At 38.7% G+C, this 288,358-nt stretch overlaps 2 protein-coding genes across 2 annotated transcripts; one reads left to right on the forward strand and one right to left on the reverse strand.

Moving 5' to 3' along the window:
• Positions 1–77,340: 77,340 nt before the first annotated feature.
• TBC1D32 (TBC1 domain family member 32) lies at positions 77,341–200,060 on the reverse strand. The gene is made up of 33 exons (XM_079779714.1): positions 199,871–200,060; positions 195,460–195,621; positions 191,764–191,941; positions 191,058–191,126; positions 188,007–188,132; positions 184,177–184,255; positions 183,929–184,032; positions 183,774–183,835; positions 182,709–182,853; positions 180,598–180,657; positions 172,926–173,016; positions 169,131–169,271; positions 166,537–166,629; positions 162,277–162,419; positions 159,361–159,488; positions 158,461–158,662; positions 157,679–157,761; positions 154,726–154,864; positions 149,578–149,665; positions 143,550–143,668; positions 140,133–140,249; positions 134,107–134,195; positions 123,818–123,940; positions 121,085–121,193; positions 119,938–120,031; positions 113,216–113,341; positions 112,201–112,284; positions 103,833–103,902; positions 101,327–101,442; positions 100,414–100,568; positions 94,160–94,300; positions 87,927–88,115; positions 77,341–79,519 (listed from the first exon to the last, which is right to left on the reverse strand). Exons 1-33 carry the CDS (start codon positions 200,023–200,025, stop codon positions 79,400–79,402), a joined length of 3,900 nt encoding a protein of 1,299 aa, XP_079635840.1. The 5' UTR covers positions 200,026–200,060; the 3' UTR covers positions 77,341–79,399.
• Positions 200,061–242,707: 42,647 nt separating this feature from the next.
• On the forward strand, positions 242,708–256,059 carry GJA1 (gap junction protein alpha 1). The gene is made up of 2 exons (XM_079781574.1): positions 242,708–242,907; positions 253,150–256,059. Exon 2 carries the CDS (start codon positions 253,166–253,168, stop codon positions 254,312–254,314), a length of 1,149 nt encoding a protein of 382 aa, XP_079637700.1. The 5' UTR covers positions 242,708–242,907; positions 253,150–253,165; the 3' UTR covers positions 254,315–256,059.
• The last annotated feature ends 32,299 nt before the right edge of the window (positions 256,060–288,358 follow it).

Here is a 288,358-nt window from a genome sequence, read left to right on the forward strand (position 1 = left end):
CCCTTCAGGGTGGGGGGTCCCACTGGGGTGCCTGGCCAGCCTGAGTGAGGGGCTGATGGCTATTTGCAGGCTGGCCATGCCCCCCAGTGACCTAAACTCCCAACCCCTCCTTTTTTTCTTTTCTTTTCTTTTTTTTTTTCAGTGCCTCCTTTAGTGGAGGCCAGGCCTGGCTGGAAGCAGGTATCTGGGATTTATTTATCTTCTATAATTGAAACTTTGTATCCTTGAGCAGAAGCCAGGGCAGGCCAGGGCGGGTGGGAAGCTTGGCTTCCTCCATCTCCAGGGGAAACCCAAGCCTCCTGCTCACTCCAGCCCCATGGCCACCCACCATGTTTGTTGGGTTAATTTGCATACTCGCTCTGATTGGCTGGTGGGCGTAGCAGAGGTATGGTCAATTTGCATGTTTCTCTTTTATTGGATAGGATTAGATACAAAAGGCCTTCTTTTGAAGATGGATTAGGTCAGCAGATCCCAAACTTGCTTGATTTATTTGAGGCACTAGCTTAACATATTTTCAAGCCGTTCTTGGAAATCAAAGGGAAAAAGAAGCTGTTGCATAGAAAATTTGACCTTATGAACCCTCCTTTATCCTTCCCTGTCCAAAGTCGAAAGTCAATTCCTCATCTGCCAGCCATACAAGACTCTCTCATGTCAAGACAGGCTACACAGTGGAATCACCATCAGGACCCTAAAATAGTGATGTCTCATCCCACCACAAAAGATTGACTTGATAGTTTTGAGGACAGGAGTAGGTATGGGCATTTTCAAAGCTCTCCAGCCAATTGAGAACCACTGAATAAGGGTGGGTCCAGAATAATCTAAAAGAAGAGTAATGATGATTCTACACTGGCTATCTAACAACACTAGAGTAGTCCATTAGTTTCTGCAGAGCTACAGTGACTAAGCAGGAAACATATACAAGCTCTGGAATGACACAGAATTGGGGTTTGAATCCCAGATCCACCAATTTTAACGTGATTTATTGCTACTTAAAAGACAACTTGCCACCCAGCATGCATAGTTCAGTGAACCAGGAGGTCACGGTTCGATTCCCGGTCAGGGCACATGCCTGGGTTTCAGGTTTAATCCCCAGGGGGCATACAAGAGCCAGCCATCATTGATGTTTTTCTCTCTCTCTCTCTCTCTCTCTCTCTCTCTCTCTCTCTCTCTCTCCCTTCCTCTCTGAAATCAATATATATATATATATATATATATCCATAAAGATGTAAAATGTATAATTTTAATCCTTAAACAATATATTTATTGATTCTCTACTATGTATCAAGCGCTCTTTTAAGTCCTTAAAATACATTAGTAAACAAACCAGATAGTCAATAACAACTTATTTTCATATATAATAGCATACATGACTAAAACAATTCTTAATACTCTGGGGAATTTTAACCATGATAAATCTGCAGCATGAGCCTAGGACTCAACTGCCTTGCAAAATTAAAGGAAAGAGAAAAAAAAGAAGACCAGCACCTGAAGCATAGTAACCTCCATCTTGGGTAAAAACTGTGTTTAAAATTTAACTCTGCTATTCTGGTTTCTGTAAACATTTGCTTGCTTAAATAATAGGGAAAAATAAGACTACTCCCCATTCCAGAGAGGCCATAAACTATACCGCAGACAGAGCTGTCAGTGCTGGCACCAGGCCAGGTCTTGGGATATGGTCTCACGGCCTGTCCCAGCACACAGGCCTTTTTCTCAGAAGGTCCAGAAGTCTCACTCCAAATTTGGGAAACAAAAAACTGAAAAACGCATATTTAGGAAAGACTTCTACCATATTGGGCCCCAGAATTTGAGAAGCAAGATTTCCTCTGGGCCCACTAGCACTAGCGAACAGGACTCCAAATAAATTTGGCTTATTGATTAAGGTGTCTTCTGATTTACAATATAACACACCAACTAGGAGGACCTAGAAGGCCAGCAATAAAGCCAACTCTAGAAAAAGAGAACAGAAAGAAATACTGATAGAGTGTTCATTTCAACATCTCGCTCACTCCTCCACACCTCAGTTTACCGCAACCCCCTCTTCTACTTCTACCCTCATCATTAACAAGAATAGTTTTACCATTTGGCCTTCTCAGTACCTCTTGAGACCCAGGGCCTCAGGTCTCACAACACCATCTACTGAGGTAAGACTTAGGACCTGTTTCCTTAACCACGAATAATCTGATCATTGGATCACTAACACTGCCTCTCCAATTAATTATTCACTGACAAATATGTTCTGAGAAGCTTCTTAGAAATCAGGCTCTGGGTTCTTGGCATAGAAGATACAACAATAAATAAGACATTATTCTCCCTTATAATATTTATATTCTAGAGAGAATATAGATAGATGATATAGAATATATATACACAAACACACACACATATATATATAGAGATAGATAGATAGATACTTTGTGTAGCATATATACATTATAAATGTGTATATATATATACTAATACACTATATACAATGTGTTTATATATATAAATGTGTGCGTGTGTAACAAGTCACAGGTAGATATCAGAATCAACTGTGTATTTTTTCAAAATACACTCATATATATTTTAATTCAGTAGATCTGCACAAATAAAATTTGGAAAGTAATTCTTATAGGTATATTGGATTTCAAATCATTGTACCAAAAAAAAAAAAAAAGAAAAAATTAGATTAAAATTAAGTGAAAAGCTTTCTCTTCCACCATCCCATCCCATCTCTGGGAAAAATGTTTAGCCTAACATTGCTGAAGTCAATAATGTGCAGGATCTGGTGTTTATTTTATGTTCCTTCATAACACAGACCTTCACTTAAAGAATGGTAATATTTTAAAGTACCTTTAATTGTTCACGGGAGAGCCCAATTTTCCCCAAATCATTCCTAATGCAAGAGCCTGTTCCATCAGAGAGCTATAGCTATTGTATCTCAAATCTGTAATGGTAAGTAACAAAATCTTCAATAGCTTCGCTAAATAGAATGTTTTTTAAGTAGGAACCAGTGTAGAGCCTGTACTATATTTTTCTTTCCGTTCACATTTTCAAGACTGGTGTTTGGCTCTGTTTATCTTTCCTGAAAGGTGTGAGGCCTCTATGCCCTGCTTCATTGTTGTTACTGCTTCACTAAAAGAAGCTGACAGGCAGGTCTTTCAATATTCCCTTCCATTAGCATGCACTCCAGAATGTTCAGGTTGTTTTCATTGTGATAGAAACGACATCACATTTGACCTGAGTTGTTCTCCCTATGGGTCAATGAAAAACTACAAGCCCTAGCCTGCTTCTTGTTCTCCTGGGTTGTACTTAATCACCATTAGGCTTATTAACTTATTAGAGGCCCAATGCACGAAATTCGAGTAAGAGTAGGCCTTCCTTCCCCCGGCTGCTGGCACCGGCTTCCCTCTGGCACCTGGACCTGGGCTTTCCTTGAAGCCCCGGTTTCATCCGGAAGGTCCTCAGAAGGACTACAGGTCTAATTAGCATATTACGCTTTTATTATTATAGATTTTTAGGTCAGTAGTAAGCAACATGGCATAGCACAACCAACCCCATACCCTAAATATTTTTTGTTTTCAGGGAAAATCTTGAATTTTAAAAGATATTTAGTGGATTAAAAGAGGGAAAGAATTAAATCAAGCAAGAGAGGAAGGAAGGAAGGAAGGAAGGAAGGAAGGAAGGAAGGAAGGAAGGAAGGAAGGAAGGAAGGAAGGAAGGAAGGGAAGAGAAAGGAGAAGAGAGAAGAAAAGAAAGGAAGACAAAAACGCTAAGATTTTTATTTAAAAGCAATGTGTATTATAATTCCCCTTGGTGAATTAGTTTTGTTTTGATCTTAAATATGTGATTAACAGAAGGTGACTTTAATAAATTTAGAAAAAAAAATCCTATCCTTGACAAGTTTTTTTCTATGAATTCAGTTTCTTTCTTTCTTAATTATACAAGAAATACATGATCTATATAAAATGTTCAATATTCACACAAGTGCCAAAACATGAAACTAATCTGCTACCTCCATCTCTCCTACTGTCAACAGTTCTTTCCCCTTGTTCTAATATAAACATGTGACACGAATACATGGCAATCCGTGAATGATTAGACATTGCAGTCAAGTAGGCTTGGGTTTAAATCCTGGCTCTTCCACCTCCCAGCTGTGTAATCTTGTGTGTATTAGAAAGCATTCATGACCTTAGTTTCCCCATCTGTGAAAAGAAATAATAATGATACCTTCTTGCAGGGTTACCAAAATAATTTAATTATCTAAGCCATTCAAATTCATGCAATAAATTAAGCTATTATTCTTTCCATTTTCTTCATTTTTTAAAATGTTCTTGATTTTTTACAATGAAATAATGCAATTTGTTGATATTTGCTATTTTTCATTTTAGTATTTATTTACTTAATTTTTAGTAGACTATTTTTTGGAGCAATTTTAAGTTCACAGCAAAATTGAGAGGAAGGTCCAGAGATTTCCCATTTACCCTCACTCTTATCCATTATCAACATTGTCCACCTGAATGTTACATTTGTTATAATTGATGAACCTGCATTGACACATTATCATCACCCAAAGACCATAGTTTACATTAGGGGTCACTCTTGGTATTGTATATTTTATGGTTTGGACAAATTTATAATGGCAAGTATATACCATTTTATACATAGTGGTTTCACTATTTAAAAAATTTTACTGCATACTAATATTCTAGAAATACATTTTATGTAAAAATAATATTTCTTGCTTATATTTACATTAATGCCAGCTGCAAAAATTTATGATATTCTGTTTTTTATTTACCTGTGTGTTTTGCTGACATAGGCCAACCTTCCTGTATATAAAGATATGGTCACTCTGCTAGAGTGTTCCAGCCCCAATATAGGCATATCAATCACACTCTTCTCATGAAAGAAACAGGGGAACATTACATAGAGTTGTGACAAAGTCTAACTATGGGACAAAAAAATGAGTACAAATAAATGTCCACAAAATATGCTCAATGCATATACTATAAATGGGCTGTAGAGACAGACCAAGTTGTTTCTGAATCCTAGCTTTGTCATTTTCACTGTAACCTTAGGCTATCATAACTATCTGCCTCAGTTTCCTTAACTATAAAATAAGATTTTAATACCAATCATTTTGGTTATTGAAACGGTAAGTGATGATATAGCATAAGCTCCTAATACAGTCTGTATATAGTAATTATGAATGTCTACTAGGTTAATAGAGGAAATGTAGACAGAGAATATAAATACATATAATATTGCAGAGTGAGAAAGGTAACAGGAATAACTATGACACTAGAATAGTCTTCTCTTGGAATAGATTACAGCAAGATAGCCTTAATCATTTACACAATCTCTGACCTGGTGTGGATGAGGGCAATGAGAAGCTCATGGTCACAATCATCCCTTTGGCTGCCTGCCAAAATGCCTCATATGTCACCATTAGAATTATTATATTCATGTTCTTACTAAAATGCAATGCTCATGGAAGGGGATATATCATAAGTTATTGTCAGTCTGCCTTTAAGAAAAATGATTAAAGATAGTTTAGAGCATGGGACTCTTGGTAAGGAAAATAGAAGGTGAGGGAACATGTGGTAGGGGAAATTATGTGAGTGTATGAGGGAGAGTGGAACTAAAAAGACAGATGAGGGAAATAATTATATCCAAGACTAAAGTGCAAACAGTCCAAAAGGCAAATTCCCTCTCTTTTATTTAAGAAAACAACATACAGGCCCAGCTGGCATGGTTCAGTGGTTGAGCATCAACCTATGAACCAGGAGGTCACAGTTCAAGTCCTGGTCAGGTCACATGCCCAGGTTGCAGGCTCAATCCCCAGTGGAAGGCATGCAGGAGGCAGCCAATCAATGATTCTCTCTCATCATTGATGTTTCTATCTCTCTCTCTCCCTCTCCCTTCCTCTCTGAAATCAATAAAAATAGATTTCAAAAAAATAAAGAAGGGCCAACTATATACCTATTTCTAAAAAAAAAAAAAAAAAAAAATTATATAAAGCAACCGTTATAAATACGCTATCCAGAACAGAATTATAACAACATCCATCACCCCATCATCAATGGTAAAAGGGGAAAAAAAATCTTAGAGACTACAGAGTGAGGTAACCTTGCAAATACAGTGGTCCCCTCTCATCTGCAGTTTTGTTTTCTGTGGTTTCAGTTACCCATGGTCAACAGCAGTTAGAAAACATTAAATGAAAAGTTCCAGATATTTTGAGAGAGAGATATCACATTCATGTAACTTTTACTATAGTATCTATACTAATAAAAGCCTAGGTGGCCCTTGCACCCTCATGTCATCACAGATGGCTGCCCCATGTCATCACAAGATGGTCGCCCTATGTCATCACAAGATGGCCACCACAAGATGGCCAGTAGGGGAGGGCAGTTGGGGGCCATTAGGCCAGCAGGGGAGGGCAGTTGAGGGTGATCAGTCCAGCAGAGGAGCAGTTAGGGGGTGATCAGGCTGGCATGCTGAGGCGGTTAGGGGCAATCAGGCAGGCAGGCAGGCGAGTGGTTAGGAGCCAGCACTCCCGGATTGTGAGAGGAATGTCTGACTGCCGGTTTAGGCCCGATCCCATATCAGGCCTAAACCGGCAGTCAGACATTCCCTGAGGTGTCCCAGATTGGAGAGGGTGCAGGCTGGGCTGAGGGACAACCCCCCACCCCCGTGCCCGAATTTCGTGCACCGGGCCTCTAGTGTTCTTATAATTGTTCTTTTTTATTATTAGTTACTAGGGGCCCGATGCATGAAATTCATGCAAGGGGCTTGGCCCTCACAGCCCCAGCTTCCTCCGGACGGTCGTTCTGCTGTTCGGTCTAATTAGCATGTTAGCTCTTTATTATGTGGGATTGTTGTTCAACCCTTACTATGCCTAATTTATAAATTAAACTTCATCATAGGTATTTTTGTATAGAAAACAAACAAACAGTGTGTGTATAGGGATCAGTACTATCCCCAGTTTCTAGCACTGGGAGTTTTGGAACATATCCACCATGGCTAAGGAAGGACTACTTATTGCCACAGCCACAGGCTCTCTGATTTATGGCAATGTTAAGAATTGGGGCTGTCTCCGTTCTGAAGCACTGCAACATGCTATAAAAGTACACTCTGAATCACAGGACATAAAACAGCATGTTGAGGGAGAGATATTCCAAGTCAAAAATAATGGCAATAAATCAGTGAATGTGACTATGTGGTTTTATTTTGTTAACTAAGTCTTGGCTACACTTTAGTGCACTCTGTGGAAACTAGAGCCGTGACAGTTATACGCAACTATATGGATTTCCCTTTCCAATAGTATTTTCAAGAATAATACACTATGCTGCACTCCAATATTAGAGAAGCAAGTGAATATTTTTAAGGGATATATACATATTTCTGTGATAAATTAACAAGAATTCATTCTTTTTTTAAGTTGCCTGTAGTTTACCTACAAATATATTAAGATATAAATAAGCCCTATTTTAATCATTAATGCTTAGTGGGTCCTGTAAGTTTGTGTGTGTCTGTTTTAATTTTGAATCCTCAAAAAGAAAAGCACAAATGTATTACAGGAAGTTCAGGGTTCATTTAGTCATCAAATCAATTAGATATGAATGCTGCTGCTTTCCTGAAAGAACATTCTGTAATGTCTTTTTTTTTTTTTTTTAATGCTCACCTGAGGATATTTTTTCTATTGATTTCCAGAGAGCGTGGAAGGAAAAGGGAGGAGGGGGAGAGAGAGAAACAGACATGAGAGAGGCACACCAATTGTGTGTTGTCTTCCACACGTGCCACCGCTGAGGCTGGGGAACCTGCAACAAAGGTACGTGCCCTTGACCAAGAATCGAACCCGTAACCCTTTGGTCTATGGGCCGATGCTCTAACCACTTAGCAAAGCTGGCCAGGGCACATTCTGTATGTCTTGATTAGAACTCAATCTCAAAATTAAATTAAATATTTTGTATTTCAGAATAGTTCGATAGGTTCAGTCTTAAACTATAAAGTTTAAGAAATATTTTTAAATGAGGATTTAACTCTACAACTTACTATAAACAACAATTACTATAAACAATTATATACCTTTTCAAGATATTTTCAAACAACATTTGTTAAACAAAAATTCCTGGTTCAATGTGCTGAATTAAAACAATTTTTCTCCATGTAGTTAGTAAATACCTTGCTTTTCTTTCTATTCTATCTTAAAAAATTGACATTTCCCATCTTTTTAAGAAAATAAAGGAAGAAAAACAAGATACATAACCAATGGACACAGACACCAGGGGGGTGAGGGCATGAGCGGGGGAAAGAGGGCAATGGGAGGATAAGGACACATATGTAATACCTTAATCAATAAAGAAAAAAAAAACAAGATACAGATCACGCTTGCATGAACTCTCCATGATACAGGTCCATCAACATGAATCAATCAGGAATCAATAGGAGGTGATAGAGCAGCCATGAGAGTCCTGCACTTTGCTAAGTACTAGAATATGGAAGCCATTCTAAGAATTAAGTCCAGAGATAAGCTAAAACTGTGTATTGTACATCCTAATCTGTATGCAGAATAACCTTTTAGTACTAAATCAAAAGGAGGCTCTGAACTGAAAATACACCAAATAAGTAAGCGTTTGTTCTATATACTGTAAAAGAATATTAAGTAGACCTCTGCTAGTCAGATTGAAAAACAAAGATTACTAAAATGAGCAAGGTTTCAATGTCCTCTCTCCAATGACTCAAGGTGACATAAATTATTGCACAAGTACAAAAGCTTCTTTGATCACATTACTGTGACAGATTATTTTGAAACCATTATAAGCAAGTAATTCATTAGTTTTTCAAAGCATGCCTTAGACTTTGAAGTTATATCTTACATCCCCAATTACAATTTGTTAGTATGGTCCTACTATTCAACATGTTATTTATAATATTTTATTTCAATCTTTTATCTTATGCTGGTAATAAGACATCAGTTCAATAAGATAGGTTTATAAGTTAATAAGTGGTTATTGTTGAAAATTACTTTACTAATAGCCTAACTCCGTAAAAGCATCAGTGATGGCCTAGGTACAATAACACTGGAATCATCACAAGGCAAATGAAAAAGAACAACTGGCTTAGGAAAACTATAAGATTTAAATTTAAACCTAAATTCTGAAACTTATTAGGAAGAGTGAATAGAGTAAGTGAATTACTTATCAGTAACAATTGGGGGAGGTCAGTCCTAATTGAATTTGCAAGAATAAAAAACAAAGGTGCAAGAATTCTGTATATTGTTTGAAAGAAACTATGTTAAGAGCATTTGGATATTTTTACTAAAGTTTTATTACCAAAGATAAATTTTAATAGTGTAAAGTTAAGTCTTGACTTGAATTCTTGACTTAATATATGGCCACATGGAAGTAGGCTGCAGGAATTGCTTCTGATAGGACCTGTATTTCCCCCCTGAAATATAATTAGATTGTATTGTCAGTTAAAATATCAAAGTTTTGTTAATATGAAGAAGATAACCTTGAATAATCACTTTTAATAGAAGTTATCAAATGTCATCTCTACCTCTGAAAAACCAAAATATGGGTTATGTAACATTTGAACCCTTATTATCTTTCTTCCCCAGCACAAAGAAGATAATGTCCATTCCCCCAGCCAAGACCGAGCTTTTCACAAGTGCCTATGTGTATTATTCTCTCCTACCTTCTGTAGGACTATCTTCATCAATTATTCTTTTCATTTCTGCATAATCCTTTCATTTGTTTTTTACTGCCTTTACTCATTTGAATTAGAAAATTCAACATGTTCTAGTTTCTCCAATGTAATTTAAAATATTTTTTCTATTTGCCCTCGCCAGCTTGGCTTGGTTAGAGCATCAGCCTGAGGATTGAGGGTCTCAGGTTCAATTCTGGTCAAGGACACATACCTTGGTTACAGGCTCCTCCCCAGCCCAGGCCCTGGTTGGGGTGTAGGCAGGAGGCAACCAATCAATGTGTTTCTCTCACATCAATATTTCTCTATCTCTCCCTCTTTCTTCCACTCTAAAAAAATAAAAAAATAAAAGGAAAAATATCCTTGGGTGGGGATTAAAAAAAATGTTTTCCCCTTCAGTTATAGTACCTTTTCACTCTCTTCTTTTTGTAGGCAGGTTTGAGTTTGGTGTTGAAAAAAAAATAAGGAACACATCCATCTAAAGATTTCTATTTTATTTATGAGTTCAGGAAGGAATGTCAGATTTTGAAAACAGTTGATAAGCTTGGAATAATCATCATAAACACAAAAGATGAGCTTACTAGAGATACATATTGAGGTTCTCAAGCTATTAGAGGAACCATTGCTGATATCAACCTTCTCATTCTAAGTATATATGTTGAGAAGTAGATGTCTTTGGTAAAGAAAAAAAATAAGATAAATGAAAACATTTCACTTAATAAAATTGTTAAATTTGACTATGAAAACTAACTCTTGAGCTTGTGATTTCAATAATTACCTTGAACCTGTTTTAATGTGTGCTTCCACATTGGAACATATTTAAATATAAACCAAACTTCTTTATCCAATCATCTATCAAAGGACACTATGAATGTTTCCTACTCTTGGCCACTATGAATAATGCTGCAATAAACATAGAGATACATTTATCTTTACAAATAAATGTTTCCAAATTTGGGGGGTACATACTCAAAATAGGGGTTGCTGTGTTACCTATATCCAATGAAATACTACTCAGCCATAAGAAAAGATGCAATACTGCCATTGGCGACAACATGAATGCATCTTGAGAATGTCATGCTAAACATGAAATTCAGAAAATGTCAAGAATCATATGATTTTACTCATATGTGGGATACAAAACTAAAAACAACAGATGAACAAACAAGAGAAACAAAAACTCATAGACACAAACAACAGTACTAGTATGGTGGTTGCCAGAGAGCAAGGGTGGTGGTGGTGTGGTAGTAAAGGGTAAAGGGGGTCAAGTATATGGTGATGGAAGGAGATTTGGCTTTGGGTGGTAAGCACAGATGATGTCTCATAGAATTGTACACCTGAAATCTATACAATTTTATTAATCAATGCCACCCCAACAAAAATCAACCAATTGGTCATTACTGATAAGCTTTTGAATTTCTGAATTTTAGTTCCATGTGAACATTTTAAATGTAAATTTTACTCTTGTGTAATTATGCATTTTAAATGTGTGACTTTATATTCAAAAAACAACAATACATTTTCGGGGTTGAGATGTGGTCTCACTTAAAGAGTGTTCATTGAAAAAAACAACAACAAAGAACGCAACAGTGGTAGACTGAGATTCAATGTAGAGGTACGAGAAAGATACAGAATGATTTGTTGAATCTACATTGAGCTATAATTCCCGATTTGGGTCTATTCCTAATATGAATTCAAGCCTTTATTTAGAGCCCATAAAATTCTTACATAATGCCTCATTTTTAGATAAGCTTACTAACATTTTTCTAGTTGGTTATAGTGCAAAATTTCTAGCTAAACCATCTGCAGAGACAAGATTTTCAGAGGAGTTGTTTCTGTAAGCCATCTCTACTTACTCACTTCCCATCACTCAAAGGACTACATACCTTCCACCTATACTATTTAAGCAACATAAAGACCAAATGGAGCATCTTTTACTTTACTCCATCAATGATTCAAAATCATGTCACTTTTTTTAGTTTCCTTCATTAATGGACCATAATATTCTTGCATAGGCTTGTATTTTACTTGGACTTGCTCCTCACGCTGGGCTTTCTTCTGTCCCTAAAACTTGCCAATGTTTCTTTCTGAGGTTCCTCATTTACCCCCATGGACATAGAAGCACACAGGCACTGTTGTCTTGCTCTGGTCAATACCCGTTCACCCTAAAGTTCTCAATTTTAATGTCACTTCTACATTGAGACCTTCTCTTACTCCACCGACATAAATCAAGTGTCCTTGTTTTACTCTCATAGCATGCGATACTTCTTTATAGAAATGATCACTATTTACAGTTGTGCTATAATTGTTTAATATCTACCCAAAATCCTACCCACTCAACATCCTTTAGAAAACTTTTGACCCCTGCAGATAGATGGTATATTCATTTTATTTAACACTACCATGTATACCCTGTGCTTTTCCCATAGTTCATGCCTAATAAATGGCAATACTTCCTGTCTAATTTAAAAATAGATTGGTGTTTATTGAGCCAAGGTTCTTTTACTATTCATATGACTCTTTGGTTACTGGTATAAGGTAAGTATTCTGGGGCTATTATTTCTTTCAAATGTGTAATTCCCAAAGCCTGAATGAGAAACAGTTTTCTTCTTGTGTGTCAATGTTCACTAACTAATGCTGGCTCTCTATAATGCTGTCTTGAGACAGACTCTGCAGCTAAGTTCAGCAGGAAAGAGTAATTCGACAGATAAATTATCTCTGCTAGAGGCAAAGGAGAAGTTGGTAGAGTATAGCTCTTGATTTTCACGTTTGATGTCCTTAGCCTACAAAAATTATATCACCCAGGGTATTAACTACATACCTAAGCTGAGTAATTATCTTATTTGAATTACTGTTCAGACTGAGTTCTAAGATCATCTAATTATTTTACTAGATTGAAAGAAAAAGAGGCATAAAATTTAACTAACAAGTTAGTCCAAACTCTTTTGTAGCCTGAATCCATTCAAAATGTCTCTTTGAGGAAATCAGTGGATGGACCCTACTTTGAATATCATATTACTAAATCAAGGCTCAGAAGATTTTAATGCCCTCTCTGGCTCCAGCTCTTAAGTATCCTAAACTCTCAAGTTTAATTTGTCCATATGGAAAATGAAGATTATTCAACTTTACATAAGTAACTATTAAATGAAACTATATAATATTTTAAGTTATACTTATTCAGATTTTTGTGAAAAAAAATTTATTTCTTAATAATGGCTTTCATCTTGTTGTGATGAAATAGTGAGTGGCAAAACATCAAAAGATGGTAACTTAGGTCAATTTCTAAAAATAACTACTTTGATTTAAAGAAGTAATGCATGTCAGGAACAAAAAAAGGATCCAACCTTGGATATAATTCCAGAAAAAAAATTTAATGGTCTTATTTAGAATTAATATCACTTGACTCTTAGGAATTAGAACTCAGCAATTCAGGTTTCATTATGTAAACACCTTTGGCATTTCATTTACTTTCTGAGCACAAACAGCTGGCAAGACAACAGAAGTACAAGATTATTTGAAAATTAGTTCTTGAGTTAATTCTTAAAATGGCTCTAGGACAGAGCAAATGTTCCAATTCATTGTGTGTTACTTGAAATTAGTATTTTTCTTCCTCATAAAAATATATAACAATTTTTAAGGTAAAATCTGTTTGGAGCCCAGTAAATAAACAACATCAAGAAAAACAAACACAAATATTATAGTTCATCTTACTCCCAGGTTATAATGCAGACGTTGTCATTAATAATATTTATGTCCCTTCCTTAATCTTACCTTCAATCAAGCATCCCACTTTCTGTTTCTAAGACTCTTTAATACTACAATTTCAATGACTTTTTAAAATACCCTCTGTGACCTACAATAAATTGATTATACAAGTTTCCATCACTCCCATTGCATTCATTATCCAGATTACATTCCATGCTTCTTCATTAAAATCCCTTGTATAAACTTTAAAGGCTTTTATTGTACCAAGCTAAATCTCAATTCTGGTCAAGTTCAGTTTACTGTCTACTCCATGCAGCGATGTCACCCTTAAATTTATGACCACAAACCTCAGGTGAGCCCTAGTGCAGTAATGAATGTATTACTACTTCCTATTTTCTCTTCTCAAACCTCTCCTACCTCTTTCATAATCCTCACTTCAGATCATGCCTTGCTTCCAGTTTTACTGAAACACACAAGCAATAAGAAGGGCCTACCTAAGCATTAACCATTCCTTATTGATCCAAGAGCTGCATCTCTCTGCTTATACTCACTTCTCATTGCAAGAACCATTTGTGCTCCTATCCTAAAGCCAACCTACTATGCACTCGATCACATCCCTTTTGCCAGAGGAATGCCATCTCATCGCTTTGGCAACTTTCCTCATTTTTCCCCAACATTTCTTTTTCGACTATATTTTTCTTATTCACAAATTTTATGCTTAGCATCTTAAAACAAAAGCAAAACAAAAATGCTTGACCCCCATATTCTTATCTAACTACAGCCCTTTATCTCTGCACACTTTTATGGCAAAACTTCTTAAAATATTTAACCGTCTTTGCTGCCTTCTTCAATTCTCTCTTGAATTTACTCCAATCAAGCTTTCACCTTACCACTCTACCAACAGCAATCTTCACAATGTCACCAAAGACTCATGCTGCTGAATTCAATAATCAATTTTCAGTCCTCTTATTACTTGATATAGCAGCAAAATTTGATATAACTGATGTCAGTAGCTACACTTCAGTCTTCTCTGCTGGCCCTCTCCAGCTCCCTAACATCTAAGCACTGGAGTATATATGAACTCAAGCCTATAAATGCACTCCCTACCTAATCTAGCATTGCATTTTTTAAAATATATTTTTATTAATTTCAGAGAGGAAGGGAAAGGGAGAGAGAGATAGAAACATCAATGATGAGAGAGAATCATTGATTGGCTGCCTCCTGCACGGCCCCCACAGGGGATCGAGCCTGCAACCCGGGCATGTGCCCTTGACTGGAATCAAACCTAGGACCCTTCAGTCCACAGGCTGACGCTCTATACACTGAGCCAAATCAGCTAGGGCTAGCATTGCATTTTTAAATTCCATCTATAAATTAATTTTTGAATGTTTAACTTCATTAGATAGCTCTACCTTAAACCCTAGACCTGTAGTTACAATTATCTGTTTGAAGATCTAATAAGCATCTCAAATTTTATAGGTCCAAAACCACATTCCCAGTATTCTCCCCAAAATTTGCTTCTCCTGACATTCTTCTACTTTTCTGTAGTAGCAACTCCAATCATTTGGTTGGTCAGAACAAAAACCTAGAATCATGTTTGAATCATTTTTTTTTCTTTCACATCAAATCAATCTATTAACTAATCCTGCTAGATTTTCATTTAAAACACCCCTTAATCTGCACACTTCTCATGACCTCCACTCCTGCCATGGTCAAGGCATTACCACCTCTGGCCTAAGCTAGTGGAAAAGCCATCAATATTGTTTCTCTGTCTTCTGCTACTATCCCCCTTGCTCACTGTGCTCCAGACACACTAGCTTCCTGAAGACTTTGAAACAGGACAGCCATGCTCCTGCTCAGTCTTTGCTCTTGCTATTCCCTCTGCCCAGATTGTTCTTCCTCCAATTATCCACTTGCCTCATTTCTACTTACTCCTTCAGATATTTTTTCAAATACCCCTTTTTGGTAAGGCCTTCCTTACTTAATACTATATCCCATCCCATCTCACTACATATCTTTAGTAGCAACTATATCATAATGACATATATGATATATATTTGATATATGAATTACTGTATTCTATATGGTAGGTCAGAGGTAAGCATTGTTTTTTAAAGTAGGATACATTAACTATTCAAAGCATCAGTCATTAATATAGTTCATTGCACTCCTTTGGCATCCTTTAATTTTCTTGTTGACCTGACAACCTAACTACATAGAAAAAAAATTTCTACTTTGTAAATATAATGAATATATTAATATATGATTAATAGAAAGATTGCATTAGCTTTAGAAGAAAAACAATAGGCCTAAGATGATTATAAAATCTGTTAATTTCCTTAAGTGTTTAATCACAGTCTAATTCACGTCACTCATCTTAAAATGAATATAAGCTTTAAAAGGAAAGCAATGATTTGTTTCTAAAATTTCTTATAATGGTGCATTGTTTTGAGCAAATTAATATGAAATTTGTACCAAGTAAAAGGTCCTAGTAGCAACAACACTATTTTTCAAAATGCCAGTGATGATTTTTAAAAGCAAATAAACAAAATAATTAAATGTACCAAAAATGCAAGGGTTCACTTGATTGAAGCCTTTAAGGCAACATTTGCAAGCCTAATCAGTAGTCTAAACTGGTACTCTCCAATTTTATCATTCATTACAACTACCTGAAGGGCTGGCTAAAGTGTAGATCTGAATCTCATCCCCAAGCTTTCGACTTAGTAAATCTGGGATGAGGCCTGATGATTTGCATTTTTATCAATTCTCCAAGTGATGTTAATTTAGAAAACACACTTTAAAAACAATTGGATTAAACTGTCATGCAGATTTACTGAAAGATAGACTCTTTTCAGATAAAATTGCCACTCTTTCTCCAGGCTTCAAGAAGGGAGATGGTATTCATTTTTGTTGTTGGTTGATGTTAGAATTTCCTTTTGTCCAGTATGGGATTCAGATCACCCTTCACTCCACCAAAACACCACCACCAAAACAAAGCAATTTCGGGGCCACATGGCTTTAGACCATCCTAGCAAATAAAGAGGTAACATGCAAATTGACCATCACGTCCTCACACAAGATGGCCGCCCCCATGTGGTCACAAGATGGCCGGCAGGGGAGGGCAGTTGGGGGCAACCAGGCCTGCAGGGGAGGGCAGTTAGGGGGGACCAGGCCTGCAGGGGAGGGCAGTTGGGGGTGAACAGGCCTGAAGGGGGGGCAGTTAGGGGGGACCAGGCCTGCAGGGGAGGGCAGTTGGGGGCAAACAGGCCTGCAAGGGAGGGCAGTTGGGAGTGACCGGGCTGGCAGGAAAGGGCAGTTGGGGTGACTGGGCCAGCAGGGAAAGGCAGTTGGGGGCGATTGGGCTGGCAGGGGAGGGAAGTTGGGGGCGATTGGGCTGGCAGGGGAGGGCAGTTGGGGGCAATCAGGCCAGCAAGGGGAGCAGTTAGGCATCGATCAGGCTGGCAGGGGAGTGGTTAGGGGGTAATCAGGCTGGCAGGCAGAAGTGGTTAGGGGCAATCAGGCCGGCAGGCAGATGAGCAGTTGGGAGCCAGCAGTCCCAGATTATGAGAGGGATGTCCAACTGCCAGTTTAGGCCCAATCCCCCGAGGGGTCCAGATTGGAGAGTGTGCCAGCTGGATACACGAGAGGCCCAGTGCACGAAATTTGTTCACTGGACACTCCTCCCCCTCCCCAGTGCACAAATTTCATGCACTGGGCCTCTCGTGTATCCAATAATATTGTGATGCATGAAGCTACATCTATATTCTATGGTCTTATATATATGACTCTCTACTATGTTATTTTGGGAAAAGGAAATCCAGAATAAAATGGACAGCGGTCCTCAACCTTTCGGACCTCATGGACCACCAGTTGGCAACCTCTGCTCTAGAGTATCACAGATAATTATGTCAGAACCAAAGCAATAGCACTTCAGAGAACACAATTCTGTGGTTTTATCCTTGACTAGAGGCCTGGTGCATGAAATTCATGCACTCAGGGCAGCTGGGGGGTCCCTCAGCCCAGCCTGAGCCCTCTTGCAGTCTGGGACCCCTTGGGAGATGTCCACCTGCTGGTTGGTGGACATCCCTCTCACAGTTCGGGGCTCTCACAGTCCAGGACCACTCGCTCCTTACTGCCCTGCCCGCCTGCTGTGGAGGTGGGAGAGGCCCCCACCATTGCCACTGCACTTGCCAGCTGTGAGCCCAGCTTCTGGCTGAGCTGCGCTCCCCCTGTGGGAGTGCACTGACCACCAGGGGGCAGCTCTGTGTTGAACACCTGCCCCCTGGTGGCCAGTGGTCATTCTGCCATTTGGTCAATTTGCATATTAGGGTTTTATTATATAGGATTTACTAAGTAGATATGCAGATGAATCTTAAAATACAATTGCCAACAGAAAGAAAAAAAATCCTTAACTTTTCACCATCACCTGTAATTTTCATTGACATGTTGCTATTAAAATATCTTCTGATTTAATATAGATCATTGTAAAACCATCTTTTCTCTTCAAACCTTTTTCAAGATTAAAGGGTTATGGCCCTAGCTGGTGTGGCTCAGTGGTTGAGCATTGACCTGTGAACCAGAAGGTCACAGTTTGATTCCTGATCAGGGCACATGCCCAGATTGCGGGCTCGGTCCCCGGTGGGGACGTGCAGGAGGCAGTGGATTAATGATTCTCTCTCATCATTGATGCTCCTATCTCTCCCTCCCTCTCACTTCCTCTCTGAAATCAATAAAAATATATTTTAAAAAAAGATTAAAGGGCTATGAACTGAGATTTCTTTTTAATTAGACTATGATGTATACTTCTGACTGGAAAGCAGTTAATGTGTTTGGTTCACTGTAAAGTACGGCCTGATTGAGAAAAATGAGATTCTGGCACACCCAAGGTTTCTCTCTTCCTTTTATTTACTGTCCTTGATAAGCAGGTAACTGAGAAGACAGCCCCTCACATGAGCACAGTACATCACAGATAGTTATCATGACCAAGCCTGCTGAAAAGGCAACATTTGTTTCCTCTATTGCTCTTAAGACTCCTAGTTTCAGCCGCTTCCTTTGCAGAGCTCCCATTCCCTTCAGTCTGTTAGTAGGTAATGCAACACGCACTGGTATTTCATTCCGCTACATTTGAATTTTAAAGGGAATGAACTCTAAGGCATTTTTATGTAAAATACTGATATCACTCATCTATAAATTTCACACACTAAAGTACCTTGCACAAACATGTACATATTAAGATTTTCGAAAATATGAAGTACTTTTTCATTGAAAATGTTGACACCAAATAGGAATATTAAAGCCACTGCAATACAGTCCCCTGAGATAGAGTGGCACACAATTATAAAGATGAAAGCCTTCATCTGGGCTCACAAAATTTTGGCAGATATATGTCTTCTATAATGGTTTAATTAATGAATTTAATTCTGAATCTATTTTTTTAATTAATGTCTTGGAGTGTTGTAGATTTTAGTGATTAAAGTCGAACTAGAAAAAATATAGTAAAAGCTCAGAACCAGAATTTGTGTGGAAATAAAAGACTGGATGCAGTCTAAGGTTTTTCTAACCATACAGAATTGCTTAGCATAGGATGTGCCAGAAGAACATCTACAGTTTTAAAAACTCAAAAGCTACCATGACTTTTCGTTATAAAAGAAAGGCTAACCTATATGAAAAAATTAAAAGTATTGATTTAACAACCCTGCCAAGGTAATCATGAGTTTGGCACACTTTATGTCTCTATGGCATGACATTAGAAATAAAATCCAAGGACCTAAATGAAGCATTTCAATGTGTGAAAGGTAATGAAAATTAAGATACTGAAATAGAGAATAAAATTGTATTTGATTTATATGAAAAGAAAAAGCTCTTGATCATTAGTTACTATCTAATAGTCTTCTCAGTTCCTCACTAATAAGTGAAAAATTAATTGCCCTAGGCAGTGAGCTCAATGGTTAGAACATCGGCCTGAGCAAGGAGGAAGGGTCTCAGGTTCCATTCCTAGTCAAGGGCTCATACCTGGGTTCTGGGTTTCCTCCCTGCTCTTGGTAGGGGCATGTGCAGGAGGCCATCAGTCTATGTGTCTCTTTCACATCAATGTTTCTCTCTTCCTCTCTCTCTCCCTCCCTCCCTTCCACTCGCTGAGAAAAATATCCGCAGGTGAGGATTCACAAACAAACAAAAAAGTAAAAAAATCTATGAACCTTGTGATAAATACCAATAATAAAATATGAGATGATTTAAAATAAATAAAAACAGACTAGGATTCTAATTGTATTTCATTTCTTTCACTGTTAAGGAATGAAATACAATTTCAAAAAATAAAAACCCTCTTTTTCTCACAAAAAGAAAACAGTTTACCTATCAGTGATTTCCCATTAATACTAGAAACTAAAATCTCTGCCATAATCTAATTGTACTTGTAAGACCCAACATGGCTGCTAATGAGATTCAGCAGCAGAAAGCAATAAGGCAAATGATTACTGGGGCTTCATTTATCCCTTTGTATTTGTACCTTTTTTATATTCTACTTTATTTTTTAAATTATTAACGATACTTTCATAATTATAGTATAACAAGATAACAGATGAGAATATAAATACAATGATAAGTAAAGATCAGAAATAACATGAAGTAGGATTAAATATGTAGGTATAGATGATGATATAGATCAGCAACTTTTAACTGTTGTACCACAAGAGGCACACTGGTGTACCACAAAAAATTTTTTTAAAACATGGAATACCTGACTATTTCATCAGGGGCACTGACCTCTTCCCCCTTATACTGTCAGATAAAAAATGACAACAGCCAACACAACAATAACCATCTGATGTGAATGAAGCAAAATTATACCTATTTTTTTTGTCAGATTATCAGAAAATATAATACATTTTTGGTGTCCTGCAGAATTGTAGTAATTAATTTATGTGTGCCATGAGAAGAAAAAAGTTAAAAATTACTGATATAGATAATGGTAGATATCCTATATAATAGAAGGGTAATATGCAAATAGACCAAACAAACGGCAGAACTTAACAACCAAAGTGTAATATGCTAATGATATGCAAAGGCTGCTCAACTGCTCACTATGACATGCACTGACCACCTGGGGGCAGACAGTCAACTAGTCAACCAGTCGCTATGATGTGCACTGACCACCAGGGGGCAGATGCTCCAACCAGTAGGTTAGCTTGCTGCTGGGGTCCAGCTGATCGGGACTGAGCAAGATGGGCTGGACACTCCCTGGAGCCCTCCTGCGGTCCCTCCCTCGCCCGCTTGTGCACCGGTAGGGTCCCTCAGCTTGGCCTGTGCCTTCTCACAATCCGGGACCCCTCGGGGGATGTTGAAGAGTTGGTTTCAGCTCGATCCCACAGGCCACTCCCTTTGGGAGGGCATCAGATGCAGGGCAGCAAGCCTCTCCCAATCAGGACTGATGGAGCGTGAGCCCATGGCAGGCACAGTGGGGCTGGGATGAGTGGGAGCGGCAGGTAGGAGCTGCAGGCAGCATTGGACTGTGGGTTTTGGCCCAATCCCTGCAGGCCACCCAGAGGGACCCCACCTGTGCATGAATTCATGCACCGGGCCTCTAATATAGATATAATAGAGATACAAATATAGATATTGATTATATATACCATAAACTTCTATGGTTACTATAAATTTGCCTCCAGGCTTAAATTTTTTAACTCAGGAAAGTCATATTTTCTAAAATTGTTAATCTTATAAAACCAATAATTATCAAATGTAAATTAAGATAGTTGAATTATAATAATTTCTCATTTGTTTCTAATATTCTTCATATTTCTCTATAGTCCTCCCCTAAAAATTTCTAGACTTTATATTTTGCAACTGGAAAACAAAGACTGAATTTTAACTCCTCTTATGTGTTATTAACATTGATTTGCATGGTAAAAATTACTTATATTTGACATATATAAAGAATTCTAATACATTATTTTCTGCATTTCTCTTATACCATCACCATTCATCTGCATTTCAACTTATCATTACTCCTGTGAGGAAATCACACACACACAAAAACTCTCCGTTTTGCATTATTAATAAGAACAATAAGCGTAAGATTAAGCATTTGCTGCTAATGGGGTCAGGAGTCATTGACTAGCAGAATAGCACTACTGCCTTTTCAGCTTTTATCTAAAGTACATGCTGGGCGCCTTTAACCAACCATTTAATCGCTTAAACTTTTAAATCTCATTTCTTCTTTTAAATCCTCTTTTCTTGTTTTGTTTGGTCGCCTAACCCTTGAAGTTCTCTTAGATAAGCTCTAAATTCAGTAGAAATAATCCCTATTGATTCTTGTGTGTCTCATAAAACTTAAGAGCAAGAAAGCAAACTCAGATCAAAAGCTGAAATAAATGTCACTGAACTAATAAAAACAATGAATGCATTTAATATTTAAGCCAACAGTAGATATTTAAGGCAGAAAGCATACATTCAATAATAGCAAACACTTCACACACTTTCTAAATACTCAGTTATTCCTTATTTAGCCCTACATGGTGATTGCTGTTATTATTCCCATTTTACAGGAATAATAACATTATTGTTATTATTATTATTATTATTATTATTATTAATAATAATGAGAGAACTGACGAGACGCACATTAAATAGTGTGTCCAAAGTCACACAGCTAGTGAGAAATGGAGGTGCCATTCTAACTCTAGCAGTCTGCTTCACTTTGTGCTTGAACCTCTAAATTGCATAACCTTTTGCTCACACCCTTTCCTAGCAATTTAACATTACAAATAAAGTATAATCTAGTTTAACTTGTCCTTCCAATGTGTAGAATATATTTAATACATCATTCTATTTCTTGTATTTGTAAAGAAAAGCCAAAAGAGAGAAATAGCAGATGAGTTATTTAACAGAGATGGCCCAGCCAGAGTGTGGCTCAGTGGTTGAGCATTGACCTATGAATCAGGAAGTCAGAGTTCAATTCCTAGTCAGGGTACATGCCTGTATTGTGGGCTGGATCCCCCGTGGGGGCATACAGGAGGCAGCCAATCAATGATTCTCTCTCATCATTGATGTTTCTATCTTTCTCTCCCTCTCCCTTCCTCTCTGAAATCAATAAAAATATATTTAAAAACAGAGATGATTAACCCCTAAATCAGTGATGGCGAACCTATGACACGCGTGTCAGCACTGACACGCGTAGCCATTTCTGATGACACGCGGCCGCATGCCGAGGATGAAACATTTGCTGCTCCTGAGGATGAAACATTTGCGACTAGAGTCTTGGAGTTAGTTTTTTCCTCAAAGTGACACACTACCCAAGTTATGCTCAGTTTTTTGGTGAAGTTTGACACACCAAGCTCAAAAGGTTGCCCATCACTGCCCTAAATAGATACACTCTTAAATCCCCAAGCTAGTTTGATAATCACCTGTTTGTGTAATTTTCTAGGTTCCCAAATATTTGTGACTTTTAGACATTTTGAAAATCAAGCTGTTAAATTTACCTTAACGTCTAATAAATGTTGGCTAAATATTCTAATATACCTAAATGTCAAATCATAAATTTCAGTGCACTTGACAAGAATACTATCTATTGCTTATTGCTTCTATGATTATGACTCAAATGATGGACAAAATGCATAGTGAATACTTTCAAACTGTAATAGTGCAAAGAAACAATGGGTTAGAATAAATAAAAAGTATAAAGTTGTTTCTATTCTTTCAATTTTGCCTATGAATAGGTGAGGATCCTGAGTTTGCATTTCTGGGTTCAGGCCAATACAATAAACTTTTATTGAGCACCTATTGTCTTTAAAACTCTGAGCTAGGTCCTGGGGAACAGGGAGCCATCTGCTTTCATGAAATTTAAAATCAACTAGAATGAATCAAATATGTACAGAATACAATGCAAACTGCTAAGAAAAGAAAAGAATAAAATGCTATTAAAATTTACATACATATAAAAATTGAGTTTAAACTTTATTCAGAACTGGGTCCTGATAATTAAATAGGGTTTTTTTGCTGTTGTTGTTTGTTTTTCATTTATTTCAGAGAGGAAGGGAGAGGGAGAGAGACATAGAAACATCAATGATGAGAGAGAGTCATTGATGGCTGCCTCCTGCACATCCCACACTGGGGATCGAGCCCATAACCTGAGCATGTGCCCTGACCAGGAATCGAACAGTGACCTCTTGATTCATAGGTCAATGCTCAACCACTGAGCCATGCCAGCCGGGCTGATAATTAAATAGATTTTATAGGTAGAAATGGGAGGAAGATTACTACTAATGGAAAAAAACATTAAGAGCAAGGACAAAGTGCCATAGAAGATCAGTGCAAGCTCTGAGAGTAGCAGCTACTGAGCAGTATGCAATGGCCCAAGAAGTAGAAGTGAAATAGCCACTTGGATTCAGATGATGGGAGCCTTGAATTTCAAGAAAGAATGTAAGTGGAAATCAAGAAGATTATGAAATCAGAGAATCCTATATAATAAATGGGTAATATGCAAATTAACCATCACTCCGTCACAAAGATGGCGGTGCCCATAGTCACAAGATGGTGGCACCCAATCCTCTCAGCCCCACCAGAGTCCCCCAGTCCGGGGGGTGGGAGGGTCGGCCACTGACAGCAGGCAGTGTGAGTGGCCTGGTGGAATGCCTCTGGGCTGTGGAGAGCCTCTGGGCAGCTGGCGCAGAGCGGCCAGGCCCCACAGAGAGCTACTGGCACACGGATTCTGCCAGAATTCCTGCGGCCCTGCGGGGGTCTCAGCATCTACTTCATGTGGCTTCTGCCAGGGTTTCCATGGCCCCACTTGCCCAGAGGCAGGGCATCGGGGCAGCACTCCAGGACTCGGGGCCATCCCACGGCATGCCGGCCAAGGGGGATGGGACTCTGGGACTCGGATCAGAGGGGCAGAGCCTGGAACTGTGGGAAGGAGCGCAGGCGCTGGCCCTGTGGGTAGGGGAATGGCCTTGGCCTAGCCTAGAGATTGCAGGAGGGGTAAACTCAGGCACAGGAATTACTAGAGTTATAAGCAGGGACACGGGCACAAGGGACAGATGTGGAGTCAGCAGAATGAGGGTGAACACCAATAGAGAGAAGGGGCCATGGAGTGGTGTAGGCCAGGACGTACCCAGAACGTGAGGGCACGCCTGATCCGTAGGGTGTAGCTTTCATGCTTTCAGAGGCATCACAAAGAAAGTCCTGCTAGAAGGAGGTTTGAACCCAGGCAGAGGGCAGGGGTGGGACCAAGTTACCACGCAGGCGCTCGAAACCGAGACCGTAAAGAGGCTCTGAGCAAAGCTGAGGTGCCCTTAGGGGGCATGGCCAGGGTGTGGCTTAAGGCATTGTTGGGCGGACGGGGCCGTAATGTGAATAAGCAAAATGACATGACCAGCGTGAGGAGTGTAGCCAAGATGGCCGCCCACATGAACCTCATCCCAGTAGCAAGTGCAGGGGTTTGTGTTCAGAGAATTTGGGTAAGGTCCCACAGCACAGGGGTGGAGGGAGGGGTCCCAGGTCTTTTGCAATATCATGCAATGGGCTAATAGTCCTATCTAATAAAAGAGTAATATGCAAATTAACCATCACTCCACTACACCCGCCAGCCAATCAGGAGCGAGTATGCAAATTAACCCAACCAAGATGGCTGCGGCCACGGAGAGAGCAGGAGGGAGGCTTGGGTTTCCCCGGCGATGGAGGAAGCCAAGCTTTCTGCACACCCTGGCTGGCCCAGGCCTCTGCTTAAGGCTACAAAGTTTCAATTATAGAAGATAAATAAATCCCAACAAAAGTGGCTGCCACCATGGAGCGAGCAGAAGGCTTAGCTCCACTCCAGGCTACAAAGTTTCAATTGTAGAAGATAAATAAATCTCAGATACCAGGGCCTCTGCTTGGGTAGCCGGGGGGCGTGGTCGGCCTGCAAACCACCACAGGCCTCTCGTCCAGGGGAACACTCACTCTGATCTGGGACACCCTTCAGGGCAAACCAGCTGACCCCACCCATGCACCAGGCCTCTATGCTATCTAATAAAAGAGTATATGCAGATTGACCATCACTCCAACACACAAGATGGCTGCCCCCATGTGGTCAAAGATCCTGCCCCCATGTGGACACAAGATGGTCACCATAAGATGGCCAGCAGGGGAGGGTAGTTGGGAGGGACCAGACCTGCAAGGGAGGGCCATTGGGGGCGATCAAGGCTGCAGGGGAGGGCAGTTAGGCATGACCAGGCCGGCAGAGGAGGGAAGTTGGGGGCAAACAGGCTGGCAGGGGAGCAGTTAGACATCAATCAGGCTGGCAGGGGAGTGGTTAGGGGGTGATCAGGCTGTCAGGCAGAAGTGGTTAGGGGCAATCAGGAAAGCAGACAGGCAAGCAGTTGGGAGCCAGCAGTCCTGGATTGTGAGAGGGATGACTGGAGAGGGTGCAGGCTGGGCTGAGGGACACCCCCCCGTGCATGAATTTTGTGCACCAGGCCTCTAGTCCTACCTAATAAAAGGGAAGTATGCAAATAACCATCACTCCACTACGCCCACGATTGGGCTGGCGGCAGGCTGGGGGCGGGACTTGGGGTTGCCAATTGGGCTGACAGGATGAGCGGGGGGTTGGGTGGGCGGGGACTCATGAGTCTCTGCCCCCCGTTCCTCCCGCAGGCCCCAATGGCCGGCACTGCGGGAGGACCAATGGAGCCAGTGGAAGGCGCCGGTGGTGGAACTCGGGGTGGCCGATTGCGTGGCTGCCAGCACCAGTTTTCCGCCAGCACCAGTTTTCTGCCAGCAGCAGTTTTCCTCTGGCCACCCGCCGATCGGAGCACCTCCCAATTGGAGTTCCTCTAGGGGTGGCCGATCACACTGGTGGGTGGTGCTCTGATCGGCGGGTGGCCAGAGGAAAATTGCTGCTGGCGGAAAACTGGTGCTGGCAGCCAGGTGAAGGAAGGTCTATTGCACGAAACTTCGTGCAACAGGCTTCTAGTAATATAATAAGATGGGATTTAAGAAACCTTCTTTTGCAGCAGTGAGCAAAACTGGAAGGGCTAAAGGCCAGAGACATGGGAAGGCCAATTAGGAAGTTATTGCACTTGTCCAAACTGTTGGAAATGAGGTTGTGGGTCCGGTCACTGATAATGTTTATAGAAAGGAGGAGATGGATGTAAGAGAAACTACAGAAGTAGCATAAACTTTTCTTGGCAATTTCTTAGACTTGGTTTCTGAGATAGAGAAAGGAAAATTAATTCTAAAATGCCATGTCTAGTCGAATATAAATATATATATATGAAGCCCCTATTAAACACAGCAAAAAATCATGGAGATGTTGTTAAGACAAGTTTGATTGTAAGCATGATCAATGTGAGATAGTTGGGTAAAATCTATGTAACATACCTATCAAGCTTTTATTAATTTTGAGTATGGTATTCAACGGAGAGCTATTGAGGGGATAGATGTATATTTGAGAGTTGTCTGAATATAAATGATAGTGAAATTATGGCAATAAATGACATGGCAGAGAAAAAGAAAAAAATAATAATAATATAGAAGAGGAAACCTGAGAATAGATTCTTGGAGATTATATATTCAGAAATAATAGGAAAGGAGAGTTAGGAAGGAAATGTCAAAAGGTTAGCACAGAACAATTACACAGAAGCCAAAGAATAAATTTTCATAAAAAATGATAATACAGTAGAAAAGAGTGAGAAATGAGAAGAAGTTATTTGATTTTATAACTAGGTGACCTTTTATATAGAAACGTGAGAAGAGTGATAGGGATAAAAGCTGTGTTTCCAGGTAGTGAACAGGCAGTGAGAAAGTGCAGATATGGAGTACAGATTTACAGAAGTAAAAGCACAGAGTAGGTTTTCAAGTTATTAAATGGCAAAATATACTGTTTAATTTGTTATATTATTTACTTTAATTACTTTGGTAGCCCAGCATGGGAACCCTAGACTATGTTTGTGGATGTCCCACTGTATAAATTTTGATGTGTGACATTAAAAGCTAGAAAGACAAGACACTCCCTTAAGCTACATCTATCAGCTGGAGCAAGAACACAGAAGTAGGGCTTATCCCTGCACACACTTCTGTCCACACCTTTGATTCTGGAGCAATTTGATTCTGCACACACTTTTGTCCACACCTTTGATTCACAGAGACAAGTGGGAAGAATGGGCAATTTCTTTCAGGATCAGCACTAGAAACATCTTATTTCTAGAAGCAGCAGAACTAAGTGCCAGCAACACAGCTGTTGACGGCGGTGGTGATAATGGCACTTCTCAAGCCATATCTGAAATATGATTTTAGCTGTAGACCTGGCTTCACAATCCACCTTGGTTTTCTTCCATTGTTGAGTTTGTTTCTCGAGGCTTCCAGACAATTTAGAGAGCTACTCAATATGCTTTAAATGCATGGTTCACCTGTTTAAATCAACTGGAATTAACTTCTGTTTGTTTGTTTTCTACAGCTAAGAATCCTGATTGACACAGGGGTATGACAAGAGATCAAGCTAACTAGAATTTTAGGCCTCTGGCTTGACAATATTTGAAATGTCTGACCACGGTAAGAAAGCAAGTGAAAAGAGTAAAGGGTTAATTTTATGGAGTAATGAAAGGTCAATGTGGACTTGAAAACTTGATGACAATGAAGAATGGGTTCATAGGAACAAGAGTGAGAGAGGTTACAGGAGCATTTAACAGTTCAATATAGCAGAAGCCAACAGGTGATATGGCTCCATGCTTTCTAGACAACTACATGGAATCAATTTGATCTTGCTACTAACTACACACTCTTAAGGAGTGGCTGCCATACTAACAGGAAACAGAGAGTCCATATTTGGGCATTAATTGATGCCACTGCCTTTCATCTAAGTCTTCAAACAGTTTCCTTAGTCTCTTCATTCCAGTACATCCTGTGGTTCTCCCTGGCTGACTTGATATCACCTTATTTACTTTAAATTCCTTTTAAATATTTATATCCAAGTTATACTTGCATACGGTAAAAACTGAAAAGGAAAATAAAAGCATATAATGAAAAACAACAGTTTCTGGCTCTAACTCTTCCCAGCTTAGTCTTGTTCCCCAGAGATAAATAGTACAAAATGACTGGGAAGGGAAATCTTCAAAAATACATACAAAATAGAATTACTATAAGTTTATATAACTCTGGAAACTTCAGAAAGTGTCAAAACAGGACTCCTGTGTTGGATGTGCTTGTTTGTGTGTGCATGCGCATTTGCGTATTTGTCTACTTATTTTTTGCATTTATTTGGTTTGGGAGTTTGTCTCTTTGACATAGACTGAATTCCTGGGCTTAGAGATAGAGACTGAAGAGTGGAAATAGCTGTATTGTAAGTAAACAAGGTGAAGCACAAATCAAAGTGTACAGTTACTCATATTTTATTTGCCTAAGTATCTAAGTGTTTTTAATTATAAGTGATGGGTCAATTTTTTTAAAAAAATAGCTATCTTCCCCAAAGAAAAACTTATGTTTAGTTGCAATGTATGCAAATTAATACTGCATCTAAATAATACTTTAGAATTTGAAAATCACAAACCACACAGTATGGCTCAGTGGTTGAGCGTATACCTATGAATCAGGAGGTCACAGTTTGACTCCTGGTCAAGGCACATGCCTGGATTGCAGGCTTGATCTCCAGTGTGGGGTGCGCACGAGGCAGCAGATCAATGATTCTCTCTCATCATAGATGTTTCTATCTCTCTTTCCCTCTCCCTTCCTCTCTGAAATCAATAAAAAACATATAATTTTTAAAATCACAAACCCAGCTAACTTCAACTACCTAGATTAGATAAAAATTTATTATCAGAATATTTGAAAATTTTAATAATGAATCTTAGGGTTAGGGCTGTAAAAATACTATAAAAAATATCTAGTTTATCAACCTTCCCAATGGAGAAACGTCTTTGAAATATTTCTAATTCAGGGCATCTAAATATCGGAAAATTCTAATTATTAAAAAGATCTACCTTATTTTCAGCTGATTTTCTTTCATAATGTTTTCTCTTTTGTCAAAGTTATCTTGTCTGCAATAACACAGCTTAAATAGCCTTCATTTTCCAAAACCTTAAACTATTGAATAAAACAATTATTTCTCCTAGGTAATATTCTCAGAAACTTTAATTACTTTTCATCTGAAGCCCAAAAACTGTCAGTCTCTCTTAAAATGTGGTGACCTGAATTGTACACAATATTCCAGGCCGTATATCATTGGTACAAACAGCTCACAGGCTCAGAATGTTCCGTTTCTAGCAATGCAGCCTCAGAAGGAAGCAACTTTCTCTGACAAATGTAGTGTCATACTGACCCTGTGGTGTCCACCGTCCTAAGTGTTTTTCCTATGGACTGCTCTCAAGCTGGGTCTCCCTTTACACCACCCCATTTGCATGAATTCTGTATGTATGACTTAAAGCGGGAAGTGGTGTTTTCACTGAGCATTCCCATTTAACAATGTTTTCAGCCATCATTCACTTGCTCATGCACAGCACAATCCAACAAATTATTTCAAAAACCGCAGAATATGTTATAGGCTTGCTTTAGGCTTGACATAATGAAGCTGCCAACAATTTTTCACTCAAGTGAAATAAATAGCTCTAACTAATAATTATGTATTTATTTAGTGTTATTATTCCTCAAGGCATTTTTCAATTATTGATTTACAACAGATCATGCGATACAGACAAAAAGAAGTTTTTGTTATGCTAGTACGTCCCACATGCGAAAATATACTAGCCTTACATTCATACAAAATCTTGAAAATCCTTCTAGGGAAAGCTGCTCCCCACTTGGGAGCAGGCGCAGATAACTGCTTTTGTGGTAGTTCTCCAGTCTGAGTTCTTCATACTTCCTACATTTATCTTTTCATGTTAAATGTTTTATCAACAACAAAAGTCTTTCTGCCAGGATCTTTCTTCGAATGGTCATCATTTCTCCTCATGCTTTCAGGATTTCCTTTGGGGAAATAACCAGGGCAGTTATAGGAATGACGGTTGGGTATAAGAAAATTTTAGCTTCTTTGACTTAGCTTCAAAAGACAAGGGAAACAAGATTATGCTGAGCGAAATAAGCCGGTCAGAGAAAGAGAAGTATCACATTATCTCGCTCATATGTGGAATTTAATGAACCAAATAACTAATGATCAAAAATAGTACCAGAGACATACATAGAAACATGAACAGACTGTTGAACCTCAGAGGGAAGGCAGGGGAGGGTGGGTGGGAAGAGATCAACCAATGAACTTGTATGCATATATGCATAGCCCATGGACAGACAATGGGGTGGTGAGGGTCTGGGGGGTGGGGCACAGGAGCGGGCTGGAAGAGGTTAATGGAGGGGGAAAGGAGGACCTATATAATACTTTCAACAATAAAGATTTTCTTTTAAAAAAAGACAAGGGAAACAATTATTGAGCCTCCTCCACTAGACTGAGATATTCCACACATATTGCATTTCAGTCTTTTAAGGTCTTATAAAAGCCATATTATTTTTGCTTTATAAATTTAAAAAATTAGCAGAAATGGAAAGCAGGGGTTAAGTATTATATTTAGCACAATATCTGAATGTAATTCAGCTAAGATTCAAAAGCAGATTTGTCTAATTCTATATTCATTCTCTCTCCTCTAAAAGAGCTTAGGTTAATGAGATTCATTATGCTTTTTAGGGAATTCAGAATTCTTTTAAGCACCCAAAAAAAATTGGCTCTCGACATAGAGAGATTCTGCAGGAACATTAGAACCCCAGTTCCATATATAGTAGAGCTTTAAATTCGAACACTATTTTAAGGAGCTTCTAGGTAAAGAAACAGACTGATTAGATTATTTCCTTGTCTATAGTAAAGTTGGACAATATTCACAAATTCAGTTCCATAGCCCACTAGTGAGAGTTTACAGACAATTAAGAGACCCCAGAAGACTTCACAGAATTCAGATGCAGTGGGATAGCGGAGTCGCATAAGGCATCTGCTGCACTGCCATCACTCGCTTATGAATGCGATGATCTCATTCCACCCACTTCTTCCAATTTCAAGATGAACATGTTACCCCTCCTACTCATCCTTTCATCTCCCAACTGTTTGAATTCCTTTGCAAAGATGAAGTAATACGGTGATAAATTTTATGTTGTCTTTTGCCTTTCCTGGATTCAAAAACAGCTCAGTCTGTTCAAAATTTCCATATCTTGAAAGAATGCATAACAAGGCTTTTGTGCGTCAATGGTATTCTTTTTTACAGATGGCTGGCTTGCTTACCAGCTGTAGTTTGATAGTTATTGCAGTTAGTTTACTTAGAAAATGAAAGCTTCACTCTGTAGCACAAGAGTATTTGACACATAGCTTCCAAATCCAATGCCCTTCTAATTACACTGGCATACTCGGACGACCGTGCCTGACCTTGCTCATAAATACCTGATTCAGAAGTGTAGGCACTAGCCTGGGTTTAAAAACCCCTTCAGAGCTCACGGTAATCAACAGACAAGTTAAGAATTCTACTTCTTCACAACGATAAGTGAGAGAGGAAGAGGACCATTTCACCCTTGGAATGGAGATCAGAACACCAAACCCTGATCGTTATCAGGAAGAGAAGAATATTTAACCTACCTTGTCGTTAATATACTTAGCTTGCATGCAAGGAGTACCAGGACCTTGGCTTCAAGAAGCCTCTAGTTACCAGGAACATGGTGAGAGGCAACTCGGTTGTTCTTTTACATCACATTGCTCAATTTTTGTTTCTGTCATTACTATGATAACAATAGAAATATGTATAATGTGTTGTCAGGACTGCTAATGACAGTGATGAAAAAAAAAATTGTCTAAAGTGAATGTCTGGAGGAATACCAAGAAAACCCCATGACTCAAAACCATTTTTCCAACCAGATGCTACACACTTAGAATGTCATTAATTTTGTGTTTCTTTCTTTGACCTGTATTTGTATTCTTAGGATTAACCACATGTTTAACATAAAGACTTTTCAGATTGCCTTTCTCTGAATGGGAGAAACCTAGAATGAACAATTTTATGTAATACTAACATGGAAATAAGTTTTTGTATAATTATAAGTGAAAAAAGATAAATTACATGTATATGTACATGTATGTTATGATCACAACTATTTAAGATAAAAACATAGAAGAATACTAGAAAGAAATACAACAAAATAGTAACAATCAGTTTTACTAGAAGTGTGGATTCTTATACTAGTATTTACTGGTTTTGTATTTTCTAAATTTATATATATACTAGAAGCCTGATGCACAAAATTCGTGCAAGGGGGCTCGGCCCTCGCAGCCCCAGCTTCATCCGGAAGGTCGTCCAGAAGGACATCCGGAAGGTTGTTCGGCTGTCTGGTCTAATTAGCATATTACACTTTTATTATTATAGATATGTGTGTGTGTGTATATATGTGTGTGTGTGTGTGTGTGTGTGTGTGTGTAGTAGTAGTAGTAGTAGTAGTAGTAATCCTCACCAAAGGATATTTTTTCAATCAATTTTCTCGAGAGAGTGGGAGGGAGGGAGGGAGAGGAAGGAAAAAGAGAGAGAGAAACATCCCTGTGAGAGAGAAACATCAATTGGTTGCCCTCTGCACACACCCTGACAGCCGGGATCAAACCTAGGTTTAGGTACACACCCTTGACCAGGAATTGAACCTGCCACCCTTCAGTTCCCAGGCCAACGCTCCAACCACTGAACACACTGGCCAGGGTTTATGTATATTTTTTAATTGAATTTTATTTTTTAAATATATTTTTATTAATTTCAGAGAGAAAGGAAGTGGGAGAGAGATAGAAACATCAATGATGAAAGAGAATCATCAACGGCTGCCCACTGTATGCCCCATACTGGGGATCGAGCCTGCAACCCGGTCATGTGCCCTGACTGGGAAGTGAACCATGGCCTCTTGGTTCATAGGTTGATATTCAACCACTGAGCCACGCCAGCTGGGCTTAACTAGAGTTTTTAAATGACAGTAAGCTCTGGAAAAAAAAGTTTAGTATGCATTTCACATTGCTCGAAAGGGTACAGAGAAAGACTGGCACTAAAAGCTGACTCCTATGCACTCTCACTGCTCCTCCTCCTGTAAATTGCCTGTCTGCCTCTCCAGCAGTTGCTAGCATCTAGGATGCCCTTCCACTTCACTTACAATTTAGTCTTCGATGTGTCGCCCTGACCTTGGTCAGTTCTCATGCTCTACATTCAGAGTTGTTTAGGGACTTCTCTGTAACTATCCCTATGTCTGCAAGTGCTTACTTTCTACATATCACTTTCACATCCCTCCCTATTCAGTTTTTGTCCTATCTGTATCTCCCTTTAATTCCTTTAAGAAGTCGCCTTTGCCCAGAAAAGGTATTTGAAATATCTTTGCACAAACATCAATGCACTCTTCTTTGAAAGATTTCTCTCCTGTGGGATGTATGTTCCCCATCCTGGACATTGATTTGTTCCCAGGTGGGAGAGATGGGCAAGCACCTTCCCACATCACTCACATCTTCCTGGGCATGTGTCTACATTGCCTTTGTCCAGTCCATTCCCGCAGCGATCAGCGGGAACAGACTTGGAGAAGGTTAAATGCAGCTTTTTGACAAAGCTGTATAAATGGTCTGCCTATATTAATTAGTCTTCCCTTTTTTCCTTTCCTGTTAAATAATAGCCAGGTTATTACTATGGCATCAATATGATGGTGAGACTGGGGGAAGATGCAGCTGGAGGGAGAAAACTTGGTTCCTTACTGTCCTTTGGAAACATAAAAAAATCTTTTGAAAGCTTCTTACTTTTTAAAAAACATATATTTTTTTATTGATTTCAGAGAGAAAGGGAGAGAGAGAGAGAGAGAGATGGAAACACCAATGATGAGAGAGAATCATTGATCGACTGCCTCCTGCACGCTCCACACGGGGGATCAAGCCCACAACCTGGGCATGTGACGGGGAAACAAACCGTGACCTCCTGGTTCATAGGTCAATGCTCATCCACTGACCCGCGCCAGCTGAGCAAGCTTCTTACTTTTTGGGTCACAACTATAAAATTTCTTATGTTTCTGCTGGACAGTAGGCTCAGGCTTAATTTATGTTATCCAGGAATTTCAGTGAACCTGGGAGACATACATAACAGATGCCACCTGCTCTTTAACATTAATGTGATTTGGAGGTTAAAAAAAAAACAGAAAGAGAGATAGACTCCATGTAGATCCACACACTATTTACATGCTAGCTGAATAGTGAAACCAGAGGAAAACTGTGGCGGTACAAGAAACACAAGGCTTTTCAGCAAGCTATGCTGAATTGGGTAGTTTAAAGCAGGAAAACTTCATATAACAAAAGGGGAAATAATATTAAAATACTTCCTTTATCTCCTTTAAAATGGAAGAGACAAAACAAATATCACACTTGTCTGTTCCTGAGAACAAGTATGATCTGTCAGGCTTCATGTATCAAAAGGAAATAATACAGAATCTACATTTAAAACAGGAGCCTCTTTCAAAGTACAACATGGTCATTTTGGTCTGTAATTTACATAAAGTATTTTCATCTTGTAGTAGGTATATTTGTTAATGTTAAAGTCATACCTCCAAAATATTTTTGAACTTAACATTTTTATCTATGAATAGAAATTATTATAAAGTGGAAATGGAAGTAGTTTACTTCTGAAAGTCAGCAAAATAGTTCCAGCCATCGGTTACAATAAATATGACACTTAATAGTTCCTGAAATAGGTTAATGGACAGAGAGAGACATAAGAGAATAAAATGTAGTGGAGAATTATTCTGTTTTCTCTTAACTTTCCTATGTTCACTTGCAAATTCATCATTCAGCTTAGAAAGGCAATAATGTGATGTGAAAGCAGTGGATGGACTTTGCCCAGAAGAGTTAAAGGAGCTCTCAGCTTCCCTGAACCAGCATCCTCAATAAAGCAGAGTGCTGCATGGCGCGGCCCCAGCTAACCTCACCGTCCTGCTACATCTGAGAAGACCAACACAAATCAGATGAGAAATTGAGATGCTGACCCCAAACTCCAGATGACAATGTCCGCTTTCAAATTCACAGTCTTTCTTAATACAACTCACCCTTGCTCTCCTAATTTTAATGAAATCTTAAAAGAAATATATATTATTCTGAAAATAAGATTTCTGGTTGCATTTGGCACTTTACACCCTTAAGGTTTCTGAAAATTGCTAAATAGATCAGCTGCTTTATGAGCTTTCAGGAGAGACGTGAGAAATCTTAAACCATGCCCAATATTTCTTTTGAATCATAACCATAGATTTTTCTTTCCTTTCTATTAACTCTAACTCTAGTAGTCCCTTGACTTAAACACCTGATTTAATGCCGAACAATGACTTCTTAAGAGGGCATGGTATCTGGAAATTTTATGGTATTCTATCATTAACAGACTTCTTTGATTTGTACTTTAAGGGTTTTAAGAAGTTTGCCTTACTTATAATATGACATCACTTTAAAAATATTTATTTATATTGAAGTATAAGTGACGTGCAATATTATATTATTTTCAAAATGTACAACATAATGATTTGACATTTGTATACATTGTGAAATAATCACAATAGGTTCTCTTACTATCTGTCACTATACGAAGCTTGCACAATATTTTTGCCTATATTCCCCATGATTACATACCAATGAGTTATTTATTTTATAACTGGAAGTTTGTACGAAATCTTAACCCTCCTCCCCCCCCCCCCCAAACCCCTCCTCTCTGGCAACTGCAAATCTGTTCACTGTATCTGAGTCTGGTTTTGTGTTGTTTTGCTTTTTGTTGTTGTTGTTGTTAATCCTCACCAGAGGATATTTTTTATTTTTCCATTGATTTTTAGGGAGAGTGGAAGAGAGAAACATTGATGTGAGAGGAACACATCAATTGGTTGCCTCCTTCACGAGCCCTGACAAACAGCGGTTCTCAGCCTGTGGGTGGTGACCCACAAGTTGAGAACCGCTAGGAGGGTCGCCTAAGATCATCAGAAAACACAGATATTTACATTACTATTCATTAACAGTAGCAAAATTACAGTTATGAAGTAGCAACAAAAATAATTTTATGGTTGGGGGTCACCACAACATGAGGAACTGTATTAAAGGGTCGCGGCATTAGAAAGGTTGAGAACCACTGTTCTATCCACTGAGAAAAATGGCTGGCTGTTAGTTTTGCTTTTAAGATTCCACATGTAAGTGAAATCATACAATATTTGTCTTTCTATATCTGACTTATTTCACTCAGTATGATACTCTCAAGTTTCACCTATGTCATCACAAATGTCAAGATTTCATTCATCTCTTTGTTTATATATATATATATAAATATCTTTTGTATCCATTCATCCATCAATGGATACCTGGGTTGTTTTCATATATTATCAATTGCAAATAATGCAGCAGTGAACATGGGCATGTGCATATATGTTTTTGAATTAGTGTTTTCATTTTCCTTGGATAAATACCCAGAAGTAAAACTCCTGGATCATATGGTAATCTTTCAATTTCTAAGTAACCTTCACACTGTTTTTCACAATGGCTGAACCAATTTACACTCCTACCAACAGTGTACACATGCTCCCTTTGCTCCACACCCTCACAGCACTTATTTCTGTCTCTTTGCTAGTAGTATTTTGACAGGTGTGAGATGATATGTCATGATGGTTTTGATTTGCATTTCCCTGATGATTAGTGATGTTAAGTGTCTTTTTATGTGCCTGCTGGCCATATGCCTTTCTTCCTTGAAGAAAAAAAAAAAAGTCTATTCAGATCCTCTGCCCGTTTTTTTAGTTGGATTTTTTGTTATTGAGTTGTACGCATTCCTTATAGATTTTGGATACTAACCTCTTGTCAGATATACTAATATAATTTTCAAATATCTTTTCCCATTCCTTAGGCTGCCTGTTTATTCACTTTGCAGGAGTTGTTTAGTTTGATGTCGTCCCATTGGCTTTTGTTGACTTTGCTTTTGGAGTCATATCCCCCACAATTTTTCCAAGACCATGGAAGGAGCTTACTGCCAATGTTTCTTCTAGCAGTCTTATGGTTTCAGGCTTTACAATCAAGTCTTTAACAGATTTTGAATTAGTTTTTTGCATATAGTGTAAAACTGTAGTCTGGTTTTATTTTTTTGCATGTTTCTGTTCAGTTTTCCCAATATCAACATTATTTATTGACAAGACTCTTTACCCCACTGTATGTTCTTTCCTTCTTTGTCAAATATTAATTGACTATATAGGCATGGGTTTATTTCTGGGACTCTTGTTCAGGGAGCTGCATTCCCCTGCGTCCATGTGCCTCACGTCCATGTGGGCCTCCACAATGGACGAATGGACTTTAACTGCCTTGGAGGTTGAACCACACCCACTGCAACATGGAATGGAAGCTCTGGACCTCTGGACACTGGCCTTGCTTTTGGCTTTACTGGTACCCCAGCTGCACCTTTTTCAGGACTGGCTTAAGGGGCATGAGGCATTGGAACCCGAAGAATGTAACTTCCTGTAAATAAAGCCCTTTTCCACATTCTCCCATTGGGGCATCTAAAAATTCTTATTTCAATGGTACCCCAAGGCCCTCAATCTCATTCCCACAAGCAAATTAGGAATTTGATTCTCTGGTAACAATACCATAAACACCCATATCCATGGTCAAGTAGGGGAAAATTGAAGGAAACAATATCAGGTGGGAAGGAAATGATTCACTAGACTTGCATTGTATACTTTCCCTACATGGGAGTGGGGCAGCAACCGCCAAAAAGAAGAAGGAAGTGAGCTTGCAGACTCCTTTGTTAAGTATGCTAATGATAGGTTTCTAGGCAAGTACTCTAGTGCTATTTCCTAGAAAGGCTTTATGGATAAAATGCTTGTAGCACCATGTACCTGTTCTGTCTAGGTTTGCCTGTGGAAAAATACAATTAAACAACTAATTATTTTTAAAAAATAAAACTAGAGTCTATGAATCAAGAGAAATAACATGTAAGCTATGTAATTATCATCCTATATAATAAAAGGCCAGGACCATAAGCGTAACGACCAGAACGTCTACTTGATCAGTCGCCATGAGGTGCATTGACCACCTCTAGGTCCCGCCCCTTGGCCCTGCAGGCTCCGAATGGGGAACCACAGCGAATGGGGGGTTGGTGATGGGGTGGGACTGGGGACTGTTGAGCACGGCGGGTGGTGGGTGGCAAGTGGCAGTGAGCGTCCAGTGGCGAGCAGCGGCAAACATCACGGGGCGGCGGCAGCAAACGTTGTGGAGCGTCGCGGGGCAGGGAGCATTGTGGAGCATAGCGGAGTGTTGGACATGGCCCTGATTGCAGGCTAGGCCTAGGGACCCTACTTGCGCACGATTTTATGCACTGGGCCTCTAGTCCTACATAATAAAATGGTAATATGTAAATTACCATCACTCCGCTATGCCCACGATTGGGCCAGCAGGAGGCGCAGGGGGCGGGACTCAGGGTGGCCGGGGTAGCTGATTGGGCCAGCAGGACGCTGAGCTCATGGCGCCACTGGCGCCGCGAGCTCAGTGTCTGTGCCATGGCTGCCGGAGGCTTTTGGAAGGCCTGGGGCACCGGCGGACAGTCAGCCAGGTCCCCCGCGATCAAAGGCCAAAGCGGGGGACCTGGCCGGCTGTCTGCTCCGGCGCAAGGCCTTTCGAAAGCCTCCGCAGCGCCGGAGGCTTTCGGAAGGCCTGGGGCACCGGCGGACAGCCAGCCCGCTGGTGCACCAGGTGCATGATTAAATCATGCACTGGGCCTCTAGTTACATATAAAATAGAGACATGTTATGATTGGAACAGTACCATTTGTGTATGTGATTTAGTGACACACATCACTTTGAGAGGCCATATGTTAAATCATAACCAGAGTGTTTAATGAAAAAGGACCTGGGGAGTGACATTGGCTTTGCCAGACCTTACCAGGCTTCACTATTCCTTGAAATTGCTTGTATCCTTGCAGTTATGAGTAAAGCTGATATAAGGTAAAATCTTTGACTCTCCTAAGTGTGATTTAATAACCAGATCTGTGTGTTATCTCATCAAGGGAAATAAGTCATGGCTGCCCTTTTTTTAATATATATCTATTGACTTCAGAGAGGAAGGGAGATGGAGAGAGAGTTAGAAACATAATTAAGAGAGAATCACTGATCGGCTGCCTCCAGCATGCCCCCTACTGGGGATCGAGCTTGCAACCAGGCATGTGCCAATGACCAGCATCAAACCCAGGACCCTTCAGTCTGCAGGCCAATGCTCTATCCACTGAGCCAAACCAGCTAGAGTATGGCTGCCCTTTGGGTCCTAAGACATTTCTGATCCTCGGTTATACATGTGAGTTGTTGACATGTTATGATCCTCAACATTCATCCAAAAGCTCTGAGATATCTGGACTTCAGCAGACCTTCGGCACCCTATTTCAAAAATCAAAATTCCCAATATCTTAATCTTCATGAACTAAAGCCTGAAAACATATATCCTTGCACTTTAACATCAATCCTACATTTGTTTAGGATTCTGGTTAAGCCAAGTTATTAAATTATGTTTGTTTTAAGCAGATATTCTAATTCAATTACTATAATAAAGCTGATAATAGGCATTCAAAACCTTTCTGCCTTTGTCAGTACCCTTCCAATGAAAGGACAGTTTTCTTCCCCTAGTATTTCTAACTTTATTTTAATATCAGACTTCTGTGCATTAATAACATTCTAACCGATAATTTCATATAATATTGTGAGCTTAGTAAATCGGCATTAGTCATTTTGAATGTTACTAGTCTACTGATACATGCAAATTTAGGTAATTATTCATAAAGCATTTCTTTTATTCCTAGACACGGTACTATGCTAAAACCTAGAATAAATATAAAATACAATCATGATTCTTTCTTGAGAGAGTGTTTAATATGCATAGAAAGTAAATCAGGTAACCAGATAATTAAAGTGAAATGTGACCAATGTTAGATTAAGTGTTGAGTGATATGGAAACACAGAGAAAGAATTGATGAGCTGGAAGGAGGAGTCAATAGATTCCTCTGAATACGTGACTATTGGTCTGAGTCCTGAAGACTCCATAGGAAGTCAGGCCATTATGTGCAGGAGGATGGAAAGGATATTTTGCTTAGAGGAAAGAGCAGGCATGCCAGCAATGCATGAATAATGATTGCTCAGAGACAGATAAGAGAGTGTATGGAATGACTGGAAGGCAAAAGATGTGCTGGCGTGCAATCAAACAGTCTGGTAAAATACCATTTTAGAAGCTATTGCTGTAGCTCTGACTTGAGATTTTGATGGGCTCAATTAAGCAGTGGCAAAGAATTTTATTAAAACATGATAAAAATAGGGGAGATTCAGTAGGTGTACTGAGTTGATATGAGTGAAAAATAAAGGGATAAAGAAGGAGGATTTGCAGGAGTAGGAGGCCTATAGGCCTTTGGGTTGAACCACTGGGGTGATGAGATTACAGGTGGAAAAGCAGGTGTGTTGAGAGGCAGGCAGAGACCATAATTTCAACCCGCTGAACTACTCCCAATTATCTGAGCAAACTATAACTTATATTCCAAATAGTTCACAGAGGTGTAGCACTTTACTGTTTATTTGTCTTTATTATATACCTTCCTCACATACCATCACCATTATTTCTTAGGCTTTCTTATTCCTCTAAACTTTAAGGTCCTCCAGGGCAGAAGCAATGCTCATTCCTTTAAACTATCACAAAATAAACATATGAGCATTAATATTTTCTGTTTTTAGTATTTTTATGCCTTTTATAAATATTAGTAGTACCAAATTTGATTAGCGTCAAATTAAGTTGAGTATCAATAGAAAAACCTGCATACATCTTAAGAATCAGATATAGGCATGGTTATTCACCATTGCCTGTAGACATTGTCAAATGTTTTCTTGTGTGTAAGCATACAGTTCAGTATACATGTGTGTAGATTGAATAGCCAGGATGAGAAATAACAGCAGTAGTAGTAATCCTCTGATGGTTCTTGGAGCACTCAAAACATTTGAAAAGACAATTAGTTATCATTGTTGTTGGCAAATGATGTCTGATTTTTTATAATTCTCATCAGCCAGTGAGTCAAGAATCAATGAATTTGCAATTTTCTTTCTTCTAGTTTGGTTGCTTTTTTGCTTTATTATTCCACCAGTGTAAAAATGTGTGTCCCTTTAGTTGGTTACCTTTCTTAGTTATCTCTCTAGGAGCATGCCCTTTTTCTTTACTAGGCAGTTTCTTTCAACTACTTTCCGAATTTTCCAATGAAGTATAAAAACCCCGTAGTGTGAGAAAACTTTGCCATTTCCACTGAGTTCATTTCAATAAACTCAAATTTTAAGATCAGTACCAAGGCCCACATGATACATCTTTTAGAACAAACTAATAATTATAAAAAAACATATCAACAGCTCACACATCACAAGCCTGGAGAATTATGAATGGGGCACTTTTCCTGAAATACTTATCCTTTGAATATGAGCTCTAATAACTGTGTTTGATTAATTTCCAACAGAAATGTCTACCGAAGCTGGAGTATTTTCCTACTACTATTTTCTCAGAAAGATTTCTGTGTTTTGAAACAATATACCCATTAACATTCATAGCTGCTGCTTCTTGTTGCTTTGTTTTTCTAGAAAAGAACTACTTTGGTGTTTGGTATTTAGACATTTTGTCAAAAGGATTATTCAGAAATTAAGTCAATGGATTCTGTATGCCGCTGCTCCCAACTCTCATCTGAGAGCTAACAGGGAGTCTGAGCAGGCTTCACTCACTCACAAGCGCCGTTATTACTGGGTACATTAAACTATATCACCCTTTAAATTCATTTTCAATCCAAAAGAAACAAACAAACCCTGGATTTTAATGTGTGGCATACACTTAATACCAGAGAATTTTCTTTTTAAAAAAATCACTCAAAACGTCAAAATTATAAATTGCTACAAGTTGCTTCATCCATGCTGTTTTGAAGCAACCAAGGACTCCAGGGCATACAAATGCTGGAAATTTCCATTATGAAGTCTGATGTGGTTTAAGCAGTTCCCCAGTGAAGCAGGATACTCAGGGTACTTAGAGGATTTTAATGTGATGTGATTTCCGGAGGAACTTCCAAATAATTAGAATTAACCCCAAGCCAAATGCAAATTCCCCAAGGCAGTTCTGTTTCATGGTGAGTCTCCCAGATTTGGACCTATCCAATCAGGGTACCAGTCTGGATGGTTGAAGGCCAGTGCCCATCAAGGATATCACTGTGATAAAATCAGGCTTCCCTCATTAATGGGTGACTCAAGGATGCTCTGAGAATGGAAAATCATGTTCTTGAAAAGCCTCTGCTTTTCCTCCTAGCAATGCCAGTCAGTGAGCATTAACTCATGGTTAGATAAGAAACCAGTAAATGGACAGATGATTTTCCTTATCTAGGATTAAGAAGGAAAATAAAATTTAAGGGCCTATAATATACTGGAAACCATGTAAAGCACTTTATTCAATGTTTCCAAGAATCCTAAAAGGAAGTTACCATTATTTCTATTCTTCATAGGAGGATTCCTAATCATAAAAGACAATATCCTAAATATATTAGCTACTTTATTTATATATTTTTTTATTTTCTAGTTTTGTGTTCATTTTGAAAATACTCTAAACAAAGAGAAATCCTTCAAAGGATTTGTTCATGTCACTCATCTATTTATGATATTTCACTGATTTTCATAAAAGGATGAAGACTACATCTTTAATATAATCCTGAGGCTCTCTGTACCATCTCTCCAGTCTCTCAATGGGCCACATTCCTTTCTTCCCTCTAATGTTCCAGATAAACATCTTTTCTCTAATGTTCCTTTTGCTTCCAGTTTTCCCAATATGATGACCCCTTCCTACCCTAGGGAGCATATGCTGTCCTATCCATTCAAGGAGATTTCTCCAATCCTCTCCACTCTCAATTCATCAAGCTACCTACTATTAATCCTATATAATAAAACCCTAATATGCAAATTGACAGAATGGCAGAATAACTGGTCGCTATGACACGCACTGACCACCAGGGGGAAGATGCTCAATGTAGGAGCTGCCCCCTGGTGGTCAGTGTGCTCCCACAGGGCAGTGCCACTTAGCCAGAAGCTGGTCTCACGGCTGGCGAGCGCAGCGGCGGTGGTGGGAGCCTTTCCCACCTCCACTGCAGGTGGGTGGTAAGGAGCAATGGGTCCCGGACTGCAAGAGTGTGCAAGCCAGGCTGAGAGACTCCCCCAAGTGCACAAATTTTGTGCACTGGGCCTCTAGTTCTTTAATAAATAGCATTTCCTTGGGGTAATTATATTCCTGTAAGACTACTGAAATATATATTTTGGTACTATGAGGGCACACATTAAATATTGTTATATGTTATATAATAAGGTACCCTCTTTATATTCCTTCAAAGTATCCTCTATTTAATCTCTAGAGTATGTATTACCATTTCAATTACTTAACTATTCTTAACCATCTACTTTTCATATCACCTACAAATGCAAGACCTAAAAGGCTATGAGCATACCCGCTTCTTTTACTGCTATACCCCCTTGACCTAGAACCGTACTTAACACATAGTAGGTGCTTAGTGAATTATTTGCTGAATGAATGAGTGAACCACTATTCTGCACAATGAGCTTCCTTATTTCACTTCAAAAAATCTTAGGTGAGTTTACTCTGAGTTAACATTTTCAAGGATTATTTTTTCAGTTTTATTCTTGCTCTTAAAAGTACATGGCTACCTTTCTATGAAATATGTGAATTCACAGGTTGTAACATGTTAAAACATCAAATAAGATAAAAGACTGTTGTTTTCACTCTTGAAGCCAAGGACTACATTTGCATTTGTATAGTTTATTATTATGTGATTTAACCTACACTCAACAAAACAACATTTTGTTTCTTGACACTCTCATTTAAAGTACTTTTGTTGGTTCTGATAAATGTGTACTTTGGAGAGCTTTAAAGGAAATTTGTAATTGAGTAAAAAGAAATCCATCTACCAAAAACATAGCCTGACATTCATTATACTACTAACACTTCATTAAATGTAAACACAAATGAAATAACACTTATTTGGGTATCTGTATAAAAGAAGAATAGTACGCGCTTAGTTTTGCAACTATCTTGTGTGACCCCTTTGCAGCCTGAAACACTGTTGACTGGTCCTTTTTTGAATTGCTCCTCTGGGTTTCTATGACACGAAGATTTTCCTTCTAATTGTCCTCCTTTCTCTCCTATTGTTCACCAACACTCCCTTTTCTAGTTTCTCTTGAACTATGTGTTCCCTAGGTAAGTATCTATTGAAAGGTCACTATGCTCTGGTGCTGACCTGCAATGATGCTGAAAACACAACGATAAGGAAGACAAATACCGTCTTTATCCTCAAGAGGCACAAACTTCCAGTTATAAGATAAACAAGTCATGAAGATGTAATGTACAGCATAAGTAATATAGATAATAATATTGTATCAACTTTGTATAGAACCGTGGTCAGCAAACTGCGGCTCGCGAGCCACATGCGGCTCTTTGGCCCCTCGAGTGTGGCTCTTCCACAAAATACCACGGCCTGGTCGAGTCTATTTTGAAAAAGTGGCGTTAGAAGAAGTTTAAGTTTTAAAAATTTGGCTCTCAAAAGAAATTTCAATCATTGTACTGTTGATATTTGGCTCTGTTGACTAATGAGTTTGCCGACCACTGATATAGAAGTAAATGATAACTAGATTTACTGTGGTGATCATTTTGACATGTATATAAATGTCAAATCACTATGTTTTAGCCTGAAAAATCCTATATAATAAAACCCTAATATGCAAATCGACCGAACGAAGGAATGACCAGTTTCTATGATGCACATTGACCACCAGGGGGCAGATGCTCAATGCAGGAGCTGCCCCCTGGTGGTCAGGGGGAGTGTCGCTCAGCCAGAAGCTGGGCTCATGGCTGGCGAGCACAGAGGCGGTGGTTGGAGAGGGCCTAAGCCAGCAGGCGGACATCCCCCGAGGGATCCCGAGCTGCGAGAGGGCACATGCTGGGCTGAGGGAAACTCCTCCCCCAGTGCACAAATGTTGTGCACCGGGCCTCTAGTAATATAATATTTGTCAATTCTACCACAATAAAAAAACAAACTGTTTTATTATATAAATCCATACTAAGTCTACCTTACTATAGCACAGGATGGGGCAAAAGTAAGTTTATACTTATTCATGTGGAAAATAATAGAATAATTAATAATAATACAAGAATAAACTCAGGTCTTCACAACTGTAAACCTCCTTTTCCCCCACCCTGTATAAAATCAAATCATTCTAATATAAATTCACAGTTTTAAAAATAATTATCAAAGGAAGTTACTATGCATTTAGGGAGGATCCAAGTTTCGTATAAATCTGATGAAATTTTACAACTTTAAATTGCCTGAGTTTATTAGGAAAACACTTGAAATCTTCTCTGTAACTCTGCTCTCATTTCTCCAGATCCCCTAAGAGCTGTCAGGTGCATCCTTGGAACTGCATTGCTTTTGTTTTCATCAGTTCACATATTCTTGACATTTCCCTATTGCTTGTCAAAATAATTAATATCTGGCATGGAAGAAATAGGTAGGCTGCATTTTAATATACACTTTTTGAGAGAAACATGGTTAAAGGAGTAGTCCATGAAAAGTGAGCTTTCTGTCTTTGACCTTCGTTGCATTGCAACACCTTTATGATCTGCTTTACAAATGATGGTCACAGCTGTCATCTCCAAACAGTTAACAGAGTTCATTTTCAAGAGAATATCTCACCAAAGTTTTGAAAAAGTTTGGATATTAATCAATTTAGGGTCCACTTCACAGTCATTGAAATAAATATAACACATATATTCTATGGGATAAGGCTGAAAGCTTATGAGAACTTGAAGAGCCTACCACTTTGAGTACCATATTTTCTGGCATATAAGATGACTTTTTAACCCAGGAAAATCTTCTATACGCCCAGTCATCTTATACGCCGGAAAATACGGTATATAATTTTTGCCTGTATATCAATAAACATATGTAAGCCAAATGTATATTCTTGCCAGCTATGAATAAGTCATTGACCACATTTCTGTGTGACCCTGGAGTGAAAAGCCCTGGTAAGCTAGCAGATAGAATTCTTTTCACAATCTACTCTAAAATATGCTTACTCACTTCCACAGGGTCTGACCACTACCTGGCATCTTGCAGCCTCCCCTCTGGATGCGAAGCATGTTTAGTATTACATCATTCTCCACAGAACACACCTGGCGTTCTTTAGGCCCTACTGCCTTTGCTTTTAGTCCAGGGCAGTGATTTGCAATCTTTTTCTTCTTGTGGTACACATAAACTAATGACTAAAATTCCGTGGCACACCAAAAAAATTTTTTTTTGCTGATCTGAAAGTAGGTATAATTTTGATTCTTTCACACCCAATGGCTATTGTTGTATTGGCTGTTATAATTTTTTTATTTGACAATCTCAGGGATAAGAGGTCAGTGCCCCTGACTAAATAGTCAGGTATTTCAGGTTTTAAAAATTCTTGCGACACACCAACTGATAACCACTGGTCTTATGGCTACAAACTTTTGTTCCTTAAGTCACTCTCTGGAGTTACTTAAATCAATGCGAAGTACACAGTCCCTTAAAGTGGGCAAATGTAACATTAATATACTAGAGGCCTGATGCACGAAGATTCGTGCAAGAATGGGCCTTCCTTCCCCTGGCTGCTGGCACCGCCTTCGCTCCAGCCGGAGCCACCTTTCCTCTGGCCCAGAGCTGCCTTTCCTCCTGCCTGGAGCTGTCTTTCTGCCTTCCCATGCTTCCCAGAGGCCCAGAGCTGCTGGGGTGGTGCAGAGGGTTAATTTGCATACTCACTCCTGATTGGCTGGTGGGCATCACGAAGGTATGGTCAATTTGCATCTTTCTCTTTTATTAGTGTAGATTATTCCAGGAACCAGACTTCAAAAGTTCTAATGAAATCACAAATATTTTGAAAAAAGAAAATATAGTTTTCCTCCCAATATGCTACTTTTCTTAAATTCAATTTTTTTACAAACTGAAAGTAATTAATCAAAAGGGTTGCAAAAAATCACACATGTTCTTAGAGCATTTCATAACAAATACTTTTCTCTATTGGAAGACTCAATGACATAAGGGCAATAAAGGTGTTTAATGGCTTTGAAAGGCTCCAAAATGTATGCAATCTATAAGACTTTTGCTTCAGAATTTCAGATAACCATAAAAAATGTATTTTTAAATACCTTGGTTTCCAAAATCCTTAAAAATATATTTTTTAAAAGAAGTAATTAGGTAGTACTCTTGGCAGTCCAGATCTGTCTCGTGCTTCAACAGTGTTTGGATGGAACAGGCCCAGGGACGCCCCTTCTTCCAGCCTCCGGCCACTCTCCGGCATCTTATCCAGTCACCGCCTTCAGAACCACCTCTGGGACCAGCCAACACACTGGTTGCTTTTCTGCCTTAATTTCTTATTGCTGAACAACCATGAGCTCCCAGATTCGTCAGAATTATTCCACCGAGGAGGAGGCTACGGTCAACAGCCTGGCCATCCTGCATTTGTGGGCCTCCTACACCTACCTCTCTCTGGGCTTCTATTCCACTGCGATGATGTGGCTCTCGAGGGCGTGGGCCACTGATTGCGTGAGTTAACGGAGAAGAAGCCGAGGGTGCTGAGAGTCTTTTAAACTTGCAAAAACAGCGAGGTGGCCTCATTCTCTCCAGGACATGCTGAAGCCTCCCCAAGAGGAGTGGGCAAAACTCAGGGCACCATGGAAGCCGCCCTGGCCTTGGAGAGGACCCTGAACCAGGCCCTTGTGGAGCTGCAGGCCCTGAGTTCTATCCACACAGACCCTCAGCTCTGGGACTTCCTGCAGAACCACTTCCGGAGTGAGGAGGTGAAACTCATCAAGAAGATGGGCGACACCTGACTCACCTCCACAGCCTGCAGGCCCCCAGGCTGGGCTGGATGAGGATCTCTTCAAAAGGCTCACCCTCAAGCCCGACTAGGAGCCTGTGGAGCCCAGAGGCCTTTGAGGGGTCCCTCTGCATCCCCCTGGTGCCTGGCTTTTGCCTGAGCCTCTCCCTGAAACTACTAGCCATTCTTTTAACCACCCTGAAGCCCTCTCACATGCATTGGACCAAATGAAACAATAAAGCTTTTTGAAGAAAAAAAAAAGAAAGAAAAGAAAAGAAGTAATTATTAGAGCTAAAAAATAAGTTTTGTGTAAGTGTCTATGAGAGTGTCTGGCACAGAGCAGGCTCAGGAAAATCAACATTCTCTTTCCTCATCCTTCTCTTACCAAAAGAATGTGGATAAAATTTTGTAATACACAAGCTTAGAGACTTTTCAGAGATGCTAAAAAAGCCTCTTCTAACAGCAGTTTTCATATCCTGGATATTTATTTGATTTTATTTTTACATATTACTGTTCTTTAAAATCCTTAATTGATATTATAAAAGCAATAGCATCAAAGCAGACAGTTTTATATGCTTTTATGAAAGTTTAAGGTAAACCAATGTAGAACTGAAATTACTTTTCTTTTGGAACTATTTGATTTCAAAATGCTACACAATATCCCAAATAATAAACTTCTGCCCTGTTGGTGCCTAAAAATCCTTTAACAGAAGGCAACTCTTTTATTCCACATTTATAGATTAGGCTTAAATATGCAAATGTAATTTGAAAAGAGTATTAATTTAACTTTAACTCACCTTGTTGTGTCGTAAATCAATGAGCGAGATACAAGACGCCTTAATGACCCAATTAATTAGGAGTCGTTTATTGCGCGTGGCCCAGAGGGAGGTCTCTTCCAAATCTCTGAGCCCCGTCACACAGGAAGTTTCTTATATTTATACCTTTTAAGCTTCTTTGTCTGCACATTTCACAAGGATCTCTGTGTGGATTATTGTTACAGACAGTTGTAACCTTGAATACATAATGAGTTAGTACTTGGCATAAGAATATGGGAATTATTATCAGTATTAGTCTATATTCATCTATTACATTGGATGGCTAGCTTGTAAGGTCAGACAGTCAAGTTTATCTTTTTCTATTATTTAAACTAAAAACAAAGTCACTTTATAGAAAAAAGAGACTGTTTTAAAGTGATAGTTTACAATGACAGAGTTTACAGGACTAGGGATTATCTAACAATAGCAGAGACTTTCAAACAGCAGTTTTTTATACAAGATGGAGGTTACTATGCTTCAACCTCAAAGTTCAAGAGGCTGATTTGCAAAAAGAGTGCTAGTAATCCCACTTCTGAGAATATATCCTAAGAATCCCGAAACACTAATTTGAAAGAATATATGCACCCCCATGTTCACTGCAGCGTTATTTACAATAGCCAAGATCTGAAAACAGCCCAAGTGTCCATCAGTAGATGAGTGGATAAAAAAAAACTGGGCTACATTTACACAATGGAATACTACCCGGGGTAAAAGGTCACCTTTTGCTACAGCATGGCTGAACCTGGAGATCATTATGCTAAGTGAAATAAGCAGTCAGAGGAAAACAAATACCGTATGATCTCACTTATATGTGGAATCTAGTGAACAAAATAAACTGAGGAACAAATTGGAAGCAGAGACATGGATTCATGGAACAGATTGACAGCTGTCAGAGGGTATGGGAGGAGGGGAGACCGGATGAAAGAAGATGAGGGAATTAGCCAAAAAAACATATGTACATAGTACCTAGATACAGACAAGTATGGTGATAGCCAGAGAAAAAGGAGGTGGGCAAAGGGGGGGGGGTGGGGGGAATAGAGAAAGAAAGAGACTTTGCTGCCGTGGGCGCACGAGGCAGTGTGCAGATGGTGTTTTATTGAGTCGTATACTACAGACCTGTATGGTTTTGCGAACCAATGTCACCCCAATTAATTCGACTAAAATCTAAATAAATAATGAAATAAATAAAACTAAAAACAAAGAGTGCTATGGGGTGAGGTGAGAAGGAAGGTGAGGAGCTGAAAGGGAAGTGAAATATCAAGGGCAAACTTTGCCTTTCACCAGCAGACTCCTCTGCTGCCTTTGTTTTCCTGTTTCTTTCTTTCCCTCTGTCGGTGTCAAGCACTCCTTTCCTTGGGAGGGTGCCAGCTGTGTGCGTATTTCCAGGATGGTGAAGGTCGAGAGGAACCAAGCTAGACATGCCCCCATGCAATCTTTCTAGGTGTTCTTGATTCAAGAATTGATCTAGTGGTGGGACTTAAAAGGTTAAAAGAAAAAGATCCATTTTCATTTCCATTGTGTTGTTTTCCTAGCAGTAAAATGATAGAAAATGATTCCTCCCGTCCTTTTTAAAAGAAGCCTTGCTACTATGGTAACATGTTAACATCTAGTCTTAATATATACAAGTCATGAAAAACTGAATTTATGGAGATTTTTCAGGGCTATAGTATACATTTTTTTTCAAACTTAAAAGTCAGTTGCTTTATATAATCCTCATTCACTCCCTTCCCCTTTAAAAGAAGACAAAAAAACATTAAATCTATTTCTGTGATTTACAAGGCATAGTTACTACTTTATTTTCTCTTTGAATTCTCTTGCCCTTCTAACCTTCTTGAGGTTTGCTGAAGGTCAAGCCATGTGGATATTTGCTTCCATTGATTAGAGTCCAATAACCAGTGGGCGGTAAAGCTGAGTGAAGTTCAGAAAATTGCAGGGCAGACACACAAGTCAGAGATGCAAGGTACAACGGATTTGTGGAACAGCATGGGCCTGTGTAATTTAACATGACCTTTTTGGTTTTCTATGAGCGAGTGTACCATTCAGTGACAATTAGGGGAATTTAGTATGAACTGTGTGAGGTTTATTGAGTCTGAAATTTTATATTGAATGGCTTGGCCTGATTTCCTAGCAGCTACAAAGTTTGCTATCAAGAGATATTTGGATTTTTGTTCCTAAAAAAAATTATCTAGAACCTAATCTCCTTCTCCTTTACTTTTTCTGCTCTTTTCCCCACTTCTAACACTTCTACCAGGGGAAGAGCGCACTTAAGAAATAATTTCCTGAAGATTAAAACTCCTTCAAAGACATCTTGGTATTTAACATTTATAATGAGAGAGTTCTTCCCTTTTGGTGCAAGAAAGATCACAGCTAAAAATAACTAAATATCAAAGGCTGTTAGAAAAAAAGAAGAGAAATGCGTACACATTTAGATTTTTTTTATTTTCTAAGAAGGTGGATCGTATATCTTGTTAATTTATGCCTGTAGGATAAAATTATTTATTATGAATCAAAATTTACCTTAACTATAATTAAAAGATCATTACCTTTTAGGGTTCTCTCTCTGTGAAGGGCCATTTTTCATTTGGCTAATGTCAACAGTCTTACTGTAGTTATTTTTCCTGTGTATATTCTCAAGCTCTTTGGTACTGTAATTCTTGAGTTCAGGGGAAAATATTTTACCATTTGAACTTTGTGTATGCTCAAGCATTAATTGCCATCATTTCCTATACTTTTATTTTGAAAATAAATCAGGATTCCCTAGAGACTACTTATTCCTTTCCAAAAAGTGTAAGATTAGGTACACAGAGTAACTCAGAGAAGAAGTCATTTGGCCACATTTATCACAAATGTCTCTCTTTTCTATTGTGCAATCGGAAAAAGTATGAGGCCGTGGTGTTGAACCATTCAAAGAAATACTGTGTTTAATGTATTAAGAAGTTTTGAAAAGTGGGAAATCATTTTTCCTTTTATTGATGCTTTTGGAATTAAAACCAAGAGAACTACAGTTGTGATATAAATCATGTTGGAAATGAAATTCTGTAAAATAAATTAATCTTTCAAGGTGTTCAAATAATGTTATAATTTATTGACAGTATGAAGTTAGCATATGCTAAAGAATTAGATAGACTCTCCAGCAATAAATTAAATGAGAGTTTGAATAATAGATCAGGATTTCATTAATGTTAACTGATCTTTATTATATTTTTATTTTTTTAAGTATATTTTATGGATTTTTTACAGAGAGGAAGGGAGAGGGAAAGAGAGTTAGAAACATCAATGAGAGAGAAACATCAATCAGCTGCCTCCAACACACCCCTACTGGGGATGTGCCCACAACCAAGGTACATGCCCTTGACCAGAATTGAACCTGGGACCCTTTAGTCTGCAAGCCGACCCTCTATCCGCTGAGCCAAACTGGTTAGGGCTATTTTTTATTTCTAATCCTCCTACCTAATAAAAGGGAAGTATGCAAATAACCATCACTCCGCTACGCCCACGATTGGGCCGGCGGCAGGCTGGGGGTGGGACTCAGGGTGGCCAATTGGGCTGACAGGAGGAGCCCCGCCCCCCGTTCCTCCTGCTGGCCCCAACGGCCGGCACTGCGGGAGGACCAATGGAGCCGGTGGAAGGCGCCGGTGGTGGAACTCGGGGTGGCCAATTGCGTGGCTGCCAGCACCAGTTTTCCGCCAGCAGCATTTTTCCTCTGGCCACCCGCCAATCAGAGCGCCTCCCGATCGGAGTTCCTCTCAGGGTGGCCGATCACGCTGGCTGGAGGCACTCTGATAGGCGGGTGGCCAGAGGAAAACTGCTGCTGGCGGAAAACTGGTGCCGGCAGCCAGGTGAAGGAAGGTCTATTGCACGAAACTTCGTGCAACGGGCTTCTAGTATTAAATAAAAGGATAGCAAAATACTTGGAATTCCAGTATTTTATTTTAGTTTAACCTTGCCATTAATAAATTAGGAACTAACCAGAATTTTGGATCTAGAAAAGTATAAAAAATTTTTCTCAGCAGAAACAAAAGTGTCCTTTTTCAAGGTCAAATTATTAGTATAGTCATTTCAATTGGTCACTCTAGTTACATTTTGTATGTTAAAATTTAAATGAAAAATATAATCTTGAGTTAGAAAAGTCTAGTAATAACTTTACAGACTGCATCTAAGTTTATACCTTTTTTAAAACCAATTTAAGTAAATTAAATGTAATTTTAAGTAACACAATGGAATACTACTCAGTTGTAAAAAATAAGGAAATCTAACCATTTGTGACACCATGGATGGACATGGAGAGTGTTAAGTGAAATAAGCCAGTCAGAGAAAGACAAATACCATATGATTTCACTCATATGTGGAGAAAGAAACTAACAAACAAAATAGAAACAGATTCACAGTTACAGAAAACAGACTGACAGCTGTCAGAGGGGAGTGGTAGGGGGCTGGGTAAAAAAGGTTAAGGGATTAAGCAAAACAAAAACAAAAACAAACAAAAAACAGCCTCATATGGTGATTACCAAAGGGAAAGGGGGATGGAGGTAGGTAGGAGAGGGTAAAAGGAGGTAAATGGTGAGGAAGGAGACTTGACTCAGGGTGATGAGACTAATCAACGTGACTGGGCACTTGCCTCCTACTGCATTCAGCTCCAGGAGGATGGAGGTGTCCATAGGGTACTACAGATATATGTAGACCACCCAGCTAATCCCAATAGTTAGAGGCAATGCATTTTAGCTTATAAAACACCCAATCTGAATCTAGATAAATAGTAGAGGTAAAAAAAAGCAATGTTTTCAAAGGGAAGATGGAAACAGACAGAGACATTAAAAATACACAAAGGCAGCCCTAGCCAGCTTGGCTCGGTGGATAGAGCGTCAGCCTGAGGACCGAAGGGACCCAGGTTCGATTCCAGCTGAGGGCACATGCCTGGGTTGCGGGCTTGATCCCCAGTGGGTGTGCAGGAGGCAGCCCATCAATGATTCTCTCTCATCATTGATGTTTCTATCGCTCTCTCCTTCTCCTTTCCTCTCTGAAATCAATAAAGAAATATATTTTAAAAAATACACAAAGGCAGAAAGATGAGGAATGAGTTTTTAAGAAAGTACAGTAGTTTGATTTTGCTGAAATTTAAATGGTAAAGCATTGAATGGTAGCACATTCAGCTAGAAAGGAAGACAGATCATGGAAAGCCTTTTAACAAAGTTTGGTTTTACCTTGTAGGCAATGAAAGGCTAATACATGGTTTTAAGCAAGGGAGTGAAAAAGTTTAGTGGTATGGTTTGGATACAATAAAATAAAACATATGTGAAGGTTTGAGGAAGGCATATGCAGAGTCAAGAAACCACAAAATGAATCATCTGAAGCAGTCCAGGCAAGAAAAAATGAGGGTCTGAACCACAACAGTGAAAAGAGGCAAGAAATGAGAGATCAATTAAACACATGCTTAGGAGGTAGAATTAGAAGAATTTAGCATGACAATCTAGTGGCTGTGGGAAACAAATATTGTAACTTTTGATTTTTTTTATCTTATAACATAAGAAATAGGCTTTCCTTACATTTAATATGTGGATTGATAGTACATGTAAATAAAACCTAAATTACCCTTTCTGCCTCCACTTTCTCATCCCCAACTCATTCATTAATCCTCTATAGTCTACCTTATTATCTCATCACTCTAATAAAATTACCATCGATAATGTCCTTTTCTCTGTTAACCTCATCTTGCTCAACTTCTCTGTGGTATTTGATTCTTCTCTCATTATAGACTCTCCTCTTGACTCATAATATGATTTCCGTTGGCTTTCCTCTTACTTACTAAGTTCTCTCAGTCCTATTTATTGCTTTATCTTTTGGCTAAAATATTGACCTCCCTGCCCTTCTCTCCCATTAATCCCTCCCCTACATACACCTCAATACAAACACTTTAAAGAGTTGATCACTGTCCTGAAGAATCCTATTAACCAGTTCATTGAACAATACTATACATAACACTGCCAACACATTTATAGAACTTGAAGTGACCAGATATAAATTACTATACAAAGCATTGTAGTACATCAAGAGTTTAAGAAAGCACATGATAGAAGATTCAGTTGTTAAGGTAATTCATTAAGGTAGAGCTCTCAGAGGAGCTGTGTTGAAGAAGGTCTCTCTCTGATCTGTTAACTTGGAAAAGATGATCATTTTCTCTCATTCTCACAGTGCTAAAGAAAACAAGTCAGCAAGCTGCTTCAGTAATCAATCCTGGGTGTTTAATGATCCTTCAGCTATTTTAATTCAGTCAACCATGAAATAATGAAAAATATATCTGGTTAAGTTCAAAGTCATAGGCTTTACCATCACTTTGTACATGATCCACATCATGACCAAGTAAATAAAATTTGCTCAGCTTTTATCAAATGCTGGAATAGATAGATTTGAAGATGGCTGAATATTCTTTTTATAAATGACTTCTTAATGTGCTCAAAACTATCCTATGAGTGGTTTTGCTTCTTTGTCTTCTCCAGGCCCCACAGTCCTAGTGTCATAACCACCAAGAGTTGGTGTCACACAGAGTTGGTTCAAATCCCTACATGACCTTTGGTTAGCAGAGCCGCCTTCTGTTTATTACTTGATCTAAGACTTCATTTCCTCTTAAGTATGTTACAAACAATTATGTATACACACAATAATTAGAATATTGTTGTGAGAATCAATGAGATGATTTGTGTGAAAAAGCCTGATCTAAAGAGAGTACTCACTAAATGTGACACCTTCCCTTTCTTTCATTTCCATTACAAATTGGGACTATTTTCTGTGTGTGTCTGTTTTACCTTTCATTTATACAGCAAATAAAAGTTAAAATCAGGTTGTTGTTTTTTATGTCCCCTGTTTTCCCCTCTTGCCCTACTCCACCCAGCCCTTGCCCTAACCTAGGCCTCCCACACTATTGTCTGTGTCCACGGATTATGCATATATGCATATAAATTCTTTGGCTAATCTCTTCCTGTCACTCTCACCCTCTTCCCTTCTGAGATCTGTCATTCTGTTCCATGCATCCATGCCTCTGGACCTATTTTGTTTGTCAGTTTATTTTGTTCATTAGATTCCACATATAAGTGAGATCACATATTTGTCTTTCTCTAACTGGCTTCCTTTATTTAGCACAGTGGTCGGCAAACTGCGGCTCGCAAGCCACATGCGGCTCGTGAGCCGCGGTTTGCCGCTCTGTTGACTAATGAGTTTGCCGACCACTGACTTAGCACAATCTCCAGGTCCATCCATGCTATTGCAAAAGATAAGAGCTCCTACTTTTTTACAGCTAATAATATTCCACTGTGTAAATGTACTATCACTTTTTTTTTCTGCTTTTTAAAGAAAATATGTTTTTATTGATTTCAGAAAGAGGAAGGGAGAGGGAGAGGATAGAAACATGAATGATGAGAGAAAATCTTTGATCAACTGCCTCTTGCATGGCTGCCAGTGGGGATCCAGCCCGAAACCCAGGCATGTGCCCTGACTGGGAATCGAATCATGACCTCTTGGTTCATGGGTTGACTCTCAATCACTGAGCCACCGGCCAGCCTACCAGGGCTTTTTTATCCACTCATCTACTGATGGGCACTTGAGCTGTTTCCAGATCTTAGGTATTGTAAATAACGCTGCTATAAACATAAGGGTGCATATAATCTTTCTGATTGGTGTTTCAAGATTCTTAGGATATAGTCCCAGAAGTGGAATCACTGGGTCAAATGGCAGTTTTATTTTTCATTTTTTGAGGAAACTCCATGCTGCTTTCCATAATGGTTGCACCAGTCTGCAGTCCCACCAGCAGTGTGCTAGGGGTCCCTTTTCTCCACATCCTCACCAGCACTTGTTGATATACTGATGCTAGCCATTCTGGCAGGTATGAAGTGATATCTCATTGTAGTTTTAATTTGCATCTCTCTGATCACTAGTGACATTAAGCAGTTTTTCATAAATCTATTGGCCATCTGTATGTCCTCTTTGGAGAAGTGTCTATACAGGTCCTTTGCCCATTTTTTATTGGATTTTCTTCCTGGTATTGAGTTGTATGAGTTCTTTTGCAAATTAACCCCTCTTCAGATGTATCATTGGTGAATAAGTACTCCCATACAGTGGATTCCCTTTTCATTTTGTTGGTGGCTTCTTTTGCTGTGCAGAAGCTCTTTAGTTTGATGTAGTCCAATTTGTTTATTTTTCTCCTTTGTTTCCCTTGCCCTAGGCAATATATTGGTGAAAATACTGCTATGTGAGATGTCTTTGATCTTACCGCCTATGTTTTCTTCTAGGATTTTTATTATTTCACGACTTACATTTAAATCTTTTATCCACTTTGAGTTTATTCTTGTGTATGGTGTAAGTTGGTGTAGTTTCATTTTCTTATTTTTTGCATGTACCTGTCCAATTTTCCCAGTACCAATTATTGAAGAGACTATCTTTACTCCATTGTATGCTCTTGCCTCCTTTGCCAAATATTAATTTATTATACTGGCATGCATAGATTTCTGGGGTCTCTGTTTTGTTCCATTGGCCTATATGTCTGTTCTTATGCCAGTACCAGGCTGTTTTGATTATAATGACTTTGTATTATAGTTTGATATTTGGTATTGTGACCACTCCAACTTTGTTCTTCTTTCTCAAGATTGCTGAGGGTATTTAGGGTCTTTTTTGGTTCCATATACATTTTTGGAATATTTGTTCTAGATCTGTAAAATATGCCATTGGTATTTTAATAGATTGTGTTGAATTTGTAGATTGCTTTTGTTAGTATGGATATGTTAATGATGTTAATATAACTTCCAATCCATGAACACAGTATATGCTTCCACTTATTTGTACCTTCCTCTATTTCCTTTTTCAATGTTCTATAGTTTTCTGAGAAAAGGTCTTTTACTTCCTTGGTTAAGGTTATTCCCTGCTATCTTTCTGTTCTTGTTGCAATGATAAATGGTATTTTTTAAATTTTATTTTATTTTTTTAGTTTCTCTTCGTGAGAGTTCATTAATGGTGTATAAAAATGCCATCAATTTCTGGATCTTAATTTTGTATCCTGCTACTTTGCCAAATTTATGTATTAAATCTAGCAGTTTTTGGTGGAGTCTTTAGGGTTTCTATGTACAACAGCATGTCATCTGCAAATAGTGACAGCTTTAATTTCTCCTTTCCTATTTGGATGCCTTTTATTTCTTCTTATCTAATTGCTGTGGCTAGGACTTCCAGTACGATGTTGAATAAGACTGGGAAAACAGCCCAGGCTGCTGTGGCTCGTTTGGTTTCCTGCTGCTTATTCCTATGTGCCAAAAGGTCGTTGGTTTGATTCCTATTCAGGGTACATGCCTGGGTTGCGGGCTCAATCCCCAGTAGAGTGTGTGCAGGAGGCAACCACTCAATGTTTCTCTCTCTCTCTCTCTCTCTCTCTCTCTCTCAAATCAATAAAAACATATTTTTTTTAAAAAAAAGAAGAGTGGTGAAAGTGGATATCCCTGCCTTTTTCCTGGTCTTAAGAAAAACACTTTTAGTTATTCTCATTAAGTATGATGTTGGCTGTAGGTTTGTCATATATAGCCTTTATTATGTTGAGGTATGATCCCTCTATTCCCACTTTGCTGAGAATTTTTATCATAAATGGGTGCTATATTTTGTCAAATGCCTTTTCTGTGTCTATTGATATGTTCATGTTATTTCTATCCTTTGTTTTGTTTATGTGATGTATCCCATTTATTTATTTGAAAATATTGTGCCAGCCTTGCATCCCTGGAATAAATCCCATTTGGTCATGGTATATGATCTTTTTAATGTATTGCTGGATCCAATTTGCTAATATTTTGTGGAGGATTCTAGCATATGTGTTCATGAGAAATATTGGCCTGTAATTTTCTTTCTTTGTAGTGTCTTTATCTGGTTTTGGAATTGTTTCCAAATTGTTGGCTTTATGAATGTACAGCAATATGCCTTACACCTCGCTTTAGCATACTGTGTTTGACATTCCCAAGAAAACTTAAATACATATATCTTCTGTTGAACACATTGTATGCTATCACTTTAAGACTTATGATAGAAATAATTATAAAGATATTGCCAATCTATCACTATGATGGCTCTGTACACTTTTCTGCTGCTTATTCTCTCCTATTTTATTTTTAAGGAATATTATATGGTTCTTTTACTATAGAGAAGGTAATGAAAATTAGAAACCCAGGTAGGAAAATGTGCAAGAAAAATTATACAAATGGGAATTGGGTGGACATTAAAATTTGGGGGAGGGGGAAATGTTATGGCAGTCCACATAAAAATACGGAAAAAACCTTCACAGATAAAATAGTTAAGTTACCGGAATATCTCTAACACCTAGTAAGAATAAGATGTTATGGGGAAGGCTTAAAATCAGTAGCCACTGAGGAGTTCTAAGGTAGACCAAGGTTAATTCAATGACAAAATGTAGTGCTTCTTGGGGAAAGAAATTAATGTACTTTTTTGTTCACTAAAAAATGGCTATATAGAATTCACTACAGAAATGGAGATGTCCATTTTTCCTAGGAGGAGAGAAATAAATGGATTTGTAGGAGATCAATATTGCTTGAAGAGCAGAAGAAACATTAACTTATAAAACCTAGTTCACTTGGGATTCTTTCTAAAGGTGAAGAGAGTGGCAAATGTTAGGGGAAATCTCTATAGGCTGTATTTCACATCTCCCTGTAAATTAGGATGGGACCTAATCTACAAAAAATTATATTAAAAATTATATTAAAAAGAACTTTAAAAATCATAATGAAGATAGTGTTACTTTTATTTGCAGAGTCTTCCAGAAATGTGCTAGAATTTTTTATCCCTCTGACTCATTTTATCTCACAGTTTTCAGTTATTGGCTCTAACTGGTATGGCTCCTTCAGCAATTCCTAAATTTTTAAAGTTAGGATTGCTTTGCATTTAAGATGCTTTGGCAAGGATTGTAATGAGAATTTTAAATCCATGCGAAATCTCTTGAAGTTTTAAATGAGGCCATCAAAGAGAACATACACCAGATGGAACCAGTGATTGATCCAAAGCCTGGAGTCTTGCTTTTAATTTTTTGTTTCCCAGCGAGGAGAAATTTTGCAAAATACCCTCTCTTCCTAGACTTAAAATAAAATGCATAGCTAAAAGAGAGGCACTATACTTTAGGTATGTGACAGGATGGAAAGGAGAAACTCTTGTGCCACATCCTGATCAAGAAACAGGGAGGCCACTCTAAAGAGAATGTGGAGGTGTCCAGTTGGGGTTCCTGTTTCGCTCTAGTGCTAGGTTCATTTTTCACTACTGTGTTTCAGCTCTACTCACTGATTGACTAAAACCACATAAAAACACTGTTACAGATTGAATTGTGTGCCCCAAAAGTCATCTGTTGAAGCCCATTTAATCTCCACGGTGATTATATTTGGAGACCAGTCCTTAAAGAAAGTAATTCAGGTTAAGTGAGTTCATAATGTGGGGCCCTCATCCAATTGGACTTGTCTCCTGGTAAGAAGAGAAAGAGACACCAGAAGAGACACCAGAGATCACTCTCTCTTCACAGGCACCCAGAGGAAAGGCCAGGTGAGGACACAGTGAGAAGTCAGCTATCTGCAAGCCAGGAAGAGGGGCATCACAGCAAACAAGCCTGCTGGCACTGTGATCTTGGGCTTCCTGCTATGATGGCCTGAGCATACTCATACAGAGCCTTTCAGCCAAAACCACACAGCCAAGCCTTCCCCAAATTCTTGATCCACAAGGATTGTGACCCTCGTTTGAAGTAAATAAATCTGGTGTGATTTGTTACACAACAATAGATTATTAGGAACTGGCCTTGAGGCACTGTATCAGGGTGTGTGCATAACTAATTATAAAACAAAGTGCTATATTGGTTATGTATCAAATTCTATGAGCTAGGAAGTAAGCAAAAGGAGGGCTGAAGGTTTTTGAACTGGAAATTTTAAAATATTAAGGAGCCCTCGCTGGTTTGGCTCATGGATAGAGTGTTGGCCCACAGACTGAAGGGTCCTGGGTTCAATTCTGGGCAAGGGCACATACCTTGTTTGCAGGCTCAATCACCAGCTTTGGTCAGCGCCCTTCCAGGAGGCAACCAATTGATGTGTCTCTCTCACATCGATGTTTCTCTCTCTCTCTCTCTGTCTCTCCCCCTCCCTTCCTCTCTCTCTAAAAATCAATGAAAAAAGTATCCTCAGTGAGCAATAACCACAACAAAAAAATTTCAATAATTGACAAATGGACACCTAGACTGACAAAAGCTTAGATGGGTTCAAACTAGGAGAAATTTGTCCTCCAAATTTCACAGGTTGAAGCTCTGATCACCCATGTGACTCTATTAGAAACAAAGCCATTAAAAACGTGAGTAAGGTTAAATGAGGTCGTAAAGGTGGAGCCCTGATCCACTAGAACTGATGCCATTATAGGAAGTAGAAGAGAAACCAGAGCATTGTCTCTGCCGAGTGAGGAGATGCTGAGAAGGCATTTGTCTGCAGGCCAGGAAGAGGACCCTCCACAGCATCTGCCCAAGCTGGCACCCGATCTCAGACTTACAGCTTCCGGAACTGTGAGAAAATACATTTCTTTCCTCGAAACCACCCATTCTATGGCATTTTATTATGGCAAACTGAGCTTACTAATACAGGTGACGTCACACTTTTTCAGGACTTAATTAGAATGGTAGATGTGGAGAAAAACAAAATTTGTGCAATTGTCTGAGCCACACATTAGTGTATGAGCAACCTTGAGGCAGGAGTTCTGTTCACTGCAGATCCCCAGCACATGGACCATGGCCTTTTTCTAAGCCATACTAACTACTACAGGAAGAGTAAAAGGAAGGCAAGAGGGGTGAAAAAACTGAACATTTTCAATGATATGAAAACTCATGCCCTCTAGTAGGATCTCTAAGAGAGCCCAGAGATAGGAACCTTCCAGAAAGAAAAGGTAGAAAAATGAGATTAAGTAATAAAATACTGCCAAAATGGAGAAAGCCTCTGTGAATTATGGAGTTAATAAAGTGTCAATAGTATCCAAAAGGCCGGTTTGATTTTTTGCATGTGCTTTCGGCCACTTATTCTCAAACCTTCGTTCCTACTCAGTATTTCTTCCTAATTATTCAGTGCTGGTATTGCTTCCCAGTCTCCAACAGCTCTTTCTCTGCTGACTTCAGAGTTACTCCATAGGCTTCCCTGCAGTCACTCTTCAATTCCTAAATGTTAATCCACGTCTAGTCTTGGACACTTTAAATGCAAAGAGTGTAAATAAATGCACCTCACGGAAGTCATTTTAAGAGTTTAAAACTTTTTAAAGGCCAACCACATCCAAAATAATCATTAATAGGAAAAAAAGCCATTAATTGTACATCAAAGAATTCAAAAGGCAATGCAAAGCAGGACGTGAAAGATAAGCAGAAGAAGTTCAAATCCATCCAACATCTTCAGTACATTTTCCTTTGTCTTTGCAATTGTAAGCATTCATCTGTAATAAATGGATTCTTTGGTGAACTTACTATACACCCAGTTTTCACCTGGCCTTTTTTACTGTGATCAAATACCAAGGTGGGAGATAGGTCAGGCCAACTCTGATGCCCATGGCTCTGCTCCTCTAATTCTATAATTCTAGGGCAGATTTGGACTTGCTAGTTTGAGTCTATAGGGTTTTATCAGGGGGGGGAATTGAACTGAAACTTCAATTTCCTTACAACTGAATATTATTCTGTAGTGGTTTCCTATTTTAATCTTATGCATAACTTGAGCAGTCATATTCCACAGTTTCCCCCAAAGGGAATTCCTTTTTTATTGAGATGGGACTATATTTCCAAATTTACTTTTTATAAATTTCCTACTGGATCTGTTATTAGATCTCTGCAGCAGTGGAACCTCTTGGAATGTGGATTATGTGTGAGGGACGCAAACTTACTTGCAATTATGACCCAATTTTAAATGTGTGGTAAGAATTGAGTTGAGCTCTGCTTGCAGCATAAACTGGCACATTGCAGTGTCTTAACCAGAAGCCACATAATGCTGTGGTAGAGATAAACCCAAAGAGAAACTAGGATTGAATCATGGGTAATGAGAGGTGAAGACATTATTTTCTAGCTAGAAGGCAAAATGCCTGTGTTAAGAGAGGTGACATCTATCTTATTGCCCTCCTTGACTACTTGTAGAGATAGGAGGACAGACCATCTGACAACTCATGCTCAAAACCAACGTCAAATACAACTGAACAGCCCAGGCTATAAATATTGACTGATTGGAATGAATGAAAGAGGTGTGTAATTGGATCAAGTGAAAAGATTTTTTTTCTTGCACAATTGGACTAGATGTACCTATCAAATAATTTTCCACAAATCACCCACTGAAATCAATACATTGCTTAGCAAGTTGCATGCTGTATCAACTGATTCAGATGTAGCATTTAGGGTTTTCTAATACAGAGAATGAAATACAGTATCACCTGATAGACGGAATGATGATCAATTCAACGTTTAGTCTCTGACAAATATTTAACATGGAACCTACTCATGTTCTTGGGGATTTTGAAAATAGAGTTGTCTTGAACTTTTGTTTACATCTCTAATGCAGCCATATTTTAGTTTCTGGAAGGAAATAGTTTCTAATGACTCCACATTGATTTAGTTTGTCTCTACAGTACTGACATGCTAATTTGACAGTGAATGATTCCTTTGGGAGTTAACGGCCCCAGACTTTGGTTAGCCTGGCTTCAACTGGACTTCTTACATTGCATTCAGTGTGTAGGTATTCCCGTATTTCTCTGCACCTGACAGGGCAATGCTGCTCACTCACACTACGTCTTCACTCCTCATCCCCTATTCTCTGACAACCTGTGAATAATGAGTGAGTCTTCACTGGGTGATTGCTTTGTAAAGAGAAATGAATAATTTATCTGATAATCATGCTCATCTATCAGACTATGCATTTTTCCCTAATAAGTGATTTTGCTATGTTTGCTTAAACCTTATGCTGAATTTTTCATGAGTTGGATGAGTGCTTTCCAGCATCTGTTTATAAAGTCAACTAACTTTTTTTTTTTCTTATGAAATGAAATCTTGGGAGATGAGTGCAGGATAACTGGGTTTTTGGAAAGATATGTTACCTTTCAGAATGGGGACTCTGCCTGAGTGATTTCACTGTTTTCAAATGTTTTGTGTAAATGATCACATGCTGTTCAACATATTGTGCATCATTTGCACACTTCTTGAAAAACCAATTTGTACTTAGTGCTTTGAAAGATGGGAATGTTGGGAGCTGAGTACTTATATTTAAGAGGGTACTCATTTAAAAAATCAATCAAGTATTTTCAATGAGTAACATCTGAAGGTCTGAACACTAAAATCCCCTACTTAAAAGTCAAGCTTCAAACCTTAAGAAACAAGCTAATATGTCTGAGAATATTAAAGGCATAAAAGCATATTTTATTCTCTGAGTGATTACTACTGAGGAAATGGAAGATTAAATAGGAGAAAATACAGGAGACAGAAATTTTAAATAATTATTTATAAAATAAGACACAACTTATACATTTCTAAGGAAGTGTTAATATTGTAAAAAATTATCTGCATAGTAATTTGCAGTGTCAAAAGTACCTTTAAATGATTATAATGTTTAATGTATTTTTAAATAATTGGAAGTTTATAATTTTAACCTATTTAAAAAATATTCAACCTAAAGTACATTTAACTTTTAGAAACTTAGTAGAAACAAGAAAAGATAAATGCTTTTGATGTATAATAATCATTTTGACTTCTTTCATTTAAAAAAAATATAGGCTCTTTGGTACTCAAGTAATTTTATTACAATTGAGTTTTTGACTAAAATGTGAAGATATAAAGAGAAGAGATCATATCTTATTTAAGTTTATATCACCAGTGCCCAGCAAAGTGTTTGGCACATATTAGGCATGTAACTAACTGTTGAATGCATGTTTGTCAATGGAAAATACATAGAAATCTATTTTTCCACTACCAAGAAAATAGTAAAAATGCTCACTTAAGAACTAGGTTGTAGCAAGGCTTAGTCCAAAATGGATTGGATTTAAGGAAAATGTGGGTCAAACTTAATGCAAATATTAATGGTCAGAACTTAAAATGAGACCCTTGCTCTTAGTAAAAACATTAGAGTTTAGCTTAGAAAATGATAACATATGAAATTTGTATAGTGTTGTATAATTTAGTAAACAAGTTCGTAGTATCTTATTTGCTCCTCCTTCCCAGGATTTAGATATTAATATTTAATTTTATTTACTCTATTTAATTGAAGGATAGCAGAGATACAGGAAAGTGCATAAAGAACTCTCATCTTAAGTGTACAGCATAATTTTTTACATATATATATGGGCTTGAGTAAATCACACCAACATGAAGATATAAAACATTTCCATAATCCTATAAGTTTTCCACTATTCTTCATCTATTATCATATATCAGTTCTGCCTCTTATTCTACTTTATACAGCTAGAATCATAAAATAAATGTCTTTGTGTATGACTACTATGTGTCAGTATAACATCTATAAATTTCATCCATGTTATAACATGTACCAGAGTTGGCAATTTTGCAATGCTGCATAGAGTCCATTACATAAATATACCAATGGAATATTTAGCTTTTCTCCTGTTAATGCTGTTTGCAGTTTTGTGTTATTTTTTATAAAACTGTGAAAATTTTGTATATATCTATTTGTTGACATATGTACTCACTTGTCTTTTATTGTAACTGGAAGTAACATTACTTGGCCATAGAAGATGCAAAACAGTTTTTTTTAAGTGGTTATTCAATTTTATACTCCTATCAGCAACAACATGTTTCATATCCTCCAGATTCTTGCCACTCTTCATATTGTCCTTTTAAATCTTAACCATCAGGTGAATATATAGTAAAATTTTATTGTAGATTATTCTCATTTTTAAAATGAGAAAACTAAATTTAGAGCAATTACATGGCTTCCTCATAATTTCATATATAGTAGAAGTTATGACCCCTTTCTTGGTCTCATGGGTCTATATTTATTTCTTTATTTTTTCTATTACACAATGCTCATGTTTTTCCTTTCTTCTCCCCTTTCCTTCTGTCTTTTCTTGTCTTTGTAATTTTGATTACAAACATGCAGAAAAGTAGAGAGGCATATAAGAAATATCCATATACCCAAAATTTAGATTTAACAATTATTTACACTTTGCCATATTTATGTCGTTTTGCTAAAAATTTAAAAATATATTATATTCACTATGACATTTCACCCTTAACTATTTCACTATGCACTTCTAAAATTGGTGCCAATTACATGCCATCATTAAACAAAAGAACCAGGAATACTTGTTTTTTTTAAAGTCTAAATATTATAGAACATGGCATAAACATTTCTTTATGTATGTATTTAACATTTATTAAAACTCTACAATGTGTTTAGACACTAGGTACAGTGCAAGATAGTGGATATACATCAAAATACCAAAAAATAAATACTTAAAAAATAAAAATACCCACAGAGGAAGTGCTCAACTAAGTGTGTGTGTGTGTGTGTGTGTGTGTGTGTGTGTGTGTATGTGTATATATATATATATATATATATATATATATATATATATATATGAAAAATGCAAGTGATATTGAGGGGGGGAAGTAAATTAAAGAACGTGTCTTGGTCTTTGGATTACTATTAACTACACAGTCTTTTTCACACATATAATTTCCATTCTCAGTAGAAATTGATTAACCTTTTACTTCTACTATGATTACTGATGGGTGGAACACCGGATGAAAGGAGTCTGCATTCATTCTGAATAGAAAGTCAAATGAAGCACACACACTGTCCTCAGAGTAAAACTACATGAGATTGTTCTTGTTGCTCCAATTAATATTTGAGTTTGTTTAAATATTCATGGCACGAGTAGAGCAAATATGTGCAATAAAAGTTTCTTGCATTTTTTTGGTATCTATTTCCCATAAAAGTTTGGGCCACTAAGTGTGTGGGCCCAGTACTACCAATATAGCACAGGGCTGACAGCTGGTTTGAAATTGCTGCCATTTTTAAACCCCCATGAGTCTTGAAACTATTGACTACCACTTATTACTGCTCAATGACTTTTGGGTTACTTAGAGTCGCCCAACCATTACCTTAAAAAGGGCAATAAAATCAAAGATTCCTACCTGCTGGAAATGTTTCTTCTGAACAGAAGAGGAGAATGAAAATGATTTCCTCTTGAGAAGGAATTGCTCATGGCCATTTGGACCTTCTCTTGATTACACATCTGCCAGCCAGCTCTGTAAATATCACCATCTCAGTTCCCTCAACATTTGCTCTAGAGGCTGTACCAGGCGCAGAACAAGGTCCAGCTTGCCAACCAGAGGAAGTGAGCGCTCAGCGGAAGGCCATGAAGAGAGTGGGCCCTTATCTGAGTTCACGTAATGCCAGTCAGATACATGTTGGAGATTATTTCCAGAGCTGGAGACAAGTCCAGAAAGCAATCATTTTGCTTATGAGAGTCACTGATTGTCTTTCGTGTTCAGTATGTTGGTGAAAATTATGGCTCTCTTGTTGGATCGGTTGGGGGATGGGGAGGGGAGAGAGGACAGGGTGTCAGAATATGATCTTCAGAGGAAATAAAAACAAACAAAAGTTTAGAAGTACAACTTCTACATCATAACTAAAATCCAAACAGTTAAAACACACCACTTCAGTCCTGCTGGTGTGGCTCAGTGGTAGTAGAACAGACGGACTAAATCAACTTCCTCAGAAGCAGAACCTGAGATGAGGATTCCCGTGCAAATGCTTCTTAGAAGAAGCTGGTAAAAAAAAAAAAAAAAAAAAAAAGCTGGAGAAGTAACAAGGATGTGGTATCAGGCAAAGTGTAGATTACAGATAGCTTCAGTCTGATCACTTAAAAGTTAAAAGTTACCACACCTGCTCAGCCAGCATGGCTCAGTGGATGAGCACTAACCTTTGAACCAGGAGGTCATGGTTCAATTCCTGGTCAGGGCACTTGCCCGGGTTGTGGGCTCCATCCCCAGTAGGGAGTGTGCAGGAGGCAGCCAATCAGTGATTCTCTCTCATCATTGATGTTTCTATCTCTATCTTCCTCTCCCTCTCTGAAATCAATAAAAATATATTTTAAAAATAAAATATAAATATAAAAGTTACCACACCTCACAAAATAGGACTAGAGGCATGGATACAAGGAACAGACTGACAGATCTCAGAGTGCAGGGTGATGGGGGGAAGGGGGGGCGTGGAGGGGGATTGGAAGAGATTAGCCAAAGAACATATATGCATATATGCATGACCCATGGACACAGACAACAATCTGGTGAAGGCAGGGAGAGGGGAGGGGGCACAACTCTAATAGTGTCAACATTGGGGCGGGGGGGGGAGATAAAAAGTTACCACACCTCTGAGTTCTCCTGACTTGAAAACAGGTAGCAGAAGCTTAATAATCACGTTTACCGGGAAGAAGAGAGAGGAAAGACACAATTTGTAGCTCTTCTGGCCCCCCACAGCCAATGGCCTCCAGTATCTAACAGCAGTCCTCTGAAAAAGAGCTGTGGGCACTTGCTGTTGGAAAAGAAAACCCACCAAATATGAGGGACTCTGAGAGGAACACTGACATTATTCACTTAAATCCACCTCTTGTTCCATTCAGATTCACTTGCATCTCACATTAAATTTACTTCATCCTGTTATGGATTAAATTACTTGTGATCAACCACTTAGTAATTTGCATAGAGTAAGATAAAGAATTGTTATTATAATAGGGAATTAGGGTAGCAAAGGAGTAGCTAGTAGAAAGCAAATAAAATTCTAAGTAATATAAGAATGCCAAAAAGAAAGCAAAACCACTACCCTCAAGGCTGAGATAGAGCCCCAAGGAAAAATCCTACTTAATGTAAATCCATGAGTATTTGGGAAAAGATAAGGGAGAATTAGACACATTTAGAAAACGTTAAAGTTATTGTTTTATTAAATGAAATATAAGGATTAATTTTTAAATAGGTGAGAAAGTAGAAAAACAAACAGGAAGACAAATTAAAATATGAGATTTAAAAATTGCAAGCATAATAATTATAAATTTACATTGATTTAAAGTTGTAAAGCTCTGTTGTCAAACTGTATTTAAAAAATCTGGCTACATGCTCATCACAAAAAATACATTTAAAACATAGAATATGCAAAGCTTGAAAGTTAAGGAATGGAAAAGTGTATATCAAACCAAATGATGTTTCTCTGCTGACATCAGATAAAACACTTTAAGTCTAAAAACTTCATTAGAGTCTCTAAATAACAGTAAAATATTTAATTCATCAAGAAGAGATGAAACTATTCTAGACATACAAGCATAAAATAAAATGAAATGCTACCAAGATATAAAAAACAAAGCCCGGCCAGTGTGGCTCAGCCTATGAACCAGGAGGTCAAGGTTGGATTCCCCGTCAAGGCACATGCCCAGGTTGGGGCTTGATCCCCAGTGTGGGGCATGCAGGAGCAGCCGATCAGTGGTTCTCTCTCATCATTGATGTTTCTCTCTCTCTCTCTCTCCCTTCATCTCTGAAATCAATCAAAATATATTTTAAAAATATATATACAAAGCAAAATTAAATTATAGAAAGAAACTAACAAATCTAGGTGATTTCAATATCGGTCTAAATCACTACTATGTCATCGAAGCTATATGAGGCAATTAAAAATACATTTATAAACTACTAACAAGCATAATTTTAGGTGTACCAGTTAATAATGCGGATTTTGTAATCAAAGAAAACACGATAATTTCAAGAGAAACATCAAAAGTGCTTTATTCAAAGTAATGTCCATCGCTAGCTACACATTTCCCCCATCTTTCAGGTAATCTGTGAATACCATCCCAATTGAACTTTTCTTGTTTTGAGGCAAACCATTCAGAGACCCAATTTCCCACTTCTTCGTACATTTTGAAGTGCTGCTCAGAAAGTGCGTGTGCCATTGATCAGAACAAGCGGTAATCTGAAGGAGCAAGGTCTGGTGAATATGGCAGATGGGTTATTGCTTCCTAGGCAAGATCTTTTAACGTGTCTTTAACTGGTTTTGAAGTGTGTGATGGTGCATCATCATGAAGCAAAATTACTTTGCCGTGTCTTCTGGCTCATTCTGGTCATTTTATGATCAAAGTGTGGTTCAGATTGACCTGGATGTTCTTTGTCTTTCACATCGAAATCATCACTTTTTAAGCATTTAAACCAGCATTCACAAGTATCTTGAGATGGAGCATGTTCACCATAAGCTTCCTGAAGTATACGATAACTTTCAGCAGCACTTTTCTTCAAAATAAAGTAATGAATTAAGACTTCCCGCAAATGCTCTTTTTTAGGCACGAAATTCGACATTTTTAAGCATACAAATATCTATGATGTTAACACCTTCAGCTAATTTAACATATGAAGTTTTGAAGCTTATTGTCAATACAACAAAATAGCATACATATCAACATATGTGTAACTCCATCTATTGAAAGAAAATTCGCATTAGTAACCGGTACACAGTATACACAAACACTCGTGCAGATTACATTCCTTAATGACAATTGAAATGAAAGTTAACCCTTTGCACTCGCTTGCTTTTTTCTTGATTCCTTTATTCTAATGCTAACCGTGTCGAGTCACACTCGATATCCGAGTGCAAAAGGTTAATAACAAAAAAGACAATTTTTAAAAAATCGTCATATACTTTAAAGATTATAAACACTTTTAAAGAACTAAGTAATCAAACTATCATAAATGTAAACTTTAAAATCCATAGAAGTAGCCCAACTGGTTTGGTTCAGTGGACAGAGCATCAGCCTGTGGACTGAAGAGTAGCAGTTCAATCCCATCAAAGGCACTTACCTTGGTTGCAGGCTCGATCTCCAACCCCAGTCGGGCACTTGCGGGAGGCAACCAATTGATGTGTCTCTCTCACATAGATGTTTCTTTCTCACTGTCTCTCCTCAGGTGAAGATTACAAAAACAAACAAACAAAAACCTTTAAAAATAAATAAATACAAATCCATAGAGATAAATGATAGTGAAATACTAACATACCAAATATTTAAAGATGCAGTGACAGCAGACCTGCAAGGAAAAATTTTAGCCATTTCATTTTAAATAAGATATTCTTAAAATTAATAAATTAAGTTCTTCACTTAGAACTTAATAAAATAAAAATAGAATAAATTTAAATAAAAAAGGAAAGAAATAATACAGCTAAAAGCAATTTTTTAAAAATAAAGACACAATGGGGATAATCAACAAAGTCAAAATTCAATTCTTTAGAAAGAGTAATATATACTAGACAACTTCTGGTAAATCTCATGAAAAAAGAGGAAAGAAGGCACAGACAAATAATATTTGAATGCAAAAGAAGACATAACTATGGAAACAAGAAAAAAACTAACTTTATGCCAATATAATTAAATACTTAATAAAATGGATATACTTTTTCTTTTTTTAATATATTTTTTCATTGATTTTAAAGAGGAAGAGAGAGAGAGAAACATCAATGATGAGAGGGAATCATTACTTGCCCGCCTCTTGCACGTTGGACCGAGCCCGCAACCCAGGCATTTGCTCTTGACCGGAATCGAACCTGGGACCCTTTGGTCCACAGGCCAATGCTCTAGCCACTGAGCCAGGGAAAAATAGATATATTTCTTAAAAATGTAACTTACCAACGTAGAAAAGAAATAATAGCCTAAGAAGTTCCATAAATGTTTTTTAAATTAAAAGTGTAGCTACAGTGGGCTGACCAGTTGAATAAACTCCCACCCCCACCTCTCCAAAAAATTTAAAGTAAAATAGCAAAGAAAAAAAAATCCAAACAATGCTACAACTAAATGGCATGTTAACACCACAAACTCCAAAATAAAACAAGACATGTGGTATCAGTGTGCCCAACAAGAAGCAAAGAACTTTGAGAAGCCCAGAAATTGAATTGTCAGCAGGCATTCTCCCCTAAAGCAGAGTCCTACTCAGTAGGCCGATCTGAGATATCTGTGACAGAGCTCATGGGTAAGAGGGAGGGGGACACAACAGTCAGGTGTTGCTGGGGCAATATGGGCCATAGGAACTTTTGAAACTAGGCAACCAAAGCTCTCTTTCAGGAAAAAACCCTACCAGAGAGGAGATTTTACACTGAATCTAAACTGAGCAAGACAAGGACAAAGTGGCTAAGAAAAGGGATGGTACAGATAAAAATCTGAAGGAAACTGCATCACAGAAAGGTCATATTTTTGACACTTCCGAACATGCACAGAAGAGGGAGCCCTAGAGCCATGAAGCTAGAAGTTTCTCCAGCCCACACTTTGCTACTGAGTTCAAGAAAATCAATTGTACTTCTACTTGAGTAACAGAAAAGGCAGTCCAATTCTGAACAAAGTTATCTAACAAAGCTTTGTAAAATTCTCCCTTTGAAGACTAAAAAAATATTTACTGAGCCAGGTATTTATTAAGTAGTAACAATTTATTGTAGTATAAGGTCAAATGACACATGACAAACTGAGATGACATGTTGTGTGGAGCTTATTAGAATCCACTGTTCTCAAGTCTTGGCAAAAATAAACACACATATATATAGATATGTACATATATATAAAATCTATAATACATATTATAGATTATATACATATAGGTTATATATATATATGTGTATATGCTACCATAATATACATAAAACTCAGAGATGTGGAATTTTTGCTTCGTGTTGTCTTATAGTTAAAATAAATTGCTGGGTTATTAAAATATCTTGAACCATTTAAGGACATTTTTAGTAATAGTAGAGAAGATCGAAGATGTTTGCACAGTGATAAATGACAACATAAACCCAGCTCTATTAAATTCAGGAGTTTGCTTCATTAATGTCAGTAATTATTTCAAGCATTGACTTCCCAGAGGAAAAGTGGTCTGTTTCACTACACTATAGTATGGGTCAAGAACCAGCAGGACCAAAGTTTGTAAACATTTTTTTTCAACCAGAGGAACACGAAGAGTTTGAGCAAGCTCTTTCTGAGTACAGATATAAGCTCAAACATAAAATAACGGGGACAAGAGAAATAGAGCTTTTTTTTTCTAATCTTACATCTCATTTTGCAGATTCACTGGCAGATAAGCTTCCCTAATTACTGACTTAGGGGCCGAGAACCTACACTAAATATGCTGCATCTACTCCTGTTCAAAATGGCCTCCTCGCTCCTGATAACTTTCTACATCCTTGGCTAAATAGATCAGGAACTTAATCTACCCTTATCTTATGTGCATGCATATTTTAGTCTCCCTGCTAATCCTGAGCCCAACTGAAAAGCCCTTCTATTTGCACACTCAAGAGCCTTTTCTGATCCCCGTTACAATTTTCCAGTGCGCAGTGGTTTTACATTCATTGAAGACAATCAAACTTGGGAATATTTTTTCATTGTACAAATAAATGATTCTAAGTATCAAAATGAAGAAAGTAGAATTAGGTTACGTTTGCTAAAAATTATCATATAGGATAATGTTTAAAATACATAACTGTGATCAAATTTAAGTTTGCTGATGAGATTGCCACCCTAATGGCTCTCTTTAGATGTCCTAGCCTTCATCTACAGAATCAAGACTTCCTCGATAGTACACATATCTGCTACTTAATTGATATTGTTGTAAACCACCCAGGTTATTAATTATCAGGGAAGGAGCAAAGGGAAAGCAAATATTATAGGAAGTCTGGGTGACACAGGGAAGGTATTTTCCTGTCAGTTACACCTGAGAACAGGACATGGCAAAGAGTAGGCATGACCGGCAAACCAGGAAGATTTGAGATACATAAGCGCCTAAACAAAGGAGTTCTCCCTCTTGGTTCTCGCTCCAGGTTGCAGGACCCCTTGCTCCTATATTCATTCAAACCCACACGGCCCACAGCCAAGTGGACTCCACTCAACGGACTGATGGACTGGAACTAGCCTGATGCTGTGCTGGACCCAACTCCACCATGGAACGGAAACTCTGGACACTAGCTTTGCTTCTAGCTCGGCTGAACCCCTAGCTGTGCCGCTTCCAGGACTGGTTTAAGGGAAATGGGACTTCAGAAATGCAGGGATGTCATTCCATGCAAATAAAGATCACTCATCCTCCCATATGAATCTTAGAAAATTCTTTTTCTCAAGGTATTATGAGGACCCAACCCCTCAATACTCAGTGGGAAAAGGGATCCCCCACTTCCACCAATAGCAAAATGGTATCTATTATGTCCACAGAACTGTTTGCTAGTTGGTAAAGATATCAATGAAGGATACAAAGAAACTTTCTTAATTGTAATTACTAGACAACATGCTTAGATTCTCAATAGGAAATCTAATAAAACACTATGAAATTAAGAACATGCCCATCTGCACACATCAAAAATTATTAAAAAGAGGGACAGGAATGGGGAAACTCAAAGAAGCAACTGGGTATTCAATACTATCCATACTAATAAAAAGCTAACATGCTAATGGTCGATACGCCGTAATGGGTAATGACCAGGTCATTAGCATATTAGCTGGGGTGTTGCTCCAGAGACAGGGCGGAAGCGGGGAGGCGCCCAGAGGAGGCGGGACCATCCCATGTCGGGGAGGGCAGGGGCGAGAGCCCATAGCGCCCCCCTCACCAGTCCTTCGCCACCCACCGCTGGCACTCTGAGTGCCCCGCGGCCCACCTGCCAGGGGAAGGAGCACAGCGCAGCAGGCGGGAGGCTTCCACGCTCTCCTCCTGTGCCATGATGGGGCGGAGCTGCCGTGTTGCTCTGGAGATGCGGGGGAAGTGGGGAGGCGCCCAGAGAAGGCAGGACCAGCCCGAGGTGACTGGAGGGACTGAGGGCGGGGCTTGAAGCGGCCAGAGAAGGCCAGAGGGTTTGGGGGCGGGGCCAGGCACACTGAGGCTCTGTGTGGACAGGTTCAGGTGTCAAGGCAGGGCTGCAGGTGGGCGGGCGGCGCCGCGCGATTTCGCGCGCTGGGCTCCTAGTATACAATAATAAACAACCATGTTATTTCAATCACTTAATGAAAATTGATTTCTTCCTCAGTTCACAGTCCAATGTAGGTTGGCAGATTTTGCTCTTCACAAATTCAAGCATCCAGGCTCCAGGGCACCAAGAAAGAGAAAACTCATAGAGAAGGCACACCTGCTATTTATGCTTTGGTTTGCTCATTAACACTGGTTAAGCTGATCAAACACCCTGCAGTATACGTAGCCCAGGAAGAGGAAACTGACCGGCGAACATCACCAATCTCTGCCATACCCATCATCCATTCCAATGAATACATTTTTCAAGTCAAAATAATTTCATGACATTAAACAAAATATTAATTTGAAATTTTTGCTTTGAGGGCAACTAAAAGAAAAATGTAGACAGTTATGGACACAATATGAAGCATTTTGTTTTCCATTTTCTGGTGATTTCCAATAAAACTATAGTTAATTATATTGGGTGTTGTAAAAGAAAAGATTATATTTTAGAGTTGCTCTATAAGAAACGAATTTTAGCATTTTTTAAAAAGGTTAAATAAAAATGTGCTATTCAATAAAAAATAGCAGATATATATCCTGATAACAGCAGTTCAACATTTAAATCCTGGATTAGATGATCAAACTTGAACAGCCAACATTTTAATAACTGTCTCCCCCAATGTATCTCAAATGCACTCTATTAGCAAACACGACAGTTCAATTATTTCCATGGTGCTTAGCATTTCATGATGGCCTATTGCCAATAGGAGATTATGGGGTGGGAAACATGCCAAAGAAGTTAAATGATTTTAAAGGCTAAAATATTGCTAGTGCTGAAAATTTAGGTTTATATGAAGCTAACGACCTTGACCCTGTTTAAACTCATCAGATAAGTAAATATATTGGCACCGACTTAAGTAATAACTCTCTTACTATCCTGCTAAAGACAAGCAGATGTTAATTTTGCTACAAAGAACATTAGTAAAATTCTATGTCACATAAAAGGAAATATTAATTTATCACTTGAAAATAGAAAACAATTTAAAAATGCACTGATAGCCCATGGTACATCAATCTGGTCTACATCACTAAATCTAGAATATTAAAAATTAATCCTTTAAAACAAAGAAAAATTGGAGAAACTACAAAAATATGTCTAACATTGGATTGTTCAGGACTTTTATTTCTTTTCTGTCATATTTAACTAGTAAGGAAAACATGAGAAAAATATAATCTGTTACTCCCACAAAAATCTGAATGAGGGAATAGAACCATAGGTAACCAAGTGCCTTATCCACAGTAGGAATTTAATTAAGGCATATTGAGTGACTAAACGAATAAATAATACAGTTGAAAGAGGATTGAATTTAAAGGTTCCAGACCATGCTAACACCAACTAGCCACACAATGGCAAATAGGTATAATTGATTGAATGCTTAGAAGAGCAAATTAGAGCACCCCATAATTTAATTATCATAAATTCAAGTAGAATTCTGTTGGGAAGTTAACATGAATTTATAAGTCTTACTCTACCTTCCCATATTCTTTGACATGAAAAGGCATAACTATAAAGATTAAATTTTTGAAAACAGATATTCCAAGTTTTACATATGTGCACTTAAATTTTCATAAATTTATATACATTGTATCATAAAAAAGTTTATTACAATTATGTACAATGTATGAGGTCCCTTCACAAATTAAAAATAAATTTGTCCTATATAAATTTATAATATAAATTAGACTTATCCTATATAATAAATAGGTAATATGCAAATTAAGTATCACACCATCACAAGATGGCTGCACTCACAGAGGAGGCAGGGATCCCGTAACACAAGATGGCTGTGCCCACAGCAGAGGCCGGGTTCCGTAAGGAGCCTTAACGAGCAATCAGCAGAGACCTGAGGCTGCGTGATGCTGGGCCGGGGCGGGGGGCCTGAGGATGTGCCCCCTGCCCCAGCACCGGGCCAGGGGACCTCAGGCCGTGCCCCCTCCCCTGGCGGTGTTTGATGGGGGACCTCAGGCCACACCCCCACCCAGCGGGGCTTGAAGGGGGACCTCAGGCTGCATCCCCTGCCCAGCAGGGCTTGACAGAGGACCTCAAGGCGCACTCCCCACCCTGGTGCTGGGCCTGGGGACCTCAGGCCACGCCCCCTACCCCAGCGCTGGGCCTGGGGACCTCAGGCTGCACCCCCCCCTGCCTGGAGGGGCTTGACAGGGGACCTGAGGCTGTACCCCCCACACACACACACCTGGCAGGGCTTTACGGGGGACCTGAGGCTGTGCCCCCTGCCTAGCAGGGCTTGATGGGTCTGGATCTTGCCCAATGGGGGTGGAGCCAGCCGGGTCTGGGTCTTGTGTGATTTCAACGCATGCGCAGTTGTGCGGGGATTTGACTCTGGGTCCCACAGTGCGCCTCAGACTCTGACAGGAGGAAGATTTTCATATACATTTTACTAATTTTCTTTCATCTCTGACACTTCTATTATAAAGGGCAAATAGCAATATTAAAATATTTCCTCTAATTAATTCCCTTTTAATGTGCATGAATTTTGTGCACCGGGCCACTAGTACTTTAAATAATTGAAAACAAAACTGAGAGGCAAGAGAGGACTGTATTTATTTCTATTCTAAAGCATATTCTTAAAATAAAAATAGGTGCAAAAATAATTCACAGTGTTAGCAATACAATAGCTAAGATGTTAATAGCATAGCTATCATTGGTATTTATTTACCAAATTGCTCATTGTTTATGTCACTGTTCATAAGATATTTATCAAATGAAAATCAAAGCTTTCTGGCTCCAGCTGAAGTCACTTTTCCAAAATGTAACTATCATTATCTAGATCTTACTTCAGTTTCCAGTAAAAATCACCAATATATATTACAAAATTAAGGTATAGTTTCTTCTCCACTTGCATTTCTAATTACCATGTAAGAAATGTTAAAAAGAAATAAAGCTGTAGGTTTCTTAGGACCAATAACAATACTCGGGAACAGAATGGAAGGGAATGGACCCATAAACATGTATTACAGGTTCTGTGGAACAGCTTTTCAAAATTAAGTTTGAAGTACACTACTAGTAAGCTTGGTGTTTTGGGTCACCTAGGACTCTCTTACTTATATCAGCCAGAGATAAAGTGAGCAATATGTCAAATTAACTTGCTCAATGTTCTTTTCTCTACTTTTTCAATGCCCTTTAGGAACACCATTACTGAGAAGCTACTGTTGGCATTTACAACATAAGACCTGATTTTGGAAGGTTGATATTGCAATAGCTTAAATACCACAAAATTGAAAACTGTACAGTACCAGATGTTTCAACATCCTAAAAGGAAATTGAGTTTGTGGGTGAGCCATTTTGGTTTGAAAAGGTAGGGGGGGAGCTTCAGAATGGTTTTAATGGTTGACTTAAAAACTTGTTGAAATTGCTGACTGAAAAATTAACAATTTAATATTTTTATGTATTATCTTTCATATATTAAATGTGACAGTTATAATATAAGAAAATAGACCCTAACATATTATATTAATCTCATTGAAACAGAGACTTCTATTTAAATAAGACATATTGTTGATAATTTAAAATAATTTAGAAATCTATTCTCCTTAATGTTTTCAATTCAGTACAAATCAAATCTATCACCAAGGAAAATGCATAACTAATGAGAGTGAAATGCTTATCAGTATGAAATAACTAATCTATCTTTTAAATGAACCATGTAGAGACTCCATTTCATATGGAAAATTATAAATTGATATAGGTATCAAAAGCAATTCCTAGAAAAACAATTATGTCTGGGGATGACATTTTTCCTACAACTTGCCATGGTAAATATCATTTGTTCCTCCACATGTCAAATAAGCAGTTGTGGTTTTGTCTATTTTCCTTAAATGTGCAGACAAAAAAAATAATAAAGAAAACAATTGTCTTTTCCTTGACTCTCTGGACTCTTTCTGGCTAGTAAAGCAATCATTTACAATATTGCTGTTTCTTTCCAAACTCGTTAAGAAAATATTTTAAACATCTGGTGAAACAGGATATGTAAGCAGGAAATACCTATGAAACATGAAGGGCCATAGGTTAGCTAGATCTGATTCTATAACAACCATACAAAAAAGCAATCTTATAAAAATGAATTCATTTCATATCAAAAATTGAGCAAATGCCTACTGGAATACATTATTATATTAATAAACTCTCAGTATTGATTTATAATATGTATATACACAAAGCATATGTTGTTATGAATACAGATAGGAAACAATAGTGTCCCTTCATTTCCTTTAAAATAAGTAAAACATAAAATTAAATTGTGTGTTTCATGATCTATGTGCTCTGCACTCTAATGTTCCGCATGTCTCTCAGCAACACTGGTCGGTAGTTTTGTTCCAAAATTTCCATGTACTCAAAGTAATCACTCACTCGAAACCCATGCAGTGCTTCTTCCTGTCAAAAAATGTAAAGCAAACAGTTCATTAGTTCAGATAAAGAGACACAATTTTAAGTTTATAAACTTTAAATAGTTGATGTATCACTTTTTTTCAGCTACAAACAAGGAATTTCATGTTGTTAGTAAATGTGTACTATTTTTTTATTTAGTAGGCTGTGTATGTATATGATAGCAAGAAATCATATACCTATAAAATAACGTTGTCTGTTTTCAAACCAAAAAATGCTATACAGCTAACCAAAAATAAAACAGACTCTTAGATAATGAAATCTTCCTAAGAGATAATGAAATCTTCCTAAGAGATAATGAAATCTTCCAAAGAAGACATACAGATGGCCAACAGATATATGGAAAGATGCTCGACTTCACTATTAGGAAAATGCAAATCAAAGCTACGAGATAACACCTCACAACTGTTAGAATGGCTATTATCAACAAGTCAAGTAATAGCCATTCAAGTGGTTGTGGAGAAAAGAATTTGCATTCACTGCTGATGGGAATGTAAACTGGTACAGCCACCATGGAAAACAGTCAGGAGCCTCCTCAAAAAATTAAAAATAGAGCTACCATATGACCCAGCCATCCCTCTTCCAGGTATCCATCAGAAAAACTTGAAAACATTTATCCACAAAGATATATGCACCCCTATGTTCATTGCAGCACTATTCAAAGTGGCCAAGACACGGAATTTACTCTACACTGAGATCACTTAACCAACATGTCCTTTGATGGATGAATGGATAAAGAAGATACGTTGCATACATACTATGGAATACTATTCAACCATAAGAAAAGATGAAATACTGCCATTTGTGACAACATGGATGGACCTTTAGAATTTTATGCTGAGCCAAATAAGTCAGTCAGAAAAAAGCTAAGAACCATATATCACTGATAAGTGGAATATAAAAATGAAACTCCTGGATACAGTATGGAGGTTACCAGAGGGAAGGGGGAGGGGGGTGTAGTAAAGAGTAAAGGGAGCCAAATACATGGTGATGGAAGATGATTTGACTTTGAGTGGTGGGTATACAATGCAATATACAGACCATATATAATAGAAATATATACTTGAAACCTATATAATCTTATTAACCAACTAGAGGCCCAGTGCATGAAGATTCATGCACTCGGGGGCGTCCCTCAGCCCAACCACCCTCTCACAATCCGGGACCCCTTGGGTAGGGTCCCTAGGCCTGGCCTGAGATCAGGGCCTATCGGGTCTTTCCTTCCCAGGTCTGCAGGAAGCTGGCCCCACCCCCGCCGCTGCCACTGCTTGCCATCTATGCAGCACTGCCTCCCCTCCCCTGCCACCGGTGACCTCCCTCTGCAGGCGACAGGCTGGGGTGCAATGGATTGGCTAGCCTGGGCCTCCCTCTTTCTTTGCTGGGGGGTGGGGCCAGCCATGCAAGGGGCTGTCTGCCTACCTGATTGCCCCTAACCGCTCGCCTACCTGCCTGATCACCCCTAACCACTGGTCTGCCTACCTGATCACCCCTACCGCTGGTCTGCCTACCTGATCTCCCCTAACCACTTGCCTGCCTATCTGATCACCCCTAACCACTGCTCTGCCTACATGATCACCCCTAACCCCTCTGCCTGCCTGATTGCCCCTAACCGCTTGCTTGGGGACGGGGCCAGCACTGACTTCCAGTTGGTCAGCCTCTGGTTGTCACAGGAGACCACCGCCAGTTGCCTGCCATCTGTTGCAGGCTCTCCGCTTTTGCCCAAGGCCGGAAAAGCCTCCTGTGGAGGCTTTTCCGGCCTTGGGCTCGGCCGCACCCCAGCATCCTGGCAACGGATCACAGGAGCCGACTGCCAGTTGCCTGCCATCCGTCGCACCCCAGCGTCGCCAATCGGCCACCCCGGCCACCCCGAGTCCCGCCCCCTGCGCCTCCGCTGGCCCAATCATGGGCGTAGCGGAGTGATGGTAATTTACATATTACTCTATTATTAGATAGGATGTCACCACTAAAAAGAAAAAAAGTAAGGTAAGTCACTTTCAGAAATTTTTAATCACCAGGAAGTGATATAAAAGTTTACCACAAAAGGTGTAGAATTGACTCTACACTGAGATCACTTAACAAAGAGTTTGCAATAATGTCAAATTTCACATAAGAAGCAACAAATGATATAATAACAGTCACGTAAGAGAAGGGGTTTTGTGAACACAGCTCTGCTCTTTACCCTTGGTAGACATGACCCTTTGTATGCTGTGTCTGACCTATAGTATGAAAAATAACCTTACGAGATCAAAGGGGTAGAAACACAAACAACCTACAAGTTATGTTTTTCTGGTGGGTCCCTCCTGAGATACTTGGTAAAATTAAAAATGCCTGGATATCGCCCCAGCTGGTTTGGTTCAGTGGAGAGAGCATCGGCCTGCGGACTGAAGGGTCCCGGGTTCAATTGCAGCCAAGGCCACATGCCAGAGTTATGGGCTCGATCTCCAGTGGGAGGCATGCAGGAGGCAGCCGATCAATGATTTTCTCTCATCATTGATGTTTCTATCTCTCTCTCCCTCTCCATTCCTCTCTGAAATCAATAAAAACATATTTCAAAAACAATGCCCGGATATCATATTTCAAAAAGTTTTGAATCCTGATTTTGGCATTCTGGATTCAAGCTCCAAAGTTGACATTTTTACATAGTCTAAAAGTTTCGAGCTACTTGAGAATTTGTACTGAAATCTAACAACTGAGGCCTCTGTCATGAAAATTGTGTCTTAAAACATCTGGGAGTGTCTAGATATCTGAGCTTTGATAAGCCCCCTAGTGATTCTTAGCATCAAGGAAGTTTAAATAGTGTGGTTTTGGATAGAATATGAGGTTCTTAAACATTTAGAATAGAGTATGTGGCTCTCAAAGATTTTTAATTCAGCTGAAAGGCATATGTAATGACTAGAGAGATGGTTCCATTTCGGCTGGGTACATGAAGAAACAGACCTTGATCAGATGCAATGTACATGAATATTCCTGAGGTAGAACTGAAGTCTATGTCAATGCCAGGTATTACTATGATATGTTATACTAAGACCTCTTGGGGCTAAAGGGAAGAAATGGGAACAAAAGTATATAGTCGAGCTTTTAACTCAGTAGAAAACCCAGTTTCTTTTGCTGTATTCTCTACACATCTCTTTCTTAAACAAGAACAAGAGAGGGATGGGAGAGGCATGGAAAAAGAATATAGAAACTCAAGTTATTTTTAAGAACCTGTAATGTGCCAGATAATGTTTAAAAGTACTTTTATACAGATATCATCTCATTTCATTCCTCAAAAACCTTATGTAATAGGTATTATTCCACATTCAATTATACAGATGAAGAAACTGAAGCATAGAAAAGTATAGCAACGTGCCCCGGGTTACACAGTTAGCAACAGAGCCAGAATTTTAATTCAGGTGACCTCAAGTGATATAAGGACGGTGCAGAAAACATCTGTAAACCACAGTTTACAAGATACTGAAGATGTTTTATCTATCCCCTCAGATAGTGAATGATTTGTAATATGTATACTTTTGTCTCTTAAAGCTTAGCCCTCCATTGGTTTTTCTCAGTCTGATCTCCCTATCTTAGCCTGCCAACATGTCCTGGAGCTACAGCTGCAATAGCAACACACAAAGAAAATCCCGCTTGACAACTAACTGATTGGAATGAAATTAATCTGATTTTTTCATAATTTTAAATTGATTTTGCCATAATATGCAAGATTTACTTGAAGCATTTTAATTAAGAATTTTGAGCCTTCACAGTCTAATATTCACTGCAAGGCAATCTTTTCTTGGCCTGGCATTTCAGTGACATTTGTCCCCAGGTTGAATTCACAAACTAAAATCAAAATCACTGCCAACCTACTGGCATGCTGAGAGGAATGCAATTAGGCCAGTCTGTATGTGTGTCTTCTGTGTGTACATGTGTATGAGAGAGAGACAGAGAGAGAGAGGTACTGCATTAACAACAACACAAACTTTAGATATTCAAGCTGGCTGAGGTATTTGAGAATACTTATTTTGTTGGAATGTATTTTTGTCTGGACTCTAGAATTTCTAAACCATCATCTGTCACAGGACCCCATGTCCAAGAACTACGTTCTTTTTAAAAATATATATCTTCTATTAATTTCGGAGAGGGAGAGGGAGAGAGAAACATCAATGATGAGAGAGAATCATTGCTTGGCTGCCTCCTGCATGCCCCACACTGGGGATGGAGCCTGCAACCTGGGGATGTGCCCTGACCGGGAATCGAACCGTGACCTCCTGGTTCATAAGTCGATGCTAACCTACTGAGCAACACCGGCCAGGAAGGACTATGTTCTTTAGCATGCCTTCAGAAGCTGTCATGTAGCTCAGCATTGACCTATTAATCACCATAGTGTGGGAATAAGCACTTAGCTGATGTATTATCCAACCCACATTTTTGTTGTCTACAACAATACTGTGAAAAAGGCAATACTTTACTGATATTAATTTATATTCATGGTATTTATATAATCTAATATTTAGTGGTTTAATCAAAAGAGAAAAAATATTTTTTTGTTTAGTTTTTGCTGTTGTTTTATTTTTTAGTAAACTTGGGCTGCCTATGAGTGTTCAGCAGCTTCTGGTATAAGAAATTCCAAGAAGTATTTGAAATATATTGACTGATCATGAAGAACTATTCAGTAGGCTAGTAAATATGCAGGCATTGCATCTAGACTCTCGATTACCTGGTATAAAATCTTGAACTGAAACCCAAATAAACACAAATAGGTTGATGTTTTCTTTATACTTCTAACATGTCACTTTCTGTCTATACATGAAACTTAAACCAGGAAAAGAAATTGCATAATTTCAATCTTCTGGAACCATTTCATTATCTGAAAACTAGAGGCCCAGTGCGCTCGAAATCATGCACAAGTAGCTCGCTTCTGCTTGCCTCAGCTTGCCGCCCCACCCATTGCTGCTTGTAGCTCGCTGCCCCGCCCTCTGCCGCTCATAGCTCTCTGCCGCTAGTAGCTCGCACCCTGCCCCACTCACCGCGAGAGCCACTGCTCATTTGGTCGTTTCTCGTTACAGCATCACGGCCACAGGCCTTTTATTAGTATAGATTACCAGAATAACTGATAATAGTGAAAAACATGTTTGTGTTTGTCAATATTTTGGAAATTAATTCAATTGGGCCTGATTATTTGAACTTATTTACAACAGTCAGATATTTGTCTTATCTACTTCACTTAATGACTAGAGGCCTGATACACGAAATTCATGCAAGGGGCTCAGGCCTTGCAGCCCCGGCTGCCTTGACTGGCCCTCGCAGCCCTGGACGGCCCTCGCAGCCCTGGACGGCCCTCGCAGCCCTGGACGGCCCTCGCAGCCCTGGACGGCCCTCGCAGCCCCTCATAGCCTCAGCTGGCCCTCGCAGCCCCTCATAGCCTCAGCTGGCCCTCGCAGCCCCGGCTTCATCTGGAAGGTCATCCGGAGGGACATCCAGAAGGTTGATCGGCTGTTCGGTCTAATTAGCATATTAGTTCTTTATTACATAGGATTCCATTTCCTTTTAAAAATTAGTTTATTATAAAAGTAGTATTGAGAGGACAGGTGAGGATGGAGGAGGTCAATGGGAGGAAAAGAGGGAGACATCTGTAATACTTTCAACAATAAAGATTAATATAAAAAATTTTACAAGAAATGTATGAGCCCATTCTTTAAAAATAAAAAGTCCACGTAAATACATACAAATATATATATAACAAGTAAAAGTCTCCTATTATACTTCAGTTTCTTTCCTCTCAGAAGCAAGTATTACTAAATATGTAGAGTCAAAAAACAACATGTAATTTAAAAGAATATTAGCATGGCTATGACAAGTACTAATGGAGAATTGTTAGGGTTTTTTGTTTTTTCTCCCTTAGTAATAGGTTGAGATTTTAGATCAGAAAGTGTAAAGCATAATTTCCAAGGTTTAATCCCTATGACTATAGTTAAAGGAGGAATTTTTGAATCATATAGCTATTCCTGACTTAAGGGAACTCCCAAGGGATATATAAAAAAATCACTTCATTAATCAAAATTTCATTATTGGTTAATATGTCAGTAAGTGAAAAATGGTGTACATAAGTTTATGTACTTTGCAAACAAGAAGGAAGGACTTAATAGAGTAGTTAAAGGGGTAGTAAATGCATATTTAAAGAAACTACACTGGAATTTATCTCACAAGAAAAATAACTGCCCACCAAAGAGATCAGTGAAGCTGAGACCTACCTGCTTGAAAAAAAAAAAAAAAAAGTAAAGTCAATATCCGACAGGCATTTTTTCTAATCCCTTAGATGACTGCAAACAGCAGGAGTAAGAAATAGGTTTGTTCCAGGACAAGTACTAACGATTAATTCTTTGCCAGTGTGTCCTTAATTTGGATTTAAACCAATTCAATTAAATTTTTTGTAATTTAAATATGACTTAGTTAGTAAAGATAATTTTCTCCTCTCATCTAAAAATTCTTTCATTTTAAATTGATAGCACTATGCGCAGAGAACAACAGAGTTTTGGGACTCATTTAATGAGGTCACCGTTTGCAAACTCTATTACAATTTTCCCGGCAGTAGTCAAGAAAGAGATAAAACTGCAATAATCACCATTAATCAGATTTAGAGATGATAAAATATAAAGACACACTTATGGCAGGAAGGAAGATAAGTGACAATCCTTTGAAAAATTTAGTAATGTTTGTTATTCAATGTGACTAAAACTAAGTTCATTCATCTTTCCCTTTATATTTATTTATATTTTTGTTTATTCTATCAACAAGTATTTATTGAGCACCCACTATGTATTAGGTACTGTTCCAGACATTGAAAATACATTAGTAAACAATATAGACAAAATCAAAGTTCTTGTGGAGCTTACTCATTTTACTGGGGATTGACAAAAATATATATAAAATAATTTCAGCTAGTTACAAACACTGTAGGAAAATTAAAGTAGGATAAGAGGATAGAAAATTAGGGAATACACAAATATGAGTTCGGGAAATTTTCACACTCTGAAGCCCCTATAACTGACTATGTAGCTGATGAAAATACTTCTTACTGAAAAGAAATTCACATTTCGTCCTCATCATAATTCCCTTTTGTTTAACCACCCCTGTAGTCCAATTACCTCTTACAGGTCCTTTTTTTCATTTTCTACCTTAGTTTTCCTCCTATATGTACAACCATTGTCTTGGTATACTTTTTCATTAAGAATGTTTCTAAGATCATAATTCTAGTGATATATGATAATTTGAGACTTTTTAATTTAGTACTTATGAAATAAACATACTTGATAGTTTGGCAATCAAATGATCAATGACAATTATTTACCGAAAATCATCATTAAATGGAAAAGAGCTCAGACAAATATGTAATGGTGAAGAATAAAAATAAAATTAATTTGCATAGACATTAGTCACTGACCTAGAAAAAACCTAGCAAATGATATATATTGGTTTTGGAGTATGTATGTCAACGTGTGTCTGTGGGATGATAAAGGTAATAGATGGAGGGAAACATACTTTAAATTCAAGGGAAGATTTTAACTTAAAACAAATAGAGTTGGACTGCCATCAAAAACTACACCCAGGAAATACATGATATTTACATATGTATTTCCTAAAGCCCAGAGCTTCAAAAGTCACATTATTGTGAATGAGAAAGTAAGCAACTATGTCTTGTTCTAAAATATCAACTTATACATGAAAATGACTTTTTTTAAAAAATATGTTTTATTGATTTTTCACAGAGAGGAAGAGAGAGGGATAGAGAGTTAGAAAAATCGATGATAGAGAAACATTGATCAGCTGCCTCTTGCACAACCCCTACTGGGGATGTGCCCACAACCAAGGTACATGCCCTTGACCGGAATCGAACCTGGGACCTTTCAGTCCTCAGGCCGACGCTCTATCCACTGAGCCAAACCGGTTTCGGCGAAAATGACTTTTTAAAAGAGTGTTATAAAATCTTTTATAAAAAATAGCTGGAAGTTTAGAAAAATATAGAATATGAAGGTATAAGAAATTATATCAAATGTTTTTTTTAAAAAGCATTAAACCTCTGTATTAACAAAGCAACTTGAACTTGAATTGACTAAGATATAGAAATATAAAACCAACATGCATTTTGGCATAGCACACTAGTTATGAAAGCAAAATTTTGGATCCAGACAGCTTAACTTCACATCCCAGGTCCATCACCACCTGTATAATTTGGGGAAATTTACTTAATTTGGTTCTTCAGTTTCCTCATTTCTAAAATGAGGATGGTAAGAGTACCTACCTCAAAAGGTTGTTTTAGGATTATATGAGAGTCTAGAAAAGTATCTGACATTGAGCATCCCATAAAAATTAGCTATTAACTCTTAACTATTTTCCCTTCAGATAGAAAGACACTTACTTTTAGGAAGACCTGCAGATCTTGAGTCTGAGTGTGCTGTAGAATGTCTTGTTGTAGATGTTTGAAGATAGCTATACAGATATACACTTGATAATCAGGACCCAGGAAAATACAAGTAGCAATATAATGGCAGATTTCTATCCAATCTAAATAATTCCAAAAACACTGAGTTATCCATTGCAGACAAATCTGGAAAAAAAGAAAGCAGTTCTTTAGAAAGTTTGTATGACCATATTTGACTTTCAAAAAGCAATAACCAATAACACACATAAAACCAATGAAGAGCTTAGCATTTAATCAAAATAGAAAGACATTCTGCACATAAGCCTACAAGTATGTTTCACCTATTCGCTTAGTGCATGAGAAAACTTTCATGGCCTTGGGACTCGGGACTTGGGGGCAACTGATGGTGTTCACACTGTACAAATGCCTATTGCTAAATGCCCTCTTTACTCATATCGTCCTCTTCTTATCCATAACACCAGTCTGCTCTCTACAGATAACAAATGCTGAGAGACTATATTAATTCAGAGGTGGAATTAATTTTTCAACCCTACCTATAATCACAGATGTATAATTATGCAGATAACAGATTGCTAAATGTTACATTAATGCAAATGGACTCTCGCTGAATCAGAAAACAATTTAAACCAAACAGAATTATATAACATAAAAACTGAAAGCTAATGAAGAGAATAATTAAAAAATGAGTCTTTCTAAAAAACCATTTCTCTTACTTTTTGAGTAATATTTGTTCGGATTATAAAAGAGATACATGTCTGTTGTGGACAAAGAGAAAAGTTTAAGAAAAAAATAATCACACAGAGATCAACATTGCTAACGTTTTGGTACATTAATGTTATGGATGGGATTGTGTATTCCCTTAAAAAGTATGTCCAAGTCCTAACCCCACTATCTATGAATGTGACATTATTTGGAATCAGGGTCTTAAAGAAGTAATCAAGATAAAATGAGGTCATAGGGTAAACCCTATTTCAATGTGACTGGCAACCATATAAAAAAAGGGAAATTTGGACAAAGGGACATACACAGAGAGAAGATGCTGGAAAGCCACACACAGAAAATGTCAGACTAGGACAGTGATGGGCAACCATTTGAGCTTGGTGTGTCCAACTTCGCCAAAAAACTGAGCATAACTCGGGTAGTGTGTCACTTTGAGGAAAAAACTAACTCCAAGACTCTAGTCGCAAATGTTTCATCCTCAGGAGCAGCAAACATTTCATCCTCGGCATGCGGCCGCGTGTCATCAGAAATGGCTACGCGTGTCAGTGCTGACACGCGTGTCATAGGTTCGCCATCACTGGACTAGGAGCTCCAGTGGCGCAATAGGTTAGCGCGCGGTACTTATAGGAAAATGTCAGACTAGAAGACAAATGACTGCCGTATCTGGAAGCCAAGAAACACCTAAGGCGACCAGGAGCTAGGAAGGAAGCACCGAACAGTCCTCCCCTGGTGTGTGCGGAGGGAACACAGCCTTGCCAGGACTTTGACTGTGATTTCCAGTCTCCGGATCTCTGGGGCAGTACATTCCTGTTGTTCTCAGCAGCCCCGTTTATAATACTTTGATACTGCAGTCTTGGGAAATTAAGACAATTGATTATTTTCCAATATTTTAGTTTTCACAATGATCAACAAATTACTACTGAGGAAAGAACCCAACTTCTCCTATAGTTTTATGTCTTAGAGAGAAGGGAGGGAGAAATGGGAACAGATAGGGTGGCGTATCTCAATTTATCGTAGATACAAAAGATACAGAGACATAAATTTTCTTTTGCTCTATCACTTTGTCCCTTTAAAAATAGTTTCTAAAATTTGTTTTATACCTCTGATTCGAATTTTTGGTACACTGATTCCGTTTTTAACTGCTCTTACATGTTATAATAGTTTACTAGGGCTGCCATAACGAAGTACCAGAGACTGGGTGATTTACACAACAGAAAATTATCTTCTTACAATTCTGGAGAAGTCCAAAATCAAGGTGTTGGCAGGGTTGGTCTCTTGAGGCCAATCTCTTTTGTTTTATAGATGGCAACTTTCTTTCAGGTCTTCCCTCTGTACATGTCTGCATCCAAATCTGCTATTCCTTTAAGGACACCACTCATACTGGGCAAGGGTGTACCCTAATGACCTCATTATAGTGTAATTACCAGTTTTAAAGACCTTATCTCTAAATAGTCACATGCTAAGGTACTGCGGGTTAAAACTTCAACATATGAATTTGGGGGGGATACAATTCAGCCCATACCAGATGGTATCAATGAATTTTTGTTTTCCATATATTATTACTCATGTCAGGCATTAAACTTCAAATTTCAGCCATTATGGGCATATCTTTTCATCTCATCTTCTGGTCATATTTTCTATTTTGTTATTGATAATGCCAACTATATATGGTCAAATATTTCTTTCTGTTTTTTATTGTAATTCTGTTCTCAGGTATAAATTTTTCCTTTATAAATATTAAGTTCCCTTCTATTATGCTCTAAAATCTTTTCATTGAGCTTACGAGTTAACTCAATATTGAATTAGAATATGTCTATAAATGTCTAATATTTGTCAATAGGCAGAATATAGTTAATTTTCTTTGGTCCCAACTTCACTGTCCACTTGACATTAATAGGATTCTTCTCCCAGACCTCGGCCAGGAGGGTAAGTTGGCATGCAGAGCTCATTACCAACTTTCACTGCCCACCAAATACCCACATAATGTGGCTCTACTGGACTGGGAAGAAAAATACCTCCTGCTCCTACATAGGTTAAAGCATTCAATGATTCTTTGACTAGAAGAGATACTTTCAATTCATTTAAAGCACTGTTGCCAGGGTTCTCTCTGTGTTCTTTGCTACAGTTACTAATGCCAATCAACTTATGAGTAGGCTTTGTTAATAAAAATGAGAATCTCTGGATGAAGGAAGGAGAAATAGCTGAAGAGTGGAAATTAATACAATAATCCCTGTAGCCAGAGAAAGCAGGTCTCATTCAGCTGTAAGTTTCAGGGATAACTTAGCAAGGAGACAAAGATGAAAAAGGTCACAGGTTTTGTCCATCTTTCTAGTTGGCCTTACTCTTCTACAGGCTGAATGGTGTGAAACTGCTGATCAGTAACTCTGTCTAACCTTTAAACCTACCAACTTTATATGTTCCAACAATAGATCCTAAGTTAAAATGTATGTAGAGAGGTATTTATCCATCTTCCTTTATCCAAATTGGTTAAAAGAAAGTCACCCCAGAATCTGCCATTAGTTCTTTATTATGTAGTTTCTAATGCCATTACAATTTTCTGGCATTTACATACATTCAAGCATTGTTTTATAGTAAACCAATGTTCTTTACACCTAATTACACTTTAAACATTTAAATAGCTTTTAGGTTCATAAGGAAGAAAAATCACTTGCAAAATATGTATAGAAATGTACCATATGTGGACAGAAATGTACCATATTTGGACAGATATTCAAGGATAAGAATCTGACAAGTAAAGATGGGGCACAGGGCACAAGTACCAGCATTAGCACATGAGGAGAGGCGAAGCCTGGAACACATCTTTAAGTAGGACTCTGAGCAAGGGGCATTCCCAGTCTTGACATTCTGCTTTTCATTTGTATAATTTTACATTTTTAGAAAGCACTGTCACAAAATATGAATTATAAAATAGTTTTCTATAATTCTTCTTTCATGGTGGTGGTGGTGGCAGAGATCCAGCAAAAGAGAAAAACCCAGAGGTTTTTCTAGAGTGTATCCTGAGGATTACCCATGTTAGCCCACTTGCTGACACAGCACAGTGCAATAATCAGTGATACGCCAAGTGATGTTCCGAAGGAATTACAAGAGATAAATCACTAAATATATGTTCTACTTAAGCCAGGAAAATTTAAAAAATTCAATGAGGACAGTTTTTAACAAAAGTAAAACTGGTCAAAAAGTTAATTAGAACATGTGATTTTCTGTTCATTTAAAAGGAAAGAATATATATTTTAATTTTTATTTCCTTTCCAACCTCAGTTACTTTTAAAAGAAACTCTTCAATAAATATATAATTCTAACTAGATTTTTTTATTCTAGTTGAGATTATTTTTACTCTACAGAACTGTTATTTTATTTAGCAACCTACCTACAAATCTTTCATTAATCAAGCAATCCCAACCCATTAGTTGTCTATAAATTAACAACTTGAAAAAGCACTGCTTCTAGTTAGATCAAAATGAATAAGCTTTTAAATCAGTGATGGCGAACCTATGACACGCGTGTCAGCACTGACACGCGTAGCCATTTCTGATGACACGCGGCCGCATGCCGAGGATGAAACATTTGCTGCTCCTGAGGATGAAACATTTGCGACTAGAGTCTTGGAGTTAGTTTTTTCCTCAAAGTGACACACTACCCGAGTTATGCTCAGTTTTTTGGTGAAGTTTGACACACCAAGCTCAAAAGGTTGCCCATCACTGTTTTAAATACAAAATTAATATCCAAATAATTACTTAACCACATACACCCACTTAGTTACTTAAAAGTAGTTTTCATGTTCTATCTTAGCAATAAAATGGCAAATACTTCAATAAAACAATGGCATATACTTTAAACATAAATTTATTAAAGTGGCTCACAAAGGGAACCATTAAAAAGGCATTTTTAAATTAGATAACTTAAGAAACATAATATTACTGCTGAGAAATAATGCTGTGGTTTGTATTAGATAAATCTGCTGGTTACACGTAAGCAGTTTCAAATTAATAAAAATATATCAAATTGATAAAAAGATGTCAAATTGATAAGCAGAATCCAAAATGACAGATACCAACCTGATACAGTGGGGCCTGAGGTATTGCAAATTTTTCCCACAGTCTTTGGTAGTCTATTTTTAAATTATAGGATATATGTTAGGAACCAGTGAATGATTGGAGGTATTAGACAATATGCATTGTATTAATCCAGATAAGCATGGCAAAAATAAATTCTCAAGAACCTGTTGCTCCCTGACTTGGATTTTTAAAAGAATTGAAAGAATGGATTATTGAGCTTATAGTAAATATTTAAGTAACTACTTTCAACCAGAATTAAACATTTTGTGATTCTAAATTCGCAGAAGTGTGTTAGGTACAGACACAGTTAAGAGCTAGAATTGGCAGAGGAAGAGTGTCGCTTTCCACTATATGCAATTCCTTGCTATATTTAGACTTCTCATTAATTTCAGGAAATTGAAAACTCAGCAGTTCTAGTAACCGGATAAAAGTAAATGTAAAAAAAAAATGACATAAGGGCTCTTCAAAATAAGTATAAAAGCACATGTCATTTTAAGAAAACTACCATCTAACTAAGAGGAAAGTGTTTCCAGTAGGACAAGTACAGGGGATGGAGGATAGTTTACTATGAAGAAATCTATACAATATCTCACACAAACAGGTCAAATAAGCTCCAAGATCAAGATATTCTTGCCCTAACCAGTTTGGCGCAGTGGATAGAGCGTCGGCCTGCAGAGTGAAGGGCCCCAGGTTTGATTCTGTTCAAGGGCATGTACCTTGGTTGCGGGCACATCCCCAGTAGGGGGTCTGCAGGAGGCAGCTGGTTGATGTTTCTAACTCTATCCCTCTCCCTTCCTCTCTGTAAAAAAAATCAATAAAATATATTATTTAAAAAAAGATATTTTTAACCATAAACATCTGCGGCTACTGACATGTGACCACATGTACAATTCCAGGCCCTAGAAAAGGCATTAAAACCTTTCTGATCCCAACAGCAAACACACAGCTCTAGGCTTTCTTGTTAGATAAGACACAATATCTCACATAACAGATACTCAGTGCTGATACCAATTACTGCCCTTAGTTACTTAATCCATAAATTAGCCTTCTGAAGAAGATATTGTTTCCATTAAAAAGCCTGCATGTCATAGACTTTCAGAATGTCTATACCTTTGAATAGCTGAATTTGAACTCCAATTCTGTGAATGGCTGGTACCTCCTATAAAGTAAACCTGTTATAATAAGTCCAAGGAGAAAAAGCCAGTTTGGGGATTTCAACACAAAGGCATAAATACTTACAAAAATAGTTTTATCAATTTAAACATATTTCCTATATCTGATGAGAATGTAATTTTCTTTTAATGTTTTTTGCTTATTTATTTATTGTCTCAAGTTTTACATATGTCTCCTTTTTCCCCTCTTGATACCCCCAAGCCATTGGAATTCAAGAAATGCTACTCCCTTATGGATTACCTGTGATGGTGCAAAACCAGACATGTGAAAGGCTGAAAACACAAGTGGCACCTCTGTCTTCAGCAGCATTTCAATATAGTGAGTGCTGCAAAAATATATGGGATGGATGCCAGATTCTATAGTGTCAACAGGTAGGTACCTCTGCATAAAAAAGAGAAATTGAGAATGAATGAGTATGCAGCTAATTTAAAATAATCAAACACCTAAATCTTTGCCTCTGAATTGCTACTTTAAAATTAATGTGGTAGCATAACAAATAATGCAAATATTATAGTTACATAAATTTAAAAGTCAGAATGTTAAACTCTGTAGAAAGCATAAATCTCAATAAAGACAATATGATATACTTTCCAATACACAGGAATGAAGTTGACACTTTGTAATTTTGGCAACTTCAATCCTTTGTGGAATGATGAAGGCAAGTGTTGTATGAAAGAATAAATAAGTAATGAGTTCAGGAGTAATAAATGCTTTACTTTTTTAATACCTAGGATGTTTCAATATACTTACTCTCCTTGGCTTTGGCCAATGATTCCATAGTGCTAAAAAGTTTTTGTTTGTCAGCTCTTAGAGGTATTTGCCTAATCCCCTTTTTCTAAGCTAATGTTAACCCAAATACAAACTTGTGTTACTAATAACTGAAATTGGTTACTCCATAAGAAATTTGTCTCTAAAACGGGGGGGTGGAGGGGAAATATATAATGCATTCACATCAAAGTTCTCAGAGCAAGTATTTTATAAATATGTTTTATACATATATTTATATGTATATTTGTATTTATTTATATGTCCATATACTATATATGTGTAGATACATAAACACAAATATTTACAAACTTGTATTTTTCAGCAATATCTTCATAAAGCTGGTTATTTTTTAAATTTAGCTGTTAGATACAATTTATTATCATGAATGTTCATAATGTTTTAATGTGTTAGTATTAATCCAACATTTAACCAAAACATCTTCTTTTAAAAACAAAGAATAAACTTGAAGAAAAATTCTTAGACCAGCAATTATATCTTACAGACTTATAATAAAAATTGATACTCAAATTAGATCTGAAGAATACATAATTAAGAAAGTTTCAGAAAGACATTTTATGTTCTTGCCTTTACTATGCAACTCTTATTTTTAAACCTTTTTAATGAAAGAATGTTAATACTTTTAAATTAAAACGAACCAAACTCACATAAAACAATTACATAAGAAGTCAAATAATTTATTAGTGGTTTTCCAGTTTTATCATTCATCATCATAAATTGTGATTTACCATTTCACGTGCAGAAATATATATTTGTAGGAAAATATATTTTGTAGAAAAATATATTTTATGATAGGCTCTCAGAAAGATACCTCACAGTACACACACATACACACACACTCACACACAAAGAACATTAACTCTCTATACTGATGACAAGACATACATAGCATATTAAATGGACTTCTTGTAGTCAATTGCAGATTAATGTCAAAAACTAACCTTCCTATTGAGTAAATAAAAATAATATGAACTACACAATGTGTTTCACTAATGAGTATTGACAGAGTAAAATTAATGAATATAATAAACATATATAAAAGCAAAAGTCAACTTATACATACATAACATTTTAATTTTCAATACAAACTTAGATAATACTTTCTGAATATCTGTATAACGAATTCGTGCATGGGTGGGGTCCCTCTGGTGGCCTGCAGGGATCGGGATGAAATCTGCAATCCAACGCCACCTGCAGCTCCTACCTGCCGCTCCCGCTCATTCCAGCCCCACTGTGCCTGCCACAGGCTCACATCCAATCAGTCCAGATCGGGAGAGGCTCACACTGCTGCAGCAGTGCTTGCCAGCCATGAGCCTTGCATCTGGCGCCCTCCCAAGGGGAGTGGCCTGTGCAACCGGGCTGAAACCGGCTCTCTGACATCGCCCGAGGGGTCCCAGATTGCGTCCCAGATTGTGAGAGGGCACAGGCCAGGCTGAGGGACCCCACCGGTGCACGATCAGGCAGGACACTGACCATGAGAGGGCTCCAGGGCGTGTCTGGCCCATCTCGCTAGGCCCCAATCGGCAGGACCCCAGCAGCAAGCTAACCTACCGGTCAGAGCATCTGCCCCCTCGTGGCCAGTGCACGTCAGAGCGAGCAGTTGAGCAACCTTAGCATATCATTAACATATTACACTTTGGTTGTTCAGTTGTTCTGCTGTTTGGTCTATTTGCATATTACCCTTTTATTATATAGGATTATTATATAGGATTGGAAGAAACTATGCCATACTTTTGGGTAACCAAAACAAGCTCCTAGCACCAAACCTTGCATAGAGTAGCTTCGCAACAAATTATTGCCTGAATGACAAGAAAATATTCTAATAATTGCACACAATTACAATAACTTAACTTATATTAATTTTATTAATTGCTCTATTAATTTCCATTTCATAACTTTAATTTATAGTAAATGGTGTTCATAAACCCAGATCAATGACAGCTCTGAGCCACACGGATACAACAAAGAGTACTCTGAATCATCAAATTATAAATTATGTTTGTTATCATTTAGTCTTTTGATGTGTTTTGCTTAGTCACAATTCTAGTCTAGAAGGATGGTAACTTTTTTTTTCCTCCATTTTTTTATTAAGGTATTATATGTGTACATATAGGCCATATGTTTGATTTCTTTGGATTGTTTTTATTGTAGTTTATTTCCAGTTTTATGCCACTGTGATCTGAGAAGATGCTTAATATGATTTATACTATGTCCCAACATATGGTCTATCTTTGAAAATGACCCATGTGCACTTGAGAAGAATGTATATTCTGTGGCTTTGGGGTGAAATGTTCTGAAGATGTCAATTAATTCCATCTGGTCTAGTGAGTCATTTAGGATTGATGTTTCTTTGCTGATTTTTTGTTTAGAGGATTTGTCCAATGGTGATAGTGGGGTATTAAAGTCTCCTACTTTGCTGTCAATCTCTCCCTTGATATCCTCCAGGAGTTTTTTTATGCATTTGGGTGCTCCTGTATTGGGTGCATATATGTTTACCAGAGTTATTTCTTCTTGTTGGATTGCTCCCTTTAGTATTATGAAGTGGCCTTCCTTATCTCTTGTTATGTCCTTCACTTTGAGATCTAATTTGTCAGATATAAGTATTGCTACCCCAGCTTTTTTTTTTTTTTTTTCATTTCCATTCTCCTGGAAAACCTTTTTTCATCCCTTCACCCTCAATCTGTGTGCGTCTTTTTTTGAGGTGGGTTTCTTGTAGACAGCAGATATATGGGTCTTGTTTTCTTATCTAATTCGTTACCCTATGTCTTTTGATTGGGGCATTTAATCCATTTACATTTAAAGTTATTATTGATAGGTACTTATTTGTCACCATTTTCATTCTTTACCCCTGTGTTCCTTCTTCGCTTCCTATTTCTTTTTGTTTTACAGCAGACCCTTTAGCATTTCTTGCATTGCTGGTTTGGTAGTAATAAATTCCCTTAGTCCTTTTTTGTCTGTGAAGCTCCTGATTTCACCTTCAATTTTGATTGATAGCCTTGCTGGGTACAGTATTCTTGGATTCCTTTGAATGACTTTGTATATTTCATTCCATTCCCTTCTGGCCTGATGAGTTTCTGTTGAGAAATCAGTTGCTAGCCTGATGGGGGTTCTTTTGTATGTAACTTTCTGTCTCTCTCTGGCCGCTTTTAAGATTCTTACTTTGTCGTTGGTGTTTGCCAATTTAATTATAATGTGCCTTGGCGTCGGTCTTTTGGGGTTAATTTTGCTTGGGACTCTGTGAGCTTCTTGGATTTGTGTGGGTTTTTTCTTCCCTATATCAGGGAAGTTCTCTGTCATTATTTCTTCAAACAGGTTTTCTATTCCTTGCTCAGTTTCCTCTCCTTCTGGAACCCCTATTATGTGGATGTTGTTTTGTTTCGTGTTGTCCCAAAGTTCCCTTAGGCTCTCCTCCTGCTTTTTAACTTTTTTTCTAGAAGCTGCTCTACTTGGGTATTTTTTCCCACCTTGTCTTCTAGCTCACTGATGCGGTCCTCTGCTTCTTCTAGTCTACTCTTGATGCTTTCTATTGAGTTCTTTACAGCAGCAATGTCATTTTTCATTTCTTCTTGGTTCTTCTTCATTTCCTCTAGATTCTTACTCATATTGTCAAATTTGTCTTCCATTCTTTTCAGCCACCTTAAGATCATTTCTCTGAATTCTTTCTCTGATAGGTTGCTGGCCTCTAATTCGTTTACTTCCTTTTCTGGTGATGTCTGCTTTTCTTTCATAAGCGGGTGTTTCTTTGTCTCCCCATGGTCTCTCTTCTTCAGATGTCTGGTTATGTAGTTCTCTCTCTCTAGTCTGATTCTAGTTTTTCTTCCTCCAGGCTGGAAGTTCTATTTCCAAGGGATGCAAGTTTGGCAGAGGCACAACACAATTCATCTGAATCATGGAGGCCTCCTCTTCCCTGGGCACACAGCCTCAGGTCAGCAGTCAGCGGGTCAGGTCCTCTGACCCGGCTCCTCCAGCACTCCCCTTTTCCCAGCCTGCCCCAACAGGCTTTCAGCCTCAATAGACTTCTGCTGTTCTCTCCGAAGGATGGTAACTTTTATTAAAGGTAACTCAAAATAAAATCCAGAACATCAGGTTAAGCAGAAGACATGTAGGATAACAATAGCATTTACTATATCATCTAAGCAACATATAAACTGACATACTCACTATGCTAAAATAGTGAAAAAATTATCGGTAAAACTATTGGCTTGAAATATACTAGAATGTGGCATAATATGAAACAAGGACTTTATAAAATAATTAACACTCAGTATTTTACTTTAGTGATTAAATATAGAAGGTATGTGCTTAAAAACAAAAAAGAAACATAGTAAGCAGTTTCTTAGTTGTTTTTTTCTTCCAGTATAGGTAGCTCTGATGAGTCATTTTATTCCTGACACTAAAGAAAAATCTAGTTCTGCCTGACCCGTGACACATGAGAAAATGGAATCTTCAAATATAAATACGATTTACAGTTACATGTAAACAGGGAAGGTGCTTTGACGCTGGTTTTCTTTCCTACAAATGATTGGTCACATGACTTACTATTGCTAATGACCTGCAAATGCGTTACAAGTGTTCCATGACGTACAATTTGCTGTAAAATTTAAATCTAAATATATAGGGGACAAAAGCAACACAACTTTGGAAACTGGAAAGAAGAAAGACTATAGGCCTTAAAAAGCTGAATCCTAAGTTAACAGTAGAGAAAGCTGAGAACCAACCCAATTTACCCTGGAGAATCCTCAAAAGCCTCAAAAAGGGATGGCCAGGAATCTCTGGAAGTGGGGATAAGGAGGAAGGGGCTAAAATGAGAAGGACTGGATGAACCTTTGAGCCATATGACCTCATGTTACCTGAACAGAAGTGTAAAATGTTATTTTCTGGAGAGGATAAAACAGACTGGCTATCTGGCTGAAAGGACACAAGACATCGTTAAGGACAGTGATACCATACCAAAAGGACAGGAATTGTACAAAAAATTCTTTTAAAAAATATATAAATGTGTATTTAAATTCTATTAGAATTTTTAACTCTAAACATCCTGTGTTGAATAAATATTATTTTGTGAGGAGTAACAGAAAACTGTGTGTGTGTGTGTGTGTGTGTGTGTGTGTGTGTGTGTGTGTGTGTATTACCATCCCTTGACCTTCCTGTTGAACAACACTAGTTCATTCGAGTATTACTTTAGCCTGATTTTTCATCAATGGAGTTTTGTGTTTATAGGAATATGAAATTCTTTAATTTATTATCCCTTTCATCTTTTTACTAGCAGAGAAGGCATATATGAATGTTACTTTTGTTATAATTATTATTTGGGATTAGGTATTCTTATAGAAAAAAACGAACTTCAACTTAATATTTTCTTATGCTGTAATTTCACTAAGAAATTCTTTCTCACAAAATAAAAAAATGTTCATTCAATAGTTTTCTTTTTATATATAAAATTCTATAATTTACTGACAAGTTTAATATTTAACAATACATCTATTACCATTAATCATTTATTCAGATACCAGTAGGTAAGACACCAAATATTTAAGAAAATGTCAAATCTGTATCTTCAAAGAGAATCAGTCAAAAGCATTCACACAAAAAAATGAATATAAATTAATACAGAGTTCTCTACAAAGAAAATAAGATCCCAATTAATTTAAATAGGATTTGCCTTAAAATTTAAAATGCTTCTTTAAAAACAGGCTAAAAAGTCTTACAGAAACTTGCAGTCTTGGCAACCAAAGGAAAGCAGAGGTCAGAAGCCTGGAGAACTGCTGAAGAAACTGGAATGTTTTCTCTTTGTCCCCCAACATTATCATGAACAAAGACGATACAAACCAGTCATGGCCAGCATAACTCCCCTGCAGGCAGATTACAAAGCACAGTTAAGGAACTGTTATAATAGTTTATGTTACAAAATGAAATATAAAAACTCCATAAATACTCTTTTCCAGGATCTCTATAAGGAAAGATATATTAATGATACTTAGTCCTCATTTTGTCTTGAATCAATTTATAAGATATTGATGTAAACTTAAATTTTATTAATAAAAATTACACATTAACTATTATAATGTACTCTTTTCTTTAATGTCCTGTGGAGGCCAATGGCACTAGCAACTGGAAGAAAAACCTTCTGCTTTGTAGAAAGACACTTCTTGAAGTGATGAACACAAGAGTACCATCTTTCTCTAGTTCAGGTTGTCTGCTAAATTACTAGCACAATCAAGTATTTTTAAAATCACACATTTTTAGATTCAGGCATGCAAATAGTTTGCATATATTTTTTCTTCAAGTCAAATCCTATTTCTGCAATAAAACCAATGCAAATAGGATATCATTTTTCTAGATTGCAATCTAATTTTAAATCTTTCTTATATATGTCTGAAAATTTATTCCATTAACTTCAATTATTCAGTTGCAGATTCAATGATAAGAATGAACTTAATCACTATTCAATTTAATAAAATTCACATCTAAAATACAGAATAAAATGCTATGAAGATATATCAGAACAAATAAATCACTAATATAGGTTAAAGTATTATTTTACTATAAAACATATCCCATCAAAAACTTAAGAAAAGTGTATGAATAAAGTTGAACTGTGAATCCACTCAAAAAGGATATGAAGAGAAGATTTCACATGAGCTTGCTGCTGTGTCAGGAATCTCTCACAGTTCTTTAACACCCATGTAAGATCACTTTCTGCACTATCTTTTAACAGGTTGAGGAACTTGCCATACCTACATTAAAAATCCACAAAACATACAAAAGGATAAAGGTCAGGCTCTGTATGGTAAATTCATTTATAGAAATCTATCAAAGTGGAGTCCTTTTAAAATCTTAAGGTTTTAAGTTTTCAAATTTCTACTTCTAGCATAGCTACTTAAGGAAAAAAATGACAATATACTAGTATGGTACCAATAATTATGATATATTTGGATTAGCAGTATTCATCTGATAAATACTGGTAACTTTAAAGGAAAATAAAACAATAATGAGAGAAAACATACATACCATAGATTTACAAGTAGAATATCAGTACTTTTTACCTGAACTTAATCTAAAACACAGAATATTGACAGAGTCAAATGTTAAATCTAAGAAGCAATTTTTGAGTTCATCTGTTCCAATGATTTTAAATGGGAGTGGCACTTCTCAGGGGGCCACTTTGGAAACTTATGGGGGCATTTTTTATTGTCATAGTGACTGGGGCACCAACGGTAGTCGGTGAGTGAGGGCCAGGAGGTTAGACATGGGACAGCATGAAAACAACGTGCAAATGCCCCGCCTGTTATTTTGCATGGATTAAAAAGATACTTATAATGCTCTGAAACTAATTGTTTTATATAAAATGTTTTCCTATATTTTTTACATATTCTGAATGTAACCGTGTGCAAATCAGGGAAAGCTAGTACTTTATTTGAAGCCTTTCTCAGCACTGTTCACCATTTTGGAAAGTCATTTTGCCAGTGGCAACTCTCTTGCAGGATTTGAAGCCCCAAAATAAAGCCTCTATTTGTAGCTGCCAGTCATGAAGATGAGTGCCAGCTATGTCTTATACTGTAGTTTTATACAAACATTTCATTATAAATCATTTTTCATTTATTTCTTACCAATAAGACGTTATAATAAATTTTAAAAATATGTGACTTATATTATCTATGGATTCCATTTCACAACAGAAATAGGGTATTTAAAATAAAAACAAGGTTGCAAAACTTAATCAATGTGTTATATGCCTTATGTAATAAAGGTGGGTGAGCTAGTATTAGTACCATAGTTTTCATTCTAAGGCTATAAATTTATAAAAAACACTCATTCTTTTTAACATCTTTCACATGTATCTTTCTAAAACTTGATTGTGATTCTGATCCTTCTGAACTAGACTATCAAGATTCCCATTTAAAAGCAAGAATGAGGGTGGAGGTGGTCAAAGACTCAGCCCTTAACTCCCAGACTGCTGTTTCGCTTGTCCATCTCCTTTGAAAATTACAATTTGAGTACAAAACGTCAAACTACTCTAATTGGTTTATTCATTTTAACTTCTGCATCTATCCTTAAGATACTTTTGTACTCATCACTTGATAAGCTAATCATATTTTAGAAATGGTATAATTGTGCTGCCAGTGTTCTGATTTTTACGATGTTATTTCTGGAAAAATACCTGATAGTCATAGAGGCTTAAATACACAGAAATTAAACTCTGAATAATAATGAATCATAACTGATTTACCTATAGAGGTAATTTCCAATATCCTAAGTGCCAATATCCTGAAAATAAAATTATCTTCTGAATGATAAATTCTTCATTTAAAATATACCAAAATAAAATATACTAAACAGTTGGTTGTTAAATTAAATACTATTGAACACATATCAGGTAGATAAAAAAATTCTAGATATACAAAAGGGAAGTATATTTCCCTGTAATATACCTGACAGTCACTTTTAAAAAAATCTTTATTGTTGAAAATATTATAGACTAGAGGCCCAGTGCATGATTGAATCATGCACGTGTAGGGTCCCCTACACGCTTTCGCTTTCAATCGCGGGGGAGCTGGGTGCCTGTCCGCTGGTGCACAGGCCTTTCAGAAGCCTCCAGCGCGGCGGAGGCTTCTGAAAGGCCTGGTGCCTGAGTGGACAGGCACCCAGCTCCCACACTTTTGCTTTTGATCTCAGGGGAGCTGGGTGCCTGTCCGCTGGTGCACCAGGCCTTTCAGAAGCCTCCGCCACGCTGGAGGCTTCTGAAAGGCCTGGTGCCTGAGCGGACAGGCACCCAGCTCCCCCACTTTTGATGGTCCGCAGCGGGACGTGAGCTCGCTGTCCCAGAGGCCCCTTCTGTGCCGCAGCACAGCCATGAGCTCAGTGTCCCGCCGGCCCAATCGGCCACCCTGGCCACCCCGAGTCCCCCCCCCCCCCGCGCCTCCTGGCCAATCGCGGGCATAGCGAAGGTACGGTCAATTTGCATATTTGTCTATTATTAGGTAGGATGTCCCCTTTTTTCTCACATTGACCCTTCACAGCCCACCCCTGCCCCCCACACCAGGCCTTCACCTCCCTAGTGTTTGTGTCCATGGGTTATGCAGATAGGCAAACAAGTTCTTTGGCTGATCTCTAACCACCCACCCACCTGACAGTCATTTTAATGCCAAGCTGCTGCACCAATGAAAGACTTTCGTTCTTCACATTTGCATCAGTAGCTAAAAACAATAGAAAATTGGGTTATACAAGTGTATAAAAGTCTGCATAATAATCACATTTTAATTGAAAATTGATGAAAGCAATATTTTTACATATTTTACTGTGAATTTTGAAAACACTGATGAATTTGTTGTTTTAAGAACTGTTAATTATATTTTCAAAGGAATTAACAGGAAAATTTTTACAAATAACTTTTCTCCTATAAAAGCATTTTTAAAAGCATATTAAATACAAAACAATCATAGTTTTGAATCAATCTATTTTCACTTGGTTCTCAGAACACAAAAGATATTAACCCCAAAACAGCCTAGAGTATTTCACTTTCATTAAGCAAACTATATATAACATTTTAAATTACAAATATATATATACACATATGTGTATATATATATACATGTGTGTATACATATGTGTGTATATCTGTATATACATATACATGTATATATATCCATTTACTTCTTAAAGATTTAGGCATGAGTGTCAGGAAGGAATAATCAGTATTCTACTTAAAATGTACAACAATGTATGAGGGTGGAGCGAACTAGTTTCTTCCTGCAGGCGAATTCTCTGTGAGGTAGGAATTGTGATCTTCTACCAAAAGTGAAGAAGGGGTTCCCTTTTCTTCACATTCTCACCAACACTTCTTGTTTCCTGATTTATGATGATAGGTGAAATAATCCAGTCAGAGAAAGACAAATACCATATAATTTCACTTATATGTGGAATGTAATTAACAAAATAAACTAACAAACAAAATAGAAACAGACTCATACAGAGAATAGACTGTCAGAGGGGAGGGAGGAGAGGAGCTGGGTGAAGAAGGTAAAGGGATTAAGAAAAAAACCCCACAAAACTCATAGATAACAGTATGGTGATTATCAGAGGAAAAGGGGGATGGGGGTAGAAGAGGGTAAAATGGGGATAAATGGGGATGAAAGGAGACTTGACTTGGGGTGGTGAATACACAATACAATATACAGATGTTGTATTATGAAACTGTATCCCTGAAACCTATATAATTTTATTAATGTCACCCCAATAAATTCAATTAAAAAAGAAAAAAAAAGCACCTGGAAAGATTTACCTATTAATAAAAGTACAAAGACATTTTAAAACGTGAAGGAGGGGTTGTTCAGATGGAGAACCATAAGAGAGGTTGAAAGTTTAGATTAGTCCTTGAGAACATTGGATGGCCAAGCTAACAATGAACACTAAAAAGCATCACCAGATAGCACTGAAGGTCTAGTTGAAACTTTCATTTTGGGCTGAAGAAATGGTAGTGTGCATATACACAAATATACAAGATTAAGGAAATTGTCTAAAATCACATATTATCTAGTGGTAGAGCGGACCAAAGACTACGTTTTCCAAATCTCATATCACAAATTTTCTTTCCCTCCCATTACATATTGGTGCACCGCATACTATCAATATAATCTGCTTAACTCATATACTCATTCATTCCTTGTAATAGACCTTTCTGATAAAGTAGGTGTAGCACACCAGGCTAGAAGCTATGGAGGATAAAAGATAAATAATACATCATGTTCTAAAGGAACTTTCCATGTAGTGTCAGAGATAAAATTTGTATATAGATAGCTCTAATTTTTTAAAGTGCTAAGAGGAATAAGAGTGGTACAGATAAAATGTTATGTGAATTCAGAAGAGGGAGAGATTAGGAAGGCAAGGCATTTAAATTGAACCTTAAAATATGGGTAGACTTGAAATCTATAGAGATAGGGAAGAACAAATCAAGCATCACTGTTATCAAACATCTACTCTTTGTACCAGCAATAATTCATCTGTTAGCACTCTTAGAGTTAAGGTAACCTACTTCTCCTAGTTTACCTAGGACTTTTCATGGTTTTAACACTGAAAGTCTCATGCCCAGGAATTCCTCACAGGACCAGGCAAACTAAACTAGTTGGCCATCTATCTACCTAGAGTGTTTTTTTTCTTGTTTTTTTTTTCATTTTTTTTTATTATTGTTTAAAGTATTACATATGTCTTCTTTTCCCCCGATTGACACCCCGCCCCCCGTGCCACTCCCGCCCCCCAGGACAAGCCCCCACTGCCTCAGTGTCAGTGGCCATTAGTTATGCTAATATGTATGCATCCCAGTCCTTTGGTTGATCTCTTACCTCTCCCCCCACCCACTCCTCACCCCCCATCTTCTTGCTGAGGTTGGATGGTCTGATCAGTGTTTCTTAGTCTTTGGATCTATTTTTGTTCACCAGTTTATGTTGTTCATTATATCCCACATATGAGTGAGATCATGTGATATTTATCTTTCTCTGACTGACTTATTTCGCTTAGCCTAATGCTCTCAAGGTCCATCCATGCTGTTGCAAATGGTAAAAGTTCCTTCTTTTTTATAGCAGTGTAGTATTCCATTGTATAGATGTACCACAGTTTTTTAATCCACTCATCTACTGATAGGCGCTTAGGCTGTTTCCAAATCTTAGCTATTATAAATTGTGCTGCTATGAACATAGGGGTAATATGTTCTTTCTGAATGGTATTTCTGGTTTCTTGGGATATATTCCCAGAAGTGGGATTACTGGGTTGAATGGGAGTCCCATTTTTAACTTTTTGCAGAATCTCCATACTGTTTTCCATAGTGGCTGTACCAGTCTGCATTCCCATAGAGCAGGGGTCCTCAAACTTTTTAAACAGGGGGCCAGTTCACTGTCCCTCAGACCTTTGGAGGGCCGGACTATAGTTTAAAAAAAACAAAAAAACTATGAACAAATTCCTATGCACACTGCTAAGTCGGCTGCGACAGGCAGCGGCGGCAAAAACACCCCGCGGGCCGGATAAATGTCCTTGGCAGGCCGCATGTGGCCCACGGGCCGTAGTTTGAGGACCCCTGCCATAGAGTATTTTTTTTTCTTAAAGAATAGATAGAGATAGACAGATAGATAGATGATAGTCAATTTCTAGATAAACTACATTTAGATTTTACTTATTTAGATCTGAACACTATCTTAGCAATATTGATAAACCTTGCCTATAATGACAATAGTTAAGCTATATTGTATTTAGCTTAGAATTCCTTGCTATTTATAACTCTTACTGTGCTAACAGATGTACCTTCTATGTCTAGGGGAGAATGATACCAGTTTTTCACTTCTAGCAACAGGTTAAGCAAGGGAGACTACCCAATATCTTCTCTTCAGATTTTTCAGACTGGATTGAAGTAGGGATTTCTCTCCTTATTAATCACAGGGCTATGAGGTGCCCTGGGTCTCCGGTAAGGGGAATAAATGCAACATACAAGGAGAGGGAGAGACAGAGGAAGGAGAAAGACTGCTGAGGACACCTTTACCTCATTTATAGGAAACAATAATTGTGCCTCATTTTCTGCTTAGACAAAAAAAGTTTGATTTTATTTTCCATCACTTGGTACCAAAACCATATATATCACAAATTATTTTCACTTTCACAAAATAAGGACCAATTTTTAAAACTATTAATCATCATTCATATGTTCACCATAATTTCAAATTCTTAGTCTTAACAACAGCATTTTTAAAATTCAGTGTAATTTAAACACAGCTTTTGCCAATGTCCACTACAATCCAATCAGGTGAAATTCATTTGGGTAATGATTAGGAAGTTCTTTTTGTTTCAGTACCTGAATCTGTTCCTGGTGATCCTATATTCTATAATTATATTTTAATTTCCCAAGTTTAAATAAATAAAACTTTAGTGCTATAGTGTTGGTGACATCAACTGATTTTGCAAAATTTAAATAGTTTCAATAAGATACACACGCCAACTTTATATATTCCTATAGTCATGGTATATTCCTACCTCCTATCAACTATCATAATGTGATACAGTAATATTCATTTCTATAAACTATTGCCAATACAGTTTTAAGTTAAATTAGATAACAGAATTCTAATACATATAAAATTGTATTTTTAAGCATGAAAAATATTTATCTTGATTAATATGCAGATCTGTGTGCTTGTAATAATACTAATGCTAAGTAGATGAATGGATAAATGAATGAAGAGACATCCAGTAAACAACAAAATAAATGGTGTTTTATATATCTAACTAGAAATAAGGTGGAGATAGAAATAGATGATTTAGACTTAAAAATATATTCTGCCCTAACCGGTTTGGCTCAGTGGATAGAGCGTCGGCCTGCGGACTGAAAGGTCCCAGTTCGATTCCGGTCAAGGGCATGTACCTTGGTTGCGGTCACATCCCAAGTAGGAGGTGTTCAGGAGGCAGCTGATCAATGTTTCTCTCTCATTGATGTTTCTAACTCTCTATCCCTCTCCCTTCCTCTCTGTAAAAAATCAATAAAATATATTTAAATATATATATATGTGTGTGTGTGTGTGTGTGTGTGTGTGTGTGTGTGTGTGTGTGTAATATATTCTGTATATTGAAATTAATTAACAAGTGGATACTATGACTCCCTAATCCCTGGAATCTATAAAAAGCTTAATGAAATAAGTTGTTGAAAAAATTCAACCAAACAATGACACCTATAGTGCCCTACTTAGCAATGTGTAATTCAATCTCAGCATTAATATTCAAGCAACTATTTGAAATAACCAGTCATTTTAATTATAAATATCATAGTCTCTGAACAAAATGAGTTGAAAAAATTTTACTTAATATTCACTGATATCACTCACTCTGGCCATGCATTCTGTTCTATTTTTTGGTTTGCAGAGCCAGAACAAAGAGTAGTGGTAGAAGAAATCAAATCTATTTTGCCTGGCACTTGGCTAATGGTATGGAAAAAAATAAATTTTCAGAAGAGTAAAGACTTTCTCGAAGATGAATTCATGGTTGAAGAAGCAGTGACTGCTTGACTGTTTACTGACTCTCCTGAAGCCCTGCTGTATCGGTTATAAAGTGAGAAAATCTCAATCACTCAAAGATATTAACCAGTCAGTATACTTCCTCCTAGATCCTTCCTTCCCCAAAGCAAGTCTGAAGATTCTGTTGCTTCTTTTTCAACATGTGATTGTATCTATCTATTTTATTCAATTTATAATGACTTAAAATCTCATTCCTGGTGACAAAGCTACTACTAATATATGAGTCTGTCTCCTAACGGGCACTTCTCTTTCCATGTCTTTAATTATGCAATTACCTTGGCCCCATAAGTCTTCTCCTCTCCTATCTCTTTCATCTGTAATAGGAGTACTAGTGCCATCCATCCTGCTCTATTATCACGTCCTCCTCTTATCTTCCAGTATAGTCAACAATGATCATCCTTTCCATTAAACACTATGGCACTCACAACAAAACCCTTAATTTGAAACAAAGTAGCCAGCTAAAAATGATCAGTTTTCCCTCATTTCTTCATTTTCTATCTTACCATATGCTGCCATTTACTTAATTCATCATTTTAGATGCATGCTCTATCTTCCTTCCTTGAGGAGAGGGATATTTATATTATATACCTACTTGCAATATTAGAACATACAAACATGCTCCATAAATGTAATAGAAAAGAGCATATTTGTTGAATGCCCCAAGAAAGTATAAAGGTCTTTAACTATATATATTAAGTTTAAAAATATTTTAGTAGTCAAAAGACAGAACTGCAACTTTTTAAATACTTTTTCAGTCTTTTGATTAACAACATAAAGAGAAAAGTAGTAACATTAAAATATTTACTACCTTAAAAGGACTACTTAATTTATCATCTCAAAGAAGCAATTATAGTAGCAGAAAATCCCCAACTTGTTCCAGGGAACTGAGCCAGCAAAATGTTAATGTCTGTTAAGATTTGGAAAGATACCTGTTTGGATTTACAACCTGCAAATGTGCAGAACTTTCTCTGTTTGTTCTTTCCTCTTTGTTCAAGGGGATAAACAGCCAAACTAATTTGATTTTTTTCAGATCTTAAAATTTTATAATAGATTGAAATCCCGAGGGAGCTAACAGATGGATGACTGTGTTATTCTAATTTCAGCTACCTTAGGGTTTAGCAAACTGTCATTTTTTAAAAGACAATCAATTTCTCATTTCCAGAAACATGAAAAAGCATTGAATATATCTATCCAGCATTTGCTTTGAAATATCCTTATATCAAAACATTTTTTTTTATTTAAAGTAAATAAAGTGAAATTTCATAATAGCAAACCATTGTTCCACCAGCCAAAAAACAAATGATAAAGGATGAGGATAGCTAAGGCCATGGGAAGAAAACAATACTACCATCAAAATTATCATATCATAATAAACACTCAACAGTTAACCAACAGGAAGCCACTTTCTTTTTGACTGTACGCTAAAATTCCAGTGGATAGTTGTTCAACTGGAGCCTTTAAAGAAATTTAAATTCACATTCAGGGTTTATCTGCCTAGATACTACATTAAAAAAAGACTACATGTGAGATCTCCCTCAGCATAATTTAGAAGTACAACAGAGGGCAGTAAATACATGTATACTGAGCAATCAGGTTGAATATTTGGATAGCACATACAACATAATGTTAATTTTAGATAATACAGAAAATATAATCCAAGAGAACAATGTGCCAAGTAAAGCTGTAGAAATTGGAGATTATTATGCTGCAGACTGGAAATCCCCACTCTTGACCATGCAAATCTCCATGATTACTACTGCTTACTGATTTCCTCTCTTACTCATAGACTTGGCCATTATTCCCTGTATTCTTGTCATGTACATTATTAGGTTCATTTATAAAGTTATAATTCTTTTCACAAATGCTTTTGTTCACAATTGTCTTCACAATTTCTGTTTTCTTTCCTATTTACCTCAATTTTCTTATTTTAAATGGAATGATTATGCCTACTTCATTCTTTTCTCAACATAGCAACCACAGTGATCTTTTAACAATGTAAATCAGAGCATGCCAATCCTATGTTTAAGACCCTGCAATAACTTTCAAAATCTCTCCTCTATGACTTCCACACAAACAATTCTTCGCTCTTATTTCTTTTTAGCCATACTAGTCCTCTGGTGTCACTTGCTGAAATTCTCTTTCCCTGAAAATACCCATATATCTTGCACCCACTTCTGCTGGTCTGAACACTATTTAATATTGTAATCCTCACCCTCAACTAGCACGCCCCAGCTCCCTGTCCTGCTGAAAAATTCTCATCTACCACCATACCATCTGACATACTGAATCTTTTACTTATTCATCATCTGTCTTCCTGCCAGAAGGTCAATTCTATTAGGGCAAGATTTGTTTCTCTCTTTTGTTCAATGCTGTGTCTGAATGCTTAGAGAAGTTCTATCACATAGCAAAGGACAATATCTATTTGTTGAATAAATGAATGTGTGTGTGGTGAGGGAGAGAAGAGGAAGTTGGCAGCTTAGTATTCCTGAAAAATAAATGTGAGGCATGGAGAGAAAGAGATAATACTAGAGAGGAACAAAGGGCAAGCCTAATTTGAGGCCTCGGGTATCATGGTAAGAGTCTTATACTTTATGCAGTGGTCAATGGTGAGCTTCCATGGGGGAGAGAATGAGTGGATCAGATCTGGGCTTCAAATATCATTCTGAAAGCAGCATAAAGAATACCTTTGAAAGAAAATCAGACTCCAATTAGAGACCCCAGGTGAAGAGGCTGTTGTAATACCCTAAACAGAAGTAATAGTGGCCTAACCTAAGATAAAATATAAGAGTAGAAATCAATATAAGTAGATGGAGTGGTGAGGGCCTGGGAGGGGGTGGGAGAGGACGGGAGCAGGCTGGAAGAGGTTAATGGGGGAAAAAGGAGCACCTATGTAATAATTTCAACAATAACGATTTAAGTGTGTGTGTGTGTGTGTGTGTGTGTGTGTGTGGATAAATTTGGGATAGATTAAGAACACAGAATTAAAATAGTTTGGTAATTGGGAGGAAAATATGGGCATAAGAGAGTTCATCATTCCTTGGTTTCTGGTTTAGATGGACAGTAGATGACTATAATACCAACCAAAATAGACAAGGTAAGAAGAGGATGTATATCAAAAGGTACGATGAGGCAAAGTCCCTATTGGACATTTAGAATTTGAGGGTCTCTGTAGCACATCCAGGTTTACCTATTAAGCAGTTGGAAATATGAAAATAAAGCTTACAGTAGGTCTGTAATATATATATATATATATATTTTTTTTTAAGTTAGAAAGTTATAAGGAAACTCAGACATTTACACAGAAGAGATTAAAAGATATATAGAATGTATATGAGAGATTTTTAGGATGAGAAACCTTGTGCATATCTGTAATCTAATTACACATCTCTATGAAATATCTATTGGCACACTAAATACTTTTCAAAATTCAAAATGTTTAATATGTACCTGTATATACTACGGAGGGGAAATAGCATTCCGATGGGCTTTCAGAGAGATGAAGCACGAATTTTTCAAGTAATTCTACTAAAGCTGTAATAAACAAGAGAATAATTAGAATATTAAAGAACACGAATAATACATGATAATGCATCTTTAAATAACAGACTGGTACATAAAAGTCATCTGAACATCTTTAGTTACGCCCTTAAGGGGGTCCAATTCAAAACACACAGCATTTTAATATTCTTAACAATGCTTCTGATATAAATTAAATTTTAATAGCTTCACTGAGAACCTATGAATGTAAAACTGGAAAAGAATCATCTGTTATCTTTAGATCCTCTAAGGATTACTTCAGAATGCTAAATGATTTCAATACAGAAAGAAAATTATCACTAATTAGACTACAATATCTTATCGTAATTATTCACGCACACAGAAAAAAATTATGTGAACTCCAAGTCCAAGATCAATGAATAGCTCACGTCCCTTTCAAAACCCGTGCATATTATTTGTTTTATATACTTTGCAACAGGTGGTATGTGTTCAAGGCAACCGAACCAAAAATAAGCTTGCCGGGGTAGGCAGCGCACAGGATTTGTAGCGCAGTGAAGCTCTTCAATTCCCTGAGATTCCGTTATCCATAACTCAAGAAAATTAATTTATGTCATGAAACCCTTCTTAACTTTAAAAACAAACTAACTCTAGGATATTACTATCCAAAGCAGTATGCTATGTGCTGGTGAAAGTGAGTAAAACCAGGCAAACCCTGGGCAAAGATAAAACAGTGTTTAAGTTTTGCTTACCAAGACCTCTTAGACAGTTTTCTAAAAAAGCTTAGTAATCTCAGACTTTAATTTTAGTTCTCCAGGGTCACAAGTTTTCAGAAATCAATGGACTTCTGGAATTAGTATTATGTATTCTAGACATGCTGGCACTAATCTTCAGGAAACACAGCTTCTGTTAATATAATTTTCATACCAAAAAAAAAACCCAAAAAAACAAAAATTAGTGCACTTACCACCTCCACTGATTATATCAGGTTTGGCCTTCATCATTTTGCAAAATTGTCTTCGGCAGTTTTCTATCCACTCAGTTTGTTTATCAGACATCTTGAAGTGTAATAAAATTTTGCCAAGATCATTGTCTAATAAGAAAGATAACACGTACTGGTATTATTATTATAAGACACGCTAGATACATTGAAAAATAAGTATTAATGTTAAGCATATAAAGATACAAATTCTATTTTTAAAACAAAATATATATGGCTTTCAAAGGAAAACATTTTTCTGTAATCACATATTATACTGTCAATTACTATTTACATTTATTAAAAACTCATAAAAATGGATTATTGATATATTCAAAGCTCATAAAATTGATTGACTTATAACCATAATTCCTGAGTATTCTTGTTTTTATACAACATGACACATTACTGAGTATTTGATTTAGTAAACAGTGTGGACCTTAAGATTTCACTAAACTGACATGAACGTTATATTCAAACTATTAAATATAGAATTACCATTTATTCCACTTCTAGGCATATACCATACTCTAGATCAATGAAAACATGCAGAAACTTGTACAGGACTGTCTATAGCAGCACTATTTATAATAGCTAAAAGGTGGAAACAGCCCAATTGTCCATCAGCAGACCAATGTGTAAACAAATTATATGATAGCTGTACAACAGAATATTATTTGACCAAAAAAGGCAAGTACTTATGCATGCTACAACATGGATGAACCTTGAAAACATTATGCCAAGGCAAATAAGCCAGTCACAAAGTATCACCTATTATATCATTCCATTCCTACAAAAGTCTAGACTAGAAAAAATCTCTCGAGACAGAATGTAGATTAGTGGTTGCTCAGGGCTGGGTGAGGAAAGGAGGAAAAAGAGGGTACTGGGTTTCTTTTTGAGGTGATAAAATGTTTTAACATTGTGGTGATAGCTGCACCTATCTGTGGATATACTAAAAACCATAAAACTACACACTTTAAATTGGTGATGTGTATGGTATGTTAATTGTGTGTGAATAAAGCTGTTTTTTAAAAGTACAAATTAAGACCCACATGGTTGATACAGAATATGTAGGATAACTACTTCAGAAACAGAAAAAACACGAGATGAAGTAAATGGCAAGGGAAATGAAATAATGGGGAAGTAATACATTTGTTTATATACGTGGCTCACATTAGCTGTCACTCTGTTTACTTCTTAGAAATCCCTAAGGAGGTAAACTTTCAAGAAGGGCCTCTGGAGGAATGTACGGGTGAAGAGTGACTTCTAAGGAGTTCTTAGCAACATCAGGAGTTCACTTGCATTAGGAGTTACTAATATGTTTGAGGCTTTCGATGAGCAGCCATTTGAATTTCTAAGATCAAAGAAAGGCAATCAACACCAAGTAGCCTGGCCTCCAGAGACTGTGAGCCAGTGCTAAGCTTCTGCTATTCTGCTGGGCCTGTTAGGAGTAATAGAAACATACAGGCACTGACACACACGACATAAATTACTCTCCACTTTGAAGATAAAGCCCCAGCTGAGTAAATATAAATCCAAATGGTTTCTAGATAAAGACAGTACAGTTGGCCCTCCGTCTCCACATATGTGGAGCTCACAGATATGAGGGCAGACTTGAGCATCTGCACATTTTGGTATCCCTGGGGGTCACGGAACCACTTCCCCGCAGATAACCAAAAACATCTGCGGTGAATTATAGAGGATACAGGGGTAACCTAAATTACAGATTATTTTATAATTCAGCCTGCGTACACATTATAAAGGTAATAAATAAAGTGAATGTAGGATGACAGAAAGGGAAGTAAAAGGGGCAAATGTCTCCTGTTATTGAGATAAGTCACCAATAACCAGAGCATGCTATCCAACCCCTCGAGCCATTTTTATTTCTCAGGATGGAAGCCCTGGATTTCCCTTCCTCCTGAGAGAAAGAAACCCCCAACTGAACACACCCAAGTGGAATGCAGTGGAGCAGACTGGCCGGTTAGGGTAGGGGTGTAACAACTCCTAGGAGAGCTAAGTTTAGCTTCGGAACACAAAAACGAAACAAAACAGACGGCTACCCATCTCACACTCTTCTGTTTCAAAGAGGAAAGGCGTTATGAGCCAATCTTCAGTAACTCACTTTAACACATGCTGACATGCCACCAATACTTGCTTAAACCATTGTACAACCCTCCTTTCTGCAGTCACCTTGCCTTTCTTCTGCACAGGTAACAATGTTACTGCACTAACACATTTCCTGTTATGTATCTAAACGCTCACTTAACAGAGAGATGGTACTCTGACAAGTTATTTCGACCATATGAAAAAAGAAATGTTTCATAGGTATAGGATGATTTTCATATGTTCACATGTTACATCATAGGCATATACATGTATATGTACATGTGTGTAGTTATACATGCATACACATATATGTACAAGTGTACATACAAAATATTAATCAGTAGCTTTCAAAGGGATTTTACATTTTAATGCGGTGACCCTAAAATGTACACAAAGAAAAATAACAACCAGATGATACCTCAAGATTCTTATTTACAGATGAAGATAAATCATCTAATAGCTAACACTGATGCCAATGAACTAACAAGAAGCAATTTAACAGATGAGGAGATGCTAACTGTAGGAAGGAGGGAAAATCTAGGAGCGGGGAGACAAATGAGAAAGATGTCACCAAAAATCACAACTGGAGTGATCTTTTTCCACAACAATGAAATGATATTGCAAATGACAACAAAAATAACACCTAACAGAATCAGTGAGTCATTAACTTCCAAATAAAAAAGCAAAATGAAATGTATATGAATACGTGCCTTTAAAACAGCAATTTGTGTCTTAAAATACTACTAGCCTAACCGTAATTTTTTAAAGTACACAATGTTTAACTTACTGCACTGTATTTAACCAGAGACATTACTTTCAAATTAGTTTTATACCTGTTATAAATGCATTTGGCCTCACTTTTCTCATTTAGTTCATACAGACATCATTACTGTATTCTCTTAAGTACAATGAAAAGCCAGACATGATTCTGATTTCCTCTCATTTTCTGCCATCCTACTATGAGTACAGGATCAGTGACACATCAGCAACATCAGAATGACATATGTTTTATTAATATTTAATTCAAAATGTTATATCTCTTCCTGAGGTGCCTCCTGGGTGGTCGACTGGGGCCTAGATCATTCTCTCCTGCTTAACAATAATCACAGTAGATGCAGGACCACTATTATTATGAGGAATTATTAGGTACTGCTGCTAAATTGAGAAAAAAAAAATGTCTCATGCAAACGTGTTTTAAGGACAAACAGAAAGACAATAGAAGTTACTGTCCAATACACTGGGGAAACATGGAATTAAAGAGGCTTCTAATTGACATAAAACAGAGCATATGACAGAAGAAAGTCACAAATTTGTTGACCATTATAGGCTACAGGGAAGCCATCGGAGGGTTTCAATTTGAGGAGCAACATGATCCAAAACACATCTCAACAGCATTACACTGGCTGCGGTGTTGAGAACACACTGAACACTTAGCAGGTTACTACAAGGGAGAGATGACTGGCAGAGGATGGGTGAAAGTGGCTTATTTCAGATGAGTAGAATCAAGAGCAAATGCTGACAGATTAGACGTAAGGTCTGAAGACAGAGAAGAGTCAAAGAATGCCTTCAGGTTTATTGTCTAAAGAACCTGAAACACAAACGTGCCATTCTGAAATGAGCAAGCACACCAAAGGAATATAGCTGGAGGGAGTATCAGTTTATCCCAGACTTAAGTTTGATATGCTTATTGATACCTAGCAGAGGTATCAAGGAGACAGTTAGATATGAGTACAAGGCTCAGGGTAGAGATAGGGGTTAGAAATACAAATCTGAGAGCAATCAGCATGGTGGACAGTATTTTAGTCATATGACTAGATGCGATCCTCCCAAGAGTAAAGCACTGCTTGAAAAAAAGACAACTGAGAAATGAGGCCTGGAGCACTCCGAAGTTTAGAGAGGTGAAAGATCCAACAAAGGAGGAAGCAGAATTTGCAAAAAAAAATGCAGGAGGAAAATTACATAATGTATGTTCCTGAAAGCCAAGGAAAGAAAGTGTTTCAAAAAAGAGGGAGGCACCAGAAGTGTTCAGTGACAATGCTAGGTCTAGTAGAACAAGGACTGAGGTCTGACCAGGAGATTTGATCATGGTGGAGTGATTGGCTGAGAGCCTGATTAGTTTTCAAGTGGCTTCAAGACAGAATGGAAAGAGAGTAGCTGGAGTACCAAGATTAGACAATTTCTGCAAGGAATTTTGCAGTAAAGGGAGAGAAATGGGACTGTAGTGTGGGGGGAAATAGGTTCAAATTAAGATATTTGAAATATGGAAGCATTAACCCCATTCTTATTGGCTTATGAAGAAGCTACAGTGAAGATTCTCCCTGGCTCTCTAAAGAATAATAATAATAAAAAGAGAGAACTGATAGGCGCAGTATTTTTTAGAAGAAAGAGAAAGGAATGCAGTGCACACAGGGAGAAGCCGGCTTCTGTACATAACGTAAGGAGTACATGAATAGTAATAAAAACCAAAATGGGCACAGATGCCGCTGAGTTCATATGGATCAGGAGCACGTGGAAACTTTTTTTGACTGTTTCTTTTTCATCAGTAAAATAGCAAACAAAGTTATCATCTGACAGCACAGACGGGGAAGTGGTGAAGAAGGTTTGATGACAGATGTGAAATAGTCCTCCAGGAGACGAGGTGAGTAAATGGACCTGGGCACATGGCATGACTGCCTGGGTGAACAACCGTTCTGCAGCTCTATTCTACCCCCCCCCCCCCCCCAGAGAAGTTGTTATTACTCCCTTTTCTAAATCACGTATAAGAGTCGAGCAGGGAGTAAAATTATACTCCTCTGAGCACTGATTTCCAGGAATTGATGACATGTTTTCCTATTCTAGGTAAGTGTCCATTTACTCTTGCTTTTTTATTTCTGTCTGGCTTGTTCAATTTAAAATAAGTCAATTATTTTTTTACCAAACTTTTGGGAAAAAAATTATCAAATGTGGTAGTCACTCAATAAACCTAATCATTAATTTATTGTTAAAACAAAACTGATAAGTAACTATTTGTTCCCAAGAGAAACTTAGCAGAGATCACCATGTTATATCATAATAAGGAAAAGAGATCAGGAGAGGAGTTGAGGCATTGAGAATGGACCAAGCCCCACACATCATCTTATCTTCAATGTCTAGGGAAGCACCTGATAATCAACGCTCCTAAAACATGTCAAATAAAAGGAGTGAGTGGAAGAATGATTGATGAAACCTAAAACAAGATGACAAAATATAAGGACTTATTAAAAAGACTAAAAGCAAGATTGAAAAACGAGAGTAACATTGAGAACAGTTTGGGTTCAGGAAAGATATGAGCCAAGTAGGAAAAGAGTTCAAATGATACTCTCTCAAGAGTCTCTTCTTGAAAAATATTTAATATCACTCCCACACCTCTGAAAGCAATAGATTAGGTCACACAAGAGGAAAACACAAGGACAAAATTTGTAAAGTGAGCTATAAAGACAAATATTAAAAACTTTGAAAGCTCCCTCATGTTCTTTCCCTAACCTCTAAGTAAATAGAAAAAAATAGAATTTTTGTTTCTATGTAATTGTGAAATATATAATGTATATCTCAAATTCTGGATAGAAATAAAAATAATGTATATTGATTTATGGCTTCTATTAATTCTTTTAAAGCAAATAAATGTAGGGAAAGGTAAATGGCATATAAAGTCTCACAAGGAAAAAAAAAAATCCTTATTTTTCAACAATCACGCCATAGAATCTAACCTATGTGAAATCAATCTTATATTATTTCTTTCCAATGTACGTTTGATGGCATTATAAAGGAATTCATGTTATTTAAGATTAAACTTCTCAAATTGATGAACAGTTTGTTTGTATATGTTTATATTTTATCTTATAATTCTCTAGTCTAAAAACTGTCTGAATTTTCATTGCTCTTATGAAAAAGTCTAAGCACCTGAACTTGAGCTACACTGGCCTTATGTCTGAGCTTAGCTTACCTGTCTCGTCTTATCTCTGGTGACTCTTACCCTCACATTACAAATCTCAGTAATTGACCTACTCCTAGTTCTTTGAATTTGCTCCTTTGAACCTCTCTGTCATTTTTTCTGTCAAAAATTATCTTCTATAAACCAGAAAACATATATTTATACTTTATTCCTTGCTTTAAACATAATTTTCTTATTGTCTATTTAACTCCCATCACACTATATTACCATCCAATTACCTGATTACTTGAATATAGTCTCTAAAAATTCATGAACTACTCTAAAGTGGTTATATGAGTTTTTATTTTATTACATTTATACAATTTATATACTTATATTTTAAGTCTTGATCACACAGATACTAAAAAATATTACTCTGTTGAATAAAGTTCTATATAAGTAGAATGAATTAATAAAAAATCACTAGTTACTTTTTTTAAACAAAAAAATGTTCTGATAAAAATTATTTGGCATCATACAAATGTTAATTTCATAAGAAACTTGAAAAAATGAAAATGTACAAAGAAATAGGTATCTATATCCACATTCACAAACAGAAGGAAAATAGTTTTAATCTCCCTTCTCAGTATTTTTCTTTTTTGAAATTATAACAAAAGCACTAAAATAACATGGCATTTGATAGCAAATATTTTACCTTGTTTTTGATCAGTATTTCTTGTACCTTCTGACAGATAGCAGTTTGGTAAAGGATATGATGAAAACATTGGCCAAGGATATGGATCATCACCCTAAAAATGAAGCAAGACAGATCACTTTCGAAAACAGTTTAAGATAGCATTGAATTTTAAGATTTTCTGAAATATTATTCATAGAAATTGGCTTTGTTTCATAAAAATTTTAGAGTTGTGGTCCAACTAATCAAAAGGTAATTGACATTACAATTCTATGCCCTAATGAATAATGACTAAAATGAAATATCATAGAAACAACATTAAATAAGCAATGAAGACAAATATATGGTAACTTGTCCTAGCAAGCAGGACTGAGAATGATGGCTTCAGTATTTCTGTCATGAAAGGAAAATTATGGTCTTCAACAGAAACCTGCATTTCCTGTGTTGCTCACAAAACTGTTTCTTTTGTACTGTCAATCGTTTCCACCTCATGTGTCCCACAGTGACAGCCAAAGTAAAATGTACTTAATTAACAATAACAATAAAAAATCCAGCCCTTGCCCTAGCCAGGTAGCTCAGATGGTTAGAGTGCCATCCCAATATGCCAAGGTTGTAAATTTAATTTCTGTTCAGAGCACATATAATAATCAACCAATGATTGCATAAATAAGTGGAACAACAAAAATTGATCCTTCCCTCCCTTCTTCCCTCCCACCTTCTTTCCCTCCCTCTCTTCCCCTCCCTCTCTCAAATAAATAAATAAAAATTTTTTAAAAACTTCAAGAGAAAACCAAACTATTAATATTGATAGAAAGAGAGGTACACAATATTGCCAATTAAATACAAAAGAATATAGATATTTAACAAAAATTAAGTGTTATGAAAGGGAAAGAAATCACAACTAAAAAATTCAAAGACACAAAAGGAAGATGACAACTTTTTAATAGCATAATACCTTACTCTGCAACACAAACTAGTACTCTTACTCTTTGCCATGAAAAATAGTACTTTTGTTTTAAAGTACTGTTTCATCCTCAAGTTTTTCTAGTAATAAAAGTTCACCTCTGTGATGTAGACATTTGATAGTTGCTGTTTAGTGTCATCTTAGTTGTCCATGTTGCTTCAAAATATGTCAGGCAAACATTTCCCCTTCCTCTTACCCACTCACCTTCTGTAGTATCCTCGGAGGCAAAATTCGTTCCATTGGTCCACCAATAAGGTTTATTCTAACAAGAACATGATTTCTCTCTACTGATAAGCCATCGATTATAAAATCTCTGAAAAATAAACATAGCAAGTTTGTTATCTAATGGAATATAATTTAGTTTTTAAATCAAGTCACTAGAATGTAAAGAAAAAAGGCAGATAAAATTCTATAGAAAATTCTGGAAAACAGATTATTTTTACATAGAAATAAAGATGGGCAAAAGTGGGTTATACTTGTGAGTACACAAAACACAGCTTATATTTGTATTATTATTTATTACTATATTACTTTCCATATGAACTGAAAAACTACTTTTGATCCACCCTATATATTCACTTTCTTTTTTTTTTCCTTTTTTACTGAGAATCATAGTTTGCTATTTTTCACATTGATGGCAGCCATGATATCCTTTCTCAAGTTCTTCATCTGCCTTAGTAATATTTGTCCTATTTTGACTGCCCTTGGCTGACCTTCAAAACTCATTTGTGGCTACAAATTTTGATGCTATGCTATCCTTACACTCTCACTCAATCCTTGAGGTTACTTCTAGGATGAGAAAGGGGAAATATTAACTTACACTACCATATTTAAACTAGAAGTCTAAGTATTGCTTTGTTTGGGTTCCATTTCACTGTATCTAGCAAAATAAACTAAGTCTGGAACATTTCTCCAAATTGATGACAGTAGATTTTCTTTTAATTTTATATGTATTTGACTATTTTTGTCGGGTCCTGGGGAATGATGTTGAATTGGTATTTTTGACTCTTAAAAGCATCCACCAAAATTTTTCTCTCTATTTATGAAAGCTATTAAGTAGCTAAAACATGCAACTGCGCAAAAATTCAAAAACCATAAAAGTTATGTTTTCTTCCAGTCTCTCAGATTCTCTAACCCCTACAGAGCTAACAATTCCTACAGTTTCTTTTTTGTCCTTGGAGGGTCTGTATAAAGACAAATATGTGTTTATGTATATATCCAAACATTTCTTTATATTTATTCAAATGATACCACTGTATGCAATGTTGGTGCCTTTCCTTTTTCACTTAACTTTATCTTGGAAATAATTCTTTATCAAAACATATATAGCTGCTCTGTTCTAGTATCTGCATACTATACAACTGTCCAAATGTGCCCTAAACGTTTAAACTCCCTGCTATGGATGGACATTAAAAAAATTTTTGTATGCTTTCATGACTATTCCAGAGTATCTTTGTATGTAGGCCATTGTGCTTGTTTGAATATATCTCTAAGATTATCGATGTATCCCTTTAAAAAAGCTAAACTCACGCTTTATCTTCTAGCTTTCTCTGCTAGAAAGCAAAGAATTGAGGGGGATATAATTGATATCAGGAAAGAAATGAGATTAATAAAAGAAAATTTCCTACAAATATTACTGCATTTAAAGAAATGGGATTAAAATATGTTATTTTCACAATGATTTTATTACATTTTTAGTCAAGGTTTCTGTAAGTTCTAGACCCAGGGCCTTAAATTCACAATCTGAATGTTGCTTTTAAGCAGCCTCCACACTTCCTGCAGCTGTCAATACTATCCTATGTCAAACCTAGAGTACCCAGGAATGTGCCTGGTCTTCTATAATTTTCTAAGAACTAGGTAGGATGGAGGCACACTTTTTTTGAAAATTACAGACCCAAAAATAATGCCAGCTATTGAATGTGCATTCAATAAATGTCAGCTAAATTGAGGTAATGGCAAGTGTGATATATTAATCACATTTGAGGGAAAAAAAACTTACTATTAATAGTAATAGGTAGAAAAATATACCAAGGGTCTAGCTGGTTTGGCTCAGTGGACAGAGCATCGATTCCAGTCAAGAGCATGTACCTTGGTTACAGGCTCAATCCCTGGCTCTGGTCAGGGTGTGTGCAGGAGGCAACCAATAAATGTGCCTCTCTCACATCAATGTTTCTCTCCCCCTCCCTTCCACTCTCTCTAAAAATCAATGGAAAAATATCCTCGGGTGAGGATTAGCAATAACAAAAAAAATCAAGATATGATCATAACCTCATTTTGTAATAATCAGTATTCATTGACTATGAACTAACATAACTAAGAGAATGGAGAAAAGAGTTCCTCTACAAGGGGCACAAAATAAAATGTCTTGTTGAATGGGTCATCTTCCACATGCAAATTGAATTTAAAAGTTATACAACTTCATGGAACCATTAAAAAAGTTAGCACTCATTGGGGGGGGAGGGGTTAGAGAGCAACCAAAGGACTTGTATGCATGCATATTAGCATAACCAATGGACACAGACACTGGGGCAGTAGGGGCTTGCCTGGCGTGGAAATGGCTTTTTTTGGGGGGGGGGGGGGGTGTAAATTAGGGAAAAAGAAGACATATGTAAAACTTTAGACAATAAAAATAATAAAATAAAAGATTTGCAACAATAAAATGTTAGCACTTAACTAATTTACAAACAAAAACCTAAGTTAAATAAAAACTCAGAAAGTAGTACTCTGCAAGCCACCTCCAAGAATATCTATCCCAATCTTTCTAACTGTGACATTTATGCTTTAATTGCTTTATTACTGTTATTTAAATCTGTTGAATTCAGATAGTCCAGAAACATTAAACAAACTATACAGAAAATCACTCTCATAACAGAGCATCTGTAAAGAAAACTGTTGTTATTATCATGCCATAACAGACTGTATTTCCTTTTATTTTACCTGTGGCTCTCAGAGGTCTCTGAGATATTTTCTTCTTGAGCGTTTAGTAAGATTTCAGACACTTGATACTGAGCCTCTAATAGAAGAAGGGTGTCTAGATTACAGCATACCACACTTAATAACCTATGTAAAGAGAAACAATAAAAAGTAGATTTTATAAAATATATCCTAAAGATTTAGACTTTCTTGGTGTCTTAAATATCTACTCATAAAATTACAAATTTTAAGGATCAAATAGTTATTTCAGATATATTCTAATTAATTTGAATAGCAATTGACTTAAAAAGTTTTTAAGTATTATGAAAGTATTATTTAAAAACCATGGGTAACTTCTTCTCAAGTTTTTTTAAAAATTTAAATCTGGAAATAGTAAGTTTATTTTTTCTTCTCAATTGCTAGTTAATTTAAAAGTTAATTAGCAAACATCAGCAAATTCATAAAAAACAGCAAATTGCCACCACTTCTTTCCCCACAATTAGTTATAAAAGAAATAACAGAATCATTTTGCTACCAATCCCGGAACTGTTTATTAGGTGAAATGTCAATGGATAACTTTATACTTTTCAGGTCAATCTGAGAACACCTAAATACACTGCTCTACCTTAACATTAAATAAAAGAGAGGTAAACAGAAATCATGTGGCTCCTATTGCCATACAAGAAGATGCGCCTGCACCATCCATGAAATACTCTTGCCAAGAAAACTGAACCTGAAACTAATCAATCCTAGGAGGATACTCAGACGGAAAACCGACCCCTCTTTTGCACCAGTGGTAATACAGCACAGCAGCAGGCAGATCCCCAGTTCTACTATAGTTCTTAGTAGTAGAAGGAATAAGGCAGAACCAGTAGTTACAGACAAACCAATTATTAATTACTGGCTATTGGCTATAGAGACAATTATTAATAAATAAAATTGACTTCCTCCATGGTAAGGTCAGCGGGGACAAACACATACAAATAAACTTGGGGTATATTGAAAAATGTCAGCTAACCGATAACACCCTAACTTCTCTTCAACATGGTTTAGGGAGAACCTAGAGACCTTTCTGTTTTCCTTTTTTTAAAATATGTTTTTCCTTATTTCAGAGAGAGGAATGGAGAGGGAGAGAGGGATAGAAACATCAGTGATGAGAGAGAGAATCATTGATTGGCGACCTCCTGCATGCCTCCTACGGGGGATCAAGCCCGCAATCCAGGCATGTGCCCTGAGACTAGGAATTAAAACATGACCTCCTGGTTCATGGGTCGATGCTCAACCACTGAGCCATGCCAGCTAGGCCCTTGCTCTTTTCTTTAGGCTACTAATTTAGTGAACATGTAATGAAAATGACCCTCAGTGTCCTCTAGCTTACGATTTGAAAGAAGGCGTCTATAGGCAACAAGCATGTCAAACTCAAAGGCTAAGATGGGCCAAATAAATGAGGCATGTGGCCCTCGGGCCACGAGTTTGACATGCTTGATCTAGAAGGACAATGAGATGATTCAAGATGATCTGGGAGAAATTCAGAAAGCAAAAAAATATCTGAGCTGAATTTTCCTCATTATAGAAGGAGTAAATCAAAACTTCAACAAATGATGTTAACACTTTTAAGATCTTACAAGTACTGGAAATAATGTAAAGCTTAGCAAATTTGATCCAGCAGTAAATTAAAAGAATAGCATATTGCAACCAAGTGCAGTTCATTCCAGGAAGGAGAGAATAGTTTAATATGAAAACGTTTCTTAATGTAATTCATGGCATCAATATGTAATAGAAAAGAACCACATAGTCATCTGACCACAGATGCTTAAAAGCTACTTGATTTAAGATTCAACATCCATTCTCTAGTCTCTGTCCTCCAAAAAATCCTAAGTAAATTAAAGAAAGGTTACTTCTCTGATTTACAAATCTATCTCAAGGCAAGAGCTAAAAGCATAAACAGGAAAAGCATTCCCACTAAGGTCATGAAGAAGGCAAAGTCGTCCATTATTACTTAACAGTGTGTTCTAAAAGTTTAAGCCAATGCAAAGAACATGAGAGAGAAAAAATAGAAAGGCATGCTTTCTGAAAGGAGATAATGATATCCATTACTAGAGGATGATAAAACTGTTTATTTGGAAACTACTTTGTCCATTACATAAAATTAAATTTACTTAATTTTAAGAAATATTGGATAAATACCTACTAAGTATCTACCACTGTTTTAAGTACATCACTGAACACACATGCACAAAAACCCAAGTCTGTATGGAATGCAAATACTAGAGGAGGGGCACAGACAATGAACAAAATAAAAAGTGAAAGCTAAAACAAAAACTAGAAAAGTGAATATAAAGTTCTAACAAGGGGGTGTGGATGAATACCTGCATGCAATTTTAAATAGGAGGGTTAGGAAAGTCCTCACCAAGGTGGCACTTCAGTGATGCCCTAAAGGGAATGAGGAAGCAAACCAGGAAGTGATCTGGGGAAAAAGGGTTCTAGGCACAGCAAGCAGCCTGAGCAAAGGACCTAAGGAGAGAGTACATCTGGCTTGTGTTAAGAACAGTAAGGGGGGCCACGTAGCTGAAGGGGAATAAATAACAAAGAAGTACGAGGAGGTGAGGCCAAAGTAATGTTAGGGGTCCAGATCACCCGGGACTCTGTACGGCCACTGTCAAGCTTTTCTTTGATGGCGTGAGAAACAGTGGAGTATGGCTTTATTCTATGAAATGAGTACACGATTGAGATGATCTGATTTGCATTTTACTAGGTTCACTCTGGCTGGGACAGAGGTAGAGAAACCAGTTTAAAACAAACAAACAAAAAAAGTGATAGCAATAATTTAGATGACATAGTGGTTTAACACCAGGTATTGTCAGTAGACGATCTGTTAATTAAAAGAATGGCTCTGTGATGAACCCCCACACTCCTGGTACTCATGCCCTTGTGAGGCTCCCTCCTCTTGAGTATACGCAGGACTTGTGACTTTCCTCTGGTCACAGTATGTTAAGGTGACAGGATGATGTGATCACATCTTCTGCTGGCTTTGAAGAAGCAAGCAGCCATGTTAAGAAAATGACACAGCAAGGACAACAGGTGGCTCCTAGGAGTTGAGGGCAGCCTTCGACTGACAACTGACAAGGACTTCTTAGCTCTGGGCAGAAAGAAAACGAGACCCTTAGTCCTAAAGCCATGAGGAAGTAATTACAACAATCTGTGAGTTTGGAATCAGATTCTTCCCTAATTATATATATGAATGAGAATTATGTAGGGTGACCAGTAACAAAAAATAATTTATTTATATCAGTAATAACCAATTAAAATATTACCATGGAGAAATATATTAAAACTAGAGGCCCTGTGCATGAAATTCATGCATGGGGGTGGGGGGGTGTCTTTCAGCCCAGCCTGCACCCTCTCCAATCTGGGACCCCTTGAGGGCAGTCAGACATCCCTCTCACAATCCAGGACTGCTGGCTCCCAACTGCTCGCCTGCCTGCCTTCCTGATTGCCCCTAACCGCTTCTGCCTGCCAGCCTGATCACCCCCTGACCACTCCCATGCCAGCCTGATTGATGTCTAACTGCTCCCCTGCCAGCCTGTTTGCCCCCAACTTCCCTCCTCTGCCACCTGGTCACCCCTAACTGCCCTCCCCTGCAGGGTTGATTGCCTCCAACTGCCCTCCCTTGCAGGCCTGGTCCCTCTCAACTGCCCTCCCTTGCAGGCCTGGTGCCTCCCAACTGTCCTCCTCTGCTGGCCATCTTGTGTCCAAATAGGGGCAGGATCTTTGACCACATGGGGGCAGCCATATTGTGTGTTGGAGTGATGGTCAATCTGCATATTACTCTTTTATTAGATAGGATAGAGGCCTGGTGCAGGGGTGGGGACCGGCTGGTTTGCCCTGAAGGGTGTCCCGGATCAGGTGGGGGTTCCCTTGGGGTGTGGGGTGGCCTGAGCAAGGGGCCTGTGGTGGTTTGCAGGCCAGCCATGCCCCCTGGCGACCCAAGCAGAGGCCCTGGTATCTGGAATTTATTTACCTTCTACAATTGAAACTTTGTAGCCTGGAGTGGAGGCCTGGGCCAGCCAGGGTGTATGAAAAGCTTTGCTTCTTCCATTGCCAGGGGCAACCTTAGCCTCCCGCTCTTTCCAGCTCCATGGCTGCTGCCATTTCTTTTTGGATTTGTTTACCTTCTATAATTGAAACTTTGTAACCTTGAGTGGAGGCTTAGGCTGGCAAGGGCAGGCAGAAAGCTTGGCTTCCTCCATTGCCTGGGAAACCCAAGCCTCCCTCCTGCTCTCTGTGGCTGTAGCCATCTTGGTTGGATTTATTTGCATACTCGCTCTGATTGGCTGGTGGGCGTGGTTGGTGGGCGTGGCTTGTGGGTGTAGCAGAGTGGTGGTTAATTTGCATATTACTCTTTTATTAGGTAGGGTAACAAAAAAGATAAAAGATAATAGAAATGCACAGGACCTATATAAAGAGAGCTACAATTTATCATTGGAGAATGTAAAAAAATTCAATAGAAAGACAGCACCTACCAGGATGACAATATTAAATATTATAAAGATATGCATTATTTTCCAATTCAGTTATGAATTTAAATGCACATTGTGTAATAACTTAAAAATGTAAGGTTTTTATAGAGATCAACAAAATACCTCCACTAATAACCTAAAATGAATCTTTAAAAGAGAATAATAAAATGAATAAAGATAGTGCCCTCCGCGGTCCCAGATCTGCCTCTTGCTTCAGCAGTATTTGGATGGAACAGAGACATCCCTTCTTCCAACCTCCAACCACCCTCCAGCGTCTTACTCAGTCACCACCTTCAGAACCACCTCCAGGACCAGCCAACACACCGTTGTTGTTTTTTCTACCTTAACTCCTTCTTGCTGAACAACCATGAGCTCCCAAATTCATCAATTATTCCACCGAAGTAGAGACTGCGGTATACCACCTGGCCAACCTGCATCTGAGGGCCTCCCACACCTGCCTCTCTCTGGGCTTTTATTTCCACCTCCACGATGTGGCTCTCAAGGGCATGGGCCACCTATTCCAAGAGTTGGCAGGGAAGCATGAGGGCTCTGAGCATCTCTTAAAGATGCAAAATATGAGGTACTTACCATATTCAAAATTGGGGAGACATAACATATTTAGTCTCACAATAGCTCTGTGGGAAAGGTAGAGTCACACTCCATTTCATATATGAGAAAACAGAGGGCTGGAGAGGTTAAGAATCTTGCCTAACATCACTCTGGCAATGTGGTTTCAGAATCCATGCTCTTAACCACTGGGTGATGCTATCACATATAGTAGGTCCTCGGGTGACCTCAGAGACCCGTCCCTATGGCAAGACGTAACGCGATTTTCGCCATAAATGGGAACCCACCTACATAAGCACATACATCACTCACATGGAGCACATACACAGCAGTAATGAAGTGACACAGTAACAAAAATTAAAAGAAAGATAACAACTCCTGACCTTTACTTGTGGTAAATAAATAATAAAAAAACATAAAGCACATATGTACATACGTCAAAATGACAGAACTTTTTTTTTATAAATAAATGGGAGATGGCGACATAACCACCAAACAACATATGTCGAGTCCAACATAACCCAAGGACTGCCTGTACTGGGGAATGTACAGCTACAAAAGACATAAGACCTCTATGGAAAGAACATTTTTTTATATATATATTTTATTGACTTTTTACAGAGAGGAAAGGAGAGGGACAGAGAGCTAGAAACATCGATGAGAGAGAAACATCAACCAGCTGCCTCCTGCACACCCCCTACCAGGGATGTGCCCGCAACCAATGTACATGCCCTTGACCGGAATCGAACCCGGGACCTTTCAGTCCGCAGACCGACGCTCTATCCACTGAGCCAAACCAGTTTCGGCTGGAAAGAACATTTTAATGACAGTAATTAAAGAACACAACTTAAATGGAGACATTTGCCATGTTTACAGATTGGAAAGCTCAGTATTATAAAAATGTCAATTCATTCACTATTGTTCTATAAATTCAATCCAAGTAAATTGAAATCCCAGTGGGCTAGTTTGTGTGAGAAGCTGATCCTAAAATGTATGTGGAAAGAAAAGGACTAAAAGTAGCCAAGATATTTTTGAAAACAAAGTGAAATAGAATTTCTCCCTCAGTTATTATAAATTATTACAGAGCTGTAGTAATTAAAATAAGGTGATATTTATACAAGGATATATAGAAAACAGAATATTCAGATTTTTGTAACACACTAAAGAATCATATATGTACGTATTGCAAAGAGATATGTAGCTAAGCTAATGTTCTATGTGTAGCAGAGTTGTTTATAATAGCCAAAACTGGAAAACCGGACATAACTCAAATGTATTATTAATAGCATAATACATAAACAAAACAGAGTATATTTATACCATGAAATATTATACAGCAATAAAAATAAATTCATTGAAATGTATACAACATTAATCTTAGAAAACATATGGCTACAGAGAAAAGGTCAAACATGACAGGATATATAGTCAATTGTACCAATAATATAAAGTTAAAAAAAACAAAATTAAAATATATTGTTCAGGAATACATAACTAGGTAATAAAAATATAAAGTAAATAAAAAATATAATGTAAATACCACAAAAGTCAAAATTGTGTTTATCACTGGGGACAAGGGAGGGAGTCATGATCAAACAAATGCATAGTGCTAGTTCTCTTTATTTACTTGGTTGGGATTAAGTGGACATTTATTTTACAACAAATTGTTAAGCTGTATGTTTATATTTTATGCAAGATTTACATTTTTAATATTTCATTTAAAAAAATTAAGTGTTATTAATTAGGGTAGGTAATGGGGAAAGATATATCACTATACCCATAAGAAGTATACATGTGTATTAAACCAATGAACAAATTCAGAATACTAATAAACAATGCATACTTGAATATTAGAATATGCATAAAGATTCTTGTAAGACCTGATAACAGCTAATGCCATTTAACATTAAATTATGCAATTGTATAATAAACAGATCTTAATGACTCATTAATTATACCAGTATATTTGTATAAGCTAGCAGTTAGTGTAAACCTGAAAAGAAAAGTAACTTTAAGATAATTTTATTTCTTTAGCCTAACCATAATATTAAGGCTAGGTTTACAAAGTGAACAGATTATTTTATATACACTAATCTAGAAAAAAATTATGTCTCGAAATTTACATATTACTGAGGCTTATAAGCAATAAATTGTAAAGTTCAATTTTTTTAGTTCCAAATCAAATTTCCCCAAGTTATGAAAAAAGATTCTGCTCCTTACTTCTCACATAAAGCAAGCTGTTTATATCAAGAAGTATTCTAAAGAAAGTAAACAATTATCTAAGGTGAATCCAAATTCATGGACAAACTAGATAAAATTTTAATGGTACATTTTTGTTCTTTTATGAACAGAGATAAAGTATTAAAAATAATTTAAACTACATTTATGTAAAGATATCAACAGTTACACAGGCAAATTTCAGAAGTATTTGTGTGTATGTGTATGTATATGTGTCTTTCTCAGGATACCGTTAAAAATAGATTAACTTTGCCCTGGACAGCATTGCTCAGTGGTTAGAGCATCAGCCCAAGAACTGAAGGGTCCCAAATCGATTTTGGTCAAGGCCATGTACATGGCTGCAGGTTCCCCACCCCAGTTGGGGTGCATGCAGGAGGCAACTGATTGACGTGACTCTCACATCGATGTTTCTCTCTCTCATCTCTCCCCTTACCCTCTCCCTTCCCCCTCTCTAAAATCAATAGAAGAAATACCCTCCAGTGAGGATTAATAAAAAAAGTAGATTAACTTTATCCCTGGCTGGATAGCTCAATTCATTAGCGCATCTTCTGGATGTGCCACGGTTGCAGGATTTTGTGCTAAACATTAAGACTCAAATTGCTCACTGCTCTTAAAAGATAATATATACATATTAACAATATAACATTAATATTAACTTAAACTGACCCTACAAATTTTATTATATAGTTATATGTTTTATAAATATTATCAAATATATATATACTAATTAAGAGCTTCTTATGCACTGCAAAAATGCTCCTAAGATGTTTCATTGTATAACCCCAAATAATTTACAAACATCCAATTTATCACTGTAGCACGACAGACAGCTGCACAAATTGTTGATGCTTCCCAGCAGACATCAATGTATCTTTGAATATGCACCAACAAGCATAACTAGCATAATCTAGAACAGTCCTGGGATAGATTGTTCTATTATCAATTGGTCAGGATGTGAGGTGCACCAGCTCACACCAGCCATGATGTGAGCCCTCTGTAGGTTCCCTGTCACTGCTGCCTGGAGGAGAGCCCACCGTGCCCTAAGTGAGCCATCATGCCAAGAGTTCTGCAGTTCAGCCTGAGGCCCTGATATTAACAGGAAGACACAGACATTGTTCTGCCTCAGATGCAAAGGGCGCCTCCCAATCTAGTCTGGAAATGGGCATTTTATATCACTGCAAAGCTAGATTTTGAAATACAACACATTGTATAATTTATCTATCTTCCCCCCCCCCCCCCTTTCCAACTCCTCACCCCTAGGTGATTTAAAAATTGCAAAGTCATGATGTAAAGGTCGATAATTCCTTATCTTTAAACCTTAGGACAAAGAATTTAGAATTTTTCAGCAACAAAATATAGTACATGTAGACTCTGGATCAATACCTCAGAATCAAGCACATTAATATTTCTTTGGGAAAAGATGTTTATATTCAAATCTGTCAGGTTAAATAGAAACGATGAAGTTTTACATCATTTCAGGTAAGATTAGGTACAGATAGAAAGATACATTATAAAAAAATAGTTTTTTAAAACTTTTTCTGAACTTCAGAATTTCAAATCAGAGATTATGGCACTTGAACCAGATAATGCCAGTAGACAGTCTGACTCCACAGTCCTCGTTACTACTATAATGCATGACTCAACTAATGGTATATGTATCAACAATGGGATGGCTAACTTTCTAGTGTAGGATAGCTTGACTCCATTTGGATATTATGAGAAAGCGCCCACTATGAAAATTAATGTATTTTATTCCAAGGAGCATTTCACTTCTTGGATTGCTTAGTACATGACTAAAATCCTATTGTTAGATTTTTTGCCAGAAGAATGATAAAAATACTATTCTATCAAAAAAAAATGCAGAAAAGGAAAGAAATTCATTCAATATATCAATAGCAAGAGGCCAAAAAGTATGTTCTATCATTACAAAACTCAGACACATACTTGTTATGCAAAAGGAGGTTCTACTGAATGGATTTTTACTAATATTCCTCATCACAGGTTGCTATATGATGTATCTGATGTCCTACACAGAAAGTTAAAATTTAATGTGAAATTCATTTAGAGATAAAGTGCACATAATCCAATGAATTATAACAGCTGCAGATTTTTTCCTATCTTCTTTGAACTATTAATGAATGGTTAAATGAAGTGCAGCTATTAATGAAAAGTTTCAGTACAAGATCTATAATATATATGTTTCAGTACAAGAACTATAATATATACTACTACCAGAGAATTCTCATTTTAGAAAAGTAATTGCTTTATTTCTTAGATAGAGCATTCTCCCTGACCCACTCCCTCATGCCCAAAAAATTTATTTTGCTAGTAGAAAGAAGAAAAAAATCACAAACCTAGGAAAATTTCTTTAATTCAGCTGCTTTTCAAGGTAGTAATTAGTAGTTAAGGAAGCAAGTTATATGTCTAAATATGACCAAAAGATTAAGAATTTATGCATATCTATAGTCCAAACAAACACTTCTACTCCCCCACTTATCCCAGCCATTTGAACATGCTAAATAACATCTTAAGAAACATACACTCAACCAGAAAGATTTAAAACTTGGGAAACTGAAATTACTAGTAAATAATATGATTAACATAAAAGAGCAGAATGTGGGCCTCAAGATAAATCAGATTTTTCTGAACCTTTTTCAATACTATATTATGGCAGAAGTCCAATCCAATACCAACCCAAGAAGCCCCAGTTAACTCCTGAGTAAACTGAAGAGTCTGCAAAATCTCTCTAGTGAATCTAACAAAAGTGGAAGACACTGTAATAATAGAGAACCTAAATGTGGACAATGGCCTTAATATAAAAACCTAATGGCTATAATTTACTTCATGTGTAATATTACAGGAAGATAAATTACCTTTAGATATGCTTTAAAGTAGTGTATTTTAAATATTTTTGGAAGTATATAGAACATACTTTTTGCATGCTTTTCCAACAATGAAATATTTCTCAAGTAAAACTTAGCACCTTACCTCAGGCCAAAGATGTGTGATTGTTCATAGTTGAATAAAGAACGGATCTTAGCTTCAGAATTCAAAATTATAAGTCTATCAATAATATCCTGAAAAAGAAAGCCTTTGAGTGAGACTGTGCTTGACTGAAACCATTTAAAGAAAATCAAATCAACAAATATTTATTTAGATTTGTGGTTCTCAAATTTGGCTTTACATTTTAATCACCTAGGGAGCTATTAAAAAAAAAAAATGCCCAAGTCTCATTCCTAAAGATTCTGAATTAACTGGTTTGGGTATAATCTGGACATTAAGATTTGTGAAAGTTCCTGAAATAAATTATCTAATGTTTAACCAAAGTGAAGAAATACTAATTTATATTCCACTAGAGGTCCAATGCACAAAATTCGTGCAAGAGTAGGACTTCCTTCCCACAGCTGCCGGCACCGTCTTCCCTCTTGTACCTGGGACCCGGGCTTCCCTCACAGCCCCAGCTTTGTCTGGAAGGTTGTCCGGAAGGATGTCCAGTCTAATTAGCATATTACACTTTTATTGTTATAGATTCTGGCTTATGAAACCAGTTAAATACTGATTAAACTGCTACAAATGTAAATTACTTTGAAAAACAAATATGAAATCTTCAAATGCGAAGCATGAACAGATTTGAATAGTTTTATCTAGTAATTATTTGAGATTTTCTTAATATATAATCTCTGTCTGTGTAAATCAGTGGTTTCCAACACTGTTTAAACATTGGAATCACCTAGGGAACCAGACGATAGATAGATAGATAGATAGATAGATAGATAGATAGATAGATAGATAGATATCCAGGCTCTATCTTAGAACAACTAAGTTGTTATCAGTTGGGGTATGATTTTGGCATTAAAATTCTTTTAAAAGCTCTCCAAGTTGTTGCAATGGGTAGCCAGGCATAAACATCACTGATGCACATGTAGGGAAAACCTGATGACCTTTGTGCCACCAATTGTCCCAAACATTGACAATTTCAGCCTACCACACAATTTTGAGCACTCTATAAAAGCCTTTCTTCCTATAATGCCCTCCTTTTGTATATATCTTTGGGTTCAGGCCTAATAAATTTATTCATAAACAAACACTTGTTTCTCAAATTGCTCATTTTCCTAACCAAGAAACTTGCTTCCCTCCAGTGTGTTTAAAATCAAGATAATTATGTGACCAAGAGGGCAAAGAAGGAAGGTTTTGCTAGGGAGTAAAGTCACATAATATATACTGATGTCTATGTGAGTGATAGAACAAATGTTATCAAATAAACTATAGGCCAGGGAATGAGTTTGTTAGGAGGATGTAATAGATAGTTCAAAATCACATTTAAAAAATACTGATCAAAACATAGTAAAAACCAGATTGTATGTAAACTTACCTAGTAAAAGTTTACACCTAACACTTAGGAATGCATTTACCATTCTACAGATATCTTGTAAAAAATGTGTAAGTAATATTAGCACAAGAACTTACAATCATCAAATATTAAATAAACCGCCTTAATAATCAAGAATAAAAAGATTGAGATCTTAAAATAATGTGTCATTACTGTCTGCTGCTTTAGCTGGACATTCCTTGTTTCAAACATTGTGAAAGAATACAATTCATTCATATCCCCAGCTTCATATTTATAGTCTCACTAGGGGCCCGGTGCACGAAATTCGTGCACGGGGGTCCCTCAGCCCAACCTGCACCCTCTACAATCCAGGAGCTCTCAGAGGATATCCTACTGATGGCTTAGGCCCACTCCCCATGGTTCTCTGCTCTCTTCGGGGCCTGGAGGTTTCCCTGCAGCCATGGAGATGAAGCCCCCATGCCCTGCTGTCGCTCTCTGCCTGCTGTCACCATGTGCCATGTGAAGGAAGCCCCAATGCCCTGCAGTGTGCTCTGTCTGCCCGGCCTAGGGGCTTCCCAGACATGGACACACTAAGGAAGCCCCCATGCCCTGTTGTCCAGGCTCTGTCTGCGGGACCTGGGGGTGTTCCCATCGCCACTGCCCACTAAGAAAGCCCCCAAGCCCTGTTGTCTGGGCTCCATCTGCCATGTCTGGGCACTTCCCTGCCATTGCCCCACTAAAGAAGCCGCTATGCCCGGCTTTGCAGGGCCTGGCGGCTTCCAGGCTGCCGAGATCAGGAAGCCACCATGCCCTGCTCTGGTGGCACTGGAGTCTTCCAGATAGCCACTGCGACCAACGGGAAGGCGCCAGGCCCCGCTCCTCGGCTGGCTCCGTGTGCGCAGGGCCCGGCGGCTTCCCGATTGCCGCAGAGACCAACGGGAAGGCGCCAGGCCCCGCTCCTCTGCAGGCTCCATGTGTGCAGGGCCTGGCGTCTTCCAGATCGCCGTGGCAACCATCGAGAAGACTCCAGGCCCTGCTCCTCTGACGGCTTCCATGTGCAGGGCCTGGCGGCTTCCCGCTGCCGCAGCACTAAGAAAGCAGCCATGCCCTGCTCTCAGTGCTCTGTTTGCTGGTGGGACAGGCCAGACACTCCAGCAGCGGGGCTGAGGGGACTGGGCGCCACCATCTTGTGGCTATGGGGGCCGCCATTTTGTCGTGGAGTGATGCCTAATTTGCATATTACTCTATTATTAGATAGGATTACTTGCCCCACTGCTTTCTCCCTCTCTTTACTAACTTCCCTACTCTGACAGCCCTGATTTAGCTCTGCTGACAGAGCCGCAGAGCTCTCCTTGACTTTGCCCAGGCACCTGGATGTTATCAAGTAAGTAGTTGTTGCAGTAGACACATGGAGAAACTTGTATGCTATGTAGTTCTTCAAACAGTATTTGTTCAAATAGGTACAGACTTTTAGTGCTTAATATTATAAAATTTAAGAAACGATCTACTATCACTTTTTTCCATAAAGTTCACAGAGTGATCTGGAATCGATCATGTATCACTAGCTTTCTTTTGCCTAAGACGAGGGAGACTGCCAATGAGTTCTGTGCATAGCAGTTTCTGAAAGGAATATTATAGATTTTATTCACAGGGTACTGGTACAAGTGACTGAAACTGGAATAGTCATATGATTACTAAATTCAGACTATTTAATAACTAATGATACCTAGTGACTCCAAAGTTCTAGCTCTGGATCTAAGTACTAGATACTGTAAGAATAAAGAAATACAGAATGTATTACCAACAAGCTAATGGAAGAATAGATTACAGCCATCTATCAGTGACAATGCATTTTCAGAAAACAAATGCTACAGTAAATAATTTCTTCTTCAAAGGGGATTGCATTGATGGATCACCACTTAGGGAACAGAACGCAACTCCCGGGAAGCCTGCCTTATGGAGAACTTCAGTTTCTAAGCACTGCAGCACGTGTCAGGGAGGCAGTCACCTCAATCAGCAGCTTCCCAGCAACAAGCTAGTACAAGAAAGGCTTGGGATTCACAAAAATAGTCTGCAACTCTGTCTTTTTCAAAGGATATTATCCAGCTTGAGAATATATTCAATGAGCCTTAGGCTGAAATGAGACCAAGACTAGAAAAACAAAGAGGAGTATCTCTTCTATATAAATAATGCATTTGAGTGCCTACTCTGTGTACACTTGTCTCAATGGCCTTAAGAAAGGGCCAAGTGAAGGGTGAGAGTGGTCAATCATAATGCCAATATCCCTGCACCTGCACTATTAGGAGTGGCTTGTGACTGGTTAGTCCCTGAACATCCATAAACAAACTTGGTCTGTTAAGGAAGGTGCTTCCTTGGAATTATTCAAAGCGGGGAGTTTCTCTGTCCACTCTGGCTGTTATAACAGAATCCCACAGACTGCGTACCTTATAAACAATAGAAATCTTATTTCTCACAGTTCTGGAGGCAGGGAAGTCAGAGATCAAGGTGCCAGAGATTCTGTTTCTGATGAGGGCCTACTTTCTGGTTCATAGGATTTCCACATGGCAGAAGGGGCAGGGGCCTAACGCAGAAGTGAGCATGACTGTGCATAAAGGAACCCCAGTTTTAGCAAACAAAACTGTAAATAATTATGAAAAAAAAGAAGGGGCAAGGGATTCCTCTGGGGTCTCTTTTTATAAAGCACTAATCACCTTCTAAAGGCCCCACCTCCAACTAGCATCACATGGGAAGTTAGGTTTCAACGCAAGAATTGAATATTCGGTCTACAGCAGAGCGGTGGAGGAAAATGCCCCTCTTCTGTTTGGAGGGATAGTGAGTTAAATCCTGACATTGTTCCCACCCCAAAAAAAGAGATGTCTATCTCCTAATTCCCGGAACCTATAATTGCTACCCTATTTGGAAAAAGGGTCTTTGCAGGGGTAAGTAAATTAAATTAAGACCATCCTGGGTTATACAAGAAAGACAAAGAGAGATTTAAGGCAGAAGAGGAGAAGGCCTTGTGAAAATAGAGGCGGAAAGTAGAGTTATGCAGCAACAAGCCACAAAATGCTGCAACACCCAGAAGCTGGAAGAGGCAAGGAAGGCGTCTCCCCTGGAGCCTTTGGACGGAATGTGGCCCTGTTGACCTCGTGCTTTCGGACTTCTGGCATCCAGAACTGTGAGAGAATAAATTTCTGTTGTTCTAAGCCACCCGGTTTATGGTAATTTGTTATGAAATCTCTAGGAAATTAATACAAGGGGAGACAGTGAAGATGTCAATATGGAGTAACAGGTAGTCCCATGTCCTCTCCCATTGAGAATGCCATCTGGAGAAGAAGAGCTTACTAATGATAATTACAGCAAACAATTATTTAGCAGTTATCTGCCAGGCAGTGATTTAACATTTTATGTTTCACTTAATTCATTTAATTGTCACAACAACCCTCAAATAGGAATGTTATTGCTCACTTTTACCAGGAAAAAACCAAGGTCTAACTTGTCCAAGGTCACACAGCTTTTAAGGGGGCAGAGCCAGAAATCTAATCCAAGCAGTCTGTCTTCAGAAAACAAACTTGTAACAACTACACTATGTAATGCCTTCCAATAAAGCCACAATGGAGAACACAAGACAGAGGGGAAGGGAAGTCCAGGAAAGGAGAGCACGCAGGAGAGACCAGAGGAGCCTGAAGGGAACCAGAAGCAGAACCACAATCACAGAGGAGAGGACAATAAGGACTGGATCAACCGTGCCACATGCCGCAAGGTAGTAAATTAAGTTCAAGGAAAGACGGGCACATAAATGGCTAATTATAAAACTACTTTAGAAACACAATGATGCAAGTAAGCACAAGTCAAAATTGACACACTTCAAGGAACAGAGAATATAAAATAAAAGTTGAATGAAAGAGTACCTATTTTTATATTTTATTCATATAAATTATCAAAATGTTCCCAAAGTAGAGAAAGTTTTAAAAAATTAAAATGTTTAGAGTTAACAAGAATTAAAAGTATTTAAAAGAGCAAAACTGTGAAAAAAAACACCACCACACAGGACAAGTGACCAGAAAAATAAAAAGTAAAGATTAATAACGGAATTTCAGTATTAACCAAATAATTCTTTACTAATGCATATATACATATTTATGTGTATTAATCCAAAAACTTACCCTAAGATGATGAACTAAATATCTCTGGATGATTAAAACAAGCCCATCTGGGAGCAAGATTATGAAATAAATCTCAAATTAAATAAATATGTATATACTGCCCTCATGGGGCAGTTAATATGTAGTTCATTAAAATATAAGGAGAAAACATATTGCACTCCTCGAATACAGCTTATTCCTAATTATCCTAGCCAATAAGAGAGCAGCACTGGTGTGACTAATAACATGATAAGTCACCTAAAAATCATTCATACACACATGTTATTTGTGCCAAATCTCTTTCCTTGGGGAGTGTTAACGTTGTATTCACTCCGATAGGTGTTGCAACTGTTAGGTGGCCTGGATCAAAGATTCCATTGGCAGATAATTCAGAAACTGATACTCCATGAGTAAGTAAATCAGTATTTAAATGTGTTCCTTTTTTTCTGTATCATTTTTTTTCTGTCAAATTGCTTTTTCACTACAAATTTCCAAAAGTGTCATCTATAAAAGGGAAAAGTTAAAAGAAGATTACTTACAATAATACATGTGGGAACCTCACGAAGAGAATATTCTGCTTTATTAGGAAGCTCTTGATTGCCGACCAGCTCATAAATAGCAGGGTAAGATAACAAGGTCACCAACCCTAGAAAAGACTGGGGGGGAGGGGAGGAGAAGGAAAAGTCATTAAATGGCTCATTTTCTTCAACCACATCCACAGAAGAATAATTAGTGTAAAGTTTTATAGCAGTATGACTGCAAGAATTTTTTAAATAAGCCAAATTAATCCACATAAGTATGAAAGACATACATGTATGATAAGAACAAAATAGTTAACATTAACAATAATCTGTGTTGACAATGCGTAAGAACAATTCTAATAGAACAACCTTGAGAGTTGGAAAATACTTTAAAATATCATGTATCTCTTGAAAAGTGTGGTTCTGAGAAAAAAATATTAAATGATCCATATTTCTCATTCTTTGCATTTGTTATATATGATGTGTAAGAAAATACCAGAGAATAATACTTAGGATCTCTGGAGCAAGAACATAAATTCTATGTATTCTTCACTTAGGTCACAAAGCCATCTTTATCCTTTAACTACATTCACTGGAAATCCAACTACCCTAATTGTAATTAATTTTTTAAAGCCATGGCTTTTCCTATCAAAATCAGCTCATTTTCTGGTGCAATCTTCCCAAGTTAATCTCTCCATGACGTTTTTAAGCTCCCAATCTCATTTTGCCTTATTCAAGACAACCTGAATACTTTTTCTCAGGCACATTTCATTCTTTGGATCCTCTGTGCAAAAGCATGCAGTGGTTGCCCATCACTAAACATCAAATCTAAACTCCTTTCCATAACTTTCAAGGCACTTTACTAATTGACCCTCTCTTCTCTCAGTTTTAAAAGCCCATTATTCCTCAGCATGAAGTCACCACTTCAGTCAATCGAATCTGCCTGTGGTCTTTTTCTTTTTTAATATATTTTTATTGATTTCAGAGAAGAAGGGAGAGGGAGATAGAGATAGAAACATCAATAGTGAGAGAGAATCATTGATTGGCTGCCTCCTGCACGTCCCCCACTGGGGATAAAGCCCGCAACTGGAATCGAACCTGGGACCCTTCAGTCTGCAGGCCGACGCTCTTTCCACTGAGCCAAACCAGCTAGGGCCCTGTGGTCTTTTTCAACTGACTGCCACGTAAACAAACTTTTCTTACCCAGGAACATGCTCCTCCTACCCTCCCACATACTCATTATTGCACTTCATGAGCTTTCACATCCTTTTTTTCTAGAAAGCTTTCCAATTAACTCTATCCACCTCTAGAAGCCCTATATTTTGCCAATACTTACATGTTAGTTTATATTGTATTAATTGCACTAATTTGTAACTATTAAATTTCCTGCTTGTCATTTTTTAAAGTTTTTACTAAACTCAGAAAATTTAAGAATCAGACAAATTGAGTAAACAAATTTTAGGTATAATATTTTACCATGAAAAGCTAAAGATTTATGTTTTTCAAAGATAGCATTATCAGATTGAGGATTGAATCTGATGAGTTTTATAAATGGGTATTAAATTTTCTCAAATGCTGTTTCTACTTCTATAGAATCATTGGATGAGATTTCTCTTTATTCTGTTAATATGGTGAATTAGAGTTTCATTTTAGAATGCTAACCGCTTTGAATGGCTGGGATAAACACCACTTGATCATAATGAATGATCATTTTACATATTGCTATATACAACTTGATAATATTTTGTTAAGTATTTTTAAGTCTATATTCATCAGAAATATTAGTCTGTGATTTTCTTTTTTGGTAACATTTGTCTCATTTCCATGTCAGGGTTATGCTGGGCTCATAACACAAGTTAGAAACTGATTTCTCTATCTTTGTTTTCTGAAAGAATATGTGTGTGATTGGTACTTTTTCTTCTATAAAGTTTCATAGTATTCACTGGTGAAACAATCTGGTTTTCTTAGCCAGAGGTTTTTTTATAACAAATTCAATTTCTTTAACTAATATGTAGCAATTTAGATTTTCTGTTTTATATTAAGTCCATTTTGGCAAGCATATTTTTAAGAAGTCTGCCATTTTTATCTTAGTTGAATTCATAACATAAAGCTAATCATACTATTCCATTATTGTTCTTTAATATCTGTCCAATCTTCAGTGGAGCACAAACTGATACCTGTCCTTGGGCAAATATAAGTGTTAAATCTAGAATCTCAAGCAGTACGATTCTCTTCAACTGTATTGACTCCCCTCCATTTCTTCTCTGTTTATTGCCATTCCAAAAAAATCAACTTATTTTTAAGTTATTTTTCCTGAGTTTGATTTTTAATTTATTTTCCCAAGTTGTGTTTTCTACTGGAGGGGACTAGTCCACCAATACAGAAAGCAGAATTTCTATTTTTTGTTTTAATTTTGATAATTTTATGATACCATTTCAATGAAAATTTCCCAGGGTGTCACAAAGTCAAAGTCAGGAATCATCATTTCATTTTAGTAAAACTATGAGAACATGTTAGATATGTAGAAGTCATCCTAATATATAAAAAGCCAGGGGCCATCACGACCAAAACAACCGTACAGACGACCGAACAGCAGGCTGTGTGGGGAAACAAGGGCGGCAGGGTGGGTTAGTGAGGGATGACCAAATGCCTGAACAGCAGGCTGTGTGAGGCGACCAGGCAGGCAGGGGGGCAGTAAAAGGTGACCAGGCCAGCGGGGGAGGGGGGGGAGTTAGAGGCGACCAGGCTGGCAGAAGGGGGCAGTTGGGGGTGACCACGCCGGCAGAGGAGGGAAGTTTGGGGCAAACAGGCTGGCAGGGGAGCAGTTAGGCATCAATCAGGCTGGCAGCAGAGTGGTTAGGGGGTGATCAGGCTGGCAGGCAGAAGCGGTTAGGGACAATCAGGAAGGCAGGCAGGCGAGCAGTTGGGAGCCAGCAGTCCTGGATTGTGAGAGGGATGTCCCAGATTGGAGAGGGTGCAGGCTGGGCTAAGGGATCCTTTGGTACACAGGCCAATACTCTATCCACTGAGCCAAACCAGATAGGACACTGACAATTTTCTATTAGATTTGAGTTTAACAGTAAAAAGCTTTCTTAATGCTTTAATTTTGATTGGTTGGTTTTTGTGTCAGGGGTTTTGTGTATTTGCTTGTTTTGTAACATGCTCTGGTGTTTATTACTCTTTATTATGGAAGAAAATGTATAATAAAAATATTATGAAAAAAATCCTTCCAAAAATAATTCCCAGAGAACAGTAGTATTTCTACCATTCACGAAATTTATTGTGAATTTTTTTTTTAATTTAGAAATGAATAAAAGGAAGGAAAAAAAATTAGGAAAAGCTGCTGATTGTAATTGAATAAAGTCTGGATAAATTAATTTCTGAGAGAAACACTTAAAATCTGTACATTATTAAATAAATCAAATCATCTCTTACCTTTTGACAGCTTTGGTCAATAGGATCCACTGGAGTGGCTCTGGGATTGGTTACTCTAACATCATCTTTTCCACATTCCAGATTGCTCCATAATTCAGTTATAAGTGCATTAATGAACCCTAAAAAGAATTGTTTTACATCATATTTATAGTATGCTATTTCTTTGGATTATGGAGGAAAGATATAATTATCCCTCTAACTAGATTGGTTCACATTGACAAAAGATACATACTAGGTGTCCTGGTTAATAATGGCAGATTTTTTAATCAAAGAAAGCACGATAATTTCAAGAGAAACATCAAAAGTGCTTTATTCAAAGTAATGTCCATCACTAGCTACACATTTCCCTCATCTTTCAGGTAATTTGTGGATACCGTCCAAATAGAACTTTTCTTGTTTTGAGGAAAACCATTCAGAGACCCAATTTTCCACTTCATTGTATGTTTTGAAGTGCTGCTCAGAAAGTGCATGTGCCATCGATCGGAACAAGTGGTAATCTGAAGGAGCAAGGTCTGGTGAATACAGTGGGTGGGTTAATACTTCCCAGGCAAGATCTTTTAACGTGTCTTTAACTGGTTTTGAAGTGTGTGATGGTGCAACATCATGAAGCAAAATTACTTTGCCATGTCTTCTAGCATATTCTGGTTGTTTCATGATCAAAGTGTGGTTCAAATTGATTATTTGTTGTCGGTAGAGATCAGTATTAAAGGTTTCACCTGGTTTTAGAAGCACATAATACACCACAACTTCCTGATCCCACCAAACACAGAGCATTGTCTTCTTTCTGAAGTGATTTGACCTTGCAGTCAATGTTGATGGTTGACCTGGATCAATCCATGATTTTGTGTGTTTGGGATTCTCAAAATAAATCCACTTTTCATCGCCAGCCACAATTCGTTGCAAAAAAGACTTTTGTGCCATTGAAGCAACACTTTACTGATGACTTTTCGGTTTTCCATTTGTCTTTCATTCAGTTGATGTGGCACCTATTTTCCTTCCTTTAAAATCTTTCCCATTGCTTGTAAACGATCAAAAATTGTTTGCTGAGCAATGTTTATCTTTCTGCAAGTTGTTTTTGAGTTTGACACGCATCTTCATCCAATAATGCTTGTAATTGTTGATCTTCAAACTTTTTCGGTTGACCTGGATGTTCTTTGTCTTTCACATCGAAATCATCACTTTTAAAGCATTTAAACCAGCATTCACAAGTATCTTGAGATGGATCATGTTCACCATAAGCTTCCCAAAGTATTCAGCAGCCCTTTTCTTCAAAATAAAGTAATGAATTATAACTTCCCACAAATGCTTTTTTGGGCACGAAATTTGACATTTTTAAGTGTAAAAATATCAGTGATGTTAACACCTTCAGAAAATTTGACATATGAAGTTTTGAAGCTTGTTGTCAATACAACAAAATAGCATACATATCGAATCGCATATATATCAACATATGTGTAACTCCATCTATTGAAAAAAATCCACATTATTAACCAGTACACCTAGTAACCTCTAACCTTGGTAGAAATTATATTTGCTATTGTTAATTACCTTTATACCTCATTAACATAAAACTATAATGTTTAAATTCTGAAAGATTATTTTTCTATAGAAATGAATCATATGGAAATATGTAAAACAGAACATCGAATCATCAAATCAGTAATTTTATAGGAACGGCATTCAGGAAGAAATTGTCCCCTCAGTATAAAAAAAATATATAGGCTCTGAAACTGAGAATTATCAGGGTTAAACTACAAAGCTGACAGCTTATCGGTGCATATCTTTAGAAAAATCCAAGGGTTGCCATAAAGTATTAATGGGATCATTTCTATAGAGTTCCTAATATAGTACCTAGGACATTTTAGGAACTCAATCCTTTGGTCCTCCTTCCTTTGTCCTGTGAAAATTTGCATTTAACCCTCTCATGAAAAGTTTGATATTGTGAGGCTCAGAAGTTTAATTACTTAACCAATAGAGAAATCTGAGATAAATCTAGTCTTCAAATGATTTCATTAATGTGCCCTGAGGACTTAATAAATTGGATTTTATTATAAATAGAAGAATAAGCGGTTCAGCTTAGCACAACTTTTCCCAGGAAACATTTTTCATAATAAAAGAAGTTCAAAACAGTTCAGTCAAAAAACATTTAAAATATGCTATAGAAAAATATTTTTATTTAATAAGAGAATCAACAGTGATCACTGATGTTATGATCCAACTCTAAGCCTTGAAAAATATAATCATAGTATCTCTAGTAGAGATTACATCTTATCTCCAGTTCAGAGTTCAGATAATCTTAAGATATAACATCTTAAATTCCCAATATTTGAACTTTTTAGAAATCTAATCCACAGTGGATAATACCTGCCGACTGCAAACTGCAAAGACAGTGGTGAAAGTTAAGTGGTGACAGGGAAGCTTTCAAGAAGGGAAGAGGAAAAAGGGAGTGTGGAAATGATATCTATATATATCCTCTCTAATAAAATGGTAATATGCAAATTAATCATCACTCCACTACATAAGCCACGCCCACCAGCCAAGCCACGCCCACCAGCCAATCAGGGCAAGTATGCAAATTAACCCCAATCCAAGATGGCTACAGCCACAGAGAGCAAGGTTTCCCAGGTAACAGAGGAAGCCAAGCTTTCCATAGCCGTTGCAGGCTTAAGCCTCCACTCAAGCTACAAAGTTTCAATAGTAGAAGGTAAACAAATTCAAATAAATGGCGGCAGAATGGAGCTTGAGAGAGCAGGCCAGGGTTGCCGGCGGCAACAGGGGAAGCAAAGCTTTCCGCACACCCTGGCCGGGCCCACCCGCTTAAGGCTACAAAGTTTCAATTGTAGAAGGTGAATTAACTGCCACAGAAATGGCTGCCGGAGCCCCAGGCTTGGCTCCGCTCCAGGCTACAAAGTTTCAATTGTAGAAGGAAAATAAATTCCAGATACCAGGGCCTCCCCTTGGGTTGCCAGGGGGCGTGGCCGGCCTGCAAACCACCACAGGCCCCTCGCTCAGGCCACCCCATGCCCCAAGGGAACCCCCACCTGATCCGGGACGCCCTTCAGGGCAAACCAGCTGGCCCCCACACGTGCACCAGGCCTCTATCTTATCTAATAAAAGAGTAATATGCAGATTGATCATCACTGCAAAACACAATATAGCTGCCCCCATGTGGTCAAAGATCCTGCCCCCATGTGGACACAAGATGGCCACCACAAGATGGCCAGCAGGAGAGGGCAGTTGGGAGGGACCAGGCCTGCAAGGGAGGGCAGTTGAGAGGGACCAGGCTTGCAAGGGAGGGCAGTTGGAGGTGATCAACCCTGCAGGAGAGGGCAGTTAGGGGTGACCAGGCTGGCAGAGGAGGGAAGTTGGGGGCAAACAGGCTGGCAGGGGAGCAGTTAAGCATCAACCAGGCTGGCAGCAGAGTGGTTAAGGGGTGATCAGGCTGGCAGGCAGAAGTGGTTAGGGGCAATCAGGAAGGCAGGCAGGCAAGCAGTTGGGAGCCAGCAGTCCTGGATTGTGAGAGGGATGTCTGACTGCCCGTTTAGGCCTGATCCCACTAGGATCGGGCCTAAACGGGCAGTCGGACATCCCTCCAGGAGTCCCAGATTGGAAAGGGTACAGGCTGGGCTGAGGGACAAGCCCCCGCCGTGCACGAATTTCGTGCACCGGGCTTCTAGTATCTATATATACTGGTATAAAAGCCTACTATATGCAAATTGTCCCTGCCAGAGATAGACCAAGAGACAGATCGCTTGCTATGATGTGCGCTGACCACCAGGGGGAGGCGCAGAACGAAGAAAGGCCCCAGCCAGCAACTGGCAGTGGGGGAAGGGAGGCCCCGGCCAGCAGCTGGCAGAAGATGAGGGCAACTTCTTAAAGCATCCAATATTTTTCAGTTTAGTTTATGATGTGCCATTGTTCTGAGGAAAGAGAACAAGTTTGTATATATTTCACAGGAAAAGAAAATCCCAGTAGGATTTCCTTTTCCTAAACCTTGTTCATGAATTGGTAGAATCAACATCATTAAAATGTCCATACTACCCAAAGCAATCTATAGATTCAATGCAATCCCCATTAAAATACCAACAGCATATTTCAAAGACCTAGAACAAAATCTCCAAAAAGTCATCTGGAATAAAAAAAGACCCCGAATAGCTGCAGCAATCTTGAAAAAGAAGAACAATGTTGGAGGGATCACAATACCAAATATCAAGCTATATTACAAAGCCACTGTTCTCAAAACTGCCCAGTACTGGCTCAAGAACAGACATATAGACCAATGGATAAGAACCCAGAAATTGATCCAAGCCATTAGGCTCAATTAATATTTGACAAAGGAGGCAAGAACATACAATGGAGTCAAGATAGTCTCTTCAATTCAATAAATGGTGTTGAGAAAATTGGACAGATACATGCAAAAAAATGAAACCAGACTTACATCATACACCAACTTACATCATACACAAAAATAAACTCAAAATGGATAAAGGACTTAAACATAAGATGTGAAACCATAAAAATCTTAGAGAAGTCCACAGGCAGCAAAATAGCAGACATATGTTGTAGTAATATCTTCACCGATACAGCTTTGAGGGCAATGGAAACTAAAGAGAAAGTAAACAAATGGGACTACATCAAAATAAAAAGCTCTGCACAGCAAAAGAAAACACCAACAAAACAACAAGAAAGCCCACTGCATTGGAGAACATATTTGCCAATGTTATCTCTGATAGGGTTTAATCTCCAAAATTTATAGGAAACTCATACAACTTAACAAAAGGAAGATAAATAACCCAATCAAAAGATGGGCAAAGGACATAAATAGACACTTTTCGAAAGAGGACATACAGAAGGCCAAGAGACATATGAAAACATGCTCAAAGTCACTAATCATCCGAGAGATGCAAATCAAAACACAATGAGGTACCATCATCTCACAGCTTCAGAATAGCTATCATCAACAAATCAACAAACGACAAGTACTGGAGAGGATGTGGAGAAAAAGGAACCCTTGTGCACAGACTGGTGCAGCCACTGTGGAAAACAGTATGGCGTTTCCTCAAAAAATTAAAAATGGAACTGCCATTTGACCTAGTAATCCCACTTCTAGGAATATATCTCAAGAAAACAGAAACACCAATCAGAAAGGATATATGCACCCCTATGTTCACAGCAGCACAATTCACCATAGCTAAGATTTGGAAACAGTCTAAGTGCCCATCAGCTGACAAGTGGTATTAGAAAACTATGGTACATCTACACAATGGAATACTACGTTGCTGTAAAAAAGAAAAAATTCTTACCATTTGCAACAGCATGGATGGAACTGAAGAGCATTATGCTAAGCAAAATAAGCCAGTCAGAGAAAGATAAATATCACATGATCTCACTCACTTGTGGAATATAATGAACAACATAAACTGATGAACAAAAACAGAAACAGAAACACAGAAGCACAGAACAGACTGTCCAACCTATGAGGGAAGGCAGGGGGTGAGGGGGTAAGAGATCAACCAAAAGATTTGTATGCATGCATATGAGCATAACCAATGGACACAGACAGTAGGGGGGTGAGGGCATGTGCTGGGGGTGAGGGTAGCTGGGGAGAGGTCAATGGTGGGAAAAGGAGACTCATGTAATACTTTAAACAATAAAGAATTTAAATTTTTTTTAAAAAAAGGAAACCCTATAACTTTTTTTGACCTAAGGCCTAATGTGGGAAAAAACACTTTAGAGTAGTATCCTTATACTTGACCATGCCAGTTAAATTTTCCATTGGCTTACTCATTATATTTAAATTATTATAATTTTTACTAGAGGCCCGAAGCATAAAATTCATGCAAGGGGCTCAGCCTTCGTAGCCCCAGCCACATCGGCCTTCGCAGCCCCGGCTGCCTCATGGCCCTGGCTGCCTTGTGCCCTCACAGCCCCGCCCCCCACCCACTGGTCATTCCGGAAGGTCGTTCCACTGTCCCGTCTAATTAGCATATTAGCTCTTTATTATATAGGATTAAAAGAAAAAGCGTACCTGAACTTTGTAGTGCTATTGTACCTGCTGCTGTTGATGCCACTTGGGTAACCAAAACTCCATAGTCAAACTTTTTATGCCTGCTGATCTAAACAACATAAATAAGGAACAACCATGAGAGGCAGGAAAACATAGCATGTTAATATTTACTTACGTGTTACAGGTAGAGTTACTAATTTTTCATATTAAAATACCAGACAAAAAACAAACAAACAAACAAAAACTAGACATTTCAAGTAAAGATAAGAGTGGCAAAAACAAACTCAGAAACTATCATAATTGAGTTAATATTAATGTAATATTTTTGACAATTTAATTTCAGATCTAGGTTCTTGTCCCAGCCAGGTAACTAAGTAGCTTTTTGACCTTGAACAAGTCATTTCTCTCTCTAGGTCTAACTCTCTTCATACATAAAATAAAGGACTTTGACAAAATGTAAAGTAAGATTCCTTCCAACCCCAAATTCTATTAGCTTATTATTTAATTTTTTAGATTGGTTCTTCAATGGTAAATTTCCTCATCAATAAATCTGTATTGACTGCAAGTTTTTTTAACAGGGCTTTTAAGTAATCAAACAACTTTAAAAAGTACAATGGTATCTTCTTAAAAATTATAATTACTTTTAAAGGCAATATGATTTTTTTTCCCTAAGGAAGGGAATCCTATATAATAAAGAGGCAATATGCAAATTAACCCTCACACCTTCACAAGATGGCTGCCTACGACCAGGCCGGCAGGGGTGTTAGTGAGGGACGACTAAACAATTGAACAAGCAGGCTGCATGGGGCGACCAGGCCAGCAGGGGACTTAGTGAGGGATGATCAAACGACTGAACAAGCAGGCTGTGTAGGGCAACCAGGCTGGCAGGGGGTTAGTGAGGGATGACCAAATGACTGAACAAGCAAGCTGCGTGGGGCAACCAGGCCGGCAGGGGGGCTGTGAGGGGTGGCCGGTCGGGGGGGGTGGCAGTTAGGGGTGACCAGGCCGGCAGAGGGGGGCAGTTGGGGATGACCAGGCCGGCGGGGAGCAGTTGGGGGTGACTAGGCTGGCAGGGAGGGCAGTGAGGGGTGACCAGGCCAGCTGAGAGGGCAATAAGGGGCGATCAGGCTAGTGGGGGGTGGGCAGTTAGGAGTGACCAGGTTGGTAGGGAAGGGCAGTTGGGGGCGAACAGGCCAGCAGGGGAGGGGAGTTGGGGGCGACCAGGCCGGCAGGGGAGGGCAGTTGGGGGCGACCGGTCTGACAGGGGAGAGCAGTTGGGAGCAATTGGGCTGGCAGGGGAGCAGTTAGGGGGCAATCAGGCTGACAGGCAGAAGCGGTTAGGGGCAATCAGGCAGGCAGGCAGGTGAGTGGTTAGGAGCCAGAAGTCCCAGATCGGGCCTAAACCAGCAGTCGGACATCCCCCGAGGGGTCCCAGATTGGAGAGGTTGCAGGCTGAGCTGAGGGACAACACCCCCCAGTGCACGAATTTCGTGCACCGAGCCTCTAGTCTATATATATAAAAGCCTAAGCAACCATCCAACTGTTCGACTGTTCGACCGTTCACCCGGTGGCTATGATGAGCAATAACCACCAGGGGGCAGACGCTCCGACCAGTAGAGGAAGGAGCCTGATTTCTCACAGAATCAGCTGTGGGTTAGGTTGCTGCTGGAACACTGCCAGTCCCGAATCTTCTTCACCCACACCCCAGACCCAGAGAGGAAGGAGGAGGGAGCCAGTGGGAATCCAGGTCCTGGGGGCTGGGTCTACAGGAGGGGTCTCGCAATCCAGGACCCCTTGGGGGAAGTTGGAGAGCCGGTTTCGGCCCAATTCCCACAGGCCAGGCTGATGGACCCCACCAGTGCACAAATCCATACACCGGTCTGGGTTTGGCCCAATCCCCACAGGCCAGGCCAAGGGGTCCCTCCAGTGTACAAATCCATGCACCAGACCTCTAGTTTTACATATAAAATACTCTCCAGCAAAGAATTTCAGCATTAATGTACAGATTACTAAAGAGTGTTGTAAAAAACTTTAAACAATTTATTTCAGAGAATATTATACATATATTCATGGTAAAGTACAAAAATGAGTATCTCTCTTAGCAGAAATCAGAATAAGGAAATAACAAAGACATTATATTATGTTCTTCCGTCTCAGACTTTGGCTAAGATCAGACTGGCTTATAAAATGTTTGACTTCTAAACAGAGGTAACCACTTAGAAATTTATATTTTTTCAATATTTCATTAAAATCATGTTTCAATAAAAATTTAAAAATATAAGCTGTATAGTCAGTTTTAAGGGCAAAAACACTAAAGGACCATGCAAGTTAGGTTAATTTCTTCAATTTTCTGCTATTTGTGTCTTTATCATTTGCCTTCCTTTTTCTATTTTTATTACTCATATTTCTCTTTTTCTTAATTTGCCATCCAATAGTTCTGCGATTAGATGACAGAGAAGTAAGATAAATGTCTATCCTTTTCCCAGTTGCCTTACTCCATAACAACTGAAAAAACACCTTACTGGATCACCCCCACCAATCCTGCTGATCCAAACATTAGAAACCTTGGGGCTTCCCAGATTCACACTAAGTACTGAAAGGAAGGAGCAGAAGAAAACCACAGAGAAGTTAGAGATGCTTTGCTAACAAGACCCAGATTCCGTGGACACTGTGAAAGACAAATCTGAGTTCTAGTCTTACTTCTTCTGTCAGTTACTAGAGCATAAGCAGAACATTTAACCAGCCTGGGTCTCCCCTTTCTCTTCAGCACAATTAAGGAAATGGCCTAATGGCTTTCTTACCAGGTAAGTGAGGATCTAAATTTTCAAAAAGTGTTGTGAATAGCATAGAGCACCATTTGAGTACTGTAATAACTTCTAAGATTATAAGTTTCTGAGATCTGGGAAACAATTACTTCTATTATAACCACCAGTGTAGTACAAAGGAAGACAAGATTGTCTTAAAATTTGTGAATGTGAAAAATGGTATCTAGTCATAGGTGTATTATCACAAGAGTAGAAGTGGCTGCATGGTTTCATGTATCTCAATGATTTAAAAAAATGTATTTGAATGGCTTGAGTATTTTCAAAAATGTAAAAACAAAAATGAAAACCCAAATGGTCAACTAGTACTCAAAGAGATTCAAATTCACCATCAGATAAATTCCAATTAGAACAACACAATTTCATTTATGTAAACTATATTTGATATGGTCTGAATGTACGTCCCCAAAAAATTCATGTTAAAATCCTAACCTCCCAAAGGCAATAGCAGTAAATGGGGCCTTTAGGAGGTGATTAGGTCATGAAAGAGGAGTGGCCTTATGAATGGGATTAGTGCTCTTATAAAAAAAGATCACTGAGCCCTAACCGGTTTGGCTCAGTGGACAGAGTGTCGGCCTGCGGACTGAAGGGTCCCAGGTTCTATTCCTGTCAAGGGCATGTACCTTGGTTGCAGGCACATCCCCAGTGGGGAGTGTGCAGGAGGCAACTGATTGATGTTTCTCTCTCATCGATGTTTCTAACTCTCTATCCCTCTCCCTTCCTCTCTGTAAAAAAATCAATAAAATATATTAAAAAAAAAAAAAAAAAAAAGATCACTGAGAGCTCCCTAGCTCCTGCCATGTGAGGGCCTTCACCTGACCATGCTACCATCCAGATCTTGGACTTCCAGCCTCTGGAACTGTGAGCAATAAATCTACTTACAAGCCACCCAGACTGTAGTATTTTGTTATAGCAGCCTGAATAGACTAAGATAATATTATACAAGAAGTATGCACATTCCAAAATATTACACATAGCACACTGGTATGAAGCCTGGAGTAGGGGGATACATGCAGAGTAAATCAGGACTGATAGGAGAATAAAATTAATCAAGAGAGAAATCTTGCATGGACAGATGGGAACATTATGCCATGAAATGAAACATGTAAACAACTACATTCTCTATACTTGAGGTCCATTTAAACAAATAAAAACACATCTGCACATACTAACCTAGTATAATAAACAGATGTTCATATGTTTTATTTATAAAGAGATGTTCCGGCCCCTCCCTCAGGAACTACTTAATCTACATTGGCAAAAGCAATCCTAAAAAGTTAACTATTTGTTTTTTATAGCTTAAACAAAAGCAGGAAATTACAATGACAACTAAGGAAGAACAAATACAATATATATAAAAGCCTAAGCGACGGTACGACCAAACAACCAGAACGACCAGAACAACCAGTCAACCAGTCGCTATTACACGCACTGGCCACCAGGGATCAGACGCTCAATGCAGGAGCTGCCCCCTGGTGGTCAGTGCACTGCTCAGCCAGAAGCCAGGCTCACAGCTGGCTAGCATAGCTGTGGCGGCGGGAGCCTCTCCTGATTCTGCAGCAGCGCTACCAAGTGGCAGGTGCTGCGGGCCAGGATGAGCACAAGCAGCACGGCTCCCGGCCCTGGCTCGGGCTCCTCCCTGGCCACCTGACACTTGGCGCACTGCTACATCCCTTGGGGAATGTCTGACTGCCGGTTTAGGTCCAATCCCCACACAAATCTGTGCACAAATCCATGCACCGGGCCTCTACTGATATTTATAAGCAGGCAACCCAATAACATTAAAAAACAACAGCTGTCAGAGACAGAGAATAAAGGCATACTATCTATGATCCTAAAAAGCTCCAAGGTCTAGGGATATTCACCATGACAGCAAAAACTGAATATACCTCTATGACCTCTATCTGAGAAAAGACTGTATTATATTATAAATTTTATTTAACAGTAGCAATAATAAAATCCTTCTTCAAATATTTGTTTCTTTTCAAATGTGAGGCCTACATTGCCATAGACACATACATTTAAACCCAATAGGTTTTTCTCCTGAGGTTCCACCCAGTTTTAGTATATCCAGATGTTTGATAGCACCTTTATAAAACACCTGGATAATTAACTGAATTTTTCAATTGCATAGGCTTGTTTGCCATCCTGTAACTACAGCCATAAATACCAACACCAACTCTCTAATGCTTTCCTAAAAAACAAAATTAAGTTAAACATTACAGTGCTGTATGGTTTTTTAACTCAGGTTTAATAACCTCTTCAAGCACAGAAAACAGGATAATGTTCTTAACGGCTTTTAAAGCAACAAAAATTCCTTTTGCCTGTGGCAGATGGTAATTCGTACCTGTAATTTTTTTGCATATCGGTTGAACATAAATGTCACACATTCACTGATGGCACCTGTTTTTTGAAGAAGTAGTAGTCCTTTAGGGGTGGCAGCAAAATTTAGTAAACCATCTAACAAATTCTCTTCCCAAGCCATACTGAAACAGATAAAGAAAAGGTATAAGTTTCTTTCTTTATACTCAAATGGAATAGGAAATATTTTAGCTTAATACTACTGATAATTAAATTTACAGAGTACATATTGGTTGCAAAGTATTCAATAAATGTTTTAAAATATGATAAAAAAGCATAGTTTCCTTAATAGTGAACTCTTTTAATACTTTTATTGATTTTTAGAGAGAGGAAGGGAGAGTGGGAGAGAAACATCAATGTGAGAGCGAAACATCCAGGGATCAAGTCCACAACCCAGGCATGTGTCCTCACTGGAAATCGATCCAACAACCTTTCAGTGCATGGTATGAGCCACACCAGTCAGGCAATAGGATATTTTTCCATTGATTTTTAGAGAGAGTGAAAGAGGAGAGAGAGAGAGAGGCAGGAGAGAGAGAAACATCAATGTGAGAGAGACACATCAATTGGTTGCCTCCCAAACACCACCTGAGTAGGGGCAGGAATCAAGCCTGCAACCAAGGTATGTATCCTTGACTGGAATTGAACCCACAACCCTTCGGTCTGTGGGCCAACGTACTAGCTGCTGAGCAAAACTGGCCAGGGCAATAATTCTTTTATTCTTACATCTTCCATCCCAATAATTTTGCTTCACTGAATGAATCAAATATTCACTGCACATGTCACCACTTTTATTATATCTAGATTCTCTTACCCAGGCTTAAATTGCCTTCCTATTATAATTCTGCTGTGCCTGGATTTCCCGAGCCCAAACTCTCCATTATTTTGAAATTTACTTCCTTTTCATTATAGAATATCTGTTTTCTGACTTTCTAAAGCATCCCAGGCATATTATATTTATTTTCCTAAGTTTTTATTATACTTTTAAAGACTGAATTTTTTTCTCTCAGAACAGTTCTAAAAGGAAAGCTAGTAACATTCTCCAGAGGAAAAAACTGAAACAGTCACAAGGCATACTGTTAATAGAAGAGTGAAAGATAGAAATCTGGAAATACAGACGGGGAAATGAGAATTTCATTCAGAAATACCAGAATTAAAAGACAACAAACTACCTACTGGATATTCCTAATTGTCTGGGAAGAAACTGTAGATATTAAAATAGTTAACTCCCAGTGTACCTTGCATGACCCTTATCATATAAATTGAACATACCATATTGCTATATTGTATTTATTCATTTGTTTTCTACACTACTAAATAAGCTCTCTAAAGTATATAGTTATCCTCAGAACTCAGCAAAAAAATTAGTCCAATAAATATCTGAATGAATGAGTACAAAATGAATGAAAATAGACTTCTAAAAATACAGATCTAAAATTTACCTAAAAAATGAATTGCAGAAATGTTTTTTACTCCTTCACCAAAGAAAAAAATGCCAGTTGATTTAAGTTTATGACAACTATACCATAAAAAGTTAGTTCTCTAAAAACTAGCTATAATTGTTTTTTAAACTATTACACTGTTTAAAAAATGCAAAAGGCTTTTTGATTGACTGGTTGGTTTGCTTTGACCTACCCAAAAACAAATGTTAGTTTTTGGATTTCTCTTCAGAGTATCCTTCAAGATTCTTCTCTAATTATGATCTGTTTATACTATGCCAGCACTCAAGAAGAGCATCCAGGAACATATGTCACCACATCTTAATTAAATATATATATATATATATATATATATATATATATATATATATATATATATATATATGTATTTCGGTTCATCTGTCAACTTCTTGAGACAATGAACCCAACAGCTCACACTCCTGTCTCATCTTTGGGGCTCATCCAGGATCGCCAGAGGGACGATCAGCCTTTGCTGTTGGACTGAAGTGGTCCATTTACCTGTGCACATCAAAGCCCATTAAGACACCAACAGAAGTTTGCAGCCAAGAAACTCCAGGCTGAGATAAGCAACAAACCAGCCATGGCTGACGTCGGGACCAGCTGACCTCCTGCCCTGGTGCCGCCTATCAATCAGTGGAGACCACAACCCTTTGAGGACACACCTGGAAGGCTACTGAATATTCTATTGAGATCTTTCCCTGGGACCTCCCTGAAAGTCTCCACCCTTAAAAGCCTGAGGATGGAGGACCCAGTGCACTCTTCATCCCGGGAGTAGCCCGTGGCCTTTCCTTCTTCCTTCTCTCCCCCCATCATTCCTTTCTCAGGCACGTTACCATTGGCTTCCTCACTGCCAGGCTCCAGGGGCCCTTCCTTTACCTCCATCACTCATTTCCTCAGCCCATTTCTTCTAGGAATTACTTCTTCCACCTCTGTCATTGACCCAATAAATGTTCTCTTATAAAAATAAGTAAATAAATAATGCATATTTCCCCCATTAATCTGACTTATTGATATCTATGAAGAAACAAAGAGACTTCTAAATTTAAAATGAGTATAAATACTGATGTAAATTATTTCTCCTTCCAAAGTCTTATTGAAACACATTCTCACATATTTTGAAAAATCATAATTTAAATATACATGGACTTCATTGGCATTCGAAAATACTTTCCTTCTACTGAACTCCCTAGTTAGGTTTCCAGTGTTAGTATTTGGTAATTCTCCAAATTTTCTGGAAACAACTCCACATGTCACGTTTCCTAACCCAAAATGTAAATACAGAATGAAGCAAGTATAATAAATATTGCTAGATTTTTTAAAGTTATAAACCTGATCTCTAAACTTCCAGGTATAATTTTACTTGGTCCTATATATAATTTACCTTCCCATAAAATTTTTTTTGCTACAGTAGTCTGTTACATTCTCATTTTTAAAAATATTTCAGCAATTGTGTTTTTAATTTATTTAATCAATTATACTTACAGGTTTTGGGATTCCTGGCTTTCCGAAGAGACAGAATCTGAACCCTCTACTGGAGTAGGAATTCTTTCTGATACCAAATTTGTCTAAAACATAACAGATTAATTTGCACTCCTTTTTCACTGATAGCATTACTCACATTCCTCATGCTACACTTTTTTAAAATTACCTTCAAAAGTTAAATTTGGTTCTTAATTAAATATCATTTAAAGTCTTTTCATATATGTATATACGTATAACCCATGGACACAGACCATAGTGCAGTGAAGGGCTGGGGAGGGCATGGGAGTGGGATGGAGAAGGTTAATGGGGGAGGGGGGGGTTGGGACATCTGTAATTCTTCATTAATTAAGATAAATTTTTAAAGTACTTCATAAATAAAGCATATGAATGTGGAACAAAAGACAGTCTATTGATATATATTATAATTGACTATTGCTACATTATAATCTACAGTGTCCATAACAAAAATTCAGCGTCTATAAAAACTGCACAGAAATAATTTCCAAAGAGGAATGTCAGTCTATGCAAAGATAATTTATCTAAGCTTCTCCTGCGAGAAGAAAAAACTTTGTAGTAGCGTTAGGTCCTAGAACCGTGTTCTAGAGAGAGGAAATACTAAAGTCATCCTGTGCCAAATTAAAAAGCATTACGCCCTCCAGAGAACTATGATGCTAAAGAAGTCACATTTGCCCTGTCGTATTAACTGCAATATGACACTACAATAGTAATTATATTTGAAATAAAGATTTGCAGGGAAGGAGAAAAAACTTGAAAATACTTACCTTCTTCCATGCATTTGCTATAGATTCATGCAGACCATAAGGAATTAACACTTGCAAGCCTTCACATGTACCATATATTTGGCAACATGTGGAAATAAAAGCTCCTTTCACCATGGGCAACATTTCCGATCCAGAAAAAATAGAAATATCTTCATCAAGCAGTTTTTTCAAAAACTGGGCTATTTTATGAGCACCTGTAGAACTAACAGAAGATACCTAAAGGTGATTCCAAGATTATAAATCATGAATTTATAAATCACTACCAAAGGCTAGCTTTATCACAAATTCCTCATCTGCTTGGCTTGCTTTTAGTCCTCCTCTAACCTTTTCTCTGACATATCAATATTCTTGTTCCCACCCATATGCAGATGTCTAATAATGAGAGCATTTTCAGTAGAACAGAGGGAAAATGTAATAGAAAAAGCATGTCGTTTAATCTGTCATGAGTAATCGGCTATCCTGGTCATCTGTTTTTTGCTTAATGGCTGTGGTATCTTTCCAAATCTCTCTGAGCCCAGTAGTTAGCTATTGTCATCTATTCCCAGAATTCTCTTCTTTCCTCTGCATAGTCCATAATCCTGGTTACTCCTTCAACTTTCTGATGATTTAATATGTTATTAGTGGCTGGTCAGGAAACTAACTACCATATTTTCCGGCATATAAGACGACTTTTTAACCCAGAAAAATCTTATACGCCCAGTCGTCTTATACGCCGGAAAATACGGTACATAGTATATTATTCAGTTTAATGATGTTGTAGAACAAGCAAAGCTATTACGTTATACCTAAAACAGTTATCTGTATTTTCATTAACATATAGCATGGCATCTTGGAAATTTTGAGTCAGATTTACAAAATATGCTAATAATTCCACAAATTATTTAAAACACAGACATATACCTTTTTTCTTCAGAAGAGTTCATATTTTCTCCATAAAGAAGTAAGGTAAGCCCTTCTTCTACAGATGCAATTCTTGCCAAAATATCAGCTATATAAATTAAAGCTGCTTCAGAGCAATGTGGAGCAGCCTGTACATTAAAAAGAGAACAGAGTCACATAATTTGATGACATGCTAACATATCACAGACTAAAATTCAAGGGCAGTAGTGTAATCTAATAAAGTTATATTGCCACAACAAAAAGAAAGTTATGGTTCTTTGGCTGTGAAATAATATGTCTGAATTAAAAGTAACATTAGATTAGAGTCTCTTACCAGCACAGTTGATGAGGAAAATTTATACAGACTTTTTACGCAAATCAGTTATTGTTTATTAAGACAATTGAGAGAACTGCTGCTGTTACAATTTTATATGTAACTCTCGTGAGCAAATGCAATAGCTTCTCTATTTCCATTTTTCCCTTTACTTCCCACTCACTGGGTTCCTGTACAGCCATACCTGAAGACATTTAGGTTCAGTCCCGACCATGGGGGGTAATCATTTGGCTGGTGGAGGGTCTTGCCTCCAATTTGTAGAAAATGTAACATCTGTAAAGTGCAATAAATCTAAGCAGAATAAAATAAGGTTTACCTGTATATCCAATCTAATTTTATTATACAGAGTCTTTAACACACTACCATCCTTTTTAAGGGATAGCATCCTTTCCTACAACTAAAAAGTCATAAGTTGTAAGTCTAAGGACAGCCAATTCATGGGCTGGCCAATAGCCAATGATGTCCCCTAATGAGAAAACATAGGCTGGACCAATCATATTTCCTCATTTTTTATTTTAAATGAATGTATTAAAAATATTTGCCAGTGTATAGCAAATTAGTACAAAGCAAATACTAAAAACTAGAGTCATGTTTGTGCTAGAACCCATCAAGGTGCCAAAGTCTACTAAAGTTCCTATTCTTTCTGGGACCTACTTATTTACCTGTACCTGCATGGATGCCAATATTCATATTCTCTATAGTAAACCTGAATAGACATTGCAACTAATATATTTCAATTCCAATAAATTCAGTGGTTTAACTTAACTAATGAGTCAAGTATATTCACCTGAAGAATTCTTAATTATATCAGACACTAGAGGCCTGATGCATGAAAATTTGTGCAAGAGTCGGCCTTCCTTCCCCCAGCTGCCGGCACCGGCTTCCCTCCGGCACCTGGGACCCAGGCTTCGCTCCTCCGGCTGCCGGCAGGCACCCGGGACCTGGGCTGGCTTCCCTCTGGCTGCCCGCAGGCACCCAGGAACCAGGCTGGCTTCCCTCCGGCCCCTGCTTCATCAGGAAGGATGTCTGGAAGACATCTGGTCTAATTAGCATATTACCCTTTTATTATTATATATGTTAGTCTACTTCATACTAGGTATCTTTCTTAGAGCAACTTCTCTGCCTAAAATACTTTCCTTCTCTCATAGAAACACAAAGTTTGTGGGGACAACCAATCAATGTGTCAAAAGAAAATAAGAAGTTAAAGATGTATAAAAGCAAAGACACAAACAATTTTTATGGTTTAAGATCCAAGAACACATTTCTCAGGTCTGGTATATAGTTTATATTTACAACACTATATTATGGCATTTTATTAAATTAAGCTGTATTAGGTATTATATTTGTTTCTTCTCTATTTTGTTTTCCGAAGTTTGACTGTAAGACCATCAAAATAATTTATCATTATATCCTCTTAGTTTCCCAGAATTCCATACTGTGTACCGCATTCACATAAATGCTTAATCTTTTCTGAATGAGCAGTGAATAATGAATACATGGATGGGTGAGCAATTGCCCAGTCCATTGAGAGAGATGAAACCAATAAAAACACTACATAACACAGACATGGAAGGACAAAAACATTCAGCTTAATTTTTTTCTTTTTTTTGGGGGGGAAGGGGGTTTGTTTGTTTTTGTTTGTTTGTTTGTTTTTAGAGAGAGAGACAGAGAGCACACACTCTATGGTGTCTCTTCTTTTTAAATATGTTTTTTATTGATTTTTATAGAGAAAGGGAGAGACACAGAAACATCAATGAGAGAGAAACATCGATGAGCTGTCTTCTGCACAGCCCCTACTGGGGATCAAGCCTACAACCCAGGTATGTGCCCTGATCAGGAATCAAAGTGGTGATCTCTTGTTCATGGGTCAATGCTCAACCGCTGAGCCATACTGACCAGGCAACTTTTAACTTATTGATCAACTCATTGACAAACTCTGAGTCATTCCCCAGAATCTGAAGTCACAGAAGTGGAGGAATATATTACAGACAGCAGTACTAGTAGTGGTACCAGTTCTGCCACCTGTTAAATATCTGACCTTGAACAAGTCACTCCTTTGAGCCTTAGTTGTGAGGATTACATTACATAATGTGAAGAAATATACTGTACAAATTGTAGAGAGACATACAAGTGTCGGGAACCAGGATGTTTAAAAGCTTTTTTCCTCAAGTAGCATTAGTTCTTAATATAAAACAGAGCTGGCTCTTTAGAAAAACAATCACATTTCCAAAGGCTATAAAATTGCCATTAAAACAAATAATAAAACATTCACAAGATTTATTAGATTTAAAACACAAATAGCTTTTTAATAGAATAACTTTTCTTAGTCCTTACAACCATCAGCTCTAAGCCTAACTAGAAAAAAAGAATTTTAAAATGCTATATGTATTTTTCTCCCATATTGACATAACTAATAAATCAACTGACTGCATAAACTATAATTTAACAATAAATAAACATCTGTTGGCATAAAATACATTCATATGTGGAAAAATTGTGTAATAAAATAATTTTTAAATATATCAAAATTAGAAATAAAACCCCATTGAACAGTCACTAAAACCCAACTAAGAGACTTTTTCTCTTTAGTAAATAATACCAACCTTAGTTCCTTTCATTAAATTATGAATAGGCTGAAGAAGTGCCTCAACCACAGGTTTGTTACATAAGCATTCGATTGCACATTCTTTTTGATCACAGAGTATCTGTAGAACTTCAGTCACCATACCTGCAGGAGAGTAATTCTCTGTAATGGAAGAAGTATTTTTTTTTAATTAAACCTTTAGACATTTAAGTGCTTAATATATCTGTTAGTTATGGGTTAGCTATTACTGTTCCAAAACAAAGTTCAACATCAAGATTAAACAGTTTGAAAAAATCACACAACTCAATGCCCAAAGGATGATGTAATACCAAATTGTAACCTAAAACTTAAGGAGATATCATCTAGCTTAACATATCTTCAAGTTAATAAAAAGTGAACAAATAACAAAATACGAATGACAAAAGACAACAATATAAGATCACTCACTGTTTGATATTAAATCATTGCTTGACAGTGAGGATGGGGTTAGAAGCAAATTTAGAGATTTGCTCCTCCTGGCAAATACTTACTCTCTCTTTTATCCTATCTAATAAAAGAGTAATATGCAAATTGACCATACCTCTGCTACATCCACAAACCACGCCCACCAGGAGCGAGTATGCAAATTAACCCAACCAAGATGGCTGCAGCCACGTAGCAAACAGGAGCCTTGGGTTTCCCTGGCAATGGAGGAAGCCAAGCTTCCTGCACACCCTGGCCAGCCCAGGCCTCCGCTCAAGGCTACAAAGTTTCAATTATAGAAGATAAATAAATCCCAGATACCAGGGCCTCCGCTTGGGTAACCGGGGGGCGTGGCCAGCCTGCAAACCACCACAGGACCCTCACCCAGGCTGCCCCACGCCCCAAGGGAACCCCCACCCTGATCCGGGACACCCTTCAGGGCAAACCAGCCGGCCCCCACCCGTGCACCAGGCCTCTATACTCCTATCTAATAAAAGAGTAATATGAAAATTGACCATCACTCCAACACACAAGATGGCTGCCCCCATGTGGTCAAAGATGGCTGCCCCCATGTGGACACAAGATGGCTGCCACAAGATGGCCAGCAGGGGAGGGCAGTTGGGAGGGATCAGGCCTGCAAAGGAGGGTAGTTGGAGGCAATCAAGCCTGCAGGGGAGGGCAGTTAGGGGTGACCAGGCTGGCAGAGGGAAGTTGGGGGTGACTGGGCCTGCAGGGAAGGGCAGTTGGGGGGGACCCAGGCCTGTAGGGGAGAGCAGTTGGGGGGGACCAGGCCTGCAGGGGAGGGCAGTTAGGGGTGACCAGGCCTGCAGGGGAGGGGCAGTTAGGGGTGACTAGGCCTGCAGGGGAGGACAGTTAGGGGCAATCAGGCTGGCAGGGGAGCAGTTAGGCATCAATCAGGCTGGCAGGGGAGTGGTTAGGGAGTGATCAGGCTGGCAGGCAGGTGAGCAGAGCCAATGATCAGAGGGAGCTGGGGGGCCCCTGCCCAAGCCCCAAGGCTTTAGACCTGGGCAGGGGCAGAGCCGGCAATCAGAGGGGGCAGGGGTCAAGCTGGTGATTGGAGGGAGATGGGGGTCCCTGCCCAGACCTAAAGCCTCAACCAGAGGCTTTAGGCCTGGGCAGGGGCCGAGCCAGCGATTGGTGTGAACTACAGAGGAAACACCTTTTCTGACCGCTCATTGGCTAAGCTCCCTGTATACCACTGGTAATATTCTTAGTAACTTGGGTAATAAGAATCCAAAAAGGTGATCTAGGGTTTTTCCTCCACACTCCTGGAGAAAAAAACAAAGGTCCACTGCTAGAGGGCTAAAAAATGTCATATCCTGCCCTAGCTGGTTTGGCTCAATGGATAATGCCTCAGCCTGCCAACCGCAGGGTCCTTCTGATCAAGGGCATGTACCTAGGTTGCAGGCTCCTCCCTGGCTGAAGCCCAGGTCAGGGCTCATGCAGGAGGCAACCAATCAAAGTGTTCGTCTCACTTTGATATTTCTCTCTGTCTTTCCCTTTCTCTTTCACATTCTCTAAAAATCGATGGAAACATATCCTCAGGTGAGGATAAAAAAAATAAATAAAGCAAGAAATGTCATATCCTATGAAAGACACATCTTGAAAATGCCTAAAGAAAGTTGTCATTTTTTCATGGTGAAGGGACTGGAGTCGTGTTGATGAAAACACCTTGGTGGCTGCGGTAACTGGCGCTTGGCTGCGGTGACTGGCAGTGGCTGCAGCAGTGGGGTGATGGGGCTGGTGCCTTCCCCTGATCAGCCTGGTCACCTCCTACAAAGGGAGGCCAGACTGCGGCTTAGGCCCGCTCCCCGGGGAGCGGGCCTAAGCTGTCAGTAGGACATCCCCTGAGGGCTCCCAGTATGTGAGAGGGGGCAGACAGGGCTGAGGGGACCCCCCCCCAGTGCACGAATTTTGTGCACCAGGCCCCTAGTCCTATATAATAAAACCCTAATATGCAAATCGACCAGTGAAACGACTAGTCGCTATGACATGCACTGACCACCAGGGGGCAGACGCTCAACGCAGGAGCTGCCCCCAGGTGGTCAGCGTGTTCCCACAGGGGGAGCGCCACTCACACAGAAGCTGGGCTCACGGCTGGTGAGCGCAGCAGCGGTGGAGAGAGCCTCTCCCACCTCCGCAGAGCACTAAGGACCCGTGGGGAATGGGCCTAACGGGCAGGCGGACATCCCCCCGAGGGGTCCCAACTGTGAGAGTGCATAGGCTGGACTGAGGGACCCCATACCCCAGTGCACAAATGTCGTGCATCGGGCCTCTAGGATTAAAATAATGCCAATGTTCTAAATTTGTTATAATATTCAATACTCCATGAACACACTAAGACTTCAAGTTAATACTTAACAAAAAGAAAGTGGAAAAGGAAAGTGAGGTAATTTTTTTCAACCATCTCCAGATGAGAAACGCTGTTTGCAATGAGAGTGATTATTGATGAGCATATAGCCATCATTCATCCATTCAATTATCTATTATTTTTTAGTGTCTACTGTATGCCAGACACTATGCTAAACACTGTAGGCAGGAGTAAATAAGATTAAAAACAGTTCAAAATGCCCTGGCCAGTGTGGCTCAGTTGGTGGAGCATTGTCCCATGCACCGAGAGGTCACAGGTTCAGTTCCCAGTCAGGGCACATGCCCGGGTTACAACTTGATTCCCAGGCCTGCAGGAGGCAGCCCATTGATGATTCTCTCTCATCACTGATGCTTCTCTCTCTCTCTCTCTCTCTCTCTCCCTCTCCCTCTCCCTCTCCCTCTCCCTCTCCCTCTCCCTCTCTCTCTTTCTTTCTCTCTAAAAAGAAAGAAAAATATTTTGTAAAAGTCAACTAAATGGTAAGCCAAGACATTAACAACTGTTATAACAAAGAAGAAAATTTTTATCATAAAGGAAGCACAGTATGTTATAGGAGCATAGAGCAGGGGAAACTAGCCTAGTACTTTATAGATGTAAATGCTGTAAAGGCAGAAAGAAGTTTGAGAGCCATTGTTAGGACTAACAAGCTGTTATAACTGCACACATATACTACATCAATCAATTACTACATCTATCAATTATATATGGCCCAAACCATTTTTTCTATGATTCAGTTGAGTTCCTCTCAGAATTTGTGCCAGCATTTCTAGAGTAACTTCCAGGTTTAAGACACTATGGGCCTATGGATTATGAGGGTGTTCAGATAAAGTATTGGAAACTTTCATTGATATTAAAAGAAAAATTATGTTATTTTTTAAAGGTTAATATTTAAAATACTTTTTAAAAATTAAACACTAATAGGCATTGTACTAAAAAACATAAAGGTGTGATGTTGGGGTTTTTTGGTTTTATTCTTTAGTAAGAAGAAAAGATCCTGAAGTTTTGGGTGTGAGCTGAAACAAGCAAGATAATCAAAACACCCAGGAATATATAAAAAATAAAAAAAATTAAATAAATAAATAAATAAAATATGCATATATGTATCAGTACTTATCAATGGATCGTCCCTTAATAGCATTTCTTAAGAACATCTTAATCTTAATAAACAATAATATTAAAATCCCCAGCAAAATTGATTTTAAATAAAAAGGCAGATTAGAAACAACTTAAAACATCAATGAAAAAATTTTAATTTCATGCTTTACTTCCAGGACCAATGTAATTTATTATGAATAATACTGCATCTTAGGAAACCTCTCAACTTAACTAGGTCAATCACTCAAAACATCTAGACAATAGAATATTTACATATTTCTTGGATGTAAATATTTAAAATATTTAAATATTTTAAAATAGAAGCACAGTTACCTAAATGTGCAGCTGATGTCATCTTTGGACAACTTGGTGAATAATAGATAAGTTGGATAAACAGAACCAGAAGATCTGTAAGGAATACTGAATCTTCAAAAAGAAACAGAAAATAATTATTTTCTAGCACAGACTTACAACTTAAAAAAAAAAATTTAACTGAGCTTCCTATTCTGAGTTTTCACAGAGACTGTGGTATAATCAGGATGAAGGGGGCTATAATCAGAAGAAAGAAGACTCCAGAAAAACAAATTAAACATAGTAAATTAAAAGACGGCAAGTAATGCAGTAGTTTCTTTAGTGATAGTGAAGTTTTGCTATTTATGTTGGACAAATCAGTTAATATAAACCTACCATAGGAAGATCTACCAATTTATGTTGGACAAATCAGTTAATATAAACCTACCATAGGAAGATCTACCAATCTGATCAGGACTGTTTTATTTTATTCAATTAGGAGCAATACAATTCAGCTTAATGTGTTGGTCCAGCTAACTTATCTAAATAACACTGTAGAACTGAGGTCAGAAAACAAATTTTGAACCAGATAGTAACTATTTTAGACTTTGTGGTCAAATAGTACCTCTCATAAATAATTCTGATCTTGACAATATGCAAGTGAACAATTGTGGCCATTTTCCAATAAGACTTTATGTATACCACATTTGGTATTTATATATTTTTCACATGTCACAAAATATTCTTTGTTTACTTTTTGCAATTTAAGAACACAGAAACCATTCTTGGCTAACAAGCCATATAAAACGATGTACCAGTTTTGGCCCAATTGCTATAGTTTACCAACCTCTACTACAGAATCTTCACCTAAAATAATTCTGGTGAAATTACATGTGAAACTTAAAAGTAAATGGTGACCTATGCTAATACAGTAAAATAGATTTCTCAAAACTGAGTTTATAGAAGACCTATGATACCTGATAGGCCAAAATGTAGATGTTAAGTCAATAAAGTGCTAAATAAATAACAGGTGAGAGACATAAACTTCAGTTAAATATCTGCAATAACATCACAAGTATATACTAATCTTTCTATTTTTATAGTCTAACAATATCCTATTAAATGGCAGCTCTTCTCTTCAAAGTCATTTCTCACTGAGTGCCCTTATGCCTAGAATTATACTACCACAGGAAATAAAAGAGAAATATGTTAAAAAACAAACAAAAAACAAAACAAAAAAAAACCTGTTTTTTCAAGGAGCTCACAATCAGCCTAACCAGGATTTAGGTAAGTAAAACAAGAAAACAGTACAAAAATGTGTTCAAAATGAAGATACACTAACAGGATTGGCGAACTCTAACCACTATGGTCTAGTAATTTTCTCGCAAGTTAGAAGTGGTTTTTTGTTGTTGTTTTTTTAATTTTTAAAGATATGGCCAGATTAAATAATTTGCTGGGGGAGTCACAAGATTCAAAATATAGTTGTATTCCTAGCTATGATTTTTCACAACAAAAGGATACAAAGCAAAATCAAAAGAGAAAACGAGCATAAGGTGAGTCTGAAACAAAACCAGGTGCAAGGGTCAAAGGGTCCTCTCCCAGTGAAATCCACAAGAGTACACTCAATTCTTGACAACACACATAAAACGCTGTCTACCAGGGCAGCATATTAGAGACTCATTGCCCAAGGTGTTTATTGTGAGTTAATCACACAGCACCCTCTGCCTAGCATATACCAGGACTCCAGACACCCAGAAGGAAGGCAGATATTCGGCATAAACCACACTGTGTACACAAACAGTGAACCAGGTCTTGGAATAGTGAGATATCCAAGTTCCCAGCTGCCAGCCAAGGTCCAACCTTGCAAGAGGTCTTTCTAAGATTAGCAGTCTCGAGCCAGCTATGTGTACACACACACACACACACACACACACACACACACACACACACACACACACAGAATACGCAACACAGACAATATGTGGCCCACAAAACCTAAAATATTTACTATCTGGCATGTTACAGAAAAAGTTTGCTGATCTTTATACTATATTCCTAGTATAGACTTAAAGTTTTAAGGGAAGTAAAGAAGATAATGAATAGCACGTGCTGAAGTTTGATGGGGAAAATGTTAAATGGGAATTAGGGTAACAATAACATAGCAAAATATCAAATGATGCAAGGCTTTGCAGTTTATAAAACAGTGCTCTCAAACCTCACGTTTGTTATCATCACAAAAATTCTGTGAGCCCAGCCAAACTGACATCATTATTCCATTATTCCCAATAAAGAAAATGAAACTACAGTTAAGTGATTAGCCCAAAAGACCAGTTTATAGGGAACCAGAACTTAAAATGATAATATAGACTAGTTCTAAATCCAGAACTGGACAGCGCATTTAGTATATGTAGGATTTTGAAAGGCAGGGAGAAATTGGTAAGCATGAAAGGCTAGATGAATAGAAGAAAAAAAACTACACATGAAAGAAAAAGCACATACTGGAAAAGAACAAAAATGTAAAAGGTATGTTGCTAAGTATCATAGAAGAGACCATATGACATCTCCAAGTTCTAATAATCCATAGAACATCAATCTTACCATATATGGGCATACTCATTTATCCTGATTGTACATACCTTTTCTATTCCTCAGCTTTATGGGAAACAGCTTTCTGCCTTGTGTATAGATCAATAATCTTCCCAAAAGGCACAATGAGTGGATGAAATAAATATATTGTAATTCTTGCCCTGAGTAGTAGAAAGTTTTCTGTTTGTTCCCTTAAGAGAGAAGCAAACAATTACATTTATTTTAATGCCATTATGTTTTATAGTACCTGTCATCATTCCCTTCTAAACATTAAACAAGTTTGCGGTCTATAATGTAGACACTTGGTATAAATTTTTAAAAATCATTTTCTTTTTTTTTCTTAATTTAAATTCTTTATTGTTAAAAGTATTACATATGTCTCTTTTTTCCCCCATTGACCGCTCCCACCCCCCAACCCCCTAGCACATGCCCTCGCCCCCCTACTGTCTGTATCCATTGGTTATGCTTATCTGCATGCATACAAGTCCTCTGGTTGTAAAAAATCATTTTCTTACTGTTTCCTAAGATCCCTTGACACCTAACTCTCTGGAGAAAAGCATTCCTATAAAACTTAACTCAGAAAAGTGCAATATACATAGAGCGTTCATTCTAAAACAAAACAACAACAAAAAAAACTAAGTTTGTCAGAGTTATCTGTCATCAAGAAAGACTTCAAGAATAAGTTAAAGAAGGGAGGAAATCAATAGAAAACATCAGTTAGTGTTTAATTCTACCAATTAAGTCAATGCTACAAAAGTTTCTATTATAACCTTGTTAGCAAATGAAACGAGTCTCTGAAATACAGAAACCCTCTAATATATTTATTATTCACTCACCCATACATTCAAGATCTACTGAGTACCTGTTTTATCCAAGATGTTGAACTATTTGCTGGTGTCAAAAACCATTAAGAAGCATTAAATTGGGCTTCCAATTCAGAGTACAGCAAAGAGTGAAATAGCCAGAGAATAAGGAGGACAAGTGGGAAAGACAAAAGGGTAGCGGGTATCAGGGCACAGCACAGAAGATTTAACGACAGAAGCAACATAGGCCTTATCGAGAGGCAATTGGGATGATACGAAAGGGTTTTAAGCAGAAAAGTAACTATCAAATATGCATGTGAAAAACTGACTCTGATGGCAACATAAAAGGTGAATGGAAGAAGGTCAAGGCTTGAAATAAGATTCATCCAAAAAAATCATGAACAAAAGCATCAGCAAAAAGAATGGAGAAGAGCAGGTAGATAAAAATAAATGTTTAAGAAAAGAAAATCAATATGCCTTAGAGAGGACTGTATGTGAAATATTAAAGAATAAAGAAATTTTCAAGTTCCTAACTCAAATATCTGTGTATGTAGTGAATTTGTCTTCTATTTGAGTAATTCTAAAGGGGGGGAAATAAAAACAGGTCTAAAAAGAGAAAAAAGTTATTTCAGTCCTCAATATTTTAATATTGAAAGCCCATGGAGCATCCAGATAGTTACAATATACATACAAATATAGAATATTTGAAGCCACGAGAGTGAATGGCTCTCCCAAGAGAGAACAGGGAGACTAAGGTGAGAAAAGAACAAAGGACAAAACTTTTGTGAGTACCAACATAAAGAAAAGAAAAGAGCCTTTCAAGTGACTAAGAATTTGTTGGACAAGAATGAGGAAATCCAAAACAGAATGGTACCAGGAAGAGAAGGGAAAGGGTCAACAGAGACCAATGCTGTAAAAACGGGGACAAGAAAGAGGGGGGATGATAATGGGAAGGTCATGGGGTGGCAGAAATAGAAGCCTCATTTTTGTGGCTAAAAAGTGAATAAGAAAAAAAAAGGTGAATAAGAGGTAAAGAAATGTGGCCTGGGTATATAACAAATAATTCGAAGAGTTTTCTCTGAAGCAGAGATAAGGTACATGGAACTTGCTCAGTTTTTTATATGAAAGACCTACAAGGAGGTCTAGAGGATGCAGGGGAAGGAACCAAGACAAAGGGAGACACAGTAACAAGGAAAGCAATGTCCTGGTTTTGAAACAAAAACAAAGAATACCAAACAGGAACAAAATCAAGAACAGACGGAGACCAATCTGGAACAGAAGGATACCCCTCCATTGTGGCCCAGAGAAAGGAGATATCAATAAAGGCACACAAACATGTGTTTGCATGCATAGAAGCAGGATACGTGGGGAATTCATATCTGCAAAGTTCCATTTTTCTTAGTGAAGTAGGAAGCAAGGTTTTCTCTCGAGAGAAAAGAAGGCAGGGGCAAGGCACGGGGCTTGACGAGACTGGTGAAGGCTTGCAATAGCTATCATGAAACAACGAAGAAAGAACATCTAAGAGGATCCCAAAGTAACACAAAGAGAGCAGCTGTGGTTAGAAAAAGATATGTGCACTGTCAATTTACAACACAAATGCTCTCTGCTCAATATCCTCAGGACCAGAGAAGATGGAAGCTTGGACTGATCTAAAGTTGGGAAACTGGAGGCAGGAAACTCTGAAAGAAATAAAGAGCAAAAATTTTGAAAGAAATGGCAGAAGAAAGCAGTGAAGCACCCTGAGAAAAAAGGAAAGAAAGAAAAGTCACTAAGGGCTGGTAGAATGGGGGAGGAAGGGGGAGGGGATAAAAGCACTGGATAAAAAAATTTTAATATCAAGAAATTAGAAAAATCTATAAATTTATAAATGAGTTATTTACATAAACTTATCTACCCTTTTCTTTTTTATATTTTTCTTCCTCTTGAAGAATAAACTCTGGCTTCTGTATTTTCTCCTCCACTATGAAACACTGGCTTTTAAAGCCCATTAATTATTGGTGTTTAACCATTTTTCTTGCTTGAGTTAGATGAAAAATTTACCCAGGGATTAAAAAAAATAATAATAAGGTATCTTCATATAATCAAAGAACTTACTCTTAGAGAAGTGACAAAATAACAGAATGAGAAATTCATATGGCAGGTTGTGTGATGTAAGCAAAAGAGCAATAAAAATCCAAAACAGGCAGATAATCTTTTGAGAACATTTTAAAATAAAGTTTATTCTTTCACAATAAGGAGTAGGAATGACAAAGATATATAAGCACTGATATGCAGAAGAATCTGACTATACCCCTAGCCGGTATGGCTCAGTGGATAGAGCGTCAGCCTGCGGACCAAAGGTTTTGATTCCAGTGAAGGGCATGTACCTTGCTTGCAGGCTCCTTCCTGGCCTGGGCCCTGGTCAGGGTTCGTGCAGGAGGCAACCAATTGGATGTTTTCCTCACATCAATGTTTCTCTTCCACTCTCCCTACAAATCAATGGAAAATATCCTCTGGTGAGGATTAACAAAATAAAATAAAAAAGAATCTGACTGTAAAAGAAGAGATTCATTTTAATCACTAATTAGAGATAAAATTTAGATAGAGAAAGAGAGATTAGGGCCAGATTATAAATCATCTAGGCTATAATAGCTCAGACTGAGGATAATCAGAGAAGAATCACAGGGTGGGGTGAGTTGTCTAATAATAAAATAGTATTTTATAGAATTTTCTTCCTACTAAAATGTGTGACAATTAAATGACTGATACACTAGAGAAAAAATGAGCAGTATATTATTGCAGTATAACATATTAGGACATAAACTCTAGTATAAATTAAAGAACTGCCTTTGGTAAGAAACAGTATGATGATACATCATTTCAAATGTAGATAGGTTATAAAAAGCTATCATTATGGTATATATTTTAAATTTGTGAAAATATTTTACATTAGCAAAAGTGATCTAATTTTACCATGCTACTAACAACTGTTAAAAAAAATAAGAGTTACTACTAAGCTGTACCCTTTTTTTTAAAGTACAGAACAAAGAAAACTATACTTACCACAATGCTTTGAATGTCCCACATTCTCATCGGTTTTCATAGTCTCACATAACTCAAAGTACTGAACACACTGCTGAACTGCTGCGGTTATCTAATAAAATAATAACTTATTAATTCTAGAAATTTTCAGCCTACAAGTCCTGGTATGTGGTAGGCAGAGGGTGCCTACATAACCAATCCCCAGTTTTAAAAAATGGGCAGAGTCGTTAATGAGTTTCTTTGGTAGACAACATTTCATACGAGCTGTCACATTTGATACTGGGAAAAAAGACGTGGAAGCTTGTGCTTGGTATCTTCCAGGCTTTACCAAATGAGCCTTTTCCCTATGCCAATTCTGCTTCGTATCCTCTTTCTGTTATAAATCATAGCCTTTTCCCTATGCCAATTCTGCTTCGTGTCCTCTTTCTGTTATAAATCACAGCTGGGATTATGATTATATGCTGAGTACTATGAGTCTTCCCAGAAAATCATCAAATTTGGGGGTGGTCATGGGGATCCCTTCCCATATTTATCTATCTCCTCTAAATCCAACTTTAGAGATTCAGATCAATAATATAAAACTGCCTCCTAAAAATCTAAATTTCAAATTAGGTATGATCAAATCTAAAACCTTTCCAACTCCCCTATTTTTCTCTTACTTTGTTACTTATCTCCATGAATGACATTAGTCACTCAATTAAGTCTTCGCTCACCCCCATTCAAAAAGCCAAGATCTTTAAATCCTACAATCCAAATATGGTACTCCTGAGTCCATCCATTCATCCCAATTCACTCTGTTAAGAGCCCTAATTCATGTTCCTATCATTTTTTGCTTGGATTACTGAGAAGACTTTTCTTAATCTTTTTGTTTCAATACTTCTTCCCTATCTCCACCTAGCACCTTAAACCCATTTTCCAAATATTCCAAAGCCTTACTATGATGTTACTTCAATACTTAAAAACCTACCAGTGGCTCACCACACCTCCTGAATAAATGCCAATATCCTAAAGTTGACATTATACGAAAACTCTTTATGATCTGACAGTCTTATACCTCTGATCCCCCAGGTATCTCCCTGCCCTAATCACTCGCTTGCACAAACAAATACAGAAGTACATCTACCTGTGTAAAAATCAGTCCCCAATAGCCAACTCAACATGGAACCAAATAACTAATTCATCAAAAGCAAGTTCACTGGGAAATTTCACCAATCAAAACACGCCAATTAGATTTCAACCTGACGTTTACATTAAATCAACACTGTCATGTGCAAAAAGGAAAGAGCTGAAGATTTCCTTGAACAATGTCTTTTCTATTTTTATGGAATTATGCTCTGCCCTACGCATGTGTGAAATAAACTAAAGTTAACTGACACATACCCAATTTAAAGCACCCAAGAATGTTTTAAACACCTTTACCCACTTAATATTAGCTTTCAGAGAACTGATTTTCAAGAAATTTCCCTAATACCAATTCACATTTATCTTAGCAATGTATGTCCAGTCATATAAAATATGTGCAGTTTCCATACGTACTATGTGTTTTCCAAATCCTAGGCCTTTAAACATGCTATTGTATTGCCCTGAAACATTTTCCTACCACTACCAAAAGCACTCCCCTCACTTTTCCAGGATAGCACCTATTCATTAAGAATAAAAAATTCCCCACCATCCTCAGAAAAGTGTAATTTGTTTTATAGATGACTTCAATCTACTTAATAAATCAATGATAAAGCTATATAACTATGGTAACAGGTATCCAACAGAACAAGTTTAAAATTTTGTAAATCAATATATGTCAAAAGATCTCAATGAACATACTTCTGAAAGCCGAGCAATTAGTGTTTGCCGCTTGCTTCTAAAAATCAGCCAATAACAGACACACTCCAGGAAGCACATTTGTAAAAGCCAGTCAGTCAGCAACAATCTCACCTGAGATCTCTTCTACAATTGGCTGAACTCATTCTCCTCTCTGAAAGCCCATCACTCCCTGAGTTCCAAGCTTTTCCCCAAACCCTATCCGATGAAGATTCTGCTTTGCTTAACTTAAGCAATACATTCAGTTTTATGCACTGTTTCAGATTGAATGATGGTCTTAATCCATGAACTACCATTAAAATTACCTTGAAGACCCTGACTTGGCAACATTTAGTGGGAACTTCAAAGAGTTGTTCACTGAGCCCCCTCGAGTCCCAAACTCTCATAGGCCTTCAGATCTGCCATCTTGTGAGTCTGTGTCAACAATAACCTGAGCTCCAACTTGCTTCATGGGCGTTCGTTGCAAAATTTGTTATCCTATGATTTGCAATGAAATTTGTACAAAGTAACTTTTTGTTCTGGAGAGGCACCATTGGGTAAAAATTTGTGCTACTAACCTGCTTATTCTTCGCTTGTTTTGCTTGCTATTTGTACAGTCTTAACTCCTGTTTTATTCCAGTTTGTCCTGCATCTACTGAGTATCCCATAGCGAACAGGAGGCATAGTCCAATCCAATCAATGCAAGCCAACTCTGAGATTACCAGCTAACAGCAAAAACATAGTGCAAAGCAACTAGTCAAGCTGCCTTGAACTCCTATAAAAATTTTATGAGGACATTTCCTGGGTTGTCAATTCATGAAAGAGGGCAGTCAAGGATTGTCATATCAATGACCATATCACCCCTTTTTAGCTTCTGCTTGGTCAGAACCTGAGAAAACATTTATAAGCACACACTATTGCCCAAAAAATTCAGTGATCTGTTTATGTTTGTCATGAGTTTCTCTAAGTCAAAGCTGAAACCTTCTCCTGATAGAACTCCCTCTTTCTAGATAAACTTGCTCCTGCAAGCCTACTTCTTAGTCAACTTGTTGTTGGTAAAAAGCAACAACAACAAATATGGCTTAGAATGACAAGTGCCATTATGGAAAAATAAATACACTTAACAGAAGTCCTAAAGAATAAGGACACAAAAGAGCAAAGAATAGTCAGCTTCCTTAACTGTGAACTTGAAACACTATCTCCAAAATAATCTCTCTAAGACTCTTTCATCCATTTCCATTCAAACCTTCAGAAACCCATCTCCTCGCATCCATCACTACCCAGCTTTACCTTTACAACCCACTTACACCCACTTCTGTTCCTACTACTCCTTTCCTCACTTCTTAAATGTGCCACATTTTATTTGAGAAAAGGTAACAATCACAGGAAAAGGTACAATCTCAGCAGAGAAAAAATCACATCATATAATATCCCCTTTAAACAGTAAATTTAAAACTAGTCTACAGAGTCCAGTTAAAAGTATAAAGAATTATTTTCCTAAACCTCAGGAAAATAGATAGAAATTTGCTGTAAAATTCAGGATCTAATTTTGATACTCATTCTACTGCACAATCAATATATACCAAGACGAGAGGAGGGTGTGCGTTAAAAATATACTATGGTAGGAAAAACCTATGATAGGAAAAACAAAGAGAATTTAAATAACCTAGTTGTCAATACTTTTTAATGACTTTGAGAGTACAAAAAAAATAGGAAATGCACTAAATAAAGCCATTTCAGAAGCCGTTCACTTAAGGGTGGGTGGGCAAAGATTCTAGTTGTCAAATATAAAAGGTTAAATGTTTATGCTGATAGCCAAATGCTTTCCAAGTATTTCATGACTTTACAATGGAAATAAAGCCCTCAATTTCCTCAGATATCTCTTTTTAAAAATGACAACACAGCCCGGCCAGCATGATCAGTGGTTGAACATGGACCTGTGTATGAAACAGGAGGTCACCTTTGGATTCCGGGTCAGGGCACATGCCTGGTTGTGGGCTCAATCCCCAGTGTGGTGTGAGCAGGAGGCAGCAGATCAATTATTTTCTCTCACCATTGATGTTTCTCTCTCTCTCTCTCTCTCTCTCTCTCTCTCTCTCTCTCTCTCTCCCCCTTCCTCTCTAAAATCAATAAAAATATATATATATTTTTAAATGACAGCACATACACACAAATTATTTCTTGTCTAATGCTACCTACTGAAAATGCCATGTCATAACTGTAACAAATAGAATCACACAGAGTAGCCACAAACCAGATATTAGTTATAAAATGAAATTAAAGAAAATTAAAAACTCAGTTTCTCAGTTTCCTAGCTAGTGGCTCCCCTATTAGACAATGCAGACATTCCATTTTTGCAGAAAATGTTATCAGACAACACTGAAGAGAAGCCAAAAGAAATGCTATAGCAGGTAACCAGGCTAAATAGGCTGCTATGACTAAAGTCTTTATGACAGGAACTCTTATAGAACAAAAGATAAATCCATGGAGTGGTCCAAAGTTTCCACTGTAGATGCACAAAATCTGATCAATTCTGAAAGGAAAATGGGAACAAACAGATCTTGCATCCATTTTTCCCAATTTTTTTACAAAAGTTGGGCCAAGTTCTCTTTAATATATATATATATATATATATATATATATATATATATATATATATATATATATATATATATATATACATACACACACACACACACAAAAACTAGAGGCCCGGTGCATGAAAATTCATGCACTGGAGGGGGGTCCCTCAGCCCAGTCTGCCCCCTTTCACAGTCTGAAAGCCCTCTGGGACAGGAGGCGACCTAGCAATCAGGGGAAGGCGATGCCCCATCACACCTCTGTTGCTGCCACTGCCAGCAGCGCAAGCCTTGGCCAGCCCTGGTTATCTGAGCCTTGGGCGGCCCTGGGTGGCTGGGCAGCCTCCATCCAAGGCTTGCCTACGCCTCAGGCGTTGGCTGGGCAGCCGCCATCCAAGGACTGCCTGTGCCTTGGGCGGCCCTGGGCAGCTGGGCAGCCACCATCCGAGGCTTGCCTGCACCTCGGGTTGGCCCTGGGTAGCTGGGGGGCTGAGAGGACTGGGAAACTCCGGAGGCAGGCGCGCGGAGTGGCCAGGCCCGCACCCAGGCCTTGCCGTGCGCCTGCCGCCCTGGCAGGGCTGAGGGAACTGGGCGCCACCATCTTGTGGCTGGGGGTGCAGCCATATTTGAGGGTGTGACAGTCAATTAGCATATTCCCTCATTATTGGCTGTGGGCATTGCCATCTTTGCAACAGTGTGAGGGTCAATTAACATATTCCCTCTTTATTAGATAGAATACTTTTATATTTTATAAATTTAGGAAAGCTTTTTAAGAGAAATGAAGTTTAAGTTGAAATCTCATGCAAGTTTGACCCATTATGTACAGGAAATAAAATATTTGACCAAGTCAATAAAATAGTAAATTTGTTTATAATAATGTAACTATTTGCAGGCTAAAAATTGGTGATGGCATAATTAACTTTTCAAGCAACAAACAGACTTAATACTTAATCTATAAAAAACATATTTGAAATACTCCCATCAGGGCCTCTGTATTAGCAACAGTGAGTTATTTGTATGCCAAACCATATGGGTAAAATAATCATTCCATTCTTTGTTTTTTCTCCTTTCTCTATTCTAACAAGATCAGTCTATGATCATATGGTAACAACAAATTTTCACTTAAAATGGGAATAGGAGAGAAATGAGATGTGGAAAGACTTTATTTCAATTCAGTTTGTCTAAAGATTTTGAAGCACCTATTACCTCTACAAATAAATTCCATTCCTTTTATTCAATATCCCTCTTCTCATTTCTGAAGCTCAATTCTTTTGATTCTCAAACATAAAACAATTACTGTTCTCTTTCTTTCATTTTATGCTCTACTACCTTCACCCAAAAATTCACAATTCCATGAATCTTTCCCTTCACCTGACTTCTAAACTCAAGAGTCTAACTACATAAACCATACTTATCATCTCAAAGTCACATTAGCATAATTTATTATATTTTAATAAATTTTTCATGTTTGTCACAATTACCTGAATTGCTGACCTCTTTTCAATTTCTTTCACTGCCCTTACATATATTTCTACTAAGCAGCAATAAATATTAAACATTTTATTTATTTATTTTAAATTTCTTTATTGATTAAGGTGTCACATATTTGTCCTCATCCCCCCATTCCCATCCCACACCCCTCCCCACAGATGCCCCCACCCCCCTGTTGTCCTTAACCATTGGCTAGGCTCGTATGCATGCACACAAGTCCTTTGGTTGATCTCTCCCCCCAATATTAAACATTTTTGCTAAAATAATTTTATAGTATCCTATCTAATAAGAGTAATATGCAAATTAACCATCACTCTGCTACACCCACAAGCCGCGCCTGCCAGCCAATCAGGAGCGAGTATGCAAATTAACCCAACCAAGATGGCTGCGGCCACGGAGTGAGCAGGAGGCTTGGGTTTCTCCAGCAATGGAGGAAGACAAGCTTTCCGCACACCCTGGTGGGCCCTGAACTCCACTCAAGGCTACAAAGTTTCAATTATAGAAGATAAATAAATCCCCCAAAAAATGGCTGCGGGCAAGGAGCAAGCAGGAGGCTTGGCTCCACTCAAGGCTACAAAGTTTCAATTATAGAAGATAAATAAATCCCAGATACCAGAGCCTCTGCTTGGGTCGCCGGGGGGCATGGCCGGCCTGCAAACCACCACAGGCCCCTCGCCCAGGCCACCCCACGCCCCAAGGGAACCCCCACCCTGATCCAGGAGACCCTTCAGGGCAAACCAGCTGGCCCCCACCCATGCACCAGGCCTCTATCCTATCTAATAAAAGAGTAACATGCAAATTGACCATCACTCCAACACACAAGATGGCTGCCCCCATGTGGACACAAGATGGCCGCCACAAGATGGCCAGCAGGGGAGGGTATTTGGGAGGGACCAGGCCTGCAAGGGAGGGCAGTTGTGGGCGATCAGGCCAGCAGGGGAGGGCAGTTGGGAAGGACCAGGCCTGCAAGGGAGGGCAGTTGGGGGCGATCAAGCCTGCAGGGGAGGGCAGTTAGAGGTGACCAGGCCAGCAGAGGAGGGAAGTTGGGGGCAACTGGGCCTGCAGGGAAGGGCAGTTGGGGGTGACCAGGCCTGCAGGGGAGGGCAGTTAGGGGCAATCAGGCTGGCAGGGGAGCAGTTAAGCATCAACCAGGCTGGCAGGGGAGTGGTTAGGGGGTGATGAGGCTGGCAGGCAGAAGTGGTTAGGGGCAATCAGGAAGGCAGGCAGGCGAGCAGTTGGGAGCCAACAGTCCTGGATTGTGAGAGGGATGTCCGACTGCCGTTTAGGCCCGATCCTACCGGGCAGTCAGACATCCCTCAAGGAGCCCCATATTGGAGAGGGTGCAGACTGGGCTGAGGGACACACATTTTTGAGGGACACACGAATTTCGTGCACTGGGACTCTAGTTAGTTTATATTTGGTGTTAACTTGGATCAATTTTTGCAAAAGCATACATCATTCTGACGTTTTTCATTCAACTTTTAGTCAAAACCACGGATATACTTTATAGAACTCACTCCCTTATAAGTACCTGATATGAATTAAATTACATAATACTTTCAAAAATGGCTTATATCTCAAACTAGCTTGTTTAGCAACCAAACTACTATGCAGTTATGTACTTCCTAATTGTTATTTTGACTGTATTTTAAGTCTCTACTTTTATCCTTCATGTTTTATGCAATGGTAGTTTAAAAGTCGCATGAAAGGGGAACTCCTTCATTATTCAATACTGATTATCACTCAACTTTGCACATTCAAGTTATTACATCATATATTTTTTGTGGATAATATGTCTCAACATAAAAACAGAAATATAGACATACCAGAGATTTATATTTCTTTTCAAGAAGTCTTAGTACGACAGTTCTGCTACAATATCCATGCTAAAATTAGGAGAGGAAAAAATGGTATTTAATTTAATATTCAAGCTATACCATTCAAAATGTATTTTTCTTACATAATTTCCAATAATACCATATATTACATAATAACTTAGTTTCAAGTTATTATAATCAGTGCCAAACTGGTTTTTCTATGTATAATAGATTATGAGCACAGCAATCACAAGAATCCAAATTATATCAAAAACTATGGGTTTACTGACAGACCAGTAGAAAAACTTTCTAACCCTCAATTGTGACCAGTCTCCATACTAAGCTATATTAAATATGTTTTTATTAATTTAGGAGAGAGGAAGGGAGAGGGAGAGATAAAAACATCAATGATGAGAAATAATCATTGATCAGCTGCCTCCTGCATGCCCCCTACTGGGGATCGAGCCTGCAACCCAGGCCTGTGCCCTGAGACTGGGAATTGAACCATGACTTCCTGATTCATAGGTTGATGCTCAACCACTGAGCAACACTGCCCAGGCCATACTAAGCTATTTTAAAACCACTACCACCAAAAAACAAATCTGACTACCAGAGTATGACACAGCCTGAAGGAAAAATACAAAAGTGGGCATGGGGGTTGATAATCACAACCCTTACACTATAGAAGATACTGTACTATCTACATATGCAGAAATTTGACAACGATGAAATGCTCTGAAGGGACAGTATCTTAATCGTGCTTTGCCAATCATATTTTTTAAAAGATTCAAAGTGCCAAAAGATCTTTCATTCTCTCCTTAGAGCTAAATATGGATGTGATTAAAACATGCTTCATTTGCATTGTACAAAGCAAGGGGAAAAAACACATGAATATTATTTCCCTAAATTATATTAGATATCATTAGTGTTCAATGTGGTTTCTTCATTTTACTTGAGAATAAAAATTAGTAAATAATACTATTAAGTAGAATATATCAGAATTCTGGGGAATAGAGTTTAATTAAATGGGGGGTTAGTTAATTGAGGATTAATCAAATCCTGTGTGTTTTAAACTCTTGGCTGAAAATGTTTTCAAAACCATTAATCCTTTTCAGGTTTAATAAGAGAAATATGTTGACCTACAATCAAGCTGTTGTGCTGAGTAATAAATGAACATATTGCTGTTTTGCATGGCAAGTCCTGGGGCCAGCCCTTCCCTTCCCCACAAATATACGATGTTCAGTAGACAGGTTGAAAGGGACAAAGGTCTGAGAACATAAGCCAACACTGCTTCTACTATTGCCAGACACAGACCTCTCTTATTCAACAGCAGATGAGAGAGGTAACAGTATAAGGATCTCTTTACTCTTAATATTAGTTTCAGTTCGAGGACAATGGTAAGCTCCATAGGAAATCACCATCATTCAGGCTTTAAACACATTTCCCGACTACTGGTTCAGGAGGAGGCAAATCAAGGAATATTTTCAGACATATCACCTAAGTCAGAGAAAAGTAAGCATAGAATCTTTATGTTCTACCATACCTGCTTTAAAAATTTGATGTTTTTAAACTAAAGATGACCAGATTTGGATAGGTCATTCAGCTTAATAAGTTCAAATGAATTCAAAACCCTATTCTGGCCTGGCCAGTGTGGCTCAGTTGGTTGAGCGTCATTCCATGCACCAGGAGGTCACCAGATTGATTCCAGATCAGGGCATATGCCCAGGTTACAGGCTCCAGTAGGAACATGCAGGAAGCAGTCAATCGAGGTCTCTCCCCGATGTTTCTATCTCCCTGTCCATTCCTCTCTCTGAAATCAATAAAAATATATTTTAAAAAAACAAAACTATTCTAGCTTTGTTGCTTACAAGATAAACAACCTTTACTAGATAACAAGCTTGAACAAGTCATTTAACGTCTCTGTATCTCAGTTGCTGCATCTGTAAAATGGAGTAATAATACTACGGTACCTATCTCATATATTGTTATAAAAAGTAAATAAGTTAACACATATAAACATAATTATAACTTTTAGTACACAACCAACATCAAACATTACCTATTCTTTGAAATATAGCTATGCACTGAAAGGTATAAAAACTTATTTCATTTTTTCTCACCATCCACTTTTTGAACCACACAGCCTTGGCATCAACCAATACAAGAAAGTAGATGGGATGTAAAATCTTTTGTGAGGCAAGATGACTTTGATCACGTTTAACTGATAATAAGGACAAAGTACTCTCCACAATTTCTTCCATGTACCTTAAAGATTGGGAAAGAAAAAACAAATGTTACTATATATACACATACAAATACACATCTATAATAATAAAAACGTAATATGCTAATTAGACCGGACGTCCTTCTGGACGAAGCCGGGGAAGCCTGGGTCCCCGGTGCTGGCAGCTGGGGGAAAGAAGACCTACTCTTGCATGAATTTCATGCACCAGGCCTCTAGTATATATATGTAAAAACTGGTGATACACTTTATATTTATGAAACAATAGTGGTTAAGTAATCTTTAGAAACAACTTTTTGTTATATTTCAGTAAGTGGCTTTTTTGCTTTAGAAACTTATATTCTTTCTATTTCAACACTGTCTCTCCAATTTTAACTTTTCAAGACCCACAGTTGCTCTTATAGCCATACTAAAAATGTTTAAATTAAAAGGAAAAATTTGAAGAACACTTAAGGAACTTATCCAAAGTAGCAGAGACCAATAATGAAAGAACCAGAAACTACAACACCTCTTTTCACCTTGTGTAAAATGATAGAAAATGATACCTGCAGAGAGCCATTCACAAGGCTAAGTACAAAACATGAAAAGCCATGGGCAGACTGACAGACCTCGATATGGGGTTGGGGAAACGAGAAGAGATAAGCCAAAGAACTTGTATACTTATAGGCATAGCCCATGGACATGGGAAATAGGATAGTGAAGACCTGGGGGGGTCAGTAGGGGCCGGGAGGAAGGGGTAAAGGGGGGGAATGGGAAATATCTGTAACACTATCAACAATAAAAAATATATTTAAAAAAAAAACGAAAAGCTAAAAAATAAAACCTTATGAATTCTTTCCCAATTACATAAATAAATTAAGACACTCTCCACTCTTTCTCTTTGAAATGTATGAGGGATAGTAACACTCCTATATTTTATGTGGGCATAAATTAGAGGACTTACTTCTTAGGGTGACGAATCCAGAAAGATGGAGCCTCTTTCTGATATTCATTTAGAAGACGAACCTATAAAGCAGTGTATGACAGTTCTCAAAAAATTAGAATTTTTAAATATAGAACTATTTAAATAGATAAAAGCATATTATAGCAAATGAATACCTTTCTAAGTAAGCGGATCACATTAGGATTAGTTACATCTATGCCAGTTGAAACAGTAGGAATATGATTTTCTCTAGAAAGAAAGTATAACTCCAAATATTTAGCTGAAAATAAAAAGTAAAAAATATATTTATGACTAGTATACCATTGAATTATAGTGCTTTCTGAAAAGAAAAGTTAGTTCTGATCCATTTTTCTTAAATATAAATAAAAGAAAAAAACATTTTTTAAACGATGTAACAACATACCTAAGCTTGTATAAATTTCCTTGGTCATATGGAATGGCGAAAGTGTAAATGTCTGTGCATAGAATTTTAAAATCCGGTCCTATGGAAATAAAACAAAAGGTTTGCATCCAAAATTCTTACAGAAATAAATTAGAGATTAATCACTTTTCACACAGTAAAAAACTTAAAAAATAAATCATGCAGAAACTTGTGTAGGAATGTACCTATAAAAAAAGACACATTCTTGTGTTGGTCAGTAAAAAGTAAGACTGACTAAACTCATAGTAAATCTAAGGCAGCAGGATACTGTTGTAAAATCTGGTAATAGTAGATACAGTCATGGGCTGGGTGGTGAGGTTTGACAGAGGAAGGTACAATGTAATGTTGTCAAAGAAACAAAACAAAAAACACCTGTTTCCAAGTCCAACATTTGTTGCCTTTTATTTAATTGCTGACATGTAGGACTCTAATAATATTGCCTATTCCCAAGAAAAAGTATTATGTATTAATATATTTTCATAACTTTGTATTATTAAAACTTAAAGTAGAAACTAGTACAAGGTAAATTAATTGAGATAATAGGTATAGTAAGAACAGTACCTGGCACTAGTAGGTACTTAAAAATGATAGCATTACTATCATTTCAATTATACCAACTTTAACATAAGATCTGATTAACCCTGTTAGTGGAATTCAACTTCCAACTAAATGAAAACATAAAATTGCCTCAAATGTTCTACTCTGGGGGGAAAAATAATCACCTTACCTATATTAAATCTAATCTAATAATAGACAAATATGCAAATTGACCACACCTTCGCTACGCCCAAGCCACGCCCACCAGCCAAGCCACGCCCACCAGCCAATCAGGATGAATATGCAAATTATCAAAACAAAGATGGCGGCTAATTTGCATATCGCGACAGCATAGAAAGAAGCCAAGAGCTGCAGAAGGGAGCAAAGCTGCAGAGAAGCAAGCAAGCCGGGGGGAGGAGAAGGGAGGAGCGGAGGCGGGGCCAGGGGAGAAGGAAGTTGAGCAGGCAGGGCCGGGGGAGAAGGGGCAGGGCCGGGGGAGAAGGGAGGAGCAGAGGCGGGGCCAGGGGAGAAGGGAGGAGCGGAGGCGGGGCGGGGGGAGAAGGGAAAAACAGGCTGGCTGGCAGAGAAGGCCGGCCGGGGGAGAAGGGAGGAGCAGAGGCGGGGCCAGGGAAGAAGGAAGGAGAGCAGGCTGGCGGAGAAGTTACAAAAGCAGGGGGGCTGGCGGAGAAGTTAGAAAAGCAGGGGGGCTGGCGGAGATCGCGGGGCGGGGGACAAGGGAGGAGAGCAGGCAGGGTGGGGTAGAGTGCAGCAGGAAACCCTATTGCAGGATTTTTCCTGCAACGGGAACGCTAGTATTAGCATAATATGCTTACAGAAAATGGTTACCCAACTTACTAAAATATTTTCTAATAATTCCAAAAGATTCCTGCTAAACACAGGATATTAAATTATTTGGGAAGTTTATTTTTATAGTTGAAGCAATTGATGGGTTACTGTCACACTTCAAAGACTATACACTTCAGTCAGTTACACCTTAAGAATCCTTTAGTGTAGGATATGAATAGAATCAAACTCAAAAATGAATTTGGATCAAGCATAAATTCCAAATGAAACAATTACCATGCCTTGTTTTATACTCCAAAATGATTTGTTCTACTACCATTTCCCCTCTTAAACAACTTCTCCCAATTTTATTAACTTACCTCTTGACACTGACTCTTACTGAGTAATCTATAATAATAAAAGTGTAATACGCTAATTAGACCAGACGTCCTTCCAGATGACCTACCAGACGAAGCCAGGGCTATGAGGGAAGCCCAGGTCCCAGGTGCCAGAGGGAAGCCAGTGCCGGCAGTTGGGGGAAGGAAGGCCTACTCTTGCACGAATTTTGTGCATCGGACCCCTAGTGATCTATAATGGCCAAATAAAACCACTTATATTGACCCATTAGGATTCTTACTGTGTTTATAAAATTGTCATATAATTTTTTAAATAATTATAAAAAACCTATCTTTGTTAAGTAAAAGAAAAACAGGAAAATTTACAATTGTATTTCCTGTTAGAGAGCCTTGAAATATTAAAGGTGACCCTAAAATATGTTTTTCCCTGTTGAAGTTCCTGGATCATTAAGTTTGGAGTTTTTTGTGTTTGTTTTTGTTTTACAGAAGTCTACATCACCTTCTGGTGTTAGTAAGGTTGAACTGTATTCAGGTATTAAGTAATTAAACACTTCCCCCGCTTATAAAAATAACAAACCAATTGTTTACAACCTACTTCTGTTTACAAATCTTATATAATAAAGATGTAATATGCAAATGGTCATTACACCGTGAAGCAAAATGACCGACCACGTAACAACAGGATCACGGGTCAGTAAGAGGGTGGGGCAGCGAGCTACAAGCAGGCGGTGGAAAGCTACAGGAGGGGGCAGGGCAGCAAGCTATGGGGTAGGGCGGAGGGGCGGAGGGGTGGAGGGAGCTACCAGAGGGTAGGACAGCGGGAGGAGAGCTACAGGAGGGCAGCAGCAAGCTACTGGCGAGCTACTGGTGCACAGATTTGTGCCCAGGGCTACTAGTATAATTATATCTTCGTTGATGAAGAGTGCTTTTCTTTAATTGTATTTTTATTGATTTCAGAGAGGAAGGGAGAGGGAGAGAGAGATAGAAACATCAATGATGAGTCAGAATCACTGATCCGCTGCCTCCTGCATGCCCCCTACTGGGGATCGAGCCCACAACCTGGGCATGTGCCCCTGACCAGAATTGAACCTGGGACCTTTCAGCCCGCAGACTGACACTCTATCCACTGAGCCAAAATGGCTAGGGCAATGGAAGAATGATTTTAAACACACAAATATACTGAGATTTTTCTTATGTACTGTCTTCTCTACTAGAATGTAAGTTCTATGAAGTCAGACACAATGTGTTCCCAGCTTCTGAACTAAAATGATGTACACTGTAAGTATTCAACACATATTGATTAAACAGTTAAAAATATTTAACTCGGCACTAATGTCTCCAAAATTCTGTACAAACAGGCTGTATCAAATTTAAAGCCAAATTTTTCTTCACTGACATAAAATTATGAAGAAAAAGACTCTCTAAAAAGACCCAATTTGTATTCAAATGTGATGGTAGGATATAGTTAGGATTTTTATTTAATTCAAATACTAAATATAGCCAAGAATCACTGCACTTTTTAATATCATCTTATTTTTAATCAGACACTAAGTATTCCTGAGAATTTACATACAAATCATTTTTACAATCACTTATCTCTATGGACTTCATAGAACTGGGGAATTTTCTGTATTTGCATTATGATTCACCTCAATTATCTTCTAACTCTTAACTTTATGCTTTTCTAACTTATCTTTTTAAGCAGTTAAGCAATCTTTAAATAACACTTAAATGCATAAGTATCCTTATGAATCCTTTGGAATAAATTCTAAATAATCATTTTAGTTCAAATTTTAATAAACCACAAACTCTTTCAAAAACACTTTAAAATTCTTTTAAAATAATTTTCTTAATTCAAAAACAGTGATACATACTTGGATATCCCTTTACAAGATAAAACAAAATGGACCAGGTAAAACAGTTTACTATAATTTGTCAATGAAGGGTGATATTGACCATACTTTGAATCTAATCATGAAATAGTAAGTTAATTCCTTTAAAAACTCTTAACAGTTCAAAAGCTGGAACTGAAATTTCATGAACATTTGAGCTACTGTTAAAGAAAATTATCATATTCCATTTGCTTCTGGTAGGGAAAACAAGTTATTTTTAATATTTCTGTGAGCGTTTCCTTACACTAAACACAGGATCCGGATCTGAGAGAGACACTGTCAGTTTCTCACAGAGAGTGGTCCAGTTCTCACAGTTGAGCACATCAGATGGCGGAGCTGAACACAGCATGTGCAAGGCTTCATATCTGACCTGTAATTTTTTAAAGGAGTTTTATTAATACTCAGCTGCTAGAATAAGACCAATTCTCCAAATGTTTAACAAACATTGAAAGGCAAAGTCTGGATGATTGTTTTAAAGAGGCTACTGAAAAGAATCAGATGTCCTTTTATAAAACAACTAGAGACCTGATGCATGAAATTCGTGCAAGAGTAGGCCTTCCTTCCCCCAGCTGCCAGCACCGGCTTCCCTCTGGCACCCGGGACCCGGGCTTCCCTGGCAGCCCTGGCTTCATCTGGAATGTCATCTGGAAGGATATCTGGTCTAATTAGCATATTACTCTTTTATTATTATAGAAGATTCTTAAGAACTCTTTTTTAAAACTACATGTTTTAAAACCAAGAAATAAATGGGTTATTTTATGTAAAGCGAAAATAAAAACACTAAGTGTGTTAGACCTGTGACCTGGAGTCTCCCAAGCCGGAGAGGAGGAAGGGTGGTGGCAGAACTGAATCACCAGGGCAAGGTTTTCCAGCGGCTGGTCCCACAGGCTGCCCCAAGGGAGTGGCTGGTCCTACAGTTTGAAGGCTTTCATGGTGAAGCATTACCATTCCAGGAAATATGAAATTCTCCCAAAACAATCTATACTTGTTTTTGCTGCTACATCAGATTTTCTGACCTTCTAACCACTGAGGTAGAAAAAAAAAGTCATTCAGCAGCATGATGCAAAATTGAATTTCTGTATTTTCACAGAAAGCTTACTTCTTAATCATTTTTCTCAAAATCCAATCAGAATTCACTCAAAAGAGTGTGACCCAAGGGATAGCAGTGGAGAATAATAGCTCTACTCCAATTATGAAAGGTGGCAAAGCTTCTCCCCCACTCACTCTCCAAGTAGTGAGTATAACACACTGATTCCAGCCTGTCCCTCAAAACCTGGTTGTTTCCCGGCTGAAATAACCAATGCCTAGAGATTTAAAAAAAAAAAAAAAAAAAAAAGTGAGTAATCAGAGACAAGAGCTGAGACCTCAGGAAACCAGGCACTGGGTGTCAGGTTTTAGGTAAAAAAGACAGAATACACATGTGTTTTAGAAAGAAGAATTCCTCAATACAACTTTATTTGTGATATGGTTTAGGGAGGACTATGAAGAGTTTCCAAAAACATTTCTCTTTTTCAGCTAAGTTTTAAGACAAAAATACCATTAAGAATTTCCTACTTGCACCCTGGCCAGTGTGGCTCAGTTGGTTGGAGAGTCGTCCCAAGCACCCAAGGGTCACAGGTTTGAATCCTGGTCAGGGCATATACCCAGGTTCAGGTTCCAACTCAGGTTTCAGGTTCCAACCCAAGACAGAGCACGTAAGGGAAGTAGCACATCAATGTCTCTCTTTCACACATCTCTCTCTCTCTCTCTCTCTCTCTCTCTCTCTCTCTCTCTCTCTCTCTCTCTTTCTCCCACCCTTCCTCCCTCCCTCTCTCTTCAAACTCTCTCTAAAATCAATAAAAATAAAAATAAAAAATTTCCCGGGGCCAGTTTTTCTCAGTGGTTAGTGATTTTTTTTTTCTTCAAAGAAATCACTAAAATATCATATACAAAGCAACAGTGAAGGAAATGTTTGGGGGGAAACTGCTCATAACTTCAGCCCTTCAAAATTAAAGCTAGGAATAAAAATTTCCTCTTCTAAACCATGACTACTCTCTAAGGAGAGTGTCCCTTACTCAGACCTTTCATTTCAAGACTGAGAAGTCTAGCAGGCCAATCAGTCTAGTATTGTCATAACAGTAAAGACAATCTTCAAAAAGAAACAGTCCAGCTGCTTCTGATTCTAATCCTATCTAATAGAGAGGGAATATGCTAATTGACCATCACTCCATCACAAAGATGGCTGCACCCACAGCTGAAGCCAAGTTCCCATAAGGAGCCTTAACGAGCAATCAGCAGAGACCTGAGGCTACGCCCTCCCCTGCCCCCATAGGGCTTGACAGGGGACCTCAGGCCACATCCTCCACCTGGCAGGGCTTGACAGGGGACCTCAGGCCACGCCTCCCACCCAGTGGGCTTGACAGGGGACCTCAGACTGCACCCCCCCGCCTGGCAGGGCTTGACGGAGGACCTCAGGCCGCGCCCCCCACCCCAGCACCAGGCTGGGGGACCTGAAGCTGTGCCCCCAGCCTGGCTGAGCTTGACAGGAGACCTCAGACCGCACCCCCCACCTAGCAGGGCTTGACAGGGGCCTCAGGCCACGCCCCCCGCCCAGCGGGGCTTGACGGGAGACCTGAGGCTGCACCCCCCTGCCGGTGGGGCTTGATGGGGGACCTGAGGCTGCACCCCCCTGCCGGTGGGGCTTGATGGGGGACCTGAGGCTGTGCCCCCCTCCCGGTGCTGGGCCAGGGAACCTGAGGCTGCGCCTCCCCACCTGGCGGGGATTGACGGGGGGCCTCAGGCCATGGCCCCCACCCAGCAGGGCTTGACAGGGGATCTCAGGCCCTGTCTCCTACCTGGCAGGGATTGACAGAGGACCTCAAGGCACGCCCGGTCTGGGCTGGGGGACCTCAGGCCATGCCCACCATCCTGGCGCCAGGCCAGGGGACCTGAGGCTACGTCCCCTGCCCGGCGGGGATTGACAAGGGTGGGACTGGCCAGGTCTGGATCTAGCCCAATGGGGGGGGCGTGGCCAGGTCTGGGTCTCACATGATTTTGAGGCGCATGTGGGTAGGCGGGGACTTGACTCTGGGTCCCGTGGTGCGCCCCAGACTCTGACAGGAAGAAGGTTTTCATATACATTTTACTAATTTTCTTTCATCTCTGACACTTCTATTATAGAGAAAGGGCAAATAGCAATATTAAATTATTTCCTCTAATTAATCCCCTTTTAATGTGCAGGAATTTCGTGCACCAGGCCACTAGTCATATATATAAACACATACAGATGAACTTGACAGTTATCCTTTAAACGTACCTCTTTGGGTTGCCCTGGATCCAACTGGTCTAAAATCAATTGTAATTTTCCTTGACAAAATTTGTAACTCTGTAACACAATTGACAGAACAGCCATTTATTTAGTAGACTTTCAGAAGTACTGCTATAAATGATTTTTAAATATAATTCCAAGCAAAAAAAAAAGCATTCGGAACAAGAGAAAGGGATGATCTATTTTGGTTTGGCAGCAAATATAGAATTGTTGTTTCCCAGGGCATTTAAATGGGAGCTGAATGTCCCAGAACAGTGTACCTTTGTGCAAATGAAAACTATTATTATTTGCTGAGCAACTGCAGTGTGTAGAACATAATAAGACTCAAAAGACATAAAGCCAAAATGTTTTGTACTCAGAAATGTGAGATGAATGATACTGAAAGATAAAACAACATAAACAAGAAGGCACTAATAGCACCTTGGGCATAACCACGATGCTGCTTGAACTTTGGTCCTTTTCTTTCCTGAGCCTTCATCCATGCCTCAGATGGAGTGTAATCACTCACTGAACATATAATTCCAGAAGATGTTATTTCATGAGCTAAATCTTTACTATTAGATTTTATTGTTTCTTTTTCTTCTGAATCTTAAAACTAGAAAGCAGAAAAATAACCTGGCTAATAAAGCATGCACTGAAGCTCGTGTTTATTAAACACCATCTTAAGACATAAATACAAAACTAAACAACACACCTGATTGAATGATGAATCACTGTCAGAGCAATTGTCTGTGCAGTAACTATTGCTTTTCTCCTTTTGGATTTTTTTCTGCCTCTCTCGACTTCGCATCTCATCTTCTTCAAACTTGTCAATCATAGATTCCACCACTACCATCATGCTGTTTTTCAGGGAATGCATCATTTCTTTGTATCTTAAATTCAAAGCAGTCTCAGTAAGAAAAAGACTATTAGCAGAAATTAAAATATTCAACTAAATTAAACTATCTGACTACTTTTACTGTAATATCCCTTTAAGAACACAATTCTAAAGAGAAAAAAATCTAAGTCAGTTTTTCTTAAAGAACTACTGGTACAACAGAATGTACATGACAGTAATAAAAATTAATAGGGACCCGAAAACAAGTATTTTGAAGGTTTTATTCATCTGGTTACTTGGACAGAATCTAAGGCAAGACTGATTCCAGTAATTAGCAACTCATCTGTTAATATCACACTAACAAAACACAGCCTATTTATTCTACACTTGCATGCTTTATTTCTCTCTTTCTCTATCCTCCCTCTATTTTCTTTCCTTCCTTATCCCCTGCCTATTCTTTCTATCTATAAGCACCTGTAACCACAATTTAGACCTAAGTAAGAATTAAGCTGTCAGTGGCTCTTTTCAGTAGAGGTTAGAGAATCCACTGTCAGGGATGTTAGAAAAGGGATTCCTGCCCTAGCTGGTTTGGCTCAGTGAATAGAGCATCAGCCTATAGACTGAAGGATCCCGGTTCGATTCCGGTCAAGGGCACATGCCCAGGTTGGGGGCTTGATCCCCAGTACAGGGCATGCAGTGACTCTCACCCATCATTGATGTTTCTATCTCTCCCTCCCTCTCCCTTCCTCTCTCTGAAATCAATAAAATATATTTAAAAGAGAAAGAGAGAGAGAGAGAGAGAAAGGGAGGGAGGGAGGGAGGGGGGAGGGAAAAGGGACTCCTGAAATTAGTAGGAGTTCGAACTGGATAACTTCTAAGATCCCATCCAGCACTGTGGATCTAAAACTCTCAAAAAGAACTTATAATAAATTTCCCCATTTATTAAGTGCAAAATCTCAAGCATCCATATTTATATTAGACTATGATCTGCAATACACTAGAAATACAATTTTAGGACTAAATTGGACCATAAAATAATCTAGTCCACCCCTTTATTTTACAAATGAGGAATATGTGACCTGACCATTTAAATTTCTAAATTTCATATATATTTAAATAAAGATTTAAATAAACATAGTGAGTAAAGTACTAAATTTGGAGTCAGAAAACCTGAATTAAAATCCTGACAACCTACCAGCTCTGTCATCATAAATAAGTCTCTTTTTCCTCAACTACAAATGAGATTAAGAAAAACACAATCTAGCTTAACTATTTTACATGGCTATAGCAAGAAATAATTGAGAATATATATCTCAAAATCCTTTGTAAATATAAAGCACAATACAAATATTTATTATTACTATAATAATGGTAATAAATTAGGAAAATAAGCACAGAAACTTTCCTTTTTTATATTTCTGGTTAATAGGTCACTGTAAATGTATAAATCAAAGGAAGGACAAGTAAGGTACTCTCTCTCATAAAAGCAATAAAACCATGCTGGGGGATTTGGATAGAAATAGCAGACTGAGATTTTAAAATTTAAAGGTTTTAAAATATATTTTAAATGATATAAATTACATATTATTATACATATGTAATTAATTTCTATATATGATTTAAAATATATTCTTATGTGTTTAGTCATATTATTGAACAACTAGAGGCCTGGTGCACAAATTTGTGCATGGGGGGCAGGGAGGGACAATGGGAGGTTGGCTGGCAGGCCCAATCTAGTTGTGTAGATGTGCTGAGGTAACGGCAAGCAAAGACCACAGACAGAGCGCCCCAAGACGGCCTGAACACCAGCTATGCTCTGAGGTGGAAATATAGTTCTACCTCGCTGCCCGCACTCAGGCCGCCTCACTCTCCCCAGGGCAGAGTTGTTGACAGACAGACAGGTTGTCTGTCCTACCACAGCCACACATTTTCTCAGGGCTCCACCCCCAAGCATGATAGGTAGCTGACTTTGGCCAATGGTGGCACTCTGCCATAGGAGCTCTAGCCAATTAGCAGTTGGGAGCCCGGAAAGGCGCAGGGCCGAGCTAGAAGTGGCTGACGGGGAAAGAAGGGCGAGCGGCGCAGTATGGTGGCAGAGGTAAGATAGCGGTGGTGCTTACTTTACCTCTTGGCAGTTGCTGCCTTGCCACTTCTGCCTCCTCCAAGCTGCTACTATCTCGGTCAGCATCAGGGTCACTCTCCTCCTACAGGCTTCCCGGACCCAGATTCTCCGGTGCCCAGAGCCTTAGCCGGGGGGAGGGACTAGCCAGAGGGAAGGGCTCAGGAGGTTGGCCGGCCACCAGCCCGCAGGAGGTTGGCTGTAGGAGTGCATTGACCACCTGGCCAGCCGAGAGGGGGGGTAGGAGGGAGGACTGCAGGAGGTTGGCCGTGGGAGTGCACTGACCACCAGGGGGCAGCTCCTGAGTTGAGCATCTGCCCCTTGGTGGTCAGTGAGCATCATAGCGACCAGTCGTTCCAGTCATTCTGGTCATTCGGTTGAAAAGTTGCTTAGGCTTTTATATATATAGATATGTGATTTACATAATATGTAATTATAAATAAATTAATATAATACACATTATGTATGTATATATTTTTTAATCCCCAGCATTGTATGTGTCATATGTCATACTAGTTCATCCAGACAATGGAATACTACTCAGTGCTAAAAAGAAATGAGTTATCAAACCATGAAAAGACACGGAAACTTAAATGCATATTATTAAGTGAAAGAAGCCAAACGGAAAGGCCCCATACTGTATGGTTTCAACTATCTAAACTTGTGGAAAAGGCAAAAGTGTGGAGACTGTAAAAGGACCATGGGTGCCAGAGGTTGGGAGAAGGAGCGGGTACTAGGTAGAGTACAGAGGATTTTTAGAGCAGTGAAACTACTCTGTAAGATGCTCTCATGGTAGATATACATCATTATAAATTTTTCCAAACCCCATAGAATGCACAACACCAAGAGAAAATGCTAATGCAATCTACAAACTATGAGTAATAATGAGTAATATGAATAATACTGATACATCAATGTAGGTTCTCAATTAAAACAAACGTACCACTCTCGTGGGGAATGCTGATAATGGGGAAGTCCCTGCATGTATAGGAGCCGGGGGTATAGGGGAAAGAAATATGTACCTTCTGTTCAATTCTGCTGTGAAGCTAAAGCTACTCTAAAAAATAAAGTCTATTAAAGAAAAGTGAAGGAGTACGTCACCCAAACAATTAGGAAAAGGGTGAATACAAATCCCTTCGCTTGCTTGAGAACAAGGCCAGTGTGGCTGGAGCCACGTCAGAGGAGATATGATAAGAAATGAGGTAGGAGAGGGAGCAGAAGGCTCACGGTCGGCCTTGTAGGCTACAGAAGAAACTGGATTTTACTATGAATGAGATGAGAACCCTTTGGAAAGTGTTATGTGGAAGAATGGCACCATCTGATTCACTGTTTCAAGGAATCTTCTGGCTGCCATGAGGGAAATAGACTGGGGGGAGGGGCATTGGTTAGAAGTGCTTTCAGGGAGCCCTGCTGAGAGAAAAATCACTATAAAATATTATTGTAGGCATACTCACTCTTTAGATTCCTGAGTTCTTTTAGTAACATGCTGCACAACTGTGTCATAGCCAGATTCCTCACCCTGATTCCGATCAGCTGTCCATTTCTCCATTTCATCTTCAATCATAGACCCTAAAGTGTTGCATATATGCTGTCTGAGGTATTTCACAAATTCATAGCTGAAACCAATATTTTAAAAGTAAGTGCAGTGAATATGATGAACTCAGTAACCACATCCAGAAAAAGTATTAGCACAGAAAGATTTGTGACATATTCAAATTTCTTACTTTCAAGTAGAATTAAATTCCTCATCCCAAATCACTGAACAACACAGTGGGAGGTAAGGGGAGAACAAATTTGGGGACCAACCCAACCCTTAGTGTGTTAGGAGTCTTTTCACACCTTTGAAATGCTCCCCCATCTTTAATGTGTAATGCACATTAAAGGAAAGGGAAAGCCGTTGTTAAAGATTTTTACAATTATTCAAGCTGATGAGGAAAACCAAGCCAGAATAACAGCAATTGTGAAGGTATAAATAGGAAAAGGTTAAGTTTCAATCATTCGAAAATTTTGAATGTGGTAACTGACCTAAATTCCACCTAATCGGCTCTTTTCTGTTTACAGAGAGAATTATCTCAGGCGATCTAATATATTTCCTTCATATTGTTAGGTTCATGCTAACGTTAAAATCAGTTTTCAAACTTAGACAACATAGCAAACGTGAGAGGTTAAGAATTCCAAAAGTGGATAATAATTTTATGAAACGTGTTTACTGAAAATAAAAAGCAATGATTATAATTGATATCATGATTTTAAAAGGTTAGAGTTTGTGGTCTCTCAAATGACAAAGATAACTTAAACACACTGGAGTTCACTAATTTAAATTCACTGGTAGATTCTTCTGTAAAACAAAGAATAAACCCAATTCAACAAATATTATTGTGTTCCTTCCATATCAAACCAAAATATCAGGTACAGGGTTACAATCATTAGACTTAGTAAGTTTTTTTTTTTTTTAATTAAAACTACACAGTAGTTCTCCCTTATCTGAGGTTTCTCTTTCCGCCGTTTCAATTATCCATGGTGAACCGTTGTCTAAAAATATTAAATAAAAAACTCCATAAGTAAACAATAAATAAATAAGAACCAATAAGCTTTAAATTGAGGCATGATGAATTGCTTGCCTTCCTGCTCCATCCCTCTCTAGACATGAATCATTCCCTTTGTCTAGCATTTCCACACTGAAAAGGCTCCCTGCTCACTACTCACTCAGCCATCTCAGTTAACAGATTAGCTGTAGAGTTATCACAGTGCTTGGGTCCAAGTAAAACTTATTTTACTTCATAATGGTTCCAAAGCACAAGAATAGTGATGCTCGCAATTTGGATATGCCAAAGAGAAGCTGTAAAGAGCTTCCTTTAATCGAAAAGGTTTGTATGAATAGGAAAAAACATAGTGTATCAATAGGGTTTGGTACCCTCCTAGGTTTCAGGAACCCACTGGGGGTCTTGAAATATATCCTCCTGGGATAAGGGGGGACTGCTGTAATACAAGCATCATTGAAATGCAAGTATTTCATGGCTGCATATCAGAATCACCTAGAGAGCTTTTCACAAACACCAAGGCCCAGCCTCTGCCACTCCTCTTCTGCCAGACCCCAGGATATTTTGATTCATCAGTATTTTCTTAAACAGCCTTCAACTGATTAAAACCAGGGCTGTCTGTTTTACAGGGGCCAGTCCAAGCATAAAAATTTACACAACACATGCGCACATGATGAAAGCAATGTTCTTTTCCCTTCCTCTCTCCCCACCCACAGACCTCAAAATCCTTGCTGCCACTTTCAGAGAAAGGGGGGAAACTTGGACTTTTTAGAAAATGCCAAGCGTTTACAAAGAAAAATGGAAGAGGCTATGGAAGGCACAGATAGTTTAGGGCAGTTGCCCTCTGGGGCAAATGACCAGACAGGGCTATCCTGTGGTTTCTCTCCAAATGACGACGTTTTCTCCCACTTTATTACACTACCTGAAATTCCATCACTTACAGGCTCTTCCCCCCCCCCCCCCCACCGCCCCCCCAGAGAGGAAGGGAGAGGGAGAAGCAAATAAAAATGTCAATGAAGAGCCCTAACCGGTTTGGCTCAGTGGATAGAGTGTGGGCCTGCAGACTCAAGGGTCCCGGGTTTGATTCCGGTCAAGGGCATGTACCTTGGCTGCGGACACATACCCAGTAGGGAGTGTGCAGGAGGCAGCTGATTGATGTTTCTCTCTCATCGATGTTTCTAACTCTCTATCCCTCTCCCTTCCTCTCTGTAAAAAAAACAATAAAATATATATATATTTTTTTAAATGTCAACTAAGAGAATCATTGATGGGCTGCTTCCTGCACGCCCCCTACTGGGGATCTAGCCCTAAACAGGGCATGTGCCCTGGTTCATGGGTCAACGCTCAACCACTGGCTGGGCAGGACTCAATTATCTTAGCAATCATTTTCTTACAAAAAAGCCAAAGCCTAGAGACACCAGCTTCCCCTGTAAGTCTGTTGAATAAGATTATTTTTCTTGCTAATACCATGACAACAGCAGGTGGATTTAAGAAAGCAATGTTCTGATAGTGGAAATGGGAGAACAGATATTCTGAAGTATGAAACACTTTGGGAAGCAATACATTGCTAAGTGACTCAAGAACATCTAATATTCAAAGAGAGTTATTACATCAGTGAAGAAAAAAAAAAAAGACAAATGAAAGTATGAGCACCTAAACTAATCAACCTTTAGAATCTCTTCCAACTCTGAGACTGTAAGAGTCTATGAAAATACCAAAGACAAGTATCTCCTCTCCCTATCATCTCCTACACAGAGATTCCTTCCTCCTAAGGCACAGATCTCAGGCTAGTGCAGATAACACATGCATTTTACCATCTATACTTTTAACACTACAAACTACTCAACTACTGTTAGGATTATAAATCTTACTTTTAATTTGAGTATGTCTAGATTAATTTAGGTAGGTCTCAAGTAAATATCTTTAGCAAATAGTAAACATTAACTATGCAAGTTAATCAGCAGGCATTTAATTATCTAATTGAATCTTGCTGAAGAAGAGTAAATTACATTATTATAACATTTGTTAGCCTGCTGAGAAGAACCACAATGATCCATCTTTAGCTTGAAAAAAGAAAGCATTTTAAAATTGACACAGCTAAAGCAATAATTATAGGCAATTGTGTAGCCTTGGATGCTTACATTTTAAAAAAAAGAAAGAAAAGCTGAAAATTAATGCGTTAAGCATTGATTACAAAAGTTTTAAAAGTTTCTCTCAAAGAAAAAATACAAAGAGCAGAAATTAACATCCAATAACAGCTATTAGTAGTGAATTTAATGAAGAAATAAACAAGAAAATCATGGAAATACAAAAAAAGACAACCACATGTATAACCAGAAACACTAATGAAATTAGAAACTCTACATTAACAAAAATTCTTTCCACGCTTTTAAAAACTCCTTTGAGAATCTGGTGAAAAAGTATATGCTTCCCCCATAAAACTGCAAGCAAACACAAACTGTTGCGTAAAATATTAAATAAAGGGCTCCAGGATCCCTGATGCCCATATATGAAAGGAGTAGGAGTTTCAGAGAAGGATAAAACTAACTTCAGGACACCCAAGAAACAATTAAAATGTCATCTCTGTAAGGTCAAAATAAAATGCAAACACGAAAGTATAAATACCACTACTACTGATAAATTGAGACACCAGCGGTATACGATTCAATGGCTTAATTTAAATTATATGATTCAAAATCAAAAGAAAAACACAGGTGTCTAAAGAAGCATATCCAAATGGTACCTCTCTCCCTAAACTTCCTACCCCTACTCCTTCCCAACCCAAAGGAAAGGACTCCATACTTGTACTACACTTATATTCCTCACGTGCATAACAGATACCTGAGCATGGGCTTTCTCCCTTTACAGAAAGGTAAGCTATCGCACAGGAAATTAACCACCTCACTTCAGTAATTCCTGCAGACCTCAGAATGGATAACTGGTGCCGCCGCTGAGATAGCAGATCAGCAAAGGAACAAGAATCTTTGGAACTCAATGTTTTTTGTTATCGGGACAGGAATACTTTGAAATAATAGAAATATTCCTAAAAGAACATGGATAATTTATAATTAATCACTGTGTTGCCGAGGAGACAAATAATGGAGAATTAGGATACGTTGGTGCGGCAGTAAAAACAAAGCAAGCAGATGCTTTGGAAAACAAGGAAAGAATAAATAATTTCGGTATTTGGGTAAATGAAATAATGAACCTCCAACTTGGGTGCTATTTTAACAATAATCAATGAACTTTTTTTTTAATCCAACTACATTTTTACTTTTCTGGGTCAGCTGTTCTGTTTGCTTAAAGACAACAAAAGCAATTTTACTTGTGAAAATTCTCATCAGTTTCCTCCAGATGTAAGAGGATCTCCTCGGCGCACTCGAGGGAGGGAGCGCCAGTGATTTTCTCCTTCACGCTCTGGAACAGCTGCCTCAGCATCACCTGCAGCGTCGCCTGGTCCTCTCCGGAGAAATGGGCCATCCTGTCCGACCAAACGCCCACGACTCCGGGTCCCAGCAGACGCTGCGTACTGCGCACGCGCGCCCCCTCCAGCCCGGCCCGCGCGCTGCGCCGTTCCCATGGAGACCGCGAAACGCGTTGGGGTGGGCGCTGGGCTTGCCCGCGCGTCGCTCAGGGAAACCAGTCTCCTCGCTTTGGGAAAGCAGGGGTCCGCGAGGCCCCGCCTTTGGTACTGGTTGCTGCTGGTCTTCAGTACCAACAGAGCTCAAGGTGCCCCGAACAGAACCCCCCAAAAAAAATCTCGGGAGGCGCTGACGGAGGGGCCTGACGGCGGACGGCGGCGCTACGCGTGACGTCAGCACGCCAGCGTGGCCCCTGGGAGGGAGGGCGGGCGGGCTAGTGGTCGGCCTGCGGAGTTCCGGGAGGACTGGCCGCGCTCGCTTTCCTTACCTTGGGGATGGTCGGTGGGGGAGGGGAAAGAGTGCGAAGGAAAAGGGTCCATAGAAGAGAGACAACAGAAGTGAAACTGATGGTTGCCTGTAGAGTTTCAGTTGGAGAGAGAATGGGCTTGAACCGGTGCAGTGCTGTTTTCCTGTAACAGCTAATCCCCTAAGGACTTGCTGAGGAGTATGAAGAGTCCGCCCTCCAAGTCTGACAGACGCAGAAAGAAATGGGAGAGCACAGCCCGGTGCAGTGGAGTGTTAGGCTGAGAAGTGTGCCAGTGCTGTGGAAACCCAGAATCACCTTTTCATGCAATGGAAGAGTTGAGGGAAAAAGGAAAAACACCTGGACATGTAGAGGATAGGGACCTGAGAAGGTGTAGCATATTCTGGCACTGGAGTCAGTGGGCGAAAGGAGGCCGTGAGGAGGCTAGAGAAGAAAATGGCCCACCTCGGAAAGAGTCGTGTTTGGCAGGTTTAGGGGATTAAAGATGTATCTGAAGCATAGCAATCTCCATCTTGTATAAACAACTGCTGTTTGAAACTCTCTGCTATTGTTAGATAGTCCCTAGTCCTATAAACTATGTCATTATAAACTCTGTCACTTTAAGACAGTCTGTTATTCTGTAAAATGACTTCGTTTTTATTTCAAATAATAGAAAAAGATAAACTTAACTCTCTGACCTTGCAAGCTAGCCATCCAATTTAATAGACTAAAATAGACTAATACTGATAACAATTCCCATATTCTAATGCCAAGTACAAACTCTATGTATTCACGGTTACAACTGTCTGTAACAATAACTCACACAGAGCCCTTTGTAATATCTGCAAACAAAGAGGCTCGAAAAGTATAAATACAGGAGACTTCCAGTATGTGTGGCTCAGAGATTTGGAAAGACACCTCCCTCTGGGCTGAGCGCAATAAACGACTCCTAATTAATTGACTTATTAAGGCATCTTGTATCTCATTTGCTGATTTACAATACAACATATCTTGCAAGCATTAGGGCACAATTGGATTTCAGAGTGACACCATAAGATTTTACATGTAAAGCTCACTGTGCAGGAAGCTTGGTGCATAATCACATTTCCTCATCCAGTTTTCAATCTAGATAAATCCCCAGACCATAGTCATGCCCAAGCTACAAGGAGCCAACGCAATCCCAAGCTACTGAAAAGTGGCTCAGTGTCAATAAATTCTCTTATCCAGTCTTATATTTTACTCCCCCTCCAACAGCATCTGGTAGACTCCACATGTTAGCCAGGATCAATGGACTCTGATGCCTATGCTATTACTTCCAGGGGCAAAATGTTTGTCTTTGCCGGCCCTGGTAGCACGTTTCTTGGTAAAATAAATAAATAAATAAATAAATAAATAAATAAATAAATAAATCATGCTTTAAAAATCTGATTGGGTCAATTAGATATTATCCCATTATCCAATACCTGATGTTTCTAATAGGATGAGTTTGATATTATGGCTTAAACTGCTGGTTTTCTTTATATCTGTTCTGTGCATGGTAGACTTTTGCCAAGGTGTTGATTTTTGTTTTAAACATATATGAACACAGTAGAAGTGTCAGTTGCCTAAAACATGGTTGTTGTTTTTTGTTTGTTTGTTTGTTTTTTTATTTATTTATTTTTAAATATTTTATTGATAGTTTACAGAGAGGAAGGGAGAGGGATAGAAAGCTAGAAACATCGATGAGAGAGAAACATCGACCAGCTGCCTCCTGCACATCCCCCACTGGGGACGTGCCCGCAACCAATGTACATGCCCTTGACCGGAATCGAACCTGGGACCTTTCAGTCCGCAGACCTACGCTCTATCCACTTAGCCAAACCGGTTTCGGCTGGTTGTTGTTTTTTATGTGTTTGCTTTAATCAGAAACAAAACTAGGCTGTGGGCATAGATGCTTAGGACTCATGGATTTGCAATGAGGTAGCACATTTACAAGGGTAATAAAGGCCTTGAATTTAGGGAAAATGTTTAAAAATTATTGGATATGATTATCATATTTGCCCATTTCTATAAGTTTGAATTGAATATTTTCACAGAACTTGCCCAGGTCTGACATATCCTATATAATAAAAGCCTAATATGCAAATCGACCAAATGGCAGAATGGCTGGTGTAATGACCTGTCACTATGACACCCACTGACCACCAGGGGGCAGATGCTCAACGCAGGAGCTGCCCCCAGGCCCCAGGCCAGCCAAGGCAGGTGCCAGCGGGGCCCCTCCCTCCATTGCCCCGCCAGTTGCTCATGCATTCCCTGATTAGCCCAAGTACATTAGTGTTTGGTTAGGAAAAAGGTTTAAAGAGTCTTTGTGTCACTGATTCTCAGAAACATGGTCATCTATATTATTAGAGACCAAGATTATACATTGTAAGAGAGGAATAAAACTTTATCCTGCAGGCAGGGGCTCCATTATTTATCAAAGATTATGCAATCAATATTCTGCACCAGATCCTATCCTGTTTTGAGTTTTGGGGAAACATTGATTGTGCCTCTTATTTCTGGAGCCACATTAGGAAGATTCTCCCCCTCTCAACTCTGGGCTAGCAGGTATAAGGAAGCGACACAGCTTGAGTCAATCAGTTGTTACTGCTACCACGTTTAACTTTCTTTGTTGGTAATCCAACGAAAGAGACTTGCTATCTTCTCTGCTTACTTCTCCTAATCATAAGCCACTACAGGAATTTTTTTTTTTAATCACACAAAACACACATATCACACACCACAGCAGTCAAATGGCAAAAAAGTAAATGGGATAAACCACAGGAAAGAAAGAACAAGATTAAAACATAATCTAAAGCATCAAATATATAAGTATAATGAACATTGCCACAGACCTTCTAATTTATAAAAACCATCTCACCTCAAGGTGACAGCAACATGTGCCCAGCTGGTGTGGCTCAGTGGTTGAGCATCAACCCTTGTAGCCAGAGGCCCCCAGTTTGATTCCCCATCAGGGCACATGCTCAGGTTTCGGGCTTGATCCCCAGTAGGGGGTGTGCAGGAGGCAGCCAATCAGTAATTCTCTTTCATCATTGATGTGTCTATCTCTCCCTCTCTCTTCTTCTCTGAAATCAATAAAAAATATATTTAAAAATAATAAAAATAAATAAGACAAGGTAACCATTTTAACTGTACAAAATTAGCAAAGTTTTAGAGCATAAATATATTTAGGGTTGAATAATAGTTAATGAAATAATTACTCTTTTGTGGAGAGCAGCTACAGCATTTGGACAGGTTCAAGCCTCAGACTGACTTGTGGCAAAGCCATATAGAAGTCCCAGCTTGGAGGGCAAAGCCCTTCCAGCACAATTATAGCCAAAAGGCTATGGTTGTGAGCTTGACCTTATAGTATGACCCTGCAGTCCTAGGTGGTTAAGAGATGTGGGCTGCGGGGGAGGCGGGGGAGGGAGGAGGTGCAGCAAGTGCTGCCTAAACAAAGATTGATAGAGTTCAGAGAATGGCAACAACAGGAAAGAAGCAGATTTTAAATTCGCAGGAACATTGTAAACATCTTGTCCTTGTTTTGCTTTGTGTGATCTGAGTATAAAATAATGCTTTGGTTTATAGGCTGTGTCACTGTGTCCTCATCCAGGCACAGTGATCCACCTGGCCCCAACTGTATTCTCTTGTCTGTTTTCTTTAATCCTTCACTGCCCCTCCTCAGGTTCACCCCTGGCTGTGCTGGACACGGTTCACTCTTTTACAGTGTTTTTAGGAGTACAAATAAGCAAAGTCTTCCTGGAAAGGAAATCAGCAATATGTTATCAAGAACTTTTGACTCAGTGATTCCATTTCTAGGAATGTATTCCAAGGTTCAGAGATGCAGTTGATGGATTCATTATAAGAATGTTTACAGACAAGTTATTTGTAACTTAAAAAAATTGGAAAACCTCCTAAATATTTCATGTGTTGAAGGTTAAATAAATTATAGTGCAGCCATATGCTGTTAATGTCAGCCATTTTAAAAAAATGTTTCCTGTGAATTTTTAACAGCATTCATAGGGGAAATATTCACATTTTAAATAGAAAAATTTGAATGTAGATTATATAGATTCACCCAATATGTACTTATCAAATGTCTATAATGTGCAATGCATGATCATGTATTAGGCAATACACACACACACACACACATAACACAGCTCTAAGTAAAAATTTATTTTACCATAATTGTAATATTAGTATATATAATTCTGGACCTTAAAAAATCTTAGTGCAAGCATAGTATAAGTACACTAAGCCCTCACTCACTATAAAAGAAAGCCAATGGATTATATCTAAAATTGATAGATTGGTAAATAATGGCATAGTTGTAATATATTGACTTACTAAGAAAACTATCAAGAAAGTGAAAACAAACATCTGAATATGACTTCTTCTGAGAACTTGAAACTGCAATGGGGTTGGGGCATCAATGAGGCTCTTGCTTTTTGTAATACGCTCTACTACACTACTTGATTTTCATGAACACATATTTGTACTTTCACACAATGCCCTTTTAAAAGCTGGTAGTTCATGGGAGACCAATAAATAGCACTCCTCTTTCTCACTCAAGGTCAGAAGTAACCGAGAAGTAAACAAAGAAGTCAGACAGCTGGAGATAAAATATCTACTTCATTAAAAGTTTAATTGAAGTATGTGACTTATGTATCTAGCACAACAGGCCTGCTAATATTTCACCACTAAATTAGCCTTTACCCACCCTATAGCATAGCTGTAAAACAGCAGGCTACCCACACAGGGGCAGGCGGAGAGCAGAATAGAATGAATGCATGCTGTACCACAAGGCTCAAGTTAAAACTCAAAAGGAAAGGAGTGGAAGCAGATGTATTCTGTTTCTTCTCCTAGAGTCACTGATCATCTCCACAAAATCTCTCTCTAGCCATCTACTAATCAAACATATATCAAACATATGTTATGTGCTAGACACTTTGCTACATGACACTAGGCCCAGCGAACAATAAGATAGGTAAGACAAGACTGCTGTCCTCAATAGCTCATAGTCTGGTGGGAGAAACATGTCACATGTAAAGGAGACATGCATACAAATAATTAGATAGGATGCTACATATCATTTTGAATGATTCCCTCTAGTTCTAAGAACTGTGCTGAGGAGATCTTTCATTTCATTAATTATATATCCATATAAAGATTTTTCTTTTACTTTTAATCCTGGCATATATGTTTATATTATCTAAGCAAAGTTGTAATTGTGTAACTTAAATTCTTCAGCTGCCCATATCCCTGTGTTACTTTTGAAATCTGTTTTTCAGGACAGTTCTTTCATATATAGATTTAAAATATCTTATGATATTTAATATTTTTAGTTGCAGTTTTCAAATTTATTGATATTTAGTCTCACAACAGTAAAACGGAATATATTCTTTTCTTTTCCAGGTACTTATCCTGTTGGTACTAACCATGAACACTAGGATAATGCATTTTGAAGGTAGAAAGGCACTAAAATACACCTTGAATTGGAAAAAGCAATATATTTAATAGAATTTGGTGACTAATCTTTTCTGTAAATTTTTTTCTAATACAGATTAAAAAAATTACTAACATAGCCCATTAATACCCAAAATATTCTAGTGAATTATAAAATTCTAGTAAAATGTCAGAAGTACTGTTAGACTACCAACCGTAAGATCTGAGTAATTTTTAAAGCACTTATCATTTCAAAAGACTTATTTTGCTATTAAGCAAGGTCACCTGTACAATATATCTTTGTCATAACCAGAAACACACTACAAGAAGCATCTTACTGAATTTTTTTCACCCCTTTATTTTGTATCCCCACTTATCCCCCCTATACCTTCCTCCTCCTCCAGCACCCACCCTCTCCCCACCTCAATCACCATACTATTGTCTGTGTCTATGAGTTCTTTCTCCTTTTTTTTTCTTTTTTGCTTAATCCCTTCAGCCCCCCGCCTACCCCCACCCTACCCAGCCGTCAGCCTGCTCTCTTATCTATGAGTCTGTCTGTCTGTATTACTGGATTTTTATGATATAAAATTTATTTAGCCTGTTAGATATGGCAACTTGAACATATGCATTTATTTCTACTCTGTCCAGAAACTCCACTAAAATGATTTTTAAAAAATACAAAAGATATAAACCCACAAGGACAAAGAGAATGTTGAGAGGAGATAACAGAATTTGGTCTGTTCAGGTGTGGAGACTGCATGTGAGGGTTTACCTACTCAGACGTAGGCTGACAGCCAGTGCCCTCCCCGCTGTTTGTGGGCCTGGATCAGGCCCTGTGTTCTGTCACTGGCTTGTACTGGTGTGCTCTCGCACCTACTCTCACCTCTCCTCTTCAACATCGTGCTGGAAATCCTAGCCAGAGCAGCCAGGCAGGAAAAAAAATAATAATAATAGAAGATATTCAAACTGGAAAGAAAGAAGTATTGCAGATTATATGATCTTATAAAGATAAAATCCTAGACTCCCCCCCCCCAAAAAAAAAAACCCTGTTAATATTAATAAATGACTTTAGTAAAGTTATGGGATACAAAATCAACATACAGAAATGTGTTTCTGTACATTAATGAAACACCTGAAAAAAAAGTAAAGAAAACCCATTTACAATAACACCAAAAACAATAAAATACTTAGGAATAAAGTTAACCAAGAAGATTAAAAAAAATCTGTACACTGAAAAATACACAGAGCCAGGAAAAAGATAAATAAAATGTTCAAGGTCACACAACCCAGCTGGTAGATAGTGGTACTGTATTCAAAACCAAATAGTCTGGCCCTAGCTGGTTTGGCTCAGGGGATAGATCATCAGCTGACTGAAGGGGCTCGGGTTTGATTCCAGTCAAGAGCGCATGCCTGGGTTGCAGGCTCGATCCCCAGTGGGGGGCCTGCAGGAAGGGGATAATCAATGATTCTCTCTCATCATTCATGTTTCTATCTCTCTCCCCCTTCCTCTCTGAAATCAATAAAAATATATTTTTTTAAAATGTAAAACAATACATTTTTTAAAAAGAACAATACCAGACAGTCTGGTTTAGAAGGTGCCTTCTTAACTTCTGCATTATACTATCTCTTCAAACAAAGCTTATAACTAATTTATAAACTGTAAAATATTTTATTACTGGTACTTTCCCAAATACAAAAAATATTGGAATGTAAAGGCATTTCATAATTAATAACAAAGCATATATAAGGAAATAAAATTTATTAATATGAATTTCAAGAGTCCTACTCTCAATGATACAAATAATATACTTTTAACTGCATTTCACTTACTCCAATTCATCTACGCACTTTGTTTTCCAGCTAGAGCTGCCATTGTTACCATTACTGAGTAATGCACACACAAATCTATTTGAGAAAAAATAGCAAGTCACTTTTTTTCTGCATTTTTCTTCTTAAGTGAGGGGGGGGGGGAATGGTATGTCTATATTTGGCAAAACTAATAGATATAAATCCTATTGTTGAATGTGGGTTGCTTCCTGAGAAAGTTATATCAGATTTCTCCCTTGTTGCTTTAGGGGCATAATAGAGCTAATGGGTGTGAACCTGGGGACACAGATTTCAGTTAAAATTCATGGTCACTTTAGAGAGTAATGCATGTAACAGAAATGTGGAAATGGTCTTAGCAAAGCCCCAAAAGGGTCAATCTATGGACAAACATATCCAGTGATCACCATGGTAACAATCGTGATAACTATGGAGTGACCTTTCCTTCACCATCTCAAAAGATAGTTCTCTGAGGATGAACTATTCTGAGGCTTTACCGATCACCTCTCTAGTTATTGAAATAAAATTGCCACTTTTATAGGGAATTGTCTAGAAAATTACTTTCTCGTGGAAAAACAGTACGTAAGGGACTATTTTGAGAATGGTGAGAGCATTAGTAACATTCAAAGAAGGATTCCCAGAATCACCTAGACTAGGCTGATTTCTAAACCATCCTATAGTGCTGTTCCATAGGACTCCCTAAATGTGGAATTTAAAAACCTAAAACCTTCTTAATTTGTAGATGAGTTCATCTGCAAAGCTGTTTAGTTGACTCTGAACATATTTTGTGCTATTTTTGTGAGTGATCTTTCTATTGCAAAGAAATGAATACCCTAAGGGAGACCTTCAGGAAGATCTCATTGGGGAAACTTGACATTTCTGCCACACCATGTAATAATGGTTTTTTTCTCTTCACGGGAATCAGGAGAGATTAACAGACTATAATTTTTGTCTGTGGTTCCTACTCAAAGAACTGTCAGGATCCATGGCTCTGTCCTAGAAAACAAGCTGCTATCTCTGCTGGAGAAGAGAGTTTCTTGCCGTGTGTAAACCCTCAGCTCAAAGCAATTGTGTTTAGGCATCAGTCTTGTTTTTTCTGTTTCTCTGAAGGATAAGGAGACACTTGCCCTCAGTGCCCCAGATGAGGCCTGAGGATTATGAGTGGGTCTTACCAGGGGCCCACAATTTCTTCCTTGAAGAGAGTAATAAAAGAGGTGGGGACACTTTCACCCCTTCTGAGATTAACCCAGTCCTGTTGGTAGAAGCTCCACTGTATGTAGGTATGGAGCAAGCTCTTTGTCATTTACTCCCATCTCTGGAACTCCACACCATTTGGAAAATTAAAGGATCCTACCTTCAAGCAGATGGCAGGAAGAGTGCAGGTAGTATCTGGACATTGCTTGTCACCCATGAGATCGAATAATGGGACAATGAAAGGGTTTGGGCTGATGTCTCTATCTTGAAGACTTATTATCTTTCTCTTTGTGATATAACAATTGCAACAAGTAGGCTAACCCCAAATGTGCCGTCTGTAAGACTAAAGCAAATGAAACTATACATAAGCACTATAGTGAATTAAGTTTTGTTCCACTGCAGTAGAGGTCAACAATTCCAATACTGCTATCCAGGTATGTTGGAATTGATAAACTGAGTGAGTAGATGGTGGAGCCAGGTGTCTCACTGTTAGAGTGAGTGTTTGAAGATAAACAAGCAGAGAAGGCTAGAATGATTCATGTGGTTATGGATTAAAGTTGGAGACATCAGTATGGTTTCAGGTTTGGATTAATATAGATACAGATGGTTACACATAGGAATACTAACATGGGTGAGTATACACATACGTATTTTCTTGTTGTATCAGTGGAGAGGGCCTAAAAACAATGAAACCCCAAAAGTACAGAGCATACCGAGTATTCAAATCTGGCTTTTAAGATCATTCTCCAGTAAAAGGAACAAGGGATCCTTGGAGAAATGGCTAATTCTAGGACTGGCATAGGCAATATATGACATGCCTGGATCATCTTGTAGTGTCAGAAAGGAAGGAGGTGCTCAAAATAAAACAAAGACTTATAATGATGGGGGTATGTCAAAGGGACAAGGAAGTGAACTCAGATAGCTTCCAATGACTAAATATGTCACAATTTAAAGAGGTATTGAACTATAACCAAGCATAAAATTAATCCCCATGAGTTTGTACTAATATAAATTAATGACAATATAAATAAATGAGGGAGAAGATATAATCACACAGAAGAACTCCAAATACAGAAGGTCCTTGACTTAATGATGGTTTTGCATAAGACTTTTCAAGTTTACGATGATGAGAAAGCAATACACATTCAGTAGAAACCATATTTAGAATTCAGAATTTAGAATTTTGCTATTTACCCGGGTTAGGGATATGTGGCAGGATACTCTGTAGTGATACGGAGCAGGGACAGCAAGCCTCAGCTCCCAGTCAGCCACATAATCATGAAGGTAAACAACCAATACTCTACAGTATATTGTTACTTACAGTATTTTCAACTTATGACTGTGTTTATCAGGACTTAATGCCAATCATAAATCGAGGAACATCTGTAATTTATGTAGACACTCAGCCCTTCAGTTGGAGCATAACTCCCACTCCTTTCAGATGAACTAAGTGCAATGACTTCCTTCCAAAATTACCATATAGAAAGAAAGAAAGAAAAGAGTAATTTTACAGTGGAGAAACCTGGCAATCACTACCTCAGCCAGGTAATCAAGTTTAACATCAATAGTTTAAGTCATGTTGACAGCATGTATCTTTGATCCCATGGGATGAAAACAGCATTTTACCTCTGAGTCTTCCTCTCAGAACTCACAAAGCCATTCTAATAGTGAGAAAAATATCAGGAAAACCATAATTGAGGGACATTCTACAAAATACCTAACCAATACTCTTCAAAACTACCAGGGACATCAAAAACAAGTCTGAAAATGTGTCACAGCCAAGAAAAGCTTAAGGAAATGTGACAATTAAATATAATGTGGTATCCTAAATGAGACCCTGGAATAATAGAAGGACATTTGGTAAAAAGAAAGAAAATGTAAATGAAGTCTTTACGTATTTGTATAGACTTTGGTTAAGAGTAATGTATCAATATTGGTTCATTAAATATACCACATTTAAGTAAGATGTTAATAATAGGGGAAACTGGGGAATATCTGGTAATCCTCTATACAATTATTTCAATTTTTCTGTAACTCTAAAACTTTTCTAAAAAATAAAGTGTATTAGAAAAAAAGGACACATCTCACTGTGTGTCTAGTTGAATTTATGGTCTTTTCACAAGCACAGGCAGTCTTCTCTGATTTAATGTATTTTTAAAGTGTTCTTACCAAAAGATCAATTTAAAATCTTAAGTAATCCTATGTAATAAAAGGCTAATATGTAAATTATCCCCTCGGGAGTTTGACTGGGAGACTGGAAGTTTGATCACTTACTATGACATGTGCTGACCACCAGGGGGGCAGTGCAGAACATGATGGGCAACCAGCAGTGGTAGCAGGGTGCTGAGGGAGCGAGGGAAGAAGGAGGCTGGGAGGATGGGAGACAGAGAAAGACATGGTCACAGTGCATGGGCGGTGAGGGAAGGAGGAGGTGGAGAGGTGGGGAAGTGGGGAGTTAGGGAACCTGACCGGCCCTGTTCACTGGCCAGGCCTAGGAACCCTACCTGTGCACGAAGTTCATGCACCAGCCCTCTAGTGTTTAATATAATATATGAATCTTTTTAAAAATATATTTTTATTGATTTCAGAGAGGAAGGGAGAGGGAGAGAGATAGAAACATCAATGATGAGAGAGAATCATTGATCGGCTCCTTCTGCACGCCCCACACTGGGGATTGAGCCCGCAACCCAGGCATGTGCCCTGACCAGGAATCGAATCATGACCTCCTAGTTCACAGGTCAACCAACGCTCAACCCCTGAGCTACACCAGCCAGGCAATATATGAATCATTGACAAAAGAATTACATGTTCTAGGTAACTGGTGAACTAACACAGAGATATATAAATATAAAGTTATACCTTGCTCCTTTGTCCTGTATTATTAATAGTCAGGTATATGTCCTTCAGACTATTCATCATGTCACAAAAATATATATACACATATATAGAGTTTTTCAATGAATTATAATATATACATTACTATGGATTTTAATTTATCACTTCATGTTGCATCACTCATGAACATCCTTTCAGAAAAAATATATTGTGTCAACTCTCTATATGACATCACAAAATTCCATATTATGAGAATACTAGAGTTTTATCTAACCATAACTTTATGGATCCTATTAAGGTTTCCAGATTTTAAGTTCTCTTTAATTTAGTAAATATCTCTTACAAATATCCTGCTGCACTTGTGCTTTTATTTCTATAAAGTAGATTCCTTGTAGTATATGAGCATTTTAATTTAAATAGGTTTTCCAAGTTTACTTTCCAAAAACTAGGAAATTAGCATTCTAATTAACAATGCATATCCTCACCAAACTAGATGTCTCTCTTTTAGAGTTTTACCAATTTGATGAATAAAAATGACATCTCATTATTGTTTTTATTTCCATTTCTTTGACTAATAGAATGAACATCTTTTCATATATTTATTTATCATTTGGATGTTCTTTCATTTGTTTTCCTATTCAGTCTGTGTCCATTGCTTTCTTTTTCTATTGGATTGTCTGGTGTGTTGTTGTTTTTTTGGTTTTTGTTTTCTTAACAAGTTTGGAGATATTCTTAATTAGGAATATTGTCCCACTATGCCATCTATAGCACAGAGTTAATAATATGACTACTGCAAATACTTATTGTGAGAATTAAATTATCTATACTAATAAAAGACTTGGGGGTGATCAGGCCAGCAGGGGAGGGTATTTGGGGGCAATCAGGCCCGCAGAGGAGCAGTTAGGTGTCAATCAGGCCAGCAAGGGAGCAGTTAGGGGGCAATCAGGCAGGTAGGTGAGTGGTTAGGAGCAGCGGTCCCGGATTGTGAGAGGGATGTCCAACTGCAGGTTTAGGCCCGATTCCACAGGGATCGGGCCTAAACCTGCAGTTGGACATCCCCCGAGGGGTCCCATATTGGAGAGGGTGCAAGCTGGGCTGAGGGACACCCTCCCCAGTGCATGAATTTCGTGCACCGGGCCTCTAGTTTGATATATGTAAAGCACTTAGAATGGTGCCTGGTTCTTGGCAAGTGCTTCTTAAGTGGTAGTTACTATTTTAATTATTTCTACCATTTCCCCCAAAAGCATTTACCTTTGGAACTCATTTGGGATATAGTAATTTGCTATAAAACATATTTTTAACTATGAGTAGACAAATATGCCTACTTTTCCTTTGTATCTTATAAAGGTCCTAATAGTCATTTTATATATAAATTTTCTCCTATAATTTTGTCTAATATTTTTATTGTCTTGGTCTTAACATTTAGACCTTTAATCAATCTTGGGTTTGGTTTGATATATGGGATGAGAGGAAGGTTCTGTTTTTTGTTTTTGTTTTGTTTTTATCCCCATTGTGGATAACTATTAACACAATTTATTAAATACTAAATAACCCTTTATCCATTAATTGATATACCACTATTGTAATATATTTTTCCTAATTATTGAAATCTCTCTTCTAATTCAATTATAATTTGCCAGAATTCTTCCTGAAGTGTTTTTGTTAGACAGGATATATAATTGTTGTCCTTTCTGAATCCTTACAAACTCAAAATGTCCTTCATTTGCTCCCATGGGTAAAGAGCTATTCTGAAGAATGATTTCTTCTCTGACAACCCTTTTCTCTCAGTAGACTGTTGTCATTATTTTGCTGCATGCTTGTTTCTGATATTACAGATGAGAAGTCTGATACTGGTTGTTAATCTCTTTTTTCTTTCTGGAAAGAGCTTCCTTTATCCTTGCGTTGCAGAAATATTACCATGTCATCCTCTTTCTAATGAATCTTGTCTGAGACATAGTGAGCCTTGTAAATCTGTAGTCTTTGTCAGCAGAGGAAATTTTATTTTCTGTCTGTTACTTCTCTGTTTATTCTTTTTTCTCTTTCTGAAACTACAATTTTACTAGTTTCTGACTCCTGAAACTATCCTCTAAGTCTCTTCTCTTTTCCTCATAATTTCCAGATCTCTTGTTGTTTTGTTTTGTTTCTCTTTTAACTTTTTTCACTTAACTCTCCAAACTATTAATTTCTCAGAAGGGGTCTCTTTTTTCAGTTAATCTAATGAGATTTTTTAAAAAATCCTAATTCTGGAAAGTATTTTGTGCTAAAATTTTATCCCTCAAACTTTCATTGCTTTCTTTTTAAAGGTTAATTCTGCTTCTTCCACCATTTTTACTCCATTTAGCCATCAGGTTTTACCTTGGTCTTCTTTCTGGTTCCTGATTCTTCTCAAGTGATTAGCACTTCCTCTTTGCTCATTGTTTGATCTCCCTCTGTTCAGTCAGTCTGTTAGGCTCCTTCAAACAGGGACAAGCAGAGCAAGAGATAGAAGGTACAGCAGTTGGTTGGTTTGTTATCTGTTCTGGTGAGCCAGGTTTTTTCTTTGTTTTGTTTTGACATTACCTTTCTTTTGAAGCAGAAGAAAGAGCATCTTTGCTCTCTGGTCTGAACAAAGGCAAACAATATCCCTCTTCCAACCACAGAGACAATGAAAAAATCAGCCCACCAGTTCATTTGCTGGTTTCAGCTTGTTTGCTTCTTGGTCCATAGGCCCTTGGAAAGTACAACCCTCTTTAAGAAGGAACTGACCAGACTGCCAGTAATCCTGTTAAGAAACCTCCCCAGCCCTAGCTCGTTTGGCTTCATGGATAGAGCTTTGGCTTGAGGACTGAAGGGTCCCAGGCACATGCCCGGGTTGTGGGCTAGATCCCCAATAGGCAGCGTGCAGGAAGCAGCTGACCAATGATTCTCTCTCATCACTGATGTTTCCATCTCTTTCTCGTTCTCCCTTCCTCTCTGAAACCAATAAAAATATATTTAAAAAAAGAAACCTCCCCACTCAAATCCACCAATAGTCCCATCCCAACCTCACAATGTCATTTACCTGAAAGACTCTTTGGATTCATTTGACCTCCTCTTGTCCTATAGCCTTGATCTGTCTATCTGGAACTCTCTTCCCACCTCTCCTGCTTTTCTCAGGTTTCTGATCAAATATGACCTCCCAGAGAGGCCTTTTCTATTCATTCTATGTAAAATAGCAAAACCTATTCCTGTGTCCTTTTAACCTCTTCGATTTTTCATCATAGCAATCACCTTATTTTTCTTTTTCCTTTTTGTTCCATAGGCAAAGTAGAGAGTAAGAAAAAATCCAGGATATGTGCTCAAGCCACTTTCTGTTTGAATACTCCCACCATGGACCATGTGAATTTTTCAGTTCAATTGCTTTTATTTTCAAACTAGAAGCCCGGTGCACAAAATTCATGCACGGGGGTGGGGGTGTCCCTCAACCCAGCCTGCAACCTCTCCAATCTGGGACATCCCTCTCACGATCCAGGACTGCTGTCTTCCAACTACTTGCCTGCCTGCCTTCCTGATTGCCCCTAACCACTTCTGCCTGCAAGCCTGATCACCCTTTAACCACTCCCCTGCCAGCCTGATTGCCCCTAACTCTCCTCCTCTGCAGGCCAGGTTACCCCTAACTGCTCTCCCCTGCAGGCCTGGTCACCCCTAACTGTCCTCCCCTGCAGGCCTGGTCACCCCCAACTGCTCTCTCCTGCAGGCCTGGGTCCTCCCCAACTTCCCTCCTCTGCCGACCTGGTCATCCCTAACTGTCCTCACCTGCTGGCCTGATCGCCCACAACTGCCCTCCCCTGCTGGCTTGATCCCTCCTAACTGCCCTCCCCTGCTAGCCATCTTGTGGCAGCCATCTTGTGTGTTGCAGTGATGGTCAATTTGTATATTACTCTTTTATTAGATAGGATAGATAAATTTGTGGAACTCCCTGTCAAAGATGACACATTGGACACATGCATCTATTTTAGTTCCCTCTTGAAATCACACTAAATTGATAATAAAGGATTTTTAAGAACCTGAATTCACAAAAGGGAGAACAGATGCAAAGATAACAGCTATAAAATTTTATAAGCTAGAAAGCAAATAGATAAGCAGGAAATGACTCAGCAGACCTGAGTAAAATTAATCTTAAAGTAGCAAAGGGGAAAGCTAAGAGCCAAGTGAGGGAACCTGTTTTAACTAACGGAATTGCCTGAATACTCAGAAATAGAAATGATCCCAGGTACACCTTGGGGATAACTGGGGATATATTCTCTGAAGAAATAAACAGGGGTGGATGGGTGGCACCAACTCTGTTTTTGTTTTGTTTTTAGACCCAGGTCTCTGGGCTGTCTCATTATAAGAAGCTAGTAATAGTGCTTGCAACTCTGAGGATGGAAAACCATTTGGGGGGTGGAAGTAGATGAATGTGAGGAAGGGTTTTTCAGCATTTGATTGCTTCTAAATTTTGTACCACATATGTATTACCTATTTCAAAAACCAAAATAAAACACAGAGAGAGAGAGAGCTGAGAAAAAGAATGGTTTTAAACTTCTTTTTTTTTTTTAAATATATTTTATTGATTTTTTACAGAGAGGAAGGGAGAGGGACAGAGAGTTAGAAACATCGATGAGAGAGAAACATCAATCAGCTGCCTCCTATACACCCCCTACTGGGAATGTGCCCACAACCAAGGTACATGCCCTTGACCGGAATCGAACCTGGGACCTTTCAGTCCGCAGGCCGACGCTCTATCCACTGAGCCAAACCGGTTTCGGCGGCTTTAAACTTCTTGATAGCCAGTGGAAGATAGAGCAATGGAATAATGCCTTCAAAATTAAGAAAAACTATTACTTATCATGTAATACTAGAGGCCTGGTGCACGAATTCGTGCAAGGGTGGAGTCCCTCAGCCTGGCCAGCAATTGGGACCAATTGGCACCATCTTGCCCACTCCTAATAAGGGCTGGCCAGCTGGGGAGAGGGTCCATGGGAGGTTGGCCGGCCAGGGGAAGGGACTGCGAGAGGTTGGCCAGCTGAGGAAGGTTAATTGTGGGTCAGTGTGCGTCACAGTGACCAGTCGAACAGTTGACCAGTTGACCGGTTGTAATGGTTGCTTAGGCTTTTATATATATATAGATGGTAGATATGGAATTATTACTAGAATTCCATGCATTGTTAAACTATCAATCAGACATGAGAATAGAATAAAGATATTTAGATATATCTACCATAAAAGGCTTCAAAATATAGGAACCATTTCTCAGGAAACTACTGAGAAATATATTTCAACAGCAACACTGGAAAGACAAATATGCAGGTTATGGGAAAGAGGAAATGCAGCCCAGGAGAGAGAGACCAGGGGAATCCTCAGGTGGAGAGTGACTCCAGGATCCTCGAGCCCGTGGATATTTAATCCAGGTAGAGCCGACCAGAGGCCTAAGAAACCTCCAGGGAGATTGCTTCTAAGAGATGAAATGGAGCTCCTAGTGCACCTGAAAATCCTGAGAGGAATTTTAGAAAAATGCTTTGTCATTCCTGGTCCCGCTTGGTCTTCTCTGCCAGTCTCCTCTGTGTTTCAGGAAGGATGGCCCCTGAAAACTGACTTTCTCAGGCTTCTAGTTAGTATGTGTCTTAGTCTGTTCAGGCTGCTATAGCAAGATGCCACACCCTGGGTGGCTTATAAACAAAACAAAAAAAGTTTACGTCTCACAGTTCTACAGGCTGAAAGTCCGAGGTCAGCAGGATGTGGGCCCTCTTCTGGTAACAGACTTCTTGCCATCCTCACACAGCAGCAGAGACAAGGGATCTCTCTCTGACCTCTTTTATAAGGGCATTAATCTCATTCATAAGGGATCCACTCTCCTGACCTAATAACCTCTCAGAGACCCCACACCTCCTAATCCCATCACATGGGGCCTTCGGATTTCATCATAGGATTGGTGGGGGGACAGAAACATTTGGACCATAGCAGCAAATTATGATTATCGCCACTGGTGACAGTTTAGAGGAGAGAAAGGGAAGGGAAATCAGATTCTTTATTTTCTTCCTTCCTTATCTTGAGCAGCTTCTTTAATAATATTGGCATTTCCTTTTTGCCTTGCCAGCATGGCTCAGTGGTTGAGTGTTGACCTATGAACTAGGAGGTCACAGTTTGATTTCCCATCAGGGCACATGCTCAGGCTGCGGGCTCAATCCCCAGTGTGGGGCACGCAGGAGGCAGCTGATCAATGATTCTCTCCCTCTCCTTTCCTTTCTGAAATCAATAAAAAATATATATATATATATATTTTTATAAAGAACTAATTATTTAACCATTACACTTTCTGTGTCTTTTAAAATAATTTGATTTCTATTCAGTGCAGGCCCTCAACAAGACTGTGGGGTCTTGCTGTAATACTTGGCAGTTTATAACCCTCTGTCAGATATATTTTTTCCTGTCATTCTCACAATACTCTGTGTGATAGATGATACAGGATGAGAAACTGTGGTTCAGAGAATTAAAGTGATTCTCCAAGGTCCTGCAACTGGAACATGAGGAGCTGGTATTCAAAACCAAGTCTTCCGATTGCAAATCCCTTTCCACATGAATTCCTTCTGATTTACAACAGGGCAATGACTCCCTAACCTTAAGCCTGCCCTAGCAAATTACTCATGGTTTTTCTTTATCGTCAAAAAGTAGTGTGTCAAAAATCACTGTCAAATATTCTTAATCTGGTCAACTGTATTGCCCTTCTAAATTCAACTCCATACCAAATTACACATAGACAGAGATTGCTTGGTCTGCAGGCCCAAGATTTTGAAATTTCTGTAGTGCCTGACAGAACTTTTTGATCCATCACATTTAGTCACATCAATCATATCACCTCAAAGAACACATTGTAAGGAAAATAATGTAACGTGATTGATGTGAACAGATGTGACATGGCACAATTAAGTTTCAGTTTAAGGACCCAAGAAGAAAAACACCTGATGCTCTATAAGGTTCACTACACAAAGACTCCATTGCTAACAGTATAAATATAATTTATAGGCCTTGTTTTCCCAAGTGGGAGAGAGAAGAAATACAATACGTGCAAATAGCATAATGTATGTTTATCTACCATTCATGGGCAGAAAATTTCCTCTGAGTGTCTGAAATGCAATAGTTCCCATTGCATTTCAGAGCCAAGTCTAATTTAGCAATGCTAATCCACGGTGGAAAATGTGTTTTAGGAAATAAATTATTTATCATTATTATACATATGGATAAGAGCATTTCAAAATAATTCAAAACATATATTACCTTAAGAAAAATAAAGGATTTTATTAGACTTGAAATGTAAATATTTTATTGGGGATATTCTTAAAGCATGTTAGATGCTAAATTTTTAAAAGGCATTTACATTGTTACGGAGTGTTATGACTATTCTTTTCAAGGTCTTCTTTTTGTTGAGTTTTACTTCATAATTTAAGCCTATGTAAAATGAAGATCAAAATGCATATATATCCACATATGTGTTATAAAAATAATAATCGATGGAGCCACTTTGAAATGAAGTTGGAGCTGCCACCCCAGAGAAACTGCCTGCAAGTTTTACTCCTCAAACCTTCGTAATAGTAAAACTGGGCAAAATAACCACTAGACTGGACCTAAAGCTGCATTGTATTTCAAGACCTGCTTGCAAAGCTCCCAGGAAAGCAGACATTATGACTACCTGACTGAAAACGTAAGACATTCTTTAGAATTAGCATCACTGTGTTAGCTTATCTGCACCTATAGAAAATCCTTCCTTAGCTTATTAACACCCATAGAAATTCCTTCCTTCTATTCATGTAATTATTCCCCTTCCCTTTCTCAGAAATACCCCTGGCCTTCACCTCCTAATCTGGACACTATTTTGGTCTCTGCCTAAAACCGTGCTTTCTGAATAGCTATGTTTTTGAATCTCAAAAAGCCTCTCACTTTGTCTTTTTTATTTTTAGGTTAACAGTGTGTATACATAAAATTTTAAATTACTAATGTTTTTCCATTATATATTGAGAGATGGAACACTTGTACATTTAAGTATCTCAGTGGAGAGAATAGTTTATAATCAACCCAGTGCTTTTAAAGCATATCTTTATTGCTCCTTTTTAATGTTCTCTATTATCTCTAGTACTCTGTCTTGCCTTCCTCTCTTCCTTTTTTCCCCTCTCAATTATTTTCAGATGCTGTACTCCTGTCTAGCCCATGTGTTCACAGTTAGTGTTTCCTGGGAAGACTGTTGCACACACAGGACTATCTAGGCAGGGAGTTGTGTGACCTTGGCCACGTGACTGAATTCTTGTTCCTAAGGTTTCTTATCTTTATACTTGATATAATTATGACTATATACTCCTGGAGTAATTTATGCAAATTAAATCAGTCAATTCTAAAATGCTTAACGTATTTAGTAGATGCTCAATATATTAGTTTCTTTTCTTCATTCATTTAAGGTTGACAGTTTAATCTTTTTGTTGAAGCTACAGTTTTTTTTAATATATTTTTATTGATTTCAGAGAGGAAGGGAGAGGGGGAGAGAGAGAGAGAAACATTAATGTTGAGTGAGAATAATTGATTAGCTGCCTCCTGCATGCCCCAACTGGGGATCAAGCCTGCAATCCAGGCATGTCTCCAGACCAGGAATCGAACTGTGATCTCCTGGTTCATAGATCTGTTAGGATCGCCAAAGGAGAAATGCATGAGGCCAAAAGGGATAAAGAATTATAAATTTACTAGAGGCCCGATGCACGAAATTTGTGCAAGAGTAGGCCTTCCTTCCTCCGGCTGACGGCACCAGCTTCCCTCCGGCACCCAGGACCCGGGCTTCCCTGGCAGTAACGGCTTCGGCTTCGTCTGGAAGGTTGTCCCAAAGGATGTCCAGTCTAATTAGCATATTACCCTTTTATTATTATAGATTGTTATATCTGCTAGCAGAAGGGCTAAGGCCAAAATGGCATCATAAGGGCAGAGTAGGGGGAGCGAGATATTTAGGTCTCCTGTAAAGGTCAGTCAGAGTAACCAGTGGGACCAGGTGCAGGTGGGGGCCAGGTGTAGGCGGTCACTGGAAACTGGGTGAGGCGGTTTACTGGAAGCCAAAGGCTATTAATCATGAAACCTACAATGAGAATAATAGGAAAATCACTGGGAGGAGCAAGAGCCCCGAGCAGGGCATAATGGAGTGCAAGAATGTACCTAACAAGGTTGCCACTCAACCACTGAGCCAGGCCTGCCGGGCTGAAGCTACAGGTTTATCTCCCAATTTTGTATCTTACTTCTCTTCATTCGTGTCCAAGAAAGGAGATGAAGATAAAAACTGCAGGTTTTTCCTCCCCTTTCCCTTTTCTCATTTCAGTGCAAGTTATGAAGCCTTTGGCATGGTGCTGCTATAGTAGGCAGTTAGATCTGAGCAGAGTAGGAACAATGGGCCAGGTACTGAAGGTCAGACAGTGCAGAAAGCCCTGGGTGCCAAGCCGACAATTGTAGGGTGGGACCTCGCCACCAGGGTGACCTTTCTTCTCCTAGCTTATCGCTGGTCATGCAGTTTAAACCCCTGACCTTTCATACAGATGGTCATGTGGTTCGGACCCTCTCCTGACCTTTCCTCCCCAGGTATATCCCCAGCCATGCAGTAGAGGAGGAACAAAGAGGGCTGAAGAATAGCCTTACCCCCCTACTCACCCTTGCATTAAGTCCTAGCGATAATATCTAGGCCTCAGTTGTATTTCAGCTCCAGGTCCAGAAAAGCAGCAGGGCAGGGGGGAGTGACCCCATGGCTGACATCAGGATCAGCTGTGATAACTGATGACCCCCTTGCTCTGGGGCCCACCAATCATTAGAGGGAACATGGCTGGGTAGCTGATGAATATTCTATTGAGATCAACACCTGAGAACTCCAGATAAAAACCCTCAAGACCAAGTTCATCCCTGGGTGGGATGGTTGTATACACTATTTTTTCTGAAAAGCGCTACTCCTATCTACTAGGACCTGCTGCTGCTCTCCATGGTCTGATCTCTCCCTCTAGTGGTAAGCATTGCAAATGCAGCTGGGAGGACAGAATTCCCAGTTCCCTGGCATCAATAGAAGGAGGGTGGTATTGGGAATCGGAGTATTAACAGACTATTCCCTATCCTCCCAACTTCCAATAGCAAACATATTTTTGAAACATAACAGAACTTTAATGGTGCTTGGCATTCAGTAAATGGCAGACATAGTAATTTTTAAGTTATCTGGACACAGTAAGTTCTGGGTTTAGACAGGCAACACCTGTCATCTTCTTGCTTTGCATTAGGTGGGGAGAGTCAGAAGTGTGCAGTGCCTCTCCTCTGGCCTTTTCAAAACTACCACAGGGCGTGGCAGCACAAAGCTGCCTGCCTTGTGACCCTTCATAGAAACAGTCTTCCACAGTTACTATTGGCAACCCCATCAGAAGCCAAATTAGTGGCCTATTCCACTGTGTAGTTCTGGCTCCCAACCAGGAGTTGACTGACCAGCTCTTTATCTCCAGTCTAGGAAGAGCTCATAACATAAACCAATGATCTGAAAGGAACTATAAATGCCCCAGCAACTCCAAAGGTGCTTGATTTCACTGCGACCATACTCAACACAATCTACCTGTTACTGTCCCTTGCGAATATCCCACGTCCCACGTGGTTCAGGGTTCAGGTTCAGGGTTCGGGTTCTGGAGGAGGCCACAGGCAAATGAAAGAGACAAGACAAGAAATGCTAATTTGGGAATTGGGGGCCAGGCACCCAAGGGAGGACTCGCTTTGCTCTGGCCTTGCCATCCCTTTTACTCAGGTTTGGGACACACCCATAGCCTGTAGGCAGGCAATTCCAGTAATAGCTCAGTGATAGCCTATCAGCAAGGATTTACATAAAACTAAAAGGTGGAAGTTGCTTCAGCTCCCTTTGTCTCCACCAGACAGTGGGTGTATGGCTCTGACCCTTGCCAGAGCTCAAGGTCTCCAGCCTTCCGGGGTCCTTGTCCACACCTCTCTGCTAGTGAAGACAATGGGCGGCTTCCCGAAGTCCCTCCTCTTCCCTTATCACTCAAGGGGATGGGGTCCAGGCACTTGTGGTCTAATTCAGAGACCACTGTGATACAAAAAGGGGTGGGGAAGGTGGATTTCTGTGTTTGTAGATGCAAATGTACTTGGTAAAACTATACAGAAAAGCAAGGAAATTAGTATCATAAAAACAGATTTTGGTTACTGTAAGGGAAAAAGGAGAGGGCATGATGGGCTTCTGGGGAGCTCATTATATTCTCTTAACATAAAGAATCATGAGAGTGATATATGATACAAAATCTAAAACAATTATTTCAATGAATCTAAAACAAATATTCTAAGTCATAATAAAAAATGGGAGAATTATAATAAAAATGAAAGAAAATGTCTCAAGTGTCTGTTGGCTCTTTTTACCATCACCCAATCAATACCTGTGTATACTGGCTCAGTCAGCCTTATGTAGTCAAGACTACCGTCTCCAGCCTGGCTGGCATGGTTCAGTAGTTGAGCATCAACCTATGAACCTGGAGGTCACCAGTCAAATTCCAGGTCAATGTACATACCTGGGTTGCAGGCTCCATCCCCAGTGGAGGGGTGTGCAGGAGGCAGCCGATCAATGATTCTCGGCAATAATGTTTCTATCTCTCTCTCGCCCTTCCTCCCTGAAATTTATAAAAATATATTTAAAAAAAAAATTACAGCTCAGCCGGTGTGGCTCAGTGGTTGAGTGTAGACCTATGAACCATGAGCTCACAGTCCGATTCCCGACAGGGCACATGCCCAGGTTGCTGGCTCAATCCCCAGTAGGGGGCGTGCAGGAAGCAGCCAATCAGTGATTCTCTCTCATCATTGATGTTTCTATCTTTCTCTCCCTCTCCTTTCCTCTCTGAAATCAATAAAAATATAATTTTAAAAAATTATTGTCTCACCCTACCTGGTTAGGCTCTGTGGATAGAGCATCGGCTTGCAGACTGAAGGGTCCCAGGTTCAATTTAGTCAAGGGCACATGCCCGGATTGTGGACTCAATCCCTAGTAGGGGGCGTGCAGGAGACAGCTGATCAATGATTCTCAACATTGATGTTTCTATCTCCCTCTCCCTTCCTCTCTGAAATCAATAAAAATATATATATTTTTAAAATCACTGTCTCCTGCTGGCCCTGAAAGCCATTTTTCCATATCTACTAGCAGAATTTGACTTGGAAATCTCTACCTATATCTCTTTCTTGTGGAAGTTGTCCACATCTGAGACTGGAGGCATGACTTTCCCAAAGAATGTTCTCTGGGGAGCCGAGGTTGCAGGGGGCCACAAACTTGCCTGAAGATCCTTTGGCCTGAAAACTTTGTAATCTTTCTCTCCACCTAATCAGCAGATGGAATGAAAATTACTATAAATGAAAATGTAGAAAATAAACTAACTCTGAATATATTTAATGTTTATATCATATATTTAACATTCATAACATATTTAAACATTAATAACAGGATACAATAATTCCAAAATGTCACAGAAAGACCATTTATGTAAATTATTTTTATGATTGCAACTGAATGCTACTGTACACGAGCAGAACCTCTTAACACACAATGGCTTTGACAAAATTGTCGATATTCATTTAGCTCTTCATTTACTTAAAGCAAAGAATAATTAACATATTCTAATTACTACAAAAACCTATTTATTGTCCCATGATAATTTAAAATCTTTCTTACCTTTCCAATTTCAGGAAATTCCCTTAAAGGTTAATTTTTTTAACCCTTCAACAATTCATAGATGTTTGGATGAATGAACAAATGAATCACTCTGTCACTCAACAGATTTTACATATGGCTCCTATAGAGAAACAATGCTCTCATGGAGTGAATAGAACTGATAACTGATTTCATAAGAGATACATTGAATAAGACAGTATAACTGAAAAAACCTTAGAATGAAGTTTGGGACATGATAAGGATTTAACTAAAACCTCAATCTAAATGCAGCACTTCTCAGTTGCTTATTGTAACATATGCAAAAATATGAAAATTATAGAGACAATAATATTCAGAATGAAAAAATCTTACCAAAAATAAGCATTCCAAAAATACTTGTTTTATGAATAAATTCATTCCAATGGTTCTTGGAGCTAATTATTATTTTAATAGATTTTCCTGTTTCTTTCTGTGTGCTTTTTCTACAGAGGTGAGGTCACACAGTATACATTACCTTATATAGTCTGTCTTTATGGCTTTATATTATGAGGTGTTCTTTCCTCATAGGCACTAAAAACCATTCAAAAATATAATTTTAATGGGTCCCTAAAGCATTTTATATTCCTTAATTCACAATTCTCCTGTTGTTGGGCAATAGCATGGGTCAAGATTTTTTACTTTGTGTTTTTTAGCATTATAACTAAAGTTATTATGAACATTGATATATATATATCTGCATCTATTATTTCTTTCTTTTTTAATATATGTTTATTGATTTCAGAGAGGGAGAGAGAGATAGAAACAACAATGATGAGAGAAAACCATTGACTGGTTGCCTCCTGCATGCCCCCCATTGGGGATCAAGCCCGCAACCCCAGCAGTGCCCTTGACAGGAATCGAACCTGGGACCCTTTGATCTGCAGGCTGATGCTCTATCCACTGAGCCAAACCAGCCAGGGCTGCATCTATTATTTCTTAACATTGATTCACAGGCCTGTTAAGAAGGTGAAATTGTATGGTAAATATTTATTAATTATGTCTGACTGTCCCTCATTTCCCCTTCTTTTGGTGAATGACAGCACATCCCTTTGGAGGATCGCCCTGTATCTCAGGAGGTTTGGGTAAAGCCGACTCCATCCCTGCCTCCAAGGTGCATGTCTGGGGACTTAGGACATTGGACCCTCCTGGCTGCAGTGACCGTTTCAGGACTGAGAGTGAGAGACAACTCAGGCACTTAGATTCAGTCCTGGGTTTTTTCTGTGAATTACAGTGGAAAAGTCCTTCCCTTTCATTAGGGACTGCTAACCTGCTATGATAGAAGCCCAATTTTCTAGTGGCTACCTCAGAAAGCCGGCCTTCGTATGAAGCTAACACAGAGGAAAGAAAGAAGCTAGAATTTATTTTTTTTTAAAGGCAGATTCCTAATAACATAATTTTAGTAGCAGATTCCATCCTGAAACTAGGATATAATAATTTCCTTTTTGACCTAAGCAAGTTGAGCAGAAGCAGAGTTTGCCTTGCCAAAATATGACTTTAGAGATATTGATTATTTTAAGCTGGTTATTTTTAAGAACCAAAGGGTTCCTAGAGAGCCTTTGACCTTTTCCCTGAGTAAAAGAATGTAGATAGAGGCCCAGCTCTGGGAAGGGAGCTATCATCGTGGATAACTGTAGTTTAATATCAACTAGGCGTGATAGGGAGGAACCTAGCAAGTCCCTTTGATCCAAGTCCTCTCTGTATCCTATTGTTAAAGATGCCCCAGCAAACATTTATTTATAAAAGCATTTGCTCTTCTAAAGCCCTGTGAATTACCTTCCTCCCCTTTGAAGTCCCAAACCACCCCCCCAACCCCCCACCCCACCCCCACCCCGCTTCTCCTGACCTGAAGATGGCATGCATATAAGCCTTAACTAACTGATCTGTCGATCTGTCCTGGGGACCCCATATTCTTAAGGAACTCCATATGTTTATATATATATATATATATATATATATATATATATATATATATATATAAATTTGATTATTTTCTCCTGTTGATCAGTCTCATGTTATCTCTTGACTGGCTTTTTAAAAATCAGCCTTAGTGCAATTTCTAATCAAGTAAACTTTGATATTATGTATGTTCTGATCATCTAACCATTTCCCATCCTGCTGCCCAATTCCCCATACTCTTTCATAAGGAATTTATCAGAAGCAATTCTGGAAGTCTCAAGGAAGGGTAGTTTAAATGCTGAAAAGGCTATTAACACCAATTTTATTAAGTCTTTAAATTATAGCAACTAAGATTATAAAACCTCTTCTAAAAGTCAAAGACAGCAAATGCCATCAGACTGTGGGGAGCTTAATTGGATTCTTTTAGCTCATTTTATCTAAAATATTCTTACAGCAGCAAGTTTTCCAAAAATGCAAATTTGTCTAATATGTGTATGTCACACGACTCAAAAAGAGAGATGAAGCTAACTTATGGAAATTATCGTGTTTGTGGAAGTGGATGAAATGGCTTTTCCCCACACGCTCGTGGCCTTCTTTAGAAACACAGCAGCTTGATGCTTGACTATAACGTCTTTTGAAAGGTGCATATAAATTCTATGATGATGCCAATATGACACTGCAAATGGTGGGAGGGAGCCATTATTTCTCTCCCTTGCTGAGTATTTGAGTGTGAACAATGCCCTGTGTGTTTCATTACAGAAGAACGAGATCCCAGAAGTGCCCCGTAGCATTGTCAGTTTACTTTCTTACTGAGGTGATTGTACTTCAAAGGGAAAACTGTAGGAATATTAAGTTGGGTTTTTTGTTTGTTTATTCATTTGTTTGGTCTTTATCTTCCACTGGGAAGTATGGCTCTTGAGCTCAGAGACCCACAGCACTCAGCATTGAATCCTCAGTGCAGGGCAGTGCCTAGAACCTGGCAGGACACAATGGTTAACCTATTATAATAAATGGAGGGGTAAATGAGCAAATAAATAAGGCCAGCTCTTTCTCGATTTTGTACGGGGAAATAGTATGTATATTATATGAATTATAGTTCTATGTCATGTTGGTATCAGTACTAATAAACATTATGATAAAATATAATCAATTAACCTTTACTGAGTTTTTCTTACGTGCTAGGCACCATATTAAACACTTTACCTGCATGATCTTAATTCTTACACTAATTCTGTGGTGGATACTATTATTCTCATTTTACAGATGAGAAAACGAAAGAAATAGAGAAAAGCAGGTACTTTCGATAGGAGCCCTTCCTCCCTGTTTTAACTTTTGGTATTTGTTTGTTTTATTTTGCTTAAGTGACTTGCCCAGGGCCACACTGCAATGTAACAAGAAAGCCGGTATTAGATAGAACACAGTTTTCCAGATTGTCAGATGAAAACAATTTCCTTATTACCAGAGGGACTTCGGTGTGTTTCAGAAAGAGCGAGGGGATCTTTTTAAAAATATAGGTCCCTAACTGCTCCCACCCCAAGAATCAGATTTAGTATGCTTCTGGTGGATCCCAGTCATCCAGATTTAAAATAAGTTCACCAATTAAACATCATATTCTGCAAATTTGGCATCACTATTCCACAGCCTACTAAAACATTAGAGGGGTTCCAATGATTTAAGTAAAAGCCTTTGTAAATACTCTTTGGACAATATTTTATTTACTTATTTTTAAATATATTTTTATTGATTTCAGAGAGGAAGGGAGAGGGCGAGAGAGATAGAAACATCAACGATGAGAGAGAATCATTGATTGCCTGCCTCCTGCACGCCCCACACTGGAGATCGAGCCTGCAACCTGGGCATGTACCCTGACTGGGTTTCGAACCATGACGTCCTGATTCATAGGTCAACACTCAACCACTGAGCCACACCGGCTGGGCTAAACAACATTTTAATGGTAAAAATGTTTTTCATTGTGCTGCACAGTCTGCCATCCCATCATCATCTGTGCCGACGGATGGAGGGCTTAGCATATACACACAAATAAAACTAGGCTTGAAGTCTCCTGCCCGTAGACAGATTTGATTTTTAGAAAGAATCAATGTTAAGAATTAGACCTTACACGTTAGAAACATAAAGGGCAAATTTATGCACATAATACATTAGAATGACACCTGCTGTGGCAGTATTTTTTCTTCTTAAATACATGACTGTTAACTTTCTGAAATGTTTTACTATCAGTCTCAAAGCTTTGGAAACTAGAATGATAACCAATTACACACCTGAAAATTTCAGTAAATATAAAGGTTAGGCAAATTAGGGAAAGGAGGTGTAAAGTGAACCAACTATTTCCACCCACTGACATTGGTTTGCTAAATGATAGCCTGCCAAATTGTGTGTTATCTGGGTTAAAATGTAGCCTTTTAACACAGGTTGTTCTGCAATTTGATTTCATGTTTGTGAACTTAAAGGAAATAATTTTCTAGCTTATAAACCTAATTCATCATGTGGGAAATGATTTAGAGAAAGACTGGAACAAAATCCACTCAGAGACCCATATCTTTCTATAAACACGAGCCTCTTAAAAAAAAGACTTACTTCTAAGTGCTAAATTGAGAAGAGATCTGGGCTCTAGCCATAGATATGTTTACTAGGCCTCTCTAGATGTGGAGAGTGGGACAGGAAAAAATTAGAGAACCTCAAAGGTATTTTAAGAATAAGGGTTGGCAAATTTTTTTCTATAAAAATTAGAAACTGAATATTAAGTTTGGGGGCCATATTGTATTGGCTACAACTACTCACCTTTGCCATTATAGCACAAAAGCAGTCATTGACAATACATCCACAATGGTCATGACTGCATTCCAAGATAAAGTAGAATAAACCTTTATTTACAGATGTAATTCAGCAATAAACAAACTAGTCTCGGGTCCCTCCAGGGGAGTTTTAAACTTAAAACAGCTTATTGTAAATCATTGGTTAGCTGACTGACCTTTCATGGGCCAAGATTAGGTCCCAGACTTCCAGGTGTCTCTGGAGATAATCATAGAGCTGTCCTAATCCAAAATAATGTTATCCTACACAAATTCCAATAAAACAATCGGCTGCTAAAACAAAAGAAATAGCACACATCAGGGGAAAATAACAGAATCTCAAGGACTTAACATTTACAATTTCTAGGACACAATAAAAAAGTGCCAGACATATGAAAAACCAGATAAATGGAATGCACTGCCAATAGAAAAGAAAATTAACTAAGAGCAAGTCAGATCTGACCCAAGTTTAGGTATTAGAAGTTAAAGGTTTTAAAGTGGCTATACTAACCTCAATGAAGTAAATCAAAATATGTTTATAACTGGAAAAAAGATATAAAAACCTCAGTAGAGAAATAAAAATAATAAAAAGAAAACCAAATAGAAATTCCAGAACCAAAAAAAATATATAATATGTTTTAAAAAAATCAATGGGTGCTGAGGTGCAGGGAGATAGGTGATGGTTAAGGGTGGATAAATGGTGATGGAAGGAAATTTGACATGAGAATGAGAATGTAATAGAAAAACATGTTTTTAATTGAAGATATAGTGACCAAAATTTCCCAAATTTGATGAAAGATACAAATTTTAGTTACAATAGTTGCAATATTAAAAACAAAAGATAAAAAGCAAATCTTAGGAGCAACAACAGAAAAATGACACCTAACATATAAGAGAATAAAAATAAACAGCTCACCTCTCAGAAATTATGATGCCAGAAAAGAGTAAAGCATTAAGCAATAAAGTGCTTAAAGAAAAAACCTGTTAACCCCCAATTCTATATTTAGTGGAAATATTCTTCAAAACAAAGCAAAATAAAGAATCAAAATCTATAGAGTCATCCTAATGCCATCATAATAAAAATCCAAACAGGTTTGTTTTTCTTATTTATTTTCTACTTTGTGTGTGTGTGAATATTGAGAAGATAATTTTTAAAAATTATATAGAAATGAATGTCCAAGTATATCAAACACAATCTGAAGAAAAACAAAGCTGGGGTACTTATACTATCCTATATTAAGATGGATCATAAAAGTATCATAATTAAGAGAATACATTATTGGTGCAAAGATAGACAAACTGACCAATAGAACAGAAAAGAGAGTTCAGAAATAGACCGTGACATATGTGGTCACATGATTAACACCCAATATAACACTATGGTATAATGGGAAAAGGATGGTCTTTTTAATAAATGATACTGAATCAACTGAATTTTTATATTGACAAAATGTATTTTGACCTCTATTTTATACCATACACAAAATCAATTTCATGAGTATCACAGTTATAAATGTGAAAGGTAGAAGGAAACATGGGAGAATATCTTCTTGATTTTGGTTGAATTAGGCAAATATTTCTTTAAAAGATTATAAAAAGTGCCAATTATTTAAAAACTCGAGGCCCAGTGCATGAAATTTGTGCATGTGGGGGGTGTGGGGAGGAGTTGTCCCTCAACCCGGCCTGCCCCCTCTATAATCTGGGACCCCTCGGGGGATGTCTGACTGCTGGTTTAGTCAGCAGTTGGACACCCCTCTCACAATTCAAGACTGGTGGCTCCTAACCGCTCACCTGCCTGCCTGCCTGCCTGATTGCCCCTAACCACTTCTGCCTGCCAGCCTGATCACCCCCTAACCACTCCCCTGCCAGTCCAATCACCCCCAACTGCCCTCCCCTACCATGACCCGCCTCCTCTGCCTGGACCCGCCTCCTCCGCGCGAGGCAGCGGAGACGCTGGGACTGGCCTCTTCTGCGCCGCAGGACCCCCAGGCCTCACCACGCGGAGCGGCCCCGCCTCTGCTGTGTGTGTGGCCATCTTGTGGAGGCATCTTATGGTGGCCATCTTGTGACGACATAGCGTGAGGGCGTCGCACAACGCCACCTAGGCTTTTATTATATAGGATGATAATTTAGATTGTATTAAATCTACCAATTTCCTTATCAAAAGGAATGATTAAGTAAAAATCAACCCAGAGGGGAAAAACAATATTCGCAATATACTCATCAGACAAAGGAGTCATAGACAGAATAAAGTACTACTACAAATCAACAAATAAGTGTCAGAAAACTCAAAAGATCTGTACTAGAATGTTCAGAAAATTTTTCATTCCCCAAAATGGAAATTACCCAAAATGGAAATTACCCCAAATGGGTAAAATCCCCCAAATGGAAATTACCCAAAAGTCCATTAATAGGAGGAAAGATAAAGTGTGGTATATTTATACAAGGATATATTTATTACACATCGATAATACAATGAATTATCTATGACTGCCTGCAACAAATAATATGGATGAAAGTAAAAACAGCTAGATACAAAAAAAAAAAGCACATTTTTAAAGATTCCATTTAATTACAAAGAGGGGGAAAACAGGAAAGACTAGATAGTGATAATCCTTGTGGGAGAAGTAATATAAGGAAGGGGCTTCAAGGAAAGCTACAGGATGCCATTGATGTGATCTCTCATTTCTTGATAAGCTATGAAGTGAGAAAAGGTGTACTTGATTTGCAAAAATTTTCTTCAAACTACACATTTATGAAATGTTCTCTCTCTGCAGATGTGTTACACTTCAAACGTTGGTATAAGAGGAAAAAAAAGACAGAGAGGGAATTATCCAAAGCAAAAGTGACTACTAGCCAGTCATTGGTGAAGGCAGAGCTGCAACTTGTAGCCTGGAATGCAGATCTTCTCATAGAAAGGCCACTCTCAGAAGGACCATTTGGCCTGGGCCTTCTATTCATGAAGGGCTTCAAATGTGGAGGTTTGATATAATTTCCAAGTAAGATTACACATATAATTAGGAGATAAACTAACAATTTGAAAAGAAGAATATGTTCATCAAAAACCTTTAACATTAAGGGCCTCATTCTGCCTCATGATGAATTATTAGGCAATTTTATGTAATAAGTCTTTTAACATGATATATGAATAGCAAACTTATATAGCTTTCTGGGGGATTTCATTAAAATAGTTAACTAGTTAATTTAAATATTCAAGTATACCATGCATTTTATAATCGGGCTTTGCCATGTCTTCATTTTTAAGGATATTGGAATCTCCTCCAAATGAATCTGACATCAAAATTGCCTGCACATAAAGCCACAGAAATGCTAAAGAAATAATAGGCTTTCCATAACTGTTTCTTGAATCTGAATCCAAAATTGCAGTTTTCATTGCCTCATTAAGGTCTAAAATAAAGATTGATTTTATGTCCTATCTGGTTTACTGGTCAATTCATTTAAAATGTCTGTTAAAGCTGGCTATATTTTAGAATTTAATCTAAACACACAATATGCTGTCTGTTTATGGATGGGTGTAATCAAGAGGTCTGATTCACAATTCTGTAGTTTTTTCCCCCACTGGGTAAGTAAGCTGTTTTATAAAAAGCCAAGCAAGTTACTAAAACTCTTTACATAGAAACCCATGAAACAAGAATGATATCACTGACTCTGTTAATGCTTTAAAATTTTTTAAATACTGTATTGCCTATAATGATCATAATATTTTAATATTTAAAATCCACTAGTATTTTATTCAAGAATGTAAATAACTACTAATATTACTGATGGGAGAATGGGTAACTAGAATGAATCCCACTCAATCCCACATGAATCTCTAGTAGATTTAAAAGTCAACTGAACTTTCCAAACATATCAAGTCTGCTATTTTGGCTGGGAATTTTATAAAACAGAATTGTCAGGAGAATATCAAATACCAGTTCTCTCTTCTGTTTGTAAGATCAGAAGTCAAGTAATGACAACCTTCCTACCACTATTGCAACATGAGTGACCCAGGGCCAGGAAAATGGCAGGAGTGTGAGGTGGAGGGTGGGCTGGAGGAGGTCAAAGTGAAACGAAGGAAAGCCCATTGAATATGACTAAATCTGAACTTCACATGATGTAGGACTCAAGCTATGAAGTAAATCATGTATGAATTAAATTAAGTATTATGAAGTATTAAGAGCACATTAATTTTAAACTAAAAGCACTTACAATATTCATGCTTTATTTTAGGGGTAAATATATAACTTCTTAAGAAGGGGGTCATTCACATGTAAAATAGTTTAAATATTCCAATGTATTATTTCCTCCCAATCTTCTGATATCTCTTTTCAACTCATGGCTTTCACTTTCACCCTTACCCCAGGAATCCAGAAGCTAATTCAGCTTTCTAATGTACTAAATTGTGCTATATAAAGCTGTGATGACCCATGTCCCGCGTGGTTCAAGGTTCAGACTCTGGAGAAGGGACGCACACAAATGACAGAGACGAGACAAAAAATAATAATTTGGAAATTGGGGGGCCAGGAGGGAGCCCAACACAAGAGGAAGGACTTCGCTTGTGCTCATGCCTTGCCATCCTTTTATTCAGTTTGGGATACACCTATAGCCCTTAGGCAGGCAATTTCCAGTAACAGTCTTATCAGTAAGGATTTACATGACTATCTGATCGCGAGGTTGTTTCAGCTATCATTGTCTCAACTAAACAGTGGGTGCATAGCTCTGATCTTTGCCAGGGCTCAAGGGTCACCAGCATTCCAGGCTCCTTGTCCACACCTCTCTGCTAGTGAAGACAATAGGTGGCTTCCCACATAAAGCAGTACATAATTATCCTGTTTCATGATGTCTATAATTTACTTCTAAACATTTTAACAAAGATACCATACTGTAAATGTGTGTGTTGGTTTGCAGAAGTTACACAAAGAGTCTAAATACTTAAGAATTCATGGTCTAGGGATGGGTGGCAAATATACATCAGAAAGGCCACCTCAAAGATGACTACAAGTGTTTCTGTATCCAAGTCTTTGAAACACACCAGACATTTGCTAATTAACATCCTGAATGTCCCATATGGATTTTCACTGGTTATGTTACTGCTTTGCTGATTAGCAGAATGAATGTTAGAAAAGGCTCTCCTTGGTGAAATTAGTGGTATTCAACATATGTAGATTCAAATACTAGTGACTTGACCCAAAAATGGTCCTGTGTCCCATCATTGGTTTGGAGGATATCTGGTGGCTGAGTCTTTCTATTACAATACTAGTGGCCTGGTGCACGAAATTCGTGCATGGGGGGCGGGGGGGGGGTGTCCCTCAGCCCAGCCTGAACCCTCTCCATTCGGGGACCCCTTGGAGAATGTCTGACTGCCGGTTTAGGCCCGATCCTGATCTAAACCGGCAGTCAGACATCCCTCTCCCAATCTGGGACCGCTGGCTCCTAACCACTCACCTGCCTGCCTGCCTGATCACCCCTAACTGCCTCTGACTGCCTGCCTGATTGTCCCTAACCTCTCTACCTGCCTGCCTGATTGCCCCTAACTGCCCTCCCCTGCCGGCCTTATCTCACCCCCAATGACCCTCCCCTGCCGGCCTGATCTCGCCCCCAACTGCCCTCTCTGCCTTGGCCCCCATCACCATGGATTTGTCTGGAAGGAAGTTGGACATCCGGAAGATGGCCAGTCGACCCGGTCTAATTAGCATATTACCTTTTTATTAGTATAGATCAGTGGTCAGCAAACTCATTAGTCAACAGAGCCAAATATCAACAGTACAACGATTGAAATTTCTTTTGAGAGCCAAATTTTTTTAATTTAAACTTCTTCTAACGCCACTTCTTAGCCCATGCCCTAACTGGTTTGGCTCAGTGGATAGAGCGTCGGCCTTCGTACTGAAGGGTCCCAGGTTTGATTCTGGTCAAGGGCATGTACCTTGGTTTCGGGCACATCCCCAGTAGGGGGTGTGCAGGAGGCAGCTGATCGATGTTTCTCTCTCATCGATGTTTCTAACTCCCTCTCCCTTCCTCTCTGTAAAAAAATCAATAAAATATATTTTAAAAAAAGAAAAAAAAATAGACTTGCCCAGGCCATGGTATTTTGTGGAAGAGCCACACTCAAGGGGCCAAAGAGCCGCATGGGGCTCGCGAGCCACAGTTTGCCGACCACGGGTATAGATGATGGTGTTTCTGGAATATCATCACTTCTGCCTTAAAAGAACTTTTCATGCAAGATGGTTGTCGCTGTGCCGAAAGAGAACTGAGTTGGGGCTTCGCATAGAATACAAAACACGTTGTATGAAATGTTTAGTGCCTGCTTTCTCTCTCTTTTTTAAAAAAATATGTTTTTATTGATTTTTAGAGAGAGAGGAAGGGAGAAGGATAGAGGGATATAAACATCAATAAGAGAGAAGTATTATCGATCGGCTGCCTCCTGGAGCCTGCAACCTGAGCACATGCCTGACCGGGAATTGAACCATGACCTCCTGGTTCTTGGGTCACCACTAAGCCACTAGTACCTGCTTTCTAATAAGTGCTTATTGAATCAGTATCTAAATGTGAAGTCAAACTTGGTTCTAAGGCTTGTTTTACTTAAACTGGTACTAATGTAATGGGGAAAGAGCCTTAATACACCTCAATCTTTTGTGATGGCCATTAATAGATGCAGGGGAAAAAACACCTAAAAATTGTGCACAACCAAATTAACTTAGGTTAGTTCACAAACCCCTTGATTTATTTCTGTTTATTTCCATAAATATTTTTATATCCAGCCTTTTAAAGCTCTTTTTGAAAGTCACAATGGTAAACTCATTTTGGTAATACTGTTTTACATTTACCAAGAATATACTTTCCATTTTTGCCTTCTTTTTAAAAAATATATATTTTATTGATTTTTTACAGAGAGGAAGGGAGAGGGATAGAGAGTTAAAAACATCGATGAGAGAGAAACATCAACCAGTTGCCTCCTGCACACTTCCTACTGGGGATGTGCCCGCAACCAAGGTACATGCCCTTGACCTGAATCGAACCTGGGACCTTTCAGTCTACAGGCGGACGCTCTATCCACTGAGCCAAACTGGTTAGGGCCATTTTTGCCTTCTTAAAGACACCAATGTCTTAATCCAAAGGTGGAACTTTCATGGTGGAAAATCTCGCCTCCATGAGAACAAGTAGTGAGATGGTTTTAGATTGAAAAGGCTTTGGCTGTCCTTAAAACTATCTTTCATTGGGTGATAGTGTCCTAACTTTATACTTGGCTGGCCATGGGCACTAGTGTTTTGTTACAGGTGACCACATGAATTTCCAATAGTTTAAAACACAACTAAATCTTCCAAAGATATGAAGTCTGCTACAGCAGTTTCAGATGTTGTTTTTATATCACAACAACCTGACACTAAAGTACTATTCATTTCCAGTAGTAAATGAATAATAAGAAAACTGGAGGCTCTCTTAAAAGTCTAATGGGGTTTTTTAATTTTGTCATTCGTAGAACCATGAAGGCTGTAATATTTTTAATGCATATAGAATGTAAAGTTACTAGGATGCATGATTTCTTGGAGATAATTGTTTTCACGCTATCCTAAATGAAAGCTCTATTAAATTTAGGGGTGTCCATAAAGGACATGTATTGTATATAGCTGTCCATAGGTACCCGGCCCTGTGCACCAAAGCAGACTTAGACATACAACAGAAAGGCATTTTAACGACTTTAGTAAGTGGTGCTATAACTAAGCATATAAATATTTCATTTGGGAATTTTTATCTCTACTGACTTCTGAAGCAATGCTAAGTCTTTTCTTTTTCTTTGGCATCAGTCCAACAAACATGTAAATAATTGTGTTTATTATTTGCTATTATAACTATGTTTGTTCGTGTTCTTAACTGTTTGCAAACATTTTTGCACATAAAGGAATCAATGTACTTATAAAATGTTTTCTATGTTCTCCAAATTTCCGCTGCCAAACACAAAATGATGGTAAATTATTATACTGACAAGACAACTACTTTGCTGAATAATTTTTAAGTAATTTTCATTATTTTGTCCTAAAATATATTTTCTCATTTCTTAGCTGATGTTCAGCTGACTTAAATTGTTAAAGCAAACAGCTGTCAATCTGTACAAATGCCTTATTTTCTCTCCTTATAGGTGCAAAATAAAGAGTTTCAGATCCAAAATGTTTAGCTTTGGGGGTATAGTTTAGGGGTAGAGCATTTGACTGAAAAATTTCTATCTTTGCTTCTGACAATTTTTTTTAAGTGGGCACACCATTAATAGGATGTTTAAAAATAGAAATCTCCTGTGGAATTATAGAGAACATGTTCCTTAAAAAACAAAACAAAACAAAACTAGTATTATTTTTCTTACCATTATTTGCTTACTTTTTCAAAATTCAGTTTAAAAAACTCAAAGCCCAAAGCTAAATAAAGTACAGCCAGATACTATTTTGTCTTCACAGGATGACTAAAAAATTCTCAGTAGCATAGTTCCTGAGACGCAATAAATATTTGCTGAATTAATAAATGTAAATATTCACAGATGATCAGAAAAATCAATCAAGCTTAATAACAAAGGTGACATTTTTAAGAGGAAGTATTAAATGGATTACCAGTTACTTCCTTATGATGTTAATTTTCACTCTGTACAGAAGGTGGTGCCAAAGACATATGTATCCACTGACTGGAATTCTTTCCCATTAAACAAAACAAAAATTCTTCCCTAGACAAAAAAAACTTCTTTTGTGTGTAGGCTTACAGTAAGAGTAATTGGGAATAGATGTGGGCTACAGATAAAGTTCAGATATTACTTAGGTTGAGACAAACTTTGATCCTTAAATCTCTCTCAAGGATGATAGAATGCTAAATAAATGAGAAAGAAGTTTCAGTTTAAGGGGATACTTTGGAGTTATAAAATAAATGGTCAGATCCCAGAAATATATCTATTGAAAAAGGATTCTAGCACAAGTCAGTAATATGATGGGAAATCTTCAACTGCCATGTTAAGAACCCATTCTGTCTGGTTTTACCAAAGTGGGTGGAGTATTTCTAAACCTGCATACTACTGAGGTCCCAATGACCTTTCTCTCCTTCCTCACTGTGTAACATTAGATAAAATGGAAATTTGGTGCATAGAAAGGAATATACTGATGCTAATGAAAGGCACTCCATAAGACAATGCAATCTTATTCCATTACAAAATAATTGTAGACCCTCCCAGTCTTGGATAATCCATTAATTCTATTGCCTTTGGATTCCCCCAGAGGTATTGCAAACTTTTAAACTCTGCTCAGCTTGCTCTGACCTCAGTCAGCTGAGAACCCACCTTCTTTGAGAGGCCGCCTTTCATCCTAGCTTCCTAATGTCCATACTCTCCACCTCCAAACCATTTTTTTCCCTTTTTAGTCTGCATTCACTCTTGTTTCAAAGGAATAACTGTCATTTTTTTCAAAGTTGAAACTCCTCACAGTGCCCAGCGGATATTTTCCTAACAGCAAGCCCACCTGTAGCCATTTTAAATGCCCTTCCCTTTTCCAGAGTCTATTTTGCCTCTTTTTTTCTTTTTCTTTTTCCCTTGCATTAAATGAGGGAATCCACGGAGTTGTGCACTGTGTTTTTGTGTGTGTGTGGTTTTTTTCTTTGCATACTGCTTCAGCCTCTCTTAGTAATCTATTCTGTACCTGTGGTTTCAAATATCAATTCTATGAGCATAATCCCAAATCTTATAACAATTTTAATCTAAACCCCACAGTCCTTTTTTACATTTTCAGTCAGCTATCTTTACCTAGCTATTTCAGTTCTTCAGACCAAAATATTCCAAATTGAAATCGTTAAATCTCAGCCAATCAGTTCTTCCTCTGGACTTCCTCTTTGGTGTTAGTAACTTTTTCCTAATCAAAACTCCAAGATCAGCTTCCACACCTCTCTCCCCTGTCCTCCTCACTCAATCGGCCATCAGTTTCTGATAATTCTACCTTCCTCTCCTTTCTTACTCCTAGTACCCCAGTTCTGGTTCTTATAACTCACTTCTCTACCATGTCGGTGTAAGAAACATCCAAATCTATAGAGAATTTTAACAAGAGTTTATCTAAGCCAAACTGATGACTTATCCTGGGAACAAGATCTCAAATGCTCCAGAGAATAATAGTTTTGTTTTGTTTTTTAAGTTTTCTTGATAGTTGTTTAATTTTTTTTTAATTACAGTTTACATTCAAAATCGTTTCGTATTCATTTCAGTTGTGTAGCATAGTGGTCAGACGATCATATACTTCACAAAGTGCTTCCCCTGATATTTCCAGTACCCACCTGACACCATACATAGTATTACAGCATAATTTTTTTCTTTTCTTTTTTTATTACAATATTATTGACTGTATTTTCTATGCTGTAATTTACAACCCCATGACTATTTTGCAACTACTAAATTGTACTTCTTAATCCCTTCACCTTTTCACCTAGTCCCTTAACCACCCTAACAGTTTTACAGTTTCTTTTACGAATTTGAAATTAAGGAAGAGACGTAAGAAAGATTATGTGGAGGTGGGAGATAGGAAGATGGGGGTTGGATTACAGGATAGTTAAGGTGATTTTCTCTTTTGAGGGTAATTACATCTTAGTAGGAAGAGTCTGATAGGGTGATTAAAGAGGTATAATAATCTAGATGCACAGAAACAATGGACAGGCTTAAGGAAAAGATAAACCTTTTACTAAAGTTATATGAGTGCCCAGTTAGAAATTTATGAATTATTACAGCACCCCTTTTTCATCCACAGTCATTACAATATTCTCCTTAATAAGCTCCAATCTATAGCCCCCTAATATTTTTGAATATTTATGCTACTCATCAAAGTGAGAGTGATTCGCCAGAATTTGTGTGAGATAGGCATTTAAAGTCTTTAAAAATTAATCCATTCATCTCTTACAATTCCAGAAATTGATATTAGGAAACACAGGTAAAAATTAAAATATCAGTTGGTTCCCAGATTAAGAAATATTTTTCACAATTCTGAAATAGAGCCTACTCTCCACTGTGCCAACAAGGCACATTCCTCAAGGCACGCAGCAACATGAATAAGAGTCCAAGGCCTGGCCAGGGTCACGATCATGAAACCCTGCTGATGACGAACTATAAGTGACTGTCTCTCATCCCCCTTGAGCAGTGTTGCCTGACTAGCAAATCAGGCTGCATCCATTTCTTCTGCGTAGACAGGCTTGACAATCGGAGATGATACAGTTTGGGGAAGTCAGCGTTGATGGTAATGAAATGGCATTGAGGCTAGAGTATGAAGTCTAATCGGAGTTACTGCTCGGCATTTGGAGAAGCTGCTAAATGTCCACGAGAGAAAACTGTGCTGTTAATATTCCAACAGGGAAGCCATCCTGTAATCCAACCCCCATCTTCCTATCTCCCACCTCCACACAATCTTTCTTATGTCTCTTCCTTAATTTCAAATTTGTAAAAGAAAGCCATTCCTGTTTCTCTTGAGCATTATTATTCACTGGGTCACATTTTGGTGCCATTTTCACAAAAGGAGAGAAAATCACTTGAATGTCTTCACCTTTTATGAAAGATCATGGGAAAATCATTTTAGAAATGAAAGATATAGCAAGTACATCGTACATGTTAAGAGAACTATGCAATTAGTGGCTCGTGCTATGACTTAGCTGAGGAAATGGTTCAGGTGATATCCATGAGTCACTTAATTTGGTATAAAGAAGTTCTTAGGTTTTATTTCCAATTTGTCACACAAGCAATAGACTAAAAAGAAATCCTTAGATATCAAAGTCCTTTTATAGACCTAACAAAACACAATTGGAAATAAACACAATTTTTTGCTTTAATGACCCTGTTATAAAATAGTCAATTGCAACTTTTTCTTTCGTGCAACTAATTCTGAATTCATATTTTAGGAAACCTTTTTAATAAAATCGATAACTTCAGTAATATTTGCACTTGAATAATTTTACAAAAGTAAACCAAGTAATTATGTAAATTAAATGAAGCATGGAGTTCTTTTTAAAAAAAGAAAGGGAGAAGCAAGTTTTCTTATCATAAAAAGAATAAATCATATTTTCATGAATGAGTTCTGAATCGAATGAAATAATTTTTAGTTAGGACAAAACATTTGAATGTAAACTATAAAAATACAAGACCAAAACGAACTCGAAAGTCAGGTTACAATTTCTACTTCTTTTTTTCTTCCCTAACTTAAAGAAAAAATAATAATCTTGAAAACAGTATAGCCAACACAGGAGAGAGCAAACTCATGTATTAAAACTATAACATTCCAAAAGGTGTTTCATTCATCATTTTAGTGAAATTATATCTAGAGAAAGGTATCTCCCAGAAAATATTTGCCCTGCTCCTTTTTTCTGATATTTGTATCAGCGAGAAAAGGATAAGGACTAGTCAGCCTGGGTGAATTTGCTTTCTTTCCAAGAATAATAGCCAGAGATTTCCCTGCCCATCCTGGGGAGCATCACCGAAGCCTGTTTATGGGGAGTTGTCCTAAGACTGCCCTTGGGTGTGGTGTCTGGGGAGTCCTCAGAGGGGCTGCCCACTCTAAGGAAGAGGCCACATGACTCAGGACACCCCAACACAGCGTGCTGACCAGGAAGAGCCGCGGAAACGGTGGAAAGGGGCTAAAGATGACCTGCTCAGCTCCAGTCACTGGGCGGAGCGCTCTCCAGCAGGCTCTAGAGGAGATGGTCTCAAGGTTTGATGGTTCTGAGACCCACTTAATGCCAACTTATCACATCAGTATTTCATCAGAACTATCCTGACCTTTCACTCCAAAGCAGATTCCCTGTCTAGTGCATTGGCCTGAGTGGGGCTGAGATATAAACTTCCAGTTCCCTGGAGATCCGATGGAGGTATAGCAGATCAAAATCTATTATGTATAAAGTTATAAACATAAGGAAAGAGTAAAAAAAAATCCCTGCAGTCCAGGGGCTGGAAGGTGGCTCTGGGGTGGGAACACCACCACCTGTGTCCAATTCCTCTCTCCTTTCTCTCTCCCATCCCCTCCATGTCCTTTGTTCATTGTCCCCAGTTAACATAAAAGGACTTAGATCATCAAATAACTCACACCTACCTTTAACGTCGCACACCTTGGCCAATGTGAAACAAATCTGTCCTGCTATATTCTTTTCCTTTGTTTTTGTTTACTTAATATATATATATTTTTGACTTTAGAAAAGTTTGTAGTATTATAAAATATACAACTTTTGATTATCCCTGGACTGTTGGGAAAACAAGCACAAACTACAACCAGTAATGGTTATCTGGAAAGAGTAGCAACAAGTAGCAGCACTCACGTCGCTCACGCCTTCATACCACCTCTCATCAGCAAGTTTAAACTACAACTTGATCATCTCCACCTCGCTACTCCTCTTCGCCTCCCCCCCCCCCCCCCCCCCCGCACGTTCCCGGGCCTGCTCTCCTCTCTTCTCCCCGCCTTTCCTCTTCCCCGCCCCTGCCCACTAGCCCCTCCTCCTGGTTGAGTCAGTGGCTTGAAACTTTTAAAAGCTCTGCGCTCCAAGTTGGAAAAAAGCTTTTACGAGGTACCAGCACTTTTCTTTCATTAGGGGGAAGGAGTGAGGAAAGGACCAAGCAGCAGCAGACTTTTAAACGTGAAGTCCAGGCAGGTCTGGGTGCCTGGACTTGCCTTTCCCTTTTCCTTCACCCGCTAAGGAGTTCAATCAGTTGGCGTGCCTACTTCACTTCTTTTAAGAGAAAGAGTAAGTTTGTTTTTTTATTTTTAATTTCTACCTACTCGTTTCTTTTTCTACAAGTAAAACCCTTCTCTCTAGTGTTTAAGTGTCTTATATCCATGTACCTTTGCCATGCTACTGTAATTGCAATGATGAACTTGAAAGTGTTTCTGGAGTTGGAACGTTTAAAAGGAACGCTGGGTGTTTATTTTTGGGGGGGCTGTTTTAAAAAAAAAAGTCTTTATTAACAATGCAACAGGTAAAATTAGGTTCAGATCTTTCTGATTAGAAGAAAGCACTGCTTTCCTGGATAACTGGGTCTTCATTTTTTAGAATATACTTTTACTTTTTCCGTAATCTGTAACAGTCTAGCTGCTTTGTAACTGGGGTGGAGGTGGGGGGGATTAGCTGGGGGCCTGGGGTGCGGAATTTGACTGACAATGTCACAAGAATCAAAGTGCAAATTTTGCTCGGCGCGCTCGCCGTAGAATCCTGCCCTCCTGGCCTTTTTCCTATGGAAACCCTGAGTGCTGGTCTATAGCCTTGCAAAGTGAGCTTCTTAAAGCGCTTTGTTAGGACCTTGCGGCTCCTTGACTTCCACGTGGTCCCTTCCCAGGATTTCCCCCGGTAAACAAAAAGGTATGAGAGTCAGTGTTGAGATATTGAGGTTTTTAAAGCAACAGTTAACTTTGTTTTCCCAGCCACCGCGGAAAACTTGGAGACCCTCAGGAGAGCCACTTTTGATACCGAACCAGGTTGGCAAATTCAGGAGATGAAATCCCTTGCCTGGGTGGTGGGTGGTTACTTCCAAAGCCAGGGAGGGGGTGGGGGAGGGCAGGGTGCTTTCCCACCACCGTCTCCTAAAACCAGAGCTCCTAGAAAGAACATGAATCGAACTTTCTTAAACAGCGCCTTAGAGGGAGCTAACCCCCCACCCCCACCCCCCACCCGCCGCCGGGGCGAACCTGGAGCCGACCTCAGCGAGCTGGGCAACCCTTAGGAGTGGGAGCTGGCGGGGGGCGGAGGTGAATGTGCTGGTTTGTCATTAAAAGGGGTTCCATCTCTTAAAAGCTCTCTGGGCAGCACGCTGGGTTAGCGTGCTCGCGGGGGGATTTTGTCCGAACCCCACAAGCCAAGATGGTTCGGTGTGACCTCGCAGTTGGAGCCACTTGCACCGCGAAGGCTGAAAAGCCATAGAAAGGAAAGCCGAGCGGAGGCCGGGGGCCAGGGCACGTCCCGCGGCCCCGGGACGGGGAGAGAGAGGATGGGTGAGCCATCGCCCTCGGATCCTTCCTTACACGTCAAACCCCGCGCGGGTCCGAGTTCCGCCACCGAAGAGGAAGCCGGGGGGGGGGGGGGGCGGTTCGGGGGGGTCCGGGATGGAACTGCGGGCCGAGTTCTAAGGGAAGAGCAAGTGATCCGCGTAATGAAGCGAGTCCATCTAACCTCTGTCCCCCACCCGCCGTGGCTGTGGGTTTTTGGTTTCCCTCCTGCGAATTCCTACCGTCTACGCGTCGGTCAGGAAATCTGAGCACCTTGGGAAGCCCCGTGCTTAAATGCACTTGTAACTCCTGGAAGTTCTCAAAGCTTCCCAGGAATGTCGGGTAGGGCCCGGACGCGGGGCGGGGGGGGGGGGGGGGAGATAATGAAATTAGGTAAGAGGTAATGACGTGGCCGGACACCGATCGGTACCGGATTCGGGAACGCCAACCCGGAGTTCCGAGCAGCGGAGCGCCCACCCCGTGCTCCTAGTCGGCCCTCCAAATGTTCACTGAGCATCTCCGACCAAGTCATCCCTGCACCCGCCTTCGCCAGCCTCCTGCGCACGCTCGCTGGGGCAGTCAGAGAAGAGGGGGCTATATATACACTTGGCCAGACAGGCTGAGGGCTTCATTTGGAGGTGGGTTTTCATTTCTTTGGCTTCCCAAACCAGGTTAGTCCTGAGAAGATGCTTAATGTCACCTTCTGGAAAAGCGGGCAAACTTGAACTCCACCAAAAGTGGCCCCCCTGGCAATTTAAAAAATAGATTATGAGATTAAAAAAAAATTTTTTTTAGAGAAGCCTAATCTTTACTTTTGTATAAGGATTACTGAAGATCAAAGCCCGTCCTCCTGCGGGGATCTCATTAAATTAACTCCATCCCCAAGGAAAGAAGCCGGTGAGGATAGGAAACACCTCAGGGGAGAGGGGTGAATTCTCTGGGCAGGCCTAAGTCCCGGGAAATTACACCCATGGCAGGAAGTGTCTTCTGTCCGGGCAGTGTGTGGAATCCTGTACTCCTGGAGCATGTTCAGTCCTGTACCACGGAGGCATGTTCCCCCAACATGAGGTGCTTTGTAGTTCCCAAAGTCGGGGTGCATTTGTCACCTGGCCTTTGCCTGGAAAAGGCAGCCAGCGGTCGTGTTTTGCTCTGGCTTTCTTTCCTCCCTGGGTAAACACTCCACGTTTTCCCAGTGCCTTCCGAAGCTGATCAGCTCAGACCTCCACACACTCAGCCCCTCGCCCTTCCCCATGTGGTGCCTACGTTGCTGGCTCTCCCTGGGAAACCGGGTTCCAAAGATACCCGGCAGCAAGGATCTGAAAGGGTGTGTTTTCAGATCCGGACAGTGGCCTTGTTACTTAAATGGTTCCAATTCCTGCATAGAGAAGGATGGAAAGCTCGGGATAACAGTGCATCATCCCTCGGTTTCACTTATGTTATCCAGAGGTGTCCCGAGGTGTGAGCCTCAGAGACTTTCTATGTGTTACATGTGTTACCGGGGGAAAGGAAATAATAGGAAAGGGACCAGTGATTAATACCTTCTACTCCACCTTTCCTGTTGTTCCGACTTCCCCTCAAGATTCTCAGCTGTTTGAGTAGATTGTTGAAGCTTGTCCACGCTTACCAATCCAGCTCTGGAAAGAACAGCAGTTATCTTGTGTTATTATGTCAATATTCAATATAGATAAGTCACGTTAAAAACAATTCTCCAGAGCTTCTCCTCCGTGGGAGGTTAAGCTAAATGACGTTAGCTTTAAAAAGTTCCATACTCTAAATTGGAATTTCCCTACCTTTCTAAGTAATTTCTAAAAGATACATGTTTTATGGAGTACTTAAATATCTACAGTAATGTAAAAAATAGTGTTCTTTTTACCAACTTCTGTGGGCCAGATACATTCTTTAAGATATGGCTTTTTTTATGATTTTGGGGGAGATGTCCCCAAATAGAAACACAAGGGCCCTAGCCGGTTTGGCTCAGTGGATAGAATATTGGCCTGTGGACTAAAGGGTCCTGGGTTCGATTCCTATCAAGGGCACATGGCCCTGTTGCAGGCTTGATCCCCAGTAGGGGGTGTGCAAGAGGCAGCTGATCAATGATTCTCTCATTGATGTTTCTATCTTTCCTTCTCCCTTCCTTTCTGAAATCAATAAAAATATATTTTTTAAAAAGAAAGAAAGAAAGAAACAGAAGGAAGGTAGATACTCTTCATGGCCTTTGTCCCTATCAATTGATAAAGAGCAAAGTCTCATAAAGGGATTGCTAAAATAGCAATATTAAACTCATTACAAGAGCAACTTGAAAACTAGTTAATCTTGATTACCATTAGGAAAATGTTAATCATTTCTTTGTATTTTGTTAAAGAAAAGATGCTAAATTAGAAAACAAATGAGCTGTATTTACATCTAAAGATCTGTTAAAGAATAATAGCTTAACTCTACTGAATTCTTAAGAGCTTCATGTGCATGAGGTATCTCATTCAGTGTTCATTAGAGAAAATAGACAGGTCTTAATACACTGTAAGGGTCTTAGTGGGGTATGTTTATATGAAGACAAAATAATCATGCTTTTCAGTAAAAATTTGGAGGTGAGGGTGGGGGGAAAACATCAAGAGCTGAGAAAAAAGTGTTTTTAAATTTGACGCTATAATAGAATAACATGGCCTTTAACCTGTCCAGCACCCCTGAAGTGGGAGAGAAACTTGTGTTAATTGGGGAGCTGGGTGATAGCTGTTTCAGGGGGTTGAATTGTCCCTGTTTGGCAGCCATCACCCGCCCTTTGGATGGAGTTCCTCACCCCGTAAGCCCCATCTCATTGTTCTGTGGAGGCCCATGTAGGTTGACTATGTGGTGAAGAGGGGTGAGGACCAAGGAAAGAAACTCTTGTTGGTACGTTTTTCACCCCCCACAAAAAATGTTATGCAGTTCAAAGCCATGCACAAATACCTGTGGAAATGTAACAAAGAAAATTTAAGGAGAGTCAGGGAGCCAGAGGCAGGATTTTTAATTGAATGAATGTTTACTACTACATGGAATTTGATACACTACAAAGTTAGGCTCACTGTCCAGATAGAAGGAAGCAAAGGTTGTGTATTTTCTGATAAACGGAGTATTTTCCATGGCATCTGATAAATTAGGCAGCCTCCTGCATAGACTGAGACTATGTAGTGATATTATATTCACGAGGGTGGACATCAGTTCTTGCTCCTCTTTCCTCTTCCAACCCCAACCTTCACCCAAGATTTGTCATCCTTGATTTGTTCTTACAGTCTGGCAAACGAGATAGTCGAAAGTAATTTAAATTGAAGCTTTAATTTCATTTTTAATAAAGTATAAAGTGTAAACAGGCCATTTCTTCTTGCAGTTGAGTTCTCAGTGACAACAAAATCATGTGGTACAACCAGACTTAGAATACTACGGAAGTGGGGGACAACAGCATGGTTTTGTTGTTATTTTTAGACCTTAACCTGTAACAACCAACGGCGAAACTGAATAAACATCTGGGATACACGTTGCAATTCTGCAGGCATCCCAGGTCACAGGGCCCTGGCTCAGTCCTATGGCCTGCTCACGAAGCATTTGAAAACATGTTGTTTCAACAGACAGTTCTGTTTCAGCAATTGGCACTTGGAAATTTAATAGTCTGCCTAAAATGAGATGCTTACAATACTTTTTTTTTTTTTTACTGTGAAAGTTCCCTTTTTGAAACTTCAGAAGTTTGGGACACGTACAATTAATAAAATCCTAAGGATATAATAAAATAAAAACCAAACAAACCTGGTGAGACCTGTTTTTTTTGGGGGGTTAGGGTGTTTTTTTGTTTGTTTTTTGGATACAGGCCCCATTTAATTCATTCAATGGATATTTATTTATCTATTACTCTTACTCTTTTAAGCACTGCATATACTAGACGAAACAAACTCCCTCATGGAGCTCATATTGTAGTTGAGAAAAGCAGAGAGTAAAACCTTGTAATGGAGGGAGGCAAACAAGGAACAGGTAAATACAGACTATGTCAAATAGAGCTCAAGGCCGGTAAGAAAAAAAGCTGGACAAGGGGACTAGGAAGTGACAGGGCTGGATTGATGGCTGCTGAGGTGTAACCAGACCCGAGACCTCAGGTGAGGGTGGGAGCCATGCCGATGGGGCCCAGCTGATGGAGGCAGATCCGCTCCTTTGTTTATTTTTTCAGGATTGACTGTTTGAGGAGAGCAGGTTGGCAAGTTGACCAGGCGAAGAGCAGGCGTGGTGGTGACACTCCTGGTGTGGGTTTTGGTGGGGAAGATAAATCGGTGGTATTTGCTGATGGGTTGAAAATGGGTAATGGTGATTATGTGTGGGTATGAATATGACCAAACGAACATCTGGATGTTGTAACTGTAGAGGAATGGTCAAAACTGAGCCCACGCAGACATTTACTGCAAAGGGCAGGGGTTCTTATAAATGTTGCAGACGTTGGGAGGGCTTGCATTTTAGCTTTGGGGCTTGAAATTTTTTGGTTTGGGGTGCATTAAAAACACACACGTGCCATCCCCCCCAAGAAATCCATTGAATGATTTTGCCAGGAACTTCCATAGACATTTCCTTATGTATTTTTAGATTTCATGATTTTATTCTTTCAAATATTAATGGCCTTCATCTCCCCTAAGTGTTTATTTTCGATCATAAAAAGGTGAGATAGGTATCAAGTCTCACGTTAGTTTTCAGCCATCCTACTCACCTTTCTTTTAAGTCCCCACTCTCAATTCACTACAGTTGTCTCTTCTTCGGAAAATCTTTAAAATTAAAAGCAAAATATTTTCTAATTCTAGTAATTATTAGGACATTAGTGAGATGAAGTGACTTGACTGCAGCCTTGGCACAGTGATTTGTTCTTAAGGTCTGGCAAACGAGATAGTCGAAAGTAATTTAAATTGAAGCTTTAATTTCATTTTTAATAAAGTATTCAGTCCTTGTGCTCTTGGGGAGCAGCAGATGTCAGTGGTGACACTGATGTGGAGGTGGAGGTGGAGGCAGTAAAGGGTGCATGAGCTCAGTTCCCAGGTATCCAGAGAACCCCTGCTCCTCATGCTGTGCCCCTACCCCACCCCCCAACTTTTTAGACACTCTATCCCTCTGCTCTCCTGGATATTTTGAACCATTATATGTTTCCTAGCCTCAAACCTTACTTCAGAATCACCTAGTGTGTTTATTTTTTATTTTTTTATTTTTTTAAGAAAAGAAACGAAAGCCCAGCCAGTGTCGACCTATGAATCAGGAGGTCACGGTTCTATTCCTGGTCAGGGCACATGCCCGGTTGCAGGCTCGATCTCCAGTGTGGGGCGATCTCCAGTGTTGGGCCTGCAGGAGGCAGGCAATCAATTATTCTCTCATCATTGATGTTTCTATCTCTCCCTTCATCTCTGAAATCAATAATTTATTTTTTTTTTAAAGAAAAGAAACAAAAAACTGATTTCCTAGTCCCTCGCACCTCCCAACAATCAGATTCATTCAGACTGGTGAGCGCCAGGAATATATGCTTTTAACAAATGCTGCCAAGTGATTGTAACGTAGTACAAAAAGCACACTGTAAAGGGACCAGAGGGTCCTTGGGCAGTTCGCACCAACTCCAAGACTCTAGTCGCAAATGTTTCATCCTCAGGAGCAGCAAATGTTTCATCCTCGGCATGCGGCCGCGTGTCATCAGAAATGGCTACGCGTGTCAGTGCTGTGACACGCGTGTCATAGGTTCGCCATCACTGACCTAGACCTTCATCTACATAAGAAGTTCCAACTTTGGAACCTGGAGGTGAAGGCGTAAACACACATCGTATTGGTTTAGCTGCTGAGGTTTTCCCACTTGTCAAACAAGAAATATACCTGTATCTTGGTGAATATGAATGAGGCATACAGTCTATAAATCAATGCCAGGGATTCTATACACGTAATTATGCCCTCATAAAAGTACATTAATTTTTCAACTAAAACTTGAAAGAAATGAAAATATTAATGGGGGGAGGCAACCCTTTGACAGAACTTTTGATTCACAACAAAGTGAGCAGCTACCAAAAAGGTTCCTACTATTTTTGTTACCTCTCCTTGAGAATCACTAACATGAGCCATCACATTAAACATAATCGGATGATCTCTATGATAGTGGTAATGACAGGCATCTACGTGTTACAGGATACTAGGTGTCCAATTGGATAATAACTCTTATTCAGATGAAAGAGTATATAACTCATTAATGCAAATGAAAACTGCGTGGGTGCTTAAAGGAAAGATAACTTTGCAATTAAGTTGTTGGTGTATTAATGAAGGACTACCCCCTAGAGATTTGCCCAATGACCTAATTCACGTACTATGGGAGGATGGGGTATTTCTGTGGCATCTCAAAATCACACGAAAGTCAAGTTTTATTTTGAATAGACTGTAAAAAAATATAGTAGTTTATTGCCACAAGCATCTATACAATCCTATTTTACTTTGAATAATGATCAAACATTGACCGAAATGACTACTTCTCAATGTGCCTGGTCACATTTCTAAATTTGTTAAGTTTGTCATGAACTTTGTGTAAATGCGATATGTATGCAAACAATTTACCATTTTACACTTGTTTCTGTAGTTCCCCACTTCCACCCCTCACCACAATTGGGATATCTGAGCAAAAGCAGATGGCACTGGCAAAATACTGTAATTCTCTACAAACAGAATTAGGGCCAATTTACACATCATCACATAGAAACTGTCTATTGATATAGCTCCAAAAATTCTGTTGTTTGTTTGACCCTCGTGGGCTGTTCTTCTTCATTCTCCGTGGAGTATTTTCTGCTACATTGTAGGTTATTTTTTTCCTTTTACGTTCTCTCACCTTCAAACTGTTCATCAAAGCTAAATTACTCTCTCACACTTCAAGCCTTCCCGGGGTGATTTAACCCTCTTTGTCAACCCTACCATCCCTTGTTCTTGTTTGACTGCTCTTTTCACACATCAATTTCACTGTCCAACTTGTGACCACAGAATCCAAAATGGTCCTTCCTAAAAGTAAAAGGGATGCTCCCTTTTTTATGGCCACTGGGAGAGCATTATTTCTGTGACCTGCCCAGTCACCTCCCACGCTCACCCCAGCATTCTTTGGCACCAGTTTCGAGGCTGTCCTCGAAGATACCCATCATCTGTTAATTTAGATAGCTGGTGCTTAGTTTCACTTTATGGATCAGCCATGTCTTCACTTCATTCAGGAAATTACAGGAAAGATTTCCATTTCATTTTTTTTTCTGGCTCCATAGCCAGGAAGTGCAAACATTAACAGGAACATAATGTTGCATAGTAGGGAAGAAGACTCCCTGGCTTTCATTTACTTCTCCCAAGGAGGAACGGCTCGTAGTTCAATACCAGATGAGAAAACTCTTTATATTCAAAAGCATAATTCTAAGAAGCCTGTATAATCCTGCTTTTAGTTACACTATTTAAAATTTATTGCTAAGCTCCTGGAAAGTCTTTGCTTCACTTGTTTTTAATTATTAAATAATCTTTGACTACTTCATCCTTTTCTAAATCCTCCCATTACTATTCTCTGCCGAAAATTAGACTATATTCTCTATGCCTGCCACATGTGATGTTACTTATTTCTTCCCAACTTTTGGCCCTCACCAAGACTGTATGTATCAAAGCATGGGAACATTTCTAGCCGTAAGCCAGCTTTACTATAATTTTATAACCAGTGTGATACATTGGAAAGCCTTGGACATGGGATCATAACTCTTTTTCTGACTCTACTGATAGCTAAATATTTCCTGTACCCTTAAGACCTCAATTTTTCATCAGTTAAATGAGTTATTGGTAATTAGACATATAAAGTGAAATAAACAACTTTTGGGATATCTGCCATGTCTACAGACTTGGGCCTTTTTCTCATCAATAATGGGGAAATTCTAGGCTTAGAGGCCTAAAACCCAGTAAGGAAACTTGAAGTAAGTATAGAGCAATAAAAAAAAAAAAAAGAAAGAAAACCGATTGTTTTTGCTAGAGGTAAACTTGAAAGTGGTCTCTTATTTTCCAGGGTACAATTAGAAAGGAGACAGATTGAACTTTCATTTGAAATGTAATGGGCATTTAGTTTTTGTTTTTGAAAGTAGGTTCCTGCATATAATGACACATTGTGTCAAAATGGTGCATTTCAGTACAACATATTTTATTTGGGCAGAAGAAAGAATTCTGAACCACATAATTCACTGCTTAGGATGAAACAGAAATATAAATGACCATATTATACAGAATGCACAGATTGCACTTGAAACACCAAAGAGAAACATTTCCCGTATCTGCATGTGTATGTGTGTTCATGGGTGTCCTCACCTCAATTCTTAGATACCAGGCCATACATACTGATTTCAGAGAGGAAAGAAGAGGGAAAGAGAGATAGAAACATCAGTGATGAGAGAGAATCATTGATGGGCTGTCTCCTACACGCCCCCCACTGGGGATCGAGCCCGCCACCCGGGCATATGCCCTGACCTGGAATCGAACCGTGACCTCCTGGTTCATAGGTCAATGCTCAATCACTGAGCCACACCAGCTAGGTGATACCAGGCTATTTGAATAACACACATCAGCATTTCTCTTAGGCAGGCATTCAGATACAGGCCTACCAGGCCAGAACTGCCCTTTATCAGAGGGATAAAATAGGAGGCACTTAGCAGACAGATGGCTCCCGAAGTCACGTGCAGAGGCGGTGGTTGAGCCAGAGCAACTACGACAGCTTCACAGGTTAAGATTGCTGTTTAACTGGCACCGAGGCCCTGTTGCTTCTGTGTCTTACGGCATCAAGAAAATGATAACACCTTTCTACAGGGGTGGGGGCAGGGGCAAGGGAATGGGGCAGGAAGAGTTTACTTTTGGTGGGTTTTCTTTTTGTAAGATTGCTAGAAAGATCTGAGACCTTTTGCAATACTTTGCTGAAAGAAACTGTATTAAACTAATCATCTGCAGTCTATGGTCATTCCGTTGTCTTTCTGCTTCCTTTCAGGGGGCGCCCAGGCAACATGGGTGACTGGAGTGCCTTAGGCAAACTCCTGGACAAGGTCCAAGCCTATTCCACCGCCGGAGGGAAGGTGTGGCTGTCGGTGCTTTTCATCTTCCGAATCCTGCTGCTGGGGACGGCGGTGGAGTCGGCCTGGGGTGACGAGCAGTCCGCCTTTCGCTGCAACACCCAGCAGCCTGGCTGTGAGAACGTGTGCTATGACAAGTCCTTCCCCATCTCCCACGTGCGCTTCTGGGTCCTGCAGATCATCTTCGTGTCGGTCCCCACCCTCCTGTACCTGGCTCACGTGTTCTACGTGATGCGAAAGGAAGAGAAGCTGAACAAGAGGGAGGAGGAGCTCAAGGTGGCCCAGACCGAGGGGATGAATGTGGAGATGAACCTGAAGCAGATCGAAATCAAGAAGTTCAAGTACGGCATCGAAGAGCACGGCAAGGTGAAAATGCGCGGCGGCCTGCTGCGAACCTACATCATCAGCATCCTCTTCAAGTCCGTCTTCGAGGTGGCCTTCTTGCTGATCCAGTGGTACATCTACGGGTTCACCTTGAGCGCCGTCTACACTTGCAAGAGAGACCCCTGCCCGCATCAGGTGGACTGCTTCCTCTCGCGCCCCACGGAGAAAACCATCTTCATCATCTTCATGCTGGTAGTGTCCCTGGTGTCTCTGGCCTTGAACATCATCGAGCTCTTCTACGTCTTCTTCAAGGGCGTGAAGGACCGCGTGAAGGGGAAGAGCGACCCTTACCACGCCAACGCCGGCCCTCTAAGCCCCTCCAAGGAGTGTGGCTCTCCGAAATACACTTACTTCAATGGTTGCTCCTCGCCCACGGCTCCCCTCTCGCCCATGTCTCCTCCCGGCTACAAGCTGGTGACTGGAGACAGAAACAATTCTTCCTGCCGCAATTACAACAAGCAAGCGAGTGAGCAAAACTGGGCTAACTACAGCGCAGAACAAAACCGGATGGGGCAGGCCGGGAGCACCATCTCCAACTCGCACGCACAGCCTTTTGACTTCCCCGATGACAACCAGAATTCCAAAAAGCTCGCTGCCGGACACGAACTACAACCCCTGGCCATTGTGGACCAGCGGCCTGCCAGCAGAGCCAGCAGCCGCGCCAGCAGCCGGCCTCGGCCCGACGACCTGGAGATCTAGATCCGGGCTTTGCGAGCAGCAAGCTTCCACCGAGTTGTGGAGGAGAGAAAGGTGCTGTAGGAAGTGCACCTTAGGTGTTCATTTTGTTCCAGTGAAGGTGGTACTCAACAGCCTTCGTCATGAGGCTTAGGAAACACAAAGATGTTAGGATACCTGGGTTCATTGGGGGGTGCTTGGGAGAGGCGGGTGGAGAGGGCGGGGGTGAGGGAGGTACATGTTGGTATTTAATGTAGTTGATTCAGAGGACTGCAGTTCTAATAAAAGTTGCATTAGGTGATACATAGGTAAGGGCTTTTTCTCTCCCCCATCCCCCTAAGGATAGTTCTGTGTATGTGAAAGAGTGGGTGATATTTTGGCTAAAGACATTTTGTTTTACCAAGAAGCGGAAATAACTGTGTCCAGGAAAAAAAACAAAACTTTCTGAACATCTTATTTCTCTTTTTACCAAGAAAAAGACAGGGTTGTCCTATCCCTGCTAAAACATTCCATTGTTAAAATTTGCACTTTGAAGGTAAGCTTTCTAGGCCTGACCCTCCAGGTGTCAGTGGACTTGAGTTACTCTATGTTTTATTGGTATTAAGTTCAGACAAGGCCCACAGGAAAAGACTTCCCATGCATTTGCAAATCTCAGCCAAGTTCTATGTACATTCTTTCTTACATCCACTCACATTGTATTGCCATCACTTTTTCATCATTCCTCAACTACTATTCACATTCATTTAATGATTTCTGTAAACATTTTTTTAAAAACAGTTGGTATGTCACTTAACATTTTTTGAGTTGAGTCAGGGAAGCAAGCCATGCTCAATATTTAACAATCACTTGTATGTGTATGTGTGTGAAAGAGTGTGTTTTATTTGTCATGTATTGGTACAAACAGATACAGAATAAACTCATAAACAGAATTGAAAATAATGTACCCACAGTGTTCAAATTTGAACCTTTCTCATGGATTTTGTGATGTGGGCCAATAATGGTGTTTACATTATAATTCCTGCTGTGCAAGTAAAGCACACTTTTTTCCCTAAAATGTTTTTCCCTGTGTATCCTATTGTGGATACTAGTTTTGTTAACTATGATTCTTTTTTTTTTTCCTTTTTTTTTTTTTTTTTTTTTTTTAGAATATAGCAATAATGCTATTGCTGAAAGAATGATTTTTTTTTTCTGAAATGTAATCATTGATGCTTGAATGATAGAATTTTAGTACTGTAAACAGGCTTTAGTAATTAATGTGAGAGACTTAGAAGAAATGCTTAGAATGGACTATTAAGTGTGCCTAAATGAATTTTGCAGTAACTGGCATTTTTGGTTTTGTCCTACTTAATGCACATTAATTCAGAACTTGTATTCTGTTAATGAGTTTGACAGTCTTTTGGAGTGACCAGCAACTTTGATGTTTGCACTAAGATTTTATTTGGTATGCAAGAGAGATTGAAGGCAGTTCAGTAGTACACCTGTAACTAATTTATTTGAAAATATATGTTAAAGAAATCTTCCAGTTTCTTCAGATGCCTTTTTGAAACTCATCACAGATGATTAGTGAAAATGCAGAGTGTCATACCTTTCTTCTTGCATGCCATCTACATAAAACAGTTTTGTACAATGAGAAATACTAATTTGTTTGACATTCCATGTTAAACTACTGTCAAGTTCAACTTCATTGCATGTAACGTAGGCCTAGTCCATCGGATCATGTGTTCTGGAGAGTGTTCTTTATTCAATAAAGTTTTAATTTAGTTTAATAATGGCCTCTACATCCTGTGTGATTTCTAAAACTTATTGTATCCACAATCATCAAAGACATTTCCATTGGTTATGAGGATATGGGCAAATAAGGATCACAAGATTCAGAAATTTTTGAAAGGACAATACTTATCATAGGCTGGATTTACTAGTAGTGCAACAGTGTTAACATTTTTGGATATTCAACTGAGAAGAAAAAAGTATAGACGTTAAATTTGGAATATGTCCAAGTGATGAGATTGCTGTATCAAAAAAATGAAATATATCTATGATTTTATTTAACATACAGAACATGAGATTTTGAAAAATCTTTTTAAAAATTTATCTTTATTGTTGAAAATATTGCTGATGTCCCATTTTTTATTTGTTTGTTTTCCCATTGACCCCCTCTAACCCTCCCAGGCCTTCACCACTCTATTGTCTGTCCATGGGCTATGCATATAGGTTCCCTGGTCCCCACCTGCCCCCTAACCCCCCCACCTTTCCTCTGAAAATTCATCAATCTGTTTCATGCTTCTATGTCTCTGGATCTATCTTGTTACCGATTTATTGTGTTCATTAGATTACACATATGAGTGAGATCATGTGATACTTATCTCTGACTAGCTTATTTCGCTTAGCATAATACTCTCCAGGTCCATCCATGCTAAAAAAAAATTCTTAATGCCCAAAGAAAACCAAATTGTTTAGAGGAAGTGGAATAATTCTGAACAATTGATACTAAGTATACTAACATTTTTAGTCACATTTCCAGAAAGTTTTTTAACTTATTAAAATTGTTTATACAAGTATTAGCACAAAGCTAACTTAGATTACTGGAACATAAAAATACTAATTTTGAAATAATTTAGTCCATTTCAGTTGCTTTTTTTTTCTATTTTGATTAACAAAAGTTATGAGATTTTTCCTAAACTCAAAGAATTATTTAATATACAGCTTCCTAGTCAATTAACATAATAGTGGCAGCAATTCAAGTATCATTGGCTGGCTGAGAATCCAATGGGAGAGGCAGGTTTTCTCTGCCTACTGTGTTTTCATTTAAAATGGGGAATAAAGAAACTGAAGATTTGAATGAATGTGTTTGTGTATCCTACACAAGCAGGGTCACTGTGTGGATGGACAAGTGGTTCATACTACAGAATGTTCGAGTAGTAAGGTGGAATTAAAAATGGGGCTCTGGTGGTATGACGTGGTAGTGCAAGCTACATCTTTGAGAAGTAGTGATAGTAAATCCTAAACATTTCCCAACTTTAATGATTTTCACTGTTCATAAAAGCATTTAAACATATTATAAATATGCAGTTTTAAACTACAAAAGTATGTGAAATAGGAAATCAAACCTCTCACCTCTCCACATTCTCCACCATACACATCAGAGAAGTTCTAATTCCCAAAAGGAATTAAAAGTTGCAGACACCACCCTAAGTAGTGGCGGTTCTTAGAATAACCTCACAGACGCTGCCCCATGAAGCTTAGGATGTGAAGACTTCCATAAGTTTTAAAAATGCTGTTTCACTCATCTCAATTGGCCGCCTGCTTTCCACGACTAAAAATGATGAGAAAATTATGCAGTCTCATTCTACAACTAGTTATTATTTTTTTGCATAAAATTTGTTTAAAAGTCAGAAAATTTTGAATCTTCTAGAACTAGTAGAACTTTCTGTGGTGGTGATGTTTTATTCTGTACACTATGGTAGCCACTAGTCGCAGACGGCTACTGAGCACTTGAAATGTGACCAATGAGTCTGAAAAAGATGAATTAATTTCATTTTATTTAAATAGCCACATGTGGCTAGTGGCTATGGTATTGGGCAGTGAAGTTCTAGAGCCTGTTGGAGTGGGGCGGGGGGGGGGGGGTTAATATTTGGTGGAAATTGAAGAGGATAGTCATGTTAGAAATGAGAATAGAGAAGATAAAGGTCCTTTTTATAATCATAACAGTATTTCTTACTCTGTAAACAATAGCAGATGCTTACTTTATGTAAAGCTTCTGCTTTAATATGAAATCCCCCTAGTCTTTTGTTAGATAATCACGTGTTTTATATTGCCATTGTTTTACTTCAGAATTTTATACACCAACTTTGCTGCCTATGTTTGAAAGTGGTAGGATTGTCTGCAAGCTTCTGACATACCTTGACAACTTTAAACGTTTTCATATTGGTGCCATAAAAACAATGCCGTGTATTCTGGAGATTAGAATTTCTTCTTATAGGTGTGCTCTTTTTAAATTACCTCCTACCTACCTTGTTACAGAAAGCATCCCTTCTTCTTTGTGTTTTATGTAGTTTTAATTGTACTCAGAAAGTTGCAAAGTACCCTGATACAGGACATCATATTGAAACCTCATTTTAAAGAATTTAAGTTGGTGTAGCATGATTTTTTTTCCAAATAAAACCTCTCGTCCAGAAAAAGAAAAAAAAGTGGTAGGATTGTCTAATGTCTTCAAATATTGGGAAGAAGTCCAGTGCCTGTATTTGGTTCAGTGTACTAACATCCCAGGCCCTGTGGGTCTTCGTTAAGCTCCCATGCCATATGCTGTTCTTTTACCTTATTTTGAGAAAACTGCTGAACCTCAACATGCCCAGGGTGCTGGTTCCCTGCCCACACACGGCCTCTCCTAAAAATTCCAAACTTCAAATACCAACATGCCAAAACATCTGTGTGCTTTATACTTGGAGGGAGAGCAAAATAATGAACTTTGGGGGCTTATTAAAGTCTTAAAGTGAGTTCTTTTTATAAACAGCACACCAATGGTGTAGAAACATGTTTATAATCTACTGGCTCCAGGATTCTGTTTTTACCTTTTCTTGGTTGGGCAAATATAGCTGAGCCCTTGGCATGTCAGAATTTGCAGCTGGCAATTTTCAGAACTCAAGAGCAGACGTGGAACAACACCACAGAAACAATGCTTCAAGAAGACTAGAATAAGAAGAGTATCCTGTAAGGAAGAAAGCCAATTTGGAGGGGGGGGGGGGGGGGTAGATTTTACATTTGTTTCTTCATCTTCAAAAATGTTGAAATTTTAAGTCAGATTATTTCTTCTGGTTTCCGGATGTTTCTTTCAAACAACCAACTGCTTATTTGGGCTATGACGTGTAGAGTAATTTCAGTGCCCACACACTTTCCTGTTAATTATAAAAACTGTCTCAAGAGGCACCTACTTTAGAAAGCAAACCCTGGGCCCAAGCCTTAGTTACTGCAATGAGCCATCTGCCCCTATGCAATATGGAATGAAATGGAGCTGGCATTTGTGCTAGAATTTTTTGGCAGTCAGTTGCTCTTTACAAAGCCATGCATCAGAATTAGTATAGACACTGGGAGGAAGGGGGGGAAGGAGGGAAAATGGGAGATATCTGTAATACTATCATCAATAAAAAATTTATTAAAAAAAAGAATTAGTATAGATAGTTTTCAGTTGCTTTGTTAGCAGAAACCATGAGGGTGAATTTATTTGAACAGCAAACAGAGAAGTGTAGGATTGCTTTCTGCTTCGAAAAACTTGATTCAGAGTTAGATGTTTCATATATGCAGGTACATTTATTAATTCTGAACACAGTTGCCTAATTTAGAAACCCCTCCCTCTGAAAATTGAAACTAACCATAGGATGAAACTCTGAGAAATGACACAATTGAACTGAATGCAAATAATTCTAAAGGATAAACGGTAAAATGCTGAGATTGGTTAAAACAGGGCGGGAAACCTCAACTGCTGGACGAGTCCCAGAGTGTGAATTGACTATTGCCTTTGAAGATTTAATGTGAGTGTGGCTGGAGCAAGTAGAATTGAATTGACCTTTATAATTTTCTAGCATATGAATTTCTAATCATCGAAGCTACTCACTATATTCAAAGACGGACTCAAGTGGGGAACTAGTTGAAGAAAATGTTAATTCTGATACAGCTTTACATATTTTGGCCAAGCTTGTTAATAACTGCCTTTTTGTGGGCAGGTAATTTTTAAATATTTGGAGGAACCACTTTACATTCAAATTTCAGTGAGACTGAAGCAATCTGAGAATCAAATGTAACTACATCCAGCTTCTTGTCATCTATAATTCAATGTAAGTTAGAATTATAACAGAGATTTGCCTGCTATATTATTTTCTGCACATATATATGTGTATATATATGTGTGTGTGTGTGTGTGTGTATATATATATATATATATATATATATATATATATATATAATGCTTTTATTGATTTTTAGAGAGAGAGGAAGAGAGAAAGAGGGATAGAGATATAGAAACACTGAGAGAAACATCATTGATTGTCTGCCTCCTGCACACCTCCTACTGGGGATCGAGCCTGAAAGCCAGGCATGTGCACTGACCGGGAATCAAGCCAGTGACATCTTGGTTCCTGAGTCAAAACTTAACCACTGGGCCACTCCAGTCATGCTACTTTCTGTATATTTAAAGTATCTTGTAATTTATAATTTTATAATTCATAATTTAAAAATAAAAATGACAGCAGATACAATAAATTATAATGTGATTAAGGTTAACTTTAAATCTTATTTCTTCTCCATTTTCACATTTTTAGTTTCTCCAGTCTAACCTCTCACCAGAATTTTCTGATTTGTGATAGCTATAAATATATATCCATATCCCTATACCATATATATGGGTGTTTTTTTCAAGTTTTGTTCTCAGCTGAACTTTCAATTCTGTGATTTGTTTCCTACTCTGAATCTGTAGTTCAAGTTCAAATGGATTAAATGATAGAAAACTTCCATCAAATCCTTTTTTTTTTACACACACACGAACAGTTTTATTGCTAGATTTTGTGTATTAATTTGTAGTATCAAACACTTCTTTTTGTCATATCACTTACACCTGGCTCCCCTGAATATTTACTTTTAACTAATAATAGCCAAGTTAAACATTTCAAGAATGACTCTGGAATAATCTAGCAGATGTTTAACATTTATAATCAGTGGAAACCATCAAAAAATTCATTTACTTTTCATCTTTACTCTGGTCCTCACTTGTCCGGAGGACTTGCTGTGCTGGGTAATTAAAGGTAACGAGAACTGTAGGTGCTGGTTATCTAAGACTCCAGAGGTGGCACATGTGGGAACCAAGGTGCCAATTGGCATGTGACCACGTTTAGTCAGCATTATCATCAGTAATAATGCTGCCTTTAAACTGATGATTTTACATGAAAATTAGCTATTATGTGTGACGGGAAAAAAAAAAGAACAAGCTAAAGAAGCACTAATGTAACAAGTAAGAGAAAATTTTCAGTGTGGGGATCTGTTCATGTAAAAGTACTCTAACCTTGTAAGAAAAAAAAGAGAGTAGTTATGATAGGAAAAAGTATAATCATCTGGTCAACAAAGGAATTTACAGGTTTCTGTTTGTGTACCAGCAGCACCATAGATTTGGAAATAAATTATTAAAACAACAACAACAACAGCAAAAAAAAAATTCACTTTTTAAATTTGCCATGGATCGGTCTAACACAGGGCTGAGCCCAGAGGTGATGGTAACAAAGATAACCTGATCATTAGTTCAGGATTTAGACAGGATTTTCTTTTTTATTTAAAAAATATTTTTTTAACAACTCAATTTGTGGCTAAATGCAGGATGACCTTTAAAAACCAGGCACTGTTTTTAAAAGCCACATTACACTAAAGCTGCAAATGTTTTCAAGAATTAGAAACATGAATGTCTTAAGATTTTCCAAAAATCCCAGGACTTCTGGGGAATTTCCAATATTTGTTGAACAGAAACTCTGTTGCCTCTTGAAAAGTGTTCAGAAAATATGAATAATCAATGCACATGTGCTATGTGGTAAAATTCTATGTCAAGCAAAAAATTATGTAATTGGAATTTGATGAGAAATTTGCATAAAAAGGGTGTCTGAAAAAATTCTTGCCACATTAAATAAGACTTGGTCTTGTGTTCATCCTTATACACTACACATTTTTAAAAGATGGTGCTTTAACAAGTCTTGTGTCCTTTCTTGTTATTTTTAGTATCTTCCCGAACCATAAATAAAACCATATGTCAGGGCAAAGCTGTATTGATGGTTTGAACACGGTGTACTTACTTTTACTTCTACCATTCATTTCCATGTATAGCAAGTAACATGTATTTTTTTTCATCAATGATCAGATTTTGCATATTCTCAGTTATTTGTGGGCTAGAAGTTTGAGGAGTAGAATACTTTTCCTCTCACGCTTTTCAATACCAATAATTTCAAACATAATTTTTTTGCATCCTTCTAGGAATATTTTTATTTTTTCCCCAAATTTATGGTTCTAGGAATTTTTGGAGCTGGTAGAAATATAGCTAAGCTGAAGCTGACTACTTTGGGTTGTGTCTGTCATGTATTAACCCTCAGCAGGATACTCAGGTATCCCCTGCTTTTGAAAGTTTCGCTTTCACAAAAGATTTATACTAGTAGCTGTTTTCACTAACTGGGAGAAATACAAAGAGGATTTTTGCTTTGATTAAAAAAAATAAAAGCTGAAAATAGTGTTCAGCCTTTATGTTGCAGTGACCTGTTATCAAGTCAGTGCACATCCTGAGCAGAAAGTGACCCGCCCAGCTCCTTCCCGGGAAGCTACAGTCAGCATCTGGGCATCAGGCTGCCATAGCTTTGAACTGTGTCTGTGAGCATCTGTGTTTTATCTCCATTTATTTTGTGCGTTCATTAGCAAGATGTGTCTTATGGTAATTGCTTCTTGGCTTTTACGTCATTTTGACTTAGGAATGCCCTACTTTCAAATAGCAGGGGAAACCTGTATAATCTCTGAGCCTCCGTCTCCCAACTATAAACAAAAATGGAAATTCATTCCTGCAAGGTTATTGTGATGGTTAAAGAAGATATGAGCAAAGTGCATAGGATATGTTCTAACTCCTTGGGGAATAGGAGGTATTAACCGATGGTTGCAATTTCTCTCAAGGGAAATTAACAAAGGAAAAGTTAGGCCTGCTAAGGGGGCAAAAGAAATCCAGTATGGTCAAATTCTGAGTACCAAAACATTACCTGTAATTCTATAAATATTGTAATAAGTAAAACAATGATATGTCAATTTGTATAATCACCAGGCCATTGAACAACAAACCTTAGTTCCTTACATCACATTCACTGTTGTGAGGACTAGAAAACAAGAATAGTACAAATAGGAAAAGAAAAGGTGAAAAAGCACTTTAAATAAATTCAATTTCTACAGTAGATAGGCACACATAGTAAATGAGCTTCAGAACTGAGAATTTGATGAATAAATATCAACTTATATTAATAAGGGTCAAAATGAGCCCCCACCATAAAGCTGTTAGGAGAAGGAATATTATTAACATATCAAGGAAAACAATAGAGGAGGGAGACTGAATACATTTCCAATTTAGAAATCTTTTTTAAAAATATATTTTTATTGATTTCAGAGAGAAAGGGAGAGGGAGAGAGAGATTGAAACATCGATGACGAGAGAGAATCATTGATCAGCTGCCTCCTGCAGGTCCCCTACTAGGAATTGAGCCCACAACCTAGGCATGTGCCCTGACCAGGAATTGGACCATGACCTGGAGGTCATAGGTCAATGCACAACCACTGAGGCAGGGCCAGCTTAGAAATCTTTAATGGCTCCCTTTATCTTTAGGGAAATAATGACTACAGTCTCTCAGCATGCCTCTAAGATAACACATCAGCTGGATCTGGGCTCTTGCAATCTCACTGCTCTTCATAGCTCTCCGAGCCATACTAGTTCTAGACTCTAAACTCCAAAGCTCTCAGTTTCTTCCCATCCATATGTTCCTTGCAGGAACAATTTCCCCTGTTTGGGTCACATTCTTTCTTCTCTTTCACCTGGCTCACTCCTACTCATCCTTTAGTCCTTAGCTGAAACCTTGCTTCCTTCTGGAACCTTTCTCTGACTTTCTGGAGCTGCCCATGCTATACTCCCACAACACTTTCTCTCTTCTTATCCCAACAGCGACTGCATGGTTCTGTGTCTGACTTCCTTAATCCACGTACTCACTGTGAAAACAGGAGCCTTTTCTGTCTTTTTCTCTGCTGTATTGTCTAGCATAGTAATAACAAAATTACTAACAATATTTGACCGCTAATTAATGAGTGCAATTGTAGCAGGTATTCCTCTCTGCTTCTGTGTCACCTATATTCCCATGAGGCACATAGGTACATAAGTTTAAACTAGTCTTTCATATCAAATTTCCCCCCATTTTCCTGTGTTAATCAAATTACCTTCTCAGTATATTAATATGTCCTTTTCTGCACAACAAACCTGAGAAATAATTGTTAGTGTCTTTGGTGTTGGCAGCAGGAACCGCACCAGGTGTCTGACAGGTGGAGTCAGATCAAACCTGGGTTCAGCAACCTCGGTACTTGGGTTCTGGCTAGAAAGAATTCAGGGCCAAGACCCAAACTGTAAGAGAACATTTATTTATAAAATCACGGAGGTAGAAGTAATTCCTAAAAGAAATGGGCTTAGGAAACAAGTTATAGAGGTAAAGCGTGGGCCCTTGGAGCTTGGGAATGAGGAAGTTATTGGTTATGTGCCTGGGGCAGGGAGGGAGGCAGAGAGGGAAAGGGGCAGGAAGGGAAAGGATAAGGCAAGGGCGTGTTCTGGGGAGGGAGAGTGCCGAGTCCTCTATCCTAAGGGTTTTAAGGGTGGAGATTTTAGGGGTGGTCCCAGGGGAAGATCTTTTTTTTTTTAAACTATAAGAGAAAATTTATTTAGAAAGTCACAGAGGTAATTCAGCAGCTTTCCACGTGTATCCATTCAGGGTTCTGGTCTCCACTTATTAATTGGCGAACACCAGGGCAGGGGGTCATTATTCAATGCAGCTGGTCCTGACTCAGCCATGCCTGGTTTCGTTGCTTATCTGGGCCCGGAGCTGAAATACAACAGAGACCTAGATCTTATCTCTAGAAAGAAAAGGTGTGAGGGTCCAAACCAATTGACCAGTGATATGCTAGGGGAGGAAAAGTTCCATTGTTGGGCACCCAGGGCTCTCCACCCAGGTGATCTTCTGTACCTGGCCCATCGTCCTGGCTCTGCTCTTGTCTGCCTGCCTATCCTATCTTCACTTTACAGATTAGTAAACCGTGGTTAAGTAACTTGACAAAAGTCATTGCAGTACTGTGAGTGGCCCAGTCAAGATCTGAAACCATGTTTGCATTCTCTTAACTACTCTGCTCTCCCAAATGGCCTTGATGGAGAGGGGACTAAACTCATCAGAGAATGTGAGCCTCTGGTCCAATATTTATTGCTGCTTCTAACCTTAAATGTATGCAGTGGTTTCCTAGTTTGTTTGTTTTTAATCTGCATCATATTTGGAGAAAACATTAGGCCTACTTAATAGGCAGATCAGAAATAAATCAGCTCTTGGCAAACCAACATTTGAGGTGCAAAAATTTAGAACCATACTCTGGCCTACTTTGATTTTACTAAGATAATGCTGTGTGTGGTGTAACACCCTTTCTGGATAGTCAAGGCCAACTCGAGAGAATGGCCCTATGTCCATTTGATGGCAGCAGCTGCAAATTCCACCCCCCCTTCTTTTTATCCTTGCTCTATTGCTCTGGTGGTACTGTTACTATTGATTCTTTCTTCTCTTCCTCCTCTTTTTATTTTCCTTCTCTTCCTCCTTTAGTAGTAAAAGCAACATCTTTTCCCCAGCTGGTGTGGCTCAGTGGTTGTCACAGTTTGATTCTGATTCCTGGTCAGGGCACATGCCCAGGTTGTGGGCTCAATCCCCAGTGGGGGGCATGCAGGAGGCAGCCGATCAATGATTCTCTCTCATCACTGATGTTTCTATCAATGATTCTCTGTCATCATTGATATTGCTACCTCTCTTTTCCTCTCTGAAATCAATAAAAATATATTTAAAAAGAAAGCAACATCTTCTCATCACAAAAATGCAAACAAAGACAGAAAAATATGTAAAAAAGTGAAGGCCCCTTCTAACCCACTCCCTAACGGTCACCAAATTATACATTGGTAAACACAGTTTGTGAATTATTTGATTTATTTTTTTAATTTAAATTCTTTATTGTTTAAAGAATTACATGAGTCTCCTTTTATTTGATTTATTCTTAACAATAAATATTCATGTCAAAATATATGGATCTACCTAATTTTAATTGCTATATAATATTTCACAGAAAGAATATTCTGTACTATATTTAATTATTCCTCTTTTATTGAGCATTTCAGTCCCCTCCCCCAAATATGTCATTATAACAAATAGTCCTGCAATAATATCTTAGCAGTGTATTTAAACTTAAAAGAAAAAAATTCAGTCAGTAGAATGCCCTTTTTTCCCCCTAAATGACATATCTCAAATATTTTATAATGCTCCTTAATCAGCACATGGTTCTTAATATGATTGACAGTGTGTTTGGCTCATGGTAGAAAAAGCATTGGTTCAGAATAATATGAGGCATTATCCTTCATAATCTCTGAGAATTTTGCTAAGGTAAGTTCGAGACCTCCTGTTTCATCTGCACTCAGCAATTCCTTTTCACTTTCTACCTACCTAGCTGCGTGACACCAAGGCCTGTAATTAAAGGACAAATAAATCTCACTATGACATAGTGTATCACTCTGAAGATCAGGGAGTGACTCAGATTGCTTCACTTCTATTCCATTCTTTCCCAAGAAACACTAATTATAAACACTGTGAGGGAAATGCATGTATTTCCAGACAATATTTAACAAAATTATAAAAGTAATGAATATTTATTAGAGAAAATTTGAAAAGAATTTAAAAATTAGCCAAAATCCAAGGGTGCTTCAAGAAAGCCTCTGCTATCTTAGGGAGTTGAACCAGATGCAGCAGTTTTTGAATTTGTTCCACAGAGACTTTTCCGGGGCTCTCCCGGGAAAGAATGAAGAAGTAGGAGGAGCTTGCAGCCCTCTCCTCTCTCTTTCTCCAGAAAAATGCTCTGCCTGTTTTCTCCTGTTCCATGTGAGATTTCATTTGAATAAATGATTGCTGGTTTAAAAAAAAATCCTATCTAATATAAGAGTAATATGCAAATTGACCACACCTCCGCTACACCACAAGCATGCCCTCCAGCCAATCAGGAGCGAGTATGCAAATTAACCCAACAAAGATGGCTGCGGCCACAGAGCGAGCAGGAGACTTGGGTTTCCCCAGAAATGGAGGAAGCCAAGCTTCCTGCACATCCTGGCTGGCCCAGACCTCCCCTAAAGGCTACAAAGTTTCAATTATAGAAGATAAATAAATCCCAACAAAAATGGCTGCGGCCACGGAGTGAGCAGGAGGCTTGGGTTTCCCTGGCAATGGAGGAAGCCAAACTTCCTGGCCGACCCTGGCCTCCACTCAAGGTTACAAAGTTTCAATTATAAAAGATAAATAAATCCCAGATTCCAGGGCCTCTGCTTGGGTCGCCAGGGGGCATGGCCAGCCTGCAAACCACCACAGGCTCCTTGCCCAGGCCGCCCTACGCCCCAAGTGAACCCAGTCACTGATCCAGAACACCCTTCAGGGCAAACCAGCTGGCCCCCACCCGTGCACCAGGTCTCTATCCTATCTAATAAAAGAGTAATATGCAAATTGACTGTCACTCCAACACACAAGATGGCTGCCCCCATGTGGTCAAAGATGGCTGCCCCCATGTGGACACAAGATGGCCGCCACAAGATGGCCAGCAGGGGAGGGCAGTTGGGAGGGATCAGGCCTGCAGGGGAGGGCAGTTGGGAGGGACCAGGCCTGCAAGGGAGGGCAGTTGGGGACAATCAAGCTTGCAGGGGAGGGCAGTTAGGGGTGACCAGGCCTGCAGGGGAGAGCAGTTAAGGGCAATCAGGCTGGCAGGGGAGCAGTTAGGCATCAATCAGGCTGGCAGGCAGAAGCGGTTAGGGGCAATCAGGAAGGTAGGCAGGTGAGCAGTTGGGAGCCAGCAGTCTTGGATTGTGAGGGAGATGTCCGGCTGCCCATTTAGGTCCGATCCCGGTAGGATCAGGCTTAAATGGACAGCTGGACATCCCTTGAGGGGTTCCAGATTGGAGAGGGTGCAGGCTGGGCTGAGGGACACCCCCCCCCCATGCATGAATTTTGTGCACCGGGCCTCTAGTATATATATGTGTGTGTGTGTGTGTGTGTGTGTGTGTGTGTGTGTGTGTGTATATATATATATATATATATATATATATATATATATATATATATATATTTCTTATTGATTTCAGAGAGGAAGGGAGAGGGAGAGAGAGATGGAAACATCAATAATGAGAGAGAATCATTGATAGGCTGCCTCATGCACTCCCCATACCAGGGATTGAGCCCACAACCCAGGCATGTGCCCTGACCGGGAATTGAACTGTAAGCTCCTGGTTCATAGGTCAACACCCAACCACTGACCCACCCTGGCAGATTGATTGCTGATTTTTAAAATAGCTTTTCATTGTAGAAATTTTCAACAGTACACAAAAATAGTAAGAATAATATAATGAATTCCCATACTTGACCAATGACTATTTGTCTTTTTTATTTGCCCTCTGTCCTCCACTTTTTTTATTATTATTATTTCAGAGACAAAGGGAGAGGGAGAGAGAGAAACATCAATGATGAGAGAGAATCATTGATCAGCTGCCTCTTGCATGCCCCCTACTGGGAATTGAGCCCACAACCCGGCATGTGCCCTTGACTGGAATTGAACCCAGGACCCTTCAGTCCGCAGGCCACCACTCTATCCACCAACCCAAACCGATTAGGGCTTTGTGTGGTTTTTTAAATCTCAAATACTTTAAAACAAATCTTAGACATCCAGTCATTTCACCTTTAAAGAACCTAGTTTGTTTCTCTGAGAAAGACACCTCCATTTAAAAATATATGTAATTACCATTTCTTTATCCCATGTAACAAAGTTAATAATGATTCCTTAATACCAATTAATACTCAGTCTATATTCAGATTTTCCTGATAGTTCGGAGGTATCTTTTTACAGTTGATTTTTTTTGCATCAGAGACTGAACAAAGTCCATATGTTACATTCTGTTGTGTCTACTAAGTCATTACAGTCTCTTTCTACCCTATGACATTGAAGTTTTTGGCCAATGAAGTTTTTTGAATTCCCAATCTGTTTCTCATTGATTTGTTGATGCTTCCTATATTATATTATAATTTACATAATATAAAGTCAGTTCTGGTCCATCAAATCTGTGTCTACTTTATGTTATAATGTCCTCATAAAAGTTAATTTTTTATTTCAGAATAAATTTTATTACCTAGAAGGGTGGTTTAGAGCTCAGTCTACTATTCTGAAATCTATTTTATTAAATGTTCTAATCTATCTATTTTTACAGGTGCTACTTTAGACCCTTTTAATTCTCTAAAGGTGTTTTGAAATCCACAGGTTTGAAGTACAGGCTCTCACCAGACATAAAAGACTCACATAAACCAATAATTTCTGCAGTAATGTATTATTTTCAATTCTCCTGCACATCAAATTTTTCTGAAAACAAATGTAGAAACCAAATCTACACAATACCTTCATTTAGTTTAAAAGTTAATTTGAGAAAATAAATTATTTTTCAGTAAACAACCTGGTTATAATGCAAAGGAAAGAAATGCCATGAAAGAGGAGTGGGCTGGTTGTGGTTTGAGCAACAGGTGAGAATATTTTTTCTGCTTATTGTGAATTGAATCCAGGGGAAAAGTGAGAAGATGGGAAGCTAGAGATAATAAGGTTATGAAATCATGGTAAAAGGTCAAAAACACTTTATTCAGTTAGTAATCTTGATCAAGAAGGAGCAGAAGAGGAAGAACAGGCAAGGAGTTAAGCTTATGTATTTTTATTCATGCTCTGAAATATTCTTTCCTTTGCAATCCAGGGCCATGTCAGAGAGAACTTTATTTTATTTATTTATTTTTAATAATTTTTATTGTTGAAAGTATTATATATGTCCCCCCTTTATCCCCCATTGACCCCCTCCAATCCTCCTCCCGCCCCAGACCCTCACCATCCCATATATGCATGGTCTCATCTGTGACCACGGGCCATGCATATATACATACTAGAGCCTGGTGCACGAAATTTGTGCATGGGTGGGGTTCCTAGGCCTGGTTGGTGATCAGGGCTGATTTGGGCCGTCTCGCCCAGTCCTGATTGGGGCCGGGCCAATTGGGGCCTGCCAGCTGCTGGCTGGGTCCTGCCAGCACTGCCAGCTGGGGCCTGCCAGATTGGGGGAGGGATGGGGGGAGGGACCGGCTTGGGGGAAGGGACCAGGGAAGTTGGCTGGCCATGGTAGGTTGGCTGTGGGAATGCACTGAGCGTCTTCCCCATGGTGGTCAGTGCACTTCATAATGACTGGTTGACCAGTCGTTCAGGTCATAACGGTCACTTAGGCTTTTATATAGATAAGGTCCCTGCTTGATTACCTCCCACTCACCCACCCTTCCCTCTGAGATTCCGCACTCTGTTCCATGCTTCCATGTCTCTGGATCCACTCCGTTCATCAGTTTATTTTGTTACTTAGATTCCACATATGAGTGAGATCATGAAGTACATATCTTTCTCTGACTGACTTATTGCACTTAGCATGATACTCTCAGAGAGAACTTTAGATGACTAATTATTTCAGTTTTATGCTCTACGTAACATACTAAGTTCACAATTTATTGCTAGTGTACATATTGTGAGAATAACATTTCGAGCTTTGCAGTTTGCTTAACTTGTTTGTAATATGAAGTCTAATATTTTTTTAGTATTTTTATTAAATTTATTTGTTAATAAAACGACATAGGTTTCAGGTGTATAATTCTGTAATACATCATCTGTATATTGTATTGTGTGTTCACCACCCCAAGTCAAGTCTCCTTCCATCACCCCTTGACCCTCTTCTACCTCACTCCACCCCATTTTCTTTCTGGTAATCACCATACTATTGTCTGTGCCTATGAGTTTTTTTTCTTTGCTTAAGCTCTTCACCTTTTTCACTCACAACCCTCCTCCCCTCTGGCAGCTGTCAGTTTTTTCTGTATATCTATAAGTCAGTTTCTATTTTGTTTGTTAGTTTATTTTATTCATTAGATTTCACATGTAAGTGAAATCATATGGTATTTGTCTTTCTCTGAGTATTATTTAACTTAGCATAATGCTCTCCAGGGCCATCTATGCTGTTGCAAAAGGTAAGATTTCCTTCTTTTTTTATTATGTAAGTGTACCACAGATTTTGTATCCACTCATCTACCGATGGGCACTTGGGATACTTCCAGATCTTGGCTATTGTAAATAACACTTCAGTGAACATAGGGGTGCATATATTCTTTTGAATTAGTGTTTTGGGTTTCTTCTGACATATTCCCAGAAGTGGAATCACTGGGCCATAAGACAGTTCCATTTTTAATATTTTGAGGTAACTCTATACTGCTTTCCACAGTGGCTACACCAGTCTGCATTCCCAATAGTGAGTGCACCAGGGTTCCCTTTTCTCCACATCCTCACTAACACTTGTTGTTTGTTAATTTATTGATTGACATCTAAGGCTGCTTAGGGATAATTGGCTGATTTCTTAACTTCAGGTAGAATATTGTGTACCAAGGTGAGAAGAAAATTAAAGACAAATTAGCTAGACTGGAAGCATGGAACAAAGTGTGGAATCTCAGATGGAAGGCAGGAGGGTGGGAGGTATTCAACCAAAGACCTTGTATGCTTATACGCATGGCCCATGGACACAGACAATAGGGTGGTGAAGGCTTGGGGCACGGGGGCAGGGGCAGGCTGGAGGGAGTCAATGGGGGGGCAGGGGGAGAAGGGGACCTATTTAATACTTTCAAAATAAAGATTAAAATCAAGCAAACAAACAAATTAGCTAGATTTTCTGTGGATACTGAAATGTGAAACCCCAACATATGGGCTTCAAAAATTTAACTACCTTTCCTTTTACTGGCAAACATCCTACATGTTAGGGAAGTCGAATGACCATGACTAGCACAGGACATCAGCTCATAAGATAATTTCTGGAGTTGTTTTTGCAGCAAATTATGAGAAGGCACTGGTTCGGGTCATATTAAGAAAGCTAGCATCTGCCATTTTAGTCAGTAGCTGGCAAGGGCTTGCGTTTTCTCATAGTTTTACCAGCCTAGTATTGGCACCTCTCAGGTCACAAATATGCTAGTGCAAATATCTTTGGTATGCCATGACTGGGAGGACACCACCTCCCCTGGCCATTTGTTGGCCCAGAACTAAGGAACACATGAAATGTGATATCTCCTGACATCTCAGGAGGGGCGTGGAGTTAGATGTTGTCTCTCTTCTTTCTCCTTATTTTACCTCTCCTAGTCTATTCTCCTTTTAACATGCAAAGCACATGTTTACTGAGACATGATTCCACTGAGTCATGATTCCACTTTGCACTTTAACGCTAGCCCTTGATTTAAGAAATGCCCCTGGACATCTGGTGGATTGAGGTGCAGGGCCAGACAGTACTTTTCACATCATATAAAGAACCAAGGACCGAGGAGACTTCTGGAAGAGAAATGATCTTGAGAGTGCTATCATAGCCCTGAAAATGCCGGGCTCTCGCTCCGTGTTTCTGTGTATGTTGTTTACATGGTCTGAAACATTGTTTGCAACGTATTTCTTCACCTAGCTAACTGTTTCCCACCTTTCAAAACATATCTTTGTTGTGATATTGTTTGTAGATAGTCCTCCTGTCTGGGTTAAGTACTTCTATATTTACATTTTTTTCTCTGTCATAGCACTTTTAGACTATATTCTAATCATCTATTTTTGTTCTCTACTTTTTCTATTAGAATATGAACTGATTTGAGGTTTAGGAACTGGGTTCTAGTCACTCTTAGTCACCAGTGCCTCCCACCATATAATACCTTCTTAGAATAAGTGAATACAGTTTGATTTAAGAACATTATCTCAGAAAGAGAAGGAAAGAACAGTGATTCTGAGTAAAATGATGTGGCAGCAGTTCAGACAATTGTTTGGCCCAGTGTACATGGATTCATGATTTAGTCCCAGAGAAAAGGACTGAGGAACGAAACTGAGAGGAGTGTTTCATTGAAACTTCTAGAAGATACATGGAACTCATGGCAGCACTGCTAAAAGGTTTATAACTGAATACGGTAGTCCCCCCCTTATCTGCAGGGGATACATTCTATGACAGACACACACACACACACACACACACCAGTGGATGTTTGAAACTACAGATACTACCAAATCCTATGGGTTTTCCTATACACATGCCTTTTCACTGAAAGGAAGCACTTTGCAGCCTTCTCTTTGGCGTATTCAAATTGCCAGCATCCAACCTCTTGAGCTATACTATAGGGTCACTTTGAAGGGTTACTTGAACACACGCACTGCAATGCTATGACAGTCAATCTGACAACCCAGATGGCTACTAAGTGACTAAGCATATGCGGCATGGATATGCTGCACAAAGGGATGATTCATGTCCAGGGTGGGACAGACCAGGATGGTGTCAGATTTCATCCCACTACTCAGAATGGCATGCAATTTAAAACTTATGAAAAAATTCTTTATTTCTAGAATTTTCCCTTTAATATTTTCAGACTGCGGTTGGCCATGGATAACTGAAATCATGGAAAGCGAAGCCACGAATAAGGGGGGACTGCTGTGTAAAAGATTCCGTCCACTCTTCTGATCAGCAACATCAGCAGGGATGGCTTCTAAGTACCAGAACCCGTGCCAGCTGGTGGGCAAAGTGATCCAAACAGAAGAGATGGCAATTGTCACCATCACAGTAGCAGACAGTTCTGTTTCTGAGCACATTGGAGATAAATATCTACCAAATTTGTAACTGTTTTCTATTCGTGGCCTTGTTCTTTCATTCTTTTATGTGTTTTACTCTTTTTGCTGCCTTCTCTGGTATTAGGTAAGCATTTCATATGATTCCACTGTATTTCTTCTCTTGGCATATCAATCATACTTCTTAAAAGCTAAGGATGGTTAATAATAGGCAAACCTGATGACTGTAAATGAAATCTTAAAAAAAAATCTGTCTAGAGTCAGAAACACTACTGACTTTCTAAAGTTTTTCACATAGAATTAACACTTCCTTTTTAAACTTTTTGCCTGATTTCTTTTTCCCAAGTTACAATTTGAGTTGGAGTTGTTCTTTAAATCTGTTCCTTTTAAGAATTCTTAGTCACGCCAGTGTGGTTCTGTGGTTGAGTGTGGACCCGTGAACCAGGAGGTCACAGTTTGATTCCAGGTCAGGGCACATGCCTGGGTTTCAGGCTAGATCCCCAATAGGGGGTGAGCAGGAGGCAGCTGGTCAATGATTCTCTTTTATTGTTGATGTTTCTATCTCTCTCTCTCTCCCCCTTCATCTCTGAAATCAATAAAAATATATTTAAAAAAAAAAAGAATTTTCGTATTTCTGGGTCCAAGCTTTAAATATGGGTAGCTGTTCTTTAGAAAATTGAAGATATGAAGTCAAAGGTTTTTTTTGTTTTTTGTTTTTTGTTTTTTGCGGGGGGGGGGGGGGGTGTGTGTGTGTGGAACTACCTAAGGCGGATGAGGTATCTCAGTACATGGAGCAAACTGAGAGGAAAGCACAGGGGACTGCCACAGCTAGTGAAGGGTTCTGCTGCTGACTCCCTGGGCACTCGGCGGACCCCACACGCCCTCAGAAGCACCATGGCACCTGCTACGGCCGGCTCCCAGCACAATCAAACAACCCCAACTGTAACCGGGACACTTCCAGCCTACCTGCCACCCTTCTAAGTTTATTACTCTCATCACTCAGTTTTTAAAAAATATATTTTTATTGATTGCAGAAAGGAAGGGAGAGGGAGAAAGAGATAGAAGCATCAGTGATGAGAGCGAATCATCGATAGGCTGCCTCCTGCACACCCACTACTGGGGATTGAGTCTGCAACCTGAGCATGTGCCCTTGACTGGAATTGAACCCGGGACCCTTCAGTCTGAAAGCCGACAATCTATCCACTGAGCCAAACCAGCTAGGGCATGACTTTTTTTTTTTTTTTAATATTTGGATAATGCCCAAAGTAACATCAGTTTGCTTAATCTCTGTGCAAATATTTGTAATGTTAATATTGTAAGATACCGTCTGCAGTATCTTCTAACCTCTTATTTTGTTTGGGTTTTCATTCAGCATTTAAACATGCCCAAGTCTCTCCCATAAAAACACAAAGCAAACAAAGTAACCTCTCTCACCTCAGGCTCTGTCTAGCAACAACCTGGTTCTCTTTTTCCTCCTCTTCACAGCCAAACTTCTTGAAATAATCTGCTCTATACTCTGTTTAAACATGTCTCATATACTTTCCCACCCACTGAAATCTTGTTTCTGCTTCATGTTCAAGATAACTCATTCTCATATAATCATCAATGACATAAATTGTCACAACCAATGCATAGTTATCTATCCTTTCTTTCCTTTTAAAAACATGTTTTTATTGATTTTTAGAGAAAGAGAAGAAGGGAAAGGAAAAGAGAGAAAACATCAATCAGCTGCCTCCTACACGCTTCCTACTGGGGATGGAGCCTGCAACCTCAGCATATGCCCTGACCAGGAATCCAACTTGCGACCTCTTGGTGCATGGGAAGACACTCAAACAACTGAACCACACTGGCCAGGACTCTATCCTTTCTTTATCCTTGAAATGCATAGGTCACTATTAACTGTCTTCTGGAAAAACACTCAAAGGAATACAAACATAACTTGTTCAAGATAAAATTAATCAGGTTTTCCTCAAATCTGCTTTGTAGCTGGCATTCTGTAGGTATGATTACTACCACTATCTATTTCATGGATGGATATAATTGAATTTTAGTCATTAATATTTGCATTCTTACTATTTCACAATATGTAGATATATTGGTTTGGGGGATATAAAGATATGTTATAGAGTGGAATGCAAAAAATAGCATATTTTTATTAACTAAATGAGAAAAAATATATATCCCCCCAATTTCGCTTGAGAGGTTGCTATATGACCAAAAATAAAGTTTGTAAGACGAACCTGAAAAGAATGTGTATTATTCCAAGTACTTGCAAATTATTGAAAAAAGATGGCTTCTGAGAGTTAAACTAGTAAAATCCACAGCTATTCAGTATGATCAGTTACCTGCGGGAATATCCAGAAAGATGGTTGAAATTTCTAACTAAAGACCTTAGAAACACCCAAAACTCTAACAAAGCATGCTGGGTAAAATATCACTTTAGCAACTTAAGCCTAACTAAATGTAAAATGTATAAAAAGCTCAAACTGAAAAGAAATATTTTGCTAGGAAACATAAAACAAAATCGCAATGAGCCACAAATTGACATGTATATAATAAAAGTTTTGAGGTAGGTATCTCATCCCTTTGGTGCCTAGTGCCATTAAATATTCAATCACACAACTGATTCCTCTTTCCTGCTCAACTATCCAATCACAAATTGACTTTCCATGGGGACAAGCCTACATGAAAGGAATATAGCTATGTGGTTCCAAAATATCAGAATATACTTAGTGGTTCCAAAATATCAGTAAATATACACATACATTGGCTTTGCAATTATACCCTAGTCTTTTTTGGGTTAGATAACCCAAACCCAGTCATCTATGACTTTTCAATTTCAAATTTATTCATGAATTCTAGAGTCATAATCTATAGCATGAAGGTCTCATTAAAGTAATGCTACCTCCTTGCAGGGAGAACAGTTTTACTTGGGAAATCCTTGTATGTTTGTGCAATTGATCATATTTTGACCAGTGTTTCACTGCTTAAACTCTAGAAACAAATATATTTAGTGAACTGTTACTTAATTGACTTTTCCTTTGCATTTCTGTAACTGTACCTTTCATGTGTAATATATTAGTTTTAAACTTTAAATTTTTCTTACTATATTACAGATTGGTAATTATAGTCACACACTTAGCATTTATTACTCATAAGGGCACTTTGCCAGTTGTCCCCCCCCCAATGAACCATTGTGAATTACCAAGATGATCTCATTCTATTCCACCACTCAACATGAATTACAGGGTGAGAATGAAGCCTAAACATACCTTTTCAGTACACATCCTTTGGTCTAATTGTAATCGCTTGACTTTTTTGGACATTGCATCTTGTATTTCTCATCACTGATTTTCCAAAGTAAGAAAATTGAGATTAAAATTATTCTTTTAAAACATATTAACCTTAAATAAACATTACTGTCAACACCACTCTTCTTTTTATATTATCAACTCTCAACATACCCTTTAGATTGAATTTATATATTTTTTCCTTTCCTATTTTTTCTCTCTAGTTTTAATTCAATTTTTTCTAAATATTTTTCCTTTTGTCTTTTCTTTCAAGTGATCTCCAATACTCAAATGAAAAATGTTACCCTGGTTGTTGAATATGATATTTCTGTGCTGCTCTTTGGCATGTAAAGATAGTTTTGCTCTCCATAAATTAAGGGATTGAGTTGAGGACAAACACTGTGTGTATCTTTGCATTTTCAGTGCCTTGCACATTATTTAAAACAAAGTGGGACCCAATAGTAAATATTTTTTTCAGTCATGAATAAAAGCCTTCATGTATTATATAAAAAGCCTGTGGTCGCCCTAACCAGTTTGGCTCGGTGGACAGAGCGTCAGCCTGCGGACTCAAGGGTCCCAGGTTCGATTCCGGTCAAGGGCATGTACCTTGGCTGCAGGCACATACCCAGTAGGGATTGTGTAGGAGGCAGCTGATCAATATTTCTCTCTCATCAATATTTCTAACTCTCTATCCCTCTCCCTTCCTCTCTGTAAAAAAATCAATAAAATATATATTAAAAAAAAAAAAAGCCTGTGGTCATCACGCCATCACGCCTAACGACCGATCAGCAGGAGGCTGCGCGCTCGGGATGGGCGGGGACTTGACTCTGGAGGACCGGGTGGGTTTCTGGGTCCTGCCTCCCACCGTGGTTTCGGCGGTGGTGGCAGCAGCCACAGGACTCTGGGTCCTGGGTCTCGCGCTTTTGCGTGCTGGGCCCCTAGGTTTCTCATAAGAATAAAGAACAGTTGACAAAGCTATATATTTTACTTTCTACACATATTTGAAATGTGTAATTATGTGACTTGAAATGTGTTAAAATTATCTAATCAAACTTATAAGAATGAGCCCTACTATCAAGTATATTTGTATTTTTTAATTTTTTAACTCTTACACTTAACAATTAAAAAATAGTGTGGGTAGCCCAGCCGGCATGGCTCTGTGGTTGAGTGTCTACCTATGAACCAGGAGGTCACAGTTCCATTCCCTTTCAGGGCACACACCCAGGTTGCAGGCTTGACTACCAGTAGGGGGCATGCAGGAGGCAGCCAATAAGTGATTTTCTCTCACCATTGATGTTTCTCTCTTTCCCTTCCTCTCTGAAATTAACAAAAATATATTTTAAAAAATAGTGTGGGTGTATGTGTCATTGTCCTATGAAGAAAGGTTATAAAATCCCTTAAAGGCTGAAAACTTAGCCATTTTCTATTTCTCACTGTGTTTGTACATCCACCTTCATGTACACTAGTAGTTCCACATCTTTTATTTTCTCCATCAGAATTTTAAAGGGCCAGAATTCAAATTTTTAGTTACATAGTCCAAAAGACAATGTTATTTCCAAGTAATGTAGAACATTTTTTGTGCGCTTTTACAGAAGAGGTTTTCATAGAAAAAGAATTTTCTCATCTGCCTTTTTGCTCCTGCTATGTCCTCCCACAAACCAAAATTGGAATAGCTACTGGTAGTATTTAAAATTTTTCATCTGTGTTAAGCACTGTTCTACAAGGTTTGTTTTATATATGTAATTGTATATATTTAACCACAAAATAACCACAGTCTTATTCTTATTTTTTTTCTTTAAAAAAATAAAGGGGTGGGGGGAGGCTCAGAAAGGTTTTCTGAGCATCGTTTAAAACCATTTTCATTAGTACTGCCTTTTGTATACTGAGGCTGTATACATCCGTGGCATACATGGTATATAGAACTTCTAGCATCCTTGTTAAAATATCCTTTTAATTAAGTTGCTCTAAACTGCTCCAAGATTTTTTCCTAATCTTCATTAATTAGTATTTTTGCTCTCTTTCTAAGGCATTTCTGGGCCTACTATCAGTTATAAGTATAATATAAAGTATTGTTAGCATTTACTGACTTGTTTATATACTAACCACATAGCACATTGACATGGCATCTTTATTTTATTGAGATTATCTTTTTTTTTTCTTACTACATTGTTGAGAGGTCAAACATATTAAATAGAGATGCTGTAACTACTGAGCACACTGGCCGGGACCATTATTATTATTTTTTAAAGATAGAACTTTAATAAACTTTAGAAGAATTTTTCTGGTCCTCTGGCTAACCAATTCTGGTCCTCTGACTAACCAATTCTCTCTCCAGGATACCATTTGGCTCATAGTTTTACAACAGAATAATTTAAATTTGGAAGTTAATTGTGAGAATGAGAGAAGGATTGATGTTGGCATTTTTGAGAAGTAATGATCTTTAATTACAGAAACATAAAAAAAAAAAACTGAGGAAAGATAAGAGCATCTCCTGAGAAAGTGTTAATTGTGTTCATTTAAGGTTGAGGCAATCTGGTTAGTTTGCATAAAGGGAGGTTTTAATAATGAGGTCGGTGCTTAATACTTTCAGGGTGAGTGGGAGTATTCAGGTGTGGTCTTGTGTCTGCAGCCTGGAAGCCAGTTTCTCATCCCTGCTTTTGAAAACCCACTGTGTCTGGTAGATAAAGCTCTGTTTGGGATTGTTCTTCAAGGACATTGTTTTCAGATTTGTCTACATAGACCTTTCCCTCCTTTCCCTGAGCTGCTAAGGGGATCAAAGGAAAATAAGCAGCTTTTCCCTTTTCTTCCACTTAGATATTTAAAAGGCATATCTAGAGCTCTGAGTCAATTAAAGGAGTCTGTTTGAATCAGTAGCTGTGCAACCTTTTTTTTTTTTTTTTGCAATAGATAGCAGTAGGAAAAAGCAAAGGCTTTTTGCTTGTAAAAACATTTACTGTCTCCTAGCAATCTGCAGTGATGCTATGCAAGTCTGACAACAGATAAATGTTTTCCAATGTCATAAAACTTTACAGTAATACAGGAAAGTTACTACACTATTTGCCGCAGGAGTTGATGTCCTGATGTAGGGTTTCAGAAAGCCTTGACTGTAAACTAACTGTGTAGAGTCATTTTTAAAAAATAAATGTAAAGCCATAGCCATTTTATGAAATAAACATTCAGATAGAAAAACTGAGATGTTGGGAGATTAAATAACCTTCCAAAGTCACATGATTATTTGGGTATTAAGCCAGGGACTAAAGTGTTCCCCATTCTTACTGAAAATCCACTACTTTTTGTACTCTGGCATGGAATCTCATCTAAAATGCTGAGAACTGGTGGGCTGGAGAAAAAACTACATCATATCTTAAAAATAACTTGTATTTTTGAGGTATATATGGTGGAATATAACAATGTATAATCAGTAAGTACTGTGGACAAAAAAAGGGGGTGCTATAATAAATATAAATTCCTAACTGGGTAGGTCATAGTGGGTAGTTACACCTCAGACCTATAACTTCTTTAGTGAAAGGTTTTTAAGCCAACTTTGTCTATTGATCTTGTGCATCTAGGTTAATACACCTCTGGAATGCCAGAATACCACCCTCAAGAGAACACATGATCCTAACTAGCCTGTATTTTAATTCCCATGTTGCTTTCTCCCACCTTCATGCAATCTTCCTTAAATTCTCTTCTTAATTTCAAATATATAAAAGAAATTGCAAACTATTGTTCTTTGGAGCATTTGGGATTTGCTTCCTGGTAACGGTCATCAGTTTTAGCTCAAATAAACTCATAAAAATTCTCCACAGGTTTGGACATTTCTTACGTTGACAGTACCAATGTGCACCATCATAACTAAATTACCTGCTTCTCAAGTGCAATTTGGCCATGGTCAAGGTTCAGGTGACACAGCTGGTGGGTGTATACAACTACATCGTTTGTAAATAAAAAGAGTGGATCAGAGCAAGGTTGAAAACTCATGCCTGCAGGAATCCAGGAATCAAGAAGGGGCCAGGTGGTGACTGCATTTAAAAAATAAAATGCATTAAAAATATATTTTAAAAATGGGAAATATATATTGAGTTGCAACTTATGTAATGAAAACATGTGAGTCCTATGTTGCCAGACCTTTCTATTAAAAAAAATGTGGATTATAGAAAAACAGTACATTTACTAAGTATAACCAGCCTACAAGTAGACTTGCTCTGTGTAGCAAATAAAAATGCAGGACTTCCAGTTAAATGTGAATGTATCTGCTTATCTGTATTTTATCTAGCAAACCTAACTATGTCACCCACCACTTTGTAAACTCTAGTTTAAAGGAACAGTAGGTATGTTGACTCTTGTGATGTGTACCCACCCACCTCTGAGGTTTGTCAATGACCTTCACTTAGGATATCATGTATTATTCTGAAGACTGGTTCAGAGGTGATTGTCTTCCTATTACAGTACACTAGATTATGTGAATATATTTCTTGAGGTAGCAAATTTTACAAATTAAATATGTAAGAACAAAGTATCTGACATTTTGTTAATTACCTAAAGAATACAGCAAAAGTGACCCTGGCCAGTGTGGCTCAGTTTGTTGGCATTGTCACCTGCTCTGAGAGGTTTGCTGGTTTGATTCCTGGTCAGGGCACATGTCTGGGTTGTGGGCTCGATCCCCAGTAGGGGGCATGCAGGAGGCAGCCCACCCATGTTCCGCTTTCACATCAATGTTTCTCTCTTCTCCCTTCTTCTCTCTCTCTTAAAAAAAAAAAAAAATCAATAAACTATTTCTTTTCTTTTTTTAAAAATAGATAGCAAAGATGAATTAAAAACAATTTTATCATTAGTTTTTAGGAAAGATTGATGTTTTCAGTATAAGAAATACATAAAGGTTTTTCTGGGAAGAAAAAAATTTTCCTATGTGTGATTACAGGCAAACAGGACAATAATAGAGGCAGAATACTCAGGCTCCTTGAAGCTTTGCCCCTGCCTGTTCATAAAATCAGATAGGTGGGAACAAGCTGCAACGCATCCACGAAAGTTATAATTAACCTAAGGAAGAGTCGCGGCTCCGCTTAATGTTAGATTCCATTTGATCTTAATTGAAAGGAGGCGAGGAGTTACAGGAAACAGACCCTTGCACTGAAAAGGCCACGGCAATGTGTTTAGAATTTCCCAAGGCACAGAAGGAGGGCTTGCGAGTACAGACACTTGGAAGAGGAGAAGTTAAGCCTTTAACACCTCCCAGCAACAAAACTCTTCTTGTCCTGCTTTGAAGGCCTTGGCTCTGGGATTTATTTCCTCCTCATCTGAGACAGGCCCAGAAACTTGATTTTGCTTTTGAAGCGAGCGATTCTCCACCACCCTTTGCCAGTTTGTTTTCTGTTACCTTCCTTCGAATGCTTAGTTACCTCTCCCAGGGCACCCATCTTGTACCTTTCCTGAACAGTTAAGCGTTTGCAGAGAAAGTATTAAAATAGAAACAGGCTGAATAAAGCAATTTTTAAAAGTCAGTCGTTTCATTAAATGTTTATTTAGGTTTCCCAAGCACTAGTTATCATTCTAGGCCTGGGTTTCTCCTCTCAAGGAAAATGCAATTTGAAGGGGAGACAGAGACGCAACAGAGACCAGAGTACGACAGACATGTGAGTGGAAGAGTATCCTCATGCTTTCAGAAGAGAGCGTTGAAACTTATGGAAGTTGATTTGTGACTGGGTTGTTTTTTTTTAAAATATATTTTTAATTGATTTTTACAGAGAGGAAGGGAGAGGGATAGCGAGTGAGAAACATTGATGAGGAAGAAACATCGATCAGCTGCCTTCTGCATGCCCCCTACTGGGGATCAAGCCTGCAACCAAGATACATGCCCTTGACTGGATGTGACTGGGGTTTTGAATGCTAAACTAATAAAGGGAGGAAGGTCTTTTGTGACATTTTATTTAAAATATTTTTTATTGATTTCAGAGAGGAAGGGAGAGGGAAAGAGAGATAGAAACATTAATGATGAGAGAGAATCATTGACTGCCTCCTGCATGCCCCCTACTGGGGATCTAGTCGACAACCTGGGCATGTGCCCTGACCAGGAATCAAATCGTGACCTCCTGGTTCTTAGCTCCACGCTCAACCACTGAGCCACACTGGCTGGGCAGTACTTTCTATGGAATCATAGCAGGGGCACATAAGTCAGTTTGTCTTATTATTGTTATCCGTGATATTAAGTTTGATCACATGCTCAAGGTGGCCTATACTAGCCTTCTCATTGTAATGATATTTTTTCCTTTTCGTAATTAATAACTAACATGCTGTGTCCAGACTGCTCCCTAACAAACAACCGTTCATGCATTGCTTTTTGCATAACTTAGATATCCTTAACTGGCTCCACAATGTTAGAAAAATTAGGAAATTGCTCCTAAAAATCTGGATTCCCAGGTTCCTGTTAAAAATTGAAAGATATGGCAACATTGAGCTATAATAATTGTTAGGAACGGACCAGTGTCTATCTCCTATTACTAAGGCCATGGTTTTCAGTTTGCCACAGTTTCCACCATTCCCAGTTGTTTACCACTGTCTTACTCACTTATGGGTTTTATTTCTCCTCTGTAACCATTTTGAGTTTTCTATCCATGTACTATGGTTTCTAATTGAGTGACCTGAATGGCTGATGATAATGAGGGATAGGAGAGCCAGGAGAAGGCGCTCAGGGGAAAATATTGACAACTTTCATTTCAAATGTTTCATAAAAGTTGGCAACCATTGTAAAAAAGTCAGAAGAGCCAACTGATCTGGAAGTAAGATTTGGAATTCTATTGTGCCAGTTGAATATATGAATGCAATAATTTATTCCAATATCAGGTAATATCTGTATATATAAAAAGCTAATATGCAAATTGTCCTTGTGGGAGTTCTGCAGGGAGACCGGGAGTTCGATTGCTTGCTATGACGTGCACTGACCACCAGGGAGCGGCGTGGAACGAAAGGAAGGCCCTGGCCAGCAGCCGGAAGGTCCCAATCAGTCCTGATTGCCAGCCAGACTGAGGGACCCTACCCATGCACGAATTTCGTGCACCGGGCCTCTAGTATTATTATAATACTAGAAGCCCAGTGCACGAAATTCGTGCATGGCAGGGGGTTGTCCCTCAGCCCAGCCTGTACCCTCTCCAATATGGGACTCCTGGAGGGATGTCCGACTGCCCGTTTTGGCCCGATCCTGGTGGGATCGGGCCAAAACGGGCAGTCGGACATCCCTCTCACAATCCAGGACTGCTGGCTCCCAACTGCTTGCCTGCCTGCCTTCCTGATTGCCCCTAACCGCTTCTGCCTGCCAGCCTGATCACCCCCTAACCACTCCGCTGCCAACCTGGTTGATGCTTAACTGCTCCCCTGCCAGCCTGTTTGCCCCCAACTTCTCTCCTCTGCCAGCCTGGTCACCCCTAACTGCCCTCTCCTGCAGGGTTGATCACTTCCAACTGCCCTCCCTTGCAAGCCTGGTCCCTCTCAACTGCCCTCCCTTGCAGGCCAGGTGCCTCCCAACTGCCCTCTCCTGCTGGCCATCTTGTAGTGGCCATCTTGTGTCCACATGGGGGCAGGATCTTTGACCACATGGGGGCAGCTATATTGTGTGTTGCAGTGATGATCAATCTGTATATTACTCTTTTATTAGATAGGATAGAGGCCTGGTACAGGGGTGGGGGCCAGCTGGTTTGCCCTGAAGGGTGTCCTGGATCAGGGTGGGGTTCCCTTGGGGTGTGGGGCGGCCTGAGCGAGGGGCCTGTGGTGGTTTGCAGGCCGGCCACGCCCCCTGGCAACCGAAGCAGAGGCCCTGGTATCTGGGATTTATTTTCCTTCTACAATTGAAACTTTGTAGCCTGGAGCGGAGCCAAGCCTGATGCTCCCTGTGGGGCGGCAGCGATTTCTGTTGGAGTTAATTCACCTTCTACAATTGAAACTTTGTAGCCTTAAGTGGGTGAGCCCGGCCAGGGTGTGAGGAAAGCTTTGTTTCCCCTGTTGCCGCCGGCAACCCTGGCCTGCTCTCTCAAGCTCCATTCTGCCACCATTTGTTTGAATTTGTTTACCTTCTATAACTGAAACTTTGTAGCTTGAGTGGAGGCTTAGGCCTGCAACAGCTTTGAAAAGCTTGGCTTGCTCTGTTACCTGGGAAACCTTGCTCTCTGTGGCTGTAGCCATCTTGGTTTGGGTTAATTTGCATACTCGCCCTGATTGGCTGGTGGGCGTGGCTTATGTAGCAGAGTGATGGTTAATTTGCATATTACCATTTTATTAGAGAGGATCTATATATATATATATATATATATATATATATATAAAATCCTAAGTGACCGAACAACTGGCCGACCAGTCACTATGACACACACTGACCACCAGGGGGAAGATGCTCAACACAGGAGCTGCCCCCTGGTGGTCAGTGCACTCCCACAGACAGCCTCCCGTGGTCCCTCCCCCCTCAGTCCCTCTCCCCAGCCGGCCAGGGAGGAAAGCAGGCCGAGGGACGCCACCTGTGCACGAATTCGTGCACCAGGCCTCTAGTGATAATTATAATACAATATGATCATTGACTTACACTCTGTTTCCCTTACTGTTCTGTCACATATCTTTTATTCCCTGTACCGAGCACATATTAAACATTCAATAAACTTTATTTAATAAATGAATGATTCACTCGGCCGGTGTTGCTCAGTGGTTGAGTGTTGACCTATGAACCAAGAGGTCACAGTTCGATTCCTGGTCAGGGCACATGCAGGGGTTGCAGGCTCAATCCCCCATAGGTGGCATGCAGGAGGCAGCCAATCAATGATCCTCATCATTGATGTTTCTATCTCTCTCTTCCTCTCTGAAGAAATAAAAAATATGTTTGAAAAAGGGAAAAATAAATGGATGATTATAAATGAAGACACTTATTTGTCAAGAGGCATTTGAGGAGGAAAATATTCATGAGGTAGATAACATGAACCTCAAAAGATAGAGACATGAGGCTGACATGATCTGTAGACTTTGCAGAAGTGTGATGTGCTAGCATGAGCTGCCTCTGCTTTTAGTAGGCGAGAGGTCATGAGGGATGAAATATTTCAGTGAGGGTACAAAGGGAGCTGGAGGGAATTATGAATAAAACGTCAATGGAATGGACATTAGCAATGAGGTTAGTGGACAAGAAATAGTATCATGATGTCAGGATGATTTGGTGACTCCGAGTACCAGTGAAAAACAGAATTGGGGGGGGAGGGGGTGCCCAGCAGCTTCAGTTTGGGGCTCATTGAGGCTAAGAATGTAGGCCGTGTTAGGGGTGTGATAAGGGAGAAGTTGGTAAGGTTTGTACCAGGTTCCAGAGACAGTGTTTGTGGAAAGTTTATTCTGTAAGAATTTCACTTAAGTATCCGGAGATGGAACTAACTTGCTCCGTGGATTCACACATTCCAGTGGAAACAGCAGCAGCCTGCAGTCACTGGAAAGCCAACTTTTCAGTTGTAATTTGAGACTTCATTTAGGTTGTTGAAGTTGAGACCCTCTGCAGCAGATTGGAGCGTGCGGACCCCAGGGAACAGAGGAATTGGTGGGAGGAGGGGACTTGGTCAGGTCAGCCACGGTGGTTCTCAAATTTTCCTGAGGGAGCTTTTCAAACACACAGATTTCTGAGCACAGCCTCGGAGGATTCTGATTCACCAGGCCCGAGGAGGAGCCCAAGAATCGCCCTGTTTTGTTAAATCTGCCAGGTAATGATGAGGGCCACACTTAGGAAACGCTGATTTAAATTTCAGAAGATGTTCTCCTCTTGTAGGAGAATTACCATTTCAAAAGAGGCCCAGGCTTAACAGCCAGGAATGGCAGCATTCATCTCTGATGAACAAAATAGCCAGTTTGTCTCATGGTTTGTTCCTGACTAGAAACTAACCAGAAACGGAGTACAACTTTGCACATTTAGCTACGGAGCTACATAGCTACCAAAATATTGTATTATTCCCCAAGGAGCCTTAAATTGTACCTTTTAGGCAAAATAATGCTATGAAATTAGCAACCAAATAGAAACATTCCATTTTTATCAACCGGAAAAGTTTCCTTTCAGGGAGTGTGTGTGTGTGTGTGTGTGTGTGTGTGTGTGTGTGTGTGTGTGTGTGTGAATGGGTCACTTGTCCTTTTTTAAAAAATTATTTTGCTGTTCTTGAACAGCTAATTAATTTGCTTAATTTTAAAGACTGTAATGTGGAAGTCACATGGAGTTATTTAGCAAAATATAGCCTGGGTCTGCTTTGGGATTTAGCAAACTCTTAAGGGACTTAAGATCAATAGATTCTATCAGTTCATTTAAGTGGTCAGTGAGTATGGTTTTCAAGAGGCACAAGGCTGTCAGTTGTATGGGGGTTATGGAAATAAATAGATGCAGAATTTGCCCTTAGGGACTTGAAATTCCAGAAGAAGAGATTTAGAGGTAAATAATGATGAACAATACAGCGCCAAAGGTAGCAGGAAGAAATATGCACAAGGTGGGAAGGTAGCCCAGCAATTAACCATATGGGAAGGGGCAGGACGTGGGAAGAGGCAGGACATAGAGAGGAGAAGAGCATGCTCTGGTGTTAGACAGCAGTAGAGTCAAATCTTAAATATCACCTCTTACTGGCTGCTTGGTTGACCTCTTCTAGCCTCAGTTTCTTGATCTACAGGATGGGAATGATGCTCAGGCAGTTGTTATAGTGATTAAATAAAATAATATCCATTTGCTACTTAGCATGTTGGTGCTTGGTGTTCAGTCAGGACATGATACCTGTATCAGATGTCCTCCACCAGATTCTAGGGCAGAGCTATGGTCATGGTGCCATGTGGCCTAATGCTTTTAAGATCTTGTTTTACTTTTGGAGCTTTAATGTAACTCATGGTGCCTTAGCACACTAAAAAACACATCTCTTTTTGTCTTTTAAATGGCCACATATATTGTACCATTTGAGGTTTTTCTATTTTTTAAAGAAAAGTTCTTTTTGGTTTTGTTTTATTTTAATTTCAGAGAGAGGAAGGGAGAGGAAGAGGGATAGAAACATCAATGATGAGAGAGAATCATTGACTGGCTGCCTCCTGCATAGCTCCCATCCGGGATCGAGCCTGCAACTTGGGCATGTGCCCTGACCGGGAATCAAACCACGATCTCTTGTTTCATAGGTTGATGCTCAACTACTGAGCCATGCCAACCGGGCTAACGAAAAGTATTTTAATGAGAAAATTTATAATTTGTGTATGAGAGTTTACTTTTTTGGATATAAAAAGCATTTTCTACCCACCTGAAATAGAGTCTCTTG

This window comes from Cnephaeus nilssonii (genome assembly GCF_951640355.1).
Source record: "Cnephaeus nilssonii genome assembly, chromosome: 9".
In the NCBI taxonomy this organism is placed as follows: Eukaryota; Metazoa; Chordata; class Mammalia; order Chiroptera; family Vespertilionidae; genus Cnephaeus; species Cnephaeus nilssonii.

Coding starts and splice junctions, on each gene's coding strand:
- TBC1D32 (XM_079779714.1), bottom strand. CDS start 200,025: ATGGCCCATTTCTCCGGAGAGGACCAGGCGACGCTGCAGGTGATGCTG. Junction 184,256..188,006: donor ATCCGGATCCTGTGTTTAGT/GTAAGGAAACGC, acceptor TTATTTCCATAG/GACCGGATTTTAAAATTCTA. Junction 157,762..158,460: donor TAGCAAATGCATGGAAGAAG/GTAAGTATTTTC, acceptor GTTATGTTTTAG/ACAAATTTGGTATCAGAAAG.
- GJA1 (XM_079781574.1), top strand. CDS start 253,166: ATGGGTGACTGGAGTGCCTTAGGCAAACTCCTGGACAAGGTCCAAGCC.